The sequence below is a fragment of the Stegostoma tigrinum genome, chromosome 17 (genome assembly GCF_030684315.1).
Source record: "Stegostoma tigrinum isolate sSteTig4 chromosome 17, sSteTig4.hap1, whole genome shotgun sequence".
In the NCBI taxonomy this organism is placed as follows: Eukaryota; Metazoa; Chordata; class Chondrichthyes; order Orectolobiformes; family Stegostomatidae; genus Stegostoma; species Stegostoma tigrinum.
This window is the reverse complement of record NC_081370.1, coordinates 13627367-13915724: the sequence shown is the minus strand read 5'-3', so window position 1 is coordinate 13915724 and position 288358 is coordinate 13627367. Positions and strand designations below refer to the sequence as shown.

General features: G+C 44.7%; 2 protein-coding genes across 7 annotated transcripts; one reads left to right on the top strand and one right to left on the bottom strand.

Annotated features, from left to right (window-relative positions):
• Positions 1-26017: 26017 nt before the first annotated feature.
• Positions 26018-99727, top strand: LOC125459569 (tetraspanin-18-like). The gene is made up of 8 exons (XM_048546169.2): positions 26018-26057; positions 62200-62309; positions 66940-67134; positions 68961-69035; positions 77120-77218; positions 90360-90539; positions 96151-96234; positions 98418-99727. The coding sequence occupies exons 2-8, from the start codon at positions 62253-62255 to the stop codon at positions 98460-98462; spliced, it is 735 nt and encodes a 244-aa protein (XP_048402126.1). The 5' UTR covers positions 26018-26057; positions 62200-62252; the 3' UTR covers positions 98463-99727.
• An 11201-nt stretch (positions 99728-110928) lies between these two features.
• On the bottom strand, positions 110929-258114 carry LOC125459570 (tumor protein p53-inducible protein 11-like). Of its 6 annotated transcripts, none has more exons than XM_059651986.1 (7): positions 258017-258114; positions 146858-147006; positions 125310-125368; positions 124708-124756; positions 121311-121407; positions 116906-117007; positions 110929-111331 (listed from the first exon to the last, which is right to left on the bottom strand). In XM_059651986.1, exons 2-7 carry the CDS (start codon positions 146984-146986, stop codon positions 111198-111200), a joined length of 570 nt encoding a protein of 189 aa, XP_059507969.1. In that variant the 5' UTR covers positions 146987-147006; positions 258017-258114; the 3' UTR covers positions 110929-111197. The 6 variants fall into 6 exon arrangements, with proteins under 6 accessions (XP_059507969.1, XP_048402129.1, XP_048402131.1 ...); XM_048546172.2 differs by lacking the exon at positions 258017-258114 and adding an exon at positions 199157-199425; XM_048546174.2 differs by lacking the exon at positions 258017-258114 and adding an exon at positions 199171-199425.
• Positions 258115-288358: the final 30244 nt, after the last annotated feature.

The window sequence follows — 288358 nt, the reverse complement described above, 5'->3', positions numbered from 1 at the left end:
GACAGGGAAGACCAATAATGAGCACTTAGACAACTTGGGACATAGTCCTTACAGGTTTCTCCCAGGCAAGCGTACACCTTAGCAGGGACAAATGTGTGTTTGAGGCACCCTAAATTACCTACTTGAGCTGCAGAGTTGACAAAACTAGGTTACACGTGTTGGAAGATAAAGTGAGAGTGATCAAAGGTGTTCCAGCTCCCACATCCGTACTGGAGCTTAGGTCTTTCCTTGAGCTGGTGAATTATTACAGAAAGTTCTTGCATAACCTGACCTCTGCCCTGGCACCTTTGCATCAACTCTTGAAAAACAGTCAGCCTTGGCAATGGTCACATAGACAAGCCATAGCTTTGAGGGAGGTGAGGCAACAGTTATCATTCTCTAAGGTGTTGGCCAACAATAATTCCAAGCAATATCTGGTATTGACATGTGATGCTTCTCCGTACACTGTTGGGTAGTATTAGCTCATAGTTGGCCCAATGGAGAAGAATGCCCAATAGCGTATTCATCCAGGACTTTGGCGAATGTAGAGTGTAAATACTTCCATGTAGAGAAGGAAGGTCCTGGCGGTTATAATTGGAGTCAAGACATTCCAACAAGACCTTTATGGACATATAATTGCAGTAATATTAGACCACAAACCCCTGCTCAGTCTACTTAAAAAGGAAAAGGCAGTGCTGCATGTAGCTTCAGGCCAAATTTAGCGATGGGATCTAATAATAAGTGCGTGTAGTTACAAGTTGCATCAGCATCCAGGAAGCCAAGTAGCAAATGCAGATGCATTGAGCCACTTCCCACTGGTATTTACACCGCCGGTGGTACTGCCACTGGAAGAGTTCATAATGGTTTTACATTTCCTGTACACGCTTCCAGTCACAGCTGACAATTTCAGACTTTGGTTGCAGAAAGGTCCAGTCCTGACAAAACTGAAGTAGCCGGTAGTGGTGGGGGAAGCCAAAGGGCTGTCACAACCAGAATTGAAACCTTTTTGGACCTGAGAGATGAGATCACAGTAGAGAAAGGCATATTATTATAGGAAGCAAGGGTGATTGTCCTAGACACTGGCAGAACTCTACCAGGATCATCCAGGTATTTCCAAGAGGATGATGTTGGCAAGATTCTTGTGATTATCGGCACCCACTCAAAGTGGCTTGATGTGTGTGGAGCTCATTTGACAAGCATGGGGACAACTGTGTGTATCTGTTGCAATATACTCGCAGAAGTTTTGATCACAGATAACAGGCCATTGTTTACCAGCAGGGAGTTTGAGTATTTCCTGAAGTTGAATGGTATACGTCATATAAAGGCAGCTCTATGTCATCCATCATCCATCATCCAGGGCAGTCCAAACTTTGAAGGCAGGCTAGAGAAACAAGATTAGATTAGATTCCCTACAGTGTGGAAACAGACCCTTCAGCCCAACAAGTCCACACCGCTCCTTGAAGCATCCCACCCAGACCCATCCCTGTATAACCTGTACACCCCTGAACACTACGGGCAATTTAGCATGGCCAATCCACCTAGCCTGCACATCTTTGGACAGTGGGAGGAAACCGGAGCACCCGAAGGAAACCCATGCAGACACGGGGAGGATGTGCAAACCCCACACAGACAGTCACCCGAGGCTGGAATCGAACCTGGGTCCCTGGCGCTGTGAGGCTGCAGTGCTAACCACTGAACCACTGTGCCACCCCAACACCCTACAACGTCACTTGATACCAAACTGTCTTGGTTCCTATTTGACTATTGGACCACCCCTCATACAACTACAGGGACAGCTGCAGCAGAGTTGTTAATTAGGAGAAGACTCTGCGCCAGGTTAAATTTGATCTTCTCCGATCTGGCAGGGAGGGACAGAAGGCATCAGGTGTGCCAATGCTGGACACGAGACTCTGCTAAGTGAGAGAGACAGTTTACTTCAGGGGATGAAGTTTGGCATAGGAACAACGGGAATGGCTTAGCTTGGGTAAGAGGCATTGTTGACATGAGGCCAGGTCTAATGATGTATAAAGTTCGGGCAGGTGCAATGGTCCTGATCAAACACTTAGACCTTGTCAAAACTGCAAACTCACAAATGGTGCAAGAGCTAAAGTGCCCGGCTCCTCAACTTGCTTCCTGTTCCAGAACCCATGGGTTCTCCCTTTCCATCAAGTGTTGAAGGAACCTTGGAATCTGAGACAGACATGGCAGAAGTTGTCGTCTCGACATATTTGCTGCTTGAAGAAGAGAATGAATTTCTTCTAAGATGCTCTAGGTGCAGGAGGCATGCTATTGTGAGCTACACACTTCCTGTATCGGAGGCAGAGGAGGAGGAACCTGACCCAGTGCTAAATTGCCCCAGGAGAAGCTACAAGAAAAGAAACAACAGGCCTATGTCCTTAGACTCAGAGGGGGAGGAGTGCAGTGACAGTAACAATGTCAACCATTTGGACCTCGTAGAATATGAGTTCCTTGATTGGGGCTGTTAATTGGAGCTGATACCTCTATTCATCTTCGATCCTCCTCCCCCTCTGTCCCTATTTATTTCAGAACCCCCTTCCACTACCCCATTTCTGATGGAGGGTCTAGGCCCAAAACATCAGCCTTCCTGCTCCTATCGTGCTGCTTGGCCTGCTGTGTTCATCCAGCTATACACCTTGTTCTCTTGGATTCTCCAGCATCTACAGTTCCTATTATCTCTTGTCAGACATCCTGTTCACTCTGAGAGCTGGCTCTAAGGGAGCCGGAGCTGTGTCAAGGATTCCCCAGGTGTAAATAAAGGGTGCCTTCGTGATGGGATACTGGCATCTGTGTCATAATTTCACAATGTACCCACTGAATTGAAGTCCTTCATTCCTGGGACAATTCTCAGGAATTTAATCTATGTCTTCTCCAAAACCCTCACATCCTTCATAAATTGTCGTGCCCGGTCGAGTTACAGTTCTCCAGTAAAATTCTAAACGGTTGTTTTAAAAAGCTTTAATTACTTCCTGGTTTTTGCAGTCCACATTTCTCTTTCTAAAGCCCAGGAGCCCATTTCTCTTTTTAATTACTTCCTCAACCTGCCCTGTGATCTTTCCTGATTTGTGTGTAGATTACCCCAGTTTCCCTTTCAGACTGGTACATTTTAGTACTGTATCCTCTGTATGGTGCCTTCTTGTTCTTCCTCCCACAATGTACCACTTCATACTTCCCTGCATTAAGTTTCATCCATTGCACCATCACAGAATTGGTCCAGGACAGAAGGAGGCCATTTGGCCAATCATGCTTACACTAGTTCTATTACCTAGAGGCATTCTCCTCCCTTTTCTCCAAACACCTGCACAATATTTTCATCCAAATAATCATTAAATGCCCTTTTTGACTGTACCTGCCTCCACCACATTTCCAAGGCAGTGTCTTCCAACTCACTGTGTGAATAAGGTGTTTTTCTTAACATCACCCTTGTTTCATTTACACATCACTTGAAATCTTTGCCCCTCTCATTCTTGTTTATTTGACAAGCAGGAACCGCTTCGCCCTAATTACGCTGTCCAGACCACTCACAATTTTGAAAACCTCTATCTAATCTTCCATTGGCCTCCTTCTCTCCATTCCTGAAACCAGACTTGTAAATTGCTTCTGCACTCTGTCAAATGCATTTGGATCTTCCTTAAAACCTGGCACACTCAGCAGTACACCACAACATCTCTGTACCCTCTTAAGGCCTTTCACTGTCCTCCTCACCATTCACAACCTTTCCACATTTTGTGATATCTGCAGACACAGGGAACAACATATCCTGCCTGCTCCACAACCAGTTCCCTCTTTGTGCAGAGTTAATTGATAAAGGAGCTGATCAGGTTCAGTCGGTGTGGGACAGGAGTCAAAATTGGGAAAGGCTTTGGAAATCTGAAGCACAAAGAGACTTAGGAGTCCTCATTCAGAATTCTCTTAAGATTAATATGCAGGGTGAGTTGGCAGTTAAGAAGATAAATGCAATGGTAGCGTTCTTTTCAAAAGGGCGAGGATACAAGAGTAGAAATCTACTGCTGAGGTTGTATAATCTCTGGTCAGACTACATTTGGAATATTGTGAGTAGTTTTGGGCCCTGTATCTCAGGAAGGATGCACTGGCCTCGGATGGTTACGCAAGAGGTTTACAAGATTGATCCTGGGGATGAAGGGCTTGTCAAATGAGGAATAGGTGACGACTCTGAGCCTGTACATGATGGAGTTTAGAAGGTTGCAGGGTTGGGTGGGGGGAGGGGTAATCTCATTGAATATTGAGAGGCTTGGATAGAGTGGATGTGGAGATGTTACCACTAGTAGGATTAGGACCTGAGGATATAACCTGAGAGTGAAAGGACATCCCTTTAGAACTGAGGTGAGGAGGAATTTCTTTAGCCAGAGGGTGGTGAATCTATGGAATTCATTGCTGCAGAGGGCTGTGGAGGCCAAGTCATTGAGTGTATTTAAAATAGAGATAGATAGGTTTTTGATTAGTAGGGGGACAGGGTTCACAGGAGAGGCAAAAGAATTGGGTTGAGAAACATATCACCATGATGAAATGGCAGAGGGGACTTAATGGGATGAATGGCATAATTCTGCTCCTGTATCTTACGATCTTATGGTCCAACTAGAGATGGCCCAAAGCTTGGCCAAGTCCTGAGGAATGAAGCTGGTGAAGTGGTTGAAGTGTAAATAGAGGAGCATTTCAGGGATAATGACCGTAACTGTTAAGGTTCAAAGTCAACATGGAAAGGGATAAGGATAGTGCAGAAGTTGTGCCTAAACTGAGGAAAGACTGACTTCAATATCATTAGTCAGCAGTTCTGAGGAAAGGTCACTCGACCTGAAACTTTAACTCTGATTTATCTCCACAGATGCTGCCAGGCCTGCTGAGCTTTTCAGCAATTTCTGTTTTTGTTTATCATTCACCAGGATTTTGCAAACATAAACTTGGAGCAGTAAGTCTATATTCAGAAAGCAGGAATCTCTTAAAAGTAATATCACAAGAATTCAGAGCTAGCTGTCCCTGTAAGAGTAAAGAGTAAGGACAGCAAGCCCAGGGAACTCCTGTTGTCAAAGGTTGTTGAGAGTTTGACAAAGAAAAAGAAGGAATCATATATCAGGCACAGTTTATTAAAAACAGGGGAAGCTCTTCAAAAGTTAGGATTATTCCATGGCACAACATCATGGGCCGAAGGGCCTGAACTGTGCTGTACTTTTCTATGTTCTAAGTACAGTATAGGCGGGTAGGAGGGCAAAGAGGAACTACAAATTACCTTTGGCAGTTGGGATCAAGGAAAACAACAAGGCATTTTATAAGCACATCACGAATAAGAGTATTACCAGGGTTTAGTGCGGGACCTATTTGAGTCAAGCACACCCTGTGCTTGGAACCATTAGACATGAGTGAGTTCTTGAATGAATACTTCTCACAGAGGTTTAAGACATTGTAGCTGGGGAATTCAGTTGGGCTGGTGAGGCTGTAGGTACCAGTTGTGATGACAACCTGGATAGGCTGAGGTTTATATTTCCTGGAGCAGAGGAGGCCTATAGTGAGGGGTGGGGGAAATCTGATTTACAAAATGAGAGGTCTCGAAAGAGTAAATCGTGGGATTCTCTTGGCCAAGGTTAATGTGTCTAACCAGAGAGCATTTGTTTAAGGTGAGGAGCAAGTGGTTTAGAGGAAATATAAAAAGGATTTTTTCACCCAGAAGGTAGTCAAAGTATGGAATGCGCCACCTGAGAGGGTGGTGGAGGCAGGTACTCTTGCAACATTTGAGAAGCTTCTGGATGAGCACTTAAAATGCTCGGGTATATTATAGTCTGTGGACCAAATACAAACACTTGGAATTAGTGTAGTTAGTATTTGCTGGCATAGGCATGCAGGGCTGACAGCATGCTATGTTGTATGACTCAATGACTTCTATTAAGGGATAAAATTCTAAGCAAGGTAGCTGCAGCCAATCTATCTGGCTACTAGCTCTGAATCCCAGTAACACCAGGGTCTGAGTAATGGCAACTGCTGGGACTGTAACTAATGCCTGAAGAAGAAGTATTTACTCATGAGGGACTTCAAGCATGGCTGGGCTTATGGCAAGACCTGGATGGAGGAGATTTAAGGAAGGGTCTGAAAGGCTGAGGATAAAACCATGTTGGAGGTTTATGTTTCTAATGGACCACCAAAGGAGGAATTATATCCTCGCCCTACCATTCCCCTGCACACCTAGTAAAAGTTCCTGCTTGGGCCTCGCACTTTAGTGCGCAAAATGCAATCGAGGTGGTTTGAGAAACTTATGTGGCCATGAATTGGTCACTGAACAGTTTCAATAGGCCCAAAGAATGAGCAGGCTGCCCAACAGCTCGACCACAGCCGAGCTCAGAGCAGGTGGGTAGGCACGGGGTCAGCTACATGCTGTGTTTACAACACCATGCCTTCAAAGCCATGAGTCAGAGAGCATAAAATTTAATGACTATGTGGAGAAAAACCACAATCTCAGCAGTGACCCTAAGAAGCACCACTCCATATCTTCCTCCAATCAGAGAAATAATAATTCATCATCATTTTCTGTGTCCAATATTCACAACACTATAGTGGCCATTTTACCCTTTCTTCCCATGAGCTGCTTTATGAGAGCCTTGAGCCTCGGTTTTGAGGAATCGTCAATTATAGAGTCATAAAATCATACAGCATGGAAACAGACCCTTCAATCCAACCAGCCCATGCCGACCATAACACCAAACTAAACGAGTCCCACCAGCCTCCATTTGGCCCATATCCCTCCAAACATTCCAAATGTCTTATCCAAATGTCTTTTAAATATTGTAACTGTACCTGCACCTGTCACTTCCTCTGGAAGTTCATTACACACATGAACCACTCTTAAAAAGCACTCATAATATCAAAAAATTGCCCCTCATATACTTGTTAAATTTTTCTCCTCTCACCTTAAAAATAAGACCCTTAATTTTGAATTCTCACTCCTTAGGGAAAACACTCTTGCTATCCATCTTATTCATGCCCCACATGATTTTATAAACCTCTGAAATTCATTCATTCTTAATGCATTTATCTGCCATTAAATAAAGAAACATCATTTATTCACACCTGACATGTGAAAGATCCCCAGTTCGAAACCAGGTGGAAATAGTGATGATCCATAATATGGGATGGCGTGGTGGCTCAGTGGTTATCACCGCTGCCTCACAGCTCCAGGGACCTGGCTTTAATTCCACCCTTGGGTGACTGCCTGTGTGGAGTTTGCAAATTCTCCCCATGTCTGCTTGGGTTTCCTCTAGTTGCTCCAGTTTCCTCCCACAGTCCAAAGATGTGCAGGTTAGGTGGATTGGTCATGCTAAATTGCCTGTAATGTTCAGGGATGTGTAGCATAAGTGGGTTATAAGGGGCTAGGCCTGGGTGGGATGCTCCAAAGGTCAGCGTGGACTTGTTGGGCCAAGTGTCCACATTGTAGAGATTCTGTGTTCTTAATACGTCACATTTTCTTGCTTCATGTTTGGGTTGCGGCTGTTGTTGGGCAAATCATCCTTGGAAAAGGTAGTGGTGAACTGCGTTAATAAACCTTTGCATTCATTAGGGTGTAGAGACCTCGCAGTGCTATTAGGGAGGGAGTTCCAGCATTTTGACTGAGTGACACTGAAGGAACAGTGACATAATTCCTGATGCCACAGAACACAAGGAGTTTGTTTAGTTAAAAATGATAGATACACTGTAGAACTGAGCATCTGTCACTATAAATGTTGGAGTGTTCTGATTTGTCCAAGTTGCTCAACGTTAATGGCTTGCGAATTATGGGTTGGAAATGTTCAATTTCCACTTAAGCACCCAACATTGTCTGGATGGTCATGGTGGAATCTTTTACCATCATCAATTTACTTGTCTAGGATACTGTTCTGAAAAGATAATACATCACTTCAGGCTATTCTCGTGTAGTAGCATATACTTAGGTGAAGATAAATGAAACTTTCATTTTGTCCCTGCTTGTCATCTACTGAATCTTTTCACTTTGTATTGAAATCTGAAATGAATTACTCTGTTTGCTGATGTTTGAAGAATGGTTAGCCCCATTTGTAACTTCTGAGGGACTGAAGCAGTCCATTGTTCAAATGCTGCAAGATCTGGACAATACTCAGGCTTAGGGTGATAAGTGGCAAGTAATATTCACACCAGGCAAGGGCCAGACAATGACTATTTCCAATAAGACAGAATCTCACCATTGCCCCTTGACATTTGATTGATTTATCATCACTGAATCCTCTACAATCAACATCCTGGAGGTGACTATTGAACAGAAACGGAGCAGGTCAGAGGTTTAGAATCCTGCAGCCTCACCTCCTGTCTCCCCCAAAGCCTGTTCACCATCTACAAGTCTGTGGCATGTGATGGAGAAATCCCCATTTCCCTGAATGAGTGCAGCTCCGACAATACTCAAGAAGCTCAGCGCAGTTCAAGAAAAGTAGCAGCAGATACACAGGAACATCACTGCTTGAAAGTTCCCCACGAATCCCTGCAGTCTCCCTGCATCAAAGTCCTGGAATTGAATTGAAAGATTTATTGTCACAAGTATACACTGTAAAAATACAGTGAAAGGTGTGTACCTTCACCATACATATATGGCACCATTCACATTAGCATAGAAAAAGACAAGAAAAAAAGATAACTTAAGAACAGAGAACAAAGAGCAAAGAAAAGGAACAGGCCCTTCGCCCCTCCAAGCCTGCGCTGATCGAGATCCTCTGTCTCAGCCTATCATCTATTTTCTAAGGGTCTGTATCCCTTTGCTCCCTGCCCATCCATGTACCAGCCCAGATACATCTTCAAAGACACTAACATGTCTGCGTCTACCACCTCCGCTGGCAACGCGTTCCAGGCACCCACCAACCCTCCGCGTAAAGAACTTTCCATGAATATCTCCCTTAAACTTTCCTACTCTCACTTTGAACTCATGACCCCTAGTAACTGAGACCCCACTCTGGGGAAAAGCTTATTGCTATCCACCTTGTCTATATCCCTCATGATTTTGTAGACCTCAATTAGGTCCCCCCTCAATCTCCGTCTTTCTAATGACAATAATCCTAATCTACTCAACCTTTCCTCATATTTAGCACCCTCCAGACAAAGCAACATCATGGTGAACCTCCTCTGCATCCTCTCCAAAGCATCCACATCCTCTTGGTAATGTGGTGACCAGAATGTGGCCAAACCAAAGCCTTATACAACTGCAACATGACCTACCAACTCTTGTACTCAATACCCCGTCCAATGAAGGAAAGCATGCCATATGCCTTCTTGGCCACCATATTGACCTGCGTTGCCACCTTCAGGGAACAATGGACCTGAACACCCAGATCCTTCTGTACGTCAATTTTCCCCAGGACTTTTCCATTTACTGTGTAGTTCGCTCTCGAATTAGTTCTTCCAAAGTGCATCACCTCGCATTTGCCCGGATTGAACTCCATCTGCCATTTATCTGCCCAACTCTCCAGTCTATCTATATTCTGCTGTAATCTCTAACAGTCCCCTTCACTATCTGCTACTCCATCAATCTTGGTGTCATCTGCAAACTTGCTAATCAGACCATCTGCACCTTCCTCCAAATCATTTACGTATATCACAAATAACAGTGGTCCCAGCACAGATCCCTGTGGAACACCACTGGTCACAGGTCTCCAATTTGCGAAACCCCCTTCCACCACTACTGTCTGTCTCCTGTTGCTTAGCCAGTTTTTTATCCATCTAGCTAGCACCCCCTGGACCCCATGTGACTTCACTGCCTTAAGAGATCAGAGATAGTAGGAACTGCCAATGCTGGAGTCTGAAATAACAAGACCTAGAGCTGGATGAACACAGCAGGCCAAGCAGCATCAGAGGACCGGGAAAGCTGATGTTTTGGGCCTGGACCCTTCTTCAGAAAAAATAACTTAAGAGATTCCAACTTCCCTTTTGCCCTCATCGTGCCCCTTGCAGAGTCCCACTGTGGGCCACTCTCACCGTCACTGCCTCACCGGCCCCACCCTCACAGTTGCTGCCTCACCTGCCCCACTCTCACTGCTGCTGCCTCACCAGCCCACTCTCACCTCTGCTGCCACACTGTCCCCACTCTCACAGCCACTGCCTCACTGGCCTCACTCTCACAGTCACGGCCTTACCGGCCCCACTCTCACCGTCGTTGCCTCAATGGTCCCAGTCTCACCATCACTGCCTCAGAGGCCCCAGTCTCACTGCCACTGCCTCACTGGCTCCACTCTCACTGTCACTGCCTCACAGACTCCATTCTCACCAAAGTCACTGCCTCACTGGCCCCACTCTTACTGCTGCTGCCTCACTGGCCCCACTCACACCAACAGTGCCTCACTGACCCAACTCTCACTGCCGTCACTGCCTCACCGGCCACACTCTCACTGTCACTGCCTCACCGACTCCACTTTCACCGCCGGTGCCTCACTGGCCCCACTCTCATTGTTACTGCCTCACCAGCCCCACTCTCATCGTCACTGCCTCGTCATCTTTGCTCTCACTGCTGCTGCCTCACTGTCTCGATCTCGCTGCTGATGCCTCACTGGCCCCACTCTCACTGCCACTGCCTCACCGGCCCAATCACATTGGTCCATTTTTGATCCGCCGCCGTGGCTCTGGCCCATGCTCGATCCGTTGTCACTGCACAACAAACCTCAAGTGTTCAGCTCCTGCCACGTGGTTCTCATTTCCCTCCTGAACAGTATTGTGGATCTACCTACAGCCGAATGCACCTCACCACAACCCTGTCAAGGGCAACTAGGGACAGGCTTTAAATGTTAGTCCAGCCATAAGTGCTCACTCCTGGACAAAAATGGAATGAAGATCTTCAAACCTGCCAAAGGCTTCACTCCATTATATCTTTCCTTCAGACTTTTATTTCCTTACATGTTCTTTTCATCGTTTCTGTGTCGCACCTTCTATTTTCAGATCCACCTCAGCCCTGCAAATGTTTCTAATTTCCTCTTCCACACCAGACTACAATCCAGGCGTAAAGGCCATCTTTTCAACAAAGCTTTCACTGACCAATGTTTCTCTAATTTGATTTTATGTAGAACCTAGAAACAGACCATGTGGTCCAGTTGGCTGGTGCCAAAACCCCAGGGGAACCACTTTGAAACTAACTTTATCTATAGATTCTTCACTACCTTTCTCCTTCACATACTCATCCGACTTCTTCTGAAAGACGTCTCTTCTATTTACTGGTATCGTCTGCCTTCGTAGAATCTTTTCTATATTTAAAACCAAAGATTTAGGGTTAGGAGACAAGGTGAGATACACTATGCAATGTTTAAGTGAAAACAATGTCTGGCTTGAAAACCAGAAATCTTTTGTGAGGCATCCAAATTATTTGCTTTTGTATCTGTAAAAGTGATAGTCAGAACTGAGCAATTGGGAGCATCAAAAATCAATAAGCTTTCTGATATTCTGATTTGATCTGTACCAAGTATCAATCTCATCTGGGGACGATCCTGAATTTCAGCTGGGGGTTGGCTCAATCTCCTACATTAGTGCAGCAGGAGATTGGGGGCACTAGAAAGAATGGCAATGATGGTCACTTCCTATTGTTTATGATGTTGTCCTGGTGTGATAGAGCTGGGGGGTAGGGGGCTGGTGTGATCGCATTCCCACTGTTTTCCATTTCAAGTTATGAAAGGTCATCACCAGAAACTAAGGGTCTGTGCAATTCTAGATTACGAGTTTGAAAAATTGTTTGTATAAGTATCCTTTTGTCAGTCACACGTGCAAGTCATCGCTCTCTATGTCTGGACATTCCAGTAGCGTGCTTAGTCACGATGCTCGTCCTCATTGCCATTTATTGAAGGGGAGCTCAGTTCAACAGAAGCTGAGGGGAATCCTTGACATTCCCCAATCCTTTAAATTTTGTAATACCCACGACACTCCCCTTTGGAAGTTGCACACAAGAAATAATGGGAGATGAGGAGAAGAAAAAGAAATAAGTAGGACAGGAGAGGAATGGAAAATATTTGAAGGATGGAAAATGGACATGAATGCGACTACTTATGGTTGAGCAGAGTGAAAAAGATGAAATATAGCAATCAGAAGAACTGTGCTAATTTAGTTCTCTGCGGAGTAATTATAGCTTCGTAAATCCAAAAAGTAAGGCATCCTGAATATTTATGCCATTATGAAGGCAATGTAAATAATTGCAAGTAGCTGATTACAAATTCATCTCTTGGGAAGAATTGATATGTTATTCCATGTTATATATAGTTGTACTCATTCTGGAGAACTTTTTTAGAATACCTGGGGGAGACACTGCTGGAGCATGGAGCTCACTAATGTAAAAAACAGCAGATGTTCACTGAATTAATAACTTTAATTTTAAGATGAAGAGTTTTGCTCAGAAAGAATTATTCAAGGAATATGGAGCCAAGGCAAAGGGAAATTTTCGTTGCTCACTATCCTGTTGCCTTTCAGATGCTTTTTATATTTTAAGGAGGAGCTTGGTCATATGGCCATCAGAGTCTGAGGTGAGAATTTGGAATCATTTTCCAGGATGCTACCAATGGGAATACCAACATTGTCTTGCTTTAGCTCCTGAACTAACCATCTCTAGTTGTAATTCTTTCACATGCTATATAACAGAATAGCTAGTCTGTCTCTCCAAACGTATGCCTATGATCTCCCTCACTGAGCAAATGTTGAACTTTGGATGAATTTGGATTGACTGCTGAAAAAACACTTACATGAATAATGATCCATTCAGCCAATTTGTCATCCTGTCCCCTGTAATGCACAAATTAAATCCTTGTGCATTTCATTCCAGTATTTTCAGCTGATTTTTATTTTCAGGTAGATTCAGAGCATTAACAATAAATTGAGCTGATTCATCTGAAATCCTGGAGCACTCTCTTTGAAAGGAATTAGCACACTGCTGCAATTAACTCTCTCTTAGTCAGTACAGAAACATGAATTATTGCAATTTTTGAAGGAGTTAATGGATTTACCTTCCTTCTGTCTGAGCTGTAGTCACAGTTTTGCGCGGTTTTCTGTGGACAAGTTTGTTTTGGACGTCAAAACTAATTGTCACATATAGTCACTTGATAATCTATTCTTGTCAAATTCCCTTTCACTTAAGTAATATCTTTTGAAATCCTGCCTAAACCTACCTCTACTTACTTTAATGATAATGGGAACTGCAGATGCTGGAGAATCTAAGATAACAAAGTGTGGAGCTGGAGCGATACAGCAGGCCAAGCAGCATCTCAGGAGCACAAAAGCTGACGTTTCGAACCTAGACCCTTCATCAGAGAGGGGGATGGGGAGAATAAATATAGAATAAACAACTGCACCTCCCAGTTGCGAACCATTTCAACTCCCCCTCCCATTCCTCAGACGACATGTCCATCATGGGCCTCCTGCAATGCCACAATGATGCCACTCGAAGGTTGCAGGACCAGCAACTCATATTCCGCTTGGGAACCCTGCAGCCCAATGGTATCAATGTGGACTTCACTGGAATAAATAGGGAGAGAGGGGGAGGCGGACCGAAGATGGAGAAAAAACAAGATAGGTAGAGAGGAGAGTATAGGTGAGGAGGTAGGGAGGGGATAGGTCAGTTCAGGGAAGATGGACAGGTCAAGGAGGCGGGATGAGGTGGTAGGTAGGAAATGAAGGTGCGGCTTGAGGTGGGAGGAAGGGATGGGTGAGAGGAAGAACAAATTAGGGAAGCAGAGACAGGCTGGGCTGGTGTTGGGATGCAGTGGGGGAGGGGACAAGCTGAGCTGGTTTTGTGATGCAGTGGGGGGAGGGGAAGAACTGGGCTGGTTTTGGGATGCAGTGGGGGAAGGGGAGATTTTGAAGCTTGTGAAGTCCACATTGATACCATTGGGCTGCAGGGTTCCCAAGCGGAATATGAGTTGCTGCTCCTGCAACCTTCGAGTGGCATCATTGTGGCACTGCAGGAGGCCCATGATGGACATGTCGTCTGAGGAATGGGAGGGGGAGTTGAAATGGTTCGCAACTGGGAGGTGCAGTTGTTTGTTGCGAACCGAGCGGAGGTGTTCTGCAAAGCGTTCCCCAAGGCTTCGCTTGGTTTCCCCAATGTAGAGGAAGCCACACCGGGTGCAATAGATACACTATACCACATTGGCAGATGTGCAGGTGACATTTGTTTGATATGGAAGGTCATCTTGTGGCCTGGGATGGGGTTGAGGGAGGAGGTGTGGGGGAAAGTGTAGCACTTCCTGCGGTTGCAGGGGAAGGTGCCGGGTGTGGTTGGGTTGGAGGGGAGTGTGGAGCGAACAAGGGAATCGCAGAGAGAGTGGTCTCTCCGGAAGGCAGACAAGGGTTGGGCTGGAAAAATAGCTTGGGTGATGGTGTCGGATTGTAGATGGCGGAAGTGTCGGGGGATGATACGTTGTATCCGGAGGTTGGTGGGGTGGTATGTGAGAACGAGGGGGATCCTCTGGGGGCGGTTGTGGCGAGGGCAGGGTGTGAGGGATGTGTTGCGGGAAATGCGGGAGACGCAGTCAAGGACGTTCTCGACCACTGCAAGGGGAAAGTTGTGGTCCTTGAAGAACTTGGACATCTGGGATGTGCGGGAGTGGAATGCCTCATCCTGGGAGCAGATGCGGCGGAGGCGGAGGAATTGGGAATAAGGGATGGAATTTTTGCAGGAGCTAGAAACTGATGTCCATTTCAAGCCCACTGACTCCCACAGCTACCTAGAATACACCTCCTCCCACCCACCCTCCTGCAAAAATTGTTATCTACTTACTTTAAATTCACTTCCTCATGCCTCTGTCTAATGTTGATACAAGTGGCTGAACCCGCATCAGGTCAATTTGAAAATCACAATAATTTTCTGTCAATTTTTTCCTGCCTATTGAAGAAAATCCTCAGTCTGTGCTCAAGAGGTTAATTTGCTGCCTTGTCTCATCTATCCAACAGTGCAGAATGGGTTTAAGAACAAAAGTAATATTCCACATTAGGAATAATTATTATGGTACTTAAAGGCAGAATTACTTCTTTTTGATCTTTTCTACATCTTTTGGTCCACCTTAAATTCCGTTAACCTTTTTAGCAGTATTCAAGGAGCTCTTCACCACAACTTCCAAATCCACTTCCCGCACCACCTTTGTCAGTCGTTCATTATTAATCATCTACTCCCTTTACTTGTACCTGATCACCAGCTGTGAAAATTTACAGAAAGGAAGTAGATGCTGGAGGATTTAAAAACATTTTGGATAAGGTATTAGTCTTGGTCTAGAGATGTCACTCCCACCGTTGCATCAATCGTGGAGCCACAGAATTGTAGAGCACAGAAATAGACCCTTTGGCCCAACTTGTCCATGCTGCCCAGCTATCCTGAATTAATTTAGTCCCATTTGCCAGCATTTAACCCATATCCCTTTAAAACCTTCCAATTCATGTACCCACCCAGATACCTTTTATGTATTGCAATTGTACCAGCCTCCACCACTTCCTCTGGAAGCTCATTCCAAATTTGCACTACCCTCTGTGGGAAAAATTTGCCCATTTGGCCCCCTTCATATCGCAGAAAGACCAGAATTGAGCACAGTAGTCCATAAGTGGCCTAACCAATGTCTTGTACAGTTGTGACATGATATCCCAACTCGTATACTCAATGCACTGACCAATAAAGGAAAGCATTTCAAATGCCTTCTTCGCCACCCTGTGACTCCAATTACAAGGACCTAGGAATTAGCACACTGCTGCAAATTAACTCTTTCTTAGTCAGTACTGAAACATGATTTGTTACTTTTGTTGAAGGAGGTAATAGTTTCACCCTCCTGCCGTCTACCTGTGACTCCACTTTCAAGGTACCTGCACCCCAAGGTCCCTCTACTTGGCAACATTCCACAAGTAGTTGTAGATTCAATTCCCCTCCAGTGATACGAGCACTGATGCTAATTATGTATCATTTGTATTTAATTGTATATGGGTGGTAAATATCTGCTGAAAATTTATTTCAGCTTGAAAATGAGACTAAAACTGTGGTGGTAGGGTTGAGGAGGTAATGTGTAAAAATTTCTACGAGTGAATATAGAAGTGGATAAAGAGTGGCCCAGTTCTATCTTTCCTCATCAGACTGTAATGGAACAATCTCAGCTGATACTTTACTGCAAGTCCAAGAGAGTGGTACATGATCAGAGCGTCAGCTTTTGGATGTGATGTTTAAATCAAGTTATTAGCTACATGCAATTTACTTGTCTTCCAGGGTGAATGTAAAAGATTCCCTTTAGAGATAAAAACCATTCAATACATTGTTATCCCTCAAGGACTTGATTATTGCAGGGATTGAAGAGCAATGCATTTGAACCAAAATGGTGCCTGGGCCCTAACATTCTATGCTGAGACCTGGCATGTAGCATTTCCTTTGGGATGGAGTAATGTAACATGGCGACAGATTGCATTTTCGTGCTTCAGGATGACAGCAGATGTAAAAATACAGCTGCCTTCAAACAGATGTTATTTTTCATTAGTGGGCTATTTAAAACATGACTCATGGGCCTTAAACGTTGCATCAAAATGACTGTAGCTGCAGGTTATGAGGGAGCTTCAGAGGGTGGGGAAAGCATATGAGATGCCATCAGTTGTCAGGGTTAAGGAGAGTGTGTGAGGGGTATTGACGGTGAGGGCCAAAGGGTAGTTTTCTGGTTTTGTTTGCTTTTCTAATCCTCATCTAAAACCTCAATCAAGTTAGTGAATTACAATTTGCCTTTGACCAATCCATGCCTTTCCTTTGTAAATCCATTGGAATCCAAATGACAATTCCATTTTTTTCTGGATCTACAGAGCTGTCTTTGGTTCTACCCTTGTCCAGGGAGTTAGAAAGAGCCTAAAGACCAAACCAGGCCACTGACCCCGAGCAAGCCTCTGCTTGCCTGTGTCCAAGCATAAACTGCCCTCCAGTGAAATGTAATACCCAGGGTATAGTCAGTTGTGACCAATGCAATACCCTGTCTTTGTTCCATTTTTCCATCTTCTTCCTCCAAACTTTCTGCTGCATGTTTAGTTTTAAATACTTTTTTAAAACCTTTGGACAAATTCACGGTGCTACAATACTTTGAATCACTCCTGACCAATAGGTTGCTTGTATCATAATAATAAAATGTGAGGCTGGATGAACACAGCAGGCCAAGCAGCATCTCAGGAGCACAAAAGCTGACGTTTCGGGCCCAGACCCTTCATCAGAGAGGGGGATGGGGGGAGGGAACTGGAATAAATAGGGAGAGAGGAGGAGGCGGACCGAAGATGGAGAGTAAAGAAGATAGGTGGAGAGAGTGTAGGTGGGGAGGTAGGGAGGGGATAGGTCAGTCCAGGGAAGACGGACAGGTCAAGGAGGTGGGGTGAGGTTAGTAGGTAGCTGGGGGTGCGGCTTGGGGTGGGAGGAAGGGATGGGTGAGAGGAAGAACCGGTTAGGGAGGCAGAGACAGGTTGGACTGGTTTTGGGATGCAGTGGGTGGGGGGGAAGAGCTGGGCTGGTTGTGTGGTGCAGTGGGGGGAGGGGACGAACTGGGCTGGTTTAGGGATGCAGTAGGAGAAGGGGAGATTTTGAAACTGGTGAAGTCCACATTGATACCATATGGCTGCAGGGTTTCCAGGCGGAATATGAGTTGCTGTTCCTGCAACCTTCGGGTGGCATCATTGTGGCAGTGCAGGAGGCCCATGATGGACATGTCATCTAGAGAATGGGAGGGGGAGTGGAAATGGTTTGCGACTGGGAGGTGCAGTTGTTTGTTGCGGACTGAGCGGAGGTGTTCTGCAAAGCGGTCCCCAAGCCTCCACTTGGTTTCCCCAATGTAGAGGAAGCCGCACCGGGTACAGTGGATGCAGTATACCACATTGGCAGATGTGCAGGTGAACCTCTGCTTAATGTGGAATGTCATCTTGGGGCCTGGGATGGGGGTGAGGGAGGAGGTGTGGGGACAAGTGTAGCATTTCCTGCGGTTGCAGGGGAAGGTGCCGGGTGTGGTGGGGTTGGAGGGCAATGTGGAGCGAACAAGGGAGTCACGGAGAGAGTGGTCTCTCCGGAAAGCTGACAGGGGAGGGGATGGAAAAATGTCTTGGGTGGTGGGGTCGGATTGTAAATGGCGGAAGTGTCGGAGGATGATGCGTTGTATCCAGAGGTTGGTAGGGTGGTGTGTGAGAACGAGGGGGATCCTCTTGGGGCGGTTGTGGCGGGGGCGGGGTGTGAGGGATGTGTTGCGGGAAATGCGGGAGACGCGATCAAGGGCGTGACATGACATGTCCATCATGGGCCTCCTGCAGTGCCACAATGATGCCACCCGAAGGTTGCAGGAACAGCAACTCATATTCCGCCTGGGAACCCTGCAGCCATATGGTATCAATGTGGACTTCACCAGTTTCAAAATCTCCCCTTCTCCTACTGCATCCCTAAACCAGCCCAGTTCGTCCCCTCCCCCCACTGCACCACACAACCAGCCCAGCTCTTCCCCCCCACCCACTGCATCCCAAAACCAGTCCAACCTGTCTCTGCCTCCCTAACCGGTTCTTCCTCTCACCCATCCCTTCCTCCCACCCCAAGCCGCACCCCCAGCTACCTACTAACCTCATCCCACCTCCTTGACCTGTCCGTCTTCCCTGGACTGACCTATCCCCTCCCTACCTCCCCACCTACACTCTCTCCACCTATCTTCTTTACTCTCCATCTTCGGTCCGCCTCCTCCTCTCTCCCTATTTATTCCAGTTCCCTCCCCCCATCCCCCTCTCTGATGAAGGGTCTGGGCCCGAAACGTCAGCTTTTGTGCTCCTGAGATGCTGCTTGGCCTGCTGTGTTCATCCAGCCTCACATTTTATTATCTTGGAATTCTCCAGCATCTGCAGTTCCCATTATCTCAGGTTGCTTGCATCATGTGCTTTTCTGTGCTTCATCCCCTTGTGGTAAACATAAATTCTCTTCACTTCACAAAATAATCAATCACATTTCTGTTTTCATTTCCTTTGAGGTACTTTTCCTTTAATATTGTCACCTACAAATTGCATCTAGTCAGTCTCACCAAATTGCTAACATCATGCCCTCTATTTTCTGCAGTGGCATTATTGCCCACTTAGTGCTGTTAGGGACAAATACTTTCTGACGAATTTTTGTTCAGTGCTCCTGACATTTGTTGGAATTGTGCATGTTTATCCACAAATTTAACTCCAGTCAAGTTTACAAATCTGCCCGTACGTTGGCATAGCACAATCATTTAAATGCAAGCACAGACTGGGGATCTTCCAAATGGAATTTCTGCAGTCTTGAATCTAAAGTGCTGAATGTCTTTCTGCAATTTTTCATAGCACAATTCTCAGCCTTGTCAAGTTTGTGAAAATCTGACCACACGTCATAAGCCGTCTTTTTCATAAATTTTCTTCATGGAAGTTAACCATCAGTCAAAACCTTCATCCGTGTTCAAACTACAAAGCTTTAATTTTTAAAGGAAGTCTTTGCTTCTGTTATGCCTCTGTATTATAACATGTTAAGAACATACCTTGCTTTCTCTTTGTTAAACTAGTAACCCAGGTCCATATTGTAACTTCATTCTTCCACTGGTCACAGGACACACACACATTCTGTCTCTTGTGTGATTTCAATTGAACCTTGTTGGGCTGTAATCTGGTGTCATCTGATTTCTGACCTCGTCCACCCCAGTTCAACACCAGCACTTCCACATCATCGGATCATTGTCAGACTTCCAGGGGCATGCACTGGGGTGCAGGTCTCTGGCACAGCGTCTGTCCCTCTTGCACAGAAGGGAAGGGGGGATAGGAAGAGAGTGTTAGTCAATGGGGACTCAATAGTTAGAGGACTGACAGAAGGCTTGTTGGGAACAAAAGAGATTCATGGTTGGTGTGTTGCCTCCCAGGTGCCCGGGTCCGTGATGTCTCGGATCATGCCATTGGGGTCATGAAGGGAGAGGGTGACCTGCCCCAAGTCGTGGTCCACATAGGCACCAATGACAGAGGTAGAAAGAGGGATAGGGATGTCAGGCAGAAATTCAGGAAGCTAGGGTGTAAGCTGAGAGCCAGAACAAACAGAGTGGTTATCTCTAGTTTGTCACCCGTGCCACATGATAGTGAGGCAAAGAATTAGGAGAGATTTCAGCTGAACACATGGCTGCAAGGATGGTGCAGGAGGGAGGGCTTCAGGTACATGGACAATTGGGGCTCATTCTGGGGGAGGTGGGACCTTTACAAGCAGGACGGTCTCCACTTGAACCAGAGGGGCACTAATATTCTGGGTGGGAAATTTGCTAGTACTATTCAGGTGGATTTAAACTAGCTCAGAAGGCGGATGGGAAACTGAGGTATAGTTCTAGTATACAGGAGGATGAGAGTAGGGAGGACATGGACAGGATGTCACTGTGACAGGAGTGTGCTAGCAGACAGCAAGCTGGATTGAAGTGTGTCTACTTCAATGCCAGGAGTATCCGGAATAAGATAGGTGAGCTTGCAGCAAGGATAGGTACCTGGGACTTCGATGTTGTGGCCATTTCGGAGACATGGATTGAGCAGGTTCAGGAATGGATGTTGCAGGTTCCAGGGTTGAGATCTGTCATTAAGATCGGGGGAGGTGTGGCTTTGTTAGTCAAGGACAGTATAACGGTGGCTGAAAGAACTTTTGATGAGGACTCATCTACTGAGATTGTATGGACTGAGGTCAGAAACAGGAGAGGAGGGGTAACACTGCTGGGAGTTTTTTTATAGGCCGCCAGAAAGCTCCAGGGATGTGGAGGAGAGGATTGGCAAAACTATTCTGGTATTCTGGGCATGAGTGAAATGAACACGTAGTCATTATGGGAGACTTTAACTTCTCAAACATTGATTGGAAATGCTATAACTCTAGCACGTTGGATGGATCAGTTTTTGCCCAATGTGTGCAGGAAGGTTACCTGACACAGTGTGTTGAAGGGCCGACAAGAGGGGAGGCCACACTGGATCTGGTACTTGGTAATGAACCAGGCCAGGTGTTTGATTTAGTTGTAGGTGAGCACTTTGGAGAGGGTGACCATAATTCGGTTATGTTTAGTTTAGCGATGGAAAGGGATAGGAACATGCCACAGGGCAAGAGTTATAGATGGGGAAGGGCAATTATAATGCAACTAGGCAAGACTTAGGAGGCATAAAATGGGTTAGCAAAATGCAGGAGATGGAGACAATCGAAATGTGGAGCTGGCTTAAGGAACAGATATTGCGTGTCCTTGACAGTTATGTCCCTGTCTGGCAGGGAGGAAGCGATAAGGTAAGGGAACCGTGGTTTACTAAAGAGATTGTATCTCTTGTTAAGCAGAAGAGGGAGGCTTATGTGACAATGAGGCGATGGCGAGTTACAGATGAGCTAGGAAGGATTTAAAGAGAGAGTTAAGAAGAACAAGAAGGGGATATGAGCAGACATTAGCAGGTAGAATAAAGGAGAACCCTAAAGCTTTCTATCAGTATATGAGAAATAAGAGGATGACTAGGGTAGGAATAGGCCCAGTCAAAGACAGAAGTGGGAAGTTGTGTGTGGACCCTGTGGAGATCGGAGAGGTGCTAAATGATTATTTCTCATCTGTTTTCACTGAGGAACCGGAGAATATTGTAGAGGAGACGACTGAGTTATGGGCTACAAGAATTGGAAGGATAAAGGTGAGTAAAGAGGAGGTGTTATCAATTTTAGAAGAATCCCCGGGCCAGATGGGATTTTTCCAAGGATTGTCTGGGAAGCTAGGGAAGAGATGGCAGAGCCTTTGGCCTTGATCTTTGAGTCGTCATTGTCTACAGGTTTAGTACAAGAGGACTGGAGGATTGCAAATTGACCTGGTGTACATGGACTTCCGTAAAGCCTTTGATAAGGTTCCACATGGTAGGCTATTGGAGAAAATACAGAGGCATGGGATTGAGGGAGATTTAGCAGTTTGGATTAGAAACTGGCTTTCTGTAAGAAGGCAATGTGTGGTGGTTGATGGAAAATATTCAGCCTGGAGTCAGGTCACTAGTGGTGTGCCTCAAGGATCTGTTTTGGGCCCTGTTTGTCATTTTTATAAATGACTTGGATGCAGGCATAGGTGGATGGGTTAGTAAGACCATAAGACCATAAGACATAGGAGTGGAAGTAAGGCCATTCAGCCCATCAAGTTCACTCTGCCATTTAAATCATGGCTGATGGGCATTTCAACTCCACTTCCCTGCACTCTCCCCGTAGCCCTTGATTCCTTGTGAGATCAAGAGTTTATCGATCTCTGCCTTGAAGGCATCTAACGTCCCAGCCTCCACTGCACTCCGTGGCAATGAATTCCACAAGCCCACCACTCTCTGGCTCAAGATGTGTCTATATGAATGGGTGCTGAGGCTTATTGAGCTCCTAATGTTTGATACTAGAGAAATGTTTGCACTTGTGCAAGTGGCACAACTGGGCGGCACGGTGGCTCAGTGGTTAGCACTGCAGTCTCACAGCACCGGGGACCCAGGTTCGATTCCAGCCTCAGGCGACTGTCTGTGAGGAGTTTGCACATTCTCCCCGTGTCTGCGTGGGTTTCCTCTGGGTGCTCCGTTTTCCTCCCACAGTCCAAAGATGCTCAGGCTACGTGGATTGGCCATGCTAAATTGCCCATAGTGTTCAGGGATGTGTGGGTTATAAGGGGATGGGTCTGGGTTGGATTCTCCAAGGGGCAGTGTGGACTTGTTGGGCTGGAGGGCCTGTTTCCACACTGTAGGGAATCTAATCTAATCTAATCTAATCCTCATTTCCGTTTTAAATTTACCCCCTGTAATTCTAAGGCTGTGCCCACGGGTCCAAGTCTCCCCACCTAACGGAAACAACTTCCCAGCGTCCACCCTTTCTAAGCCATACATTATCTTGTAAGTTTCTATTAGATCTCCCCTCAACCTTCTAAACTCTAATGAATACAATCCCAGGATCCTTAGCCATTCATCGTACGTTAAACCTACCATTCCAGGGATCATCCATGTGAATCTCCGCTGGACACGCTCCAGGGCCAGTATGTCCTTCCTGAGGTTTGGGGCCCAAAATTGGACACTGCATTCCAAATGGGGCCTAACTAGAGCTTTATAAAGTCTCAGAAGCACATCACTGCTTTTATATTCCAACTCTCTTGAGACAAACGACAGCATTACATTCGCTTTCTTAATCACGGACTCTACCAACAAGTTAACTTTCAGAGAGTCCTGGACCAACACTCCCAGATCCCTTTGTACTTCTGCTTTACAAATTTTCTCACCATTTAGAAAATAGTCCATGCCTGTATTCTTTTTTTCCAAAGTGCAAAACCCACATTTGCTCACGTTGAATTTCATCAGCCATTTCCTAGACCACTCTTCTAAACTGTCTATATCTTCCTGCAGCCTCCCCACCTCCTCAGTACTACCTGCCTGTCCACCTATCTTCGTATCATTGGCAAACTTCGCCAGAATGCCCCCAGTCCCTTCATCCAGATCATTAATATATATAGTGAACGGCTGCAGCCCCAACACTGAATCCTGCAGGACACCACTCGTCACCGGTTGCCATTCCAAAAAAGAGCCTTTTATCCCAACTCTCTGCCTTCTGCCAGACAGCCAATCCTCAATCCAAGCAAGTAGCTCACCTCGAACACCATGGGCCCTCACCTTGCTCAGCAGCCTCCCGTGAGGCACCTTATCAAACGCCTTTTGGAAATCTGGATAGATAACATCCACTGGGTTTCCCTGGTCTAACATACTTGTTATCTCGTCAAAGAATTCTAACAGGTTTGTCAGGCATGACCTCCCCTTACTAAATCCATGCTGACTTGTTCTAATCTGACCCTGTACTTCCAGGAATTTAGAAATCTCATCCTTAACCATGGATTCTAGAATTTTACCAACAACCGAGTTTCGGCTTAATTGAAAAAGACCGTAGCAGAGAAGTACTAGAAATTATTTAATACATAAATTGTAAAAGTTAACTAAATAAATAGTAATGGCTGGACAGGTGATGTGCTGTAGCTGTATGATGTGGGAGCTGGCTGATCTCATTGTGAACGGCAGCGACCACATCTGCAGCAAGTGTTGGTTGCTGGAAGAACTCCGGGTCAGAATAAACGATCTGGAATCTGAGCTTCAAACTCTGCGGCACATCCAGGAGGGGGAGAGTTACCTGGACACTTTGTTTCAGGAGGCGGCCACACCTGGTAGATTAAGTAATTCAAATTCAAAAAGTGTTCAGGGACAACAGGGTATGACTGTAAGTGAGGCAGGTAGGGGGATTCTGAGTTCAGGAGTGCAGGAGCCTCAGCCCTTGACCTTGACCAACAGGTATGAGATTCTTGCTCCCCGTACGGATGAGGGAAAGGACCGTGGACAGGATGAGCCAGCTGACCATGGCACCGTGGTGCAGAAGGCCATTCAAGAGGGGGGAGCAAAAAGACAGGTAGTTGTTCTAGGGGATTCTATAATTTGGGGGACAGATAGTATCCGATGCAAGCCGGATCGGGAGACCCGCATGGCGTGTTGCCTGCCCGGTGCCAGGGTGCAGGACATCTCTGACCGGCTTAAAAGGATATTGGAGCAATATGTGATACAATATTGGACCGAATCCCAAACCCACTCCTGTAGTCAGAGATAATGGGAACTGCAGATGCTGGAGAATTCCAAGATAATAAAATGTGAGGCTGGATGAACACAGCAGGCCAAGCAGCATCTCAGGAGCACAAAAGCTGATGTTTCGGGCCTAGACCCTTCATCAGAGAGGGGGATGGGGAGAGGGAACTGGAATAAATAGGGAGAGAGGGGGAGGCGGACCGAAGATGGAGGGTTAAGAAGATAGGTGGAGAGAGTGTAGGTGGGGAGGTAGGGAGGGGATAGGTCAGTCCAGGGAAGACGGACAGGTCAAGGAGGTGGGATGAGGTTAGTAGGTAGATGGGGGTGCGGCTTGGGGTGGGAGGAAGGGATGGGTGAGAGGAAGAACCGGTTAGGGAGGCAGAGACAGGTTGGACTGGTTTTGGGATGCAGTGGGTGGGGGGGAAGAGCTGGGCTGGTTGTGTGGTGCAGTGGAGGGAGGGGACGAACTGGGCTGGTTTAGGGATGCAGTAGGGGAAGGGGAGATTTTGAAGCTGGTGAAGTCCAACATTGATACCATTAGGCTGCAGGGTTCCCAGACGGAATATGAGTTGCTGTTCCTGCAACCTTCGGGTGGCATCATTGTGGCAGTGCAGGAGGCCCATGATGGACATGTCATCTGCCTAGATACCTTTTTACTTAAGATAGTGCTGTAAGCGGTGATTTATAAACTTTTCACTGTAATCATCTGAGTACGTAAGACAATAGAGCTAATTCAATTCGATTCAGTTCACCTTCTCATTTAGCTTTCTGCCCTCTTACTGGCCTGAACTGTACTCAGACAGAAATGCACCAGCTGAGTTATGGGCAGTTGATAAATTGTGCATTTTTTGACCTTGAAGAAAGTTCGTAAATCTGACAGTGAAAATCCCAAAAACCTCTCGCAACCCCAAAGGATCCACTTTATTGTCTGACAGCAGTTTAACCTGTGAACCCTTGGTTTGGCAGTGAAAACTCTAAGGAGTGAATGGAATTTAACAGAGCCCGCTTTGCCTGAAATGTTGGAGAGCCCCAGTGCTGTGCTAAGGGATCCGGTGTAATGTGATTTGTCAGAGCCAGATGGCTGACACATGGGTCTCCCTCAGGGGTTGTCAGGAAGAAACAAACCTCAGTATTGACAGCACCAGCTGCTTTAACACTTCTATTGGACCCAGAGGTTGGCTGTCGTGGCTTATCCTGAATGGCATTCGGCAACATTTTGTCGCCTTGTTCAAGTTAAAGGGACAGTTATATACTGGGAGCAGCTATTTCTCAATTTAACATGCTCCTCACTCCCTTTGAGTTAATCCATCAATTGAAACAGAATTCTAATCACTGGGAGAAGTCTGCACATGATTGTCCACTGCCTTCAGTAAATCTGACACTTTGTCCGTCTGTGAGCTTACTGTCGATGAGAGTGGTTGGAGCAGAGAGAATACTCAAAAATGAGCATCTTTTACAGTCCTGGATAATGACCTCAAGGCTTCAGTGGTTTTAGAATCCAGTGTAGGGTAGGTGATTTAGTGTCTGTTTTTAATTAATGAATAATATTGAAAAGACTGTTTAAATGTTTATAATGAAGTTTTTTTAAAGTAGCGAATGTTCCATTGTATGTATTGATTACAAATAGCACCCAGGATTAATTGAATACTCTTGCACTTACTGCTGGCTTTGTTCTGCTTCTCTTTCTGAATGCACAGTTGAAGCTTGACTCTGATGTCATTGACCAGAAAGCCCAGTTTACCCATTAGCTGTGTAGCAAAATGGGACCTCCTTCCTGAGCCTTCTATAGTGCGTTTTATGTTCAAACATTAAAAAGGCAACTGAAAATGCAATTAATGCGCATTTATGTTCCACCAAACAGCAAGTCTGCTGCATTCTAAGACACTTTGTGAGAGCATTATAAAATAATGACAGTGAGTACAAGAGTCAGGATTTCATTTTTAAGCTTTATATGACTTTGTTTAGGTCACAGTTAGAATATTGTGTTCAATTCTGGTCACCTCATTACTGGAAGGATGTGGAGGCTTTGGAGAGGGTGCAGAAGATGTTTACCAGGATGCTGCCTGGTTAGGAGGTATGAGCTATATGGAGAGGTTAGAAAAATAATTGGATTGTCTTCTCTGGAGCAGCAGAGGCCAAGGAGAAACTTGATAGAAGTCTTTAAAATTATGAGAGGCATAGCTACAGTTGACGGTCAGAATTGTTTTCCCAGAGTTGAACTGTGTAATAAATTTAAGTTGAGAGGAGGAAAGTTCAAAGGATATGTAAGGGACAAGTTTTTTTATACAGGGAGCGGTAAGAGTGTGGAATGTACTGCCAGGGGTAATGATGGAGGCAGATATGATAGGGGTGTTTAGGGGACTTTTAGATAAGCACATGAATACGCAAAGAATGGAAGGGTATGGGCCAAGGGCAGGCAGAAGAGATTAGTTTCATTTGGCATCATGTTCGAACACGACATCCAGTAGTATATGAGCAGATTCAAGGGACAAATCACATAATATACAGAGATGGACATAGCCATCATTATTTGAGTAAAACTGTTCGCAAAGACTTTCTGTGGATGAATCACAATGATTTCTCCACAGCAACTTTTGTTTTCTTGCTGTGGCCTTGTGTGTGGTCACATTATGTGTCATGATAAATGAGAAAAGCTGTACTAGAATTGACTGATAACTGTTCCTTCCTCAAAGTAGCCACATACTCTTCAGCCTTAAGAGAAAGGCAGTATGGGACTTCCAACAACTGAATTTCAGTATCAATGGCTGGGCAGCAAAAGGGAGTCACTGAGTAGCTAACATTTCTATTCTTAACTTAAACAGTAAGATGTTAATGAACAATTGTAAACATTGAACCAGTGGAATAAACTGGACTAGTCAGTAATAAGTGACAACAATTTGACAATTAAATCTGGTAAATAAATTAGCTAACATACACAAAACGTTAGCTCTTCTTTCTGTTCACAGTTGCTGTCAGACCTGATGTGCTTCTCTGTTTTGGTTTCAGATTTTGGTTTCAGATTTCCAGCATCCACAGTTCTTTGTTAGGATCACCTCTACGACATTCATCTGGCTAACAAAGTGGCCAAATGTTGAGTTGGTCCTACACTTTTAGCTTGACATTAGTACTATTTTTAAATGATACTTCATGCCCATGTAATTCTTCCCTCAGTCCCCTCCTTTACAAACTGTTACCTCTGAGCAACATGTTCCTGAGCACCCATGTGCACACAACTTTAACTGTCAGAATTTGAATTGACTCACTTTTGTTTTTACCCTTTCTTCTGATATGCCTCTGAAAGTCTCATAAAATAAGGAATGTAATTGCATGACATTTCTCCACACACGCTTTCTGAATACACTGTTGGGAGTGGGCACACTCCCTGTGGGGATGTTTTGATGATGACTTTTACTGGTGTGCAATCTGCTGTGCAACCATTTATTATTCTCTATGAAATTCTTTCAGACAGATGAGACCTCATTAACCTCCTACGCAGTGAGATGACAAGGTTCATTTACAGAGAACATTCTACTTTGCAGTTATGAGAGGAAATGAATGGATCCAATATTCAGGGCTAGGGAGACTCAGCTTATGGAGTGATAATTCAAGATTTATTAACAAAAAGATTCTTAAAGATTATCGGCAGTGCAATAATCTGTGAAATGGGGGTTTTAGATTGACTGGAATAGTGCTCCTTCTGTATTCAGTCACAAGTCTCCTCCTCGATCATTCTCACATGTGATATGAAAAGTAAGCATCGCCAGACTGTTTGATCATAGAAGCAGCTATGTTAAATTCAATCATATCCTCATGATGCCCACATTCATTTTAGAGCAGAGGCTATTAGATTCAGAGCTTGTTGACTGTTATTTTTTAAGATTCATAACTCAAAAATAGCTATATATGTATCATGTACCTATTTAGGCATTAAGGTCAATTGTAGATATCAGAACCAATATAGGAATTTGTATCATTCTGGTGTTCACCTATCTGTAGACTCAGTATGTTAGATAGAGCAGAAGCTTTATTGATAATGTAGGAACACCCTCTTGTGCAAAGCTGGACACAGATGTGTGGAGAACATACATCCCAATTTTGGAGAGCATGACTGATGTCTGTCAGGGAGGTAGAAAGTAATCATTTGGGGTCATCATTGGGGCCATTTTCCCTGGAGCACTGGAGGCTGAGGGGTGACTTACAGAAATTTGTAGAAAAATGAGGAGCATGGATGGGGTGAATAGCCAGGGTCAATTTCCCAGGGTAGGGAAATCCAAAACTAAAGGGCATAGGTTTAAGGTGGGAGGGGAAAGATATGAAAGGGACCTGAGAAGAAACATTTTTCATGGTGAATGTATGGAATGAGCTGCCAGAGGAAGTTGTGGAGGTTGGTACAATTAGAACATAGAACATAGAACATAGAACAGTACAGTGCAGAACAGGTCCTTCAGCCCACAATGTTGTGCCGACCATTGATCCTCATGTATGCACCCTCAAATTTCAGTGACCATATGCATGTCCAGCAGTCTCTTAAATACCTCACATTTGCCCAGATTGAACTCCATCTGCCATTTATCTGCCCCACTCTCCAGTCTATGTATATTCTGCTGTAATCTCTGACAGTCCCCTTCACTATATGCTACTCCACCAGTCTTAATATCATCTGCAAACTTGCCGATCAGACCACCTACACCTTCCTCCAAATCATTTAAATGTTTCACAAACAACAGTGGTTCCAGCACAGATCCCTGTGGAACACCACTGGTCACAGGTCTCCAATTTGAGAAACTCCCTTCTACTACTACCCTCTGTCTCCTGTTGCCTAGCCAGTTTTTTATCCATCTAGCTAGCACACCCTGGACCCCATGTGACTTCACTTTCTCCATCAGCCTGCCATGGAGAACCTTATCAAACGCCTTACAGAAGTCAATGTATATGACATCTACAGCCTTTCCCTCATCAATCAACTTTGTCACGTCCTCTAAGAATTCTATTAAGTTGGTAAGACATGACCTTCCCTGCACAAAACCATGTTGCCTATCACTGATAAGCCCATTTTCTTCCAAATGGGAATAGATCCTATCCCTCAGTATATTCTCCAGTAGCTTCCCTACCACTGACATCAGGCTCACCGGTCGATAATTACCTGGATTATCCTTGCTGCCCTTCTTAAACAAGGGGACAACATTAGCAAGTCTCCAGTCCTCCGGGACCTCAGCCATGTCTACGGATGCTGCAAAGATATCTGTTAAGGTCCCGGCTATTTCCTGCCTCGCTTCCCTCAGTAACTTGGGATAGATCCCATCTGGATCTGGGGACTTGTCCACCTTCATGTCTTTTAGGATACCCAACACTTCCTCCTTCCTTATGTCAACTTGACCTAGAGTAAGCAAACATCTATCCTTAGCCTCAACATCTGTCATGTCCCTCTCCTTGGTGAATACCGATGCAAAGTACTCGTTGAGAATGTCACCCATTTTTTCTGACTCAGCGCATAACTTTCCTTTTTTGTCCTTAAGTGGGCCAATCCTTTCTCTAGTTACCCTCTTGCTCTTTATATATGAATAAAAGGCTTTTGGATTTTCCTTAACCATGTTTGCCAGCAATATCTCATGTCCTCTCTTAGCTCTCTTCATGCCTCGTTTCAGATTCGCTGTACATTCCCGATATTCTTGCAAAGCTTCGTCTATCTTCAGTCACCTAGACCTCATGTATGCTTCCTTTTTCCTCTTGGCTAGTCTCACAATTTCACCTGTCATCCATGGTTCCTTAATCTTGCCATTTCTATTCCTCATTTTCACAGGAACATGTCTCTCCTGCACGCTTATCAACGTCTCCTTAAAAGCTCCCACATATCAAATGTGGATTTACCCTCAAATAGTTTCTCCCAATCTACATTCCTCAGATCCTGCCGAATCTTGGTGTAGTTGGTCTTCCCCCAGTTTAGAACTCTTCCTTTGGGACCACTCCCATCCTTGTCCATGAGTATTGAAAACTTACGGAATCGTGGTCGCTATTTCCAAAGTGGTCCCCTACTGTAATTTCAACCACCTGGCCAGGTTCATTCCCCAACACCAGGTCCAGTATGGCCCCTTCCCGAGTTGGACTACATACATACTGCTCTAGAAAACCCTCCTGGACACATCTTACAAATTCTGCTCCATCTTGACCCCTAATACTGAGTGAATTCCAGTCAATGTTGGGAAAATTTATATCTCCCATCACCACCACCCTGTTTCTCCTATACCTTTCCACTACCTGTTTACATATTTGTACCTCTACCTCACGCTCGCTGTTGGGAGGCCTACAGTACAGCCCCAACATTGTTACTGCATTCTTCCTATTTCTGAGTTCTACCCATATTGCCTCACTGCTTGAGTCCTCCATGGGACCCTCCTTCAGTACGGCTGTGATATCGTCTTTGACAAGTATTTCAACTCCTCCACTCCTTTTACCTCCCTCTCTATCCCGCCTGAAGCATCAATATCCTGGGACAACTAGTTGCCAATCATGCCCTTCCCTCAACCAAGTCTCAGTAATAGCAATAACATCATACTTCCAGGTACCGATCCAAGTCCTAAGCTCATCTGCCTTATCTACTACACTCTCGCATTAAAACAAATGCACCTCAGACCACCTGTCCCTTTGTGTTCATCATCTGCTCCCCGACTACAATTCCCTTTAGTCACACTGACTCCACTATCTAGTTCCCTACAGGCTTTCGTTACTACCTCTTTTCTGTCCAATATTTGGTTCCCATCCCCCTGCCACATTAGTTTAAACGCTCCCCCACTGCATTAGCAAAAGCACTCCCAAGGACATTGGTTCCAGTCCGGCTCAGGTGTAGACCGTCCAATTTGTAATAGTCCCACCTTTCCCAGAACCGGTTCCAATGTCCCAAAAATCTGAACCCCTCCCTCCTGCACCATCTCTCAAGCCACGCATTCATCCTGGCTATTCTTTCATTTCTGCACTGACTAGCATGTGGCACTGGTAGCAATTCTGAGATTACTAACGTGGAAGCATCACGGGTAGATGTGACAAATTATAAGACCGGGAAGAAATCACTTGTAGGGAGTGCCCACCTGCAACCATATAATAGGATAGCTTATAAAGGAAGAAATAGTGGGTGAATATCAGAAAGAAACAGTGATAAAAATGTTTTTTTTTGCTATGTATATAGACTGGAAAAAAATCAGATCGGCAAGATTAGCCTAGAACAGTTTACAGAATGCTTTCAGAATAGTTTCTTAGGACAGTATACTTTAGAGTTGACAAGAGAGCAGACTACGCTAGAGTTGGTGTTGGCAATGGGATAGGATTAGTGAATGATTTTCCAGTGGAGGTGCTACATTGTAGCAACAACCAAATTATGATTGAATTTCACATTCAGTTTGAGTAAGAGAAGATGGACCAGGACTAATAGTTTAAACTTAAATCAGGGCAATTATGAGGGCATGAGCGCAGAGAGAGTGGCAAATTAGGATAAGGGTTAGGTCAATAGGGATACTGGCATTCTTTAATGATCTATTTCAGAATATGTACATTCTAATGAGAATGTATTTTTCCCAGTGGAGGACCACTGTTCATGATTAACTGAAGCATTAATATAGAATCAAAATTATAGAAACACAGAAAATTGTGCAAAGATGTGCACCAGGTCATAAGATTGGATAAACATTTAATAACAGCTATGAATGACAAAGATTATGACGGAGGTAAAATATAGTACAGAGAAAGCTAGCTAGAAACATAGAAGTACATTGTAAGATTTTTGTTTGGAGGTTGAAGGACAAAAAAAAATGTTAACAAGGTGAGTATCAGTCCGACAGAAGGTAAATCTTAAGAATTAATAATGGAAAATATAGAGTTGGCAGATGCGTTGACTGAGTATTTTGAGTTGGTCTTTGTCATTGAGAATAGAGAAATGACATTCCAGAAATAGATGTAAATCAGGAAAAAGCATGGTGGGAGAAATTTATAATCGCCAGAGAAGTGGTGCATTGGAAGTCTGGGCTGACAAGTCCTGGGGCCTTTATGAATGTCATCCAAAAGGTCTTTGGAGAATTGACTAGTGAGGTTGTTGGCAGGTTAATTTTAAGTTTCAGCTTCAAAATTAGCTCCATTTCCCTCGATTCAGGGGAGGTTCCATTCAGTTGAAAAATACCTAACTTTACTCCTTGATTTGAAAAGGGAGAGAGACAAAAACTACATGCCAGCTGGTTTAACAAGTATCATAGAGGACAGGTTAGCAGCTATTAAAAATACTATTGTGGGGGATTTCAGTAAATTCAAGGTAACCATGTGGAGTCAACATGTGAAAGGGAAATCATGATTAACCAATCTGTTGGAGTTTTTTGGGGAAATAATGTTCTGTGGATAAAGTGGAAACAATGGATGTACTGCACTTAACCATGTAGAAGACGTTTAATAAAGGTGCTATATAACTGATTACTGTGGGAAAAATAAAACTCATATTGTTTGGTGGAGGGACGACAGAAGACTGGCTAGTCATAAAGAAACTTATATTCATCCTTGTTTTCAAATTTCATCATACACTGCAATCTCTCTAATCTGTTTCAGTGCTGCAGCCTTTCAAAAATATCTGCACACCTCTACTTCAGTTATATGCAATCCCAGTCATATTTAAACAACCATTGGTACTGTGCCTTCTGTTGCTTAGGTGGCAAACTCTGGAATATCCTCCCCTGATCCTCTTTTTCTTACTTTCCTCCTTTTAAAACATACGTACATAATGTGTTTTGTCACCATTCTTGTGATTTGGCAGCAGAATTTGTATTGTAACAGTCCTATGAAGTGCCTTGAGAAGTCTAATTAGGTTAAAGGCATTATGGAAATATAATGAAAGCAACTTTCCTCAATGACCTGTTCCCTCCAGGTCAGACATTTTCAGTTTGGAACATATTCAACCCGCATCTTTAAACTTAACTTCTCAAAGCTTCCATTATACAACCTGCACAAAAATACAAGTATCCTCAAGATGTTATATATTATACAAGAAAATACTTGTTTTATACTTGCATACATGTTAAATATATTTCAAACATTGAAACAATCCTCTCCCTGTGTATTTTTAATATCCGATATACAATCTTATCCCATTTACCATGAGATTAACATTATAACACTTTCTATTTTGAGGTAACATGGTAAAAGATTATATTTTCTTTCAGAATGATGGCATACAATTTTCTCCTTATCAACCAAGGGTTGACACTACAGGAGGTTGCGTAGAGTTGTACAGTTCATAAACAAGAAACAAAGGAATGCTGACATAGATAATCTAAAGTGTAAACAGTAGGAGGTGAGGTGTGCGAGCATACCGAAGGGTACAGATTTATTGTAGTAATAATGGCAGAAAAGCAGAAGGGTTTTGAGGGGCCAATGAAGAAGATAGTAGCAGGAGTATGTGGATTTACTCATTTTGGGTTTTGCTTTAAGTTCTGCGAGTTAGTGATGAGGATTGAAGAGGAGAACTGGAAAGATTTCATATTTTTCACAAATCAGGTTTCTACAGTGACTAGCAAACAAGGAGAAAACTTTTGATATCAACTTACAGACGACAGTCAGAACACTAGACTGATGGGTGGATGGAATTAAATGTAATGTACAATGGTAGCTTGTATGGTACAACATTGAAGAAATTTTAGGAGCAACATTTTATGATCAAAGAGTGTGACAGTTACTGCAGATCAACTATCACTATGTTGTTTTTCAAGCAAGGTTTATCAATGGATGTTGGTTTTGAGTATAACTAAAAAGCTTGAGAGAGACAACAGGTATCTGGGTCTGCAAATATCACGTAGCTGTGTTTGAAAATGTGTGGGGTTTTAGCAAAAGTGAATACTTGAAATAGAACAATTTAAAGAGCATAGGGAAAGAACAAGAAAATAGAACGTCGGAAAACAGCTGTGTAATGGAGGCTGGTGTAGCTATGATGGGCTGAATGGCTTCATTGGTTGAAATTACTATACTTAGTTAATCTCAAATGGATTTGATTCCGTAAAGAATTTTCCTGCCCTCTGAATGAATGCATTGGTGAATCTAAACTGAGTTCCAATAGAATTAGATTTCAGGACATTAATTGCACTGACCTCAAACATTTTCTGCCTAATCTGACAGCTGCTATAAAATGCTGATGCGAATTCTCTTTTTAATCTCAATCTTCTCAATTTACTTCTCCTTCAATTATTACCTCCTACAAGGAATAGATTTGCACTCATCATCATCACCCTTGTTAAGAGTCTGTTGCCAGGTTATGGATGATCAGAAGTGTGACAGCAATTGTGCTGTCCCCTTGTCATCGAGCCTGGTGATGTCACATTGCCTTGTTTTAAACTGACTAGCAAAAAAATTACAAATACAAAAAGCAACTAGTCACTTCTGCTTCTGTCTTCCTTTTCCCGTGTGTCCTGGCAAAAGAAAAGTCCTTAAAAGGAAAGCTCACCAGTTCCCATCCTCTGTCAGCCACATAGTCAGTTTCCATGAGGAATGGCAACTCTACACTCACCCTGTGATAGCCACATGTTACCCAGGGTGCATTGCATGTTGATGACGTCATTGTTGTATATGGGTCAGCAAGATTTCATACTCGACTGAATGCAGTAAGCACCACCCAATGTGATGAGGTCCCAGAGACATGGGGCAGAGTAAAGAAAGAGTTAGTAGGAGACAGACTCAAGGCTAAAATGTGGCTTACAGTTCCAGTCATAACGTAAAATCTGTCATATTCCTGTAATCCATCAATAATTGCAGAGATTAAACAAAGTCCCCACATTTACTCAACAGGATTTTTATAGTTAGACCAGAAAGATGGCTATCCTTATCCATGCTATACTAATTTGAGTTTGAAGGAATCCATATAGATAATGTGGTGGGCCCTGCCTCATCTTAACTCATAGCACTCTCTAATTCAAGGCTTCAAAAATAAAAGCCATGAAAACATGCTGAGAACCCAGAAGACCTTTCAAAATGAACAGATACTGCCGATTGCTGGTGATAACAAGCTTTGTGACAACTCTCACATTTATACTTCGGAGAACGACATAAAAAGCATGATGGGAAGATTCTCAGAAATGGAAGAACTCTCCAGGTCCAAGGCAGAGGTACATCATGATGCAGTGGCCTGTGGGAGCAGAGTTAAGTCAGCAACCACACAGATGTCGAGGATTGCATGAGATAAAACAAAAGGGGAAACCTTAAATGCCACAGTAATTCTGACTGAAAGTTTGTAGCCCTGATTAGACATCAATGCCACAGTATTTGGCTACAAGGAAAATCAAATAAACAAAATGGAAATAGTGAGAGAGACCTCACGATGGGGACAGACCACTGTGGAATTTGCTAACCTAGTCACTTGAAGCAGATAAAAGTTTAAGATATATGCAAATCTAGTCTAATGAAATATGTTAGAGAGACGGTAGAAAACAGCAAGCGTTTGACAGAGTTTCTGAAGCATGGGAAAAGCTCCACTACAGCCACAAAAGTTTAAGAACATCTGGAGAGAGAGAGAAAACCTATTCAGAACTGCAGTAAAGTTCAGAAAAACTGCCATTAACACTGAATATAAATATTTAAAGATAATAAAATATCTAATAAAATGCCATTTGTGGCATCAGAAGTAGTTGCAAGGAAAATAAATGTCAAAATGGATCAAAGAGAAGACAAAATTGGAAATCCTGGAAAAGAGGATTCCTGAAGTATAGACTGGTATCCAAACTAAATCAGATGCTGAACAAGTAAGTTCACTCTGTACACATGTGGAAGTATAGCAGATGATGTTTTTTATTTAATAAACACAAATATTGAAAACCTTTGTCAATTATTTCAACCTTTAGAATCAATAAAGTCTCAAAAGGGCACAATATGATATATTGTATGATATAATTATATACATTACTGATGAACTCTTGGTTTGATTTCTGCAAGGAAAATGTGATTCTAGAGAAAGCCATTCTGAGGTGCGTGATTCAGAGATCTGAAAACAAAACAGACCAGTCTTAGGAGGATAAAAATAAAATTGGCACCGGAGATCTACAGAATCTATTCATTTCCTAAGGTTAAAAAAATACACCAGCTAGTTGAATAAGATTGGCAGGGCAGACACCAGACATTACTCCAGCTTTAGGCTTAGGACCACTACTCTTTGAGGAGCAAATAGATCTATAATGTATCAAGTCTATTATGTTACAATACATAGAAACTCAAAATGTAGTATAAAATAGAAAGCTCTCTCCCTCACATGGGCTTGTAAGAGATTTTCTGATTATGCTCTTGCTCTGAAAGTCATCAAAATGGATCACATACCTTTAGTTTCTCCACTGAATGAGAAGGAACTAACAAGATTTCAACTTCACCTCATGAGATTCCCTTGCAAACTAACCCATGTTTAGTGAAAAATGCAAAGTGATGGTTGACAGCCTCAACAGTTGTGATATAGACTTCATTCACGAAAGTGAGTCATGTTAGCCAGCAGGTCATGAGCAGCCTAGCCAGATTCACAAGAACAAATGAAAGATCTGGAAAGTTTCACCATCTACCAATATTTCACTGAAGATTGTCCGTGGCAACAGCTCTGTGGGGTGGCCATAAAAATATGCCACAAATACAGGATTCATTTTCCTATTGTTGACTAGCAGTGTGTAATGAATGATAGGCCATCCTGGCCTCACTTCCAGAGGATATCTTGGGAAAGCTGCACCAAGAACATTTAGGAATCACCAAGTGCCTGGCTGAAGCTTGGTTGGCAGGGAGATGGCTTGGGATTCTCCAAGTACATGGAGAAATTCATTGGAAATTGTTAAACACATTCCTCCCAGAGGCCTGAACAAAGAAATGTCAATATCCACCAACTTTCCCATCAGACTGCAAGAATGTATGGGAGATGGATTTGTTTGTTCAGTGGGAAGTCGTATCTCAATATCACTGATTATTTCCCGACAGATTGAAGTTAAGAAATTATATACAATGTCCAGGGAGGCAGAAAACCAAATCTTTCATGATATTTCTGGAATGCATAAAATTGTCTGGTTATTTTGGACAATGGTTTACAATTTGTGAATGAGTGCTTCAGCGACTTCACTGTCAGCTCTAGATTTGAGCATGTTACAAGCTTTACAATGGGACACAATCTATCGAGAAAGCTGGGTGTGGGCTCAGAGACATTCAGTCACTATTGAACAAGGATCTGTCAAAGACACGACACTATTGTTGAATTGTAGGCCCAACATTCCAAAGTGGACTAGCACCATCGGAGGTACCAAGCTTGTACATGAAGAGGAATCCTATTAAACACACTGGGTTACACTACACACCCTCATGTGGGAAAGCTGCCTGATTGGGCTAATAGATGTGGATTAAAAATTTCAAAAGAAAAGTTATGATTGTCCTCAGAAACATGGACCAATGAAGGTCGTAAATTGCCCACACTGCTAATGTGGTTGTATGAAGGAACCTTGTCCCATTATGGTTGGGTCATCCAAATGTAAAACAGAAAACAGGAGGGACTATGGATCTTCAGGAAGACAACGATCTGTCTAACAATCTACCATTCTTCCAAGTCTGAAGAGAACACATTTCCAATCATCTAAATTTATTAATTCAAAGGCTTCGTGATATGGAATAGTGCTAAATGTAAACCATGTAAATTCATCAAGTTAAAGTTAAAAAGAACAAAGAACAAATTGGAAAGATTGAGATGGAAAGAAGTTGACATCATTAGACTAGTGCTGTATCTCAGCAGAACATGCATCAAAAAAGATTCTGGCTGTGCAGTTAACTCACAAATACTCATGTCTGAGTGAGATCCTTTCAAAATTGCTCTATGACCCATAAATCTTTTATATAATAGTTCGGGAATTAAAATTAATATTTGCGCTGATGTAATTTAAAGTTGACTACATCCAACATTAGGATTTAGATCATACATTACTTCTCCCGATTATGTACAGACACAGACCTGGCAGACACTGGCCTGACTTATGACCGGCATGTGGTTGATCATTTAGAATCAGTTGGGTCAGTGTGCTCAGAGTATGTAATGCTGACGTCCTCTGGCAATCACACTTGCAACTAAAGTTTGAGTACCAAGGCAGATAGTTCAATTGTGGACATTTTCCAATTCTGCAGACCCTCTTTGACCTAAATCATAGAATCCCTACAATGTGGAAACAGGCCCTTCGGCCAATCAAGTCCATACCATTCAGAGCACCCCACCCAGACCTATTCCCCCAATCTACACATCCCTGAAGACTACAGGCAATTTAGAATGGCCAATCCACCTAGCCTGCACATCTTTGGACCATGGGAGGAAACTGAAACACCCAGAGGAAACCCACATTGACATGGGGAGAACGTGCAAACTCCACACAGACAGGTGGAGGGTGGAATCAAACCTGGGTTCCTGGTGCTGTGAGGCAGCAGTGTTAACCACTGACACTGTGCTGCCTGGCTCATGAGCTTTATCCATGGATGGCAGGAACAGGCTAGCATTGATTCAATGATCCCCAGAAGACCAGGGGGAGAGTCAAGTGCTGAAGCTGCCTGGGTAGAAGGACTGCCTCAGTTCTTTGGGGCTATGGTCCTAGTTGCTTTAGAAGCTGTTAGACATGCTAGCTCTCTTCATATCCCCTCAGCGCTCACCCAATTCCCATTGCCTCTTATATCCCACATAACCTCGCTAAGCCAACTCATGCCACTTCCAGAGATAGTAGGAACTTCAGATGCTGGAGAATCTGAGAAAACAAGGTATAGAGCTGGATGAACACAGCAGGCCAAGCAGCATCTGGGGAGCAGGAAGGCTGATGTTTCGGGCCTAGACCATTCTTCAGAAACCCTTCTTCTGAAGAAGGGTCTAGGCCTGAAACGTCAGCCTTCCTGCTCCTCTGATGCTGCTTGGCCTGCTGTGTTCATCCAGCTCTACACCTTGTTATTTCATGCCACTTCCATGTTACCCTTTGCCCTCATTACCACCTTCATCACCATTAGCCCTAGAACATAGAACATAGAACATAGAACAGTACAGCACAGAACAGGCCCTTCAGCCCACAATGTTGTGCCGACCATTGATCCTCATGGATGCACCCTCAAATTTCTGTGACCATATGCATGTCCAGCAGTCTCTTAAATGATCCCAATGACCTTGCTTCCACAACTGCTGCTGGCAACGCATTCCATGCTCTCACAACTCTCTGTGTATAGAACCTGCCTCTGACATCCCCTCTATACTTTCCACCAACCAGCTTAAAACTATGACCCCTCGTGCTAGCCATTTCTGCCCTGGGAAATAGTCTCTGGCTATCGACTCTATCTATGCCTCTCATTATCTTGTATACCTCAATTAGGTCCCCTCTCCTCCTCCTTTTCTCCAATGAAAAGAGACCGAGCTCAGTCAACCTCTCTTCATAAGATAAGCCCTCCAGTCCAGGCAGCATCCTGGTAAACCTCCTCTGAACCCTCTCCAAAGCATCCACATCTTTCCTATAATAGGGCGCCCAGAACTGGACGCAGTATTCCAAGTGCGGTCTAACCAAAGTTTTATAGAGCTGCAACAAGATCTCACGACTCTTAAACTCAATCCCCCTGTTAATGAAAGCCAAAACACCATATGCTTTCTTAACAACCCTGTCCACTTGGGTGGCCATTTTAAGGGATCTATGTATCTGCACACCAAGATCCCTCTGTTCCTCCACGCTGCCAAGAATCCTATCCTTAATCCTGTACTCAGCTTTCAAATTCGACCTTCCAAAATGCATCACCTCGCATTTATCCAGGTTGAACTCCATCTGCCACCTCTCAGCCCATCTCTGCATCCTGTCAATGTCCCGCTGCAGCCTACAACAGCCCTCTACACTGTCAACGACACCTCCGACCTTTGTGTCGTCTGCAAACTTGCTGACCCATCCTTCAATTCCCTCGTCCAAGTCATTAATAAAAATTACAAACAGTAGAGGCCCAAGGACAGAGCCCTGTGGAACCCCACTCACCACTGACTTCCAGGCAGAATATTTTCCTTCTACTACCACTCGCTGTCTTCTGTTGGCCAGCCAATTCTGTATCCAAGCAGCTAAGTTCCCCTGTATCCCATTCCTCCTGACCTTCTGAATGAGCCTTCCATGGGGAACCTTATCAAATGCCTTACTGAAGCCCTGTAACCATGATTGGCAGATGTCAAGAGCCATGCAGAGATGGAAAAACAGCCTCAAACAGTTTGCTGCAGCACTGACTCACAAATACCTAGCACTAAATAAAAGCTCTTATTCATGAAACCCTTTCTAAGACTTTAAATTTTCTCATTAAATATGTTTTTTAAATCCTTTACTCAGTGATTACCTCACAGACTGCCTCTATATACTCAAAGTCAAAATGTAGTCTCAATTCTCCAACCAACTGAGATAAGGGCTCTTATTGTTTTGAAACTCAGCTGCGCATCCAGCCATAATAACAGCAATTGGAAAAAGCAACAAAGAGTACTATTGAATCCGTGGGCACAGATGGCCATAGTCTTTTCTGATCTACACCACATGGGCCATCAATCAAAGCTGTCCAGGTTTTATTTTACTTTGATCTGATGGCTTCGGCCTCTGTTTTCATGTGGAAAGGGCTGAGACCCAGGTGAGCACTGTCAGTCCAGAGCTGGCCTGCACAGTTCCTGACATTTTCCTGGACGTGGCAGATAAGGGAACACTTGCATCTCCCCGACTTCCTTTTGTGTGCAGGTATCTGGAGAACCTGGAGGATGGGGTGCTGCTCAGTCTTTATCAGCACCCTGACTCAGCCTCCCAAATGGCTGACTGACAATTTCTAAGCCCCTGCACTGATATTAGAAGATGCCATTGACTCACTGTTCTGGGACCCCCACCACCCTCTGAATGAAGGCCATCTCCCTTCACTTCACTGAACACTGCTGACACTCATGACAAGCTTCCTCTGTACGCAAAGGCAAGCAAACCAGAAATAATATGAGTCTCTGGCTGAGAGGCAAGGTGCAAAAAAAGGCAAGGCATGAGTATGCAAGGCAGGCATGGTGTGCTGTGCATATCCAGATAGCCTCAGAGTGATCGAGAACTCAGAGACCAAGTGAACAGGCCAGAAACGCGACCTGGTCCAAACTGGTCTCTCCCATTGGAATCTTCTGGCTAACATTGCATTAGCTCCAAGTCTTACCCAGCCACAATGCCCTAGCTAATTGGATTGGCGTGTGAAATATGGATATGTGAAATGGGCCGGATTGATACGTGAAATGGGCTGGATTGATATGTGAAATGACCAGGTTTTCTTACAAGGATAGTTTGGACCGGCTGGGCTGGTTTCACTGGAGTTCAGAGGAGATAGGGATAACTTGACTAAAGTCTATGAGATTGTGGAAGGTCTTGAGAAAGTGGATTTGGAAAAGATATTTCCTCATGGGGGTGTCTGCAGAGATAAGGGAACAGTTTTGCAATTAGGGGGTCATTCTTTTTGGACAGAGTGGAGTTGAATTTCTGTTTCTCTGAGAGAGCTGCAACTTTAGTAGCCTAGTTTAGAAGGTAGGGAGTTGGAGGGTCATTGAATATTTTTAAGACGGAGGGAGATAGATTCTTGTTAGGCTGTGGAATCAAAGGTGGCCAGGGTGAATGGGAATGTGGAACTCGATAACATCTAATCAACCATGCTCTAATTGAATGACGCTGTAGGCCTGAGGAGTCAAATGGTCTAATTCTGCTCCTGTTCTGTATGTTTGTTAGTGTTCTTCAACAAAACAGCACCAGCATCACGATTCAGAACAAGCTGCATGTATTTTACAATTACCTAACATTTGCCGAGTTGATAGCTGCTCTGGGTTGTTGGATGTTTTCTAGGAAATTGAGTAACATGTGGCAGGAATCATCTCCTGGGAAAGTGGGCCCAGAGTGGAGGAGAATGAGCCCTCAGAGAGACAGCAATGTGTATGGGTCCAGTGGTGAGAGATGACCCTGGAAACATGGCGTCTACACTGTTGGTAGGTCCAGCACAGGAGTTGAGCTGGTGACATCAGCATTGGCTTTCAAGATGGCAGTGGCGGTAGGGCGGCCCCTGCAGTTGGCGTCAGTTGCAGCAATGCAGTTGATCCGAATTGGTACTCCTAGTGGATTGACGGGAGAGGCAGTTGCATTAGCAGCGGTGTAGCAGGCCTGGTGTGGTGCTCCTGGTGGCACAGTGTGGTGGCCCTAAAGCAGGACTCCTGGAATGGACCTTGTGGGGAAACCGTGCCAAAGTGGAGGACATCGCTCCCATGTAGGAAGTGCAGTCCCAGCTCGGCTAAATACTTTAGAAAGACTGCAATATTTGATCATTTAGCTTTCTTTCTCTGTTTTTCTACTTAATACAAAGAAGGTCTGTAATGTACACTCAGTGTGTGTAAAGTTGTCACTGTACTCCTAGATTTTTGTACTTAAGTCCACATGACAATAAAGTCTAAATCTAATCTAAATCGATGTCTGAAGGGGTGGTACTGGATGTTGGGATGATCCAATGTCATTCTGAAAGCCCTTTTGGGTATTTCAGATCACCCAGTCATAGCAAGAATAATTCCATGTCCCAATGGGCTACAGCAAGAGGTAGCAAGAGCAGAGGAGGTCATCAGGAAAGTGCCAGCGTCTATTATGGAGGAGATGCTCCAAACATTTTGAAAACCATTAGGCAGAGCCAACTTGACAAAATGGAAGTGATTTCTGAAGAAGGGCCCTGACTTGAAACGTCAACTTTCCTGCTCCTCTGATGCTGCCTGGCCTGCTGTGTTCTTCCAGCTCCACACCTTGTTATCTCTTAAACTGAAAGTGAAATTGCATTTGGAATTTAACAGATTTATAGCAGGTTAGATCAGGGAAAATCATTGGAAGGCATTCAAGCAAATTTTCAAAGTCAAGATGTCATGTTGCACAAGAGAAGGGCTCAATGACTATGCATAAGATATTCCTGTAGTTAGAGACTTGACTTGAAGGAACAAACCCTATGAATACACAAGGCATTTTGACATCACTAACCTGTAGCTCATTGGTTGCTGCTGGGATTAGTGCTGGACCCTCAGCCAGTCACAATCTATAACATCTCATCCTCTGTAACATTCAGCCTATCCATCACAGACTACAGGTGAAATCAATGCAGAAAAACAGAAAAGTGACTGATGGAATACAATGTATGGAAATGTGACATTATTTACTTTGTTAGGAAAAATGGAAAAACAGAATATTTTCACAATGGCAAAATAGAACAATAAAAGGGCTAATGTTTCTGAATGTAAGAACACAGAAAGTTACCTTGCAGATGCAGCAAGCGATTGGGGAAATGTTAAAGCAGTATGCATTGAATGGATATTGCAATGTTTAAGGAAGGATCTGTCTCATTGCAGTTGTACAGGGTGTTTGTAAGACCACACCAGGACTACAGTGCAGTCTGGCTGTCTGCATTGAAGGAAGGATTAAATTTGACTTGCAAACGGCGAAGTGAGGGATAACTAAGTTGAATCCTTGGATGTTCGGGTACCCTGAGGTGAGAGATTGAGTAAATTGATTATATACCCTCTTGACTTTAGAAAAATGAGAGGTGATCTCATTGAAACAGTGAAGGTTAAATTCTGAAAGATCACTTCTCTGTCTAGGAAATCTGGAGTTGTATTTTCAGGATGAACTGTCCTTAGAATTCAACATCTCAAAAGACTGTGGCTCCTTAGTCGTTGAACATATTTGATGTTGAGATTGCCGGTTTGACTTCTCAGCGCATCAGTAGGTATGGATATTGGGAAGTAAAGTGAAGATGAAATGGTGTTTCTTCCACGATTGAACTGTTTGGCAGAGCAAGTTTGAATGGCTGAGTAGTCACTTTCTGCTCTAGTTTCTCATGCCCGAATGGATAGATTCCCAAACAGCAGTGATATCGCTACTGCCATGGGGGAAGCACATGTGCTTCCTTCAGGATTACTATTTTGAAACCCAGTGATGTATTAGAGTGAGTAAAGATGGCACCACAAGGTCAGAGTACAGTCCACGTTCATCTGCAGACTTTCTGCACATTTTCAAGCATTTGCATCTCAATAATTATGATGGCGTGCCCTATGTAGTTCAATTCTCATCACCCATCAGCCCTGGAGAATGAAGACCCCACAGCTGGATGGCATGGCTATCAACAAAAGAAACAACCTTGCAACAGCCTGAAGAACTGGTGCTGGTGGCTGCATAACCCTTCTGTATCACCATCATTTTCTTAATCACAGTATCACATGACATACAGAAATTGTTGGAGGCACTGGATAATGCAAAGGCTACAGGCCTGACAACATTCCAGAAATAGTACTGAGCTCCAGAACTTGCCACTCCTCTAGCCATGCTGTTCCAGAACAGTTACAACACTGGCATCTACCTGACAATGTGAAAAATTGCCCAGGTAAAAGACAGGACAAATCCAACCCGACCAATTATGCTCCATCAGCCTACTCTCAATCACCAGTAAAGTGATGGAAGGTGTCATCAACAGTGCTATCAAGCAGCACCTGTCCAACAATAACCTGCTCAGACACCCAGTTTGGGTTCTACCAGGGACCTCAGCTCCTGACCTCATTACAGCTTTGATCCAAACATGGACAAAAGACATGAATTCCAGAGGTGAGTGCGAGTGACAGCCCCTAATATCAAGGCTGCATTCGACTAAGCATGGCATCAAGAAGCCCTAGCAGAACTAGAATCAATGGGTATCAGAGGGCAAACTCTTTGGTGGTTGGAGTCATACCTGGCACTTAGGAAGATGGTTGTTGGAGGTCAGCCATTTCAGCTCTAGGATGTCTATGCAGAAGTTTATTAGGGTGCTGTCCTAGGGCCAACCATCTACAGCTGCTTCATCAATAACCTTCCCTCCATCATAAGGTCAGAAGTGGGGATGTCCGCCAATGATTACACAATGTTCAGCAACATTCGCGACTCCTCAGATACTGAAGCAGTCCATGTTCACATGCAACAAGTTCTGGACAATACTCAAGCTTGGGCTGACAAGTGCAAGTAACATTCGTACCTCACAAATGCCAGGCTAAGATGATCTCCAGCAAGAGTGAATCAAACCATTACCCTTTGATGTTCAATGGTATTACATAAACACATAAACACAGTGGCTAAGGCTTGGAATACTGAAGTAAGTAACTCATCTCCTGACTCCCCAAAGCCTGTCCACCTTCTACAAGGCACAAGTCAGGAGTGTAATGGAATACTCCCCACTTGCCCTGGATGAATGTAGCCCCAACAACACTCAAGAAGTTTGACACCATCCAAGACAAAGTAGCGTGCTTGATTGGCACCACATCTACAAGCATCCACTCCCTCAACCACTGATGCTGGGTAGCAGCAGAATGTATTATCTACAAGATGCACTGGAGGAATTCACCAAAGATCCTCAGTCAAGGGCAGCAGATATATGGGAACACCACCACCTTCAAATTCCCCTCCACCCACTCACCATCCTGACTTGGAAATATATTGTCATTCCTTTAGTGTCACTGGGTCAAAATCCTGGAATTCATTCCTTAATGGCAAATAGGGCTACTTGCAGCACATGGACTGCAGTGGTTCAAGAAGGCAGCTCACCCCCACCTTCTCACAGGAAACTAGGGAATGGCAAGGAATGCTGGCCAGCCAGCTATGCCCATCTCCCACGAGTGAATCAAGGAAATTTACATTGACCACTCTTATTGAAGAGTGGTGTCCCTAGGTTCAAATATTCACTTAAAGTTCACCAATTCAGATACAGTGAGACTGTGAGAATTGGAGCATTTTACCCTCCAATATCCAGCTCCTGTTGAAGGCTCAAAATAAGCCCAATTTAAATGCATTATGGAGTTCCGAATGATGCTTGTGTTTTTTGAGGTCTTTGGTTTACATGTCAAACTTCAGTATTTTAATCTGCCAATCTGGGCTTCAAGCTATGAGTCAGTATGCTAAAATTTCACAGAGAAGTTCGGGCATTTATTTGCTTGTTGTAAGTCATGAATACCAACCAATGGTTACAAGGAGAGATTTAGAATCTGTAATATGATGCATCTTCATCTCACTGTTGACCAGATACAGATGCAACACATTGCAATTATAGAACATGCCTAACATAAGCTACCATCCCAAGGCACCTAATAGTTTTCAGATGATGTGATAGTATTTTGATACCTAATTGCAGGTATCCTTCTTCAGTGTTTGCCTGCAAAGATGCAACGTATAGCAATCTAGTGAAAAATAGACTGTTTAATTCTGTTCTTTTTAAAATCAAGTTCAGAGGACTTCCAGGGGTGTTGACTGGGCTGTAATCTTATTTGAAGATTTATTTTCCACATAACTGGCTCTGACTATTTCTTTGAGATAACAGGGGCATTCCCTGTTGTGAATGCATTCACTGGCATTTTATCTGAGTTTTCCTGTCCTGACTTGACAGAATTGCTGAGGCCTGGAAATGAAGTATCCAGGGAGAAATCCTACAAGTGTCCATTAAATGTCAATAACCACCAGGAAGTTGGATGAGTGACATTAAGAGTGTATGTTCATTGATAAATACCAGATGAGAGGCCGTCGGTTGCACCTATTTGCTCAAAATACAACCTGTTTTTGCACACCATATTTTTCTACACTGAATTTAGGAGCTGGATTTTATGTTATTTATCAAATTAGCAGACATGCAGTTAAAACACAAGCCTGCAAAATGTTTCTGAGGTGAAAGTCCATCAAAATATAAAAAAAGCAAGTTAGCTATGGCAGGCATCACAAAGTGTAAAATATGTCAAAGCAGAGGTCCAATATGGTAATTGAACTACATTATTACAGTCTACGAATGACAAAATAACTATTCAATTCTTTTGTCAGATATTTATTATTGATAAGAGCAATGCAACATTTTGTTTCCTTCTAAAATCAAAAAAAGTAGGGTCGTCCTCAGTGTCTGCTCATATTCAATGTGCCTCACTTTCGTTTTCTGAGATTACACTCTCCTGGATTCTACCAACTGCTTTCGGATACTAACTCACTGTACTTCTCCAGTTATTCATCATTGATCTTCATTAATCTGCCCATGGCTTTGCTCCCTGAGCTGTAATCTGACTCATTTGCTTCAAGTGAATACGCTGTTTGGGTTTCCTTCATCAGCAATCACAAACTATATTGAATTATCAGTGACACAAGCCTTCTTATGTGCTCTCATAGCTCCTAGGAATTTGCAAAAGTTCTGACTCCAATACTCATTCAGACCTTCTTCCTGAGTTCTAACTGTACCTTCACTGAGCCTTCAACTATACCAACTTAGCATAGTTCAATTGTATTTTCAGCGGTACAGCTTAACTGTTATTTTCTGAATAGAGCTTCCTTCTCTCTTTCTCAGTCTCCTTTTCCACCTAACTGTGACTTCAGAAGAACCCTTCAGTGACACTTAGAACTGTTTGAATGATCTATGGAAAACTTTGCCTTTTACTCTAAGCAATTTTGAGTGTAACCATTATTTTGGAACAGTCACAAGCAATAATCAACAATAGAGTACAAATGTAATGACTGGAAGTATCTGTCCTGTCAATGTTACAATGGTCACCACGTGCTGCCTTCAATAGCACACAAGAGAAAGTATTAATCTCATATTAAAGTCACATGAAATTCCTATGGAAGAAATTAGTTTGGGCTTCAAAAGACAAAACTCTGGAAAACGCAACCACTTATCACAAAGCCAAGTTTTAAGGGGGAATATTCTTCAGGTTCTTTAACATATCTGGAAATTTGCACGAATGTACAGACTAGCAAAAAGAAATGAGAAATGTTATTAAGTACACCTGAATAATTAAAGAATCCAGAGCCACCTACCCTCTTTAAACCATTTACTGCTGCTGCAAATCCACAATAGGCATCCTTAATGGCTTACAATGTGAGGGAATGCATTTTAGATAGAAGAAGCATGGAGAGAAAATACAAGCTCAATGATACAACTTTGAGGGCAGTACAGGAGCAGAGGGCCCTTAGGGTTCAAGTACATAAATGCCAGAAGGTGCACAGGCAAGTTGTGAAATTAATAAGAAGGCTTATGGGATCCTTGGCTTTATGAATACAGGCAAAGTGAATAACAGCAAGGAAATGATGTGACCCCCTACAAATCATTGGTCAGACTACATTTGGAGTGTTTTAGGAACCAGGATAGACATGATGTGTCAAATGGCCTCATTCTGCACTGTAAAATTCTATAATTCTATACTGCCAGATGCCTGAGCTATTGTTTCTAAATGGGCCTCTTCCTTTGAGATAAACACTCTCCTTTGAGATAAACACTCACATATCTCTGTTCTCTGTTTGTCAATGTCATATGGTTTGTCATGTGAGGAGCAGTTGAGGACTCTGGGTCAGTATTGGATGGAATTTAGAAGGAGAGGGGGTATCTGATTGAAATTTACAGACTACTGACAGTCCTGAATGGAGTGGATGTGGAGAAGATGTTTCCAATAGTAAGAGAGAGTAGGAACTGAGGGCACTGCCTCCGAGAGAAGGGATGGCTCATTAGAACTGAGATGAGGAGGAATTTCTTCAGCCAGAGGGTGGTGAGTCTATGTAATTCATCGCCACAAAAAGCTGTGGAGGCCAAGTCATTGAGTGTATTTAAGACAGAGATAGATAGGTTTTTGAATAGTAAGGGGATCAAGGGAGAAGGGAGGAGAATGGGGTTGAGAAACATATCAGCCATTATCGAATGTTGGAGAAGACTCGATGGGCTGAATGGGCTAATTTACTCCTATGTCTTGTGGCCTTACAGTGTGATGTAAAGTGGAGACTATTCTGGAAGGTTAAAGAAAGAAAATCTTTTATTGAACACACACATAATCTAATGCATCCCAATGTGTTTGACAGTCAAGCATTTGAATAAATGCATTCACTCTTGTAGGAAACGTGGCTACCAAATTGCATTTGGCAGTATCTCTTAAATAGCAATGTGACCATGATCAGATATGTTTCAGTGATAATGGTTGAGGGATAAATATTATCCAGAAAAACATAGGGGAGAACACCATTGTTCTTTTACAAATACAGCCATGCAACCTTCACACCCATCCATGGATGAACCAGTAGATGGACTCTCCACTAATGTCCACGTCTGAGGCAATCACTTTGAGCCACCCTGATCTATACAGGAAATCCAAGTTTGACCATAGTAAGGCCATTAGACATGCCAAGAGACAATACCAAGCTAAGCTTGAGACCCAGACCAACCACTTGGATACCTGTTTGTTGCAAGGCTTACACAACATAATGGTCTACAAAGCAAAGTTGAACAGAACAGTAGCTCAGTGGTTAGCACTGCTGCCTCACAGCACTAGGGACCCAGGTTTGATTCCACTCTTGGGCAACTGTCTGTATGGACATTCTCCTCATGTCTGCGTGGGTTTCCTCCAGGTGCTCCAGTTTCCTCCCACAGTCCAAAAATGTGCAGGTTAGGTAGATTGACCATGCTAAGTTTCCCACAGTATCCAGGGATATGCAGATTAGATGGGTTATAGGGGGATGGATCTGGATGGGATGCTTTGAGAGTTGGTGTGGACTTGTTGGGCCAAAGGGCCTGATTCCACACTCTACGGATTCTAATGGATTCTAAGAATCATGGGTAGTACTTCCCTACAGGATGAGCTCAATGCATTCTACACTCAGTATGAACAGATGGTCAATGAAGCAATGTCACCTATACTAGCAGCCTCAGAAGCATCTGTACCCATGGTCACCACTGCAGGTATTATATGTTCTTGAGAATAAACCCATGGAAAGTGACCGGCCCAGTGGGGTCCTGGCTGTGCGCTCAGATCCTGTGTGAACCAGCTGGCAGGCATTTTCTCTGACATCTTTAACCATTTCTTACTATGATCTGAAGTCTCCAACTGCTTCAAGAAGACTACATTAGCTGTCCAGTAGAAGACAGAGGGTGGTAGTAGATGGAAAGTGTTCAGCCTGGAGTTCAGTGACCGAAGGTGTTCCTCAAGGATCTATTCTGGGACCTCTGCTCTTTGTGATCTTTATAAATGACTTGGATAAGGATTTGGAAGGGTTGGTTAGTAAGTTTACTGATAGCACGAAGATTGGTGAAGTTGTGGATAGTGTGGAGAGCTGTTGTAGCTTGCAATGGGACATTGACAGGATGCAGAGGTGGGCAAAGAAGTGGCAGATGGAATTCAACTCAGAAAGGTGTTATGTGATTCATTTTGGAAGGTTGAATTTGAATGTAGAATACAGGACTAGTGATAGGATTCTTGGCAGTGTGGAGGAACAGAGGGATCTTGGGACCCACATCCATAGATCCCTCAAAGTTGCTACCTAAGTTGATAGGGTTGTTAAGAAGGCATATGGTGTGTTGGCTTTCATTGGCAGACCAATTGAGTTTAAGAGCTGTGAGGTTATGTTGCAACTCTATAAAACCCTGGTTATATCACATTCAGAATGTTGTGTTCAGTTCTGGTTGCCTCATGAAAGAAAGGATGTGGGAAGCATTAGAGAGAGTTTGGAGGAGAATTACCAGGATGCTGCCTGGACTGGAGGACAGGTCTTATGAGGAAAGATTGAGGGAGCTAGGGCTTTTTTCATTGGAGTGAAGAAGAATGAGAGGTGACTTGACAGAGGTGTATAAGATGATGAGAGGCATAGGTAAGGTGGATAGCCAGAGACTTTTTCTCAGGGCAGAAATGACTGTTACGAGGGGTCGTAATTTTAAGGTGATTGGAGGAAGGTATAGGGTAGATATCAGAGGTAGGCCCTTCACTCAGAGAGTGGTGGGCATGTGGAATACGCTGCCAGCAGTAGTAGTGGAGTCAGATCCTTTAGAGACTTTTAAGTAACTCTTGGATAGGCACATGGACGATAGTATAATGTAGGGTATACAGAGTAGTTTGGTCATAGTAGGATAATAGGTCAGCACAACATCATGGACTGAAGGAGCTGCACTGTGCTGTACTGTTCTATGTTCTATGTACTGTCATGTCAGTATCAAAGAAATGTCGTGAGGCATTCCTCAAAGACCGCTATTCGGTGGCTCTGATCTCCATTGTTATGAAGTCCTTTGAGAGGTTAGTCATGGCTCATGACAGCTCCAGCGTACCAAATGACTTACTCTTCTTCAATTCATGTACCGTTGCAGCAGGTCACTAGCAGACGCCATCTCCCTGGCCCTACACTCATCCTTGGAACTTCTGAATATTAAGAGCACGTACATCAGACTCCTACTTATTGATTACAGTTCTGCCTTCAACACCTTAGTTTCAAACAAACTCATTGCTAAACTTTGAGACCTAGGTCTTGGCTCTCCCCTCTGTATCTGGATCCTCAACATCCTGATCCATAGATAACAATCAGTAAGAATAGGTGAGAACACCCCCTCCACTATAATCTGCAACACTGGTGTCCCGTAAGACTGCATACTCAGCCCCCAATATACTCCTTATACACTCATGACTGTGTGACCAAAGACCACCCCAACTCCATTTACAAGTTTGCTGTTGACACGTCCACTGTAGGTCAGATCTCAAACAATGATGAGGTAGAGTACAGGAAAGAGATTGAGTGCTTAGTGGCATGGTGTGAAGACAGCAAACTCTCCATCGATGTCAGCAAAATGAAGGAGCTGGTCATTGATTTCAGGGAGCAGATTGGAGGACATGCCCCTGACTGCATCAGTGGTGCTGAGGTGGAGATTAGATTAGATTACCTACGGTGTGGAAACAGGCCCTTCGGCACAACAAGTCCACACCGCCCCTTGAAGCATCCCACCTAGACCCATGCCCCTATAACCCACACACCCCTGAACCCTATGGGCAATTTAGCATGGCCGATCCACCTAGCCTGCACATCTTTGGACTGTGGAAGGAAAGCAGAGCACCTAGAGGAGAGCCACGCAGACATGGAGAGAATGTGCAAACTTTGGGACGGTACGGTGGCTCAGTGCTTAGCACTGCAGCCTCACAGCACCAGGCACCTGGGTTCGATTCCAGCCTCAGGCAACTGTCTGTGCGGAGTTTGCACATTCTCACCATGTACGCGTGGGTTTCTTCTGGGTGCTCCAGTTTCCTCCTACAGTCCAAAGATGTGCAGGCTAGGTGGATTGGCTATGCTAAATTGCCCGTAGTGTCCAGGGATGTGTGGGTTAAAGGGGCATGGGTCTGGGTGGGATGCTTCAAGGGAGGTGTGGACTTGTTAGGTCGAAGGGCCTGTTTCCTCACTGTAGGGAATCTAATCTAATCCACACAGACAGTCACCCGAGGCTGGAATCAAACCCAGGTCCCTGATGCTGTGAGGCTGCAGTGCTAAGGATTGAGTCACCGTTAACAGCGTCAAGTTCCTGGGAGTGATGATCACCAACAATCTGCCCTCGTCCACCCACATCAACACAATGGTCAAGGAATCACAGCAATGCCTGCACTTCCTCAGGAGGCTAAGGAAATTTGGCATGTCTGCAAAGGCTGTTACCAATTTTTATAGACATACCATAGAAAGCATTCTGTCTGGATGTGTCACAGCATTGCATGGGAACCGCTCTTCCCAAGACCGCAAGAAACTACAGAGAGGTATGAACACAGGCCAGTCCATTACACAAACCAGCCTTCCATCTACTGACTCCATCTACACATCTCGCTGCCTCAGGAAAGCAACTAACTTTATCAAAGACCCCTTCTAACCCAGTTATACTGTCTTCCAACCTCTTCCGTCAAGCAGAAGATATAAAAGTTTGATTGCATTTTAAGATTTAAGAACACCTTCTTCCCTGCTGCTATCAAACATTTGAATGGACCTCTCGAATGTTAATTCTGATCTCACTATCTGTACTTTCTAGCTGTAACAGCATATTCGGCACTCTGTTCAGTTACCCTGATGCAATTTTATGTGGAACGATCTGCCTGTACAGCATGCAAAACTACACTTTTCACTCTATCTCAGTACCTGTGACAACAATAAACCAAACTCAGGCACCTGAAAGACTGTCAGTGAACATCTCATTAGTAAGGCAGCTTTTCTATCAGTGCCTGACGACTACAGTGAACTGTCGGTGTGATTTTGCTGCTCATGTCTACAGAGTGTGTAGTTTTCCATCATACATTTCCTCATCGCTGCTGCAGTGAAGTACATCAGTGAGTGCAATAATGGTAGAATATCGAACACTGTCAAAGCTTAACTTCAGATTGCCTAATTTCTTGCTTTCTTGTTACCTAAAGCTGGATGATATTCCGGTCTCTTTTTAAACTGTTAGCACTTTTATTTATATCATCTTTGCCTTGTTTGCTAAGATGCCGTGTACAATTCTATTAACTAGCCTGCCACTAATAGAAAATTGGTTTAACCCCATAGGGAAGAAGACTTGAGAAGATTTGATATGATTGCTGCTTTGAAATCTCTTGACCCTCAGATTGTTACCTGCTGTTATACACATGTAGGACTGTATGGTATTTGGAGATGCAGAACTAATTGGTTTTGCTCTACTCTTTCAGTTGTGGTGCTCTACTCTTTCAGTTGTGGCCTCTGTAGCTCAGCTCTGGGGGCTCTGATTGAGTCATAACTCTGAACCAATCTGAAAACAATCTAAGTTCCAAGAGATTTGGTGTAAGTACAAATGATAACTCGAAATGTAATGGCATGGAGCAACCAATGTTAGTGCTATTTACAGTTCATTACCAAAACTGTGAATGTGGAAAATGGGACTGGCTTATAGTCCGATGAGGGCAAGTAAGTTGGATTCCCCACTAAAAGCTGGTTGTGAGCATTTGTTGTGAGAACGTACACTGGGTGTATACTGGTTCTACAACTCCTTAGACAGCACCTTCCAAATCTGTAAGTCAGTTATCTGGAAGGAAAAGGTCAACAGATACTTGGGAACTCCATCATTTGCAAGTTTCCATACATGACACTCACCATCCTGCCTTGGAAATATTTTGCCATTCCTTTAGTGTTGCTAGATCAAAATCCTCCTGAATTTCCTTTCCTAAAGACATTGTCTACTTACAGCAAGTGGGCTGTAGCGGTTCAAGAAGGCAGCTCACCAACAACTTCTCAAGGGGCAACTAGGGATGAGCGAAACTGCTGGCCCAGCCATGTCTCAGAAATAAATTAAAAATAGTGCTCCTAGTTGAGCCAGGAAATATTAACAACCACCTGAACCAGATGGGTGCATTCAGATGCCTTGGAGCATGGGCAAAGCAAACAGATTTGTTGTATATTTCGTGGGCAGCTTATGTGAAGCCACTTGGGGCAGATTAGACAGTCTAGGATTGTTCTCCATTGAACTGAGGTATTTCAAGGAAGATTTAAGAGATGAAAAATTCAATAGATTTTGCTGGCATAAATACAGGGAAACTGTTTCCAACGGCAGCAGGATTGGGAACTCTAAGAGATAATGGGAACTGCTGATGCTGGAGAATCTAAGATAATAAAATGTGAGGCTGGATGAACACAGCAGGCCAAGCAGCATCTCAGGAGCACAAAAGCTGACGTTTTGGGCCTAGACCCTTCATCAGAGAGGGGGATGGGGTGAGGGTTCTGGAATAAATAGGGAGAGAGGGGGAGGCGGACCAAACATGGAGAGAAAAGAAGATAGGTGGAGAGAGTATAGGTGGGGAGGTAGGGAGGAGATAGGTCAGTCCAGGGAAGACGGACAGGTCAAGGAGGTGGGATGAGGTTAGTAGGTAGGAGATGGGGGTGCGACTTGGGGTGGGAGGAAGGGATGGGTGAGAGGAAGAACAGGTTAGGGAGGTAGAGACAGGTTGGACTGGTTTTGGGATGCAGTGGGTGGAGGGGAAGAGCTGGGCTGGTTGTGTGGTGCAGTGGGGGGAGGGGACGAACTGGGCTGGTTTAGGGATGCGGTGGGGGAAGGGGAGATTTTGAAGCTGGTGAAGTCCACATTGATGCCATTAGGCTGCAGGGTTCCCAAGCGGAATATGAGTTGCTGTTCCTGCAACCTTCGGGTGGCAGCATTGTGGCACTGCAGGAGGCCCGTGATGGACATGTCATCTAAAGAACAGGAGGGGGAGTGGAAATGGTTTGTGACTGGGAGGTGTAGTTGTTTGTTGTGAACCGAGGGGAGGTGTTCTGCAAAGCGGTCCCCAAGCCTCCGCTTGGTTTCCCCAATGTAGAGGAAGCCACAACATGTACAGTGGATGCAGTATACCGCATTGGCAGATATGCAGGTGAACCTTTGCTTAATATGGAATGCCATCTTAGGGGCCTGGGATAGGGGTGAGGGAGGAGGTGTGGGGGCAAGTGTAGCACTTCCTGCGGTTGCAGCGGAAGGTGCCGGGTGTGGTGGGGTTGGAGGGCAGTGTGGAGCGAACAAGGGAGTCACGGAGAGAGTGGTCTCTCCGGAAAGCAGACAGGGGTGGGGATGGAAAAATGTCTTTGGTGGTGGGTTCGGATTGTAGATGGCGGAAGTGTCGGAGGATGATGCGTTGTATCCGGAGCTTGGTGGGGTGGTGTGTGAGAACGAGGGGGATCCTCTTTGGGAGGTTGTGGCGGGGGCGGGGTGTGAGGGATGTGTTGCGGGAAATGCAGGAGACACGGTCAAGGGCATCTTTGATCACTGTGGGGGGAAGGTTGCGATCCTTGAAGAACTTGGACATCTGGGATGTGCGGGAGTGGAATGTCTTATCGTGGGAGCAGATGCGGCGGAGGCGGAGGAATTGGGAATATGGGATGGAATTTTTGCAGGAGGGTGGATGGGAGGAGGTGTATTCTAGCCAGCTGTGGGAGTCGGTGGGCTTGAAATGGACATCAGTTACAAGCTGATGCGGCGCTGATACAGTCATCAATGTACCGGAGGAAGAGGTGGGGTTTGGGGCCTGTGTAGGTGCGGAAGAGGGACTGTTCCACGTAACCTACAAAGAGGCAGGCATAGCTGGGGCCCATGCGGGTGCCCATGGCCACCCCCTTAGTCTGTAGGAGGGTGGGAGGAGTCGAAAGAGGAGTTGTTGAGGGTGAGGACGAGTTCGGCTAGGCGGATGAGGGTGTCGGTGGAGGGGGACTGGTCGGGCCTGCGGGACAGGAAGAAGCGGAGGGCCTTGAGGCCATCTGCATGCGGAATGCAGGTGTATAGGGACTGGACGTCCATGGTGCAAATGAGGTGTTGGGGGCCAGGGAATTGGAAGTCCTAGAGGAGGTGGAGGGCTTGGGTGGTGTCACGGACGTAGGTAGGGAGTTCCTGGACCAAAGGGGAGAAAATGGAGTCCAGATAGGTAGAGACGAGTTTGGTGGGGCAGGAGCAGGCTGAGACGATGGGTCGACCAGGGCAGGCAGCTTTGTGGATTTTGGGAAGGAGATAGAAACGGGCCGTGAGGGGTTGGGGAACAATGAGGTTGGAGGCTGTGGGTGGGAGGTCCCCTGAGGTGATGAGGTCATGAATGGTGTTGGAGATGATGGTTTGGTGCTCGGGTGTGGGGTCATGATCGAGGGGGCGGTAGGAGGTGGTGTCGGAGAGTTGGCGTCTGGCCTCGGCGATGTAGAGGTCAGTGCGCCATACTACCACTGCGCCACCCTTGTCTGCGGGTTTGATGGTGAGGTTGGTGTTGGAGCGGAGGGAGCGGAGGGCTGCCCGGTCTGCAGGGGAGACTACCCACGCCCTCCACCTCCTCCAGGACTTCCAATTCTCTGGCCCCCAACACCTCATTTTCACCATGAACGTCCAGTCCCTATACACCTGCATTCCGCATGCAGATGGCCTCAAGACCCTCCGCTTCTTCCTGTCCCGCAGGCCCGACCAGTCCACTTCCACCGACACCCTCATCCGCCTAGCCGAACTCGTCCTCACCCTCTACAACTTCTCTTTCGACTCCTCCCACTTCCTACAGACTAAGGGGGTGGCCATGGGCACCCGCATGGGACCCAGCTATGCCTGCCCCTTTGTAGGTTACGTGGAACAGTCCCTCTTCCGCACCTACACAGGCCCCAAACCCCACCTCTTCCTCCGGTACATTGATGACTGTATCGGCGCCACCTCTTGCTCCCCAGAGGAGCTCGAACAGTTCATCCACTTCACCAACACCTTCCACCCCAACCTTCAGTTCACCTGGACCATCTCCAGCACATCCCTCACCTTCCTGGATCTCTCAGTCTCCATCTCAGGCAACCAGCTTGTAACTGATGTCCATTTCAAGCCCACCAACTCCCATAGCTGGCTAGAATACACCTCCTCCCACCCAACCTCCTGCAAAAATTCCATCCCCTATTCCCAATTCCTCCTCCTCCTCCGCATCTGCTCCCACGATAAGACATTCCACTCCCGCACATCCCAGATGTCCAAGTTCTTCAAGGACCGCAACTTTCCGCCCACAGTGATCGAGACCGCCCTTGACCGCGTCTCCCGCATTTCCCGCAACACATCCCTCACACCCCGCCCCCGCCACAGCCGCCCAAAGAGGATCCCCCTCGTTCTCACACACCACCCCACCAAGCTCCGGATACAACGCATCATCCTCCGACACTTCCACCATCTACAATCCTACCTCACCACCTAAGACATTTTTCCATCCCCACCCCTGTCTGCTTTCCGGAGAGACCACTCTCTCCGTGACTCCCTTGTTCGCTCCACACTGCCCTCCAACCCCACCACACCCGGCACCTTCCCCTGCAACCGCAGGAAATGCTACACTTGCCCCCACACCTCCTCCCTCACCCCTATCCCAGGCCACAAGATGACTTTCCACATTAAGCAGAGGTTCACCTGCATATCTGCCAATGTGGTATACTGCATCCACTGTACATGTTGTGGCTTCCTCTACATTGGGGAAACCAAGCGGAGGCTTGGGGACCGCTTTACAAAACACCTCCTCTCGGTTCGCAACAAACAACTACACCTCCCAGTCGCAAACCATTTCCACTCCCCCTCCCATTCTTTAGATGACATGTCCATCATGGGCCTCCTGCAGTGCCACAATAATGCCACCCGAAGGTTGCAGGAACAGTAACTCATATTCCGCTTGGGAACCCTGCAGCCTAATGGCATCAATGTGGACTTCACCAGCTTCAAAATCTCCCCTTCCCCCACCGCATCCCTAAACCAGCCCAGTTCGTCCCCTCCCCCCACTGCACCACACAACCAGCCCAGCTCTTCCCCTCCACCCACTGCATCCCAAAACCAGTCCAACCTGTCTCTACCTCCCTAACCTGTTCTTCCTCTCACCCATCCCTTCCTCCCACCCCAAGCTGCACCCCCATCTCCTACCTACTAACCTCATCCCACCTCCATGACCTGTCCGTCTTCCCTGGACTGACCTATCCCCTCCCTACCTCCCCACCTATACTCTCCTCTCCACCTATCTTCTTTTCTCTCCATGTTTGATCCGCCTCCCCCTCTCTCCCTATTTATTCCAGAACCCTCACCCCATCCCCCTCTCTGATGAAGGGTCTGGGCCCGAAACGTCAGCTTTTGTGCTCCTGAGATGCTGCTTGGCCTGCTGTGTTCATCCAGCCTCACATTTTATTATCTTCGGAACTCTAAGACACAGGTTTGACGGAGTTGGGAATAGAACCTGGGTTGACATGAAGAAACTCTACCAACGCACACAAAAGTTGGTCGTGGGCTCTTCTGCAATCTCTGACCAGCTGCAGCAGCTCCCTCACAAAAGTTTAAGTGACTGATGCTACGCAGAGGAATGCTACTCTTTAAAGATGAGCTGTCTAACGGGTATAGCTATGTCCGACACACAAGCTAGCCTTTCCTTCAGAGAGCTGTCCTCTCACCCCTGCACACTTTGATTTGATTTATTGTTGTCACGTGTACCAGGATACTGAGTGAAAAGTGTTGCTTTGTGTGCTCTACAGGCAAATCATACTTTACGTTAGTACATCAGAGCAAAAGAACAGAATGCAGAATATAGTGTTATAGCTACAGAGAAAGTGCAGATAAAGATCAATTGTAATATATGAGAGGTCAGTCCATAAAATCTTAAGAAGCAATCTTTGAATCTGTTTGTATGTGTTTTCAAACTTTTGTATCTTCTGCCTGATGGAAAAAGGTGGAAGAGAGTATAACTGGGGTGGGAGGGATTTTGTTTTTGATTATGTTGGCTGCTTTCCTGAGGCAGTGGAAACAGTAGAAGGAGCCAATAGTTGGAAGGCTGGTTTGCATGATGGACTGGGCTGCATTTACAACACTGTGTAGTTTCTTGTGTCTTGGGAAGAGCAGCTGCCAAACCACGCTGTGATGCATCCAGACAGGATGCTTTCTTTGGTATGTCTAAAAAAACTATTAAAAGTCACTGTGGAGATGCTGAATTTCCTTAGCCTCCTGAGGAACTTGCTCCTACTCACGTGTGCAGATCTCTCTAACTCACTGTGAATGCATTGCAGGCTGATGATTTGTGTGCTGCCACTCAGATGAATGAGAATTGGTGACAGAACGTGTTCTGTAGGGTTGTTCAGCTCAATGTGAGGGTCCCAGTGCATTGAGGTACCTGGTAAAAGGACAGAGTCAAGGAGGAAGTGCATGGACAAGCACTGTCAGCTGACTAGGCCGTGCATCTTGCTGTGTGATTGCAGCATGAAATGTGAAAAAGAATGAATAAAGAAGGGAAAATGCACAACATCCTGCTGTTCCTTGCCTGTAGCTCAACTATGTTTAATGTTGCATGCCATTTTTCTCGATGTTCTTCTTCACTACTGTCAGCTTGCAGAGCAATAGGAACTCCCTGTGTTAGAATACCTCGCTCCTGTTATGTTTCTGACCCCCTGTGAGGAAAGCAATTATTTACAGTTCATAGGCAGAAAGAAGCCATTCAGCCCATCCAGATGATACCAGATTTTATGCTCCACTCGAACCGCCCTGACCCCTCTTTGTCAACTCTCTCATATTCAGATATTTTCTTCTCCCTCTTGTGTTTATCCAATTTTCCCTTGGATATACCCCAATCTCAGTTGCTACTCTTTGTGGTATTGAGTTCCCTGTTAGTGGGGTGAACTGATGCTCTGAGAACAGCACCTGAAGACACCAAATGGATTAGTGTCTCATGCTCTGTGATGGGTCTGAGCTGCAAGCTGGGGAATACAATGTTGTGAAGTTTAGCAGCAGGTGCAGACAGAATGGAGCTGCAGGAAAATGAATTCTCCTGACTTGAGAGGCAGACAGAGCCAGGTTGATTCAGTGGTACTCTGGATAGTGTGAAATCTTGCGGGGTTGTGTGGTCAAACAGAGGGAGATGGGCAGACTTGGTTAGTCCCAGATAGTGCTTGAGGGACTGTATAGTCAATCAGAGAGATTGGCAGCTGGCTACCCACTGAAAGACATAAGTACCACATTTCTGCCGCTTCACCCAACCTGTGGGATCCCCCTGTACTTCATTTGTGAGTAAAGAATTCTAATCTGTTGTTCCACAGTGTTTCCACACACCCACCCCAATCCCCCTTCAAATTGAGATAAAAGCTCTAAGGTCTTACAGTGTGCCTTTAAGTAGCAGCTATCTCTCCAGACTTGCTACCCTCCCAGTGAACTCCCAGTATGTTTTATAGCAATTAGATCTGGTTACAAAGATGGTACTTGTTACATGTGAGCATCTTTTTTTCATTCACTGGTAGCACATGGGTGTCACTGGCTGGGCCAGCATTTATTGACTGTCCCTAGCTCCCCTTGAGGAGGTGGTGGTGAGCTGCATCCTTGAACTGCTGCAGTCCATGTCAGTATAAGTAGACCCAGAATGCTGTTTGGGATGGAATTCCAGGATTTTAACCCAGGGACATTGAAGAAATGGTGATATATTTCCAAGTCAGGATGGTGAGTGGTTTGGAGGGGAACTTTGCAGGGGGGTGCTGTTCCTGTGTATCTGCTGCCCTTGTCCTTCCAGATGGAAGTGGTCATGTGTTTGGAAGTTGCTGTCTGAGGATCTTTGGTGAATTTCTGCAGTGCATCTTGTAGATAGTACTCACTGCTGCTACTAAGTGTCGACAGTGGAGGGAGTAGATACTTGTGGATGTGATGTGAATCAAATGGGCTGCCTTGTCCTGGATGGTGTCAAGCTTCTTGGGTGTAGGAGCTGCAGCTATCCAGGGAAATGAGGAGTATTCTGTTACATTTCTGACTTGTCCCTTGTGGTTGGTGGACAGGTTTTGGAGGGTGAGGTGGTGAGTTACTGCTACAGTATTCCTAGCCTTTGACCTGCTCCTGCTTATATGGTGAGAACAATTGAGTTTCTGATCAATGGTAACCTCAGAATGTTGATAGCGGAGCATTTAGTGATGTTAGCACTGTTGAATGCCAAGGGGTAATGATTAGATTGTCTTTTATTAGTGATCATCATAGCCCTGGCATTTGTGTCGTGTGAATCTGACTTGCCACTTATCAGCTGGAACCTGGATATTGTCCAGATCTTGTTGCATTTGAACATGGGCTGCTTCAGTATCTGAGGAGTCATAAATAGTGCCGAACATTTTGCAATCATAAGCAAACATCCCCATTTCTGACCTTATGATGGAGAGAAAGTTATTGATGAATGCAATGCAGACATTGCCAACTGCTGTCTAATCTATGCCACGGTTGAGAGCCACGTTTGGTGTTATCTTTGAATTAAGAGGTGACTTGTTAAGTGAGCATAAAATAAAGACCATGGATCACATCAATAGTTGATCTCTGAATCTGAAGAGGTTATTTTATAAATCATTTCTTTGCTTTCTTTCCCAGCAGATTTCAGAAGCTCATTCACAGGAAGGAATCACAGTTGCCAATGAGTTAAGATGGGCCGCTTTGAATGTGTCAAGCACTTGATGGTTGCCTTTAATATTCTGATCTGTGTAAGTGAGTTTGAGAGATTATGAGCAGCTTGTCATGCCTCCGAGAGGTGCTGTGATGGGAGCTGTGGAAGAGAGGTGCCAGCCTTGCCTGTGCTAGCTGTCCAGTTCTTCAAGTGTGGCTTTGAACTTTGTTGAAGAGATAGTTTCGTTGAAATTAAAGTGATCATGTTTGAGGTGACCCTGAAGCAGAAAACAACTTCCTGCTCCACTTGAGAACATGTTGGAGCTATCGGTGCATTGTGCATAGTTAGACTGCCCAGAAACTTGGAGTGGAGACATCCTGCAAGATGGGATGTAATGTAGGAGATTCCCCTCACATTATTCAATGTAATTCACACCATCACAGAATTGGCAGGTGACAGCCATTTGCCCTGTCATGCCTGCACTAGTTCTATTATTTAGTGCCAATCTCTTCCCTTTTCCCTGTATCCCTGTGCACCATTTCTATCCAAATAATTATTCAATGCCCCTCTTGAATACCTCCATTGCGCCTGCCTCCACCACATTTCCAGGCAGTGTATTCCATACCCTCACTACTGGCATGGTGAGTCAGATTATTTTTCTCACATCATCTTTGTTGCATTTGCACATCGCTTTAATTTATGCACCTCTCGTTCTTTTTTTTCCACTTTTACAAGCAGGAACAGTTTCTCCTTATCTCCTCTGTCCAGTCCACTCATGATTTTGCATGTCTTTACCTAATCCCTTGCCTTTATTCTCTCCAAGAACAACAGTCCCAACGTCTTCAATCCATCCTCATACTGAAGTTTCTCATATTTGGAACTATTCTTGTAATCCAGCTGAGAATCTAACAAGTGCTTTATGCCCCTATTAATAAAACCATGAACAGTGTATGCTTTATTAACTACTCTCTCCACTTTCAACAATCTGTGCCCATAAGGATCCAGGTCCCTCTGCCCATGAGCCCCAATTGAGTTGTCTTATTCAGCTTCATTCTACTTCTGACTCTTATTCCGATTGCTGTTTCCCTTGCCTTTAAACTAGCAATTTGACTTCTTTGCTCAGCCTACAAAGTACTCATCTCTAGCGCATAAGGGTTTGGGGGCCTACTGGTATCAACGTAGGGAGACATGTCTCATAAACTAGTCAAATCATTCCCTGCCAGTCATATTTGTTCAACTGTAACTTTCTGCCAAAGCTTCAACTCCCTTCATCAATCTTGTGGAATACCTCAGGGCCTGGTAACCTACCTGATCATCACACAAAGCCAGGAGATGCCCCTAGTTCCTGTCAGGAGCAGAGGATGGGCAGGCAGAGGAATCACCTAGGCATGCTGTAAACTAAGTACATGGCTGGTAAGGTCGAGACACAGGACTAGATGCATGTTAAACAGTGTAAGCAACATGTGATTAAACAGAGCAAAATGATCCCACGCTCAATGAATCAGATCAAATCTCTGCAATGCTGCCGAAACAATATCCAGGCAGTCCATAATGATGAACATTTGCCATATATTTTAACTACCCAAAAGTAAGGCTCCTCTCACACTTGCTCAGGCAAAGAAATCCATCAATATCTATCCAACCTTCCCACCAAACCTCCATTTCTCCAGTCCAGGCGACATCTTCTCACACTCTCCAATCTGACCATGCCCCATCCATGTTAACTCATGGCATCTCCAAGCTATCGTTGCATAGTGCTTTATGACCCCTTTACCAATTCTTGGCCCTCTCCAAAAGGATAATCTATCCCTTCTAAAAATGCCGGCAAGTTAAAATCTTCTCATCAGTGCAAAGTGCTTAAGCTATGTTTTGAACAAACCCCTGATGAAAGTTAGACGGGTATCAAGGCAACTGCACTCCTTAGTTCGCACCACACTCCCCACCAACCACTCCAACCTGCTTGGTACCTTCCCTTGTAATCGTAAAAGATGCATCACCTGCCCATGCACCACCTCCTTCGAGGGCCTCAAATAGTCCTTCCAGGTGAATCAGAACTTCACCTGCATCTCCTCCAATCTAGCCTATTGCATCAGGGGCTCCCAATGTGGTCTTATCTATGTCGGTGAGACCAAATGTAGACTGGGTGGCTGTTTGGCCAGCCTAACCTACTGGTTGCTGCCCATTTCAACTCCCCACCCCACTCCCCCTCCAACATGTCCATCCTCAGCCTCCTCCAGTGTCGCAGTGACACACAACGTAAATTTGAAGAGTTGGTCCCACCTGTCTACACTTGGACCATATCCCTCCAAACATTTCTTATTAGATTAGATTCAATTTCCTACAGTATGGAAACAGGTCCTTTGGCCCAACAAGTCCACACTGCCCCTTGAAGCATCCCACCCAGACCCATCTCTCTATAACCCACATCACCCCCCACCCCCCCGAACACTACAGGCAACTTAACATGGCCGATCCACCTAGCCTGCACATCTTTGGATTGTGGGAGGAAACTGGAGCACCTGGGGGAACCCACGCAGGCAGGGGTAGAATGTGCAAACTCCACACAGGCAGTTACCTGAGGCTGGAATTGAACCTGGGCTCCTGGCGCTGTGAAGTTGCAGTGCTCACCACTGAGCCACCTTGCCACCCCTATTCATGTACTTATCCAAATATCTTTTAAATACGGTAACTGTATCCACATCCACCATTTTGTCTGGAAATTCATTTCACACATGAAACACTGTGAAAAAAATTGCCCCTCATGTTTTTTTTTCAATTTTTCTCCTCTCACATAAAAATATGCCCCCTAGTCTTGAAACCCTGCATGGTAGGGAATAGACACCTGCCATTCACCTTATCTGTACTCCATATGATTTTATAAACCTCTGTAATGTCTCACCTCAACGTCCTATGCTCCAGTGAAAAAAGGTCCCAACCTATCCAGCCTCTCCTTTTAACTCAAATCCTCCATTCCTAGCAACATTCTTGTAAATATTTTCTGAACCCTCATCTAGCTTAATAGTATCCTTCCTATAACAGGGTGACCAGAACTGGACACAGCACTCTGAGGAGGCCCCATCAATTTCTGTACAACCTCAACATGATGTCCCAACTCCTAGACCCAAAGGTCTGAGCAATGAAGGCAAGTGTGCTAAATGCCTTCTTAACCACCCTATCTACCTGTGATGCAAACTTCATAGAATTATGTACCTGAACCCCTAGATCTACCAGTTCCACAGCACTCCCAAGGCTTTACTTTTAATTATATAAGCGCTGACCTTGTTTGTTTTAGAAAAATGCAATTCCTTACATTTATCCAAATTAAACTCTTTCTGGCACTCCTCAGCCCACTGACCTAATTAATATCTTTTTGCAGTCTGTCGCTTACTTCTTCACTACCAAGTGCACTGTCATCTACAACTTCTGAATCATGCTTTTTGCATTCATTTATTGACCTGTATCACAAACGGCAATGGACCTAATACTGAGCCTGTAGAACACTACTGGAAACAGTCTTCCAGTCACACAAATACCCATTGACCATTACCCTGTGCTTCTGAGCCAAACTTGAATTCAGTTTGCAACTTTTCCTTGGATCCCATTGTCTTTTACTTTCGCGGCCCATCTGCCCCAAAGGTCCTTGTCAAAAGCCTTGCAAAAATCCACACAAACATTTCAAATATGCTATGTTAATTGACCCACCTTGTTACTGCCTCAGTATATTCAATTATATTGTGCACATAACAAGCTGCTAAACTGTGTCTTTCTAAATGAAGATTTATTCCTGTTGAATATGTTTCAACAATTTTCCCATCCCTGAGTTAGGCTATAAAGATTTTGGTCTATCAATTTCTCCCTTTTTAAATAATGGCATGATGTTAATTATCCTACAGTCCCTTTGCACTATGCATGCACCTGGAGGGTATTAGAAAGTGCATCTGTTATTTGCATCCTTAACAGCCTAGGATTCATTTCATCTGTGCTTGGGAACCTTTCTACTTTCAGAGGTGTTAAACTCCTTGATATTTCCCTTCATGATGTTAATTTCAGCCAATATTTTGCACTACTCCTTGTTGATTGTAATCTTTGTACTCTCCTTCTTTTCTGGGAAGACAGATGTAAAGTGTTCTCACATAGTATCAGAGATAATGGGATGTTCTCACATAGGTTAGCTTTAAATTTTAATTGCTGATGTATTTTTGTGCCTTCTCTTTAGTAGCCTATTTTGCTTTTCCATTTCAGCACAATTACAGCTTTAGGTTTTTAGCAGCGCTTTGGGCCCTTAGTATTTGTCAGAATTTTTCTCTATCTTCTCCTTAGATTTCCTTGTGATCCAGGATCTCTGGATTTGTTAGTTCTACCCTTTATCATTAAGGAAACACACATGCTCTGACCCCTCAAGATAGCCTTCTTGAATGTTTCCCTGTAAGTTGATAATGATTTACCTTTGAGTATCTGTTTTCAGTTAATTTTAGCTCAATCAAATCTCAGTTCAGTATAAATAACTTCTTACAACTTGAAAACTTTTATCCCTGGTCTATCTTTGCTTTTTTTTCAATATAACCACCATAATCCAACTGAATCAAGATCGCTTTTGGCAAAGTGTTCCCCAACTGATAGTCCTTCCATCTGACCAACTCTATTCTCAAAACCTATGCTCTGCTTGTGTTGGATTTTTTTTTACAGCATAATGGGATCGGCCTGATGCTTGTGTCATTGTGTTACAGTTAAGTGGACTTCTCCTCCTGGCAGTTGCACTACTGCTGTTACTCCACCCCTCTGAACTTAGACACATTGTGTCAATCAATACGGTGATCTTCGCTGGAACAGTTTACGTTATTATTTTATCTATTGTGCTCCTCATTCTTGGAATACTGGGAAGCGTTGCAGCCTACCGGGAAAGCAGGGGTCTGTTGATGCTTGTAAGTCTGCCTTGTTTTCTTCAGTTCATGCTTTCTTGCAATTTATAAAGTTAATAACGTTATAGGTTAAGCATGATGTTGGTGTGTCAATGTGTCAGAATGTGCAGTGATGAACACTCTTTCCATGAATCACAGATCCCACAGTCTCAGTGGGATCACCAGGCACTTGGGGTTTGCTGATGTCTTGCCGCTAGGGATCAGGTGGATTTATAAAGCCCCACTGAGCGAAGAAGAGGCACAGCTAAAACTCAAGTTGGTACTTCCACAACCAACCCACCCTGTCCTCCAGAACAATTATTCTCAAGGGTGGATATTGTCATGTAAGGGTGTTGAGAGGCAGGAATTATAGGGAAAGTAGCTTTAGCTGTTATCAATGCCAGAGAAGAGCTCATTTACCTGCTCTATTTGGGTCAGTTCCCTGTTCACCATGTCACTGTTCAATGCTGATGATTTAAATGCTTTCAAAACCAACTAATGGACAGTAAGCTGCCCCCAGGGAAATGATGCCACCCTTTACAGCAGAATATGGATAGACTGGAGAGTTGAGCAGATAAATGGCAGATGGAGTTCAATCTGGGCAAATGCAAGGTGATGCATTTTGGAAGATCAAATTCAAGGGCAAACTATACAGTAAATGGAAAAGTCTGAGGGAAAATTGATGAACAGAAAGATCTGGGTGTTCAGGTCCATTGTTCCCTGAAGGTGACAACACAAGTCAATAGGGTGGTCAAGAAGGCATATGGCATGCTTTCCTTCATTGGGCGGGGTATTGAGTACAAGAGTTGGCAGGTCATGTTGCAGTTGTATAGGACTTTGGTTAGGCCACATTTGGAGTACTGTGTACAGTTCTGGTCGCCACATTACCAAAACGATGTGGATGCTTTGGAGAGGGTGCAGAGGAGGTTCACCAGGATGTTGCCTGGTATGGAGGGCGCTAGCTATGAAGAGAGGTTGAGTAGATTAGGATTATTTTCATTAGAAAGACGGAGATTGAGAGGGGACCTGATTGAGGTCTACAAAATCATGAGGGGTATAGACAGGGTGGATAGCAAGAAGCTTTTTCCCAGAGTGGGGTACTCAATTACTAGGGGCCATGAGATCAAAGTGAGAGGAGGAAAGTTTCAGGGAGATATGCGTGGAAAGTTCTTTACACAGAGGGTGGTGGGTGCCTGGAATGTGTTGCCAGTGGAGGTGGTGGACACAGACATGTTAGCATCTTTTAAGATATATTTGGACAGGTACATGGATGGGCAGGGAGCAAATGGACACAGACCCTTAGAAAATAGATGACAGGTTAGACAGAGGATCTTGATCGGCGCTGGCTTGGAGGGCCGAAGGGCCTGTTCCTGTGCTGTAATTTTCTTTGTCCCTCTTTTCTTTGTTCTTTCTCCCCCACCCCCTCACACACACTGCCAGAGATCCGATCAATGGTCAGCCAGACTAAGAGAGCATTCAGTCCAGAGTGTAACTTCAAAACCATCTGACAAGTGGCAAAACCGAATTAACCCATTCAACTAACTCTTTACAAGAACTGCCCAGTGCTCCAATCCTTGGGATTTCTGGTATCCTCTTTAAGGGAGATCTGTTAATGAGTCTGATTTCAGTCTGCTCTGGTGGGCATCTCGGTGTCCATTTTAGGTGAACATTCACTTACAGCCATATCACCTGCTCTGTGCAACTTAGAAACCACTGAGTATTCTGTGGATCATTGCCATAACAATGAAAGAGGTGAGGTGAGAAACCTGAAATGGAGATGTGGCTATAGAATGTATTTCTAGTGTTTGCCATCTTTGCAGTACCTGAAATGAGAGTGGTCTGTCTTTCAGTTCTTCATGCTAATTCTGGTGGTCTTCATGGTCGAGCTGGGTGCTGCCATTAGTGCTTTACTCTTCAAGTATCAAGTAAGTGCTCATCAGAACAAACATGAGGACCTCATACAAACCACAAATCTGAGCAAGCAGAGACTTTCGAGCCTGCTCACCATTATAGACATAGACAATAGACAATAGGTGCTGGAGTAGGCCATTCGGCCCTTCGATCCAGCACCACCATTCATTATGATCATGGCAGATCATCCACAATTAGTAACCTCTTCCTGCCTTCTCCCCATAACGCTTGATTCCACTATCTTTAAGAGCTCTATCCATCTCTTTTTCTTGAAAGTATCCAGACAGTTGGCCTCCACTGCCTTCTGGGGCAGAGCATTCCATATATCCACCACTCTCTGGGTGAAGAGGTTTTTCCTCAACTCTGTTCTAAATGGCCTACCCCTTACTTTTAAACTGTGTCCTCTGGTTCTGCACTCACCCATCAGCAGAAACGTGCTTCCTGCCTCCACAGTGTCCAATCGCTTAATAATCTTATATGTCTCAATCAAATCCCCTCTCATCCTTCTAAACTCAAGGGTATACAAGACCAGTCGCTCCAATCTTTTGACATATGATAATCCCGCCATTCCAGGAATTGACCTCGTGAACCTATGCTGCACTCCCTCAAAAGCAAGAATGTCCTTCCTCAAATTTGGAGACCAGAACTGCACACAACATTCCAGATGCGGTCTCACCAAGGCCCTGTACAGCTGCAGAAGGACCTCTTTGCTCCTATACTCAATTCCTCTTGTCATGAAGGCCAGCATGCTATTAGTTTTTTTCACTGCCCGCTGTACCTGCATGCTTGCTTTCATTGACTGATGTACAAGAACACCTAGATCTCATTGTACTTCCCCTTTACCTAACTTGACTCCATTGAGATAGTAATCTGCCTTCCTGTTCTTGCCACCAAAGTGGATAACCACACATTTATCCACATTAAACTGCATCTGCCATGCATCCGCCCACTCACCTAGCCTGTCCAAGTCACCCTGTATTCTCATAACATCCTCCTCACATTTCACACTGCCACCCAGCTTTGTGTCATCAGCAAATTTGCTAATATTACTTTTAATGCCTTCGTCTATATCATTAATGTATATTGTAAACAGCTGCCGTCCCAGCACTAAACCTTGTGGTACCCCACTGGTCACCGCCTGCATTCTGAAACGGACCCGTTTGTCACTGCTCTTTGCTTCCTGTCAGCCAGCCAATTTCCAATCCAAGTCAGTATTTTGCCCCCAATACCATGTGCCCTAATTTTGTTCACCAATTTCCTATGCGGGACTTTATCAAAGGCTTTCTGAAAGTCCAGGTACACTACATCCACTGGTTCTCCCTTGTCCATCTTCATAGATACATCCTCAAAAAATTGAGGAATTATCATTAAATATCACCATGACTGACTCCTGACCTAGAATCCACTTTTCCCCACCTTGCCTTGTTATTACAATGTCAAAAGATCTACTGATGTCAGCCTTGAACATAATCTACATTCTGGACTAAAGAATTCCAAAGATATACCTTAGTGCTAAATATCCCCTTATCCTGAGTCTATTCCCCCCTTGACCCGTAGAATCCCTACAGTGTCGGAGCAGGACATTTGGCTCATCAAGTCCACACTGAATCTCTAAAGACCATCCCACCCAGACCCAAACCCCCACCCTAACTCTGTAACCCTGCATTTCCCATTGACTGGCCTATATATCCCTGGGCACTATGGGCAACGTAGCATGGCCAATCCACCTAATCAGCACATACTTGGACTGTGGGAGGAAACTGGAGCACCCGGACAAAACCCTCAAAGGCATGGGGAGAGTATGAAAACTCCGCATAGACAACTACCCAATGCTGGAACCAAAGCTGGGTCCTTGGCATTGTGAAGCAGCAGTGCTAACTACTGAGCCACAGTGCTGCCCCTAGTTCAAGACTTTCTACCCAGCACTGGTGATTGGACCTATAGCTGTCTGGACCCTAATTCCACTCCAAAGCATCTTCACCTCTCTGCTTTTCCTTCTAAAGTCACACACCTTAAAACGTACGCTCATCAGCTTGTCTAATATCTCTTAATATGGGGACGTGTCAAATTTTATTTCGTAACATTGCCACTGGGACTGGGTATCTCACTTGGCTGCATGGCTTGTAGATGGTTCTCACTAAAGTCATCAAAGCCAGTTTATTTCTTGTTCCAGCTGAGATAGACTTGGAACCTGCTTTCCCTGCTCCCCTCGAATATTGATGGCGTGGGTTTATTTCCAGCAGGGCTATTTATCTGATATGACAATACTAAGTATTATCCCTCATAACATAAGGAGCTGACTGTACATATTGTGCTATTGAAGAATCCAATGGGCATTTATTATAGCTCAATATTATGTGCAGAAATTACATTCATAGCTACAATATTGCCTTGTCTAGCAATATGCGATAGACTACACAGGGCAGCGTGTTTCCATTAACTGGTCACGCTTCAGATGATCTCCAAAAAGGTGGAATATGGGACCTTTATGTCCTAATAAGATCACATGCAATGATCCAGTGACAATATCATGAGTATGTCTTTTAATGGTACACTGACATACTTACTGTGAGATATAGAATCATAGAGTCATATAGCACGGAAACAGACCCTTCTGTCCAATCAGTCCATGCTGAACACAAAGCAAACTAGTCCCACCTGCTTGTTCCTGGCCCATATCCCTCCAAACATTTCCTATTCACGTACTTATCTAAATGTCTTTTAAACATTGTAATTGATCATGTGAAATCCTTTGTCCAAAAATGAAAAAAGTCCAGATTTACATGGTTATGCAAAAGGGTGTGTTGTTAATGCAATAATTTTACAAACAGGTAAAACAACATTTACAAAACTAACATTTCAAACTTCAAAGCAATTTTTTCGAGGTTAACAACTCCCCTGATTTGTTGACTGTATATGTGTCTGGACGGGTGTACATTGTATTCAGTTGCTCTTCATTGACTATAGGTTGTCTTGTTGTTAGTTGCTGTCACTCAGCATCACCGCACAGTCATCATTGTTCTTTCTCGCTGTTTTAGAGGACAATTGTTGTATTGGACATTACTCTGAGCTGACGTCTGGTCCTGTGCAATGTAGCTTCATGATCATGATGGTTTTGCATGATCTGAACTGGCTGCATATTCCAGAACTCTTTACTGCTGTCCAAGTTTTAGTATTTGTTTTTCTAAATTCCACTATGTCCAGTGCATAGTTTCAATAGTTTTTCATCTGCTCAGTCATCATTATTCCTCTGTCTTTAAAAAAGAATGTCTTGTCCCTTGGAATGTTTTGCTAATTGGTTGTTGGGTCAATCTGCTTTCTTAGCATTGCTTATGCTGGGGATGATATCCATTCACTCCCTGCTGGCATTGCAGCAAGTTAGTTCAAAAATGTCGCTTTGTTGCTTAGCTCTTGGTGAGCACTGATGTGATAGTACATACCAGGTATACTTGTCATTCGGTATGAGGATTGTGAGGTGAAAAGTGATGTAGTCCCCACTTACCGCATGGGTCTTGAAACAGTTTGCCAGCAGTGCATTGTCAAACATTATCCATTCTGGGATGCTGAATAAACTGAAAACAGCATTCCTACGAAGGCAGCAGTTTCAATGGTCGTGTTACTAAGTTGTTGAGCAATGGGAGATTTAGAGTAAGCAGTTACAAGGATGTAATCTGCCCCATGCACTATGAATAGGTCTATTGTCACTTCAGTCGAAGGACATTAAGTGGATGTAGAAGTTCTCTCTATTGTTGGGATTAATATGCTGCACTGCATTCATGACTCATTGAATATCTCAAACCATCCTTGGCCAGCTCATACAGGCGGGTTTTATGAGTTCAGTGCCCATGAGTCCCTGGAGTATCATGGACATGATAAGTTGAGTTTGCTCTAATTGCTCATTCAGGGAATGAGGTCTTCATTAATATGTATTTGGCTTTGGGGATTATCTGCTTTTGAAAATAACGTGTCATGATGCACCGAGTTCATCTCTGTGTGGCCACAATGGACGAATCCTCTTAAAAACCTCTTCAATACTGTCAGGCCTTCTGTGTTTTGGGCACTTTGACCAGTTTCCACTTAAACTTGTTTGACTTGGGTATTATACTTGTGAAATGAACAAAAGGAGTGAAGGTCTTACGTGGAAAGGCTGAGGGACTTGAGGCTGTTTTCATTAGAGAGAAGAAGGTTGAGAAGTGACTTAATTGAAACATATAAAATAATCAGAGGGTTAGATAGGGTGGATAGGGAGAGCCTTTTTCCTAGGATGGTGACAGCGAGCACGAGGGGGCTTAGCTTTAAATTGAGGGGTGAAAGATATAGGAGAGATGTCAGAGGTTGTTTCTTTACTCAGAGTAGTAAGGGAATGGAACTCTTTGCCTGCAACGGTAGTAGATTCACCAACTTTAGGTACATTTAAGGTGTCATTGGATAAGCATATGGACGTACGTGGAATAGTGTAAGTTAGATGGGCTTGTAATCGGTATGACAGGTCGGCACAACATCGAAGGCCGAAGGGCCTGTACTGTGCTGTTATGTTCTATGTTCTAAAAGGGTCAGAGTCAACTAGCTGTTCATTACATTGCATTCACAAAATGTATTAAAGTCATAAAGGTGCCATATGGCCAAATATTATCTAAAACCCTGTTCTTTCCCAATAAAATTCCTGATTCTTTCTTTAATAGTTCTACCAATTGCAAAGTTAAGTCTTGGGTGCAATCCTTGTCTAAATTACTGCTGGCTACCAGACTAGGACCAGGTACAACCCAGGCAATTAAACTTGGGCAGGCTGTGGAGTCAGCTCTGATAAACTTGGCGAAGGTTGGTTTTGCACAAGCTCGTTTTCTCTCCCTCTCTCTCCAAGTGGTTGGAATTCTGCTGCTGGGCCAGGTCAAGTCTTCACTGAGGTAATAGTCCTCAGCCAATCATTCTTGCAGGTCAAGGTTATGGCAGCCAATGGAATTCCCAATGTCATATACGAAAGACTCTGAGGCTACCCTGGTTTTCCAGCCTCAGATATTTCAAGGACATGCACCCCTCTCCAGATATGGTCATGGTGGGAATTCAGGGCATCAGTGAGTTTGCCCACCATGCTCCAATGCATGGCCTCATTCCTTAGTGCAAGTCTGGGCTTGTCCTTCCCTCCCTTTGTCCTGTGTGTGTGCTTTATGCTTGAGCTGTTCTGAAAGTTCCATCAGGCCTAACTACTGAAAGGTTGCCCATTCTGGATGTGGGCCTATCCATTTAGGATCTAGGCTAACTGATCATAATACCGGATAATAATCTTCAACAAATCTATTGGTGGCTCATCTTCAGCAGTTGCTGGTTACAATGGACCTTGGCCTTAGTATACAGATCAACCTTGAGAATGTCTTCAATTTTATTGTCTGGAGCTTCCAGAGATTTTTCTGTGGGCTGAATAATCTGCCCAGTATGTCAGACATAAGCATTCTTGCACCTGGCTTACATCTCACATCAAAGTCGTATCTTTCCAGATCATTAACTGTTGGCTCATATATTGTGATTTAACTCTCATGATTTGTGGCTATACTGAGATCTGTACAATACTGGCAGTACCGCCACTGCTGGGTGATTCATTGCTGCCAGTTAAAAGACTTCAAGAAATAAAGCCATGTTTATTTATTGGCATTGCTGTGTGACTCTGCCAGTGCATGGAATTGGTTATTCATTACATACTGTGAAACAGTTTCTCATAGGCTGGACCATGGAGCAGCAATTGCTGTGTTTCAGTTTGAGTTCTGTTACTATGTTGGCTCTAGCTCCCATGTTGATTTTAGCTTTTCATGCTTATTCTTCTGCCTTTCCATGACTTATGGTTGCCAAAGTTTCTGATCATCTTGTTCCACTGACATAGTTATCAATGTGGAAATCTTCACCACCTTCTGAAATGTGCCTTTTACTTGGTTCAGTCTGAATTTCATGGGTATGTTTCTGTTAGTGCACATTTTCCAGAAACATGCTGACAATGCTTTTTTTCTTCTTTATTCTTTCATGGATGTGGGTGTGACTTGCAAGGCCATTGTATGTTGCTTATCCCTAATTGCCCCATACCTAATTGGCTTGTCAGGCCATTTCGGAGGGCAGTTGAGAGTAAACCACATTACTCATGAAAAAGAGAAAGAACTTATGTTCTGACTTGTCCATGCTGATCAAGTTTCCTGAACTAAACTAATCCCACTTGCCTGCATTTGGCCCATATCCTTCAAAATCTTTGCTATCGATGCGCCTATCCAAATGCATTTTAAATATTGTAACTGTACCTGATTCTACCACTTCCTCTGGCAGTTCATTCCATATGTGCACTATCGTCTGTGTGAAAAGTTTGCCCCTCAAGTCCCTTTTAAATCTTTCCCCTCCTACCTTAAAAACATGCCCCCCCAGTTTTGAACTCCTCCACTATAGGTAAAAGTCCTTTGCTGTTCACCTTATCCATGCCCCTCATGATTTTATAAACCTCTATAAGGTCACCCCTCCTATGCTCCAGTGAAAGGAGTCCTAACCTATTCAGCATTTCCTTATAACTGAAACCCTCCAGTTGGGCCATGCAAAATTGCCCCATAATGAACACACTGATCCTCTGAAATGGGGAATGATATGCAGGATAGGTGCATTAGCAGGATTACAGGGATAGGCTAGGGGGATAGATCAGGGTGGAATTCTCATCAGAGGATCGGTGTGGATTTGTTGGACTGAATGGCCTGTTTCCACACACTGGGGATTCTATTTAAAAACAAAACCTCACCAGCAATAGTAGAGTTGTAATAGCCAGAAATGGTAAATCCTATGGCTTTGATGGTCTTCTAGCTGAATTCTTCAAAGCTGGTGGGCATGTGCTCACATCAGGAATCTAGGAGGAAAAGGAACTCCCCAATATAATTATGTCTCTATTGTAACCATCTTCAAAAAGGGCCATAAACCATACTGTGGAAACTGTATTATGGTCTTGTTCGCAGCAGGGTCAATGCTGATCCTCCTTCCTTTGGCAGAGGAAGGCTTCTGGTCTTCCAGAAGAATGCCTGACTGGGTTCATGACATAATTCCCAAGCTGCATCTTTGTGACAATGCCTGTGATAACAAGGGCCATGTCATGCAGCATACACTGCATAATAAATAAGTCATTGGTGCTCATTTTCCAACCTCTGCTTACCTCTGACAATGACTGCTTTTGCTCCTGCAAGCCTGCCCCACACGCAGTGTCCAAATCATTGTTGCCAGCACCTTGTTCATCCCTCCGGCCCCAACTTCTCTTCAGCATATCCCTTTTCCTTCCTCCTGCAGTTGGGCAGTCTCTGCAGAGATATGCATATAAATCTACAGCCAATAGGGAAATGAAAAAATACTGGAAAATTTCCTGCCTTAGTTGAATGAAACCTAAGCAGGAGATCACATTTGCCCAGGTTTATCAAAAGCTAGTCCCGCTCCCTCTTGAAAATATACAGAGGATTGACCTTACCAGGGGCAACACAACTGTCTAACAAATGACTCATCTCCCAATGATAAGATAATTCCCACTGCTGGCTGATTTTAATGTGTATGTCTTCCTCAACATGATATATCAATAAGGAGGCTGTCCTTCGCTAACGAAATCAACTCTATGTCTCTGCTGCTAAGAAAGCAATAGGCTGAGGTCTTTGAGCCTTGCTGACTAGATAGCTTTCTTTAAGCTGGAAGATTTGCTCTCCTAGACCTTTTCAAGAACAATATATCACCCAGGGTGTAGGGATCTAATACTGGGCAGATGTGACCTGACCCAGTGATCTCTTCAGTTTCCAGATGTGGTCTATTAAATTATCCTGAAGATTCTATTCAGACCAGCCAGGTCCCTGTTAGCTTCAGCATCCTCCACATTAGTCATGAACTTTCAGTTATCTGAGCACACAGAAATGTGAATCATTTGTTTTTTTCTCCCCCAATCCTTTTACAGTTATTCCCTGTTAGAATCTATCAACATGCCTTGCATTTATCAGGATTAAACCCTTTGTGCTGCACTGTCCTGGCACTGCTGTTGATTTGTTTGCATTGTTAAAAAAGTGAATTTGCTGCTATCACTTCTATTCCTGCAATCTATTTTGTTTTCCAGTTGACAAAGGACTATTTTGAAGATGATCTGGTAAATTACTATACTGGAGACAATCAGACCAATAGTTACACAGCCATTTCCAATTCCATCATGATCTCAGTAAGTTCATCTCATTGAATCTCTCCTCACCAATGCAGTGGGTATGTCTCTTTTTGAACTTAAATATTGTCTACCTACAAGAGGGAATTGAATGCCAGATTAAAGATATTTCCAAAAAGGTTCAATTCATTATCTGTTTTGCATTCTTTCCCCAAGTCCTAGCTCCACAAGTTGGCCAAATGTTTCTTTCTCAGCTCTTCCCCAAGCCTGTTTTCATAATTTTGTTTATCCCAGTAAAGGATGTGCCCTAATATAAATGAAAAATGCTGCCCTTACAGTGAATTTGAGCCTTGGTCCAAGCTTGATGTCCAAACTCAAATGGTAGAGCTTCAGGTCTTGCGTATATAGGGCATTGTATTTGTTCGAACATATGGAATAGGAGCAGATGTAGAGCCCCATGTCTACTCCATCTCTCAATAAGATTAAGGCTGATGTGTTTGTGCTTTGAATTCCACATTCCAATCCTGATTGTCCTTGATTCCCTGCCTAACAAGAACCAATCCATATCTGTCTTGCAAACAATCAATGATCCCACCTCTAACAATCCTCTCCAGAAGAGAGCTCCAAACCCTCTGACAGGAAAAGAAATTCTCCATATCTCTGTATTAAATGGGCGGCTCCATGATTTTAAGACAATGCCCGATAATTCTGGACTGACACAGAAGGGGAAGCCTCCTTTTTCTCATTCACTTTGTCACGACCATTTTACACACTTCAATCAAATCAGCCCTCACTTTTCTAAACAGCAGCAGAAAGGATTCTAATCTGTCCAACCCATCTTCATGAAATATTCTGCTCATTCATATATTCCACCTTTGAAATTACAATCTATTTAATCAAAAGTCTGCTTTTTCACCCAACCCCCAAACATGAACAACTCCACATTTCTCACTTTATCTTCCAGGTTTTTGCCCCCCTCGCAACCTATCTATATATATTTATCTATTTGAAAATTCCTTATGTCTTGTTCACAACATATGTTCCTATGTATCTTTGTGTCACCTGCAAATTTAGCTATCTTACCTTCACTCCCCTCATCTAAGTCATTGACGTGAATTTTAAGTATTTGAGTCTAAGCATAGATCTACATAGGACTCTACTTGTTTAATCCTGCCAATCAAAGACATATTTCTGCATACGTTCTGTTTTCTACTGGCCAGCCAAACTCCTTTCTGTGCCAATATGTTACAATGAGCAATCTTTCATATGGCATCTTATTAAATGCTTTCTGAAAGCCCAAGTACAATATGACTACAGGTTCTCCGTTATCCACAACCCATGTAACATCATCAAATAATTCCAATAAATTGGTTAGACTTGATATTCCTTCCTTGAAAACATGTTGACCTTTCCTGGTTACCTTGAATTTTTCTAACTGACCAGCTATTAACTCTTTGATGACATTACTGCAGCCCACAAGATGTATCTAAAACTAACCCTTGATGGATGTGAGTTTGCTCGCTGAGCTGGAAGGTTACTTTTCAGACGTTTTGTCACTTTTTTTTAAATTTGAAAAAATATACTTTATTCATAAGATGAACAAAAAATAAAACATTTATACACCTACCCAGTCATGCAAGCCGCTCCGGGTTACCCAGGGGGTACGTACACCAACTAAAGGAAAAAAACAAACAAAGAAGCAACAAAACAAAGCAAAGAAAATACCCCGGCAGTCGTCACCCCGCACAGTCCCAGTCGGCCCCCTGACCAGTTGGGGAAGGCGCCAGCTGAGCCCAGTTACCAGATAGGGCCCTTTTTTCTATTCTGGATGAGGTGTTTCATACCGTGGTCTTTCCCTACCGTGCCTTGGCGGCGGCCACCCCAAGCTTTAGCGCATCCCTCAGCATGTAGTCCTGGACCTTGGAGTGCGCCAGTGGTGTTTGCGTACTGAGGATCTACGCACAGCTTGATGCAGCCGCACACAAAGGTAGCCGTCAGGGAGAGGGTGGCGTTCGGTATGCCCTTTCCCACATTTTCCAGGTCTTTGTACGTGGTGTCCCTGCGGACCCGGTCCATTCTTGACCCTCAAATGAAGTGGAAGATGGCCTGGGTGACCGCAGCGGCACAGGTCCAGGGAATAGGCCAGGCCTGCGCCACATACAACAGTACCAAAAGCCCCTCGCACCTGACAACCAGATTCTTACACGCGATGGAGAGGGAACGGAGCGTCCACCTGCCCAGCTTCTGCTTCAGCTTGGTGATACGTTCCTCCCAAGTCTTAGTGCACGCCCCAGCTCCACCGAACCAAACACCCAGCATCTTCAGGCAGTCTGTCCTGATGGTGAAGGGGATGAAGGAGCGGTCGTCCCAGTTCCCGAAGAACATGACCTTGCTCTTACCCCTATTGACTTTGGCACCCGAGGCCAGTTCAAACTGGCTGCAGATGTCCAACAGCCTACTCACCGACCGACAATCGGTGCAGAAGATGGCGACGTCGTCCATATACAGGGAGGTCTTGACCTGAAGGCCTCCCCTGCCTGGGATAGTCACGCCCTTCAGGCTCACGTCCTTCCTGATGGATGCGGCAAAGGGGTCCACACAGCACACGAACAAGGCAGGAGAGAGCAGGCAGCCCTGCCTGACTCCAGATCTGACGGGAAAACTGCCCGATTCCCACCCGTTGATCGAGACTACGCTAACGATGTTGGTGTAGAGCAGCCGGATCCAATTGTGGATGCCCTCCCCGAACCCTAATTTGGAGAGGACGTCCCTCATGTAAGCATGAGCGACCCTGTCGAAGGCCTTCTCCTGGTCCAGGCTGACGAGGCAGGTGTCCACCCGTCTGTCCTGCACGTAGGCGATCGTATCCCTGACGAGTGCGAGGCTCTCAGCGATCTTCCTGCCTGGCACAGCACAGGTTTGGTCAGGGTGAATCACCGACTCCAGGACAGACCTGACCCGTTTGGCTATGACCTTGGCCAGGATTTTGTAGTCCACATTCAATAGTGAAATGGGACGCCAATTCTTAATTTCTTCCCTCTCCCCCTTCCTCTCGTAAATGAGGGTGATGATGCCCTTCCTCATGGACTTGCGCATTTCCCCTGCCCGAAGCGCACTATCGTACACCTCCAGCAGGTCCTGGCCGACCAGGTCCCACAGAGCGGAATACAGCTCGACCGGTAAGCCGTCGCTCCCGGGAGTCTTATTCCTCTCCAAGGGCTTGAGGGCTGTGGTCAGCTCGTCCAGGGATATCGGCCGGTCCAGCCACTCCCTCGTGCCGACATCTAAGACCTCCGTGATAGACGACAGGAACGACTCCGAGGCCGTGCTGTCCGTGGGCTTCGTGTCGTACAGTCCGGCATAGAATGATCTGCTGATCCTCAAAATGTCGGGCCGAGACAACGTCACCGAGCCGTCGTCCTCCTTCAGCCGTCTAAGCACAGACCTCTCTTTGTGCACCTTCTGAAAGAAGAAACGCGAGCATGTCTCCTCCTGCTCCACGGAGCGGACCCTGGACCGGAAGATTATCCTGGAGGTCTCCGCGGCGAAGAGCGAGGCTTGCTGGCCCCTTACCTCGTGGAGGTCCTCCGTGACATCGATGCACATCAACTGCAGAAGGAGCAGGTTCTGTACTCTTTTCTGGAGTCGCGACAGCTTTCCCAGCCTCTCTCTCGCCCTCCGAACACCCTTGAGGACAAAGAACCTCTTGATGTTCTCCTTCACCGTCTCCCACCAGTCGCCCGGAGACTCAAAGAGGAGTTTCATGGTTCTCCAACCGGCGTAAGCCCTCTTAAGCTCCTTGATGTTCTCTGGGGTCAACAGAGTCGTGTTGAGCTTCCACGTCCCCTTGCCGGCTGGCTGGTCGTCCTGTAAGTGACAGTCAGCCAGCAGGAGGCAGTGGTCAGAGAAGAACACCGGCTCGACGCCAGTGGACCTGACCGAGAAAGCCCATGACACAAACCGGAAGTCTATCCTTGAGCGAATAGACCTTGTCTGGCCACGACCAGGTGTACCTCCGCTGCGCTCCGTCTGCAGGGGTGCTGAAGACGTTGAGCAGCTTGGCGTCCCTAACCGTGCCCATCAGGAATCTGGACGTGATGTCCAGTTGACTCCCCCCACCCGCTGTCCCCACGCCGGATCTTCCATCTGCATCAATGATGCAGTTGAAGTCTCCGCCTACGGTGACCGGCCTGGACGTAGCCAGCAGGGGTGGAAGCCACTGCAGGACGGCCAACCGCTCACTCCGTACCGCTGGGGCGTACACCTTGATCAGCCTCAGGGGACCATTCCTGTAGGTGCATTCAGCTACTAGGAGGCGCCCCCCCCCACCACCTCCTGAACTTGAGAGATGGTGAAGTTGCGCCCCCGCAGCAGAATAGCCAGGCACGAGGAGCGACAGTCGTTACCCCCCGACCAGATCGAAGGCCCACAGGTCCACGCACCGGACCATTTCCCACACCTGCTGAGGTGCGGTATCCCGCACTCCTGCAGAAACAGGAGGTCCGCCTTGACGGTGGTCAGGTAGGCCAACGTGGACACACATCTTGCGGTGGACTTGACACTGCGCACATTAATGCTCGCAACTCGTACCCCCATTTTGGGCAGTGACCGCAGTACCCTCCCCAAGTCCAAGGCCCAGCCCCTCCATCTGTTTCTTCATGCCCATTGCCCGGGCTAACTGCTGGACGCTCTCCGGGCTCAGGAAACCGTCCGCACTGCCTTCCGGGTGGCATCCCCCCGTCGGGGGTATGGAGGCAGGAGAGTCCGGCTCTGGGTCAGGCTGGGGACGCGCTGTTTCCTCCTTCCCACCTGGAAGTTTTGGGGGGGCCCTCCAGGGCCCCAGCGGCACGTGACTGGGTGTCAGAGGGAGCCTCAGGACGCCTCCCATCACCTGGAAGCGGGGTGCTGCTTTCCTTCCCCCTTGAGATCTTTAGCTTCTGCTTTGGGCGGGCCCTCTCTGAATCCTCCTCGTCAGAGGAGCTCTTATAGCCCCCCTGTAGCTGCCTCTTCCCGCCTGATGGTTGTGGTTCCTGGGCCTGCCGACATGCCTTCCTCCTTGCTTTCCGGACCGTCGTCCACTCCCCTGGGTCGCCTGTCGCCGCCTCTATCGACTCCAGGTTGTCGGAGGTGTGGGGGGGGGGGGGTAGTGGAGCCTGGAGGGGTGCTTTGCTGGCCTCGGGCCCATCCTGCGGGGCTGGGCCCTCCTGCACGACTTGGCCCTCCTGCACATTAGTGGAGTCCTTGCAGGGCCCTGGTGCCTTCCTCTCCTCCGGGGGGACTGGCCCCACATTGCCCCTGCCGGCGACCTGGGCATATGTGGTTCCTCGCCGCGGGCATGCCCTATAGAGGTGGCCCGCTTCCCCGCAAAGGTTGCAGCTTTTGTCTTGTGGGCAATCCTTTGTAAGGTGTCCCTCCTCCCTGCAGTTCCTGCAGATGGTGGCTTTGCAGTCGGCTGCCACGGGCATGGCAGACTTTAGGTTGCCCTGCGTAGGTCAGGTAGCCATTGCTCCCGCCGATCGCGAAGCTGGACACCAACACCGGAAATTACATCACCAACCCAAGGAAACCGAACCAGATAAATAGAAAGCGGGACATAACACCAGTGCTTTCTCGGAGGCTCACTGATGATGTTACCTAGAATGGTGATGAAACCTCTGGGAACAAACCTTCCAGCGCAGTGAACCAGCTTACATCTGGAACAAAATAAAGACCCACTCATCTGCGGACCGAGAGGAGGAGAGCGCTGTGTTGGAGGTGGAAGGAAGACGTCGGGTTGGCTGTGCACTCCTGCAACTGGTGGATCTTAATGCTGGCTTCGGCCTAATGCTGGTTCAGGGGAGCAGCCAACCTGCAACGATGGCTGCGGCAAGTGCTTGTGCCCCAGGTCAGGGGGTCCGGAACACCGTCCGTGTTCCCGTGAAGAAGGTGGATGAAGGTGCATCTGTGGACCGCACCTTCTTCGTGAAGAGGGTCCTGTTGGACTGTTGTGGGTTCGCTGCTGCGGACATTTACTACCTGCAGGATTTCCCCGGAGGAGGTTTTCACGATGTAACCATCAGGAGTGCCAAGCTTTGCAAGCGCTTCCTGGAGGTTTTCAAGGAGAAAGGAGGTGAAGGCCCCCTCTCTGTATTGACCGCTGTCTCGCTGTTCATGATGCCAGCGCAGAGGAGCCGTATGGTGACTGTACACATGTACAACCCGCATGTGCCAGCAGTTGATGTCCTGACCTTCTTTGGAAGGTACGTGAAGGTGGAAGGGGACCTAAGCGACATCATGGACCCCTTTGGCATCTGGACCAGTAAGAGGCAGGTCAAGGTGACGCTGAGGATGGGCGCGGACGGGAACATTGTACACCCACGGTCCAGCTTCGTGATCGGCGGGAGCAATGGCTACCTGACCTACGCAGGGCAACCTAAAGTCTGCCATGCCTGTGGTAGGTCAGATCACATGGCGGCCGACTGTAAAGCCACCATCTGCAGGAACTGCAGGGAGGAGGGACACCTTGCAAGGGATTGCCCACAAGAAAAAAGCTGCAACCTTTGCTGGGAAGCGTGCCACCTCAATAGGGCATGCCCGCGGCGGGGAACCAACTACGCCCAGGTCGCTGGCAGGGGCAATGTGGGGCCAGTCCCCCTGGAGGAGAGGAAGGCACAAGGGCCCTGCAAGGACCCCACTAATGTGCAGGAGGTCCAGGTCATGCAGGAGGGCACAGCCCCGCAGGATTGGCCCGAGGCCAGCAAAGCGCCCCTCCAGGCTCCGCTACCCCAACCCACCCACACCCGCACCCACCCCCCCCCCCACCCCCCCCCACCCCCGACAACCCGGAGTCGATGGAGGCGGCGACAGGCGACCCAGGGGAGTGGATGACGGTCCGGAAAGCAAGGAGGAAAGCGCGTCGGCGGGCCCAGGAACCACAACCATCAGGCGGGAAGAGGCAGCTACAGGGGAGCTATAAGAGCTCCTCTGACGAGGGAGATTCAGAGAGGGCCCACCCAAAGCAGAAGCTAAAGATCACAAGGGAGAAGGAAAGCAGCACTCCGCTTCCAGGTGACAGGAGGCGTCCTGAGGCTCCCTCTGACGCCCAGTCACGTGCCGCTGAGGCCGTGGAGGGCCCCCCGGTACTTCCAGGCGGGAAGGAGGAAACAGCGCGTCCCCAGCCTGACCCAGAGCCGGACTCTCCTGCCTCCGTACCCCCGACGGGGGAATGCCACCCGGAAGGCAGCACGGACGGTTTCCTGAGCCCGGAGAGCATCCAGCAGTTAGCCCGGACAATGGACATGAAGGAACAGATGGAGGGGCTGGACCTTGGACTTGGGGAGGGTGCTGCGGTCACTGCCCAAAATGGGGGTATGAGTTGCGAGCATTAATGTGTGCAGCATCAAGTCCACCGCAAGATGTTGGCCTACCTGACCACCGTCAAGGCGGACCTCCTGTTTCTGCAGGAGTGCGGGATACCGCACCTCGGCAGGTACGGGAAATGGTCCGGCGCCTGGACCTGTGGGCCTTCGATCTGGTCAGGGGGTAATGACTGTCGCTCCTCGGGCCTGGCTATTCTGCTGCGGGGGCGCAACTTCACCATCTCTCAAGTTCAGGAGGTGGTGGGGGGGGCGCCTCCTAGTGGCTGACGTCACCTACAGGAACGGTCCCCTGAGGCTGATCAAGGTGTACGCCCCAGCGGTACGGAGTGAGCGGTTGGCCGTCCTGCAGTGGCTTCCACCCCTGCTGGTTACGTCCAGGCTGGTCACCCTAGACGGAGACTTCAACTGCATCATCGATGCAAATGGAAGACCCGGCGTGGGGACAGCGGGTGGGGGGAGTCAACTGGACGTCACGTCCAGATTCCTGATGGGCACGGTGAGGGACGCCAAGCTGCTCGACGTCTTCAGCACTCCTGCAGACGGAGCGCAGCAGAGGTACACCTGGTCGCGGCCAGACGGGGTCTATTCGCTCAAGGATAGACTTCCTGTTTGTGTCATGGGCGTTCTCGGTCAGGTCCACCGGAGTCGAGCCGGTGTTCTTCTCTGACCACTGCCTCCTGCTGGCTGACTGTCACTTACAGGACGACCAGCCAGCCGGCAAGGGGACGTGGAAGCTCAACATGACTCTGTTGACCCCAGAGAACGTCGAGGAGCTTAAGAGGGATTACGCCGGTTGGAGAACCGTGAAACCCCTCTTTGAGTCTCCGGGCGACTGGTGGGAGACGGTGAAGGAGAACATCAAGAGGTTCCTTGTCCTCAAGGGTGTTCGGAAGGCGAGAGAGAGGCTGGGAAAGCTGTCGCAACTCCAGAAAAGGGTGCAGAACCTGCTCCTTCTGCAGTTGATGGGAGTCGATGTCATGGAGGACCTCCGCAAGGTGAGGGGCCAGCAAGCCTTGCTCTTCGCCGCAGAGGCCTCCAGGATAATCTTCCGGTCCAGGGTCCGCTCCGTGGAGCAGGACGAGATGTGCTCGCGTTGCTAATTCTGTGCTTAGCCGGCTGAAGGAGGACGACGGCTCGGTGACGTCGTCTCGGCCCGACATTTTGAGGATCAGCAGATCCTTCTATGCCGGGCTGTACGACACGAAGCCCACGGACAGCACGGCCTCGGAGTCATTCCTGTCGTCTATCACGGAGGTCTTAGATGACGGCACGAGGGAGTGGCTACACTGGCCGATATCCCTGGACGAGCTGACCACAGCCCTCAAGCCCTTGGAGAGGAATAAGACTCCTGGGAGCGACGGCTTACCGGTCGAGCTGTATTCCGCTCTGTGGGACCTGGTCGGCCAGGACCTGCTGGAGGTGTACGATAGTGCGCTTCGGGCAGGGGAAATGCGCAAGTCCATGAGGAAGGGCATCATCACCCTCATTTACAAGAGGAATGGGGAGAGGGAAGAAATTAAGAATTGGCGTCCCATTTCACTATTGAACGTGGACTACAAAATCCTGGCCAAGGTCATAGCCAACCGGGTCAGGTCTGTCCTGGAGTCAGTGATTCACCCTGACCAAACTTGTGCTGTGCCGGGCAGGAAGATCGCTGAGAGCCTTGTACTCATCAGGGGTACGATCGCCTACATGCAGGACAGGCGGGTGGACACTTGCCTCGTCAGCCTGGACCAGGAGAAGGCCTTCGACAGGGTCGCTCATGCTTACATGAGGGACGTCCTCTCCAAATTAGGGTTCGGGGAGGGCATCCGCAATTGGATCCGGCTGCTCTACACCAACATCATTAGCGCAGTCTCAATCAACGGGTGGGAATTGGACAGTTTTCCTGTCAGATCTGGAGTCAGGCAGGGCTGCCCGCTCTCTCCTGCCTTGTTCGTGTGCTGTGTGGACCCCTTTGCCGCATCCATCAGGAAGGACGTGAGCCTGAAGGGCGTGACTATCCCAGGCAGCAGAGGCCTTCAGGTCAAGACCTCCCTGTATATGGACGACGTCGCCATCTTCTGCACCGATTGTCGGTCGGTGAGTAGGCTGTTGGGCATCTGCGGCCAGTTTGAACTGGCCTCGGGTGCCAAAGTCAATAGGGGTAAGAGCGAGGTCATGTTCTTCGGGAACTGGGACGACCGCTCCTTCATCCCCTTCAACGTCAGGACAGACTACCTGAAGGTGCTGGGTGTTTGGTTCGGTGGAGCTGGGGCGTGCACTAAGACTTGGGAGGAGCGTATCACCAAACTGAAACAGAAGCTGGGCAGGTGGACGCTCCGGTCCCTCTCCATCGTGGGTAAGAACCTGGTTGTCAGGTGCGAGGGGCCTTTGGTATTGTTGTATGTGATGCAGGCCTGGCCTATTCCCTGGACCTGTGCCGCTGCGGTCACCCGGGCCATCTTCCACTTCATTTGGGGGTTGAGGATGGACCGGGTCCGCAGGGACACCACGTACAAAGACCTGGAAAATGGGGGAACGGGCGTACCGAACGCCACCCTCTCCCTGACGGCAACCTTTGTGTGCGGCTTCATCCAGCTGTGCGTAGATCCTCAGTACGCAAACGCCAAGTGTCACTACTTACTGAGGTTCTAACTGTCCCCGGTGTTGCGAAGGATGGGCCTGGCCTTGTTGCTGCGGAACGCTCCAAGTAGTTGGGCCGTCCCGCACCACCTGTCCTTCGTGGAGAAATTTTTGAAGGGAAACACCTTTGACCACAAGGCCGTCAGGCAGTGGTCAGCACGTAGTATCCTTGAGACCCTTCGGGAAAAGGAGAGGGTGTATCCCGTCGTGTGGTTCCCCACGCAGACTGCCAAAGTCGTTTGGCAGAATGTCTCATCGCCAGAACTTTCAAACAAGCACAAGGACATTGCTTGGCTGATGGTGAGAGGGGCTCTGCCAGTGAGATCGTTTATGCATGCCCGGAATCTCTGCGCCACCGGACGCTGCCCTCGAGGCAGCTGCTGGGGGGACAAGACTGTTGATCACCTCCTTCTGGAGTGTGCCTGTGCGCAGGAGGTCTGGAGGAGGATGCAGTGGTATTTGTCGAGGTTCGTCCCGAGCAGCACCGTGACGTGGGGCTCCGTGCTCTACGGGCTGTTTCCCGGGACGCACACCGAGACCAACATCAACTGCGCCTGGAGGACCATCAATGCAGTGAAAGACGCTCTTTGGTCTGCCCGCAACTTGCTGGTCTGCCAGCTGAAAGAACTGACCCCGACCAAATGTTGCAGACTGGCGCACTCCAAGGTCCAGGACTACGTGCTGAGGGACGCGCTAAAGGTTGGGGTAGCCGCCGCCAAGGCGCAGTGGGGAAAGACCCTGGTATGAAACCCCTCATCCAGAATAGAAGAAAGGCCCTATCTGGTAACTGGGCCCAGCTGGCGCCTTCCCCAACTGGTCAGGGGGCCAACTGGGACTGTGAGGGGTGACGACTGCTGGGGTATTTGCTTTGTTTCTTTTTTCTTCTTTCGTTGGAGTACGTACCCCCTGGGTAGCCCGGACCGGCTTGCATGACTGGGTAAGTGTATAAATATGTTTTATTTTTTGTACATCTTATGACTAAAGTATATTTTTTCAAATAAAAAAAAGTGACGAAATGTCTGAAAACTAACCTTCCAGCTCAGCGAGCAAACTCACATCCAGAATCTCAACCTGAGCTACAAATCTTCTCAAAACTCACTAACCCTTTAGATATTTCCTAATCGACTCGTTCAGACTTGTTACGACACATCTCTGGAGCAGGTGAGACTTGAACCTCGGACTCTTGTTCCAGAAGTAGGGACGTTACCACTGTCAAAGCCCTTCAGCCTTGTCCCTCTTGGCTAATGCGGGATATGGAATACATGTGAGAATTAGTACTGTAGGCTAGGTCCATATATTAGGGGCGGCACGGTGGCACAGTGGTTAGCACTGCTGTCTTGCAGCACCAGGGACCCAGGTTCAATTCTGGCCTTGGGTGTCTGTCTGTGTGGAGTTTGCACATTCTCCCCATATCTGCACGGGTTTCCTCCAGGTGCTCCAGTTTCCTCCCACAGTCCAAAGACATGCGGGTTAGGTGGACTGGTCATGCTAAATTGCCCATAGTGTTCAGGATGTGTAGCTTAGGTGGGTTATAGGGAGAATGAGTCAGTGTGGGATGCACTGAGGTTCAGTGTGGCCTTGTTGGGCCAAAGGGCCTGTTTCCACACTGCAGGGATTCTAATTCAAATATAATAATTTCTAAAGAGGTAACAGGTTAATATTTAACATGCAAACATTCACTGGCCCACAAGGAAAGCACAGTTAAATGACATTTAGTGAATAGTTTTTTTCACAGAATTTGCTTTGACACAATTGACCAAATCCCTTTTTTCAATGCAACGACACTGTCCAAGCTGAAGCAAATTGTGTGGAAATACTTGCAGTTAGAACATAGGACAGTACAGCACAAGAACAGGTCCTTCTGCCCACAGTGTTGTGCTAAACATGACGTCAAATTAAACTTAAACCCTTCTGCCTGCCCCAGGTCCTCATTCCTCCATATTCATGTGCTTATTTAAAAGTCCCTTAAATGTCCTTATCATTTCTGCCTCCACCACCACCACTGTCAGCGCATACCAGGGACCTACTACTGTCTGCGTAAAGAACTTAACCCTCACATTTCCTTTGAACTTACCCCACTCACCTTAAATGCAAACCCTCTAGTATTAGACATTTCAACTCTGGGAAAAGGATTCTGACCATCAACTTTATCTATGCATCTCATAATTTTAGAGGCCTCTATCAAGTCTCCCCTCAGTCTGCACTGCTCCAGAAAAAGCACCTCTAGCTTCTCCAAATTCTCTCTCTAGTTCATACCCTCTAATCCAGTCCAGGCAGCACCCTGGTAAACCTCTCCTGCATGCTCTTCAAAGCCTCCACACCCTTTTTGTAATACGGCAACCAGAATTGAATGCGATACTGTAAGTGTGGCCTTACTAAAAAGTTTTATGAAAGTGCAACATGACGTCCTGACTCTTGTACTTAATTCTCCAATCAATAAAGACAAGCATGCCATATGTCTTCTTTACCACCCTATCTCTTGTGTGGCCACTTTCAGGGATTTATGGACTTGAACCTGAAATCCCTCAGTAGTGTTCAGTGTCCTGCGTAAACTGTATACTTTTCTTTAACATTTGCTTGTTCTAAGAAATGGTGGGTGGCTTCTGTTTAAACAGCAGGAATGATTTTTACCCATTCATGGAATAAGCAGACTGGGCCTTGTTATAATCTGTGACAGTATAGTTTTTCTGTAATCCTATGTTGAAATACAAGCCCACCTTACACAAGGCTTGAAGCATCTACCTCAGACATGAGAGTGATACTGAGTCAAGCTGTCACATAGCAAACAGGCTAAGGGATAAATCAAATTAACTTATTTCAATATCATTTTATGTGAGACACTTGCTAATTTGCATTTCCTGGGCCCTAAAGTCGATATATTCAGGTAAGAGAAACATATCTAACCCTAATCCTGAAAGGAAGCTGTGAATGATCTTATAATTGAAATGTTATCTCCTGGACGCTACTGTTAGCAATTAGGAAAGAATAATCAGGACAATTTAACAGACGTTTGGGTTTTTGATGCATTTAAGTTTACATACTGGAAATGGGGGAGAAAATTCTCTGAGCAACCATCAGTTGGACGTGGAAGCTGAGTCAATAAAAACTTCAGTGAAACATTCGAGCTGAGGTGACAATGTCTCATCGTTACCAAACCTTCAGCAGATGGTGTACATTGAAAAATAACCACTGCTTCAACTTGTTCCTTCGTCACTTAGTTTGAATGCTGTGGCGTGAATGGTCCGAAGGATTTCTTATACACCATAGAGTTTGTCATTCTGAACCCTTTCCGTGAGGTGCCAGAGGCTTGTTGCAAGAGGAACAAATTTACAGCCGACAGAGCAATCATCAATGCAGAAGAATGCTTCTCTGGAACCGTTGACTTCATCAACAATAAGGTACTGAAAAGCAGCTTCAGGTCCAGACCAGTTCAGATGAGGACATGATAGAGATTTCAGGATATTCTCTCAGTAATATCCAGAAAACATGCCAAAATGCAAACATCAAATGAAATGGAGGCAGCACAACAGTTAAACCCACTTGTGATCCATGTATTTCACACATCTATCCCTGACATTTCCAAAGGTGGATTGAAATATTCGGTAAAACAAAATCAGATACATGTGGGTCAGCTGCTTTATTTCATACACAGCAAATGTACGTATAAAGAAACAACCAATTCTTACCATCATTCAACTAACTATGGGACAAGCCTCAAGGGCAAGACAATAATAAATAATAGCACTATTTGTTGTCCAGTTCACTTAGTATTTGCTGGGCAGCTGTCTGTTTCTGAGCAGTGAGTGGGTTTGGTCTCTCTGAGTCAGGTTAGCAATGCGGCCGCACAGAATTCCCTTCACTGTTTTCTCTCTGTCTTCCCAGAAATTGGATGGTCAGCTTTCTAACTTCCTCCTCCTTCAGTGATTCTCCAGTTGGTCCAATCAATAATATCAGATACCTTTCCTTCTCTCTTAGGATGCGGTTTGAAGAAACTGCCTTCTGCTCAGAAATGTTCAGCAGACACTTTTTGTTAATGGGTCTGGAATGAGTTGATTGATTCACATTGTCTCGGAAATAGACAATGATATTATTCAGGCTGGTTTGTCTGCCTCTAATGCACATCTGTCTCATTAACAAAGAAAACTTCTGTATCAATAACTCCACCCTGTGGCATTTTCTTAAAGTTGTATGAAGTCTCTGTTTTAAAACCACAATTTAAATATCCCTAAATCATTTCATTGAAGAAGGGTAAAAAAGCAAGATCACCTGTATGCTGGTGCGTAGCAGGTTTGGAGTGACTGAGGAAGTGAGGTAAGTGTTGACACTGGGCTCTTAATTGATAGCTCATGTGGTAGAATGGGAGCTCAATGCTGGGGGCTCCAGGGAAGAAAGTGAAAAGAGCTTTTTTTATTTATTCACAGGATGAGGGTTCCACTGGCTATGGCAACATTGATTGCCCATCCCAAGGGTAATCAAGGGTGACATGTGGGTCTGGTGTCCATGTCGGTTCGACCAGTTAACAATAGCAGTTTACTTCTCTAATGGACATTAATGAACAAGATGTCTTTTTCTGTCAATCAACAATGGCTTCATGGTCATCTTCAGACTCTTAATTCCAGATTTCTTTAAAAATGAATTCGAATAACAGCATGGTAGGATTCAAACCCAGGCCTCCAGAACTTTACCTGGGTCATTGGGTTGATAGCCCAGCAATAATACCCTGAGGCCAACATCTCCTTTAGGGTGGGGCCTCACAGCCAAATCAGGAACCTGGGGTGACACTGGGGAAATGTCTGGGCTACAACGGTTTCTTGACTGCAATGACAATCTGGTTTGACACCACAAATACTGTGGCTTAGAGATCTCCTCTGTCTGATGGGTCTGTGGTGGTTGAGGGGTATGTGCAGGAAGCTTCAGAACATGGCTGGCCCTGGTGGAAGAGCTGTACAAACTTCGCACAAAGAAGCAATTAGTAAGGTCTCATGGATTGAATGACATTCCCTTGACTCATTGTAGATGCTCCTTGGTGGATTTGTGATTACACGCTCCATCTCACTGGGAACGTAGGTGACAATGTCTGTTGCCTCAGTTTCTGTTACTCTGGGTATTTTCAGTCAGCCACTCTGTGCCATCATGCCTGAGTGCTAAAGTTAGCAGGTGACGGAGATCTTTTACTACAAAGCATCAAACCTCATCAAATTCCCTTGCACAGCCAAAAGACAAACCCATGTATTATTTTTTTCCACAGAATTGCTGTCTTCCCCAATAGAAGGTGTCTGTCTATGGACTGTGTGTTTCAGGAAGCTCAGCTTCGGTATCCTGTCACCCAATCCAGTGTTAAGAATGACCCAGTCTCCTCTGCTGTCTGGGGAAGAGAATTCTAAATAATAGTGGCAGCAACTGGACAGTTAACCAGTGATAATGGGAACTGCAGATGCTGGAGATTCCAAGATAATAAAATGTGAGGCTGGATGAACACAGCAGGCCAAGCAGCATCTCAGGAGCACAAAAGCTGACGTTTCGGGCCTAGACCCTTCATCAGAGAGGGGGATGGGGGGAGGGAACTGGAATAAATAGGGAGAGAGGGGGAGGCGGACCGAAGATGGAGAGTAAAGAAGATAGGTGGAGAAGGTGTGGGTGGGGAGGTAGGGAGGGGATAGGTCAGTCCAGGGAAGACGGACAGGTCAAGGAGGTGGGATGAGGTTAGTAGGTAGCTGGGGGTGCGGCTTGGGGTGGGAGGAAGGGATGGGTGAGAGGAAGAACCGGTTAGGGAGGCAGAGACAGGTTGGACTGGTTTTGGGATGCAGTGGGTGGGGGGGAAGAGCTGGGCTGGTTGTGTGGTGCAGTGGGGGGAGGGGATGAACTGGGCTGGTTTAGGGATGCAGTGGGGGAAGGGGAGATTTTGAAACTGGTGAAGTCCACATTGATACCATATGGCTGCAGGGTTCCCAGGCGGAATATGAGTTGCTGTTCCTGCAACCTTCGGGTGGCATCATTGTGGCAGTGCAGGAGGCCCATGATGGACATGTCATCAAGAGAATGGGAGGGGGAGTGGAAATGGTTTGCGACTGGGAGGTGCAGTTGTTTGTTGCGAACTGAGCGGAGGTGTTCTGCAAAGCGGTCCCCAAGCCTCCGCTTGGTTTCCCCAATGTAGAGAAAGCCACACCGGGTACAGTGGATGCAGTATACCACATTGGCAGATGTGCAGGTGAACCTCTGCTTAATGTGGAATGTCATCTTGGGGCCTGGGATGGGGTGAGGGAGGAGGTGTGGGGACAAGTGTAGCATTTCCTGCGGTTGCAGGGGAAGGTGCCGGGTGTGGTGGGGTTGGAGGGCAGTGTGGAGCGAACAAGGGAGTCATGGAGAGAGTGGTCTCTCCGGAAAGCAGACAGGGGTGGGGATGGAAAAATGTCTTGGGTGGTGGGGTCGGATTGTAAATGGCGGAAGTGTCGGAGGATAATGAGTTGTATCCGGAGGTTGGTAGGGTGGTGTGTGAGAACGAGGGGGATCCTCTTGGGGCGGTTGTGGCGGGGGCGGGGTGTGAGGGATGTGTCGCGGGAAATGCGGGAGACGCGGTCAAGGGCGTTCAGCTATGCCTGCCTCTTTGTAGGTTACGTGGAACAGTCCATCTTCCGCACCTACACAGGCCCCAAACCCCACCTCTTCCTCCGGTACATTGATGACTGTATCGGCGCCGCCTCTTGCTCCCCAGAGGAGCTCGAACAGTTCATCCACTTCACCAACACCTTCCACCCCAACCTTCAGTTCACCTGGGCCATCTCCAGCACATCCCTCACCTTCCTGGACCTCTCAGTCTCCATCTCAGGCAACCAGCTTGTAACTGATGTCCATTTCAAGCCCACCGACTCCCACAGCTACCTAGAATACACCTCCTCCCACCCACCCTCCTGCAAAAATTCCATCCCCTATTCCCAATTCCTCCGCCTCCGCCGCATCTGCTCCCACGATAAGACATTCCACTCCCGCACATCCCAGATGTCCAAGTTCTTTAAGGACCGCAACTTCCCCCCCACGGTGATTGAGAAAGCCCTTGACCGCGTCTCCCGCATTTCCCGCGACACATCCCTCACACCCCGCCCCCGCCACAACCGCCCCAAGAGGATCCCCCTCGTTCTCACACACCACCCTACCAACCTCCGGATACAACGCATTATCCTCCGACACTTCCGCCATTTACAATCCGACCCCACCACCCAAGACATTTTTCCATCCCCACCCCTGTCTGCTTTCCGGAGAGACCACTCTCTCCGTGACTCCCTTGTTCGCTCCACACTGCCCTCCAACCCCACCACACCCGGCACCTTCCCCTGCAACCGCAGGAAATGCTACACTTGTCCCCACACCTCCTCCCTCACCCCCATCCCAGGCCCCAAGATGACATTCCACATTAAGCAGAGGTTCACCTGCACATCTGCCAATGTGGTATACTGCATCCACTGTACCCGGTGCGGCTTTCTCTACATTGGGGAAACCAAGCGGAGGCTTGGGGACCGCTTTGCAGAACACCTCCGCTCAGTTCGCAACAAACAACTGCACCTCCCAGTCGCAAACCATTTCCACTCCCCCTCCCATTCTCTTGATGACATGTCCATCATGGGCCTCCTGCACTGCCACAATGATGCCACCCGAAGGTTGCAGGAACAGCAACTCATATTCCGCCTGGGAACCCTGCAGCCATATGGTATCAATGTGGACTTCACCAGTTTCAAAATCTCCCCTTCCCCCACTGCATCCCTAAACCAGCCCAGTTCATCCCCTCCCCCCACTGCACCACACAACCAGCCCAGCTCTTCCCCCCCACCCACTGCATCCCAAAACCAGTCCAACCTGTCTCTGCCTCCCTAACCGGTTCTTCCTCTCACCCATCCCTTCCTCCCACCCCAAGCCGCACCCCCAGCTACCTACTAACCTCATCCCACCTCCTTGACCTGTCCGTCTTCCCTGGACTGACCTATCCCCTCCCTACCTCCCCACCCACACCTTCTCCACCTATCTTCTTTACTCTCCATCTTCGGTCCGCCTCCCCCTCTCTCCCTATTTATTCCAGTTCCCTCCCCCCATCCCCCTCTCTGATGAAGGGTCTAGGCCCGAAACGTCAGCTTTTGTGCTCCTGAGATGCTGCTTGGCCTGCTGTGTTCATCCAGCCTCACATTTTATTATCAGTTAACCAGTGCCCTGGTTTGTGAATAGCAGTAGGTCTTTCAAGCCCACTAATGTGATCCTAGAACCTAGATATTTTCAAAATGTCTGGGGCCCGAACGCAATTTGGTTCAAGATAACAAAGTGTGGGGCTGGATGAACACAGCAGGCCAAGCAGCATCTTAGGAGCACAAAAGTTGACATTTCAGGCCTAGACCCTTCATCAGATCTGCAGATCCCATTATCTCTGATCGCAATTTGGTTCAAGTTTTTCTAGATCCTTTTGACTCTCCCACCATTCTCTTCTAAACCCCCTCACTCGCATTCAATGTCCGCTGAAATAACTTGATTGAGAACAGTGTCCTGTTACCAAGTCACCCTTTATTTACACATGAACAGTCCTTGACTTTAGTACTGCATCATTCAGAGTCAGTTACAGCAGTGGCAGTATCTCTGACACTTCTGTTAATACCTGTTAGCCAGGGCTCCCTGATTGAACTGGATTCGCAGGCATAATCAGTGAACTTGTATTCTGTGGATTCACTTGGCTGACCTCGTTACAGTCATTACTTCCACTCCTGATCCTTCACACTGTAAGCTGCCCTGAGACGTCCCTCTGTAACAATTATTATAAAAATCTAAGCAGTTCCTCAGCAGTGTCTTTATTTATGGAAGCGTTTATTCATTCAGCCTTTGACAAACATTCATTGTCATTACTTTTCTAGTTTTTATCTACCTTTAGAAGCCTTTAGTTTCTAGAATTTAGGTGGAATGAGTAATCATTTGAAACAGATACACATAAACACACTAAGAAAAACCACATTTTCTGTCTGTTTCTATCTCACACAGGGCTGCTTCGATCATATTTCAGAGCAGGTGGAATATTATCTTTATGGGATTGGAGCGGTGAATGTTTGGATCATAATAATTGAGGTAATCCTTTAATTGACTTATTCACAACAATACTCTGTGAAACACATGGAGACTGAAGATGCGTAAATGCATCAAAAATGACTGCCCATCTCAATATTTTCTCTTCTCCTTGCTGCCTGTAAACAGCATACAAACAATTTATATTCAAGCCCAGTCTGATTTCCTTAGCTTTGTTATGGTCTGAGGTTTCCCTTGTTCTGAGATTTTTTGCCAAGTCCGACATTACATAACATTCTCCTGTAACTTCCTAAGTTCTGTCATAAGTGTGATTCCCCTCATCATGTGATTAACTTGTTCTTATGGTTGTACAGTATCCACTGCCATTCACAACCCCTCAGATACTGAAACAATACAGGCTCTCGATCAACATGATCGATAATTCAGTTCCTGCAATATATCTTGTAAATAGTATACACTGCTGTCACTGTGTTGGCTGTGAAGGGTGTGAACATTGAAGGTGGTGGATGGTTGAAACCATCCAAGGTGAATCCATCCAGACTGAATGGCAACCTGATACCGTCCCTATTGGGTATGACCTGTTTTGATGCCAGGGAGTGGAGATGGTGATCCAAGAGTATGGTTTGTAAGGTATGTTTGTGTAATGATGTCAGACTGTTTCTTGACAAGACTGTGGGACAGCTCGCTCAATTTTGACACAAACTGTGTCAAATTAAGTCAAAATGTTATTAAAGAGCACATTATAAGGATAACAGAGCCGGGATAATCATTGTCCTTCCTGGTGGCAGGTTTGATGCCAGTCAGTCTGAGGTTTCATTGACTTCTCTGTAGTAGCTTGGTGCAATTGAGTGCCTTGCTAAGTCATTTCAGAGGGCAGTTAAGAGTTAACTAGATTAGTGTGGGTCTGGAGGTATGTGCTGTTGCAAAGTTGGGTCGAATACTTGTGGATTGGAAGGCAGGACATTAGAATTTGGTGTCTGTAAAATGTTGATGATTGTAAAATGCTATGGGAAAAGCAGTGCATGGCCCTTTTAAAAGAAGGTGTGCATTTTCTATGCTTAGAGATTCAAAAAGGATGTCTGTGGGTTTACAGGTACACAGAGCACCCAAATTGAAACATTTGTATCAAAAGGCTCTACTGTTAGTGGACAAAGCAGCATTTTTACCAAAACAGTGGGTTTTCAAATTTAGCCAATTAATTTAAACCAGGCCCTTAGGTAAAAAAATAAATTTGCCTCTGATGGTTTTGACAAGATAGGACCAACCCTATTGTAAGAAATTGATGTGTCATCAAGGGTATAAAACATGAGGGCATTTGGAAAATTGAGAGAGAGCCAATTGGCATTTGCCAAGAAAACAGCTTTCAGCTGTAAAAGAATGACTTGGTGGGTCTCACAGCATTCTCTAAGCCTTAGAGTAAGCTACATCTACATTACAGCACAAATAGTTAATGTTCCTGACAAATGAATTCAGCAGACAAGGCATTACTCACAGACAAATTTGTTAGAAAAGACAGAGAACATTCCAGAAGACGTAACCTGGCTGTAATTTTGACAGACTTAATTCTAATTTTCAAAAAAAAATTCTTTTGTATAAATGGGATTGATATTTATTAGAACAGCCTACCATTATAACCTTGCTTTATTTGAGACAAGTTAGTAGTTGGAAAGGGTTTATTCTTTTTAATAATTATTTTGTTGACTGTTAGAGTTAGATAAATAAATTGTTACTTGTTAATAATAAAGAGAGTATCAGGGGTTTATTTTTTATTTAATCACTCCTTTATAACAGATTGGAGACTCTTTTGACAGATTACAGGGTGAGGTGCTTCTCTCTGTGTGTTTTGGTTTTACTTATTGGAGGGGTTGACATCTGCTTTATGACATGTGTAGATCAGATTAAGTCAGGATGGCAAATGTCCTTCTCTTAAGGAGAAAGAAGATAAACTTTTCACATTAACCATTACTGATGATTTCTAAATTTTATTAATTAATTGAATCTAAATTCCACCAGCTATTGTCATAGGAACTGAACCTGTGTCCCCAGTGCATTGGATTATCAATTGACACTACCAGTGCCTGCCCTAACACAAAAAAAGATTAATTTTGCAGCTCCTTTAATGATCATGTGGCATCCAAAACACTTCACAGTGGTGTTTCACAAACAGATATGTGACAGTGACCAGCTCATCTGTTTTCAGTGATGTTGATCTTTCTCTCTTCCAGATATTTGTGATGATCTTTGCAATGTGGCTATACCAACGAGCTTAGGAGAGCTCTCCCTGGCCCAGTCTGACCAAGGCTGTGTTAATGTTTAATATTGACAGAGGCAGACAGGCACCTAGTGCCAACAATAGGAACTGCATCACTTTGTGGAGCACTTCAATGTAATAGACACTTCAAACATTTTAATCATCAGAGTATGAGCTGAAAGTATGACCTGTGACAGAAGACTGGACAGAGAATTTGACTGGAGGTTGTGAACGCAGGTGGAACCAATACAGTGGGGAAGAGGGGGAAGATCAGTTTGAATTCGTAAATGAATGAATGTACATACAATAGGCTATACAAATGTACAAGAGATAAACAATAGATCTTACCTCCTGAATCAATTTCTGATATTGTTGACTTTCTTTAACTGATACAGCAAGTTTTTTGCTGTGTGGGGCAATATAAATAATTTATAATTTGAGCCATTTATATCAAATAATATTCTGGCTGATGGTTGCTGATGTTAGGGACCACGGCACAAGGTTTAGGAGTTTGCTGAGGTAAGGGCTGGTACTGTTGGATATGGGTGAGAATGTGTGCTGTAGCTGGGTAATGTAGGATGCGTGTTGTAGGCTGGGCAATATAGGGTGGGTGTTGTAGGCTGGGTGATATAGGGTGAGTGATACAGGATGGGTGCCGTAGGGTGGGTGCTGGTGGGTGATACAGGGTAGGTGCCGTGGGGTGGACGCTGTAGGGTGGTTGATATAGAGTTGGTGTCTTAATGTGGGCATTGTGGAGAGGTTGATATAGGGTAGGTGATATAGGATGCATAATATAGGGAGCATGATTTAGGGTGGACAATGTAGGGTGAGCAATATAGAGTGGGTGATATAGGCTGGCTGCTATAGGGTGGGCTATATAGGGCAGGTGATATAGGGTGGGCACTTTAGGGTTGGTGATATAGGATGGGTAATATAGGGTGGCTGATGTAGTTAGTGATGTGGGTGCTGATGTAGGGTAGATGCTGTAGGTGGATGTTGTAGGGTGGATGATGCGGGGTACTGCTGTAGGGTGAGTGATATAAAGTGAGTGATATAGGGTGGGTGTTGTCAGGTGGGTGCTGTAGGCTGGGTGATATAGGGTGGGTGTTGTAGGGTCAGTGCTATAGGTTGGGTAATGTGGGGAAGTGCTGTAGGTTAGGTGATTATAGCGTGGGTGATATAGGGTGTGCGCTGTTTGTTGACTGAGTAAGGCATTACCATCAGCTCAGTCACTAGAGGCTGAATCAACCAATCAGTTTCCAGTTCTGACACCTCTTGTCTTGTGTTGAGTGGGAGACAGGAGAGGTAGGGGAGGGAGGATTTTGGGGGGGGGGGGGGAGGGGATGGATAGGGATGAAAGGAGGTGGGATGCTATCTGACATGTAGATATAATCCCAATAAGTCCTGACCCAAAGAGTTTAATTGTGGAAAGTGTATCTCCTGGCTGGGGCTGTGGTTCTAGGTAAAGTACAGTCTCATCTGCCAAAAATTGAGAGTTGTCTTCTTGATTACTATCCATCCCAAATGTTCTCCTATCCTCAAGCTGTTCTTTTCTAAAAGTCATGTGTGCATCTCAGTCTGTAAACACAGTGTTTCACAGTTATAGGAATGTGGAGGTCAAACTTCCTGGACCCACTCTTTGTATTGAAAAGTGAAACAGTGGAGTTAATTCTAATATTCATGTTGTTTGATTGCCTTGTGAAATGTTTACAATAAAATAACGTACAGAAGTATAGTGTGTTCTGTTCACTGGAGGCAGTCAGATTAGCTCCTACCTCAGGAAGGAAGGGGAAGCTAGCTATCCACCTCTGGACCACCACATGCCTGTTAATGCCCCACTGCCTGGCCCTTACCTGGCGTTTGAACCACTGTCAAACACCAGGACCCTTCTTTCCTATGTAACTCAGTTTGTGCAATCACCTGATCTGGAATTATTGTTTCAAAAAGTTGGACTCTGTGTTTCCACAGCTCAACAATGATGTTTAAAACATTTAGCAAAGACATGCTGAACCATTCTACCCTCAATATAACTGTACCACCGGACAACTCCATCAGTGAACGCTGCAGTATCAAACACCTCCCATTAACCCCACACTTCTTCAGCTACTTCATCACTATCTTCCCTGTATCCTAACAATTCTGTCTATGTCACTTCATAAATTAACGTTGTACAAGGGAATAGGTTCATAATTCCTAGCATGCTACCTTATTAATAATTTCTCTTTCATTAAACACTTTGGAACACAAAACAGTTGCCATCAATAACTGATCTGCTGTTTAAATGTTAATTTGTTTACTTGTGTTGATGTAGGAGCGAGGAACACTTCTCCTTTAGAGGCAGAACCTCAATAACCCTTTGTAGCCTGACTCTCAGTGACAGTATTGAAGAAAGAATTCTCTTCAGTATTTTAACCCACAGGCCCCATTTTGGTATGTCCCAAGGGAACACAGTTCACTCCACCATTCTTACTCTTTTACAACCCATTTCCTGTACTAATACAGTCTTTCTGAAGTCTGCAGAGGTAACCTAAAATTAAATGATGTTCAAGGTGAGGGTGACAATGATAGAACTTCACATGAGGTTTGAAGGTGAGAAATGTGAAACTCCGGTCTCAAACAAAACAAAAACAATTGGAAAAGTATGAAGGCATAGTGGCTGAAATATCCAAAGAAAAGATGCGCTTTGCTTTAAAGATTAACGGTAGACCGGAAGATTGGGAAAATGTTAGAAACCAGCAAAAAAAAGGCTTAAGAAAATGATAAACAGGACAATGACAGAAAACTAATAGAAATATAAAAAGATAGTCAAAATTTTTTACAAGTATACAACAAAGAAGAATGGCTAAATTACTGCCTTAGAGATGAGTACAGGGAAAAATAATGGGTGCTGTGAAGATACTATGGCTTTAAGAGTTGTATTTGGTCCTTTGTTTTGTGAAGTCATATTGCGACAACGGTGATGAGCAGTCAGCTTCAAAGCCTATACGGAAAGAGCTAGAGAGGCATTGTTTATTTTTTTAAAGATGGAACAATAGAAGCAGCATGAATGGGTGGCATTGAGTTCCAACAGAAACAGGACTTTTTACTTTAGTTTTTCAGTAGCAGTTGCTGGGGTCTTGAAGCTGGGTTTGGAAGCTACAGTACATCTCTTCCCGCTACTCTGTCTCAGAGTTTTCGCTTGATGTTTTTCCTCCTGGACTAGAGAAATGCATGTGAGACAATCTAGTATACTGAATTTGCTTTTGCCCAGTATATAGGAAGGGCTGAAGGGCTAAAATTGTTGATGATATTTGACAGTTGCATAACCTTGAATGAACCCTGTGAAATTTCTATATGTGCCAAACCTGGCACAGACAATGTGTTTTTCTGTAGTTTTTTTTCTGTGCCTGGCTGTTTGTTACACCATATAAGAAAGAGAGTTTTTTTCTGGGAATTGGACATCACCTCGGACCAGGATTGTGAACAATGCCAGGAACAATCTCAGCCTCCAGATCAACCATTGATCAAGAGGACCCCGATGGGCAGAAGGGGGGTGAGGCTTATTGATTTTTTTCATCTCTGTTGCATTCTTTTTATTTACTTAATAAATGTTCTTTTTCATCTTTTATTATTATTCAATAAAAGTTAATATTTAAGAAAATTGCTACTGTTGAGTCTTCTCTTAACTACATTTAACTGCATCTGAAGAGAACCACTTAGATACACTCTGTGATCCAAAACATTAAGGGTGTGTTTATGGGATGTTACTGTATTGAAACAGTCTCTGTTTAAGAGTGAAATAATTTATTATTCTGTTTTCCAATGGAGTTAAATTATCCCAATCTTTCATACTGTATGAATACAGTGTGTTTTGCTTTGAGCCTGACAGTTTGACCAAACAAATTTCATCCAACATGCAATGCCTGGCACTGGCCTTTAAAATAAGAAAGAAATAAGGTCTAGGCTATCCTCTTAATATATTTCGAGAGGTTTGGTCCGGTCAGTAATGGTGCAAAATAAGTGGCAGAGGCTTTGCACAAGTATTTTTTTTAATCTGTTGTCACAATAGAAGGATCAGAATTAATTCTGAGATTAATAAAAAATCCAGAGGCTAAGGGAAAACAAATGATCCTAAAGTCTGAGAGATCTCCTGGAGGAAGTGACAAACATCCTACAAACAGAAAGGAAGTGATGCGAAATTTGGTCAATCCTTTATTGCAATCTTTCAAAATTCCCTAGGTTCTGGTAATGCCCAATTGGATTGCAAAATTCAGAAAGGCTTGGGAGCACTTAACTTGCAGACAGAAGAGAGAGAGGAGTCTAACAGCTGCAGTTTTGGAAGAAAAAATGCAGTGATGTCGTGGGAAGGTGTCGATTGGTTGGACAGTAACTTTTTTGGGAATTTATGAAACAAGTTCATCCATGTGGTGTGAGTACCACTGGCTAGACCTGCACTTTTTACCTGTTCCTAGTTGCCCTTGAGAAGGCTGTCGTGAGCTGCCTTCTTGAATTGCTTGCAGTCCAAGTCAGTGTGGATTGACCCACAATGCCATTCAGGAGGGATTTCCAGGATTTTGACCCAGCGACAGTGAAGGTACAGCAACGTATTTGCAAGTCAGGATGGTGAGTGGCTTGGAGCATAACTTGCTAATGGTGGTGTTCCCATGTATCCGCTGCCCTTATTCTTCTAGATGGACGTGTCTTGGGTTTGGAAGGTGCTGTGGAAGGAGTCTAGGTGAAATACGGCAGTGAAGCTTGTGGATATTTGAATCTTGTTGCTATTGAACATTGGTGGTGGATATTTGTGGATTTACTGCCAAACAAGCAGGCTCCTTTGTCTTAGATGGTGTCAAGCTTCTTGACCATTGCTAGAGCTGCACTCGTCCAGGCAAATGGGGAGTATTCCATTATACTCCTGACTTGTGCCTTGTAGATGATGTGCAGACTTTGGGGATTCAGGAGGTGAGTTACTCTCCACAGTATTCCAATCCTCTGACCTGCTCTTGTAGCCGCTATGTTTATGTGGCAAGTACAATTGAGTTTCTGGTCAATGGTAATCCCAGGATGTCGATAGAAAGGTATTCTAGGAATGATATTGCCATTGGTTTCAAGAGACAATGATTAAATTCTGTCCTGTTGGAGTTGGTCTTTGCCTGGCTTTTGTGTCGTGTGAACATTGCTTGCCACTTATCAGCCCAAGCCTGGATATTGTTCAGAACTTATTGTTTTTGAACTTGGACAGCTTCAGTACCTGAGAAGTCACAAATAGTGCTGAACATTGTGTAATCATCAGTGAACATCCTGCTTTTTGACCCGATTATGGGTCATTGGTGAAGCGGCTGAGGATGGTTGGGCTTAGGACACTACCCTGAGGAACTCCTGCAGAGATGTCCTGGAACTGAGATGACTGATCTCGAACAACCATGATGTTGTTCCAATGTGTCAGGTATGACTCCAACCATCGGAGAGTTTTCCCCCCGATACCCATCGCTTCCAGTTTTGTTAGGACTCCTCGATGCCACGTGTGAATGTGGTCTTGATGTCAAGGGATGTCACTCTCACTCTCACCTCTGGAATTCAGCTCTTTTGTCCATGTTTGAATCAAGGCTGTAATGAGGGTTGCATGTATAATTTTTGATGTTTGAAAGTAATTTTTTTTAAGCTTCTAGGTTCCTGTAATTGCTGGTACTTGCAAGCTTTTAATTGTATTGGCAAACAAATTGTATTTGCAGTATTAAATATTTTGGGTGGTGCAGGGTTTAGTACATAAAAAATGAATTCATACTTAATAAAGATGGCAGGGTGGGTGATTTGCTGCAACTGCAGTAAGTGGCATCTTTTGGACTCTGGCACATTGATCTGCGGTGAATGTTTATGAGTGCAGGAACTTTGGTTCAGGGTCAGTGGCCTGGAGGTTAAGGTGCAGCCATTGTGACATATTAGGGAGGAGGAAAGTTTCCCCGGACAATTTATTTGAGGAGGCAACCATACTCCTTAGCACAGGATTATCTGATTTGACCACTGCTCAATGACAGGAGGCTAGTACAGTGACATAGTGGGCAGAAATCTCAGACTTTGTAATTATCAAACAGCTTTGAGGTACTTATGATTTTCTTTTGGATAGGAATGTAGACTACAGGGTGGATGATCTTGTTGATCATTGCACAATAGTACAGGACACCATTCAACTCACAGGCATAAAGTAGTGACATTAGAGGACAGCATAGCGAGCAGGATTGATGCTGTCTTCTGTAGCAAGCAGCAAGTGTCCAGAAAGACATGTTACCCAAACAGTGGCAAAGTCTGGGACACCTGCTCAGGGGCTGGAGATGAACAGATGAATTTATAGTGGGACAAGGGAATCCAGTTGCTGTGATCAATATTGGTAGAATCATAGAATCACTACAGTGCAGAAAGAGGCCATTCAGCCCATCAAGTCTACACCAACCATCCAAAGAGCATCTCACTGCATAGACCCAGCCTCTACCCATCCCCTTAATCCTGCATGGACTTTTTTTTAACCATGTCTAACCCACCTAACCTGCCTGTCTTTGGACTATGGGAGGAAACTGGAGCACCCGGAGGAAACCAGCACAGACACGGGGAGAAAGTACAATTTCCACGCAGATAGTTTGCTGAGGGTGGAATCGAACCTAGGTCCCTGACACTGTGAAGCAGCAGTGCTAACCACGGACCAATCATGCCACCCTAATGTACCGGTGATAGAGGTAGGACAAGGATCTTTCAGGGCAGTCAATACGAAGGGACAAGCACCACGCTGAGCAGCAGAACTCAAAAGTAATAATCTCTGGGTTATTAGCTGAATCACATGCAAATTGACGCACATGATTAACATGCAAGAAATGAAAGCATTGCTCAAAGGTTGGTGTGGTAGAAGTAGATTCTAGCTGCAGGGACATTAGTACCAATGCTGGGGAAAGCGATGCCCGACTGTTGGAACAGGCTACACCTCAATCATGCTGGTATCAGGTGAATCTCATAACCAGGCAGTTAGAGAGTGTATTAAGATAAATTGTAGAAGCAAAGGGTCAAATTTGGGAAGATGTGATAAATTAAAGAGTGGATGCAAGACAAAGTGAGTTATTATTATGGTAAATGATATACAGACCATGATGAAAGGGATAAAGTGGACAAATCAAAGAGTAAATTAGTAGATAAAGTACAAGTTTACAAAAGCAATAAAAGGACAAAACTAAAGGCTCTGTATTTGAATCCATAAAGGATTTAAAACAAAATGGCTGAACTGAAAACACAAATAAAAATAATTTTAATGAAATATTGTCTAGTAACCATGACAAAGACTGGGTGATACATTGGGGCCTGAATATTGAAGGATGCTTGACATTTTAGGAATGACAGGAATTTTAGAAAGAGGCGGAGGAGTGGCTTTGTTAATTAAAGATGGTGATAGAAAGGGATGATCTAAGTTCAGGACTCCAGGATGTAGAAACTGCTTGGGCAGCGATGAGAAATGATAAAAACAAGAAGTCACCTACGTGAGTAGTGTACAGGTCCACTAGAAGTACCCACGTGGTCGGGAAGAATAACGCAAGAGGTCGAGGCAGCTTGTCAGAAAAACATAGTTAGGATCATGAGAGATTTTAAGAAAACATATAGACTGGAAAAATCAGAGGGCCAAGCGAGCCTGAATGAAATGTTTGAGATTCTCTTGCTAACGGTGATATCTTCCCAACAGTCATTCTGTCAAGTTCACTCAGAATCTTGCATTGCGTTTGTAAGTTCAAAAAGGGAGAAAAAAACCAGGAAATGTAGCATCATGCCTGTCCATTAGCTTAACATCTGTCTGTTAGCTTAACACCTGCCCATTACCTCAATGCCTGTCCATTAGCCCAACATTCGTCCATTAGCTTAATGCCTGTCCATTAGCTCAACGCCTCTCAGTAACATTAACATCTGCCAGTCAGCTCAACATCTATTAACATCTGTCTAGGGAGATGTTTATTATTAAAGATTTCATGGCAGAGTACTTAAAAGAATGACGATAATCAGAGACACCATTGTTTTATGAAAGGGAAATCAAGCAGAGGATGTACAGTATTTATACTTTCGGAAACCATTTGAGAAGTTGCCACATCAATTTTATTTTATGGGAAAAAAGAAGCTTGCAGGTAACTATTCGGCATGGACAGAAAGTTAGGTCAGTGGAGAAGGTTATCTCAGAGTACAATGGGACCTTGATCAGATGGGCTGAGAAGTGGCAGATGAAGTTTGAATTAGATAAATGTGAGGTGTTACATTTTGGTAAAGCAAATCAGGGCAGGACTTATACACAGTAGAGTCCTGGGGAGTGTTGCCAAACAAAGAGACCTTGGAGTGCAGGTTCATTGTTCTTCGATGGCGGAGTCACAGATAGACAAGATAGTGAAGAAGGCATTTGGTATGCTTGTCATTACTGGTCAATGCTTTGAGTATAGGAGGTGGGATGTTATGTTGTGGCTGTACAGAATACTGGGTGGCCACTTTTGGGATACTGCATGCAATTCTGGTCTCCTTGCTAAAAGAAAGACGCTGTTAAAAATTGAAAGGACACAGAAAAGATTTACAAGGATGTTGCCAAGGTTGGAGCATTTGAACTATAGACAGATGCTGAATAGAGTGGAGCTACTTTTCCTGAAGCGTCAGACGCTGAGGGTCACCTTATGGAGATTGATAAGATCGAGAGGGACATGGGTAGGGTGAATAGCTGAGGCATTTTCCCCGGGGTGGGGTGTCTAAAACCAGAGGGCACCGATTTAAGGAGAGAGGGGACAATAGACAATAGACAATAGACAATAGATGTTGCAGTAGGCCATTCGGCCCTTCGAGCCAGCACCGCCATTCATTATGATCATGGCTGATCACCCACAATCAGTATCCTGTTCCTGCCTTATCCCCATAACCCTTGATTCCACTATCTTTAAGAGCTCTATCCATCTCTTTCTTGAAAGTATCCGGACAGTTGGCCTCCACTGCCTTCTGGGGCAGAGCATTCCATATACCCACCACTCTCTAGGTGAAGAAGTTTTTCCTCAACTCTGTTCTAAATGGCTTACACCTTATTTTTAAACTGTGTCCTCTGGTTCTGGACTCACCCATCAGCGGAAACATGCTTCCTGCCTCCACAGTGTCCAATCCCTTAATAATCTTATATGCCTCAATCAGATCCCCTTTCATCCTTCTAAACTCAAGTGTATACAAGCCCCGTCGCTCCAATCTTTCAACATATGATAGTCCCGCCATTTCGGGAATTGACCTCGTGAACCTACGCTGCACTCCCTTAATAGCAACAATGTCCTTCCTCAAATTTGGAGACCAAAACTGCATACAATACTCCAGGTACAGTCTCACCAGGGCCCTGTACAGCTGCAGAAGGACCTCTTTGCTCCTATACTCAATTCCTCTTGTCATGAAGGCCAGCATGCTATTAGTTTTCTTCACTGCCTGCTGTACCTGCATGCTTGCTTTCATTGACTGATGTACAAGAACACCTAGATCTCGTTGTACTTCCCCTTTACCTAACTTGACTCCATTGAGATAGTAATCTGCCTTCCTGTTCTTGCCATCAAAGTGTATAACCACACATTTATCCACATTAAACTGCATCGGCCATGCATCCGCCCACTCACCTAGCCTGTCCAAGTCACCCTGTATTCTCATAACATCCTCCTCACATTTCACACTGCCACCCAACTTTGTGTCATCAGCAAATTTGCTAATATTACTTCTAATGCCTTCGTCTATATCATTAATATATATCATAAACAGCTGCGTCCCAGCACTGAACCTTGTGGTACCCCACTGGTCACTGCCTGCCATTCTGAAAGGGACCTGTTTGGGTCTCTTTGCTTCCGGTCATCCAAGTCAGTATTTTTCCCCCAATACCATGTGCCCTAATTTTAGTCACCAGCTCCTATGCGGGACTTTATCAAAGGCTTTCTGAAAGTCCAGGTACACTACATCCACTGGTTCTCCCCTATCCATCTTCATAGATACATCCTCAAAAAATTCCAGAAGTTTAGTCAAGCGCGATTTCCTCTTCGTAAATCCATGCTGACTCTGACCTATCCTGTTACTGCTATCCAAATGAGTCGTAATTTCATCTTTTATAACTGACTCCAGCATCTTTCCCACCATTGACGTCAGGCTAACCGGTCTATAGTTTCCTGTTTTCTCTCTCCCTCCTTTCTTGAAAAGTGGGACAACATTTGCCACTCTCCAATCCACAGGAACTGATCCTGAATCTATAGAACGTTGGAAAATAATTACCAATGCGTCCACAATTTCTTGAGCCACCTCCTTAAGTACCCTGGGATGCAGACCATCAGGTCCCAGGGATTTACTGGCCTTCAGACCAAACAGTCTATCCAACACCATTTCCTGCCGAATATAAATTCCCTTCAGTTAATCCATTACCCTCGGTCCTTCAGCCACTATTGTATCGGGTAGATTGCTTGAGTCTTCCCTAGTGAAGACAGGTCCAAAGTACCTATTCAATTCTTCTGCTATTTCCTTGTTCCCCGTAATAAATTCACCCGTTTCTGACTTCAAGGGCCCAATTTTAGTCTTAACCTTTTTTTTTCTTTTCACATACCTAAAAAAGCTTTTTTACTATCCTCCTTTATATTTTTGGCCAGTTTTCCTTCATAGCTCATTTTTTCTCTGTGTATTGCCTTTTTAGTTATCCGCTGTTGCTCTTTCAAAGCTTCCCAGTCCTCTGGCTTCCCACTCATCTTTGCTACGTTATACTTCTCTTTTATCTTTATATAGTCCTTAACTTCCCTCATCAGCCACGGCCGCCCCTGCCTCCCCTTAGGATCTTTCTTCCACTTTGGAATGAACTGATCCTGCACCTTCTGCATTATATCCGGAAATACCTGCCATTGTTGTTCCACTGCCATCCCTGCTAGGGTATTCTACCATTGAACTTTGGCCAGCTCCTCCCTCATAGCTCCATAGTTCCCTTTATTTAACTGCAATACCGACACTTCTGATGCTCCCTTCTCTCTCTCAAACTGCAGATTAAAACTTATCACATTTTGGTCACTACCTCCTAATGGCTCCTTTACTTTGAGGTCCCTGATCAAATTCGGCTCATTGCACAACACCAGATCCAGAATTGCCTCCTCCCTGGTAGGCTCCAATCCAAGCTGTTCTCAGAATCCATCTCGGAGGCACTCCACAAACTCCCTTTCTTGGGGTCCAGTACCATTCTGATTCTCCCAGTCTACCCGCATGTTGAAATCCCCCATTACAACTGTAGTAATACCTTTGCGACAGGCCAATTTCAACTCTTGATTCGACTTGCACCCTACATCCTGAATACTGTTTGGGGGCCTGTAGATAACTCCCATTAGGGTCCTTCTACCCTTAGAATTCCTCAGCTCTATCCATACTGACTCTACACCTCCTGATTCTATGTCCCCCCTCTCAAGGGACTGAATATCATTCCTCACCAACAGGGCCACTCCACCCCCTCTGCCCACCAGCCTGTCCTTTTAATAACACGTATAGCCTTGAATATTCACTTCCTAGGCCCTGGCCACTTGAAGCCACGTCAGGATGGGGGCGTCACTGGCAAGGCAGCATTTATTGCCCGTCCCTAATTGCCCAGAGTGCAGTTAAAAGTCAACCACATTTCTGTAGTTCTGGAGTCACATGCAGGCCTGACCTGGTAGGGATGGCAGTTTCTTTTCCTTAAGCTCTTTCGTGAACCAGATGGGTTTTTCCAACAATTGACAATGGATTCATGGTCATCATTAGATTCTCAATTCCAGCTATTTTTTAATTGAATTCAAATTCCACCATCTGCTGCAGTGGGATTCATACCCAAGTTCCCAGAACGTTATCTGGGTTTGTGGATTAAGAGCCAGCGATAATATCACTAGGCCAATTAAGACAGAAATGAGGTGGAATTTCCTCTTTCTGAGAATCATTAGTAGTTGGAACACTCCAGTGAAGGCTGGATCACTGCATATATTCAAGGTGGAATTAGATAGTTTTAAAGGGGGCAGAGAAGGGGTAAGGGAGGACATAGGACAGAAGAGTTGACACCACAATCAGATTAAGTCTCATCTGACAAAACAGGCTCAAGGGGCTGAATGGCCAGCTCCTATTATGTTCTGATCCTGTCAAAGGAGAGATTGAAATAATCAAAACTGTAATGAGGAAGACTGAGAGATTATACATGGCCCAATATCAGTGCAGATTGTGACAGGATTGCTGGAAATGAGGTGGGGTGGGAATATCTTTGCCCCATTGATTGTTTAAAATGGGATTTGCCTTTCTATTCATTTGCAGCTCATTAATATTTAAATAGTGTTGCTTTTAGTTGGTTTTATCATCATAAAAACATCAAAATGTCAGACTGTGTCGTCACCTTTCTTTTGGAGGGTGTTGTGGACAAGATTCTCTCTTTAAATCATTTCCACTTTCTACAGGGATGATAACTATATCGGCTTTAACCGGGGAACAGTTCACACCAGAGATTGCAAAACTCTTTTATTGGTTATTCTTGAGGTAATGAATCCAATATTGTCACACTGCTGCTGCACATGCACAGGGATAGTTTACAACAAAGTCTTCAGAATACAATAAATCTGGAAAGGCTAAAGTCCGACCGAGAAACAGGAAAAGGTAATGTGGAATACGAAATACATTTTGGGAGGTCAGTCAGTCATTTCTAGTCTCTTGCCTTGCAGCCATCCACCGAACAGCTCAATCCCATCGCATGGAATAGTCTTCTCCAGCAAACTCCTCACATCTTCCTGGGCTTTCGGCCGACTTGGTAATAGAAATAGACACTGATGAGGATGAAGAGACCTCGGCTCAATTGCAGTAGAGTCGCTCCCTGGGGTAGTGTTCCCTTTTCATACAGCGGGACAGTTGTAACTGGAAGAGGATGAAAGATTTCATTGTCAAGAAGAAAAATATACAAATTGCTGGGCTGGGAAATATAAGTACTAATCATTAATTTTCAAGATCAAGGGAGAGCCTAACAAATGCTTGGAGACCCAGTATTAAAAATGAGGGAATGTATACTAACAATGGTTCAGTGTCAAATGCACAGGGAGCGTATCACCGACAATGGTTCAGTATTAAACACAACCGGATATGTGATAGATTAGATTCCCTACAGTGTGGAAACAGGCTCTTTGGCCCAACAAGTCCACACCGCCCCTTGAAGCATCCCACCCAGACCCATCCTCCTATAACCCATACACCCCTGAACACTACAGGCAATTTAGCATGGCGATGGCCAATCCACCAAGCATGCACATCTTTGGACTATGGAAGGAAACCGGAGCATCCAGAGGAAACCCACACATACACGGGGAGAATGTGCAAACTCCACACAGACAGTTGCCTGAGAGTGGAATCGAACCCAGGTCCTTGGCGCTATGAGGCTGCAGTGCTAACCACTGAGCCAACGTCCCGCCCTAATGTGGTGTGTTAAAATGTGCCAGAAGTTATATCTAATAGTAGACAAAATAACAGGGCTTTCACCAACTTTGTGACGATGACTCCCTGAATATGATGAACACTGACTCCGACAGCAGTATGATTAGAAGGGTAAGACAGCGAGGGGACTCACCCTGTGCTAGATTTTCAAATGCTGCTGGGGCTGGAAACAGGTTTGGAACCAAGTTCCTATTAAGCGTCACCGGAATTTAGAATGGAATGTGATTTTCTAAGGGTGGCTGTGAAGTGGATTGAGAATGCTGCAGAACTCTTCAGTGCTGATCATGAAGGGTAATAATGGGCCAATACACATGGCTCAATGAGTCTGAAGTTAGTAGTGATCAGGGACAGAGATACTCCCAGTCTGAAACGCATCAGAGTATAGCTGGTGGACACAGGATTGGGGAAGCCATGACATGCTGGTCAGCTGATTAACAAGGGGCAACATTTTCACAAACAGTGGCTCAGAGTGGGCATCACTGGCACTAAGAGGTTGGTATTCCTCACCAGAGAGAGAGGTTTGAGCCAAGGGAAAGGCACCAGTCTTCGGGCATCACAGGAGCAGAAGAAATTGGCAGAGTAAGTTGCCAGTCAAAGGAATGCCAACTCAGAAATAAGAGGAAGTGATTCTGACATTGGACAGGTTATTGGGGCAGGACCCTGACCACGATGAGAATTGACAGCAGAGAGCGAGAAAGGCTGCCAGACCAGGAAGGCATTCCCATTACATTGCCTGCACCTCCCAGGAACTGGTTCCCATCAAATGAGAAAGTGTCCACGGTGTACGCTGTGTGGTTTTTCTGAGTTGACCTCAAACATTTCATGTCCTGGCTCCAAATGACCTTCGCCAATGCCTTAATGCAGGCAACTGAAAGCTGTGGCACTGCCTGTGACAGCCTCAGCTTGTGTGACACATCTTCCAGTGACAGTGGGCACAGAGACTAGTCACAGCTGCCATGCACCTTTACAAAAGGTTCTTCAGGTCAACATCCTGCACTCAGCTACCCTCCCTGCCTCCAAGACCATTGATCGTGCACCACACCTATTCCTGGGCCAAGTGTATTGAGAATAACATCAGAGACTTTTGCTGGCTGCCATTCCCAATCCATACGGAATGTCCAGCTCTGTGGGATGAGTGCTAGGTTGAGCTGGGGGGGTGATGGAGAGAGGTAATGGTGACAAAGGGTGCCATATGATCATGCAATGCCAATCTGTGCCAATGTGGAATTGGGTAAATTGTTGACACTATGTTGTTTCTCTGACTGGTCTACAGGGTGGGAAAGGAAAGCTGGCTCTGATGAAGAGATAATGGGAACTGCAGATGCTGGAGAATCCAAGATAACAAAGTGTGAAACTGGCTGAACACAGCAGGCCATGCAGCATCTCAGGAGCACAAAAGCTGACGTTTCGGGCCTAGACCCGTCATCAAATCCTCCTCATCCCATCCTAACTCTTCACAGCACCAGCAGGCTTGATGGAGCTCAACACAGGTTTCATCATTAATCCTTTCTGAACCATGATCTTATACAACAGAGGGAGATGCAAGGTACGAAGGGTGGGGGGTGGTCTGGGGACGAAGACAGTGGAGTTGTGGTCTGACAGGGCCAATGTATAAACAAAGAACAAGAGCAGGCCACTCGGCCCTACAAGCATGCTGTGCTATTCAATAAGATCAAGGTTGATCTGTTTTAACCTCAACCCTACATTCCTGCATATCCCCAATTATCTGTCATCCCATCAGTCATCCAGAATCTATCTATTTCTATTTTTAAAATGTTGAAGGATTCTGCATTCACTATCTTTTGAGAAAGTCTCAGAGAGATGAAAATTTTCTCTTCTCTGTTTGAAATGGGCATCCCTTATTTGTAAACTAGGAGCCCAATGTTTGCTGTGCTAATCAATTGATATTGTACTTCATGTTGTTGAAGAAGTGTTGTATACAAGAAAGAGAGTTCAACAAATTTTATTTCCAAAGAAATGTCTGATCAAACTGAAAGAATGATGCTGTTCACACAATGAATTTGATTCGTAGTGTGGAGGCTGGTAATGTTAACACACGTCTGGTGCAAATCACTTTCTGATTCTCACCCAGCAGCTCACAGGCTGTCTGTCCACACTCCGTAGGATTTACTGCCATCTTGTGGCTACTCTTCAGCACTGCCCCAGCATTATATAGTAATAGAGTCATACAGCATGGAAACAGACACTTCGGTCCAACTTGTCCATGCTGACCAGATGTCCTAAATTAATCTAGTCCCATTTGCCAGCATTTGGCTCATATCCCTCTATACCCTTCCATTCATGTATCCATCCCAATGCCTCTTAAATGTAATTTATCAGCCTCCACCACTTCCTCTGGCAACTCATTCCATACATGCACGCCTGTGTTTGAACATGTTGTCCCTTAGGTCCCTTTTAAATCTTTCCCCAATCACCTTAAACCTATACCCTCTAGGTTTGCGCTCTCCCACCACGGGAGAACAGACCTTGTCTATTCATTTTTTCCACAGTGACGATTTTCCACCAGAGACCTCTATAAGGTCACCTTAACGTTCCAGGGAAAATAGACCCAGCCTAATCAGCCTCTCCCCACAGTTCAAACTCTCCAACCCTGGCAACATCCTTGTAAATTTTTTCTGAACTTCAAGTTTCACAACATCTTTCCTACAGCAGGGAGCCCAGAACTGCATGCAGTATTCCAATTGTGTTGGAGGCTACTAACTAGGTACCATCACCTTCTATCTTCTATCTTTGAGTCAGTTCAGTCTCCAAATAGCTAGTTGTCCCTGTACTCTATGTGATCTAACGTTGCTAACCAATCTAGCATGAGGATCCTTGTTGAATGCCTTACTGAAGACCATATAGATCACATCCACCACTCTGCCCTCATCAATCCTCTTTGCTGCTTGTTCAAAAAACTCAATCAAGATAGTGAGAAATGATTTCCCAAACACAAAGACATGTTTTAGATTAGATTAGATTCTCTACAGTGTGGAAACAGGCCCTTCAGCCCAACAAGTCTACACCGCCCCTTGAAGCATCCCACCCAGACTCATCTCCCAAATAACCCACTCACCCCTGAACACTACGGGCAATTTAGCATGGCCAATCCACCTAGCCTGTACATCTTTGGGCTGTGGGAGGAAACTGGAGTACCCGGAGGAAACCCACGCAGACACGGGGAGAATGTGCAAACTCCACACAGACAGTCACCCAAGGCTGGAATTGAACCTGGGTCCCTGGCGCTGTGAGGCTGCAGTGCTAACCACTGAGCCACCGTGCCACCCCGATGTTGACTATTCCTAAATCAGTCCCTGCGTTTCCAAATGCATATAGATCCTGCCCATCAGGATTTTCTCCAACAAATTGCCCACCACTGATGCCAGGCTCACTAGTCCACAGTTCCCTGGCTTTACTTTACCACCTTTCTTAAATAGTGGCACCACGTTATCCAACCTCCAGTCTTCTGGCACCTCACCTGTGGCTATTGATGATATATCTCAGCAAGGAGCCCAGCAATCACTTCCCACGGAGTTCTAGGGTACACCTCATCAGGTCTTGGGGATTTATCCACCTTTATGTGTTTTAAGACATTCAGCACCCCCTCCCCTGTAATATGGATACTTTTCAAGGTATAGCTATTTATTTCACCATGTTCTCTATCTTCCATATCCTTCTCCACAGTGAGCACTGAGGCAAAATACTTGTTCAGTTTGTCTCCCATTTCCTCAGTTCACACATAGGCAGCCTTGCTGATCTTTAAGGGGTCCTATTCACTCCCTTGATACACTTTTGTGCTTAATGTATTTGTAGGATCCTTAACTTTGTTTTCCAAAGTTATTCCATATCCCATTTTTGCCCGCACGATTCCCCTCTTAAGTATAATTCTGCTGCCTTTATACTCTTCTGGGGAATCACTCGATCTCTGCTATCTATACCTGACATATGCATCCTTCTGAGATAATGGGAACTGCAGATGCTGGAGAATCCAAGATAATACAGTGTGACGCTGGATGAACACAGCAGGCCAAGCAGCATCTCAGGAGCACAAAAGCTGACGTTCCAGGCCTAGACCCTTCATCAGAGAGGATAAGCATCCTTCTTATTCTTGACCAACTTCTCTAGTCATCCAGCATTCCCTATAACTACCAGCCTAGCCTTTCACCCTAACAGGAACATACCGTCTCTGAACTCTCATTATCTCATTTTTAAAGGCCTCCCATTTTCTAGTCATCCCATTACCTGCGAACACCCACCTCCAATCGACTTTTGAAAGTTCTTGCCTAATACCATTAAAATTGGCAAGCCTACTTCTGCTCTTATATCGTATGGTCTAACGTCACTTGCCTGGATGGATACAACCCCAACAACACTCAAGAAGTTTGACACCATCTAGGACAAAGCAGGCCGCTTGATTGGCACTACATCCACAAGCATCCATTCCCACAATCAGACACTCAGTAGCAGCTGTGTGTACTGCCTACTCGATGCACTGCAGAAATTCACCAAAGATCCTCAGACAGCCCCTTCCAAACCCATGACCACTTCCATCGAGAAGGACAAGGGCAGCAGACACATGGGACAACCACCATCTGCAAGACTCCCCCCCACCCAAGCCACTCACCATCCTGACTTGGAAATACATCACTGTTCCTTCAGAGTCCCTGGGTTAAAATCCTGGAATTCTCTCCCTTATGACATTCTGGGTCTACCTACATTGACACGGACTGCAGTGGTGCAAGAAGACAGCTCAGCATCACCTTGTCAAGGACAGCTGGGGATAGGCAATAAATGCTGGTTCAGCTAGTGATGCCGACATCCAAGGAAGATGGAGGAGAGGATCGGGGTCAGTAGGACCATGAAGGGACAAAGAGATGGACAGGAGAAAAAGGAGCATGGGGATGGGGAAGCTGAAACTTGAATGGGGGTGGGGGCAACAAAAGGCCAGAGTATTCTGCGGCGCATGTCACTCCTTGCAGAGAAGCACTTTCATTGAGAACCCACCTATAAACTGCACTGTGAAATAACAGGCCTCTGTGAGGAGCGTCCACCGAATGATCAGCTTCTCGGCTGTGTATAAAGCATGCCACATGATCAGGGAAATACCTGCAGTAGAATGGAGAAGAACAGAGTCAAACTACTGGGCAGAGACAGCGCCAGCCTCACATGGGAGCTGTGGGAGCTCCTACCACACTATGTCCGTGACAGGGTGATAACATGCCCACCTCCCTCACCCACCACCTCCTCTGTCCTGCACACCTGCCCACCAGAAGCGCCGCAGGGGTGAAGCTCTCTTCTCTGGAGTTACAATGATATATTTCACACAGGGAACAACATAAGGAAAACAGGTGAGAGCGTGGGAGAGGGCCGGAAAATGAATGGATGGGGGAAGGAGATGAGAGAAGGAGAGGCTGGGAAAAGGAAAGACTGGGAGAAGGAGACACTGGGAGAAGGACAGGACAGGAAAGGCTTAAAGAGGAGAGGGATATGTAACGACAGAAAGGCTTATGGAAGGAACTCCGGGGGGCAAGTGAAGGAACAGTCACTGGGAATGAGCTGAAGGGAATGCAGATACCAGCTGGGCATAGTTCCCATGACTGGAATTGAAGGCCTGCTGAGAGGACAGGCCTAATATCCAGCTTTCAATCCTCTTACTCAAATAATCAATAAGTTGTGAAATTGTAGGCCACAGGCAGGTGAGAAACTGGTCGCGAGAGACAGAACCGTAACATTACACCTGTACTGCAGCAGGACCGAGTCCACACTGGGACCGGGACCCAGAACCACTGTTCAGGTAAGTTTCTGTGTGCTCTACAACTGACCTGATTTCAATCTGAGCTGTGAGAGACTCTCTGAAATGGCACTGACCGATGGGACAAAGGAGAGGAGTGGAACTAGTGTTTCAGAGTGTGGTTAAGAGACAGAAGCCAACAGATTTCATAAACACTTTGTCTAGGCTTTAAAACCTGAGAAAGACCCTCCAGGCCGGGTGTTAGGAGATCTGGTATTTATCCGGGGAGGAGAGTTTACAATTTCTGGGAATCGTGCTAAATGTGGGAGTTTAGGCAAATGTAGGAGACAGGCATTACTTTGTCCTGTTGTAGTCATTTTTGCAAGGGGCCTCTGTGATCCACGTATCGCTGTTAGATCTAACAGCGGGCCTCAGTGCACATCAGGCTTTGTTGAGAAGGCCAAGCAACAACAAGGTAAAAGCCTTTGCTCCCCCTGAGTCCATTAGCTGTTAATGAAACAGAGATGGCAGTCAGTGGAATGGCATGTTCCTCCTGTCAGATGTGGGAGATCAGTTGACTGTCCCTGGTGACTATGTCTGCAGGAAGTGTGTCCGACAACAGCTCCTCTCAAGCTGCATGGATCGGTTGGAGCAGCATTTGGGCGCTCTGAGGAGCATACAGGAGGCAGAGAGTGTGATAAATAGTAGCTACAGGGAAGTGGTCACACCACAGATACAGTCAGGTAGATGGGTAACCTCTAGCAGAGGTAGGCAGGGAGTGCAGGAGTCTCCTTTGGCTATCCCCTTCTCAAACAAGCATACTGTTTTGGCCTCTCAGGGGAAAAATAGCAGCTGCAGTCAGGTCTTTAGCATCACGCCTAGCTCTGCTGTAGAGTATGGCAAAGTCCAAGCGAGAAATTGTGATGGTGACTCCGTAGTCAGGGGGCCAGATAGGCGTTTCTGCAGTTGCGAGTGAGACTTCAAGACAGTGTGTTGTCTCCCTGATGCTAGTGTCAAAGAAATCTCAGAACGGTTACAGCAAATTCTTAAAAGGGGAACATGAGCAGCTGGAGGTCGTTCTATGCCTTCATACCAATGACATAGATAAACAAAAGGATGAGGTCCTGCAGAGTAGGGTAGGCTGGAGATTAAAAAGTAAGACCCCAAGGATTATTCCTGGTGCCACGTGCTCGTGACAGTAGGAATAGGAGGATAGGGCAGATGAATGCGTGGCTGAGGAACTGGTGCAGGGGACAGGGATTCAGATGTTTGGAACCTTGGGATCTCTTCTGGGGCAAAAGTGACCTGTACGAGAAGAACAGATTGCACCTGAACTGGAGGTAGACCAATATCCTGATGGGGAGATTTGTTAGAGCTACTCGGATGGGTTCAAACTAGTATGGCAGGGGTTTGGGACACAAAGCAGTATTGAGACAATAGAAAAGGTTGAGGCTGCTACAGAAGTTAAAGGGAGCAAGTTAAATAGACAGGGCAGGCAAGAGCACTGCAGAGAACAAGGGAAGACTGATGAATTAAAATGCATTTATTTCAATACAAGAGACCTGACAGGTAAGGCATGTGAACTCTGGGGTCCGTTGGGAACATGGGACTAGAATATTATAGCTTTACAGAAACATGGCTCAGGGAGGGGCAGGACTGGAAAATCAACGTTCTGGGGTGCAGATGCAATCCGAAGGATAGAAGAGGGGAAAGAGAGGAGGGTGAGTTGCATTATGATTAGAGATAACATTATTCATGTACTGAGGGAGGATGTTCCTGGGGATTGTCCAATGAAGTTATATGGGTGGAAGTGAGAAATAAAAGGGGCTGATTACTTTGATGAGATTGTACTATATGCTGCCCAACAGTGAGTAGGAAATCGAGGTGCAAATACGTAGGGAAACTGCAGATAGCTGTAAGAGTAACTGGGTTGTAATTGTAACTAACATAGACTGGGACTGCCATAGTGTTAAGTGTGTTCAAGAAAATTTTCTTAATCAATATGTAGATGCACTGACTCAAGAAAGGGCAAAACCCAACCTCCTTGGGAAATAAGGTGGGGCAAGTGATTGAGGTGTCAGTGAGGAAGCACTTTGGGACCAGTGACCACAATTCTATTAGTTTCAAAATAGTTAGGGGAAAGGATAGGCCTGGTCAACAAGTTAAAGTTCTAAATTAGGGCAAGGACAATTTTGACGGTATTAGATAGGAACTTTCAAAAGTTGTCTGGGGGAGACAATTCACAGGTGAAGGGATGTCTGGCAAGTGGGAGACTTTCAAAGGTGAGATATTGAGAGTTCAGGGACAGCATATTCCTGCTTGTGTGAAGGGTAATGCTGGCAGAGGTGGGGAATGCTAGATGACTAGAAAAAAAGCAGAATGCGTATGTCAGATATAGACATACTGGCTGGGATCGAATGACTCCGTTGAGGAATATCGGGGGTGTGGGAGTACATTTACGAGGGAAATCAGGAGGACAAAAAGGGGACACGAGATTGCTTTGTCATATAAGGTTAAGAATAATGCAAAGAGATTCTGCAAAGATTTAAATGGCAAAACAATAATTAGAGAGAGAATGGGACCCCTTAAAGATTAGCAACACCATCTACGTGTTGAGCTGCAGGAGATGGGTGAGCCCCTACAGGTCATGTTGCCCTGCTATAGGAAGGATGTTATTAAATTGAAAAGTGTTTACAATGATGCTACAAGGGTTTGAGTTATTACGAGAGGTTAGATAGGCTGGGACGTTTTTTTTTCCTGGTGTGTTGGAGGCTGAGGGATGACCTTACAGAGCTTTATAAAATCATCAGGGGCATAGCCAGGGTCTTTTCTCCAGGGTAGGGGAATCCAAAGCTAGACAGCATAGGTTTAACATGAGGGGTAAGGATTGAAAAGGGACTTAAGGATCAACTTTTTCACACAGAGGGTGGTGCGTATGTGGAATGAGCTGCCAGTGGAAGTGGTGAAGGTAAGTATAATTACAATATTTAAAAGACACTTGCTCAGGTACATGAATAAGAAAGGTTTGGTGGGATATGGGCCAAATGTAGACAAATGGGAGTACTTTAGTTTGGGAAACCTGGTCAGCATGGATGAGCTGGACCAAAGAGTCTGCTTCTGTGCCATTTGACTCTATGATTTTAAGTCTGCTGGGTGTCAACTTGGTGCCAACAATGCCCTGAAGGGCTCACATCAATAACTTGGGTCATTGACTACCCAAGTGTAACTAAAGGACAGTGTTCCTCAACCAGAACCAGATGTCAGCGAACCAGCTGGGAGCAGCTTGGAGAGGAGTTGGTGGAACTGAGCTGGGTGTTGTACATGTTTAATCTGCTTACGGTGGAATCATCTCACAACGTAGATGGTCTATGTGTGCAAGGCCTTTAAGGTGGGCAGCTCACTATGCTATTATTAATAATAAAATTAAGGTAGACTGCAGTTTGGACAGAGTTTAAAGGTGGATTACTCCCTACCAGACATTTGCAATGGGTTTAAGGTGAAATTCTCTTGGCACTATGATATATAATGGCTTTAAAGGCAGAGTGCTGTCTGCACAGTGTGTACAAGGGGTTTAAGGTGGACTACATCTGTAAAGTGCATGCAATAGGTTTAAGGTGGACTGCTGCCAGTACAGTGCATGAAATGAGCTTCAGGGGCACTGTTGCCAACAATACTTACTGAGAAGGGCCCCGCCATACAGTCTCACTGATATTTTAGTGCTTGTCCCGTCTTCATCGAAGACAACTTCATAGAGACGATCAGGAAAGATGAGAGCCTGAAACAGAGACACAGGCACAGTCACTGCTCACAGTTAGCGCAATATACCCAGCCCGAGCCTGTGCAAGACAGGCAGCAAAAGGGACAGGTCACAGCCATGGAGCAGGTATCCTTCCAGGAAATGGTAGCCACCAGGTACAAAGACAATCCCATTGAAAATGTGGAATTTCTGCTCACAGACTGTTAACAAACAACAGCGAGATTCCCAGGTTGTCAGTGTCTAGACAAACCTCAATGTTCATGGAAAACTACAAATGGAGAGACAGCAGCTGAGGAAAGGAGTTAGCAAGGGAGGGTGGAAACTCAAGAGAAGGGGAGGGAATCCAGGTTTGACAGGGTTTGAAGTAATACATAGCGCAAGTGAGGGAGAAGGTAGTGAGAAAGGGGAGATAGTGAGGGAGGTGGTAGAAAGGAAAGGCAGAGGTAGAGAGGGAGGGCGGAGGTTAGAGAGAGGGATAGAGGAAGTAGCAAGACAAATGGAAGGAGTAGGAGAGGGGGTGAGAGGAGGTAGAGGGGGAGGAAGGAGGTAGTGAGAGGGAAGGAGGAGGTAGTATGAGGCAAGAAGGAGCTAGTGAGAGGGTGGGAGGAGGGAAGGAGAAGGTAGTGAGAGGGAGGGAGGAGGTAAAGAGAGAGAGGGAGGAAGTAGGAAAGCAGGGAAGAGGAATGGAGTGGGAGGGAGGAGGTAGGAAGTGGGAGGGAGGAGGTAGGGAGGGTGGAGGTGGAGAAAGGCAGGGAAGAGATACAGAGAAGGAGGGAAGAGATGGAGAGAGGGACAGAGGAGGTAGGGAGTGAGACTGAGGATGTAGGAAGTGGAAGGAAGGAGGTAGAGATATAGAGGGAGAAAGTGGAGAGAGGGAGCAAAGACATGGGAAGTGAGAGTGAGGGCATAGGGATTGGGACAAAGGAGGTAGAGATAGGGAGAGAGGAGGTGGAGAGAGTGAGGGAAGTGGTAGGAAGTGACAGACAAGAGGTAGGGAGCGGGAGGGAGGAAATAGACATAGGGAAGGAGAGTGAGTTGATGAGCAAAACAACAGAGAATTGATTTGAATGCGGGTTGCTGGCTGTTTATGTGAAAATCAGGAACCCCAGGAATAGTGTCGGAAACTCTGGAATCAGGACCTACTTTAAAGGGCTCCTGAATCATCCCAGCATGGAGGAGATCCAGGCCATCAGGACAGATGTTAGCACAGCTTTTGGGAATCCTGGGTTTTATAAATAGAGGCACTGAGTACAATAGTAGGGAACCTTTGGTGGATCTTGGTAAAACTGGGATCACCCTACAAGTGGATTAGTGGATAATAGTTTGAGAAGTATGGCTGGGTCCTCAGGAAGGTGCAAAGGGTATTTACAAAAGGATCCAGGGATAAGGGGCTTAGCTCCACAATTAGATTTGGGAAGCGGTGGTTGTTCTTTCACAAAAGGAGTTTGAGGCTCGTTCAAGTAAGATTATGCGACGTCTACTTAAGGTAGACAAAGACAGGTTGTTCCAATTAGCTGTTTGCAGAGGGATTGAGGGTCACGGGTGAACAGTTTTGGGAAAAGCATGGAGCAAATTGAGGAAGGATATTTTTATGTAATGTGTGGAAAAGACCTGGAACACAGTAATCACCCGATGAAACAGGAACAGTCAGAATATTCAGCCAAATATGATCATGGCTGGTCAGTCTACATTTCAAATTCCACATTCCCATCAACACCCCAACAACCTTTGACGCATCTCACTAACAAAAATCTATCCATCTCTGACTTAAAATCATTCAACAGTTCCAATACCATACCTTCTAAGATACAAAGTCACACAAACCTCTAATAAAAAATGTTTGACTTCATCTTGTCCTCAAAGGGTAGCTCCTAATTTTGAAGCTAGTTCAAAATTAGGACTCAGCCACAATTTCCACTTTGTCAAGAACATTCAGGATCTTACAAACATTCATCAAATCACCCCTAACTCTTCTAAATTCCTGTGGAAACAATCTGAGCCTGTCCAACCAATGCTCAGAGGACAACCTATTCATTCCAGGGATTGAAATAAGAAACCTCCTCTGAACCACCACCTCCTCAAATAAGGAGAATAAGAACTGCACACAGTATTCAAGGATGAGCTCTCACTAATGCTCTGTATAAACAAAGGGTAGCACTGTATGAGCCCTCTTCGAATGGACCCGCAAACTGATTTTTCCGTAACTCCGGCTCTAAATCCCTCGGCACCTTAGAATTCCACAGTCATTCTTCAAGTAAATCATATTCAGCTTTTATATTCATTCTGTGAAAGTGCACAGCTTTACATTTTTCCACATTGTAACCCACTTGCCTGATTTTTGTTCATTTACTTAACCTGACTATTTGTCTGCAACTCCTTTTATGTTTTCTTCACACCACATGTTCCTCCCTATCTTGGTGTCATCTACAATGCCTTCACTTCCCTCAACTGAAAGGCATTGATGTCAATTGTTTTATTCTTGTTAATACCCTTCTCCTATACCAGGGCCTTCCATTTTCCATAACAACCTTTGATATGGCATCAAATGCCTTCTAAAAATCTAAGTATAGTCCATTTACTGGCTCCCCTTTATGTCTTTCTCATTCAAGGATCTCAAATAAAGTATTTAAATATGACTTCTCTTTGATGAAACAGTGCTGACTCATCTGATTATCACACATTTCTCAAAGTGCATGACAATAATCTCTTTAAAATATTCGATTCTAATAACTTTCCCAAGACAGACATCAAGCTAACATTTACTCCCAACTCTCATCCCACATCAATCAGCTGGATGTGCAAATTGACACACTTCAATGTTCTCTCCCTCATTTTTCTCCTGTATCCTGGCAGAGTCTGTATTCAAATTCTCAGATATTTTGGTGTTTCTGAGTGAGAAATGTAACATCTGAGCTTTCTGATCCAAGGCAAACAACTCAAACTGACTCACTCACTGATATTGCCTGTGCTCTCAAATCTAATCAAAATTTCTTCTGCAACATTTGGTATTCCTTATTAGTATTCCCTACTCTGCTGGATGTACCTATCTTGTAAATTATTAGCTGGTGATTTATTAAGTAATTAATGTACTGAGTTAAGTCAAGTAGCAGCCATGCTCCCCTCCCATCTAACAACAATCCCGATAGAGACAATGGGGTCTCCGCCACAGTTTTTTCCACCATGGCCGTGTCAGTGTGAATGAAGACTGAGTGTGGGTTCCTCCAACAAACCACAGGTTCCAAACTGATCATCCCTTCACCCACTCATACTGTATCATTGCTTCCTGCAGTGAGTAATTCTAAACAAGTGTAAACTCACCATTATGGCAACAACACTGAACATGACAGCTGACACCACTTGCCATATCCTATAGAGAATCAAACAGAGTGATTAATGCATTCAGAGTGACATGTTCAAAGGCAGTCTCACAAACTGTGAAAAACACGTAGGGACATATGTACCAGAATGATGTAAGCAGTGACAGCATAAACATATTGCAGTGAAATACAGTCACACACAGTCAGGTATGAGCCGTAACATGGAATCATATACATTCCTCACACACCCCTTGCCTGCTTCTTTCCCCTTTCCATGTCCTATTTCCTTCTGTTTCTCTTCCCCTTCACCTTCTCTCCATTCCCCTTCCTTTGCTTCCTCCCCTCCTCATCTTCCTTACTCCCATCCCTCTCCCCTCTCCCTCCTCCTTCCCCTCCCTTCCTGGCCAGGATAACTGATGATACTGGATAAATTTGATGAGTAATTAACCCAGGTCCAGTAGAGTCCAGAGATCGATAGTACTTGTAAGATCAGTGACCAATCCAGTCCATCGTCCCAGAGACTGGGACCACTGGTCTATAGCATTATCACTGTGGCAACACTTATTAACTGATCACATATTATTTTAATGCTAGACATTGTACCTGAGACCCAAAGGCTCTCGCATGGTGAATTTCATTTCATTTCCCAGCACTTGGCTAATCTGAAATAAAAAAGAGAATGAAGCAATGCAGGAGCATCCAAAGGATGAAAGTTAAATATGTACAACTCCATTAGTCATCTTACTTTCTTTGTGAATTTCTTTTGCCAGCCAAAAGGATAGCTTCTTGTTTGTGCCAGACACGATCTTTTAAACATATTACTTGTATTTGTGTGCACGTGCTTGATATCCAATTTTCATTATGTTTTTCTCAGGTTAGTTAGCAATAAAATTCTCTTCTTCTCACTCAAAATTGGATCTTTCATTTTCTAATGATCTACAAGTATGATAGCTCTCAAGCCTTCATTGGCACTGGGCTTGTCCTGAATAGGTACTGTTGTAGGAGTTGAGAGGTCCGAAGGGGTTAATGATCATGTCCCATTGTTGTATCCATCTATTATTTACTGGCGTCTCACACAGCCTGTGGGCGGAGACTAGGAGTTCTACTCATAGAGTCATTGAATCAAGAGATATACAGCACAAAAACAGACCCTTCAGTCCAACTCGTCCATGCCGACCAGAAATTCTAAATTAATCTAGTCCCATTTTCCATCTCTAGGAGGATCAAATGGACTGATACCAGCTCCCTAAGGTCCTGGTAAATACTGTCACGACCAGGTGGGAAGACAGAATCAACTCACCTCCTTTAAACCCTCCTCATTTAGTTACAAAATTTTTTTTCCCATTTCTTTTAGACACGTAGTTCACTAGAAAATGAAGGATCCAATTACGAAACTTTCCTTGGGTGAAAGTAGGAGGAATTTTATTACCAACTAATCTGTGGAATAAAATAATGAAAATCCAGCATCAAGCACACACACAAACATAGGTAATAAGTTTAAAAGAGAAAGTGTCTGGTACAGACAGAGAGAATAAACATCAAGCAGTTAAAGAGTCCTTGGAGATCTTGAGGTAACAGATTCTAAACCCGTGGTTATAGTTAAATGATTGGCTCATATCTTCAGCTGTAGCCAAATCTGTCAACATCTTTAGGTTCTTAGTGAATGTTGTTCCAGCAATTTACTTTTATGCCAGGCAATGCATTCTGTCATGATGAAAGAAACAGGCAGAGAGGGAGAGAGTTACATCTCTTATTGTCACAGGCTTTTTGTTTCTCCTCCTTCTTTCTGCTCTGCTGCTTCAAAACAATTATTGAAACATGGTTCAACGTTTATTCCTGAGTCTCGCTCTATTGCCTTCCCAAGGTGGCTAATTAGGAGGTGAGACCTCTCTTACCCAATATGTGAAATCATAATTCGAGTGTAAATTAAAAAGAAGGACATTTATTTTAATAACTAAAAAGGGAAGAAATGACAGTTAATGTTTCATGTTCAATGACCCTTCTTCAGAATCCTCAAACAACCCTCACCCAGTCCCACTCAGAGGGAGAGGAAGTACATATTACAAGGTGCCATCAATAGTCAATTTGGAAAATACCACAGATACCAAGTCTCTGTGGGCACTGGGTTGGTTCTTATTGAGTATTGGAACGTTGTGGGCATTGTCTGAAGGCGATTTCTGCATTCATCCCCTGTCAAACTGTGTGCGCGTGCGTGCACGCATGTGTGTGTGAGAGAGAGACGCCACCAATGTTTCCTGCATGTGTATTTGCGAGATGCAATTAATATTTACCTGGTTTTGACAGGTCATTGATTTTTTTGAGTGTTAATGATAGTGTAGCTGACTGTTTATTTTGATTTACTAATCTCTGGTGTGTTTTGTTTTTTTTTGCTCCAGCCAGCTCTCTTTTGTTTCCCTTGCCAGCAGAAGGCAACATGCTCTTGATTGTGCCAGTTTAGTGCTCCTGCTGTGCCAGCCGGTGCATCTGTTCAACTTCCCTCTGTCAGCAAGCAGTATGACAGATGGTCTGGCAGATGGAATACAATGTAAATAAATGTGAAGTCATACATTTTGGTAGGAGTAATAGTAATAAGGATTCTCACTTGAATGATAAAAAGTTGCAGCATGCTACTATGCAGAGAGACCTGGGTGTCCTTGTGCAGGAATCACAGAAGATTGGTCTGCAGGTACAACAAGTAATTAGGAAGGCAGATGGAATTTTGTACTTTACTGCTAAAGGGATTGAGTTTAAAAGCAGAGTGGTTATGTTGGAGCTGTACAAGGTGCTGGTGAGGCCACACCTGGAGTTGTGTGTGCAGTTTAGGTCTCCTTACTTGAGAAAGAGGTACGGCACTGGAGGGGCTGCAAAGGAGGTTCATTAGGTTGATTCCTGAGTTGAGGGGGTTGGCTTATGAGGACAGACTAAGTAGATTGGGATTATATTCATTGGAATTCAGAAGATTGAGGGGGGATCTTATAGAAACATATAACATTATGAAGGGAATAGATAAGATAGAAGTAGAGACGATGTTCCCATTGGCAGGTGAAGCTAGGACAAGACGGCATTGCCTCAAGATTAGAGGGAGCAAATTTAGGACTGAATTGAGAAGGAACTTCTTCACTCAGAGGGTTGTTAATCTATGAATTCCTTGCCCAGTGAAGTTGTTGACACTGCTTCAGTAAACATTTTTAAAGCTAAGATAGATTTTTTTGGAACAATAAAGGAATTAACGGATACGGTGGGAACACGGGTAAGTGGATCTGAGTCCACAAAAAGATCAGCCATGATCTTATCGAATGACGGAGCAGGCTCGACGGGCCGAATGGCCTACTCCTGCTCTTAGTTCTTATGTTCTTATGACTCACCAGTCAATAAGCAGAGGCCAGGCTATCTGTCACTCACACACACCAAATCTTGTGGGACATGAAGCCCTGAGGACTCAGGCTTCAATTAAATAATCAAAGGTGCTGTTTCATTCACTGCAATCAAAAAACAGAAAGCAATGTGCTAAAATCCTAATTATTCCAAAACATGTGCAACAAACGCTGCAGGAGAATGGGATCAATATGTGAACAGACTCAATCCACTCATTTATTCCCTATTTTCTCTCTCTCCACAAAGCAGATTTTGAGAGGCTGAATTCTCAATGTTTCTGAAAGCTGCTTTCCCTTTGCCTTGTATAAATGGAGAGGATTGGCGAGGCTGCCTGTAGAACAGAGTGGAACAGCATCAAGCTTTGTCCTGACTCACATCGGCGCTATTTCTGGTCAGCCTCTCCTCCATGTAGGAATGTAGACAGGGAGAGACATAACTGCAATTCAACAGAAGTGGCTGTCCTAACTTTGTAACAGGATAAAGCTTTGGAGTCTCTCAATAACTGGGGGCCAATCCTTCTCATCCAAAAGTTAACTGGAGTAGAACATCTGTGTTTAGGCAAATTAAGAATGCCCCAGTGATTACGAGGGGGATATTAAACAAACTGGTGACATCACTGTCAATGTAGTCAATATAACTTTCCAAATGTTTGTACAACAGCAATTCACCCTTGTTATTTAAGCAGAGTAACACTGTAGAGCTATCAGTTGTAAGGACTGTGTGTTATTGAGTGACACCAAGTTGAGACTTGGGGAGCTCATTAGCCACAGGAAATACGGACCTAAGCCAGTGGCTTGTGTTACAATCCTAGACAGATCCTGATATGTTCAGGAGTCTGGCTTGAAAGATCACAGTTTGATTTGTTTTGGTTTGTTCTGTTGCTGGAACATAAACACACAATGCTGCACATTTTGCTTTAACAGTGTAATAAATAATTAAGGAAAGAAAATAAAAGACCAAGCCACCTACTTATGACACAAAAATTTTTAAACACACAGTAAAAGTATAATCCCATTCGTCCTTCATAAACTGTAAAGAAAAATAAAGCTTTTTTTATAGTACCCCATACACACCCATGGTACATACCCAGAACACCATTCATACAATACTCTCACAAGAGACCCAGTGTCTAATGTTTTGATAGGTTTAAGTCACTTGTAGGCATAAAACCATCGGATATAGGAACAGAATTAGCCATTTAGCACATTGAGTCTGCTCCACTATTTGATAATCGCTGATATGTTTCTCAAACCCATTCTCCTGCCTTCTACCTGTAACCCTTGATCCCCTTACTAATCCAGAACCTATCTATCTCTGCCTTAAATACACTCAATGACTTGGCCTCCACAGTCCTCTGCAGCAATGAGTTCCATAGGTTCACCACACTCTGGCTGAAGAAATTCCTCCTCATCTCAGTTCTAAAGGGTCATCCCTTTTCTCAGGTCCTAGTCTCTCCGATTATTAGAAGCATCTTCTCCACATCTACTCCATCCAGACCCCTCGGTATTTTGTCAGTTTCAATCAGATTCCTCCTCATTCTTCTAACCTCCATCGAGTACAGGCCCAGAGTCCTCATATACTCCTCATACAACAAGAGAGGAGGCTCATTCATAAAGTCAGGAGGTATGGGATACAGGGCGATTTGGCTATCTGGATTCAGAATTGGTTGGCTGACAGGAGGCAGAGAGTGGTTGCATATGGTAAGTATTCTGCCTGGAGGTCAGTGCTGAGTGGTGTCCCGCAGGTCTCTGTTCTTGGGCCTCTGCTCTTTGTAGTTTTTATAAATGACTTGGATGAGGAGGTTGAGGGGTGGGTTAGTATGTTTGCTGATGACACAAAGGTTGGAGGTGCCATTGATTGTATCAAGGGCTACTGCAGGCTTCAGCAAGATATTGACAGAATGCAGAGCTGGGCTGAGAAATGGCAGATGGAGTTCAACCTGGATAAATGTGAAGTGATGCATTTTGGAAGGTCGAACTTAAATGCTGAATATAGGATTAAAGTCAGGATTCTTGGCAGTGTGGAGGAACAGCGGGATCTTGGTGTTCAAGTGCATAGCTCCCTCAAAGTTGCCACCCAAGTGGATAAGGTTGTTGAGAAAGCATATGGTGTTTTGGCTTTCATTAACAGGGGGATCGAGTTTAAGAGCCGCGAGGTTATGCTGCAGCTCTACAAAACCCTGGTGAGACCACACTTGGAATATTGTGTCCAGTTCTGGTTGCCCTATTACAGGAAAGATGTGGAGGCTTTGAAGAGGGTGCAAAGGAGGTTTATCAGGATGCTGCCTGGACTGGAGGGCTTGTCTTACGAGGAGAGGTTGACTGAGCTCGGACTTTTCTCTCTGGAAAGAAGGAGGAAGAGAGGTGACCTGTTCGAGGTGTACAAGGTAATGAGAGGCATGGATAGAGTCGATAGCCGGAGACTTTTCCCCAGGGCAGGATTGACTGCCACGATGGGTCACAGTTTTAAGGTGTTAGGAGGAAGGAATAGAGGAGACATCAGAGGGAGGTTCTTCAACCAGAGAGTTGTGAGCGCATGGAATAGTTTGCCAGTGGTGGTCATGGAAGCGGAGTCATTAGTGACATTTAAGCGACTGCTGGACGTGCACATGGACAGCAGTGAATTGAGGGGAATGTAGGTTAGGTTATTTTATTTTTGGATTAGGATTATTCCACGGCACAACATCGTGGGCTGAAGGGCCTGTACTGTGCTGCACTTTTCTATGTTCTAAGACTTTCATCCTCGGGATCATTCTTGTAAACTTCCTCTGGACTCCCTTCAACGCCAGCACATCTTTCCGTAGATATGGGGCCCAAAACTGCTCACAATATTCTAAATATGGTCTGACTAGAACGTTGTACAGCCTCAGCAGTCACATCCCTCTCTGCTTTCTGCCAGTCAGCCAATCTTCTATCCCTGCCAGTACATTGCCCTAAACACCATGGGCTCTTTTTTTTAAGATTTGCTTCCCTACAGTGTGGAAACAGGCCCTTCGGCCTAACAAGTCCACACTGCCCCTTGAAGAATCCCACCCAGACCCATCTCCCTATAACCCACTCACCCCTGAACACTATGGGTAATTTAGCATGGCCAATCCACCTAGCCTGCACATCTTTGGACTGTGGGAGGAAACCGGAGCACCCGGAGGATACCCTTATTCCCTTATTTAGCAGCGTACTATGTGTCACTTTGTCAAAGGCCTTTTCAGAATCCACATACATGATGTTGACTGCTCTCCTTTGACTAACTTGCTTGTTACCTACTCAAAGAATTCTAACATCCAAGGCACTCAAGCAACTACAATTTTTTTTTACTCAAACTGCAGATAGCTCCTTCCTGAGCTATTATACACCTTCAAAGTATTGATCTTTCAGTAATCTCTTCAGAGTTTTACCCAACACTTTTGGTCCAGGATTAATGCTACCTCTTTACTCTAAAATAACCTAGTTCACTGTGTCCTTCCCTTCTCAAGAGTGTTGATCCACTTTAACCAGAGCCCTATTGGCCTGGGGCATCTCGGCAATTACAGCAGGAATCTGAACAACTAGATTTTCTGAGGCCATAAGGATTAAAGCATGTAAGAAGTGATGGCAATGATGTCAGATCGATCAGTCACTGTTTTATTTTTGAGCCAAATCACCACCTACTTAGCCATCTCTGGATGCAGCCCCACATCACTCATGATGAATGGTAAGGCAAGGTTTAATACTGAGCTGTGGCAGGGCTGTGAAAGTCAGCTGTAATGGCTGCTCTGATTGTGCTATGTGGTTTCTGGCTATCAGGTAGGTTAAGGGATAGAACCTGCACCTTCACAATAGCATCTCAGGAGCAATGTGCCATGCTGTTGATGTACTGGCCAATTGATGGCACAGCTTGGTGGCTCACAGTGCCAGGGACCCGGGTTTGATTCCACCCTTGGGTGACTGTCTGTGTGGAGTTTGCACGTTCTCCCCATGTCTGCGTGGGTTTCCTCTGGGTGCCCTGGTTTTTCCAGAGATGCCCAGGTTAGGTGGACTGGCCACAGGAAATGCAGGATTACAGGAAAAGGCTAGAAGGCTGGGTCTGGGTAGGATGCTCTTCGGAAGGTCAGTGTTGACTCAATGGGCCAAATGGCTTGCTTCTACACTGTAGGGATTCCACGATTCTCTGATTCTACATTGTGCCCACTTCTCTGAAGGTGCTCTGCAATCCATGTCTTGGTTGTTCTCTTTGGTTTAGACTGTCCTGTTGTGCAGGAAGCAGCATGCTGCCACACTCTCAACAGCATAGACTGAAAGGTATCTCCTGATTAATTCCAACAACTGATACACATATTTCATGTGGTAATTGATAGATCCTTTGGGTTTAGCTGTCACAAGGAGACGGATGGGGATACCTTGGAAGTGGGAAGGCTGTAGTTTAGGGGATGTTGATAGAAGTGGGAGAAGAGGATGAACAGTCAGTCAAGGTGAGCAATTATGGGCTTAAAGTATACTCTCCACAGATGGGTCCTTTTCAGAGTGCGGGCTGGCACAATCCATATGGAGGTCACTACAATACTTCAATTAGTCCTGGGGAAGGGATATCGGACAGTCTTTTTGACAATGTATACAAGGGAGAGCTAGCCAAACTGCCAAGATGAGTCATGCCCTAACATCGGGCACTAACATGAACATTGAATAAAAAGTGAACACAAAATCACAACATTGTTTCTCCCACCGGAAATGTTTCAAATTCCTTGCAATGCTCACCAGTACATTTAGAAATGACATTCTCAAAAAATAACAATGTGTGCATTTGCGGACGAAGTGAAACCAACGTACAGTGACATACTTACGACAAAAATACGTATCTGAAAAATAAATACCGATGCCACAAATGTGCATTCATGAAGTCTTATGCTAGGGTGGTGCAGTTGGGCAGGAACATTTTATCTGTGATATTGATGTTCTCTCCCCGAATAACCAGGAAACTCCTCTACAGCCAACTTGGAGCTGCTGATGTCAGAGCCAGATGATGATCAGAAAAGCCTGCCCCATCACAGAATTTGTCATAGGAATGCCACCAGCATCCTATTGTTTCATTGTAACCATGTAAATATTATAACCTTGGGCGTCCAATCATGTGCATGCATAACGATACCAGTTTCATTTCATGATGTGGAGGTGCCGGTGTTGGACAGGGGTGGATAAAGTCAGAAGTCACACGACACCAGGTTATCTTATTTTATTTGAAAACAAAAGCTTTCAGTGAACTGCTACTAAAACTTCACCTGACAAGGAAAGCGCACTGAAAGCTTGTGATTTCAGAACCTGATTCATGGAGCTGCCCCTTCTTGTGAACACTGCTGTTTGGCTAGGCCCAGCTGGATTCTGTTGTGATAAAATCCCAGTTATAAGAGTGGCATTCTGTCTACCTCAGTGTGCGTTATCTTTAGATTACCATTAGCACGTTGCTATTTGTAAGATCTTGTTGTGCACCAATTATCTGCTCTCCTTTGATAAATTACAGCAACAAAAATGTTTCACAAGTGCTTCAGACTGTGAAAGGAGCTACAAGAACAAAGCAAGAGGTATTAGAAATCCTTCAGAGGGTGAAGATAGATAAGTCCCCTGGGCCGGATGGGATTTATCCTCGGATCCTCTGGGAAGCCAGGGAGGAGATTGCCGAGCCTTAGGCATTGATCTTTAACTCATCATTGTCTACAGGAATAGTGCCAGATGACTGGAGGATAGCAAATGTGGTTCCCCTGTTCAAGAAGGGGAGTAGAGACAACCCTGGTAATTATAGACCAGTGAGTCTTACCTCAGTTGTTGGTAAAGTGTTGGAAAAGGTTATAAGGGATAGGATTTATAATCATCTAGAAAAGAATAAATTGATCAGGGATAGTCAGCACAGTTTTGTGAAGGGAAGGTCTTGCCTCACAAACCTTATTGAGTTCTTTGAGAAGGTGACCAAACAGGTAGATGAGAGTAAACCGGTTGATGTGGTGTATATGGATTTCAGCAAGGCGTTCGATAAGGTTCCCCACAATAGGCTATTGTACAAAATGCGGAGGAATGGAATTGTGGGAGACATTGCAGTTTGGATCGGAAATTGGCTTGCTGAACAGGGTGGTAGTTGATGGGAAATGTTCATCCTGGAGACCAGTTACTAGTGGTGTACCGCAAGGGTCGGTGTTGGGTCCACTGCTGTTTGTCATTTTTATAAATGACCTGGATGACGGCTTAGAAAGATGGGTTAGTAAATTTGCAGATGACACTAAGGTCGGTGGAGTTGTGGATAGTGACGAAAGATGCTGTAGGTTGGAGAGAGACATAGATAAGCTGCAGAGCTGGGCTGAGAGGTGGCAAATGGCGTTTAATTCAGACAAGTGTGAGGTGATGCACTTTGGTAAGAGTAACCAGAAGGCAAAGTACAGGCCTAATGGTAAGATTCTTAGTAGTGTAGATGAGCAGACAGATATCGGTGTCCATGTACACTGATCCTTGAAAGTTGCCACCCAGGTTGACAGGGCTGTTAAGAAGGCATACAGTGTTTTAGCTTTCATTAATAGAGGGATCGAGTTCCAGAACCAAGAGGTTATGGTGAAGCTGTACAAAACTCTGGTGCGGCCGCACTTGGGGAGTATTGTGTACAGTTCTGGTCACCGCATTATAAGAAGGATGTGGAAGCTTTGGAAAGGGTGCAGAGGAGATTTACTAGGATGTTGCCTGGTATGGAGGGAAGGTCTTACGAGGAAAGGCTGAGGGACTTGAGGCTGTTTTCATTAGCGAGAAGAAGGTTGAGGGGTGACTTAATTGAAACATATAAAATAATCAGAGGGTTAGATAGGGTGGATAGGGAGAGCCTTTTTCCTACGATGGTGACGGTGAGCACGAGGGGGCACAGCTTTAAATTGAGGGGTGAAAGATATAGGACAGATGTCAGAGGTAGTTTCTTTACTCAGAGAGTAGTAAGGGAATGGAATGCTTTGCCTGCAACGGTGGCAGATTCGCCAACTTTAGGTACATTTAAGTCGTCATTGGATAAGCATATGGACGTACATGGAATAGTGTAGGTTAGATGGGCTTGAGATCGGTATGACAGGTCGGCACAACATCGAGGACCGAAGGGCCTGTACTGTGCTGTAATGTTCTATGTTCTTGCTTCCCCTCCCTGAGACTTTGAGATCTCTGTTTGAATGGACACCCATACACTGCGTGTAAGCTGCTCTGTATTAAAGAAACACTGAATCTTTCTATGTCGTGGTGTTGATCTCTGCTTGTCTTAAAGACGGCTGAACTCCATTGGTTCAAACAACATTCTGAATTGCAGTATGTGACAAAGATGCATTGTATAATCATGTGCACTTGGGATGTACAAAATAGTCATTGTACAGAGCCAGGGCTGTATAAAAAGGACTTTGTGTGGATTGTGCTGTTGTTTAACATGGGCATTGAATGTACTCCTATGTGCATTAAGAGTTGTGTGACAGCCTGGCCTCAAAGTGAAGGGACGTGTTACAGACCCGTGTCTGTGCTCAAGATACGTTGTATGACATGGATCATTATCAAAGGACACTGTAGTACTATGCTCTCAGATCCAGAAAAGGCTTGCTGCCAAAACTGTGCCAGCACTGTTTGACACCAGCTTAGAAAGGACATACTTTGTTTTTACTTATTCATGGAATGTGGGTGTCACTGGCTGAGCAGCATTTATTGCCCATTACTATTAGCCCTTGAAAAGGCGGTGGTGAGCTGCCTTCTTGAACCGCTGCAGTGCATGTCAGTGTAGGAGACCCACAATGTTGTCAGGGAGGGAATTCCAGGAATTTCATCCAGCTACAGTGAAGGAATGGTGATATATTTCCAAATCAGGAATGTGTGGTGAGTGGCTTGGAGGGGAACTTGAAAGTGCTGGTGTTCCCATGTATCTGCTGTCCTTGTCCTTCTAGATGGAAGTGGTTACGGGTTTGGAAAGTCCTGTCTGAGGATCTCTGCTGTCTGAATCCATTCTGCTTTCAAAACTAGTGCAAATAGTGATTTGGTCACTGACTCAAGTTAAGTCAGAAACATTCTACCACCAGCCCAATACAGGACCTGATGGTATTAGTTGGCAGGTTTTAAGCCCGTATTTTTAGGTTTTATTTTGGGCAAATCTAAAAAACTCAAAGGCCAGCGATTTTTTTTTACATAAACATGACACACTAAATAAACTCAGCAGGACCAGCAGCACCTAAGGAAGGAGAAACAGAGTTCATGTCTCAGGTCTGCTAAGGCTCTTCTATTTTTCTAATGTGTACGTTTGCTGTAATGTGTTTAATGGCTGCCACAAATAAAAGGGATAACTGTTAGTCTTTGGCTTCTGATTACACACGCATGGAAAAAGTGCCAGTTTCATTTCTTATGCAGAAATGGCAGATGGTGGAATTTGAATTTAATAAAAATCTGGAATTAAGAGTCTAATGGTGAATCCATTGTCGATTGTCAGAAAATCCCATCTGGTTCACTAATGCTTTTCAAGGAATGAAGCTGCCATCTTTACCTGGTCTGGCCCATATGTGACTCCAGACCCACAGCAATGTGGCTCACTCCTGACTGCTCTCTAGGCAATTAAGAATGGGCAATAAATACTGGCCTATCCCACATCCTGTGAATAAAGTTTAGGAAATGGGAACCAGCTTATGCACTATATGCAGATAAATTTCTCCGAACACTCATCCTTTCATAAAAAAAAGACAAAACAAAATGCACACAATATCATTTCCAGTGACATGTTACCAACAAACAAGGTCAAAAAGTAAACCATTATTCATGAACAAAACTGTGATGTAGTCTGTCGCACTTTCATCAGTCTCTGAACATAATCATCAATTATTTCTAAAGTGCTCAGTTTTTTTTTAAACATGTGCATGCCAGTTGTCAATTTGCTCTGGGGTGATGTTCCTTCCCATGGAGTACTGTTTCTGTGGTGATTGCTTGATTACAACAAGACACTTGTCTTCCAGATTCAATGTTTCTGCAAGACCAATGCCACCCATAACAGATGGAGCTGTTTAGATTTGATTCCCTACAGTGTGGAAACAGACCCTTCGCCCTAACAAGTCCACACCACCCCTTGCAGCATCCCACCCAGACTCATCCCCCTGTAACCCATACACCCCTGAACATTACGGGCGATTTAGCATGGCTGATCCACCTAGCCTGTACATCTTTGGCCTGTTGTCGCTAGTTGAGAGAAAGCTGCTTCTTATTCGTCTCCCCAGTACTGTTTCACACCTTTAGCAGTCTGCATGAGTAGATGCTCACAGTCTGATGATAAACTAGTCAAGAACTTTCCCACACAGTCATAAATCTAACAATCCATATCACTACCTTCACATCTGTTGGTGACTGCCTCTCTGTTATAGCTCTCAGCTGGTCAGGATTCAGGTAAATCCTTTTAATGTTGGTCCATGACCTTTATGTTTGAATCTCAGGCATTATTAATTACATCTCTTTCCTGTTGTTCCATTCTTTTGCTTGGCACAACTTTTTTTCTGCTGTTATGTAATAACTCCCTCTTCTACTTTTATTTAGTTATCTCCTCAGAACTGATTTATTGAAGTGTTCTTGTCCTTCTCTCCAGCAGTTTGGATCTCAGGGGAGTTAGTAAGACCCTGGGTTCCCCTGTTATACAGTCATAGCAATGGAATCAGAGAGTCAGACAGCATGGAAGCAGACCCTTTGGTCCACCTAAGCCTTGCTAACCATTTTCCCAATGCAAACTAGTCCCACTTGCCTGTGTGTGACCGATATCCCTCCAAACCTTGAACTTATTGAAATTATTGAAACTATTCTTGAACTTATCCAAGCGCCTTTTAAATGTGTAACTGTACCTGCATCCATCATTTCCTCTGGATGTTCACTCCTCACATAAACCACTCTGTGTAAAAATGTTGCCTCGTGTCCTTTTGAAATCCTCCTCTCATCTTATAAATACTCCCCCTAGTTTTGAACTCCTCCACCCTAGGTAGAAAACCTTTGTTATTCACCTTATATATGCCCCTCATGATGTTATGAACTGCTTTAAGATCACCCCACAATCTCCTATGGTCCAGTGAGAAAAGTCCCAGCCTATCCAGTCTACTTTTATAACTCAAACCTCCCATTCCTGGCCACTTCCTGGTAAATCTTTTCTGAACCATCTCCAGATTAACAATATCCTCACTTTGGAATGGCAACTAGAACTGCACACAGTACTTCAGTTTTTTTTCTTTCAGGTTAGATTTGAGGGCAGCTGGAACTCTCCCTCAGCGGTTACTGAGATGGTCTCACGCTCTCAGGCAATCTGAGATGATGTTCACGAGGACAACCTTCGAGACCTGGAAGTACTTGTAATCCATGTAATCTTCCAGGATCTATTCAAACACCAACAGTTTATTGCCTTGTGAAATGCTGAAAATCTCTTCTGGTACATGTGGGATCACCAGTCCAAGATTCAGACTCAGCTCAGATGAGTGGGTTTTGTTTAATGTTTACTACCTGGAACTGCAGCTCATCATTCTTCCCATTGTTCTGGGTTCTCAGACTAATTTGCTCTCTTGAGATGAGCATTATTCACTGTATAGTCTCAAACTTGCCTTCAAGAGTTTCATTTGTTGGCCACTGTATTAAGTCAATTTGCACAGACCTGCAAAATTCATGATGCCGCATGAAATCCAGTATCTGTCGGTCACAGTTGCTTAAAGCCATCCTTCTGTAGTCATAATTCTAATAGTTACAATGCAACTAACACCTTTAGACCCAATGAGGCCAATCTGCACACTGATTCATTAGAATCATCGGCTGCCATCTCTCCAGAAGCTATCATTATCAGCTTGCTTTGCTTCCATCTAGCTAAACACATATGTGAAAGGTGATTGAACCTTTTGCACCTGTAGAGTACTGATTTCCCTATGCTGAGTTTGCTTCCTTATTGTTTTACGTGGAATCATCTGCAACATTTATATCCTGCCCTCTGGACTTGATCTTTCTGCTGCCTCTTCCAATAAATACTTTTTTCTTTTATTCCAACATATTGTTCTTGTTTAGCCTAGACTGTGTCAACATAATTGAAAAGCCTCACCTGTTAATTAAGATGCTGTAGCTGATAATTAACAGCCTCAGACCTTCCACATTTGTCAATAGCTTTCCTGAAAGTAAGTAAGTTTCTCCTCTCTCAACACTTACACACAAAGTAAGATCATCTTTGAGTTGTCCAGACTCTCAGGATTCAGTTACATATGTCAGTGCCATCACAAACTATTAAAGTTTCCCTCTCCTCCTGAGTTCTAAAGTTGAACCATTCACAATTCATTTCATTCACAAATAACATGAATAGGTGATTTAAAGTACATTCTCAATATCTCCACAGTCTTCAAGATCTTTCCAATTAGTGTTTTCTGCTCATCAAAGAGGTTTAAGGTACAATACAGGCTGAAACACTCTTTTCAGTAACTGCTAGCAATGTTAATACTCTTACCTGGTCAGACTTTTTATTTAATAACATGGCTAGGTCACAGTTATCTACTGAGACAGGAACTAATTCTAATTCTGTCTCACACATCCTTTCAGCCCCAGAGCAACAGGGAGTGGAAAATTTACAGCCAAACTGATTGTTCTTCAAAATTGAAGAATGTGCTTTTAATTTCTTTTCTTTTCAAACAATGGCTGGTTCTCCTGCAGTTCTGAAAATTCATAAAACTTCAGCTGGACTGCTGAAAGTTTCAAGTGACGTGGTCCATAACTACACAAAACTACAGTGGGGCACTTATGGAGATGTAAAGCTCACATGACTTTGGCAAGGAAGCCTGTATTTTACTTTGAAAATGAACTTCTCCAACCAACATCAAGGAAAAAGTATCACCCCTGCATATCCGTCTTTGAAGCTAACTAATGGCACATTCAAGTTAATGATGCCTAGCATTAATTGTATGTTAAGTTAAATCATGTGATGTGAAAGAACATGGAGTTAATGGTACAAAAACAAATTCTATTTGCATCACACATTTATACGTTTATATTTGTTGTATAACACAACAAAATAAACCAAAGCACTTCACAGAACTGGCAGTGATCCCAGTTTATCCAACTCTTAAAGTTGAACCCACCTTTATTTCTCATGGCAACAAACGCAGAAATTACTGGAAAAGCTCAGCAGGTCTGGCAGCATCTGTGAAGAGAAATCAGAGTTGACATTTCAGATCCAGTCACCTTTCCTCGACCTTTATGTTTCTCGTGCCTTGCTAAATGTAACCCAAATGTCAATATGGCTGACTGAAAGGATTGGTACACTCTAGAGTTCCACATTCCCTGGCTGAGCTGGCCCTGATGAAATGATAATACTTCTTTACAATCTGTATATGACAGAGACGGACATCATTTGCCAACTACCCAAAGGTTCGTGATAAATACAGACAGATTAACCTAGGAGAAGTTGATGCTCAAGTTGTTAAAATAAAGCTCTGCTTGCATTAAAACAATAATACTAAATGAACTAATCTGAACTGAATACCAACCAAGTAGCAGCTGTACTTCCTGGCAGAGCATTTAAATGAAAACTGCTCCAATAAATCAGCAATTCAATCTGATTTGAGATTACTCAATGCACATGACAAGATCTTTATATGATCAATCCAGCAGTGAAACCAGCAGGAAGGATTTCAAGCAAGTATTTATAACCACACTTAAAATCAACTCAGCTCAAGAAATCTATTGGATTTCAGATTAAATGAAACCTCTTCAGACAAGAATGACATTCGGCTTCCACCTGGGTCTGTTACCTCATAACTACAAGCTGCCTAAGACATGCACTACGAGAGTTCGAGTGAGAACATGGTTAGATTTCCTTCAGACTTCTGGGTGCTCCCAATCACACATGTCACAATGTACTTGGTAAACTGTGCAACAAGTGCTCAACAGATACATCCTCTCTGTGGAGGGAGAGGACTATGGAAATGCAAGTCTCTCTTTGCTTTTGTTGTGGATTGGGCAGAGGTAGCAGTAGGAATGGCTGCTCATACTGTGAGTCTAGTTGGACTGGCCTTCCGCTCACAAACACTTCTCAAAGTTACCCTGCAGGAAGCCTTGCAGCTGATTCCTTTCACAGGAAGTCAGCTGTCAATTGGAGGAAATTGCATCATCGGCACCACTAACTTGACAAAAAAACAGCAGCTGGGCGAGCTTCATCAAATTAAAAAGAATTCAAGGTCCTGGACAAAAGCTGAACTTCTAGCTTGACAGCTCTCAGCCAATTTATTGTCTCCCCTTTATACAGCAAAGCATTTAGGTCGTGGAGACAAGTAACTATGTTAAGGCAAACAGTAGCAAGTGACAGAAGAGGGGAGGCAATGGCCTAATGCTATTATTGCTGGACTATTAATCCAGAGATCCGGGTAATGTTGTGAGGACCTGGGTTCAAATCCTGCCATGGCAGATTAATTCAATAAAAATCCAGAATTAATAGTCTAAAGATGAGTATGAATCTATTGCTGGTTGTCAGAAAAACCCATCTAATTCACTAACATCCTTTAGGCAAGGAAGCTGCCATCCTTATCTGGTATAGTCTACATGTGACTCCAGACCCACAGTGAAATAATTGCCTCTTAACTGCCATCTGGGAAATTGGGGATGGGCAATAAATGCTGACCTAGCAAGTGATGGTCTCATTCCATGAATGAATTGAAAGCAAACTGGAAGAAACTGGATCCAGTCACTAGTTGATTCCAATGTGTAGGGTTTTACAGTGGCTCAGTGGTTAGCACTGCTGCCTCACTGTTCCAGGAACGTGGGTTCAATTTCATCCTTGAGTGATTGTCTGCATGGACTTTACACATTCTCTGATTTCCTCCTACAGTCCAAAGATGTGCAGAATAGATTGGCTATGCTAAAAGTGTTCGGGGATGTGTAGGCTAGGCAGATTGTCCATGGGAAATGTGGGATCGCAGGGATCGGGTTGGGGTGGGTGGGATGCTCGATGGGGGACCAGCATGGACTTGATGGGCCAAATGGTCTGCTTCCACACTGTAGTGAGTTTATGATTCTATTTCTCATTCAGCCCCATGTGTATGAACAGCAGGGCGCAGGACCATAAGGCAATAAAGGGAAGGTCAGTGGGATATTCTGTCGAGAGTGTTGGAATACAAAGGGAAGAAGGCTGGTTTAGTTACAGTCTCAGTGTGGGCACCTGCCACACTTCAGTAAGCATGTAGAACCTGTGAAGGTTATACTGACACTGAAATAGTCTCGATAGGTTTATGAACATGGTCATTATTCCCCCGAAGTTGAGGAATGAGATCACAATGGTACTTGAGTAGAGAAAAATTCCCCCTTGGTGTGAGAATGGAGAAATGAGGGACACAATCACAAAAACTTTTATCACCCCTTTAACATAATGCAATGTCTTGACGCACTTCAGAGCAGCATTATAAAACCAAATTAAATAATTCTACTGAGGCCACATGAACTGTCCTTCACTATTGTACTGCCTCACTCGGAGTCAGGTACCAGAGTGTCAGTATCCCTTACTCGCAGCCTTTTCTGTCAACCAGGGCTCCCCGATTGGACCAGATTAACAGCCCCAGTCAGGGAGCTCATATTCTCTATGGAACCTGGCTGACCTTGTTACAGTCACTACAAGGGAAAACACAAAATGTCAGAACTGATATCTTCAGGACTGTACGGCTGGAGGAAATGAGAGAGATAGGAAGGGGGGAGTTGAACTGAAGGAAGAATTAGCATACAAGGACGAGGCGTTCAAAATCATGTCATTGCTTAAGCAGGGGTCAATCTGTGCCAATCACCAAACATTCAGCTATTCTAAACCCTGTTCCCAGCACTTGGTCCATAGTCTTTTATACTGTAGTGTTTCAAGTTTTCATCTAAATAATTCTTAAAACAAGCTTTTCTGCCTCTACTGCCCTTTTAGGTAGTGACTTCTCATATGTCTGCAACTCTCGGGTACAAAACCTTTTTCCTCAAATCCATTGAAACCTGCTGCTCCTCACCTTAAAACCTGAGCTCCTTGACTGAAGGGGAAGTGTGAATCGATAAGAACAGGAAGATCGGACCTGGTGGCAATTAATTCATTGTGAGTGATTCTCTGGCTGTGTATTAATGATGAAGGAAGGCCATACAGAACAGTTTCATCCACCTGCATGGAAGCTGAGTGGCACTGGAACACAAATGTGTGATTAAATGTTTCAAACAACAGAGATGGGCCCAGATGGAATAGAACAAAGAGGGAAAGTTTACTTTTGTCACAGTCAGAGTGGAAAATGACAGACTAATATCTGAGAACAATTGCATGCAGAGACAATAAGAGTTACCGAGAAGGAGATTGGTAAATTATTGTACGAAGAAAATTGTTGCTGAAGTCAGCAAATGGTGATGGGGTATCTTTTAGCCAATATCGAGCTGAATCTGATTAGATCCCATTGGACTAGATGTACTTACTGTCTGAAATGTAAAATACATTAATAATAGGCGCCCTATTATAGGAAAGATGTGGATGCTTTGGAGAGGGTTCAGAGGAGGTTTACCAGGATGCTGCCTGGACTGGAGGGCTTATCTTATGAAGAGAGGTTGACTGAGCTCGGTCTCTTTTCATTGGAGAAAAGGAGGAGGAGAGGGGACCTAATTGAGGTATACAAGATAATGAGAGGCATAGATAGAGTCGATAGCCAGAGACTATTTCCCAGGGCAGAAATGGCTAGCACGAGGGGTCATAGTTTTAAGCTGGTTGGTGGAAAGTATAGAGGGGATGTCAGAGGCAGGTTCTTTACGCAGAGAGTTGTGAGAGCATGGAATGCGTTGCCAGCAGCAGTTGTGGAAGCAAGGTCATTGGGGTCATTTAAGAGACTGCTGGACATGCATATGGTCACAGAAATTTGAGGGTGCATCCATGAGGATCAATGGTCGGCACAACATTGTGGGCTGAAGGGCCTGTTCTGTGCTGTACTGTTCTATGTTCTATGTTCTATGTTCTAATTCAGAAGCTCATCTCAATGAGTGTTCTAGGGAGTCTTTCGAGTTAAAGTTCACTCATAAACCAAAACACTGCAGGTGCTGGAAAGCTGCAAATAAAACCAAAAACTGCTGGAGAAACTCAGCAAGTCTGGCAGCATCTCCGGAGAGAGAAAGAGAGTTAACATGTCAAGTCTGATTTGTACCCCCGAAACCTCATGGATGCTTGACCATTTCCCAGAAAGTGCGAACTTAACTCTGCTACGATACTCGCTATCGCCGTGGCTGTCTTTAAATTGTAAGCCCTTCCTTGCAATCAATAATACATCTCAAGAAAATGCACAACTTAGTCAGAAAATCAAGTTTGCAGCAGAAAATAAGAAGTTTGAGTCAACATTTTGGATTGTCAGTTGAAATGGTAGTGTGACACAGTCACACTCTTCCGAGGCAGAAAGACAATGTACACAGTCTGCGCTTGTTTCAACTCAACAAAGTAAGAAAATAAGAAGTTTGAGTCAACATTTCAGTAAAGTCTTCCATTTTTTTTGTCCACAGACCAAAACAAATCAAAAGATGCATCTCCAACTACATGAGAGTGCTGATTGGTTGGCAGTGGAATCTGATTGGTCAGGATGTGCCACACATTATTGCTGTTTAAACTAGATAGGTTCAGCGATTGGTCAGCATGTTGCCATGAAAGATGAGCCAACAAATGGCTGTCACCTACTTTGTTGAGTTGAAACAAGCGCAGACTGTGTACATGGTCTTTCTGCCTCTGAAGAACGTGACTGTGTCACACTACCATTTCAACTGACAATCCAAAACAATTGTGTTCCTTGGCCCAACCATCTTCAGCTGCTTCATCAATGGCATTCCGTCCATCATAAGGTCAGAAGTGGGGATGTTCACTGATGATTGCACAATGTTCAGCACCATTCGTAACTCCTCAGAGGTGAGACAGTCCATGTTTAGAGACAGCAAGATCTGGCAATATCCAGGCTTAGTGGCAAGTAACATTTGTGTCACACAATTGTTAAGCTAGGACTATCTCAATGGGAGAATCTAACCACAAGCTCTTGATTTTAAGAGTTGCATTTATATTCCACAAATAAAAAAGCATGTGTAATAAGTGTGATAACACCTTCCTAAATAAAATTCCGACATCCTGAATAAAAACTATTGTCACACGGTCCAGAAACATCATGTTTTCAGGAACACCGGGTTTTCGCACTCTCATCTTTGTGTTAAAAAAGTCACGAGAAGAGAGGCGTACAGGCTCTGTTGAAGCTGCTTTCTGTTTAGCAGTACTTGAACCTTCTTTTATAGAGGTCTTACTTCCACTCTAAATATTGACTTCCATTTCTAACTTTGCACGGTGTTCTTTTTTTATTTCTGCTTGGTCATAAATATGAAAAAATCCGATTGCAGCCAGTTGTTAAAGCAGCAAATTTTACTTTTAGAACAACAGCATTTTCACTTTATCATGAATTGTCAACCTTCTGTGCATTCTGCATCATACACCATTGAGTTCATATCACAGTTATTATGATATACAGCCCATTAGTGGCAATACTAAACTTCAATGTTATTATTGTTCTGAACACAGTTAGCGCTCAATTCTACTGACTGTGATATATCTTGTTGACTGCATGTTGACGAATGTGTTAAAATTATCCAACCTATCAAAAATTAAGGTATTGGTGGATGAGATTTATGAACTGCATAAAAGTCTGGTGATATTGTTTGCCGGGGTGATGGAACCAGATTAAGCAACTCCCTGCAGAAAGCAGGGCTATGCTGTCACCCTGCTCTAAACCCATTTTTGGATCTCCTTATATTTAAAAAACAACCAGTTTCCATTCTACTCTTAAAGTTTCTCCCAGTCTTCTCTGCAACTTAACTTCTCTTCTTTAAAGCTTCATCCCACCTCCTGCCAATTAAGTTTAATCCTTCTTCCTTTTAGATTTGGCCAATCACTGTGCCCCTTGCCAATCTGCTCCTCTGCTCTCTCTTTCATTCATCAAAGTTGAGGGGAATGTGCTGCCTCGGGGAGTGGAGCAGCTGGATTCAGTACGAGGTTTCAAAAGGGAGCTAAATATATATTTGAAAGTGATGAATTTAGAGGGCTGCAGAGATACAGCTGGACAGTGGGGCAAGCTGGGTAGCTCTTTTGGGAGCCAGTACAGATACAATGGATCAAATAGCTTCCTTCTGTACTGCAAATTTCTATGGTTCTATGACTCCTTGTGAAAGTACACTTCTGGTACTGCTGATCCATGCTAAATGCTAACATCCATCACTAAACTGCCCAATGTTACAACAAAGCTGTGGTAGGCTATTCAACTGCAGAGACATCACGGTGGAGACTAATCTCAGGTTCACCCATCATATGCCATCTGATAGATATCTGACATGGGAGTTTGCAACATCCCATTGCATTATTGAGGAATTAGCACACATGAAACTAAAAAAATGTCATTAAATAACAGAAAAACTGAGAAATAGAGTGAGGCTTCTGCCAAAGGAGCAACCATACGGCTGTGTACTTCAGAAAATGACTAAGAGGAGTCCTGTTACCTAACCAGCTAAGACCAAGAGGAATTAGTTTACCTTTGTAGCCACCAGGGAAAAGCAAAGGAATAGACCATGGACACACCTTTGCAACATTGAGGCATCAGGAATGTGAGGAAATTAGGTCCTTTTAAACAAAACTATCTTAACTGGCCTAATTCTGATGAGTGTATTCCTAACTAGTTTCAAAAGTAAGATTAGATTAACCCATCAATCGGAGAGGTTCCAGTCTCATAAGCCAATCAAAGAAGTCACTGTTACCTTTGACCGATGAACCTCTCCATCATCGTCCTTTCCACCGACACCAAGGATCTTCCTGGTCTTTAGCCGGCTCACCAGGTCAGTTTGGCTGTGCTTCTTCACCAGCGGGGGTTGTGGTTTGGCAGTCATGTTTCCCAACTGGTCAGATACTGAAATGGAAAACAGGAAAACGTTATGTGTGTGCGTGTGTGAGAGAGAGAGAGAGAGAGAGAGAGAGAGAGAGAGGGAGAGGGAGAGGGAGCTGCACACACATACTGCCAAGTCACGGCTTCGATATTGACCATAGCTCAGCTGATAATACACTCTCCTCCTGTGCTACAAGGCCTCAGTTCCAGTCTCATTCCAAGGCTTGAGTATCAAAGTGAGCTTTCCAGTGCAATACTGACGGAGCACTGCCCTGGCTTTCAGATGAAATGTTAAATGGAGGCCCCTAATGCTTGCTCAGATAAAGGGGACAGATCCCACACCATTGTTTTAAGGAACAACAAGGATATTATCCCTATCAGCCTGGTCAAAATTATCCTGTCAACCAACATCATGGAAAGAAGTTGATTATTATCTCTTGCTGTTTGTGGGCATTTGCTGAGCTCCTGCTGATGCCACATTTCCTGCAAGGGCTAGATTTCAAAATAGGTACTTTCAGATATCTGGTGATCATGACATGCACTTTTTTTTAAAACGGATGTCTTGCTTTCCCCTCATTTTAGGGAACCCATTTTTAGTCACATTACTGATTGCACAAATCTATGGAGACAACTGACTGAGGCATATCCCTCATTGCAACAATGACTGTACTTCAGTGGTTGTAATATGCCTTCTCTCGTTAATACATTAACGACAAGCAAGAGTGCTCCAATCAGCACCACTTTATGTTAGTGGTAATCTATTGAATTATCTGCATTTTGAGGAACCAGGCAATAACTATCTTGTGATTACAACTCTGATGAGGAAATTCCCATTTAATATTGCATCACATTTTCGGATATCTTGTCATTTTTTTCCTTAAAAACCCCCTATTTTCTCAAAGAACTTCAAGAGGTTATTAGTAATATAATTCAAAGATGTTCTCATACACAATGTTGGAAAGTCTGATGATTAGTATCCAACCCTGAATGCTCTTGCACTTTGTTGCTTGATATGCCATTTCAGGGGGCTTTTAAGAGTCACCTTGCCATGGGTTTGGAGTTACATTTAGGTCAGACCAGGTAAGAATGTCAGATTTCCTTCCTCAAAAGGACAGCAGTGAACCAAATTGGATAGTTTCATAGTCACCTTTAGACTATTTTTATATTCCAGAAGAGTGCATTGAATTTAAGGATTTCAACTTGTGTGACCTTAGTGCATTAGCCTGCATTGTGTATTATTCATCCAGTTAACACAATTTCACTACTTTTCCCCATAGATATAGAATTATTCAAAGGAGCAACTTATATGCCTATTGAGCAAGTTATGGAGTCTTAGCAAGAAGCTTGCAACTAGTAAATGCTTCTCCAAAACAAAGAATCAGAAATATATGATAAGATACCAGGACACAAGAGTAAATAAGGATCCTGGGATGAAGGAGTATCCAAGGTGAATAGTTGAAAATGGGCTGATTGGCTTCCCTAATTATCTTGCTGTTTACGACATGACAGCAGTGCAAGCAGCAGGACATTCGCATATTTAGACAGCACTTAGAAATTGAACACTTTACTCAATCTACTAGAATTTGATCAGATTTCAAACGGGCGTTGTGGTGGGGTCTTGGGATTTGTCAATGCCTTCAAGTTTGCCATAGTCAGTTTCAGACTCAAGGCAGTGCAAGGGACCCCACCCTCTTCTCACAGAAAATAAGAAGCTACGAAAATCCACCTTTGGTGACCCTTCCAATATTTCTGTGTTTTTGTTTGCCATTTTCTCTCCCGATGGCAAGGAGCACATTGGACATAGGTCCACAGACAGCAGGAGTCTAAATCCAAGTGTTCCAAGTGTTCATGAGATTCAGGGAGACATATATAGAGGAACAAAATCTGCTGGCTATAAAATTCAGAACTTTAACATCACATTGAGCCGGAAAGTGGGAATCTGAAACTCCTTCTCTCAAAGAATTTTGGTTACTGGGACACTTGGAGATTTTAGGACTGTGATCAACGTATAGTTATTGGGAAAGGGCCATAGACAAGGAGTAAAGGTGAGAAAAATCAGCAAGAAATGTAGCTTAGTCATGATCTAACTGAATGATAGTGAATAAATCTGAATCGATATTGTCATTTGTACTGAAGTGGATAATATTGCCACATTTTTGGATTACAGAACAAATTACTGAATAAATTGAAGAAATGGTAAAATACTGAATAAATTAATATTAAATGGATGTTACTAAAAGTTAAGCAGTTTCAAAAGTTCATCAATCCCTCGCCATAGACTTCATCCTGTCTGCTCCTCCAGTTGCTGCTTTCTGACATCATCCACGGGCTCATGGTAATGTGTTCCTTTCCTGCCACTACGGGAACCATGGCTTCCACCGAGCTGGACAAGGTCACGCTGCACAGCTCCTGCACCTCTTCAGATGCTGGACATCGACTGATGGCTCCTGGCTCCAAGTCGACCGTTAGGCTCCTGGCTCATCTTCCAGTGATGCCACCCATTGAGCAGCCTGGAGATGCTGAATGGTTTATTCTTGTTCTTACATTATCCCTTGAAACTTAAAAGACACTATTCTTCACACTATGGTTATGACCAGCGTGTCAGTAGCCTGCAAGACTATTCACAACACAGCCTTGTGGCCTTGCATCCAGTCTCATAAAAGACCTCCATACAGAGGCTGCTGGGTAAAAATCCAAAACAAGGAGGCAAATTGAATATATTTGCTTTCTGTAGGCCATAGTCATTACACGATGCATTGGTTCAGGTAGCTAATATAACATAGAGCAGGATCAAACCAGGAATCTGCTAATCTGCATGACTTTTGATATTAAAGATAGGTCTTTAACTCATTCAACCTCCAAAGGATTCTACAACTGGTGCATGAAGTCATTCAAATGCTGTTTGAAAAAACATAGAATACAGAAGGCATGTCACTGTGAAATGTGGTCATCATTCAGCTCCTAACACACTTGATCCAATACCAACACTGCAATCTTACATCTGCCTGTATGATAAAGAGAGTTAAAAATGATGGCCTCATATTCAAAACCACAGGCCTAACAAAGGAATAGCTCCTTGTTAAGTATTTATGTGACCAGAACTAATCCTGTGCAATTTCCACAAGGCATTTCTTACTGACCACTGTATTTTCAAAGGTCAAATATTCAGGATTCTGGACATATTCCCGGACATAGTCGCCTACCGACTCTTATCTCCAGAAGTCAGACAACATCAGCTTGAGGTCCAACACGTTTATGTGAAATCACAAGCTTTCAAAGCATTGCCCCTTTCTCAGGTAAAGTGTCCCTTCACCTGACAAAGGAGCAGCACTTTTTCTGAAGAAGGGTCAGGCCCAAAACGTCAGCCTTCCTGCTCTTCTGATGCTGCTGGGCCTGCTGTGTTCATCCAGCTCTACACCTTGTTATCTCAGATTCTCCTACTATCTAGTTCCTACTATCTCTGAGTTCAAATAAACCTGTTTGACTATAACCTGGTGTTGAGTGACTTCTGACCTTGTCCACCTCAGTCCAACTCCGGCATCTCCACGTCATCACATTCATCTCAATCTTGATTGTTAACATCCTGTTTTTCAGAGTCCAGCCCAGAGTGAGGGAACTGAATCAAAAACAGTCATTCACTTCCATGTTGTGGGGGCAGATTATCCTGTTGTTTTTTAAGTTACAACAGTAAGTACACTTCATAGAATGTTATTAAGTTTGAAGTGCATTAATATATCCCTGTGGATATGAAAGAGGTTGTGTAAATGCAAGTTTGTGCTTTCTTTCACATGATCTAATTTTCCAGCAAAATAATTTTCTTTGTGTTGTTTAGATTTCAGTAAAGATTTTACTTGAAAACTTAGACATCGAAAATTCTGGACATTTGCTTGATACTTTTATCCAGAAACTTGATTGTCGGCAGGAAATCAAAAGCTGCAGTCTAGCCCCAGATAATCTGATTCATTTTCCAGTCTACATCAGCAACGTTTCAACCCAGCTAAGTATTCCTTCTATAATAATAAAATGTGAGGCTGGATGAACACAGCAGGCCAAGCAGCATCTCAGGAGCACAAAAGCTGATGTTTCGGGCCTAGACCCTTCATCAGAGAGGGGCATGGGGAGAGGGAACTGGAATAAATAGGGAGAGAGGGGGAGGCGGACCGAAGATGGAGAGTAAAGAAGATAGGTGGAGAGAGTGTAGGTGGGGAGGTAGGGAGGGGATAGGTCAGTCCAGGGAAGACGGACAGGTCAAGGAGGTGGGATGAGGTTAGTAGGTAGATGGGGGTGCGGCTTGGGGTGGGAGGAAGGGATGGGTGAGAGGAAGAACCGGTTAGGGAGGCAGAGACAGGTTGGACTGGTTTTGGGATGCAGTGGGTGGGGGGGGGAAGAGCTGGGCTGGTTGTGTGGTGCCGTGGGGGGAGGGGACGAACTGGGCTGGTTTAGGGATGCAGTAGGGGAAGGGGAGATTTTGAAACTGGTGAAGTCCACATTGATACCATATGGCTGCAGGGTTCCCAGGCGGAATATGAGTTGCTGTTCCTGCAACCTTCGAGTGGCATCATTGTGGCACTGCAGGAGGCCCATGATGGACATGTCATCTAGAGAATGGGAGGGGGAGTGGAAATGGTTTGCGACTGGGAGGTGCAGTTGTTTGTTGCGAACTGAGCGGAGGTGTTCTGCAAAGCGGTCCCCAAGCCTCCGCTTGGTTTCCCCAATGTAGAGGAAGCCGCACCGGGTACAGTGGATGCAGTATACCACATTGGCAGATGTGCAGGTAAACCTCTGCTTAATGTGGAATGTCATCTTGGGGCCTGGGATGGGGAACCTTAACCGGTTCTTCCTCTCACCCATCCCTTCCTCCCACCCCAAGCTCCCTAACCGGTTCTTCCTCTCACCCATCCCTTCCTCCCACCCCAAGCCGCACCCCCAGCTACCTACTAACCTCATCCCACCTCCTTGACCTGTCCGTCTTCCCTGGACTGACCTATCCCCTCCCTACCTCCCCACCTACACTCTCTCCACCTATCTTCTTTACTCTCCATCTTCGGTCCGCCTCCCCCTCTCTCCCTATTTATTCCAGTTCCCTCTCCCCATCCCCCTCTCTGATGAAGGGTCTAGGCCCGAAACGTCAGCTTTTGTGCTCCTGAGATGCTGCTTGGCCTGCTGTGTTCATCCAGCCTCACATTTTATTATCTTGGAATTCTCCAGCATCTGCAATTCCCATTATCTCTAAGTATTCCTTCTACTAGTTCAGAGTTACTGAAAACAATAACAAAGACCTGCACACTTTATCTGCAAACAAAAACAAAATGAGCTGGAGTTTTATTTTGGAAATAGTAAACAAAAATTGGTAACTGATTAAGAATTGCTTTAGTTTGTTGGCAGTTTATAAACCACAGAAAGCTGAGAGATTAAGACAAACAGTGTTCACGTTTGAATAAACAAAAGAAATTAGGTGCAAAAGCTTTATTGAATTATTACTCATATTTTGCTATAGTTATTGAATGTTCATTGTAATTACTAACAATGAGAAGGAAATCGATTTGTATGCACTTCTAACAATCAACATAATTGTACTTACTAAATGTATACTTGCAAATATCCCTTAGGTAAAAAGCCACACTGTTAGATCTGGTAGCACCCCCTACTGTGCTGTTAGCCTCCAGGTACATTACCTCTCTGTTCTCTTCATTTTGAATTGATTTTGGGGCTAGACTTACATGTCAGAGGTAGGAATCATGCCATCTCAAGACTAACATACAGCAGGATGTCCAAGAGGTCTGGGGTCTAACCAGTAATGAAGCCAGGCTGTGGGATATGAAACATTAACTTCGACTTCCAAAAAGCCTCAGCTCAAAGCCTACCTTACAATTACACTTGTAAAATGATTAGGTAGTTGGATTATAGTCAAGAGCCCATAAAACACCCCAAACAAATAAACAGACTTTAGAACTGTTTTTTTCAACAATGAATAAATATTAGACATTGCTATAAAAGTAGGCCAACTTTTTAATAGTGTGAAACACACTCTAATTCTTTATCCATTATGAAAACTTCTGTTAACCTCTTCTGAAGATGTGCCTATGTTTATAATGTTGAATTTTGCCAGGAGGAAGAAATTAGAATCAGACAAACAGGTTGTTTCCTGGGTAGTTAGCTACATTCTCCAAACATAACACTGTCATGACTCACAGATACAGCTCACATCACAGCACTTAATGATGAACTGTAAAGGAGGAAAAAACATTTTATTTACTTTGAAACTCTTCCTGCCTCCGTTCCAGTCATGCAACCATGCAGCTAGTATAAAAGAGAGCTGCTAAGGTACAGGCGCCCCCAAGAAACTGAAACATTTACTGAAGATGAGCTCTCAACAAGTCCACGACTCACTTGCCTCTTTAACAGGGAGAGGACATGTCTAGTGTTGACTCTGTCACGGGCCATAGAGGCAAACAGTCATAGAGCACTAAAACAGGCCCTTTGCCCCAACTTGTCCATGCTGACCAGGATTCTCAAACTAAACAGTGCCTATTTGCCTGTGTTTGGTCAATACTCCCTTAAAAGTTTCCTGTCCATGTGCCTGTCCAAATCTCTTTTAAATGTTGTAATTATACTTACCTCTACCACTTCCTCTGGCAGCTAGCTCCATATATGCATCACCCTCTGTGTAAAAACATCACCCCTCTCACCTTAAACCTATGTCCTCTATTTTTGAACTCGCCTACCTCAGGGAAAAGAGATTGCTTGTCACTTTATGCATGCCCTCATAATTTTATAGACCTCTATAAGGTTACCCAACAGCCTCCCACACTCCAGGGAAAAAATGTCCCAGTTTATCTAGCCTCTCCTTTTAAATCAAACCTTCCAGTCTCAGTAACATCCTTGATAAACTTCTTTTTATACCCTTTCTAGATTAACAGCATCCTTCCTACAGCAGGGCCACCAGAATTGTATGCAGTGCTCCAAAAGTGGCCTCACCAATGTCTTGTACAGCTGTAACATGACGTCCTAAATCTTGTACTCAATATTCTGGTCAATAAAGGTTAGCATGCAAAATGTCTTCTTTACCACCTTGTCTACCTGTGATGCCAATTTTAAGGAACTATCTACTTGCATCCGTAGGTGTTTCTATTTGACAACACTCCCCAGGGCCCCACCATGAACTGTGTAAGTCATAGAACATAGAAACGTACAGCACAGTACCGGCCCTTTGGCCCACGATGTTGTGCCGTGGAATAATCCTAATCCAAAAATAAAATAACCTAACCTACATTCCCCTCAATTCACTGCTGTCCATGTGCATGTCCAGCAGTCGCTTAAATGTCACAAATGATTCCGCTTCCACAACTACCACTGGTAAACTATTCCATGCGCTCACAACTCTCTGGGTGGAGAACCTCCCTCTGACGTCTCCTCTATACCTTCCTCTAACACCTTAAAACTATGACCCCTCATGGCAGTCAATCCTGCCCTGGGGGAAAGTCTCCGGCTATCGACTCTATCCATGCCGCTCATTACCTTGTACACCTCGATCAGGTCACTCTCTTCCTCCTTCCCTCCAGAGAGAAAAGTCCGAGCTCAGTCAACCTCTCCTCGTAAGACAAGCCCTCCAGTCCAGGCAGCATCCTGGTACACCTCCTTTGCACCCTCTTCAAAGCCTCCACATCTTTCCTATAATAGGGCAACCAGAACTGGACACAATATTCCAAGTGTGGTCTCACCAGGGTTTTGTAGAGCTGCACCAAAACCTCGCGGCTCTTAAACTCGATCCCCCTGTTAATGAAAGCCAAAACACCATATGCTTTCTTAACAACCTTATCCACCTGGGTGGCAACTTTGAGGGGGCTATGCACTTGAACACCAAGATCCCGCTGTTCCTCCACACTGCCGAGAATCCTGACTTTAATCCTATATTCGGCATTTAAGTTCGACCTTCCAAAATGCATCACTTCACATTTATCCAGGTTAAACTCCATCTGCCATTTCTCAGCCCTGCTCTGCATTCTGTCAACGTCTCGCTGAAGCCTGCAGCAGCCCTCGATACTATCAACGGTACCTCCAACCTTTGTGTCATCAGCAAACATACTAACCCACCCCTCAACCTCCTCATCCAGGTCATTTATAAAAACTACAAACAGCAGAGGCCCAAGAACAGAGCCCTGCGGGACACCACTCAGCACTGACCTCCAGGCAGAATACTTACCATATGCAACCACTCTCTGCCTCCTGTCAGCCAACCAATTCTGAATCCTGGTTTTTCTTAACAAAATGCAACACCTCACATTTATCTGAATTAAACTGCACCTGCCACACCTCGCGAACCTGCCTTTGTTAAAATGGTCAAGGGCCAAAGTTCTGTTTCCCCTACACAGTGGCCATTTTCATTCTCATCCCAGCTCCTCAAGGTTTCTATTTGGGACCATGATAATCAAGGTCAGAGTGTGGACCAGCCAGGGATATCATACATTCCACTGAACCCATTTTGTTCCAACGGTGCCTCACTATTGTGCTGCCACACCTAAGGACTGTCAAATTAGAATGGAATTACTATCCTGACTGCCCAAAGTTCTGGGACCAAGGACAATCACAATCTGCCGAGTGTGGAAAAGGAAGTACCGTTGCTTGAAATTTCGCAAAGCACAGCCAGGGGTGATGTTAATAGCTCTACGAAATATTGTTCAGCGGTTTGGAATTGGCACGCAGCAGTTAGGAGGCCAAATACACAGGGGAAATCCTTGCGAATACAGCTGCAGCATTTAAAGCTGAGCAGTTCTGAAAATATAATCAGAACACAAATTAGGAAGTAGTCGTACAAACTGTAATGTCATAAATATCCTTTGTGCTGGACAGAGAAAAGGACCCACTAATGCTGCAGCTCATGCCAAATGCCAGGGAGTACTGATCCCAAACTCCAGCACCTGAAAAGATAGAGAGTTTCTCTACCACTGTGAAAATGTCAGAGAATTTGAAAAATCAGTTCTCTTGCCCCTAAAAAGGGCAATTACAGTTTTTATAGGAGCAGAAACATGGATAGGCCATGTTTCATACATTTCACAGAGGCAACTGCCCATAAAAGTCAGTAGCTCCCTCCACTTCATAGAAACCCTACAATGTGGAAGCAGGCCATTCAGCCCATCGAGTCCGCATAAATCCTCAAAGGGCATCCCACGCAGACCCATGCTATCCCTGGAACTCTGTATTTCCCATGGCTAATCCACCTAACCTGCACATCCCTGTATCCTACAGGAAATTTAGCATGGCCAATCCACTTAACTTGCATACCTTTGGACTGTGGGAGGAAACCAGGGCACCTGGAGGAAACCCATGCAGTCATGGGGAGAATGTGCAAACTCTGCACAGTCACCCAAGGCTGGAATCGAACCCAGGTTGCTGACATTGTGAGATAGCAGTGTTCACCACTGAGACTCCATGCCAGTTGAGTGTGCTTTTGGGGACAGAGTTGTGAGAGACAAATCAACCCTACTCTGAATGGGGTATGTTGGTTTGGATAGATAGGACACTGAAGTGGTAAGCTATCCAGGTCTGACTGTGGGAGAGTTCACATCCCCTTTGGTACTGTTAAAGATGGGCATTAACAATCATCAATATTGCATTAACTCATTAGAACTGTGAAAAGCACTGGAGTGTCAATGGATCTGTCAAGTTAATTGGTGCATTCCTTGAAGTGGGGCCTTGAATCCCAATGCTAATTCATAGAAAAGTAAAGACACCATAATCTTACCAGACCATAGGGCTACTCTCTCATTAGACGGAGACTTGTGGCGGTTTAACCTGAGGGTCACATCTTACCTCAGGCAGAGAGAGAGGTTAAGAAGGACAGTGCTTTACTGCAATCTCAGCTGGTGTGGGAACTGAACCATTGCCATCACTGTTCATTGCAAACCAGCTCTCCAACCAACTGAGCTAACTGACACAAAGGATTCTGCACCAGAATGAATGTTTGTTTTTGTAAGGTATTATGGATTTAAAGGGATGTAAATGTAATTAATGGGTTATTTCAATAATTTATTTTATTTTAAGAAAAGTCTGCAATAGACACTTAGGCATTTATTTTAACCTTAGCATGGATCTGGATGTCTGCCAATCATGGCTACTGAGTGAGCTGGCATGATAAGTGTAAAGTCAAAGGGTGGTGAGGGGCATGGGATGTGAAGAGTGGACATGAAGTTGGCATGGGGCTATGAAAGGGGTGGACATAGGCTAACATCGAGGGTATGTAGGATCATGGGTAATAATTGGAGTATGGGGACAGTGTGAGGTTGGAGGGCTAGAGACCCCTTTTGTGTTTCATTGTTTCCTGATACCGAGCGCGAGGAAAGAAAATTCCCAATTTCTGGGAACTTACTTCCAGTTTGTGGAACTGGAAAGTCTCCTGACTTTGTGTTCTTGATCTGGGAGCAAAGGTCTAAGCCCTGGGCTTGTGGGCCACCATGATTCTCAGTGTTCTTACGATTTTTGACATGTTTCTGATGCACGGCAGCCCTCAAATGGAGAAGGGAAGCTTAACAATCTCACACATTCAGCAAATGTATGCTATAGCTCCAAGCCAATACAATACAGTTTTAATTATCCAATATATTGGCCAATCTGGGACAGTGTCCCTGTGAGCTGCAAATAAATTGCTGTGTTTGCAACATATAGGAAGGCTTCAACTGAATCAGTGCTGACTCCAGGAAATCGCACATAGCTCATGAAACCCTGTCATGTCAGGCACACTGATGCACAAAGTGGTGAAAAGCATCAAACCGTTGTTAAACTATACAGCTCAGATTGGCATTAACAGGCATTCTTTTGTCCTGAGGGGCAAGTTGCTCCAAAATTCCAAGGACAGACCTCACAATGGTGAGCCGCAGGGGAAGGGAGATGTGGCATTCCTTACACTGATAGGTGGATCATAATGATCCGCAGCCACAAACTATAAATAATTTCTGTCTTTGGTTTATTTTGGTGGCCCAATCCCCCAATAGATTGTCGACATGTATCAATCAGAAATAAAATATCAGGCACCAGAAATGCAACACAGTCTAAAGGTTACAGTCTGGTACAGCAGAAGTGGTATCTCCCTGGGATAATGTAAGAAATTGCAAGACAGGCAAAGACTGAATTGAAAGAGAAGTATTATGGTTCCATTAGAATTTCATTGAACTGTATACAGTTGCTGTATCTGGTTTCCTCCTAACAATAAGCTGGTTACTGTTCAAACTTACCGAAGGGCAGTTGTTTCAGCCTTTCTTTATTACTCTACAAAACATGTCATTGACTTGAAAGTCTTTTCGTCCAGCTCTACATCCTCTCTGTTCCGAGAAGATCAATCTGAACTTTTTCAGAACCTTCTCAGAATTGTTGTCCCTCCTCTGGGCCCTAAAACTCCCAATAAGATTGAATCACTAAGTTCTCAGCATCATGCACAATTTGTTTGCTATGCTTTTCTTTATAAATCCAGAAATACATATGTCTTTATTATTTTGTATAGTTAAGGATTTGGCCTTATGGATGATAAACTGCGCACCTGCACTTGCAAGATCTTACACTTTTATATGTAATGGGCTTCAAAGTGGCCACTGGAAAATATGGTGTCAAATTTTTCCAGTCTGTAGATATCCATTCACTACTACCCTTAGCTTTGTGGTCGAGCTGATCTTGTGTCTGTGCCACCATTGTTCCTCTCAACTCTATTGGAATCCATTAACAAAGTCTCCTGTGTTGCAGTCAGTTGAATGCCTTCCTAAACATCCAAATACACACCATCCATTGCATTACGTTCAATAGTCTACTCTATCACCTGACCAGAAACTCAATCAAATTAATCCAACGGGTTTCGGCTTTGACTAATCTTCAGTGGCTTTCCCTGGATAGCCTATTCCTTTCTAAATAATAGTCTGTCTTGACATTGGTAACGATCTCTAATAACATCCCCACCACAGATGTTAGGCTAAATATCCACAAGCTGGTAGCTGTGCAGTAAACTGGAAAAGTTTTGGCCAAGATCTGTAACTTGGATTGTGGGTGAGGTTGTTGACTTGCTCACCGAGCTGGGTTGTTCTCATTCATTCATTTTGTCACCATGCTAGGTAACATTATCAGTGAGGCCTCCGATGAAGCAATGTTCTTCTATTCTGCTTGGAATTTATCCTGCTTGGTCCATTATGGTGAGTTATGTCATTTTCCGGTTTTGATCTATATGGGTTTGTATATATCCAATTCTATATGTTTGTTGATTGCATTACAGGTGGAGAACCACGCCTCTAGGAATTCCTGTGCGTGTCTATATTTGGCTTGGGCTACTATGGTTACCTTGTCCCAGTTAAACTGATGGCCTCATTGTCTGAGTATACGGATATTATGGAGACTTCACTGTGCTGTTTGGCTGCTAGCTGATGTTTGTGTATTCTGATGGCTAGTTTCCCTCCCATCCGATGTAATGTTTGTAGCAGTCGTTGCATGGTATTTTGTAAACCATGTTGGTTCTACATGTGGTGGGAATGGGGTCTTTAATCTTTGTAAGCATTTGTCATAGAGTGGTTGTGGGCTTATGGGCCACCATGATTCTCAGTGGTCTTAGGATTTCCAACATGTTTCTGATGCATGGCAGTGTGGCCAGAGTGTTAGGGTATACTGTGTTCTCCTGTCATCGTTTAGTAGGCATCTGCGGATGAAGTTGCGAGGATATCCAGAGAAGTGGGAAAGCTGAAGGCTAATGAAAAGAAGACTAGTGGATAGGAGCGTCTGAGTAGTGGGGCAGTAAGTGGGGGACAGGCAGCTAACAGCATATTGCTAAGTGTGAGAGGCATGGTGGAAGCAGTGAGGTTGGTGAGGAGGAACAGCAAGTTGGAAAGTCATGAAGGAAAGGCAATGACAGGGACGGAGGCAGTCAGTGGCAAATGGGAGGGAGGCAGCGAGCAGGGGTTTGGCAGAGAGGAATGAGAAGAAAATAGACCAGGAACATCTTTGTGAGCATCACTGAGTGAAAGGAGGTGAGTGAGAGGGTCACTGAGGAGGAGGAGCTGAGCAGGAGAGTGAGGGGCTTAGAGGGATGGGGATGAATTACGTGGGATGGGGGAGAGCTGAAGCAGAGGGCCAAGATCTGAACAGGATGGGGAAGAGCTGAGAGGGAGGGGGAAGAGCTGAGTGCAACTATAATATTTAAAAGACATTTGGACAGGTACATGAACAGGAAAGGTTTAGAGGGATACAGGCCAAACACTGGCAAATAGGACTAGTTTAGTTTAGAAAACCTGGTCAACATGGACGAGTTGAGCCAAAGGGTCAGTTTCTGTCTGACTCCATTTTAAAACGTACACGATCCGAAGGGACTTGATAAGGTGTGTCACAAAAGGCTATTTCCTCTGGTGGAGGAAGACTAGATAAATAAGACAAAAAATATTCCTCTCTCAGAAGTCTGTGGAATTCTCTACTAAAAGCAGTGGAGGATGCACTACTAAATTTATTCAAGTCTGAGTTAGATAACTTTTTGATAGACAGGGGAATCAAAGATTTTCAGAGAATAGACAGAAGGGAAGTGGAGTTGATAACCACAACAAGATTAGCCATGGTCTTGTTGAATGATTTAGCAGACTCACAGTATCTACACCTGTTCTGAGGTCTTCTGTTTCTGTATTCCTCTGTTTAGTACTTTTATATTTAGAACGCTGCTTTTACTTAGGACCACATTGATTCATTTTTTTTTTGTTATGTGTATCTTTTTACAAAGTACAGTGAAGTGTTGTATTGTGGTGTTGCCACTCTCCGGCACCATTTAAAACACAGAAAAATAATCTAAAACATATAAAGGCAGAAAATTGAACAAATAAAGGAAGTGTTCAAGGAGATCTAAATGGGGAATAGCTGTCAAATGACCAATTAAACAAAAGCGTGAGACTGTTAAGGGATAAATATTTTAAACTTTATCATACTAATGTTTTAATTTTCAGCACAGAAAAGAAGGAAATAGTATATGAAGAAAAGTAGAGGCATCCACTCAATGCTTATTGAACCTCAGTTAAATCACATTTGGTGTTCTGTCAACAATTATTAATGTGGTTATATTTTCTCGTCAATCATTCTTGGTTTTTGATGTGTCAAGATTGTTTTTGAAGAAACAAATCTAAGAAGTATTTCGAAATTTAGAATTTTTGATATTACTTATGGGCTGATAAGATTTGATAGCCCAAATAGGCACTCTCAATTTTCAAGATAACAAAGTGTGGAGCTGGATAAACACAGCAGGCCAAGCAGCATCTCAGGAGCACAAAAGCTGACATTTTGGGCCTCGACCCTTCATCAGAGAGGGGAATGGGGAGAGGGAACTGGAATAAATAGGGAGAGAGGGGGAGGCGGACCAAAGATGGAAAGAAAAGAAGATAGGTAGAGAGGAGTGTATAGGTGAGGAGGTAAGGAGGGGGTAGGTCATTCCAGGGAAGAGGGACAGGTCAATGTCAGCTTTTGTGCTCCTGAGATGCTGCTTGGCCTGCTGTGTTTATCCAGCTCCACACTTTGTTATCTTGGATTCTCCAGCATCTGCAGTTCCCATTATCACTCTCAATTTTCAAATGCTTTCCACTTTCAGATTGTGATTGATGACAGATAGTAGGAATTGGGTCTGAAATGCATAATTCTGCCTGCCTTAGCCAGTGCCAAAACAGCAAATCTGTTCAACCGTCATCTTAATAGATCTGTTGAAATGAGCAAATATAAGCAACAGGGCATTGTTGGCATCAAAAAGACCGCAGGAGTTTTGTGCTGAGCCAGAAATCTATTTTATGTTTGGAAACTATGTTCTGAAATGACAGACAATGCAGCATAAGCAAAGTGAGAGGCTGAGCACAGAAACCAAAACATGGAGATTTGTTCATTTTGTTTTTCTTGTGATAATACTGTTGACCTGAAATTGTTTAGGCTGGAAGAAATTTGTTGGTTTGCAATAAACTGGAGTATTCTTTCAGAAACTGAACATCTTAGTTAACAGATTGTCCAGCCTTTTGACAGCATATACAACAGGATTCTTCAGAACAATTGAAATGCAAAACTGCCTTTGGAACTGAGCAGACTGGTTTGATTACTGATGGTTTAAAACCGATTACAGAGCATTACACGTTCATTTTATTTATGTTGCAAATATTCTACATTGAAAACATAGAAAATAAAAGAAGTAGGCCATTCGTCACTTTGAGCCTGCATTCAATGTGATTGTGGTTGATCATGCTATTTTAGTATCCAATTCCCACTTACTCCCGTTACTCCTTTACTTATAAAGGGTCATGTCCAGCTCCTTCTTGGATTATATCCAATGAACTAGCCCCAACAGCTTCCTGTGGGAGAGAATGCCACAGGTTCACAACTCTGAGTGAAGAAATGCTTCCTCATCACAGTGTTGAATGTCTTGCCCCTTATTCTTAGGCTGTGACTCCTAATTCTGGACTTAGCCAACATCAGGAACACTCTTCCTGCATCTAGCGTGTTCAGTCCCATCAGGATTTTAAACATTTCTATGAGAACCCCACCACTTCCATTCATCTAAATTCCACCAAGTACAAGCCCAAACAATCCAGTTTTTCCTCATACGTTAGTCCTGCCATCCCAGGAATCAGTCTGGTGAACATTTGTTGGACTTCCTCAATAGAAAGAATGTCCCTCCTCAAACTAAGGGACCAAAACTGCACACAATATTCAAGGTGTGGCCTCACCAAGGCTCTGTTTAAATGCAGCAACTTACTCCACTATGCAAATCCTCTCGCTATGAAGTGGGGCATGCCATTAGCTTCCCTTACTGCCTGCTGCACCTGCATGACAACCTTCAGCAGCTGTTCTGCCATGGCACTCAGGTCTTGTTACATCTCACCTTTTCCTAAACTTCCACCATTCACATAATAATCTGCCTTCCTGTTTTTGTGCCCAAAATGGGTAACCGCATATTTGTCCACATTATACTGTATTTGCCAAGCATTTACCCACTCGAGCCAGCCTATCCAAGTCATCCCCAAGCCTCTTAGCATTTTCCTCGCAGCACACACTACCATCTAGCTCAGTGTAGTGGGGAGGGTCGGTTAGCTGGATGGCTGGTTTGTAATGCAGAGCAATGCCAAAGGCTCCATACTCTGTTACCAGAGTGATTTCCTGGTGTTTGTTAGACAATGAATAGAAACTGGATCAGCTCAATAATCAGCCGAGAAAGAATGAGTGAACTGTAACCATGTGAGTTGTCAGACAAGTTCTGTACATCAGCCTGTTGTTGAAAACAATGCATTTTCACCAGTGTACAAAGCAGTGGGAATGGTTCAGACAACACACCATGCGGGACTCTCAATCCTTCTTACAAAGGATGCTGTTAGTCCCCCTCATCATACAGTCCCATACAACTACCAATTGTCTTTTTGCTGCACCCTCTTGAATGGCCTCCTGTACCACAGAGTCGTGGGCAGCTGGATCATCCTCCCTGCAGCCCTTTTCCTCATCCTCACAGGGAGTAAATACCTCATACCTGTCGGACAAGAGCTGAGGGTCCTCCATTCCTGATTGCAGGATCCCTCTACCTGCCTCATTTACTGTCACACCCTGCTGTCCCTGATCACCAACTGAATTTGAAGTACTTAATCTACCAGGTGTGACTGCCTTCTGAAACAGGGCGCCCAGGTACTTCTCCCCCTCCCAGATGTGCTGCAGTATTTGAAGCTCCGATACCAGCCCATCAACTCTGAGCAGAAGTTCTTTCAGCAACTAACACTTGCTGCAAATGTGGTCACTGCAGTTTGCAATGGGATCAGCCAGCTCCCACATCATACAGCTGCAGTACATCACCTGCCCAGACATCTTAACTTATTTAAATTATATTATTAATTTATATAAACTTATTAATGAGTTAACTAATTAATACTTCTTTGCTATGTTCTTTTTCAAATTTATTGCAGATTTCCTACCAGCCAATCAGGTCACAGCTTCCCTGTGATGGCACTCCGGTCTTTTTCGCAGCTACAATGTTGCCGGAGATCAGTTAGTTTTACACTAACCCTGTACTTCTGCTCCACCCTCCAACCGCTCCCTGCAGACTAGGCAATAATCCCCAAGCTCAGTTAATTTTACACTCACTCTGTGCTGCTGCTCCACCCTCCAACTGCTCCCTGCTGATTAGGCCACGATCCCCAAGCTCAGTTAGTTTTACACACACCCTGTGCTGCTGCTCCACCAGCCGATTGCTCCCTGCAGACTAGGCCGCAATCCCCAAGCTCAGTTAGATTTACACTCACTGTGTGCTGCTGCTCCACCCACCGAGGTCCATCTCGACATCAAAGGCCTCTCACTCCATTTTTTAGGCTTTACAGAAGCGAGGTATTGGGAATCTCACTAAAGAGCAGTGAGCTGCCAGGTAAGGGGGAATTGTCCACTTGTTATCTGCCGAGAGAACACCACAACTCACCCCATTAATATTCTGCTCCCTCTCTTACCAACTAAGCAAGACATCTGAATTCTTGCCATGGCAACCAGAATGGGTGACTTCAGCTTGCTGCTTGCTCCAGATGATCTCCATGATGGACACCAGGCATCAACAACATGGGTACACTCCATAGGCACCAGCCACACGCATCCCACATCGAGGTACATTGGCACTTGGCATGTACCAGCCTCATGGCCCATCTCCAAGCTACACTCTCAGGCAGAGATATGAAGCTCACAGTGCTGCTCTCTTGCTGTGCTGTTTAGCACAGACACAAAGTCAGGAAGCACATCATGGTTGTCATCAATTCTTAATCAGGTCAAAGGGTCCCCCTTTGCTCAGGGGGTCAAAGCACAGTAAGTCAAGGACAACCTCTGATACCAATCCAGGGGCTTTGAAACAGTTAGTCAGCTGCTTGGGGTGGTCAGAGTCAGGGTGTTCTCCCCATTGGGGGTGACAGTTAAAAGGAAGCTTGAAGTGAAGACTTAAAGGTCACTGAATGTTAAAATTTGACTGCAGTCCAATGGATGGCATGAGAAGCAGTAGGATCCCCTGTGTAACAGGCTCTGGCTTTGCTAGAACTCTGTGGGTAGGGTGGAGAAGCTGGGCCTCAATGGAATCCAGTACTGGTACCAAGAGGCTCAGTTGGGAAAGACCTCAAATCCCCTCTCCAACCCAGCAGAATGCTCGCCAATAGCAGCCAGTGAGTTAGAGAGAGCCCTCTATTATGTGTGTCTGACCCTTTAAGAACATCCAGAGGCCTCTATGTCTCAAAGAGTGCTCTCTTCACAAACAGGGAAAACAATTAACCTATTTCCATCTCGGAATTAGATTTCACAATGAATATTTCATTCCAAAAAGTGCTGCACCATTAAGGTGTCACTAATTCAAGACAATCTCACCTTGCTTCCTTCCGCATTCAGGGGGTTTATTTTACAATTCAGTGAGTCACCGAAGCTGATTTGTTACATACTCGGTCTCGGCACTTCTGCCACTGCACAATCCTCTTAATAGTTCAGGGGCTGCAGGGAACTCACCTCCTGCTATAATGTACCCCATTATAGCAAGAGGTGAGTTCCCTGCAGCCCCCTGAACTACCGCCAGAAATTGGGCACCACCATAATATACTGTCACCAGAGGTCAGGTGTGATGAGATGCCCAATAAAAACCAAAAGAACTGCAGATGCTATAAATCAGGAACAAACACAAAGTTGCTGGAAAAGCTCAGTAGGTCTGGCAGCATCTGTGAAGATAAAACAGAGTTAACATTCGGGTCTGGTGACCCTTCCTCAGAAGGGTGGATGCATCTTGCTGAACAGTAAACGGTTGGCACTTCTATAAAATCAGACCTAGAGCTGTGTATGAAGCAGCTGTGAAGGCCAATCTATTATCTATTCCACCTCCCCCTCTCACTCCAACCAGCAGCAGAAAGTCCCCATTGTCCTGAAACTCAGACACCCTTACTGAAAGTCAGACCAGATCCTCCACAGCCTCCTGCTACAGAATGGAGCAGACCTGCCCAGCTTTTTCAAAAGAAACATTCATGGGACGTGGAAGTGTCGCTGGATGGGCCAGCATTTATCACATGTCTCAAATTGTCCTGGAGGAGGCGGTGGTGAGGTGCCTTTTTGAATCAGTGTAGTTCTTGGAATGTAGAGCACCTGCTCTATACCTGCTGCCCTTGTTATTCTAAATCAAAGTGGTCATGGTTTGGAAGGTTCTGTCTGAGGATCTTCGGTGAATTTCTGCAGGGCATCTTGTGGACAGTACACACTGCTGCAACTGAGTGTCAGTGGTGGAGGGAATGGATGCTTTTTTTTTAAGATTACAAAAAGTGTGAAACCAGTCCTTTGGACCAGCAAGGCCACACCACCCCTTGAAGCATCCCACCCAGACCCATCCCCCCACAACCCACACACCCCTGAACACAACTGGCAATTTAGCATGGCCAATCCACTTAGCCTGCATATCTTTGGACTGTGGGAGGAAACCGGAGCACCCAGAGAAAACCCACCCAGACACTCTGAGAATGTACAAGCACCACACAGACAGTCACCCGAGGCTGGAATCGAACCAGGGTCCCTGGCGCTGTGAGGCTGCAGTGCTAACCACTGAGCCACCGTGCCGCTTGTGGATGCAGTACCAATCAAGCACACTGTTTTGTCCTGAATGGTGCCAAACTGCTTCAGTGTCATTGGGGCTGCACTCATCCAGGCAAATGGGATATTCCAGCACACTCCTGACTTGTGCCTTGTAGTTGGCGGTCAGGTGTTGGGGAGTCAGGAGCTGAGACCCCGACCCAGCTCAGTGCAGTTCATAATTCCAGGTTTTTATTCTGTAAAATGTTATGCTTTATATAGCATGACCATCCAAACAGTACAGGTGACAGTCTAAACTATCATTCAAAAAAAACCTCTGCAAAGTCAACACTAGATGTAAATATGTCCAGAAAATGTCATTAAGATGTACTGATTCTCCATTTGATATTAATCATGGTTAATTTTGAACTCTGCAGCCCACATATCACCTTTGCCCTCACCAAGTTTCTCTATTTCCTGATGTGCCCACAAGCTCAAAGGTTGAAAATCCTACTTCACCTGACCTTGAGTGATTTTCTCCTGTTCTATCTCCTGAGCTGGTCGCTGCCTTTGCGATCGCTGCCTGCTCTCCCAATAGCAACATCCCTTATGGACCCCAGAACCCATCTGCCAGGGAGCTCACTTTGAACACACTTAGAATCCACTGCCCTCTCTTGGCCAAACTTTCCTGATTCTTTGGAAGAAGGCGTTCCATGTCATGGCAGGGAGGGATTTGGATATGATCTTTCTGCCCTAGGGGTTCCACATAATTTAAAATTCTTCTGCTATCCACAGCCACAGCGTCATTAGCAAGCAACATCGGGTGTGACTGGGCACTGCACTGTAGTGAGGTGGTATGCACAGCATCCATTCTCCCTCCCAACACTGCACAGTCTCCCAGTGGGGATGGGCACCTCCCTGAGGACAGGAGTGAACAATGTCATTGAGACAAAGTACAGCTGAATCAAATCTCAGGCTCATAGCGCTCTCCCTCAACTCAGGACAGGCCACACTGAAGTTTGTGCCTGTTACCATGCCAACAAGCTGGTCAGGTCCATTTGGCAGTGTGAGAACAAAATCCGAGCTGCCAATTTGAGAGCAGTTCCACGCTGCAGATGTTTATTCAAGCCCCTAGTACTTCACGCATTCAAGACAGCATCTCATCTAATGTTAATGGCTCAAGAGGGGAATAACAGAGAGCGTATACTGTAGGCCTTTCCCATGCCCCCACACACACGCACAGACGCACACACGCATAGACACAGACAAGCATACAGATCTACACACACTCACACAGGCACTAACACACACGTGCACAAACACACATACAGATCTACACACTGACACACACACAGACCTACACACTGACACACACACAGACATATACAGCGTCACACACACACGCACACTCACCCACACATATTCATATACAGACACACACACACACGCACACACACACAGTGAACAATACAGGTCACAGAGGCACAAAGCTACACAGCATGGAAACGAACTCTTTGGTCCAACTTGTCCAGGCTGAACGATGTCCCAATCTGACCTGGTCCCATTTACCAGCATTTGGCCCATATCCCTCTAATCTCTTCCTATTTACGTATCCATCCAGATGCCTTTTAAATGTTGTATACACCTACGTCCCTTCCTCTGGCAACTCATTCCATACCCGCACTGCCCTCTACATGAAAAGTTTGCCCCTCAGATACCTTTTAAATATTTCCCCAACCTGCCTTGATCCCTTGCAATTTGCTAACTGGCTCAACAGGTCCACAGCAGATGCCACATTCCAGGCACTGCACTCACCCCTGGAACATCTGGATAACATGGATATAAGTCAGGCTTCTATTTATTGACCTCGTCTCTGCCTTCAACACAAAAAGCCCATCAATCTAATCTCCAAACTCTGAGACCTAGGTCTCAGCTCTGCCCTCTACAACTGTATTCTCAGCTTGCTGACTGCAATCTGTGAAGATAAACAACAGCACCTCCTCCATGATAACTTTCAACGCTGGCACCCTGCAAGGATGTGTTCTCAGCCTCCTACTGTACTCACGACTGTGCAGCTGGATTCCAAACAAACACCATCTACAGTTTTGCTGATGGTAGCACTGCGGTAGCTCGAATATCAAACAACGGTGAGTCAGAATACAGGAAGGAGATAGAGGGCTTGATGTCGTGGTGCAGTGAAGACAACCTCTCCCTCAACGTCTGCAAAACGAAAGAACTGATCATTGACTTCAGGAAGGAAGGTGGAGGACACCTTATCTACATCAAAGGAGCTGGGGTAGAAAGGGTCGAGAGCATTAAGTTCCTACGAGTAATGGTAACTAACGATCTGTCCTGGACCACCCAGGTATTTGCGACGGTCAAGATGACACAGCAATTCCTCTTCTTCCTCAGGCAGCTTAGGAAATTCACCATGTTCATAAGGACCCTGCCCCTACAACAGAAGCCCATGTTGGAGAAATGCAGTTAGCTCAAGCCAGGGAGCTGGGGAGACAGGAAGCTAATGTCTGCTCAATCCCAAATGGCCATAGCTTGATGCCTGGGAGCAGAAACCTCCTGTTTAACCTACTGCCCAAAAGACTCACTCTCACTCTCTGCACTGACTCTGTTTTTGGCAGTGATGGGTGACCCTGTGCTGGAACTTGTTTCCCTTTCACCTCAAGCATCTGTCCAACCGAGCTCCTTTAGAAAAAAAAAGTGTGACTTGGAATTGTTGCTCAGGTGCTGACTAATATCTGAGGTATCTAGGAAACAGCCCCAGCAAGCACGCAGCAACTCGATAATAAGCCAAAATGCCCACTAGCCAAGAGGCCAACTGACTATCAGATACCAGCCACACTCCTCACATGACAGAAGGCTAAAGAAATCTTCCATGTCCATAAAGACTCTCATCAATTTTTGTAGATGCACCATAGAAATCATTCTATCCGTCTGCATCATTGCTTGGTACAGCAACTGCTCTGCCGAGGACTGGAAGGAACTACAGAGAGTTGTGAACACAGCCCACTCCACCATGGAAGCCAACCTTTCAAACATTGACGCCATCTATACTTCTCACTGCCTCAGGAAGTCAGCCAACATCAAATACCCTTCCCAACCTCAATGCTCTCTTCCAACCTCTTCCATCAGGCAGAAGTTACAAAAGCTTAAAACATATGTACCAACAGATTCAAGAATTGCATATTATTAGACTTCACTTAGAACTTAATTTAATAATGCTCTCGCTCTTTCAACACCTTCTCTGCAGCTGTAACATTGTATTCTTCACTCTGTTCTATTACCTTAATGCACTTTGTATGGTATGATCTGCCTGGATTGCACGCAAAACAAAACTTTTCACTGTCTCTATGTAGATGTGACAATAATAAATCAAATCACGAGTAAGATTCCGGGATCCCTGATCCCAAAATCACATCGGCCCCATTCCATCTGAACATCCAGGAAGATCACACATACATTCCAGGTCAATTAAATATAAAAGCTTCGAGCCCCAGATTCAGACTCCCACTGACAGGAATACTCAGCCACAGCCACCATTCCAAACTCCAAACAATGCTGGTGAGAGTTACTTATCACTAATATCAGAGACTGCTCACTAACAACTTCATATTCACTCAGGCAGAAGATTCTCCTGCAGTTTGAGAAGTTGTAAGGTGTACTGCAGCATGAGTGCCATTCTGAAGAAGACATCACACAATCTAAAATGTCTGGAAAAATACTCTATTAAGCTCATTGGATAACGTCAGGCAGAGAATTGAGACAATCAACTGGGAGCGAGGGAGTGAGTGCTAGACCATGTACAAAGCGTCCATTACTGAGTGTGGGAACAAACAGACCCATGTGAACACGAAGTGGCACAAGAAAAAGTAGGATGAGAGTTGGTGCTCATGCGCAGAAAGTATCAGCACAAAGGAAGAATCAGAGAACATTGGCAGGCCAGGCATGAACCCCAAACAAATCCAGGTAATGACAGACATTGACATATTGGTAAACAGGCAACTGAAGGTGGTCAGGGACGGGAATGGGAACAGGAAATCAGAAAAGCGAATTGCTGTAGGTGGCTCCTTAGCTAGGAACATAAAAACAAGAAAAAAATCATTCAGTCCTTTGAGACTGCACCAGCATTAGAGTCATAGAGATCCACAGCACAGGAAACAGCCCTTTGGCCCATTAAGTCTGGTCAGAAACAATGACCTAACAATTCTAATCCCATTTTCCAGCAATAGGCTAATAGCCTTGGCATCGTAAGTGCACAATTAAATACTCACTAAATGTTATGAGAGCTTCAACCTATACCATCCTTATGGCAGTGAGTTCCAGATTCCCACCACCCTCTGGTAAAAATATTTTTCCTCTCATCTTCTTCTGCCCATTACCTTAAATCTATGTCCCATGGCCATTGATTCCTCCATCAAAGGGAAAGGTTTTTTTTCCTGTCTACCCTATCTAATTTTATACATCTCCACTGTGCCCAATCTACTGTGGAGAAAGCAACCCTGGTCTGTCCAATCTCTAACAACTAAAACTCTCCAGCCCAGTTAACATCCTGGTAAATCTCCTCTGCACCCTCTCCAACGCTATCACATTCCTCCAGAACTGCGTTTAATACTCTAGCTGTGGCCAACCAACATTTTATGCAGTTGCAGCATCACCTCTCTGCTTTTAAACTCTGTCTTGGCTTATAAAAGCAAGAATGTAAAATGCTTTCTGAACCACTTTATCCACGTTCCCTGCTATCTTAAAGGACCAGTGGACGTGCACATCTTGGTCCCTCTGATCCTTGGTGCTTCTCAGGATCCTATCATTCATCATGTATCTATTTTTATTTGTCTCATTTCATCTGTAACTGGGAGAACATGTCTAATCTTTATGTTTGCAGCCACTTTTCTTATAATCTTTTCCAATGAAATATCACAGTTCAGCTTTGGCCTACAATGACATTAGCGGTGAGGTTAGTCTTGGGAGGAGTAGTTCAACCCAGATCCATTATTGGATGGATTAGGTGCATTTTAATACATCCAAATTGAATCACAGATCATCGTGAGTATTCGTGTTATTATTTATTAGAAAGAATCTAATTAAAGTACAACTGCACTTCCAAAAGCAGATCCCACTTAATAGGGTGCATTTGTAACAAATTTAGGCCACCTTCTTTCTTCTAATTCCGTCGCCAAACAAAGATAGCATCTTGGAAGCATTACACCACTCTACATAATCAAATCAAGATTCTAATCGTTTCATTTGACCCTTATACTAAGAATTTTTTTCACTCTAAATGAGATATTGACAGAGTTATTCCTCCTCTTGGTTGCACCTCGGTTTCATTTCCTGTGTGACTCTAAAATAGATCAATCTCCAAATTAAGGCATCAAGCTTTTGTAAGAGTTCCAGTTTTCCATAATATTTGTGTGAAAAAGTACTTTCAGATTTGTTTCTTAATATAGGAGTGAGGCATTTTAGCTGATGTCTCCTTGTTATTAATTCCTTGCCCAGATAAAATAATTGTTCTGCACATACTGGATCAAATCTATTTTAACATCTCTTTAATTTCTATATAAGCCAACATGCTGTAGCCTGTCCTTTAACCCCTTATTCATTGATATCGTTCTAATGAATCTGTGCTACACCCCTTCCCAAGGCCAGTACATCCTTCCGAAGGTGTGGCCAGAGCCAAACACAATACTCCAGATGTGGCCTGAATAAATGAAGCTCTAATCTCTTTCCTTTTTGAGATCAATTTTTCCTTTCAGAAATTTTTTTTTAAATTAAGAGCTTATTTTAGATGCTACGTCTGGATTCTGTGTAAAGCCTTCTATGTAAAACTGTGTCCACTTTAGGATCCTGGACATCCAGAAGAAATGGGGAAAGATATAGAATCCCCTGAGATCAAAAATGACAAATGGTCAAAATGCCTGCACTTGATTCTTGAAATTGGAACTTTTAAGAGCAGCAACTGTATTCACTCAGTTGCAGAGACAGAAAGAGATGTCATTCCAAACTAAGGAATAATTTCGGAACCAGGGGTTCAGGATTGGAGAACTTGAATGGAATTTCCCTTAATATGTTTAATCTATTTCTCCATTTTAAAAGTTTGAAATTCAGAAATCTAGTGTAAAGCTTACTGAGGTAGCTGATTCATCCGACTGAAGGCCAGTTTATCAGCCAATCCCCTGAAGTCTGAATAGGGCCTCAGTAAGTGTTAATAACTATTGAAATAACAAGCGTGAGGAATCTCAGTTTGATTTAAGAGAGGGCCTGTGGAAAGTGCATGGTCAGTCAATTTCGCATGGTCAGGAATGAGAGATCTCACAGGGAGTGAAACACAGCCAGAGTGAGTATAACAGGAACAAAATCAAAGTTGCTGGAAAACTCAGCAGGTCTGGCAGTATCTGTGAGGGGAAAAAAAGTTAACATTCCTCTGAGAAAGGGTCACTGGGCCTGAAATGTTAACTCAGTTTATTTCCTTCATAGATGCTGCCAGAACTGCTGAGCTTTTGCAGCAACTTTGTTTTTGTTCCTGATTTACAACATCCACAGTTCTTTCATTTTTTTTATTTACTGGGTGAGTATAGTGAATGAAACCTTTGAAGAGCAGGTGTGCATGCTGGAATGGATAGAGATAGACGAAGCTGATGTGCTGAAAATTTTGTCAAACATTAAGATTGACAAGTCGCCAGGCCCGGATCAGATTTGTCCTCGGCTGCTTTGGGAAGCGAGAAATGCAATTGCTTCGCCACTTGCGAAGATCTTTGCATCCTCGCTCTCCACTGGGAGTCGTACCTGAGGACTGGAGAGAGGCAAATGTAATTCCTCTCTTCAAGAAAGGAAATAGGGAAATCCCCGGCAATTATAGACCGGTAAGTCTCACGTCTGTCGTCTGCAAGGTGTTAGAAAGGATTCTGAGGGATAAGATTTATGACCATCTGGAAGAGCATGGCTTGATCAAATACAGTAAACACGGCTTTGTGAGGGGTAGGTCATGCCTTACAAACCTTATCGAGTTTTTTGAGGATGTGACTAGAAAGGTTGATGAGGGTCGAGCTGTGGATGTGGTGTATATGGACTTCAGTAAGGCATTTGATAAGGTTCCCCATGGTAGGCTCATTCAGAAGGTCAGGAGGAATGGGATACAGGGGAACTTAGCTGCTTGGATACAGAATTGGCTGGCCAACAGAAGACAGCGAGTGGTAGTAGAAGGAAAATATTCTGCCTGGAAGTCAGTGGTGAGTGGAGTTCCACAGGGCTCTGTCCTTGGGCCTCTACTGTTTGTAATTTTTATTAATGACTTGGACGAGGGAATTGAAGGATGGGTCAGCAAGTTTGCAGACGACACAAAGGTCGGAGGTGTCGTTGACAGTGTAGAGGGCTGTTGTAGGCTGCAGCGGGACATTGACAGGATGCAGAGATGGGCTGAGAGGTGGCAAATGGAGTTCAACCTGGATAAATGCGAGGTGATGCATTTTGGAAGGTCGAATTTGAAAGCTGAGTACAGGATTAAGGATAGGATTCTTGGCAGCGTGGAGGAACAGAGGGATCTTGGTGTGCAGATACATAGATCCCTTAAAATGGCCACCCAAGTGGACAGGGTTGTTAAGAAAGCATATGGTGTTTTGGCTTTCATTAACAGGGGGATTGACTTTAAGAGTCGTGAGATCTTGTTGCAGCTCTATAAAACTTTGGTTAGACCGCACTTGGAATACTGCGTCCAGTTCTGGGCGCCCTATTATAGGAAAGATGTAGATGCTTTGGAGAGGGTTCAGAGGAGGTTTACCAGGATGCTGCCTGGACTGGAGGGCTTATCTTATGAAGAGAGGTTGACTGAGCTCGGTCTCTTTTCATTGGAGAAAAGGAGGAGGAGAGGGGACCTAATTGAGGTATACAAGATAATGAGAGGCATAGATAGAGTTGATAGCCAGAGACTATTTCCCAGGGCAGAAATGGCTAGCACGAGGGGTCATAGTTTTAAGCTGGTTGGTGGAAAGTATCGAGGGGATGTCAGAGGCAGGTTCTTTACGCAGAGAGTTGTGAGAGCATGGAATGCGTTGCCAGCAGCAGTTGTGGAAGCAAGGTCATTGGGGTCATTTAAGAGACTGCTGGACATGTATATGGTCACAGAAATTTGAGGGTGCATACGTGAGGATCAATGGTCGGCACAACATTGTGGGCTGAAGGGCCTGTTCTGTGCTGTACTGTTCTATGTTCTATGTTCTATATCCTTTGATGAATTTGGAGACAATGTAGGAATTTGCTGCAGAGGGGAACAGCTGCTTTTTGCTTGCTCTCTTTTCTCTCATAGTTTGCAAAGTTTTTTTTTAAAACAGGATAAATTGAAGCCCACAATTAGGGACCCAATTCAAAAGGTTGACATCACAGGTAAATCTATCAGTTCATTGGTTGGTAATAGCTACTAAATGGACTATATTATTGCTTCCTTTCAGATTAATGATAACGAGAGGAAATATTTACAGGCTACAAATTAAAAGACCAATCAAAGTTATTTATTTGATTTTTAAAAATTAAGTAATTAAAATAGACAAGGAGGGCCAGATGATGTGTTGTAACTGCATGATGTGGCAGTTGATGGAGCCCATTGTGGTTCATTGTCATCATGTCTGCAGAAGCGTTGGTTGCTTGAGACACTGCAGCTCAGAATGGATGAGCTGGAGTCTTACCTACGAACACTGCAACAGGGAGGGAGAGAGTTACCAGGACTCTGTGTACCAGAAAGCAGTCACATCCCTTAGATGAACTACCTCACATTCAGCCAGTGATCAGGTCTGATTACCAGTGAGACAGGTAGAGGGATGCGGGAGGCAGTGCTAAAGGAGATTCAGCCCTTGAACTTGTCTAACAGGTTTGAGATTCTTGCTCTCTGTGTGGATTAGAGTGAGGGCTGTAGGGAGGATGAGCAAACTGGCCATTGCACTGTGGTAAAGGGAACCATTCAAGAAGGTGAAAAAAGAGAAATGTAATTGGGGATAATATAGTCAGGGGAATAGACTCTGTTCTCTGTGGCCAGGATCGAAAGTTCTGAAGGCTGTGTTCAGAATATCTCAATGGGGCAACAGAGAAACCTGGAGTCGGAGGGAAATGTAGTGGGTGCCTTTGATATGGGTATAAGAGGAAAGAGATTTTGTGAGGGAATATGAGCAGCTAGGTGCTAAATTACAAAACATGACAAAAAAAGGTAATAAACTCTGGATTACTACCCGAGCCAGAAATAGGATAAAAGAGGACGGAAGGAGGAAAGGTTTGAATTCATAGGATATTGGCACCAGTACAGGGGAAGGAGGGAGCTGTTCTGATGGGAAAGGTTCCACCTAAATCATCCTATGACCAGAGTCCTGACAAATTACAACCAGGGCCATAGATAGGACTTTTAAACTAAATTGTGCGCGCGCGCGTGGCGGGGGGTAGTTCAGTTCCAAGGAACGTTACAGAAATAGTTGTTGGAAGGCTCATTGAGGTTTACTGAAGGACAAGTGATACAACAAAGCATATAGAAAGGATCAGGAATCTAACTTCGGATAAGGGGACTACTATGAGAACTGGGGGTGCAGTCAAGGCAGGACTGAGGGTGTTGTACTGAACTGTATGCAGCGTACAAAACAAGGGAAATGAGCAGGTATGATGTTGTGGCAATTATAGAGATATGGCTGCAATGGGGACCAGGGCTTGGAACTAAATATCCAAGGATACACGTCCTATTAAAAAGGACAGGCAGAGGGACGGGGTTGCCTTCTTCGTAAGCAATGAAGTTAAATTGACAATAAGAAATGATATATAGAGTCGGAAGGTGTAAAAACTGTGTGGGTAGTGTTGAGGCACCATAAAAAGGCTAAAAGACTTTGATGGAAACAGTGTACAGGCCTCCTGGCAGTAGTCAGGATGTGGGGAAGTAAATAAATCAAGAGATAGAAAAGGCACGGAAGAAAAGCACTATTACAATAATAAGATCAAAAAGTGCTCAAAAACTCAGCACATCTGGCAGCATTTGTGGACAGAAAACAGATTTAACATTTCAGGTGCAGTGACCCTTCCTCAGAACTAGTTCTACTAATACATGAGAATAGGACCCACGGGCAAAGCCTCAGGGTGAAGGGACAATCATTTGGAAATGGAGTGAGGAGGAATTTCTTTGGCTAGAGGGTGGTGAGTCTGGGGAACTCATTGCTGCAGACAGCTGTGGAGGCCAAGTCATTGAGAGTATTTAAAGGCAGAGACAGATAGGTTTTCAATTAGTAATGAGATCAAGAGTTATGGGGAGAAGGCAGGCAATTAGGGTTGACAAATACATCAGCCATGATTGAATGGCTGAGCAGACCTGATGGGAAAATTACCCAATTCTGTTCCTATATCTTGTGGTCTGAATTGAAGGGTAACTGTTAGAAATAATTACTGACGTTCACCTACATAAAGTTTGAACTCTTTCCCAGTTTAACATGCTTTCCTTCACAGAGAAGGGACTTAATGTTCAGCTGTATAAGGTATATGCAGATTCATTTTGGGTTCTCATCTGGGACATCACTGAGCACCAGCTGGTTGGGTTTGTCACAAGAGGACTAACTCCCTGTTTTTGCCCTTACTTTTGACAAGCATGGAGGAGAAACTTGTTTTATTTATTATGGTTCCAATCAACAGTGAATTTATGATCATTAAATTCTTAATTCCAGATTTTTATGGAATTCAAATTCCATCACCCACCACGGTGGGGTTTGAACCCAGGTCCTCAGAACATTCTCAATCAACAGTCCAGCAATAATACCACTAGGCTATCACCTCCTCTTGAAGGATGTAAATGGGTTACTGAACATGGTCATAACCAAGTGAGGAGGGGGTGAATCAACTCCCCTCTTTGCAATATTTCTGTACCACAACAAAGATTTGTGTTCATTTTGGCATGCAGCCGTATCTCTCTGTAATAACAGTGCATGTCCTCATTAAGGCCTTCAAGGGGGCAGTCGTTGTCTACCGAGGAAACCCACGCAGACACGGAGAGAATGTGCAAACTCCACACAGACAGTCGACCGAGGCTGGAAGCGAACCCAGGTCCCTGGCACTGTGAGGCTGCAGTGCTAACCACTGAGCCACCGTGCCGCCATAGTACTGCCGTTCTCCTAGCTGAGGCAGAGAATCCATCTCAAATGGTGTTTATGCTACATCTCAAGAGCCTTGAGGTGGTGTCTATACATTGTTCACGGTTCAGAGTTGTATAGAAGAGTTGGAAGGATGCCTACATTGTACAGAAGGATATTGGTATCAGTACAGATATTATGGTCATTGAAGACTCTCATCCTTAGGCATCTGAAGGCAGTGCTCACTGATTGAATATGATGTCAAAACTCTGCATCGACATCAGCCTTAGATTAGAGGCAGCTTCCCAGGTCAGGGAAATGTTCCATGTTTAGAAGGATTTCCCATTATGGATGGATGTACTGGAACATGACCTGGAAAAGATTCCTAGAAGATTTCAGTCTTCTTGAGGGTGAGGTTGAGATCCATTCTTCACCATGTTTCTGCAAAGCTAAGTCAGGCTTGCAAATTCTCTTCCATGAGAGCAGAGATGACATTATTATCCATACACTGGAATTCCACAAGCAAGGTCCGTGTTGCTTTTGTCTTTGGATTTCAACCAGTCGATGAATTTCTCAAGGCAGCTGGCCTTTTACAGGATCTTCCACAGCACTTCTGATTATGTGTCTATTGAAACAATCAGTAGGGATACAGTAAAAAGGCAGGAGATTTGCACTTAGTTAAAATGTTCCAAGAACCAGTATAGGCATGATGACCAAAATGGGTCCTCCTGCACTGTTACCATTCTGCGAAACAGAGCAAGGGTACACCTATCAGATGTTTCAGTCTGAAATGAATGAGATGCATAAATATTCATGGTTGTGGTCTAAATCTCGCATTATCAGTAGCTGGTTCTTGTCCCCCTCAGGTTGCAGTTGTTCCTGTAGGATGGAGAGATGTCCTTCCTGAAGTGGAGATGCCTCATACATAATGGTTGCTGACCTTCAACAGGAGCATAGGGGCCTGAACACTGCTAGAATCGTGCAAGTGGAGAGGTTGATTCATTTGAGTTCTTCCTTAAATTATTATTTTGTCTTTATGTGTTTTTTACTCAATATCCATACATTTTGAGACAAGATTAAGAGATGAGAAGTAAACTCTCTGTTGTTGGTACTATAATGGCTCAATGATTAACAGTTTTTTTTAAATTGGGTGTAAGCACAGCAGATTTTTCAAAGCAGATTTCTGTATAGAACATAGAACTTAGAACATAGAACAACACAGCGCAGAACAGGCCCTTTGGCCCTCGATGTTGCGTCGACCTGTGAACTAATCTAAGCCCCTCCCCCTACACTATCCCATCTAGATTCTAGATTCTGTTTAAATCAGCTTTATACAACTTACCAGTGCTCTTGTACAGCTTGTGGGTTTTGTATATTGAGTGAGCGGGCATGGAGGAGGATCAGGAGTATGGAAGGGACGTGGAAGGTGAGGGGCTAGTAGGGGTGAGGGCTAAAGGGTGATCAGCAATTAAAACAAATAAGGCAGTCTCAGAAGTAAGGCAGCCCTTCTAACTTGGCACTCGTAATCTCCGTGACAAAATTCAATCAGGTTCATTGGCCGTGGCCAACTGGATCCTGAAGCCACCTTTTCCACTGGGAAAAATCATGGGCTTGTCTGGGAGTTGAGTCGGGAAATTTCCCGACTTGAGCTTCTCGCGCCATAAATATACAAACACACATCAAACACACAACCACAAACATACATCTGTTCCCTCCTCGAACTGACTTTTCATAAATTATCTACCAGTAACAGCTCAGGTTGGATATTATGGAAAATACACAAAGCTCAGTTGAGAAATGTAGTATCTGAAATGCCTCCATCCTAATGTAAAATTGGCACATTTACCAAATATGACAACATTTAAATATTTCCATTCCAATGCAAGCTATGAGGGACTCTCTAAAGTTAACAAGCCATGAGGATAACACAGCAGAAAGGTCTTAGACAATTTCATTTCTCCACATCCAGCAAATACTAAGACATCACTTCACCAAGAACATAACCACATTAACTGCCTTCACATGCACACACATTATAATGGATTTGTCTTTATCAACAGGAAGTGATGCTCTAACCCTGGTACACAGTCCTTGGCTTTTTCTCTCAGTATGCTTTACCACATTCACACCCGTCTTCTTTCTGCTTCCCAGTCAGTACCACTTATAATGCAGTGTCCTCCACTCCTCCCACCTCATTAACCTTGGTTCTCACGAGTCGGTAGATACAGGGCCACCTCCCTCTATTTGCCTATAGCATTGTATTTGATTCTGAAATAGTCATTTTTTAAACAGCCTTTTAAAACCAATGAATACCTCAATCAGCAGGCCAAACTAACATGGAAACAGGAGGCCAGGATTTCTATCCCACACTGAATAATGGCACACACCCTGTCATTTGAGAGAGAAAACAGTCATTAAATGCCAGGCTATTCAGCATTAAGTGGCATGCTCACTCTGAACACATAGACAGACTCATCCCTTTCAATGTGACCTGTAAAACAGAATACTTCTAAGAATTTCGGATGTGTCTGGGAGGTTTCTATCCCCTTCTACTCACCATCAACCTGGGGCTGTCTAGCCTATTCTGCTCTGTGCTCCTGATAGGTCGAGACTGCCAGCTTCAGAGCTGTGATGATCCTTCCACAGACCACTTCTTCCAAAGGAATGTGACAGGCCTGGCCCCCACTCTCTGGGTAACAATCCACACTGACAGGCTCGATTTACAGTGAATTTACATTTGGGAAGTGGTGGAAGATGCAAACGACAGAGCTGAGTGCAGTAGACCATCACTCAGCTCCCAGACAAATCCAACAATAAGGTAAGATTGGCGTAGCTGGGCTAGGAACCCAAGAGACAGGAGATTAAATCCACTGGGGAATTCAACCTGCACAAAATGAACCGATCTATTTAATCAAGATCATGCAAGGATTGTTATCAAATTTAACAGCTTCACTCTAATCCTTCAGGTTCAAGTTCTTCAAGCCAAACACGTTCTGACCTACATGTGACTCCAGACCCTCGGCAATGTGGTTAACTCTTGAAATGAACCTAACAAGTCCCTCTTTTCAAGAAGGTAGATTATCATTACCTTCTCAAGAGGAAACAGATAATAAATGCTAACTCAGCCAGCAACGCCCTTACCCCATGAATAAATTAGAAATGAAGAATCTGGTAACTGGAATCTGTTTCCATGCTGTATGACTGTATGGCTCCATTGGCTATAAAGGTACTGGCTGAGCCCTCCCCTTCCGCAGCCCTTTCATTTCCTCATGCTAGATGGGGGGAGTATGCTGTCTCACCACCTGGGTGCACGGTCACCTTCTGTACTCTTTCCAGACCCTGAGATATTGAGTTGCTTTATGGATGTAAATGCAGAAGTCATGGGAATGCTGATAGGTGTCAGTGAGGTTGATGGAGCTGAGCTCCCATCGGTGTCACCGGAACAGCAATGATTAGTTGGAGTTCATAGGGAGAATGAGGGGAGGTCAGGTTCCTGCTGCTCCTGTAGATCGCAAGTCAACCCCAGTCCCAACCACAGCCATGGACAAGGGCAAGGAGTGAGAAACAGCAGCAGTATCTCCAAATCAGGAAGGACTCGCAAAGCACAGCAATACTCCTCAAAACCGACTGATACCCCGCAACTCCCAACACCCCATACCCCAACTCTGACACTGTCACTTGTGCATTGTTGCATCAAAGTAAAAGCTCCACCAAAGACCAAACCACACTGTGATTGGGATGAAAGTAGCTGATTTAATTTTGGCGCATTCAACATGACCTCAAGACATTCTGGCTGCTATTTATGAAATATGACCAGTCATGTTGCAGTGTAACAGCCAATTTTCACACAGCAGACAGGGCGTGGATGGAGACTCAAATCTTTGGGAGAATATTCTAACTGCCTAATACAGCAGGGTTTTAAAATATTCTAGCCTAAAGTCATGTGCAAATCGATTATCATGTTGCTGCGTGTTCCATAAAAATTCCTCTGTTTATGCAGCCTTTGCAAAGATTACTCCAGAAACATCCAGCAACTCTTCTTCCTGTCAAATTGCAGAGCCTCCAAGCCATCACCTCAGACTGATTACAGGCAATTGGATTTCCCTGAGCCATCTGTCCATTTGACATTGTCGTGTGGCTGAGAAAAAGCATGAGGACACATTCTGACAGAGAGAATGAAGGAGGAGATGGTGCAGAGAGAGAAAAAAAGAGAGAGAGAGAGGAGGGAGGGTGTAGCCTTGTAACAGGAAAAGACAGGCAAAAAGAGGGACAAACCAAAAGAATGTAATTCTCGGCAGGAAACAGAAAAATCATGAAAATGGAATCAACAAGGAAATATTTCAGAGTTTTTGTCTGACACCACATAATCGTCCATATGGAGCCAACCTCATCAACTTCAGCCAGACTGTCTGACACTTTAACTTTACCCCCAACTCTTTCACAGACTGTCTGCCAGACTCTCCCCCAGTCCTTTGTCAGTCTGTCTGCCTGACTGACTGACTTCCCCTGAATGCAGAAACTTACTGCAGATTGTGTATTGAGAAGTTGAAAGCTGGACTGTGTACAGTTGGCAGTCAGTCTGATACATCTCCTAAGATGTACTTTGTCCTGAAGAAAAATTTCGCAGAGACAGAAAATCTGAAATCAAAGCAGAACGTACAGCTAATATTGAGCAGGTCAGGCAGGATCTGTGGAGGGTTAAAGTTTCATGTCAATGACCTTCCATCTCTGCTCCCTAACCTGAGAGTTTCCAGCATGTTCTGCTTCCTCAAAACGTACACTCCCTATCGGTTCACAAAACCTGCACAGCTCGCTGCCATGGAAAGGCTGTCAATACCCATCATACCTCAGTAATAATCTCCTACAACATTTTCCATCAGGCAGAAGATACAGAATCCTGAACACACACACCAGCAGGTTCAGGAACAGCTTCTTCCTAGCCAACATTATACTGGTGAATGGACTCTCTAGCCCCAAATAATGCTGCTCTTATTAACATCATTCTCACCTAGCGCACGCTCTGTGCAATGAAACCTGTATGCCTCTGTCTTAGAGTTTTTGATCTGTACACCCTTGTTTCCAATTATCTGTCTGTACTGCTCATAAACAAAGCTTTTCACTGTACTTTGGTACATGTGACAATCAATCAAGAGATGTGAACCAAGTTTGGCTCAGCTTCTGAAAACCCACAGCTAAAAGCTAGGAAGGAATTGGCACGAAATTCTCCATCTCCCTCAAACCACAAGGCTGACAATCAAAGGAAATGCAGATCCTGCATTGCTATAGCACTGCTGATGATATCAGGATGCCCGAACTGGGGTACACTAGAAATGCAGTTACGGACAGAGGAATTGGAAACAGCAAGCTGTGATGATAAGGGCATGGTATGTTTTAGTAAGGGGCAAATATTGCCCTGAAGCCTGGGCCGAACATTGTGCTTTCCTTCAAAACAGTGCCAACCATGGGATCTTAAATATTCTGAGGGGGGTGCAGTGTGGGGCTTCAACTTCATGCTGCATGCTGCATGTGGACAACCCTGGCCTCTGGCAGTGTAGCACACCATCAGTGCGACACATCCCCAGTGCTGACCTGGTGTACCAGCCAGAGGTGCTCAGGTCAGTGCAGTTGGCAGCTAATCCCATGAGGCTGTGCCTCCGAGTTGAGAGTGGACAACAGGAACACGTGTATTATAGCCATAAAGATGATGGGTTCTGCCGAGTGTAAATGGAAATTTGCTGGATAAATGCAGGGAAATGGATAGAGCTTCATTCTTTAGGGAAGAGGCAATGGTGCAAACCAAGGTTATACTGTAAAGGAAAACCAAACGGTATTTGGCTTTGTCTACAGAATGAGACCATTTCAAATCTCCTAATACTGCAACACAATCTTCCAAACAACCCCCTTCCAATGTTGAGGTAAAGCTTGTTGGGTACATTCTATATACATGGAACTGTGTCTATAATCTATTTTGTACAATAGAACAATATAGCAAAGGATGCCATTCAGCCCATCATGCCTATCCCAGCACTTTAGTACAGCTATCCAATTAGCCCCAGCCCTGTTTTTGCTCACAGCCCAGTTATTTTTGTCTTCTTTAAGTCTTTTTCCAGTTACTGTCTGAATGTTTTTATTGAATCCTCTCGCCCTGAGCTTGAGGCAGGACATGCTCAGTCAAAACAGCCTGTTCTGCGCTGTATTGTTCTATATGTTCTATGTTCTAAAACAACTCTCCCCACAAAACTGACTGATGGTGGCAATGCTTAGTGTTATCCCTTGCAATTTGAGAAACAAGGTAATGATGAATGGAAGAGACATTTATTACAGTCACTGTTACAATGCTCACTGCACCTCTCAGGCACATTGGGGTCTGGGCTCAGTTAGCCAGCCAGCTACAAAGAGCACTATGCTTTCAGCAGTGTGTCATTCCTTGTGTAAAATCAAGTAAGATGGAATCGAAGGCCATTTTAACATTAGGTCATATGTGTTGATACTGATGACACCATGAGCATGTCTCTTTAAGATATACTGGCCATACATGGCCCAGGTGCCAGGGTGCATGATGTCTCTGATTGTGTTTTTAGGATCCTTAAGGGGGAGGGGGAGCAGCCCAAAGTCGTGGTCCATATTGGCACCAACGACATAGGTAGGAAGTGAGATGGGGATTTAAGGCAGATATTCAGGGAGCTAGGATGGAAGCTTAGAGCTAGGACGAACAGAGTTGTTGTCTCTCGTTTGTTGCCTGTGCCACGTGCTAGTGAGTGAGGAATAGGGAGAGAGAGGAGTTGAACACGTGGCTACAGGGATGGTGCAGGAGGGAGGGTTTTGGATTCCTGGATAATTGGGGCTCTTTCTGGGGTAGGTAGGACCTCAACAAGCAGGATGGTCTTCACCTGAACCAGAGGAGTACCGATATCCTGGGGGGGAAATTTGCAAAGGCTATTTGGGTGGGTTTAAACTAATTCAGCAGGGGGATGGGAACCAAAATTGTAGTTCGAGTATAGAAAAGGTTGAGAGTAGGGAGGTCCGAAATCAAGTTTCAGGGACGCAAGATGGCACCAGCAAGCAAGATGTTGGTTTGAAATGTGTCTACTTCAACACCAAGAGCGTCCAGAATAAGGTGGGTGAACTTGCGGCATGGGTTAGTACCTGGGACTTCGATGTTGTGGCCATTTCGGAGACATGGATAGAGCAGGGACAGGAATGGTTGCTGCAGGTTCCGGGATTTAGATGTTTCAGTAAGAACAGTCAACACGGCTTTGTGAGGGGTAGGTCATGCCTTACAAACCTTATCGAGTTTTTTGAGGATGTGACTAGTAAGGTTGATGAGGGTCGAGCTGTGGATGTGGTGTATATGGACTTCAGTAAGGCATTTGATAAGGTTCCCCATGGAAGGCTCATTCAGAAGGTCAGGAGGAATGGGATACAGGGGTACTTAGCTGCTTGGATACAGAATTGGCTGGCCAACAGAAGACAGCGAGTGGTAGTAGAAGGAAAATATTCTGCCTGGAAGTCAGTGGTGAGTGGGGTTCCACAGGGCTCTGTCCTTGGGCCTCTACTGTTTGTAATTTTTATTAATGACTTGGACGAGGGAATTGAAGGATGGGTCAGCAAGTTTGCAGACGACACAAAGGTCGGAGGTGTCGTTGACAGTGTAGAGGGCTGTTGTAGGCTGCAGCGGGACATTGACAGGATGCAGAGATGGGCTGAGAGGTGGCAGATGGAGTTCAACCTGGATAAATGCGAGGTGATGCATTTTGGAAGGTCGAATTTGAAAGCTGAGTACAGGATTAAGGATAGGATTCTTGGCAGCGTGGAGGAACAGAGGGATCTTGGTGTGCAGATACATAGATCCCTTAAAATGGCCACCCAAGTGGACAGGGTTGTTAAGAAAGCATATGGTGTTTTGGCTTTCATTAACAGGGGGATTGAGTTTAAGAGTCGTGAGATCTTGTTGCAGCTCTATAAAACTTTGGTTAGACCGCACTTGGAATACTGCGTCCAGTTCTGGGCGCCCTATTATAGGAAAGATGTGGATGCTTTGGAGAGGGTTCAGAGGAGGTTTACCAGGATGCTGCCTGGACTGGAGGGCTTATCTTATGAAGAGAGGTTGACTGAGCTCGGTCTCTTTTCACTGGAGAAAAGGAGGAGGAGAGGGGACCTAATTGAGGTATACAAGATAATGAGAGGCATAGATAGAGTCGATAGCCAGAGACTATTTCCCAGGGCAGAAATGGCTAGCACGAGGGGTCATAGTTTTAAGCTGGTTGGTGGAAAGTATAGAGGGGATGTCAGAGGCAGGTTCTTTACGCAGAGAGTTGTGAGAGCATGGAATGCGTTGCCAGCAGCAGTTGTGGAAGCAAGGTCATTGGGGTCATTTAAGAGACTGCTGGACATGCATATGGTCACAGAAATTTGAGGGTGCATCCATGAGGATCAATGGTCGGCACAACATTGTGGGCTGAAGGGCCTGTTCTGTGCTGTACTGTTCTATGTTCTATGTTCTATGTTCTAACAGAGAAGATGGTAAAAGAGGGGGAGGTGTGGCATTGTGGGTCAAGGACAGTATTACAGTTGGAGAAAGGATGTTTGGGGACTTGTCAACTGAGGCAGTATGGGCTGAGGTTGGGAACAGGAAAGGAGAGGTCACCCTGTTGGGAGCTTTCAATAGGCCTCCGAATAGTTCCAGAGATGTAGAGGAAAGGATAGCAAAGATGATTCTCGATAGGAGTGAGAGAGACAGGGTAGTTGTCATGGGGGACTTCAACTTTCCAAATATTGACTGAGAGCACTATAGTTCGAGTGCTATAGATGGGTCAGTTTTTGTCCAGTGTGTGCAGGAGGGCTTCCTGACACAGTATGTAGATAGGCCAACAAGGGGTGAAGCCACATTAGAGTTGGTACTGGGTAATGAGCCCGGCCAGGTGTTAGATTTGGAAGTAGGTGAGCACTTTGGTGATAGCGATCACAATTCTGTTATGTTTACTTCAGTGATGGAAAGGGATAGGTGTATACCACTGGGCAAGAGTTATAACTGGGGGAAAGGCAATTACGATGAGATTAGGCAAGATTTAGGGAGCATAGGATGGGTAAGGAAAGTGCAGGGGATGGGCACATTAGAAATGTGGAGCCTATTCGAGGAAAAGGTCCTGTGTGCCCTAGATAAGTATGTACCTGTCAGGCAGGGAGGAAGTGGTAGAGTGCGGGAGCCATGGTTTACGAAGGAAGTGGAATCTCTGGTCAAGAGGAAGAAGGCGGCTTATGTTAGGATGAGATGTGAAGGCTACGAGGTAGCCAGGAAAGACCTAAAGAGAGAGCTCAGAAGAGCCTGGAAGACACATGAGAAGTTGTTGGCAGATAGAATCAGGGTAAACCCTAAGGCTTTCTATAGGTATTTAAGGAAAAAAAGAATGACAACAGTAAGATTAGGGCCAATCAAGGATAGTAGTGGGAAGTCGTGTGTCGAGTCAGAGGAGATAGGGGAAGCACTAAATGAATATTTTTTGACAGTATTCACTCTAGAAAACGACAATGTTGTCGAGGAGAATACTGAGATACAGGCTACTAGACTAGGTGGGATTGAGGTTCACAAGGAAGAGGTATTAGAAATCCTTCAGAGGGTGAAGATAGATAAGTCCCCTGGGCCGGATGGGATTTATCCTCAGATCCTCTGGGAAGCAGGGAGGAGATTGCCGAGCCTTTGGCATTGATATTTAACTCGTCATTGTCTACAGGAATAGTGCCAAACGACTGGACGATAGCAAATGTGGTTCCCCTGTTCAAGAAGGGGAGTAGAGACAACCCTGGTAATTATAGACCAGTGAGCTTACCTCAGTTGTTGATAAAGTATTGGAAAAGGTTATAAGGGATAGGATTTATAAACATCTAGAAAAGAATAAATTGATTGGGGATAGTCAGCACGGTTTTGTGAAGGGTAGGTCATGCCTCACAAACATTGAGCTCTTTGAGAAGGTGACCAAACAGGTAGGTGAGAGTAAACTGGTTGATGCGGTGTATACGCAAGGCGTTCGATAAGGTTCCCCACAGGAAAATTAACCCAGTCTCTCCAGGTTCTCCACATATTAGAAATGCACAACCCCAGTACCGTTTGAGTAAATCCCTCGTATACCTTCTCTAAAGGCTTTGTCCTCTTCTGAAAAAATGGTGCCCAGATTTTGATCATAATCCATTTGAAATGCAATCACCATTTTGTAAAGAATTAGCATTCCTTCCTTTCGGACTCAAAGTTCGTTTATGAGGCCAAAAACCTTGTTTTTAATCACAATTTTAACCTCTCCTCCTATCTTCAAAGGTGTACAACTCCAGTCATTCCTATATTCCCTTTAAAATTCAATTTTGCTTCTCCTTTTTCCTGCCAAGATCCATCCATTCAAACTAAATGTTCCACACATCTGGCCAGGATTGGTCTTTGAATCTGCCTGGCCTTTTACTATTCTCATTTTTTTCGATATTCTTGTAAGCCTCTGAGATTATGCTCTGCATACACAACTCCAGGTCCTTAACACGTATCAAAGAGAATATTAATGTTGGTTCTGAGGGAATATCACTGTATAACTTCTTTCAGTCTAAAATGCAATGTTTACCACTGCTTTCTGCCATTTATGCTTTGGACAGTCTAGTCTCCATACTGCCAATTTCCCTTTCATCTTGTGGGCTTTTATTTTACAAAGTTAGTACATTACATTATGTTTTGTCAAACATCCTTTGGAAGACCAGAACAATCAGAGTGTCCTCATCACCCATCAATGTTAGATTAAAGGTCTCAATCAATTCAGTCGAATATGATTTACCTTTCCATTTTAATGGCCCAACGAAAGGATTGAGTGGAATGGTTCCAGTATTACTGATGACATGAAGCTAAATGGGAAACTGACATGTAAGAAAGGACACAGTGACATTGCATAGGGACCTAGGTGTGTTGCATAGGAGTGTATCACCTAGAACATTGCTTGTGGGAACCAAATCAGATTATCCACTTTAGAACAAATCTGTTTAAAATGATCAAATATCTCTGACCACCAACATTTAATATCCTTGTGCACAAAGCGCAGAGGATTTACAGACAGATATAGGCAGAAATTGTGAAGGCAATTGCTGCAATAAAATAAACTGTGGGTGCTGAATACCTGAAACAAGGAGAAGAACTGATCGGGGATACAGAATAGGTGAAAAAGGGGTGGCTGTGCGCAGCCTGTGTCTTGTGTGGTGGAAGGAGCAGGGTGCAGCGTGGGTAAAGTAGGCAGAAGGTGGTTCAGGTTCTACAGTTATTAAACTCAATATTGACTCCTGAAGGCTGCAGGGTCCCCAAAAGGAAAAGAAGGTGTTGTTCTTCCAGCTTGTACTGAGCTTCACTGGAGCACTGCAGCAGGCTCAAAACAGAGATGTTGCTGGAGAACAGGGTGGTGTGTTGAAGTGACAGGCAACTGGAAGCTCAGGGTCTTTCTTGTGGACAGAACATATGCATTCTGGCAAATTGTTTCATTGTCTTTATTGCCAAGTATTAACAACTCGAAGCTTCCCAGGGCAAAAGGAAAATGCTTCCTGTTTTCACACAATGATGAAAGCAGCTGCATTCGAATAGCTGTCTGGCAAGTTAGCATCAGAAAGAACAATTCTTCATGGAAGGCAGAGGCCAAACAGAGATGGAAGCTGGAGAATGCATTTGCCCTCAAGGCATGTGCAACATTGCACAGTTTCACTACAGCCCTTAGTTCGAATATATCAAAATGAGCATCTGGTCTTGTCTGACTCGGTAACTAATTCAAGTCACCAACCAAGCCTCAACAGCACTGTGCTGTCTTGAGATGTAATATTATCCTTCAATGGTGACTTAGTATAATTACCCTGGACTGGAGTAACACAGTGAACAGGGCTGATAATTTAAAGTCACTCCAGATTCCCTCCAGTCCATAAACCAATATATTTCAAAGTCCCTGAAGCTAGACTTCCAATCTGATTAATATTCTTAGCAAGTAATTTCACTTCAATCTTATTCACATCAAATTTTGACTAATCATGAGGATTGAGCATTAAAAGCTTGAAGTTCAAGTCATGTAACCACTATCTTTCTGTATGCATTACCAAAATCTTTCCCCTTTCTACGCTAATAACCCAACAATTCCCCACAATTAAAGTCTATCTCAGATACTCTCAAATGATGGCTTAGAGCTCACAAAAAAAATGTCTGCAGGATTTCAGCTTTGATCAAAGCCCTTTTCCCTGCAAGTTAAAAAAGAATCAAACTGTGCATGAAACCTACAACTAATCCCTTTCTCCATAGTATGAGGGGAACTATTAACCATCATGGAAGGTAGATTGCATTTCCATCCATTGGCCATTTGATAGGGGGTACATCCAAAAAGCCATCTGATTATTTGCATGAACTGTTCATGTTAGTACAGTAAGCAATTTACAGACAGGAGTTTCCAGAGGATTTCATTGACAGTGATTCTTTTCATACACTGCATTACTGTAGGGCCTTTCTGCTGTGGTATTCTTGACCACTTTAGCAGACATGTCTCCGAACGTGGCATCAGCAAATTTTCCTCCATTATCAATCAGAAACTCAGCTGATGCTCCTAGTTCAGTACCTATTCATTGCTCCATCCCTTTATCTGGAATCTTCCCTTTGTCTGTTTCACAGTTAATATAGAAAGTTTTAATCTAGTTGTCGTGTCTACAAAAGGGTTAACAAACCTAGACCGTAAATATTTCTGTTTTGGTCCCATTTCTTAAGATCCATGGTATTAAAGTCAGATAGCAATGAAAGGCTTACAATAGAAACTGCGGTGTCCCCGATCCTTGTTACATCTTTGACATTTTGCACTAGCCTCTTCAATGAGCGTCATATGCTCCTCATCAATCTTCCTGTACCCTTCAACAGGCCCTGAGGAAGGGTGAGCAAGTTATCTCTGTGGCTTCAAGATAATTGTATTTTCTCTATGATTCTTATCACTTGATGCCGTTCTCTCCAATGTTCTGATCTGAATCATTAGGTTTTGTTAAGGAGATACAATAATATCCTAATTAGGAAACCGAAGACCCACTGAGGTTCCAAATACAATTGCTTTATCATGCTCTCCATCCAGTTTTATATGTGTTCTTTTCATGGAAAGCTTACTTTCAGCAGAGATCTCTTAGTGGAGAGGATATCAATACTGATAATATAGCTCACTCCAGCTATTTTGCACAGAATCACCACTCTCTTCAGTGACCTCAATCTGCTGTTACCCCCAATTTAAAGCAAATAGATCTTCCAAACTCCATGAGTTACTGCTGACCCTCACCACTGAGTGAATCTAGACAACATTTTAGACAAAGACTATCACACGCTGTTGAGAGGCAGCTCCTAATTAACAGGTGGGAAGGATTTGAATAGTTAACATGCAAACATTGTTGCTAGGGTTTGAGGGTTGAACTATCAGGAGAGGATGAACAGGCTGCAGGGAATATAGCAGCAGCCTATGTAGAGACTAAGGGGTGACCTTATTGAGGTTTATATCATCATGACGGACACAGATAGGGTGAATGACCAAGGTCTTTTACCTGGGGTAGGGGAGTCCAAAACTAGAGGGCATAGGTTTAAGGTGGGAGGGGAAAGATATAAAAGTGACCTAAGGGGCAGCTTTTTCCACATAGAGGGTGGCGTGTGTATGGAACAAGTGCCAGTGGAAGTGACAGAGGCTCATACAATTACAACATTTAAAAGACGTCTGGATGGGTAAGTGAATAGGAAGGGCATAGAATGATATGGGCCAAATGCTGGCAATTGGGACTAGGTTAATTTAGGGTATCTGGTTGGTATGGACAAGTTGGACCAAAGGGTCTGTTTCCATGCTTTATAACTACCTCGATAAAAATAGGAAACTGACTCTCTAGAGCCTGCTCTACTATTTAAAAGATCCCAGTTGATCAAATTATTCCACATACCTGGCTACCTACCCCTAATAACCATCTCCACCTCGTTTAGCAAGTATCTACCTGTGTCCACCAATGATAACGATCGGTAATCCTGGTGTGGGGTTTAATAGCTGGAGAATTGCAGCCTGCTATTTGAATTGAGCAGTTTCCAGGAGCGGGAAGGGACTATTGCTAATGCTGTAAGCCTAGTGTAGTGCACAATAAGGCCCAGTTATAACTCACCGATTACTCCATTCACTGAAACACCTCTGACAAAGCACAGCTACGGCTGCCTCCCCATCTAAAACTAGAAACTCTCCTGCAGGGAGCACACTGACTGGGCATCAACATTTCACTGCTACTTCTGATAAACCACTCACAGCACTGTGCCACAACAGGTTCAGTGTATGTGTACAGACTGAGAGGGGAGGAGGGACAGCAGGAGGGCAGGACACAAGCCTAAACCTGTCAACAAACAGCCCGGGAGCTGCACTCTTGCCCCCTCTTTTACTGCCTCGCTCATACCCTCTCATTCATTCACTTTCTGGCCCCCTTGCACTCTCACGCTTCTTCATTCACTCCCTCACTCACTTGCTTTCTCATTCCTTCATACTCACTATCACACTCACTCCTCCTCTCCTCCCTTCACTCTTAGTAGCTCCCTCTCTTTCACTTGCTTTCTTTCTTTCTCATGCTTTCTCCTGCACTCAGTCTCTCTCACAGATAGAACGTAGAACATAGAACATTACATTACAGTAACAGGTCCTTTAGCCCTCCAAGCCTGCACCGACGTGCTGCCTGTCACAACTAAAACCCCGTGCCTTTCTGGGGACCATATGTAAGATACTGTCACTCAGTCTCAAACACACACATACTGTCTCGCTTTCTCTTCCTCACACTCTGTCCCCTTATTCTTTCTCTCCCTCTCTCTCCCACACTCTCTCTCTCTCCCCCTCACTCTCTTTCTCTCTCCAGCCTCACTCTCTCTCTAACCCTCGCTCTCTGTCTCTTTCCCCTCCCCACAATTCTCTCTCTCCCCCTCTCTCTGGTGGTTATACGTTGCTGTCAGTATTGATCCCACACCACCACGTAGCCTCCCCCGGATTATTCTGAGTACCCCATCCTTCCCACCTGAAACACTCAGATATTGGCTCTCCTTTTCAAACCAGCCCCCAGCACTGAATAATGGAAAGTCAGTAACTGCCCTGTCCACTTAGACATTGTCATCAAAACACGGTTTGATGGCCCGCAGCAAGTCTCTGATGATGGATCTAACAGGAACATAGGTCTATGTGAGGTTCCACAGAGACACAACCTCCAATCACAGGGATAGTAGGAACTGCCGACGCTGAAGGATCTGAGATAACAAGGTGCAGAGCTGGATGAACACAGCAGGCCTAGCAGCATCAGAGGAGCAGGAAAGCTGATGTTTCAGGCCTAGTCCCTTCTTCATCTTCTGAAGAACAGTCTAGGCCCGAAACGTCGGCTTTCCTGCTCGGCCTGCTGTGTTCTTCTACTCTACACCTTGTTAACTACAATCACAGGAACTGCCATAACAGATTCCTACCACCAGGAGGCACTGATGTCTTTAGACTGTCACAGACAGTGAAATGAGTAAGAACTGAAAGACAATTTTAACACCTCACATCAGAAATCAAATCAAATCAACAGTGATCTGAATTTAATCAAAATATTTCCATTTCACTTTTCCAGTCATTCAGTCATAGAATCATTCAGCACAGAAACAGACTCTTCGATCCAACCAGTCTATACCAACCATAATCCCAAACTAAACTAGTCTCACCTGCCTGCACTTGGCCCATACCCCTCCAAACCTTTGATAACAAAGTGTGAAGCTGGATGAACACAGCAGGCCAAGCAGCATGTCAGGAGCACAAAAGCTGACGTTTCGGGCCTAGACCCTTCATCAGAGGCTGCTTGTGTTGTGGCCTGCTGTGTTCATCCAGCTTCACACTTTGTTATCTTGGATTCTCCAGCATCTGCAGTTCCCATTATCACTGATACAATTTCCCACCAAACTTTTCCTATTCATGTACTTATTCAAGTGTCTTTTCTATGTTGTAACTGTACCCACATCCCCCATTTACTCTTGGCATCCATTCCAACACTAATCACTTTCTGTGATAGTAAAAATTGCCCCCATGTCTTTTTTTACATCTTTCTCCTCTCACCTTAAAAATATGCCCTCTAGTCTTAAAATCCCCCACCTAAAGGAAAATACATGCTCCATTCATCTCATCTATGCCCCTCATGATTTTATAAACCTTTATAATGTCACCTCTCAACCTTCCAGCCTCTCCTTTTAACTCAAACCCTCCATTCCTGGCAATATCCTGGTCAATCTCTTCTGAACCCTCTCCAGTTTAATAATATCTTTCCTAAAACTGGGCAACCTGAACTGGAACAGTCCTCTAGAAGAGGCCTCACCAATGTCTTTCCGACCTCAAAATGACCTCCCAAATCCTATACTCGTATGTCCAAACAATGAAGACAAGCATGCTAAACACCTTCTTAACCACCCTGTCTACCTGTAACACAAATTTCAAAGAATTATGTATCTGAACCCCTAGCTTTCTCTGTTCTACAACAAAACCCAAAGCCCTACTTTTAATTGTATAAGTCCTGTCCTTGTTTGTTTTCCCAAATGCGATACCTCACATGTATTCAAATTAAACTCCATCTGCCATTCTTCAGCCTATTGACTTCTTGATTAATAATGTCAACCTATTCATATTACTTGCTGATTTTCAGGACCAGACCAGACCCTGCAAAATATATTATGAAGTAGCCTAGGCCCTGATGTTGTCTTATTTTAAAAGGTAAATTCAAGGTATTGTATTCCAGATGCAATTCGATTCGTCAGAAACCCGACGTGAGGCAAAACACAATTTATTCATACTGCTATGGTTAAAACACAAGGACTAGAAAAATGAAAGAACTGGCTTAGCTATAACTCTATTGGAAATGCTTAACAGAATAATAAAAACAGTAACTATTACTAATTAACTGTTCCAATATAGTAACATCCCTTACATAGGCAAATTCAGAAACAGGCTGTTTCACATGCAACTCCAGCAACAGGAAGAGAAGTCAGAGTGTAACAGGGAGAGATACACTGCAGCAACAGACCAAACAACAGACAGCAGGAACTGCCGATGCTGGAGAATCTGAGATAACAAGGCGTGGAGTTGGATAAACACAGCAGCCTAAGCAGCATCAGAGGAGGAGGAAAGCTATCGTTTCGGGCATAGACCCTTCTTCAGAAATGGGTCTGAAGAAGGGTCTAGACCCAAAACATCAGCTTTCCTGCTTCCCATGCTGCTGCTTGGCCTGCTGTGCTCATCCAGCTCTACACCTTGTTATCTCAGGCCAAGCAACAACTGTAATTGAGAAACTAAGAAATCAAAAATCCTGGCTCTGTGGGAGCTTGTCCCCACCCATTCAGGCTGCTCCTATTGTTCAAACTTTAAAAAAAACCAAGGCCTCATAAGCTGTTTACTTCAAGAGTTTTCAGCAGACATCTCAGAACCTCTGCCTTAAAATGTCTCCTTAAAAAAAGGACAAAATGGACCTCTTAAAGCCACAGTATCATCACACTGATCCTGCATATCTGAAGTGTTTGATCAGGCAATCGAGATCAAATCCTGGGAGTACAACAAGAAAGACTTTGCATTCGTATAGCAATTTCCACAATATTCGGAAGATGCAATTTCTAGTCTGCAATACACTTGGAGTGCAGTCATTGTCAGAGATAGGAATCACTGCAACCAATTTGTTCTCAGAGAGGTAATTGAAGGAGCTCAGTGAATATTACAGAACAATCTGTTTAAATGTAATGCTCCTCAATGTAACACTGACGTGTCAATTCAGAAGCTGTGCTCAAGTCTCTAGAGTGGAACTTAAAGCCATAAACTGCCTCAGTGGAAATCTCGCTCACAATGCACCATTCAATAAAAAAAAGTACGGCAGCTGTCGGAAATATGCAATAAAAAGACAAATTGTTGGAGGAATTCAGCCAGTCTGGTAGTATCTGTGGAGAGAAAAAAATACAACTAATGTTTTGAGTCTGGTGTGATTACTTCAGAAAAGACATGGCAATGTTAACTCTGTCTCTCTCTGTGATGATGCTGCCAGACTTGATGAGTTTCTCTCTCGCTGTACTGACCACATGGTTCTTGCTAGTCAGGAAACCCTCACTGTTCTTACTAATTGTAAGGAGGCGTTACAAACTGATCATTTGATCCCTTTGGCCTCTCTTATGGCATCCCGTCCATGGTCCTGGTAAACTGAAAGCCTGTTCAAGAGAAGTCCACTGTACTCACTGTCAGACAGACTGGAGATCCTTAAACAGCAGGGCACCCAGAAATATGGACATAACATTAGCTTGGTATTGAATATCGAGCTTTAACTTCTACACTGTTAGCATAGTCCCACAAAATTAATAGACTTACCTAATTCCATCATCTTACCTGCCCCTTCCACCCTAAACCATCCCCATCCAATGGTATTCTGTCCTTCCCAACTCTGGAATCTTTCAGTCCTGTACAACACTTATGATATTCAGTGTCTCAGAAATTTTTAAACTGATCATCTGGCGGAAAACTAAATATTATGACATTGCCCACTACAGCTGTAAGAAGCAGCTTTAAAGTGTTTTTTCCTGAATCGGTTTGTCCTAGAGACTGGGCATTGTGCAGAAGGCACTGAGCTTGCTCCCTTCAATGGGCAGAAACCAGGCTGTTGCTTTAACATGGCCAGTGTGTTCCTATAAGACAATCCTCAGGACAGGACATGGGAATCCAAAGACTGGCAAATGGCCTTTTTAATTCCTCATTCATCCCTAAAAAGAAGTGAAGATTTGAATGTATGCACTAAAGATTCTGCATTGCTGACGAGCTGAGGAATCCGGTAGGGCTCTGTCCTTGGGCATCCGCTCTTTGTAGTTTTTATAAATGACCTGGATGAGGAGGTTGAGGGGTGGGTTAGTATGTTTGCTGATGACATAAAGGTTGGAAGTGCCGTTGATAGTATCGAGGGCTATTGCAGGCTTCAGCGAGACATTGACAGAATGCAGAGCTGGGCTGAGAAACGGCAGATGGAGTTCAACCTGGATAAATGCAAAGTGATGCATTTTGGAAGGTCAAAATTAAATGCTGAATATAGGATTAAAGGCAGGATTCTCGGCAGCGTGGAGGAACAGCAGGATCTTGGTGTTCAAGTGCATAGCTCCCTCAAAGTTGCCACCCAGGTGGATAAGGTTGTTAAGAAAGCATATGGTGTTTTGGCTTTCATTAACGGGGGGGAGATCGAGTTTAACAGCTGCGAGGTTTTGGTGCAGCTTTACAAAACCCTGGTGAGACCACACTTGGAATATTGTGTCTAGTTCTGGTTGCCCTATTATAGGAAAGATGTGGAGGCTTTGGAGAGGGTGTAAAGGAGGTTTACCAGGATGCTGCCTGGACTGGAGGGCTTGTCTTACGAGGAGAGGTTGACTGAGCTCGGACTTTTCTCTCTGGAGAGAAGGAGGAAGAGAGGTGACCTGAATGAGGTGTACAAGGTAATGAGAGGCGTGGATAGAGTCGATAGCCAGAGACTTTTCCCCAGGGCAAGATTGACTGCCACGAGGGGTCATAGTTTTAAGGTGTTAGGAGGAAGGTATTGAGGAGATGTCAGAAGGAGGTTCTTCACTCAGAGTTGAGAGTTCATGGAATAGTTTGCCAGTGGTAGTCGTGGAAGTGGAGTCATTAGTGACATTTAAGCAACTGCTGGACATGCACATGGACAGCAGTGAATTGAGGGGAATGTAGATTAGGTTATTTTATTTTTGGATTAGGATTATTTCACAGCACAACATTGTGGACCAAAGGGCCTGTACTGTGCTGTACTTTTCTGTGTTCTATGTTCTATAAAGTTAAATTAATTAACCTCCTTAGGAATAACTCTCCTTTGCACCTGGTCACATAGCTTTTACATGTTAACTCCCGGTTAGTACTGCTTCCAGGTTAAGGGCCATCAGGCCATGTAGTCCAATATTCCTTCTATTTAGTGAAAACTTCAATTGATCCCTTCACACAAATCCTTAAACGTCATTTTCTAAAATGAAACACAGAGTCCGCAAATCTTTTAAAGATATCACCAAATTTTCATACATACTAATTTTGTGTCAAAGTTCACTGCAGAGGGTATGACTTGGGAAATATGGAATAACATTAGTTAAATACCATTACTCAAAGCTGAGTAAATGTCTGGCATCGATTGGATAGGTTAATAAGCAAAAGCAAGATAAGCAAGGCAGGGTTTCATCTATTGGGAAGTCAGGCTTGGTGACAGAGCCTAACCTAAAAAGCTGAATTGCTCTTTTACTTTCTCCAGACATAAGTGAACCTGCTGAATATCTGCAGTGTTTTTCATGCAGATTCCCAGAACCTGTACTTGTATCTTTGAAGCTGTTACTGATAGGAACAGAAAGAGGCTAAGACCTGAAAATTCAACACATCACCGAGAGATAGCTGACCCAGCAACAAAGTGTCCCATACCAGCTGGGAACTTGGACAAGACAGAAAGCCCTGACTAGACTCACCCCAACATTTACACTCTCCCAACTGCACTCAGATACAAGCCTGCATTCCTTACACTGTGGGACTCACTATAAGGCAGCCTGATGTTTCCTAAACTCAGGCAGCAAATAACTCAAATTCCAGGGCTCAACTCACAGTTTGCCAGTAAAACAATTTAGATTTCTTCAGTGATAATGGGAATTGCAGATGCTGGAGAATCCGAGTGTTCATCCAGCTCCACACTTTGTTGTCTCAGATTTCTTCAGCATTGGGGCAAATCGTTTCACACTTATAATTCAACAATCCAACTCAACAGCACAAATGTATAAATATACTTACCACACTGCGTCACCCTTTGTCTAGGAGACAATAGCTTCAAGTTTTGTCCAATATCCAAGTCTCACAGCTTCTTCATCTCACACAGTATCCCAATCTCATGGTGTCACACTCATGGTCACACACAGTTTCTCAGCCTGACACAATATCCGTCTCTCACTGTACTCCAGTCTCAGTGTCACACTCTCAGTAACCCTGTCTCTCAGTTTCTCACCCTGACACAATATCCCAGTCTCTCACAGCACCCCAGTGTCTCTCAGTGTCACACTCTCACACAATATTCCTGTCTCAGTGTCACACTCTGACAGTGTCACACTCTCACTGTACCCCAGTCTCAGTGTCACACTCACAATTTCCTAGTCTCACACAGTATCCCAGTTTCTTGAAGCGTCCAGCATCCAGTCCAACATGATTTAACGGTATCCAATGTACAGTCTTATGCCCACTGTCCATATTCATACTGCGTCAAGGATTGTGATCGAATCTCGATGTCAGTCAGACTGCCCAGTGTCAGCAGTATCAGGGTCATAGAATTGCTGTGATGAAGCCGAAGATCCATTGTCTGTGCAGTATAACTGAACATTTTAACGTCCCCATTTCCCGACCTTCCCCCAAACCCTGCACACTGTCTTCTGGATCCTGGAGCCAGACAGTATCCAACATAAGGCACACGGAATCCTGGATCGATCACATGCAATTTATACTGGCGATAGCTGTACGTACAGGAGAAAAGTTACCAGCAGTTTGCTTGAGTTGCGTTCAGCGGCGACTCCACGATTGTCGCAATTCTCGGAGTTTGGAGTTTCCTCGCGTCGGAGAGCCTCAGCACGGACATGCACTAGGGCAGTTCCCAGTTTTGTGACACCCCGCTAGCTGGCTATTTAATCGTGGTCCCAAAACAAGAACACATCACAGTGCGAAACACAGGCAAGGAGCTGCAGCTGGGGAAACTCTCATCTACACAAGGCAACACTGTCAATACCGTAATACACCCAGAAGCACGGCTTGGGGAGTGTGTAATACATATAAAGGAAGGGGCACACTAATACCGTAAAACACCTAGAAGCAGGGCTTGGGGGCGTGTGTAATACATGTAATCGAGGGGCACACTGCAATACCATAATACACACCGGAGCAGGGAATTAGGGAGAGTGTAACACATATAATAGAGGAGCATACTAATTCCATAATACACCCAGAAGCAGGGCTGGTGAGAGTGTAATACATGTAGTGGAGTGGCACACTGTAATACCATATTACACCCAGAAACAGGGCTGGAGGAAGAGTGTAATACATTTAATAGAGGGGGACACTGTAATGTTGTAATACACACAGGAGCAGGTCTTGGAAGAGAGTGTTATATATGTAATAGAGGGGCACTCTAATACCATATTACACCCAGGAGCAGAGCTGGGGCAAAATGCAATACAATTAATACAGCGGGTCACCGTAATACCCTAACACACTCAGGATGAGGGCTTGGGCAGAGTGTAATACAATTAATAGAGATGCACACTGTAATACCATAATGCACCCAGGATCAGGGCTGTGAGAAAAGGGTAATGCATTTAATAGAGGGCCACGCTGTAATATCATAATACACCGAGGATGATAGCTGGGGAGAGTGTAGTCCGCCCCTGACTGTAATTCCGTAATACACCTAGGATCAGGGATCGACTGAGTGCAGCATCCCTAATATATGTGGAATTCAATGTTACATCCAAGTACAGAGATAAGACAGGGTGTTACATATCTAAATGAAATGCATTGAAGAGCTGCATGGTGCAGTGTCTTTTTGATCTGTACATCCTTTACTTGCTGTGATCTGCCTGTACGGCTTATAAACAAAGCTTTTCACTGTATTTTGGTACACATGACAATACAATGAAATGGAAGTGAGTATCTAAAAAGTGTGTGGTGTTAATAGTGAATAATATTGCTTCAGTTTTCACTGTCAATGACATCTTAATTGGGATGGGTAATGCAGTGTTTGCAGAACGGGAGAAACCTAGAATCCTCATTATCACTAGGGAAAAAGTCCTGAGCAAACAATTGCTATTAAAGACAGACAGGTTTCAGAGCCTGAAGGCTGACACCCTGGAATCTCAAAGGAAGTGACAGCAGAGAGAGTAGACCCCTGAGTTATAATATTCCAAAGTTATCTAGTTACAGGGAAGCTTCTAGTGGGGTGGGAAAATTTTAAACTAACACCTTTACTCAAAAAGGTAGGCAGGCAGAAAAAGAAACTAAACCCTGGTTAGTTTAACATTTGTCATTGGGAAATTGTTAGAATCCATGAGTGAGGAAGTAATAACAGGACATTTGGAAAATCAAATGCAATCGAACATAGTCAGTGTGGTTTTATGAAGGAGAGTTGTGGTTTCATAGAACATAGAACATTACAGCACAGTACAGGCCCTTCGGCCCTCGATGTTGTGGCGACCTGTCATACCGATCTCAAGCCCATCTAACCTACACTATTCCATGTACGTCCATATGCTTATCCAATGACAACTTAAATGTACCCAAAGTTGGCGAATCTAGTACTGTTGCAGGCAAAGCGTTCCATTCCCTTACTACTCTCTGAGTAAAGAAACTACCTCTGACATCTGTCCTATATCTTTCACACCTCAATTTAAAGCTATGCCCCCTTGTGCTCGCCGTCACCATCCTAGGAAAAAGGCTCTCCCTATCCAACCCACTGATTATTTTATATGTCTCAATTAAGTCACCTCTTAACCTTCTTCTCTCTAATGAAAACAGCCTCAAGTCCCTCAGCCTTTCCTCGTAAGACTTTCCCTCCATACCAGGCAACATCCTAGTAAATCTCCTCTGTGCCCTTTCCAAAGCTTCCACATCGTTCTTATAATGCAGTGACCAGAACTGTACGCAATACTCCAAGTGCAGCCGCACCAGAGTTTTGTACAGCTGCAGCATAAGCGTGTTTGATTAATTTGTTAGAGTTCTTCAAAGGTGTAACAAGCAAAGTAGATAATAGAGATCATTTAGATGTAGTATATCTGGACCTCCAGAAGGCATTGGATAAGGTAAAAGCCTTTCAGCTCAGTAAGCCTCCTGCTGCAGAAGCTCCCCTGTTATTTCAGGTATCCAGCATACACACTGGTTCTCTTAAATTTGTTTTTGCTTGATGAAACCAATTTCAATCTGATTGTATGGCACCTGATAACATCATAACTAAGTGACATTGGCACCTGTCAAGAAGATAAAAAAAAACCCAGGCTCAGTAGCCGGTTCATAGCTGCCAAGTTTGAAAAATAACCTCTTCATGACTAAAACAAACCAGAACAATTGATTTGAAAATAATACATTGTATATTCCATTGTGAAAATAGGAACCTCTTCACGTGTTTAGGGTTTTACAAATAAATCCGAGTGAATAGTTATATCTCTAAGGCCAAGAAATGTCCCTGATATGGTCTCAATCAGATTCAGGTTGCCAAACGGTCATAGAAAGCATTTCTGATCCTATTCAACAGTTGATGATCCCACTAAATGTTTACACATTGCTTGATGACACTCTTCCAGAGATTAATTAGCCTTTTCATACTCACTGAGAAACCTCAGATGAAGGAAACTATTTAGTAGGACCTTGGGAGTTGACTGTGGTCAGTGGAGGCCAATCCAACATCAAGGAGTTAACATGCTCAGGAAGAAAGAAAGAAGGGATATATCGGCTGGGTACAAACCTTGCTATATTGGCAAAAGCACTAAAAATAATGATCTCCCCAAAACTAATGAGTGATCATTTTTAACAGTGTAACTTATTGTGCACTAGAATGCACTGCTTAAATGAGTGGTTGCAATATGTCAATGTTGACTTTTACAAGGTAACTTACTGTCCGCTTGAAAAGGAAATAATTCCAACCATCACCAGCTGCTGAAGCAATTCTTCCCTATGTGTTGTAAGACCTGAGCAATATCCAAATTCAGGCTGGCACGTTACAAGCAACATTTGTGCTACACAGGTGCTAGGCAATGGCTATCTCTAACAAGGGAGAATCTAACTGTCACCCCCTTGATATTCAATGGCATTACCATCACTGAATCCCCCACTATCAACATCCTGGCAATTACCATTGACCAGAAACTGAACTGAACTAGCCATAAACATATTGTGGCTACAAGGCTAGGAATTCTGAGGTGACAAACCCATCCCACCTTTCACCCTCACTCCTGCCTCCCCAAATCCTGTTCACCACCTGCAAAGTGCATGTCAGGAACACAATGGAATACTCTCCACTTGCCTGGATGGGTGCAGTTCTGAAAACACTTAAGAGGCTCAACAGCATCCAGATCAAAGCAGCCCACTTAATTGGCAACACATCTACAAACATCTACTCCCTCCACCATGGACATTTAGTCACAGCAGTGTGTACAATCTATTAGACACACTGAATAATTTGCCAAGGCTCCTTAGACGGCACCTTCTAAACCTGTGGCCTCTACCTTCCAGAAGTTACAACAAAATACCACAACCCACAGTTCTGCACCAAGCCTCCTGCTGCAGAAGGAGTTCTGCACCAAGCCTCCTGCTGCAGAAGCTCCCCTGTTATTTCACCCTATCTTAAAACTATGTTTCTGTATCTTAACTATTGCTAGTTAAAATCCTCGACCTCCCTCTAACAGACTGTGGGTACATATGCACCGGAGACTGTAGTGGTTTAAGAAAGCAGTTCACCTGGACCTTTTCAAAGGCAACTTGGAATTGTCAATAAATGTTGGCCCAGCAAGCCATTCTCACATTCCATGAAAATAGTTTCACTTAAATATTCAGAGATATTGGCAAACTGCAATAGAAAAGGATCGCCTTTTCAAGTAGGATTGGAAGGGGGAGAGAGTGATTTTCTTTGTGCTCTAAGGTTTGATAACTCTAATCATCAGCTATTCAGGAGTTCGTACTTAAATGCTTGAAGAGATGGGAGAAGAATTTTGTTTGTATAGTTCCAGTACTAACCAGGTCTAGGCAGTATAACAAGCCACTACACTAGAGACCTGTATTTGGTAGGCCACAGCATACTGATAGAAATAGGGGAGTGTTCATAATAAGGAGCCGCAGCTTCAGAGATGTGGATGCAGAGACACCACAGCCTGGCTTGTTACAGACTGACATCTCAATGTGGATTATTGGCAGATTGCACCTTAGATCATACACAATGACAACAATGGATGCAAAGGCAGGATCTGAACTTCGAGCAGAATTCAAAAGTTAGAGCTGAAAAAGGAAGTCTCCAATATTAGGCCATGATATCAGTGGACTTCAGGGAAAAGAAAATTTCAGAAGTGAGAGTTCTGACAGTCCCTAGGGGATGGCAGTTCCTCCAGACACTATACCATGACCATTTGTTAATGCAATAGACCCAGAACAAGAATAAAGTTTGGAGCTGTTGTGATTGCAGAGGGTGATATTACTGGGTAAGACAGATCCCAGAGTGAATTCAAGCTTAATAGTCCATAACTTTTAAAATGCAATAAAGATCCAATCCTTTTACCCCAAACAACAACCTGAGTGATTGCCAACCCTCTGTGAAGGGCCTCACTTTTACAGTTTATTTGTCACTGCATGGCTACAATTGGCTTGTTTTCATTTCTACATTTGGTCAATACAATTTCTTCAATTATCTGTTCCTGAGGCTCTTAAACAAATTGTTAACACAGTTCCCTTCTTCCTTAACTTCCTTTTCCACTGCCTCTGTACCTGGTGATTCTCTCTAATTGATCTTAAGCTATTCAGGAACTTCTTTTGTTCTTCTGTCATAACTGTTTGAGGACTGCTAAACACACTTGCCTTTAAGACTTTTTCCCTTCTGACTAAATTGCTTTACTCAAAGAAATTTGTCCGTTCCAGACTTGTTGGACAGTTCTGTCTTTCTAAGACAACTTGTTTTTGTTCATGTCTAACCATTAAACACGCTGTTGCTAGATCCAACCCTAACTTCTCCATTCAAATCTTGTTTTAAGACATTTAATTATCCACTTCAAGAGTTTTTAAAGACTTATTTATGTGCATGCAAGCAAATTTCCAGACAACAGAACCCCATTCACAGAATTTAAAAATGAAACTAATACAATGAGCAAAGTCTTCCCAAAGCCTCTTAATGTGGTGGTCCATATTGAGAAAGTTAAGGAAAATTGCATGTCATGACTAGCAAGGAGCTTTTTGACATTGAGAGCAAACAGCTCTATCTTCCAACCAAGTATTGAACAATGTTTGAGATTCTGTCATTTGTGAACAGTGAGAGGCATGTTTATGTACAGTAGCATGCATTCATGTCTCATTATTGCCTCATCAAATTCCCATTTTCCCACCCACTGGAGAAACGAAGATTCCCTACATGAGAGTCAGAATGTCAGCACCCCACTGTTTACTCCTATTAACCTGACTCTTGGGCATCAGGCACCAACACCTCAAAGGCACATTTCATGGGCAGCACCTAGAAAGTCACCTCCACCACAGGACCTGGGCTTTGGACACATACCAGCCTGACCACATCATCCTGGCGCATCTCTGTCTACTTCCATTACAACACTCAACTTTGATGCTGTACTTAGAAGTACACTATCACTTCACATTGGAAAGCTGCTGGTGGATCATGGATGTAACCAAGCTACACCTATTTTTGTCTGCTTTGATGTTCACAGCACCTCCACGCTGCCTTTTCGTGGTTTGCGTCTGTAACAGCATCAGAAATGCCAACAACGGCCTCATACCTCTGTTAAGTGAGAGAGAGAGGGTTTATTTCAGGGGTCAAAGTCTGGAGCTGGAACCATAGAAATGCCCTGTATGGGTTTGAAGCAAGGTCAACATGAGGTCAGGTCCTGTGACATACAATGTTCCAGTAGGTGAGGCTGTCTTGAATAACCACATAAATCACCTGAAAGCTACTATCTCACAGATGAGGCAGGATTAAATTATACCTGGTTCCTCAGAACAGCCTGAAAGGATGTCAGAAACAATAGGCTTTCCCCCTGCATCTAGCATTGGAGGAACTTCAGAGATGAGATGAATGCAGCCTCAATACTGTTAACCTCCTGAAGCAGAGGAGGACACTCTCCTGAGATGCTACAGTGTAAGAGTTGGGTGACAGACTGGTACCCCCTCACCTGTCCAACTGAAAGAAGTGTACAAGGGCCAGTATTCCATCACCAAGTCACCCTGTGCTTCCATGTTCACAGTATACTGGCTGTAGCCAGCCACATCAGAGTCACACCCTATAGTGTGGCAACTCTCTCGATCTCCTGTTTATATCTGTCAGCCAGGGCTTCCTGATTGGCCCAGGTTAATAACTCCAATCAAGGATCTCATAGTCAATAAGACCCATCTGGTCCTCGTTCCAATTACAACAACCTCCGTTGTCAGAGATTAAAGTGCTTTCCATCTTGCCTTGCTATTTCAGTGCAGATACAAAGCCAAGCAGCTTGGTCATAATTGTCACTGATTATCAGTCAAGGGGGCAGACATATTACTGTGTGACAGTGTGCCACCTCAATCTCATGCCAATCTAGAGCACGTGCCAGACCTGTACATGGAAACTCTCACTTTATATGTGCTTCAACCAAATAGCTGTGAACGGTCGTTAATCAAATCAAGGGAGGCATCCATCAGTAGGCCTCCCAGCAAGGAAATGTCTACATTCTGGATGTTGTCCAAGTTTTAAGAGTGAGGCTCACAGCATGAGGAGTGACTATTATTTCCTTCCTTTGTGCTGTCAATAACAAGTGTCCAATGGAGCCGAAAATAGCTGCCCCCAGCTCCCCAGTCCGGGCGGGGTACCTGTTTCATTCTGTGAGGGAAGGTGCTTCACCTTGGAGTGATGTGAGGCTCTTCTCTGCATTGCACAGGCTACCAAACAATATAGGCGAAAGAAAGCAGTGAGCACTGCCTGCTAGATGGGAACCTTAGACATTAACCTTTTGTGGGGATTACACATCATCACCTTACGTCCTTGGGACTCTGTCCTGCAGTATTCAGAATCAATGCCAGTTGTGCGTGTGTTGTATATTCACCCTGAAGAGATTCATCCCAGTTGCTAAAAAGAATAGGCAGCTTCAAAATTCCAAAGTGCAGGGGGTGCTGATTCATATGGGCATGTCTGCCAAAATCCTTCTCCACACCGTCTCCCCTTTCTCTACAACAGAAAACCAATCACTTTAGATTCCTTTAGACCTGTGGAACAGTCATACTGGATTTGAAATAGGAGCAAATTACTGAGGATGCTGGAATCTGAACTGAAAACAAAGAATGCTGGAGATCACAGCGGGTCAGGCAGCATCCATGGGGAGAGAGAGCAAGCTAATGTTTTGAGTACACATCACTCTTGATCAGAGGCGCAGTGAATTGTGGAGGGGGCAGCAGTTATGCAATGGTGGAATCACAGCACAAATTTGAGGAGTGACATCTCATCTTGAAACTAAGCAGTTTATAACCTTATGGGCTCAATATTGTGTTCATCATCTTCAAATTGTGAACCCATCCCTTCCCTCTCTTTGCGCTTTGCTTGTTACATTCTGTTATTGTCTCTGCCTTCCCCCCATCCCAGGGGGAAGGTCAGTTCTTTCCAGCATGGCAGTTAGACACACTGTTGTTTTACCTTTCTCATGTTCAAATCACTTAATCAGAACCATCAACATCCTTTCTCCACTAACATTCCTACCACCCCTCCCCCCAACCCACTACTGCATAAATACTAAAGTGTGAAGCTGGATGAACACAGCAGGCTAAGCAGCATCTCAGGAGCACAAAAGCTGACGTTTCGGGCCTAGACCCTTCATCAGAGAGGGGGATGGGGTGAGGGTTCTGGAATAAAATAGGGAGAGAGGGGGAGGCGGACTGGAAATGGAGAGAAAAGAAGATAGGTGGAGAGTAGAGTATAGGTGGGGAGGTAGGGAGGGGTAGGTCAGTCCAGGGAAGACGGACAGGTCAAGGAGGTGGGATGAGGTTAGTAGGTAGGAATTGGAGGTGCAGCTTTGGGTGGGAGGAAGGGATAGGTGAGAGGAAGAACAGGCTAGGGAGGCAGAGACAGGCTGGGTGAGTTTTGGGATGCAGTGGGGGGAAGGGAAGAGGTGGGCTGGTTGTGTGATGCAGTGGGGGGAGGGGACGAACTGGCCTGGTTTTGGGATGCGGTGGGGGAAGGGGAGATTTTGAAGCTGGTGAAGTTCACATTGATACCATTGGGCTGCAGGGTTCCCAAGCGGAATATGAGATGCTGTTCCTGCAACCTTCGGGTGGCATCATTGTGGCACTGCAGGAGGCCCATGATGGACATGTCATCTAAAGAATGGGAGGGGGAGTTGAAATGGTTTGCAACTGGGAGGTGCAGTTGTTTATTGCGAACCGAGCGGAGGTGTTCTGCAAAGCGGTCCCCAAGCCTCTGCTTGGTTTCCCCAATGTAGAGGAAGCCACACTGGGTACAATGGATACAGTATACCCCATTGGCAGATGTGCAGGTGAACCTCTGTTTAATATGGAAAGTCATCTTGGGGCCTGGGATAGGGGTGAGGAAGGAGGTGTGGGGGCAAGTGTAGCACTTCCTGAGGTTGCAGGGGAAGGTGCCGGAGTGTGGTAGGGTTGGAGGGCAGTGTGGAGTGAACAAGGGAGTCACAGAGAGAGTGGTCTCTCCGGAAAGCAGACAAGGGTGAGGATGGAAAAATGTCTTGGGTGGTGGGGTCGGATTGTAGATGGCGGAAGTGTCGGAAGAGGATGATGCGTTGTATCCGAAGGTTGGTGGGGTGGTGTGTGAGAACGAGGGGGATCCTCTTTGGGGGGTTGTGGCGCAGGCGGGGTGTCAGGGATGTGTTGCGGGAAATGCGGGAGACGTGGTCAAGGGCGTTCTCGACCACTGCGGGGGGAATGTTGCGGTCCTTGAAGAACTTGGACATTTGGGATGTGCGAGAGTGGAATGCTTCATCCTGGGAGCAGATGCGGCGGAGGTGGAGGAATTGGGAATAGGGGATGGAATTTTTGCAGGAGGGTGGGTGGGAGGAGGTGTATTCTAGGTAGCTGTGGGAGTCGGTGGGCTTGAAATGGACATCAGTTGCAAGCTGGTTGCCTGAGATGGAGACTGAGAGGTCCAGGAAGGTGAGGGATGTGTTGGAGATGGCCCAGGTGAACTTGAGGTTGGGGTGGAAGGTGTTGGTGAAGTGGATGAACTGTTTGAGCTCCTCTGGGGAGCAAGAGGCAGTGTTGATACAGTCATCAATGTAGCAGAGGAAGAGGTGGGGTTTGGGGCCTGTGTAGTTGCGGAAGAGGGACTGTTCCACGTAACCTACAAAGAGGCAGGCATAGCTGGGGCCCATGCGGGTGCCCATGGCCACCCCCTTAGTCTGTAGGAAGTTGGAGGAATCAAAAGAGGAGTTGTTGAGGGTGAGGACGAGTTCGGCTAGGCGGATAAGGGTGTCGGTGGAAGGGTACTGGTCGGGCCTGCGGAACAGGAAGAAGCTATTTTCCCCAGCATGTCAAAGGCTGAGGGGTGATCTTTCCCCTGAAATGCAAAACTAAAGGCCATACGTTTAAAGCGAGAGGGGAAAGATTTAAAAGAGATCCAAGGGGCAACTCTTTTCATGCAGAGGGTGGTGCCTGTATGGAATGAGCTGTCAGAGGAGATAGAACAAAGAACAAAGAAAATTACAGCACAGGAACAGGCCCTTCGGCCCTCCAAGCCTGTGCTGATCAAGATCCTCTGTCTAACCTGTCATCTATTTTCTAAAGGTCTGTGTCCATTTGCTCCCTCCCCTCCATGTACCTGTCCAGATATATCTTAAAAGACGTTAACGTGTCTGCGTCTACCACCTCTGCTGGCGACGCGTTCCAGGCACCCACCATCCTCTGCATAAAGAACTTTCCACGCATATCTCCCTTAAACTTTCCTCCTCTCACTTTGAACTCATGACCCCTAGTAATCGAGTACCCCACTCTGGGAAAAAGCTTTTTGCTATCCACCCTGTCTCTACCCCTCATGATTTTGTACACCTCAAACATCCCCCCTCAATCTCCATCTTTCTAATGAAAATAACCCTAATCTACTCAACCTTTCTTCATAGCTAGCACCCTCCATACAAGGCAACATCCTGGTGAACCTCCTCTGCACCCTCTCCAAAGCATCCACATCCTTTTGGTAATGTGGCAACCAGAACTGTACACAGTGCTCCAAATGTGGCCGAACCAAAGTCCTATACAACTGCAACATTACCTGCCAACTCTTGTACTCAATACCCCATCCGATGAGGGAAAGCATGCCTAATGCCTTCTTGACCACCCTATTGACCTGCGTTGTCACCTTCAGGGAACAATGGACCTGAGTACCCAGATGTCTCTGTTCATCAATTTTCCCTAGGACTTTTCCATTTACTGTATAGTTCGCCCTTGAATTTGATCTTCCAAAATGTATCACCTCGCATTTGCCCAGATTGAACTCCATCTTCAACTTATCTGCCCAACTCTCCAGTCTATCTATATTCTGCTGTAATCTCTGACAGTCCCCTTCACTATATGCTACTCCACCAATCTTAGTGTCATCTGCAAACTTGCTGATCAGACCACCTACACCTTCCTCCAAATCATTTACATATATCACAAACAGTGGTCCCAGCACAGATCCCTGTGGAACACCACTGGTCATAGGTCTCCAATTTGAGAAGCTCCCTTCTATTACTTCTGTGTCCTGTTGCCTAGCCAGTTTCTTACCTATCTAACTAGCACACCCTGGGCCCCATGTGACTTCACTTTCTCCATCAGCCTGCCATGGGGAACCTTATCAAACGCCTTACTGAAGTCCATGTATATGACATCTACAGCCTTTCCCTCATCAATCAACTTTGTCATGTCCTCAAAGAATCCTATTAAGTTGGTAAGACATGACCTTCCCTGCACAAAACCATGTTGCTTATCACTCCCAAGTGGGAATAGATCCTATCCCTCAGTATCTTCTCCAGTAGCTTCCCTACCACTGACGTCACGCTCACCAGTCGATAATTACCTGGATTATCCTTACTGCCCTTCTTAAACAAGGGGACAACGTTAGCAAGTCTCCAGTCCTTTGGGACCTCACTCGTGTCTAAGGATGCTGCAAAGATATCTGTTAAGGCCCCGGCTATTTCCTCTCTTACTTCCCTCAGTAATCTGGAATAGATCTCATCCGGACCTGAGGACTTGTTCACCTTAATGTCTTTTAGGATACCCAACACTTCCTCCTTCCTTCTGTCAATTTGACCTCGAGTAAGCAAACATCTATCCCTAGCCTCAACATCTGTCATGTCCCTCTCTTTGGTGAATACCGATGCAAAGTACTCGTTAAGAATGTCACCCATTTTCTGAATCAGCGCATAACTTTCCTTCTTTGTCCTTAAGTGGGCCAATCCTTTCTCTAGGTACCCTCTTGCTCTTTATATATGAATAAAAGGCTTTTGGATTTTCCTTAACCATGTTTGCCAACAATATCTCATGTCCTCTCTTGGCCCTCTTAATGCCTCGTTTCAGATTCGGTCTACATTCGATATTCTTGCAAAGCTTTGTCTGTCTTCAGTCGCCTGGACCTCATGTGTGCTTCCTTTTTCCTCTTGGCTAGTCTCACAATGTTGGAGGCTGATACGATTACAACGTGTAAACGGCACCTGGATGGATTTATGAATTGGAAGAGTTTAGAGGGATATGAGTCAAACGCTGGCAAAAGGTACTAGATTTAAGATTTCTGATGGGCATGGACAAGCTGGACTGAAGGGTTCATTTCCATCTGTACATCTCTATGGCTCTGTGATGATAGGTCATCTAGACTCAAAACATGAACTTGCTTTCTCACCTGGGTGCTGCCTGATCCATTGTGAGCTCCACATTTTTCCTTTTCAGCTGGATTTGAAATACTCCATCTGTCTTGCCACAGATACTGCCAGAGACTCTGCAGCACTTTCTGTTTTTATTTCAGATCTCCAGCATCCACAGTGCTTCGTTTGTACTGTATCACATTTGATGATCTACTCCACCCTGGTATAAATAAATGAGAGTTACAAGCCCTTCAGGAGTTGAAGTGCCTTACTTAGTGATAAAGGGCACACAGCCTCAGGGACAGTGGATATCCAGACACACACATCTTCAAGTATTCTGGCCTAGTATCCCACTGTGCAGGGTGCAATATTAGCCTGGAGCCAATGTAAAGCAAACAAGTCTTTGCCACCACCAAGAAAAAGTAAGACACTGTGGGGCACATTAAAAAGTGGAGATCAAATCATTGATTGCCACATTTTTAGTTCATTCAGTTTTAAATCCTTAGTTGAATGTTCTTGCATAGTATAAGTGTATCATCCATTGGAGAGAGAGATAATGTGAACTGCAGGTGAACAAGCTGACTCACCAATGGATCTTGGTAACAAAGTGTGAAACTGGATGAACACAGCAGGCCAAGCAGCATCTCAGGAGCACAAAAGCTGATGTTTCGGGCCTAGGCACTTCAGAGGGGCCTAGGCCCAAAACGTCAGCTTTTGTGCTCCTGAGATGCTGCTTGGCCTGCTGTGTTCATCCAGCTTCACACTTTGTTACCATCATCCATTAGTGAGTCAGCTTGTTATCAGCCTCTGATGAAGAGTTCAATGTTTCTCTCGGATCTAGGCTCACTTGACCCTGAATCCAATCCCTGAGTGTGGTATAATTTTAATAGCATCTTTTACTCAACCCCACACAGTGCAATTTTACTGCTAAAAAAGGGGCCTCCAGAGAAGCATTGTTTCATGAAGAGTTCAGTTGCTATGCAGATCTTGATGAAACATTGGGGAGGGAGGGGTTGCTATGGTTACCTGACTCTGGGCTTTGTAATTTGCATCAATCCACATTCGTCTATGACTTCTTCTGTGCAGTCACATCTGACCCCCACCCCGCCCCCTTTTAGCAAACCACAAGAGATTGGAGTCTCTGTCATTGGTGACAAAGTAATCCCACAGCGCAGCAGCTTCCTTTGCCTTCTTCACTCTATATATTGTGTGTGTTGAATAGGCTGTGCCTCAACCTGTCCAATCCATCTTCCTCTGCTGTTACTCCGTATTGTTGTTGGGACATAAGCTGTTGCTCTGAAGACTAGGACATCATTGGTGAATGTTCAGTCATTATGTTGGCGAGATTCCTGGTGATGCTTTGATATGCATAGAGACAGAGTCATACAGCACAGTCCAACAGTCTATGCTAACCATAATCCCAAACTAAACTAGTCCCAATTGTCTGCTTCTGGTCCATATCCCTCCAAACATTTCCTATTCATGAAATTACTTAAATGTCTTTTAAACATTGTAACTCTACCCGCATCCACCATTCCCTCAGGAAGTTCACTCCACATAGAACCACCCTCTGTGTAAAAAAAAAGTTCCTCGTGTCTTTTTTAAAATCTTTCGCACCTCATCTTAAAAACATACCACAATCTTGAAGTCTCCCTCCCTATGGAAAGAAACACCTGTCATTCACTTTATCTACACTCCTTATTAGTTTATAAACATCAATAAGGTCAGCTCTGAACTTCCTACAGTCCAGTGAAAAAAGTCCCAGCCTAACCAGCCTGTTCTTATAACTCAAACCCTCTATTCCCAGCAACATCCTGGTAAATCTCTTCTCTGCCTCTCCAGCTTAATAATATCCTTCCTATAACAAAGGTCAGAACTGGACACAGTACTCCAGAAGAGTCCTCACCAATGTCCTGTACAACCTCAGCATAACAGTTGTACAAAGTGTTAGTGATTCGCTATCCAAAGTACCATCTGAACTCTTCTTACTTCGAAAAAACTGCATTAGACTCAATTAACAGAGCTTCATTTGACTGATTCCTAGGATAAAAGGCTGAATGGCGTCTTTGCTTCTAGCTGCAGCAGTGGTTTGCAGGAAAATTGCAATGTTTCCATCCAGTAGGAGCCAACCCTGGCTTGCTGGTATGTGCCTGAGCACCGCAATGTGGATTATCACTGGAATCCTTTGGGCAATACCCCAAGATTCTTGGAAGCTGTGCTCTCATACACCTATCTTTTCTTACCTGAGGAGTGAGGGGAAGGTGTGTCTCCCTGTGCACGAGGACTGCACCTGAAGTCATGTTTTGATCCATACTTTACATCTTCAACAATAATTTGATCCTGATAAGGGAGATCCAAAGAAATGACAAACTAATGGCTCGTGAAACATGAAAACAATCCTTCCCTTCAATCTGTCATCAATTTCATGACCAACCCTAAACAGCATGTACGCAAACTTTTTGACAAAAGCAGGCACTTAAATACACAAATGGGAGAGAAAGGTTCTGCAGCAATTTCTGTTTTTATTTCAGAGCTCCAACATCCACAGTACCTCTTTTGTATTGTATTGCATGTAATAATTTACTCTGCCCGGATGTAAATAATGGAGAGTTACAAGTCCTTAAGGAGTTGAAGTGCCTTACTTATTGCTAAAGGGCGCACAGCCTCAGGGATAGTGGATATGCAGACACTTACAGCTTGGGGTAGTTTGGCCAAATCTCCCACTGTGCAGGGAGCAATATCAATTTACTGCCAATATAAAGCAAATAAGTTTGTTTACCATCACCAAAACTGTGACTGTGACCATCACAGCAGATTATGGAAGATGTAATGACACAGTACTAACTCACAAATATGAAGGAAAGGTCACGGCTGTGTGCACTTCCACTCCTGAGAGATAGCCATCTGAATGTAAAATTACTATTGTTGCCTGACATCAATGACACTAACCAGCATCAGAGGCAGAGTATGATTGTGGCTGCCGGTCTGTATCAGTGACCTGTTAACTGTATTCTCTCTTTACTAGGCTGATTTCAGAATTCCCTTCTTTACAAATCTTTCTTGGAATGATAGTCTTGTAATCACCACCTCCGTGTTTCGAAACGCTGTCAGTCAGAAGTTTACATGGGAGTTTAATGCCAAGTTTGAAAAGCGAAGTGTATTTAATTTTTATGAAGAAATATTTTGATCCTGTCAATGTTTTGCCTGCATGAAAACCTTATTAAAGAATACATTTCAGCCTCACACAAGTTAACAGCTCGCTGTGGTTTGCTGTCACTTGAACAGCTCAGGTCACAGCAATGAGGTCTTAGTACCCACCATCTGGAGTTTGGAATAAAAAATAGATGTCAATGTTTGCTACCGCAGGAGGAGTGACAAACTGCCAGATGGCTAAAGGGAGATATCAGTAAGCTAAGAGAATGAATAGACAAAAGCTTTACAATGCAGTAAGATGGGGAGAAGGGAAGGATACTTTCAGTGTTAAACATTGCCAACTACAGTCAGTTGGTTACTTCAGTACTTCTGAGTTAGATCTTTTTGGGTTAAGCTCAATAGAGCTTCAATACATAATGCAAAGGCTATGAGCTTTGACAACTTTTCAGCATTAGGACTGAAGACCCATTCTTCACTGAACGTTGCTCCACTTGCCAAGCCCTTCCAGTACATTACAACACTGCCATATGCCTGACAAGGGTGGCACAAGTTAGCACTGCTGCCTCACAATGGCAGGGACCTGGGTTCAATTCTAGCCTTGCATGACTGCCTGTGTGGAGTTTGCATGTTCTCCAGGTGTCTGCATGGGTTTCCTCCAGGTGCTCCGGTTTCCTCCCACAGTCCAAAGTTGTGCAGCCTAGACGGATTGGCCATGCTAAATTGCCCATAGTGTCCAGAGATGTGCAGGCTTAGTACATTGGCAATGGGAAATGCAAGATTATAGGTTGGGGGGGGGGGGGGGGGGGGGTGGGTGAGGAGGAGGTCTGGGTGGGAAACTCTTCAGAGGGCCTCTGTGGTCTCAATGGGCTAAATGGCTTACTTCCACATTATAATGATTCTGTGATAATGTGGAAAGCTGCCAAGGTATAACCTGCACATAAAAAGCAGGACAAAGGCAACTAGCCAATTACTGCCTCATTCGTCTCCTCTCAATCATCAGTAAAGTGATGGAAAGTGTCATCAACAGCGCTATCAAGCATGGCCTATTCAGCAATAACCTGCTCAGTGACGCCCAGTTTGGGTTCTGCCAGGGCCACGCAGCTCCTGGCCTCATTACAGCCTTGGTTCAAACATCGATAATAGTGCTCCAGAAGTGAGGTGAGTGTGACAGCCCTTGACATCGAGACTTTGTTTGACCAAAGTGTAGTTTCAAGGAATCCTAGCCAAAAGAGAATCAGGGGAAAGCTGTCCACTGTTTAAAGTTATACCTGACACATAGAAAGATGGTTGTAGTTTTTGAAGGCCAGTCATTTCAGTTCCAGGCCATCTCTGCAGGAGTTCCTCAGGGCAGTGTTCAAAGCACAGGTTGGGGGTAGTGCCATTATTTTAACTGTATCTGGATAAGTAAACTAGAGACCCTCATGTTCTGAGGACAGCTGATGGAATTTAAATCCAATTCCTATGTCTGGAATTAAAAGCTAAGCTCAGTATTGGTGGTCATAACCCAACTGTCACAAAAAAAAACCAAGTTCACTAATGTCCTTTAAGGAAGTAAATCTGCTGTCCTTACTTGGCCTGGCCTACATGTGACTTCAGAGCTACAGCACTGTGGTTAACTGTTAAATGCCCATTGAATGGCCCTGAAAGTCACTCAGTTGTATCAGGAATTTATGAAATCCAGAGAAAGGAATGAAACTAGACAGACCATCTGATATTGACCTAGGCACCAAAACAACAACAGCAAATCAGCCCTGTTGCTCAAAAATGCTCCTCACTATCAGCTGGAGATTAGTCCCAAATTTGGGGGAGCTGTCTCACAGACGAGTCAAACATCTGCCTGACATACTCACAGAATCATACCTCACTGGCAATGTCCCAGGCACCACCATCACCATTACTGGATGTCCCCACAGACCTAACAGAGGTGGCAATGCAGTGGTATGTAGTCAAGAAGAAGTTGCCCTGGAAGTCCTCAACATTGACTCCAGACTCTGAATTCCGATGGTATCAATTTAAACATGGGGGCAAAAAGCTTCCTACTCGTTAATATACTGCCCACCCATCTTATGATGCTGCATCATAAGGTCAGAAGTGGGGATGTTCACCGATGATTACACAATGTTCTGCACCATTTGTGACTCCTCAGATACTGAAACAGTCCATGTTCAAATGCAATAAGATTTGGACAATATCCAGATTTGGACTGACAACTGGTGAATGACATTCACATCACATGAGTTCCAGGCAACAATCATTTATAACAAGAGCCAATCTAACCAGCATCCCTTGACCTTCAATGGCTTTGCCTACACTGAATCCTCCACTTTCAACATCCTCAGGGTTACCATTGCCCAGAAACTGAACTAGACTAGCCTTATAAACACTGTAGCTACAAGTGGCACCAGAGGCTAAGAAATCTGCAGTGAGTAACTCACCTCCTGACTGCCCAAAGCCTGTCCACCATCAACAAGGTACAAGTCAGTAGTATGATGGAATACTCCCCACTTGCCTCACCGAAGGACAAAGCAGCTCATGTGATTGGTACTCCCATCCTTTCCACTGACACAATGGCAAAAGTGTGCACTGCCTACAAGAAAAATTGCAGCAATTTATTAAGTCTCTTTCAAAACTACCAATCAAACCTATGACCACTTCTATCAAGAAGGGCAAGGGCAGCAGATACATACAAGTCTAATTCAAGACACTTACCAACCTGATTTGGAAATATATCACCATTCCTTCATTGTCGCTGGGTCAAAATCCTGAAACTCCCTCCCTAATAGCACCATGTGCATATATAGACCACAGCAGTTCAAGAGGGCAGCTCATCACCACCTTCTAATTACTAATTAGGGATGAGTAATCAATGCTGGCCCAACCAGTGAGGCCTACATTCTATGAACAACAAATACAGCATTTGCCAACACTTCAGAACAGAGCTGAAAGACAACACATTTCATTTCAATAATGCTGGCTTTTGTCTGGGCCGTGTAGTCTCGACTGATTGCAGTGAAGAGTCTGGGATTTTTTTGCCTGCTTTCCTGGACAATTTTATCCTTCAAGGAGCTTTGGTCAGTCAATTAACCCATTGCAATATCTGATAGCTCATTGTGGATAAATTACCTGCTCTTTTCTTACATTACCACAGGAGTGATGATATTGCAACAGACTTTAACTGTAAAGTACTTTGGGATGTCACAAGGACATGAAAGGAGTAATATTACTGCAAATTCATTTACTTACAATCTGAGCGCAGTCAACATATGAAGGGACCCATGAAGCCTTGTAAGTGTGTGACATTTTTTTCAAAATTCATAGTAAAAGCGATTTGCATGTTACAGGAAGACTGTTTGAATGCAGACATGGTCCTGATAAGTGCAGGAAATAATTGTTAGTCACCATTAGGAATATGATTTCAGACTTTGGTTTTCTTATGATAAGGATAGGTATCATAACCTTAGAGAAAATTCCTAAGGATAGTGACTCTGAAAAAAAGGCTGAAGCAACAGCAGTCTTAAAGCAGGAGGGATTGGTGAAAATTTTGTTTTTAGCAATAAGCAAGTCGAGACACACAAGATAAATATTATTGCTGCTGATTTCAAATTCTCTGATTTACGATAAGTCCCAGCTTACTTGCAAAACTATAGAACATCAGAATTAGCAAAGCAGCCCCACAGTCAACAGGACAGAGTAAATGTCTACCACTTAAGGCCAGAGTGCCGATAAATAATCAGATCATTAGAAAGGGGTGAGGGCGATGATGAATCAATGTGGAGCACAGCAGGTGAGTGGCAGCTATGTTTCCAAGCAACCTGCACCTGAATTTCTAAATTAATTTGTGTAAATAGACCAGGAAACCAACTTTGGCTGTACATGATTTTAGTGCAAAGGAATATGTCACTCACCAAGCACCATTCTTACGGAGATAATGGGAACTGCAGATGCTGGAGAAGCCAAGATAACAAAGTGTGTAGCTAGATGAACACAGCAGGCCAAGTAGCATCTCGGGAAAACAAAAGCTGAAGTTTTGGGCCTAGATCCTTCATCAGAGAGGGGGATGGGGAGAGGGTTCTGAAATAAATAGGGAGATAGGAGGAGGCGGGCCGAAGATGGATAGAGGAGAAGATAGGTACAGAGGAGAGTATAGATGGGGAGGTGGGGAGGGGATAAGTCAGTCCGGGGAGGATGGACAAGTCAAGGAGGCCAATCCAGCAACTCATATTCCGCTTGGGAACCCTGCAGCCCAATGGTATCAATGTGGACTTCACAAGCTTCAAAATCTCCCTCTACCCCACTGCATCCCAAAACCAGCCCAGCTCATCCCCTCCCCCCACTGCATCACAAAACCAGCCCAGCTTGTCCCTGCCTCCCTAACCTGTTCTTCCTCTCACCTATCCCCTCCTCCCACCTCAAGCTGCACCTCCATTTCCCACCTACCAACCTCATACCGCCTCCTTGACCTGCCCGTCCTCCCTGGACTGACCTATCCCCTCCCCACCTCCCCACCTATACTCTCCTCTCCACCTATCTTCTCCTCTATCTATCTTCGGTCCGCCTCCCCCTCTCTCCCTATTTATTTCAGAACCCTCTCCCCATCCCCCTCTCTGATGAAGAGTCTAGGCCCGAAACGTCAGCTTTTGTGCTCCCGAGATGCTGCTTGGCCTGCTGTGTTCATCCAGCTACACACTTTGTTATCTACCATTCTTACAGACTTTTCCCAAGGACAATAGTCCAAGTGAGGGAAGAAATCAATTTCAGAATGAAAAATGACATTACTGTACTGAATCACAGTAGCTGGTGCTCACTTCTTGCAGTGCTACCAATTCCAACTGAGTCAGAATGTCTCTATATAGATTATCAAAACATTAACATGATAACAAAGAAGGATTCATATCAATTCCATGATTGGAAGACTACATTGAGAGGATTGGACTAGCATGGTTCATGACAAATATTACTTTATTATAGGAATATTGATATGTTTCAGGCAGATAAAACCAAAGATATATCAGCTTTTTTAGCCCCCAACTGACTTTATTGACATAAAGGTATGCTGTTTGGATTGTAAAATGTAACAACTTTTCAAAGATTATTCAACAAGGTATTTGAACGACTATGTGAATGTATTGTATTCTAGTGATCTTCATTGGTCAGTGCATTGAATTTAGAACTTGGTTTGTTACGTTATGGCTTAACAGGACATCGGTGAAGCCATTTTTAGAATACTTTTTTCAATTTTGCTGTCCCTGCTACGGGAAAGATGTTGTTAAATGTGGAAAGGTTTAGAAAAGATTTACAAGGATGTTGTCGGGTTTGGAAGGTTTGAACTTACAGAGGTTTATAAAATCATGAGGGACATGGGTAGTGCGAATACCCAAGGTCTTTTTCCTAGGTTAGGAGAATCAAAACATAGGTTTAAGGTGAGAGGGGCAAGATTTAAAAAGTGACCTGAAGGGCAACTTTTCACACAGAAGATGTGTTCATGTATGGAACTCGTTTCCAGAGGAAGTGGTGGAGGCTGGTATAATTACAACATTTAAACAGTATTTGCGTGGGTACATGAACAGGAAGAGTTTAGAGGGATATGCGCCAAATGCTGGGAAATGGGACTAGATCAGTTTAGAATATTTGGTCAGCATGGGTGAGTTGGATTGAAGGGTCTGTTTCCATGCTGTACAACCCTATGACTCTACGTGGTTGTGTTCAGCCAAGTCTGGAGGTCACATTTGAATGACCTCCTTCATTGGTTACATTACAGTACGTTGGTTACAAAAAGTAAATTTTCTTGAACACACAGAACACAAAACACAGATTAAGCATGAAGTAATACCTTGACCTTAACAACTAAACGCTGAGATTCCTCCCAATGTTGTGCTAATGGAAATGTTCTATGTCTGTAGGTAGCAGTAACATATCAAGAATGTAAATTCTTCCCTCTAACTGAACCATTAACAAGAAAAATAAACTTGCAGTGCCATACCGAAACAGTATGTACGTAGAACCAACCATAAACATGGCAAAAAATAAATTTGCCAAAGTGTACTAAGGGGCAAAGCTAAATAACAGATGGAAAAGAAAAAATAAGGGCAATCTTGGGTTTTTCAGGGACTAAGTCAAAACAAGACTCTCTGATTGAAAGGCGTCAGTGGATTATATCAGGAGCTTGTTCCAAATTTCAGAAATGTAGAGACGTCTTTGACCAGTTTGTCAAAAAAAAGAACAAACACCTGAATGGACAGAGGAGTGTCAAAATGGCATTGACAATTTGAAAAGATTACTGACTCCTGCATTGTTTTTATCAGCACTAAGTGAGACTAAGCCATTTAAGCCGGCTGTTGATACCAATATCTGTTATCTTGGAGCAATTTTATTGCAGAGGGATGTGATGGGGACTGAATGGCCAATCGATTAGTTTCCAAGAAAGCTAATTTCTTGTCAGCAGAAGTTCCCAACCCTGGAGAAAGAGCTTGGTGTCAGTTCTACAACACTTTGAAGTCTATATGCATAATAACTGTATAGAAACAGCTATTTGTATGCACCATAATCCATTACTCTCCCTTAGAAAGTTTCGTTGAGTTAACTTCGAAGCTGTTTCATTGAATATTAATGCTACAATCAAACAGTTTGAAAATCATTCATCTAACAGAAAGGACAATGTCAAAGAAGATGCATTATTAAGAGCAGATATGGAACAAAGCAAATATTGTGATCAACTGGGACTCGTTGACTTTTGTTTGGGAAAATCTTTGTGTGTTTGATTTTAATCCGTCATTGTTTTGAGAGTAAAATCTATACAGGCAAAATAGAAATACCGATAATGAAACATTTTAATGGAAAAATTGTGAGGGAGGGGGCATTCAGAACAATTTTCTGACTTTATGTTTACGTTATACTTTGTATTGTGTGTATGAAGAGGGGAAAGACATTTATAGAGTTTCATTTGTGAACTTTGTTGTGTTGTCGGGAAGTTTGCTTTGTTTACAAGCATTTTAATAAGGTTTTACAAATTTGACCAGTAGAAATGGAGAGTTAACAGCTCAGTACTTTTACATGTAAAATAAAACTGAGCCATTGCCTTCTGACAGGAGTCAATTAACATTCAGAGAAAATCAAATAATCCAGAAAAACCAGGCAGTGTATTGTATACCAAGAAGTCAATGACCAATGCATATTATGTTCAGGGAACTCATGTAGCTACTCTGAAATTAAAATAAAATGTGTTGAGTTTGAAGTTTGCTTTGAGGTGTCTCAGGGGCCCACAGTAGATGTAGGAAAAAAATTCTAAGAAATATATAGAAATTCACCAAAAGGAAGCTGGTTGCAGCCGTACCAGCCTTGGACTGAGACAGAAAGCTTAGCATTGAGATATTGAGGCAATTTTGCTGAAGTCTACATGGATAATAACTGTGTAGAGATGGCTATTTATGTACATCATAAACCACCACCTTTCTTTGCAAAGTTTCATTGCTTAACTTTGAGAGTGTTTCGTTGGAGTTTAATACTGCAATCAAATAGTTTAAAAATTGCTCCTGTAGCAGAAAACAAAATTGACTCTTCTCTAAGGTTTGGGTATTAGTAAGGATCTTGCCGTGATAAAAAGACTAGTGCGACCTTGAATCCTTTTCTGATTTCTGTAATGAAATCCTTCCAACCTTTCTTTATGTCTGGTGTACTGTAGTTTAATCTTTTTTCCCTCCTTGTTTAATAAATACTTTCAGAGTGCATTACTAGCCTCTTGTGAACACTTTCACTTAGTGACCTGCACAGTTTAAAAAACAGACAAAATTAGGGTGCAGCAACTCAGTTATAACTCTTGCAATCTGACTCGTCTGGTATTAAAACACACCTGGGATAACTGATGCTGGGAAAACAAAAACAGACAAGTCTCCTGCATCTGCTGATAAAACCAACCTGAAGGCTCTACATGAGGGTTTATGATCAAAGTACGGCCCCAAAACTCATGGGGTGACACCCAACCTCTCAACAGATGGCCCCTTAAAAATAGCTATGAGATATTTTACTTGGTGGCGGAACATTGCAGCAATCTCTGAAGCTTACAATTCATGATATACAATGACACCATCAAGACGCTTTCTCGTGCACACGATTCTTCTCAATCAAATCACAAAGCCATTCAGCAGCTTTCTCTGCATTAGTATCATTCCATCTGAAGTATTCAAGACCAGAGGGCATCAGCAATGAGGAAGCTCACTTGGCTCTTCTGCTGTGCTCCAGGAGAATGAGAGCATCTTCTTAACTCTGTTGTACAAATGGAAAGGAAGCATTTCCATCTTTAGAAATTGCCCAACGCTAGGGAAATAAAAATTATTAAGCAGATTGACACTGAGTTCATTGACTCCATGTGCTCAGTGTGACATTCTTGCAGATCTTAGAACAGCAGGCATGATCAATGAACACATTAAACTGAACAAAATTGCAACAAACTGAATATAGGTGTTCTCTATGGTGTTCGTTGAACTGACCGTGACTTTTGACCCAGTAAAGCTAAAGCTTGTGCAAGGGTACTGTACAAATATGGCTGGCTTGAAAAGATAATCATTTCATTCCTTTGTTTTACAATGGGATAATGCTAGTGGGAGGGTAATCAATGCATTTTCTGCTCCCAATCCTGGTCACTTTTCCCTGGCCTCGAGATATCTTGGCCTGACAATAAATCTAAAGAAGACTGCAATATCATATCAACCTTCCCTCATCCCCCATCTCGGCCATGTATTCTGAAACCCCAGTCACAATCAATGACATACGCTCCCCTTCAGCATTGAAATTTTACTATTTTAGGAGTAGCTCCAATAATACTTCTCTTGACCACAAAGTCAACCATTGGCTTTCAAAAGGCAGATCAGCTTCACTCAGAAAGCTTGGTGTTTGTCTCAGAACAAAGGTCTACCAGGCTGTGGTTCTTATTATCACTCAGGTGTCAGAATTGTACAAAACTATTGGCATTACATAAAGTGAAAGAAAAATTCTATATTCACTGTCTGAAATCTGCTTGCACCATCAGATGGCACAGCGAAATACCCGGGAGCATAACCTTCAACACTTAGGTTCTTGCCACTAGTTGATTTATCTATTTATTTATTTGTGTTTTTTTTCATTGTCGCATGTACCTAAGTACAGTGGAAGGTTCTGTTTTGTGTGCAGTACAGGCAGATCATACAATGAAAAGTGCACTAGGGTAATAGAACCGAGCGAGAAATATAAAGTTACAGCTGCAGAGAAGGTGCATGAAGAGTATAGGACTGAGTAAAAATCCACATCATCTAAAATACTGGACCAAAACAGTAGATTTTTCAAAACTTTTATAGTATAAGAAAGGGTTGAGCACTGGGAAATACGAAACAATGGTGGCTGCTTGGAACCATTGTTCAGCCTGAAAGCCCTCGATTCAAAGAGAACAATCAACCAGACTGAAAACTAACTCTTACACTCCTTGGGCTACAAAACCCAGACATCTTGGAATCTACGCAGATGCCAGACATTCAATATACATCAATATTCATTCACACATATTCTTAACTATCAGAAGGCCAATTGACCTCGAAGGAAACACCAGTAACACAATGGCAAGCACAGATTTGTTGTGAAGATATGAGGCCTGCAATTAGTATAAACGCAGGCCCCGATCTCACCAGAGAGAAAGCTATGGCCCAGACAGCTATCCCCCCAGCAATCTCCAGAAAAGAGATACCAAACAGCAATCTCGCCGAGTACAATCCTCTCCTATTGCCCAGGAGGTAGTCCAAACAGTGATCACCAGAAGAAGAATTCCAACAACTAATCCCAGCGCTAATTCCAAGAGCTACCTCTGGAAGGGAGATCCGGGTAGTAATTCTGAAATTTACTGACACAGGCCTGTTCCATACAAGGGGAAACACCAGCAACCAACAACCACCAGCAGATTTAAAGACCACCAACCTCCAAAAACCACCGACCCTACCGACACCTCATGACCTCAGACACATACTGAGGTGACCACTAGGCCCACGAAAACCACCACAAGTAAGGAAACCCAAGTACTGACACGATAAAACACATCCCACTACATCAGTGTGCTCAACCCAGACTGAAGGCCTACGCCGTCCGCAGTCTTCATTGAAGCATCGGCTATGGCAAACAGGAACAGACAAACTGTACTTCAAATTCCCCCCAATGGTGAACTTAAACTCCTGAAACCCCAAAGTATTCAAAACAGCTAGCAGGGAAGGGAAGGTGGATGATAACAGTACAGGGAACCCCAAGGATAGGAAGACTGATTAAAGTGTCTGTGATTAAAATTGTTGTTTAGTTTCTCATCGTGTTTGACCTGTGTTTAATCTGAGTGTAGTTAATTACTGTCCGCTGTACAATTGTGTTAATTTCATTGCGTATTACATTTGCCTTTATTTCTTGTATTATACTTATTGTTCTATATTTAAATAAATACAGAGATTATTTTGCCCCGAAGCACCTGTCTACTGTCTTCTTCATTTCACATTCCCTAAATAAGTCCAGTGTCAAGAACCAGGGATCCAGGGGTGATTTGAATCACCTAAAAATCAGCAAATTACTGATTGTAAACCAGAAACCCTACAACAGTGAGATCAACATTAGATTTAAAATTTGACAGGTCCATTCAGCAGTCTAATAACAGGGGGAAGAAGCTCTTCTTGAACCTGTTGGCACGTGTGTTTAAGTTTTTGTATCTCCTGCCTGATGGAAACGGTTGGAAGAGATTGTAATTGGGGTGTGAGGGGTCTTTGGTGATGCTGGCTGCCTTTCCGCCAAGGCATTGTGAGGTGTAGATGGTGTCAATGGATGGAAGTTTGGGCTATGTGATGGTCTGGGCTATGTTTGCAACTTTCTGTAGTTTCTTACAGACCTGGGAAGAACAGTTGCTGTACCAAGCTGTAGTGCATCCAGATAAAATACTTTCAATGGTGCATCTGTAAATGTTGGTGAGAGGCCTTATGGACATGCCAAATTTCCTCAGCCTGCGGCGGAAGCATCTTCTTGAACATTGCATCAACATAGCTGGACCAGGTCAGATTGTTGGTGATCGTCAATCCCGGGAACTTGACGCTCTTGTCTATTTCTACCTCAGCACCATTGAAGTAGATCAGGGTGCACACTGCTCCTTGCTTCCTGAAGAAGATCAGCTGCTTAGTTTTGCTGATGTTGAGGGAGAGAATGTTATCTTTACGCCACATCACCAAGCACTTTCTGTCTTTCCCATATTCTGTCTCATCATTGTTTGATATCTGGTCTACAACGATGGTGTTGTCAGTGAACTTGTGGATGCAGTTCGGATGAAGTTTGGCCACACAGTCTTGAATGTACAGGGTTTACACTAGGTGGTTGAGTACGCAGCCTTGCGGGGTGCCAATGTTGTGGATTATCATGTTGGTAACAAGGGCACACTCGTCAGAGCTCTGATAGGCTGGCTTGGTCATGTGCTTTGTACAGAGGGCACCCTTGTATCAAAGGCATTAATTTATGAGCAGTTGAGCAAAGAAACCCACATCACAGAACACTCCAAGCCTGGATAACCAGACTGTCTGGAAGGCAACATTACAGCTTGCAAGCTGGATCCCAACCCATAGGAGCAAACAAACTGGGACAGACGTAAACGGACAAGCCTCTGTCATCCAACAATTTCAACATTTGAGGGGAACAGAGTTGAGTGTTTTCAAGAGAAACAAACACAGCACAATAGCTGTGTCCACTTCCATCTCACCAACATTGACTTCTTGTGCTTTATTTACAATTGACTATGCAAATAGAATTGGCCTGACATGACACATGAGCCTGCATCAAACATAAGCAGTAAGCAGGGTGAGGTTTGCTTTTCCTGAACAGTCTCATCCAAAGCAACACCGAAAATTTACTTCTTAAATGTTCTTGAAGGAGCTTGTTGACCTTATCTTTAAATTGCTGGATTCCCAGTTCTCCCATTTTAAATTCAGACTATTCTGCTTTATTTCTTTTTCCAGTAATTCATTCATGGAACGTTTCATTCTGTGGATCAGGGTTTTGGTTATAAAGTATATGACAGGAGCCTCAGTCCTATCTTCTGGGAAAATTCTTTCAGTTCTTTTCCCATTTGCGCCTGCTCTTTAAAATCTATTGTTGAGCATCTTAATTCAAGAAATCTTGTAGAAGTTTGATCTCACTCACAGGATCTTAAATTGTTAAAGGGTAGCCTTGCTGAACTAAACCTTATGAGAATCCAGGATATATGCTTTTCATTTGCAAATTCTTCAAATACTAGAGATGAGCAAGTTTACTGTCTCCACTGTCATTTGAGACATTCAAACTTCCAAATTTAAAACTGTTAAATTATCAAAGAAACTGTTATTTTACACATTACAGACTCAGTGACTGATAAAAAAATCAACAAAGTTTCAATTTTTTTTGCAAAATGCTGAGAGTTTCAAGTAGTTCATCAACAAATTGTGATGGTAATGCACTCAACCATTGTAAAAACATTTTTCCCCTTATATTGGTTGCCATACACCTACCATATAAAAGTCATACTTTGAAGACCAAAGTTTTCAGCAAATATTTAAGGGTCAACTTTTACACGAATAATGTTTTCAAGAGGTTGACATGCAAACTTGATGAGGGCCTAATACTTTTAAAAAAGACTAAAATGACATGCTATCTCTCCTTTGTTGGATTTTCTATCATTTCTGCGCTGTTAAAGTGATTATAAGGAGAACCCTGTCAAAATCAAATGGACTGTCATCTCTCTGGCTCAGAAAGTCCAGATCATTCTAACGCTGAGTGATGTCTTTTTAAAAGAAAGAAGGAGGTTGCCTGAAAGGACATCACCATCATCTCCAATGTCGTCAAGAGGGAGGAGGTTTTGGAGGAATGGCTGTGTGCAGAGAAGCTGACCATCCTGTTCAGCAGGTCCTAGACATTCAGCAAGGAGAAAGGCACCATTCTGGGGCCAGATCAAGTGACCAACATCAAGACCTGCATTGAGGAAATGGTGATTGAGTTGAAGTCCAGCAGTGGGTGAAGGAACTGATTTGTGAGCGAGTGTTGTGGGATAAGACCAGTCAACTTTTTCTTCACATTTAATTGCTCATAGTAAGTGGAGACCAGCAGAGGAACCTGGATGTGAAGACATAAGTTCACAAATTTCAAAAACAGACTGTATTAAATTTGAAAAAGTAATTGAAATTGGAAAAGCAGGAGGAAATCTATAATAGTGATATCCAGAAAAGACAAGGTCAATATTTCAGTCATTTGAAAATTTCTAGAGATCTTTCCTTGTGATAAGAAGAGAGCACCAGAAAGAGGGGTTGATTTAAGAAGAGTTGGATGGTAAAGGTCAGTGAGTGGTTACAGACAAATGCAGTGGGAATGTGTGTATGGCACAAGACAGATACGTGACGTCTCATGAGAGCAGCTCTGGGGCAGGAGAACTAGAAGCAGTGGCCAAAGCAGCATTAGTCCTTCACTATTAAAACTAAACACTAATTCATACGAAACGCTCTCATTTAGTTCAAACCTGTTGGCCAGCCTTTCATAAAGCCTCATTGAAAAACTAAGGTAGACTTTAAAATGAGGTACATGAAGAATCATGAAGTTTTAAGCCAAAAAACATGCATCTATTACTGCATGCGATGAGATAGTGCCTGTGTTTATCCAGGGATATGTTTCTATAGTGAAGGTGTTTCAACAAATCATCTCAGCTGTATATTGCTGAGCCAATGTCAGATCCATGCTGCATTTTAAATCACATAATCTTTAATAGTATTGTTACAAGTTTATTAAAGTCCATTTATACATACTAATTATATTTAAATCAGCCCTTTCCGTGGACAAACTCAACCATGTCAAATAAAATTTGCCTTTTTCAAATTCATACTGGCAGTTTTTGATTAAACCAGGTTTTTTTTAACCATGTGGCAGGGCATTCTATTGCTGATCATTATCTCTAGCACCAGCATTAGGCTGACTGCCCTGTAGCTGCCTGCTTCCGTTTGCCCTTCTTTGAACAAGAATATTTTCATTTCCAATCCTCCAGGCCCAGCACAACTGCATATCTAACCATGATTGAAAGACTCTGGCTGGAGTCTCTGCAGACTCCACATTGATAGCATACTCAACGCTAATGAAGACAAAAGAAAAATACGAATGTAAGATATCAGCCACACCCTAACCTTCTGCTAGATGATCTTCATTATTGGTATCGAATTGATACCCTCCTTTCTTTAACTACCTCTATAATCCACACATGTTATTTTACATTCCCTTTTGTTGTTCGTTAATATATACACATAACTTTGATTGTCACTCTTATCTCCTTTCTAAATTGGATTCTACTATTTCTGACTCCTACTGGTTTACCCACTAAATTAAGAACCTACCAACATGCCCCTGGTTGTTTACACATGCTTACTTGTTACAGGTAAAAGGCTCCAGCTCTTTGTGTTCAACATACCTGCCTGGTAAGAAGATTATCTCAAACTAGTGTTTTAAGAGTCTCATATGACCCTGTTGTGCCTCCTGGAACATTTATACATAACAGCTGGTTGTTGGTTAATTAGTTCCTAGCTCCTTTCAGACAATAGAAAAATATCTACCTTTTCACAGTAGCTACCTTTCTCTGTTTGTTTCAATCATTGGATCATATTTTATCCAGGCTTTGGACATCCTTCCTTTCTCTGGTGTGACAGTTATTCCTGTTTGTAACCAAACCATCTCCCCTTGAAAGAACATCCATTGGACACTGATAATGGGAACTGCAGATGCTGGAGAATCCAAGATAACAAAGTATGGGGCTGGGTGAACACAGCAGGCCAAGCAGCACCTTAGGAGCACAAAAGCTGATGTTTCGGGCCGAGACCCTTCATCAGAAAAGGGGGATGGGGAGAGGATTCTGAAATAAATAAGGAGAGAGGGAGAGTCGGACTGAAGATAGACAGAGGTGCAGAGGCGAGTATGGGTGGGGAGGTAGGGAGGGGATAGGTCAGTCCAGGGAGGATGGACAGGTCAAGGGGCGGTAGTAGATTCACCAACTTTAGGTACGTTTAAGTCGTCATTGGATAAGCATATGGACGTACGTGGAATAGTGTAGGTTAGATGGGCTTCAGATTGGTATTACAGGTCGGCACATCATCAAGGGCCAAAGGGCCTGTACTGTGCTGTAATGTTCTATGTTCTATGAGGTTAGTAGGTAGGAAATGGAGGTTCGGCTTGAGGTGGGAGGAGGGGATAGGTGAGAGGAAGAGCAGGTTAGGCAGACGGGATGAGCTGGGCTGGTTTTGGGATGCAGTGGGGGAAGGGGAGATTTTGAAGCTGGTGAAATCCACATTGATACCATTGGGCTGCAGGGTTCCCAAGCAGAATATGAGTTGCTGTTCCTGCAACCTATGGGTGGCATCATTATGGCACGGCAGGAGGCCCAGGATGGACATGTCATCTAAGGAATGGGAGGGGTAGTTGAAATGGTTCACGACTGGGAGGTGCAGTTGTTTACTGCAAACCGAGCGTAGGTGTTCTGCGTAGAGGAAGCCACACCGTGTACAGCGGATGCAGTATACCACATTGGCGGATGTGCAGGTGAACATCTGCTTGATGTGGAAAGTCATCTTGTGGCCTGGGATGGGAGTGAGGGAGGTGGTGTGGGGGCAGGTGTAGCACTTCCTGCGATTGCAGGGAAAAGTGCCGGGTGTGGTGGAGTTGGAGGGGAGTGTGGGGCAGACAAGGGAGTCACGGAGAGAGTGGTCTCTCCAGAAGGCCGACAAGGGTGGGGTCGGATTGTAGATGGTGGAAGTGTCGAAGGATGATGCGTTGTCTCTGGAGGTTGGTGGGGTGGTATGTGAGGACTAGGGGGATTCTCTTCGCCGACGCAACTCCACCCACCACTGATGCCAGCGATACTCCGCCCACTGTCGACACAACCCCGTCCACAGCCGACAACCACATCGCTCCGCCCACAGCCTCCACAGCCAGCTACCCAGCTACCCCAGAGAAGGCAGCCACAATGAGCCCTGCCGAATCTTCACCATCCCCCCAGACCTCCCACTGACAGACGACGAATGGTCAGTCCTCAGCAAGGGGCTCACCTTTGTCCCCCTCCACCTACACATCAATGAATACCAGTCATGTCTGGACATCGAGCAGTTTTTCAGCCGCCTCCGCCTCCACATTCATTTCTTTAACCAGGATCTTAACCCTCCTTCCACTGACCCCTTCGCCTAGACACCACCCCAGGCCCCCTTCCCTCCCTCGACTTCTTCATCGCCAACTGCCATCGAGACATTAACCGCTGCAACCTCTCCACCCCCTCTCACCCACTCCAACCTCTCCCCTGCAGAATGGGCAGCCTTCTGCTCCCTCCACTCCAATCCCAACCTCACCATCAAACCCGCAGACAAGGGAGGTGCAGTTGTAGAATGGCACACTGAGCCTTACATTGCGGAGGCCAGATGCCAACTGTCCGACACCTCCTCCTACCGCCCCCTTGATCATGACCCCACCCCCAAGCACCAAACCATCATCTCCCAAACCTTCCATGATCTCATCAACTCAGGTGACCTCTGACCCACAGCCTCCAACCTCATTGTTCCCCAACCCTGCACGGCCCGTTTCTATCTCCTTCCCAAAATCCACAAACCCACCTGACCTAGTCGACCCATTGTCTCCGCCTGTTCATAGCCCGCTGAACTCATCTCCACCTATCTGGACTCCATTTTTTCCCACTTGGTCCAAGAACTCCCTACCTACGTCCGTGACACCACCCACACACTCTCCCTCCTCCAGAACTTCCAATTCCCTGGTCCCCAACACCTCATTTTCACCATGGACATCCAGTCCCTATACACCTGCATTCCCCATGCAGATGGCCTAAAGGCTCTCCGCTTCTTCCTGTCCCGCAGACCCGACCAGTCCCCCTCCACCGACACCCTCACCCGCCTAGCTGAACTCGTCCTCACCCTCAACAACTTCTCTTTCGATTACCCCCACTTCCAACAGACTAAAGGGATGGCCATGGGTACCTGCATTGGCCCAAGCTATGCCTGCCTCTTTGTAGGTTATGTTGAACAGCCCCTCTTTTGCACATACTCTGGCCCAAAACCCCACCTCTTCCCCCGTTACATTGATGACTGTATCGGCGCCACCTCATGCTCCCAAGAGGAGCTCGAATTCCAACCCCATTCCTTCGCCTCCGCCGCATCTGCTCCCAGGATGAGGCATTTCACTCCCACACATCCCAGATGTCCTCTTTCATCAAGGGCCTCAACTTCCCCCGCCTCCCCCGCAGTGATCAAGAAGGCCCTCGACCATGTTTCCTGCATTTCCCACACCTCACCCCTCACACCCTGCCCTCACAATAACCGCCCAAAGAGAATCCCTAGTCCTCACATACCACCCCACCAACCTCCGGATACAACGCATCATCCTCCGACACTTCCACCATCAACAATCTGACCCCAACACCGCAGACATTTTTCCCACCCCACCCTTGTCGGCCTTCCGGAGAGACCATGCTCTCCGTGACTCCCTTGTCCGCTCCACACTCCCCTCCAACTCCACCACACCCGGCACTTTCCCCTGCAACCACAGGAAGTGCTACACCTGCCCCCACACCACCTCCTTCACCCCCACCCCAGGTCACAAGATGACTTTCCACATCAAGCAGATGTTCACCTGCACATCCGCCAACGTGGCATATTGCATCCACTGTACACGGTGTGGCTTCCTCTACATTGGGGAAACCAAGCGGAGGCTTGGGGGCCGCTTTGCAGAACACCTACACTCGGTTCACAGTAAACAACTGCACCTCTCAGTCGCGAACCATTTCAACTCCCCCTCCCATTCCTTAAATGACATGTCCATCCTGGGCCTCCTGCAGTGCATAATGATGCCACCTGTAGGTTGCAGGAACAGCAACTCATATTCTGCTTGGGAACCCTGCAGCCCAATGGTATCAATGTGGATTTCACCAGCATCAAAATCTCCCCTTCCCCCTACTTCATCCCAAAACCAACCCAGCTCATCCCCGCCTGCTTAACGTGTTCTTCCTCTCACCTATCCCCTCCTCCCACCTCAAGCTGCACCTCCATTTCCTACCTACTGACCTCATCCCGCCCCCTTGACCTGTCCATCCTCCCCGGACTGACCTATCCCCTCCCTACCTCCCCGCCCATATCTGCACCTATCTTCTCCTCTATCTATCTTCAGTTCGCCTCCCCCTCTCTCCCTATTTATTTCAGAATCCTCTCCCCATCCCCCTTTTCTGATGAAGGGTCTCGGCCCGAAACATCAGCTTTTGTGCTCCTAAGATGCAGCTTTGCCTGCTGTGTTCATCCAGCCCCACACTTTGTTATCCATTGGCACTGATTACTCTCCACTACTTCATCTAATGAATTTCTATAGGCCAGAGGACTGCATTGTAGCTGAGCCTGATCCTGTCCTGACCCTTTGTTTACAGTACAAAGGTCAAAGCACCTACTGATTCCCAAACCTGAGGCATTGAGGCAAATTTTTCTTCTCCCTGCTGACTAAGTTCATAAATCAGGCAGCTAATCTGAACTGGCAATTGCATTGTATTGAGCCACTGTGTATACTCCAACTACTCAGTGGGTGAAATAACTCCACAGAGGGTGATATCCTGTCACCAAGTCACATGAACAGTCCTTGACTATAGTACTGTCTCATTCAGAGTCAGGTCCATGAGTTTCAGTATTCCTGACACTCATCCCTTTATGTTAACCTGGGCTCCCTGACGGGACCAAATTAACATTCTCAATCGGGTAACTCATATTCTACCTGACCTCATTACAGTTGGGATGTTCACAAGTTTTGAACCAGCATTGACATGGCGATAATATAATATACTGTAGGTTTAGTGATTATGAATTGCTAGCTATGGAGTCTGATAGCAGTAAGCTGAACTGCCTGCTTATTTTTTTATTACAGCCTATGACATTGCAGCTGCTGCCTGGCCACAGGACATGTCATGTTGATTTGGAATGTTCTTTTGTTGGCTTGCAATGAGAACAGGGGAAATAATATCAAACAGTCAGTACACTGACTAGGCATGAGAAATATGTCAGTAGAACTAAAAATCCAGAATGCTCTTCTAACTATCAACCTAGAACAGACATAACAGCATCAGTAACATACAACCGAAATCAAAACTTCATTAAACCAGCCTCTGCCTTATGTATATTTAAAGGAATGGCTTAAAAAGGAGCATCTGTTGAATCACCCATGTTGGTAATAAATGACTCCTATGCGTCTCACTTTTCTTGCAATGTGTAATTGCTTTAATTATAAGATATATTTACACTTACCCTCATCTGTGAGGGAGTGACAGAAAGCCTAGCTTGATGCATGCTCCCCTGAGTTTAAATAGGAGCCTATTGAGGAAACTGACTCCATAGAAACTTGTAAACATATTTCAAAAGGAAAATCTGCTGTACTCTGGGGAAAGAGCAGGAAACTGAGAGTACTCAACTGCTCATTCAAAAAAAACCAGAAAAGGTCTGATTGAGGTAAAAGGCCTTCCCATGAAGCCTTCAGGTTCGGTGATAATTTCCACGTAAATGAAGGATAATGCTTCAGTCATTTAGGACTGTGATGTAGAGAGATTTCCTCACTTAGTGTGTTCTGGAACTGCCAATCATTGCTCATTAGTGGATGTTCCATCGCTGAGTACATTTAAGGTTGTGTTGATAGGGATAGAGGGATTGGGATTCGGAGAAATGAAATCGGGGAGATAATTAGCCAGGATTATATTGAATAGGGGAGCATATTTGAAAACCAAATTAAATAGTAATCCTCCTGTTACTTATGTTATCTAAACCTCTCTCTCTTTTTGTGAAATTTTCCTTCTTTATTAAAACTCATCCTTCCATTAGAAATGAAAGCACTGTCTTCTATTAATATTCACCATCAATCATTCCTGTTCGCTCCGATTTTGTATCTTTTCCAGATTCTGGTGTTGACAGTTAACAACACCTTAGATGTAATCTTTTTCTCGTTAGCTATGAATGTTGTGTTTGTGGGAGCATGCCATTTGTGGAGCATCTCAACAGGCACTTCTGGATGGCAAATGAAGAAAAATTGTATTCCTTTTATTTGTCTTTAAGTATTGTACAGAATAGAGTTTTTAATCAAAAAAAGGCATTTGATAAGGTTCCCCATGGTAGGTTCATTCAGAAGGTCAGGAGGAATGGGATACAGGGGAACTTAGCTGCTTGGATACAGAATTGGCTGGCCAACAGAAGACAGCAAGTGGTAGTAGAAGGAAAATATTCTGCCTGGAAGTCAGTGGTGAGTGGGGTTCCACAGGGCTCTGTCCTTGGGCCTCTACTGTTTGTAATTTTTATTAATGACTTGGATGAGGGGATTGAAGGATGGGTCAGCAAGTTTGCAGACGACACAAAGGTCGGAGGTGTCGTTGACAGTATAGAGGGCTGTTGTAGGCTGCAGCGGGACATTGACAGGATGCAGAGATGGGCTGAGAGGTGGCAGATGGAGTTCAACCTGGATAAATGCGAGGTGATGCATTTTGGAAGGTTGAATTTGAAAGCTGAGTACAGGATTAAGGATAGGATTCTTGGCAGCGTGGAGGAACAGAGGGATCTTGGTGTGCAGATACATAGATCCCTTAAAATGGCCACCCAAGTGGACAGGGTTGTTAAGAAAGCATATGGTGTTTTGGCTTTCATTAACAGGGGGATTGAGTTTAAGAGTCGTGAGATCTTGTTGCAGCTCTATAAAGCTTTGGTTAGACCGCACTTGGAATACTGCGTCCAGTTCTGGTCGCCGTATTATAGGAAAGATGTGGATGCTTTGGAGAGGGTTCAGAGGAGGTTTACCAGGATGCTGCTTGGATTGGAGGGCTTATCTTATGAAGAGAGGTTGACTGAGCTCGGTCTCTTTTCATTGGAGAAAAGGAGGAGGAGAGGCGACCTAATTGAGGTATACAAGGTAATGAGAGGCATAGATAGAGTTGATAGCCAGAGACTATTTCCCAGGGCAGAAATGGCTAGCACGAGGTGTCATAGTTTTAAGCTGGTTGGAGGAAAGTATAGAAGGGATGTCAGAGGCGGGTTCTTTACACAGAGAGTTGTGAGAGCATGGAATGCGTTGCCAGCAGCAGTTGTGGAAGCAAGGTCATTGGGGTCATTTAAGAGACTGCTGGACATGCATATGGTCACAGAAATTTGAGGGTGCATACATGAGGATCAATGGTCGGCACAACATTGTGGGCTGAAGGGTCTGTTCTGTGCTGTACTGTTCTATGTTCTATGTTCTAAAACAAAACCTGGAAATGATTGTCAAAGTTGATACTGAATTTCCCATTGTCTGATTTCTCTTTTTCACAGAAATATCTTTCAGAAAGAGAAAAGGAATAACTAGCAGATAATAAAATGTGAGGCTGGATGAACACAGCAGTCCAAGCAGCATCTCAGGAGCACAAAAGCTGACGTTTCGGGCCTAGACCCTTCATCAGAGAGGGGGATGGGGTGAGGGTTCTGGAATAAATAGGGAGAGAGGGGGAGGTGGACTACTGCACCTCCCAGTCGCAAACCATTTCCACTCCCCCTCCCATTCTTTAGATGTCATGTCCATCATGGAATCCTGCAATGCCACAATGATGCCACCCGAAGGTTGCAGGAACAGCAAATCAGATTCCGCTTGGGAACCCTGCAGCCTAATGGTATCAATGTGGACTTCACCAGCTTCAAAATCTCCCCTTCCCCCACCGCATCCCTAAACCAGCCCAGTTCATCCCCTCCCCCCACTGCACCACACAACCAGCCCAGCTCTTCCCCTCCACCCACTGCATCCCAAAACCAGTCCAACCTGTCTCTGCCTCCCTAACCTGTTCTTTCTCTCACCCATCCCTTCCTCCCACCCCAAGCCGCACCCCCATCTCCTACCTACTAACCTCATCCCACCTCCTTGACCTGTCCGTCTTCCCTGGACTGACCTATCCCCTCCCTACCTCCCCACATATACTCTCTCCACCTATCTTCTTTTCTCTCCATCTTCGGTCCGCCTCCCCCTCTCTCCCTATTTATTCCAGAACCCTCACCCCATCCCCCTCTCTGATGAAGGGTCTAGGCCCAAAACGTCAGCTTTTGTGCTACTGAGATGCTGCTTGGCCTGCTGTGTTCATCCAGCCTCACATTTTATTATCTTGGATTCTCCAGCATCTGCAGTTCCCATTATCTCGGAATAACTAGCAGTATGTTTCTTCTGCCATGAAATGTACGTTCAGTGAGAATGGCTGGACTGAAATGGCATAGAAATGACATACGATCAAAAATGTGTAACAGAAAATGTATTAAATTAGTGAGACCTTTTTAAATGATTTGTCAAGGTAAGGTTTGGCGAATCTGGAATCAGTGTTGTTTAAATCCATCTTCGCTTCGACTAGAGATTCATTGTGTCGTGTGTGTGTGTATATGCCTATTTACGTGTATGTATGTCTGCGTGTGTGCCTGTATATGTGTGTGTGTACATGTGTGTGTATGTCTGTGTGTGTGCCTACACATGTGCATGTTTCTCAGTCAGTGTCTGTATCTGCCTGTATATGTGTATGTGTGTGCATATGTGTGTGCGCCTGTTAATGTGCATGCACATGCACACTCGTCCACACACCCTCATGCATACACAGACACACACAATAACACACACACATATATACACACACACACACACACACACACACACACACACACACACACACACACACACACACACACACACACTGTCAGTTGCATGACAATGAATCTCTGGTCGAAGTGGAGATGGATTTAAACAACACTGATTCCACATTCACCACAGTTACCTTGAAAAATCATTTGAAAAGGTCTCACTAATTTAATACATTTTCTGTTGCACATTGCTGGGCAGCATGGTGGCTCAGTGGTTGTAGATAGTAGGAATTGCAGATGCTGGAGAATCTGAGATAACAAGGTGGTTGTTGATGTTTTGGGCTGAAGGGCCTTTTCCCACTTTGCAGGAATTCTATGGTGTGTGTATATACATATTGTTTATACCTGTGTACAACACAGTCATCTGCTTGCATAACTGTTGATGTGTGCATGCCTGCACACGTATCTAAGTATATGTGTGCGTTTACATAACTTTATTCCATTTGTCCTAAATTCTGTCCATTCTTTATGTTCCTTCCCTGTTTAAATTATTTAAATGTGGGGGCTGTGCCTGTGTGGGATTGTTGTTGGAGGGTTGTTGAAGACCTGATAGTCCAAATGGCCTCTTTTATACATTAGAGATTCCATGGTTCTGTGTTTTTTATTGCTAGCTTTGCATTTGTCACAAGTAAACCCGTCATCCATTGGAGGTCTTTTGACAGGTCTAAAGTGATCTGTTAAGACCACAGCTGGAGATGTAAATGCAGAGACTGAAAAATGTTCTATTCAGTGTCAACATTGAACACTCCCACCTCCAGAACTGAACAGAGAAAAGTGAAGTTTGAAGCTTGTTTCACACTGGTCTGAGTGAAGTCACTGAGCATCATCTGAAACTCTTTACCACAGCACAGGAAGTTTTATGTTTTCTTAAACCCTCTCCCCTGGTATTCAGCTAATTGGTGTCAGCACGGCTTGTGTGCTGCTAAGGGGATTGTGTCAACTTGTTTGGGCTTATTTACTGTTTCGCCTGGTTGCTTTGTATAAAGTGTTGGCTGCAGGCATGCCTGATAGAATTTCCTTCTGGAAAATTCCCAATGTTCACTGCTGACATTGAAAGTAGGGAGCTAATCTGCATCCTACTATTTAAGGCTCTCCTTTAATACAACGCCTCATCAGATTTTCAGCCTCCTGTAGGGTTCAGGTCAGCAGAATTCAGTCCATAGTGCCCCCTACTCCTGGCGATGTTGAAGCTCTATCATGGCACACTGACAGGGCAGTGATACGTGATCTCATACATGGAGAGGAAGTGGGGCAACTATTTTGGATCCCATAGATCTGGACAGACGTTCATCTGCCCAAGGTCATTGCAAGGCCTAAATTTCCAGGGTTCAGGTCAGGCCCTCTTGACAGATTCATTCTTGAGAGTTCTGAAATGGTTGTTGTTGAAGGAGGTTTGCAACCTTGGCTTTTCACATAGGTGGAAGTATCGCTCAGGCTGTCTATAGAGACTCTGTTCCAGGTGTAGGACCTATCATCATTGTTCACCTTGGGTAGTGATTTGGAAATGGAGCATAGTCAACAGAGATGTGGAAATACTGAGCAGTTGGAATAAAAAGAGTGTGGTACAAGAGTGCAGAAGGATGCTGTCCTCATCCCTCCTCCTTCGACTGGGACCTGGGGCTTATTTGGTTTAAAGAGATGAAGAAATAACCAGTAATGAGTCTTAACAGGAAGAGGATTTTGCCTTAACAGGGTATGGTTTATTCATGAAAGGAAGAGGTCCAGTCACATTAGATTGTCAGATGTTGTTGCTAAGACTATGAGGAACCCCATGGATATATAATTACATTGCACAAAATGCGCTGCCTCATTTCCACCCAAGCCTGTGTAATATCACCACTCTGAGTGAGGCTTATTGCAGCCAACAATATCATATAAGCTTCCATGGAAAGGTGGAGGAGGAGGACGTTTCTCTCCCGTTGAGCAGTATCTGAGTGTAATCTTAGTTCAGAATCCCAAATGATTGCAGTCAACCCCATCGTGCCCACACTGGCTGGTTAAATAAGCATCATTACCCAGTGCCAATCTCCTGCTTTGCCCCATACACTTGCACACTACCTTTATCCAAATAATCATCCAATGCCCTCGATTGCCTCAATTGAACCTACCTCCGCCTCACTACTTGCTATGTAAAAATGTAATTCCTCAATTCACTCTTGCTTCTTTTACACATCATTTTAAATCTGTGTCTTTTTGTTCTTGTTGCTTTTCCAAGCAGAAACAGTCTGTTCTACCTAGAACGCTAATGGCTTAGAGAATGTTTATCTAATCTCCTGTCAGCTTCCTCCCCTCCAAGGATATCAGTCCCCAAACTTCTTCAATCTGCCTTCAGTGCTGAAGTTTCTCATTCCTGGAATCATTCTCATAAATGGGTGAGTCTGGATATCTGCCCAACTGCTCTGAAAGGATTAACTGACTCCAGACCAGTTTGGTAAACTGCAAACAGTGGGTAGTAGCACTCAGTGAGATCACCTCTGCAACAGTGTGAATGGAAATGTGATTTGTTCCCCAAATACTTACTGGATGTCAATCTTAAGATATCTGCTCACCTTCACCTCTTTTGCGGTTTCCAGATTTCTCAAAACAAGTCCTTCTGACAATGCTGGGACACCTCCCATCATAACTGAGCTGCAATGCTATGGATATTTACATACATTTGTATATAAAAATGCAATGCTTATCCCCCTGAGATAAATACTAATTTCACTTCTGCTCTAAGTATCTCAACTACAAGGTCCTTTGTAAACGATGGGCTCTTGCCTGAGTCAATTGACATTGGAAATAATTTGCAGTTACACAGCGCAACTTAACAATATGTGTATCAAGGCATAAATACCACACAGACGGACATTGGAACAAAAAAACATGAAAACAGTAACAGGGGTAGGCCATTCAGCCTCTCGAACTGAATAAGATCACAGAACTCAATGGCCTGTACCCTCTTTCTCCCCATACTTTTTGATCCCTTTAGCCCTAAGAGAGTGTGTAGACTTTCAGAAGACCCTATGGAATAGGCCAGCACACAAAGAAGGTCTGGGTGGTGCTGTAACAACAGGTACTGTGATTACAACACCATACCCCAGAACCTACAGCCACTTCTGCTGACATTTATCCAGTTGTGGGAGTTGTCCATGCCACTTGGCAAGGGCAGCAAGTGAAACCTGGCAGCATTTTTGGTGGTTGGGTCACTATGTTTGGTTCGCAAGAGAGCATTCCTGGTATTCACCCCCAGTTCCTCTCTTTAGAGGTTGGCCTTGAAATGCCTCAGGGTGGCTTGGCTCCAGTGGAACCTAGAATCACCGCCCATCCTGGTATTCAGCTCCATCCATGGCTTCCTGATCTTGCCAGTGGTCCCAGAAGTGGCCACCACTCTTGGTGGCAGTGCTGCCCCTATCAGACGTGAACTGAATGACCAGTAACTTGTGGAGGTGGCATTTCCTTCTCAATGGGGCAGAAATCATGTCCTGACTGAGTTGTTGGTGCAATATCTGTAAATTCCTGATAAGGGTCTCCCTCGAACGTTCAGCCAGGATAAGACCATTGCAAGTGCAGAAAATGCCAGCTCACAGGGCTGAAGGCTTACAAATCAAATTGATTGAGGACTAACATCAACAGAAGTCAAAGCCAAAGATTTAATCAGACTACCAAGCCTGCTTTTGTTTTTAATCTATTCCAGTGATTGTTCACATATGAATTACAAGTAGGCTATTCAGCCCTTCGGTAAGATCATGACTTGTCTATTTGAGTTGCAATCTATCTCCCACTAGCCTGTGATTTTTTCACCTCGCCACAAACTATCCACATCAACATTAAAAGAATTTAACGACCCTGTTTCCATTTCTTTCTGTGCTAAAGAGCTCCAAAGTCACACAAACTTCTCAGATAGATTTAAAAACATAACTCTGATCTCTCTCCTGAAGGGAGTACCCCTCATTTTCAGACAGTGATCCCTATATCTGGACTGACCCACAATAGGAAGCATCTTTTCCACAATTGGGTGGCCAAGACCTTGCTGAATGTTTTACAATGTTATCCAATCACCCCTCAATCTTCCAAACTCTAGCAGAAACAAGCCCATCCTACACTTCTAAATGCCCCCTTGTTCCAGGTATCCACCAAATAATGCTCCTCTGAACGACCTCCAATGCACCTACATCCTTCCTTACGTGAGGTGACTACAACGACACATAGTATTGGAGATGTCGTCACACCAATGCCCAGTATAATTGAAACACAACAATTCCTCTCGTGATAAAAGATAACATTCCACTGGCCTGCTTAAACACTTGCGGTATCAGTATTCTAACCCATCATGACTGATCCACCTGCATCTAAGGATTCTGCACATGCTCCCCACTCAAATAATACCCTGCTTTTTAAATTTTTCTTTCAAAGCAAACAACTTCACATTCTACCAAAGATAATGGGAACTGCAGATGCTGGAGAATCCGAGATAACAAAGTGTGGAGCTGAATGAACCCAGCAGGCCAAGCAGTATCATAGGAGCACAAAAGCTGACGTTTCGGGCCTAGACCCTTCATCAGAGAGGGGGATGGGGAGAGGGTTCTGAAATAAATAGGGAGAGAGGGGGAGGCGGACAGAAGATGGATAGAAGAGAAGATAGGTGGAGAGGAGAAAGACAAGTCAAAGGAGTGGGGATGGAGCCATTAGAGGTGAATGCAGGTCGGGAGGTAGGGAAGGGATGCATCAGTCTGGGGAGGACGGACAGGTCAAGGGGGCGAGATGAGGTTAGTAGGTATGAAACGGAGGTGCGGCTTGAGGTGGGTATAGGTGACAAGAAGAACTGGTTAGGGAGGCGGACACGAGCTGGGATGGTTTTGGGTTACAGTGGGGGGAGGGGAGATTTTGAAGCTTGTGAAATCCACACTGATACAATTGGGCTGCAGGGTTTCCTGCAACCTGCTGTTGGGGGAAGGTTGATGTTCCTGCAACTTTCCGGTGGCATCGTTGTGGCACTGCACGAGGCTCAGGATGGACATGCCGTATAAGGAATGGGAGGGGGAGTTAAAATGGCTCGCGGCTAGGAGGTGCAGTTGTTTATTGCAACCCGAGCAGAGGTGTTCTGCAAAGTGGTCCCCAAGACTCCGCTTGGATTCCCGAATGTAGAGGAAGCCACACCGGGTACAGTGGATACAGTATACCACATTGGCAGATGTGCAGGTGAACATCTACTTGATGTGGAAAGTCTTCTTGGGACCTGGGATGGGGGTGAGGGAGGAGGTACGGGGGCAAGTGTAACACTTCCTGCGGTTGCAGGGGAAAGTGCAGGTGTGGTGGGCTTGGAGGGGAGATTGGAGCGGACAAGGGAGTTGCGGAGAGAATGGTCCCTCTGGAAAGCCAACAAGGTCAGATTGCAGATGGCGGAAGTGTCGGAGGACGATATGTTGGATCCGGAGGTTGGTGGGGTGCTATGTGAGGACGAGGGGGATGCTCTTTTGGCAGTTATTGTGGTGATGGTGTGTGAGGGATGAGTTGCGGGAAATGCGCGAGACACTGTCGAGGTTGTTCTCGACCACTGCGGGGTGGGAGGTTGTGGTCCTTGAAGAACGATGACATTCGAGATGTATGGGAGTGGAATGCCTCATCTTGGGAGCAGATGCAGCGGAGGCGAAGGAATTGGGAATAGGGGATGGAATTTTTGCAGGAAGGTGGGTGGGAGGAGGTATTCTAGGTAGCTGTGGGAGTCAGTGGGCTTGAAATGGATATCGGTTTCTAGGCCACTCCCTCCATGACTCCCTTGTCCGCTCCACACTCCCCTCGAACCCCACCACACCTGGCACTTTTCCCTGCAACCGCAGGAAATAGAACATAGAACAGTACAGCACAGAACAGGCCCTTCAGCCCACAATGTTGTGCCAACCATTGATCCTTATGTATGCACCCTCAAATTTCTGTGACCATATGCATGTCCAGCAGTCTCTTAAATGACCCCAATGACCTTGCTTCCACAACTGCTGCTGGCAACGCATTCCATGCTCTCACAACTCTCTGCGTAAAGAACCCGCCTCTGACATCCCCTCTATACTTTCCTCCAACCAGCTTAAAACTATGACCCCTCGTGCTAGCCATTTCTGCCCTGGGAAATAGTCTCTGGCTATCAACTCTATCTATGCCTCTCATTATCTTGTATACCTCAATTAGGTCCCCTCTCCTCCTCCTTTTCTCCAATGAAAAGAAACCGAGCTCAGTCAACCTCTCTTCATAAGATAAGCCCTCCAATCCAAGCAGCATCCTGGTAAACCTCCTCTGAACCCTCTCCAAAGCATCCACATCTTTCCTATAATACGGCGACCAGAACTGGACGCAGTATTCCAAGTGTGGTCCAACCAAAGTTTTATAGAGCTGCAACAAGATCTCACGACTCTTAAACTCAATCCCCCTGTTAATGAAAGCCAAAACACCATATGCTTTCTTAACAACCCTGTCCACTTGGGTGGCCATTTTAAGGGATCTATGTATCTGCACACCAAGATCCCTCTGTTCCTCCACACTGCCAAGAATCCTATCCTTAATCCTGTACTCAGCTTTCAAATTCAACCTTCCAAAATGCATCACCTCGCATTTATCCAGGTTGAACTCCATCTGCCACCTCTCAGCCCATCTCTGCATCCTGTCAATGTCCCGCTGCAGCCTACAACAGCCCTCTATACTGTCAACGACACCTCCGACCTTTGTGTCGTCTGCAAACTTGCTGACCCATCCTTCAATCCCCTCATCCAAGTCATTAATAAAAATTACAAACAGTAGAGGCCCAAGGACAGAGCCCTGTGGAACCCCACTCACCACTGACTTCCAGGCAGAATATTTTCCTTCTACTACCACTTGCTGTCTTCTGTTGGCCAGCCAATTCTGTATCCAAGCAGCTAAGTTCCCCTGTATCCCATTCCTCCTGACCTTCTGAATGAGCCTACCATGGGGAACCTTATCAAATGCCTTACTAAAGTCCATATACACCACATCCACAGCTCGACCCTCATCAACTTTTCTAGTCACATCCTCAAAGAACTCGATAAGGTTTGTGAGGCATGACCTGCCCCTCACAAAGCCGTGTTGACTGCACTTGATCAAGCCATGCTCTTCCAGATGGTCATAAATCCTATCCCTCAGAATCCTCTCTAACACCTTGCAGACGACAGACGTGAGACTTACTGGTCTAATTGCCGGGGATTTCTCTATTTCCTTTCTTGAAGAGAGGAGTTACATTTGCCTCTCTCCAGTCCTCAGGTACGACTCCAGTGGAGAGCGAAGATGCAAAGATCTTCGCAAGTGGAGAAGCAAATGTTACACTTGCCCCCATACCTCCTCCCTCACCCCCATCCCAGGCACCAAGAAGACTTTCCACATCAGGCAGATGTTCACCTGCACATCTGCCAATGTGGTATACTGCATCAGCTATGCCCGTTGTGGCCTCTGTTACATCGGGGAAACCAAGCGGAGGCTTGGGGTCCACTTTGCAGAACACCTACGCTTGGTTCACAATAAACAACTGCACGTCTCAGTCGTGAACCATTTCAACTCCCCCTCCCATTCCTTATATATCATGTCCAACCTGGTCCTCCTGCAGTGCCACAACGATGCCACCTGAAGGTTGCAGGAACAGCAACCTTCCCTGCAACAGCAGGTTGCAGGAAAACCCTGCAACCCAATGGTATCAATGTGGATTTCACAAGCTTCAAACTCTCTCCTCCCCCCACTGCATCCCAAAACCAACACAGCTCGTCCCTGCCTCCCCAACCTATTCTTCTTCGCATCTATCCCCTCCTCTTACCTCAAGCCGCACCTCCATTTCCTACCTACTAACCTCATCCCGCCCCCTTGACCTGTCCATCCTCCTCGGACTGACCTCCCCATCTACACTCACCTCTACTGGCTCCATCCCTGCCCCTTTAACTTGTCTGTCTCCTCTCCACCTATCTTCTCTTCTATCCATCTTCAATCCACCTCCCCCTCTCTCCCTATTTATTTCAGAACTCTCTCACCCTCCCCCTTTTCTGATGAAGGGTCTTGGCCCGAAACATCAGCTTTTGTGATCCTCAGATGCTGCTTGGCCTGCTGTGCTCATCCAGCTCCAACTTTGTTAACTTCACATTCTACTCAATCCGCCAGATGTTGTGTACTCACTTGGCCAATCTATTGATTTGCATCCACAATATGTCATCTTCATAACATATGTTCTGATCTATTCTTGTCTCATCTGCAAATTTCATCACAATACCTTCAATCCCCATGAAGTTGATGAGGGGATTGATAGATAGTTTAAAGGTTGAAAGCTCATTACAGAACTCTGTAAAACCCCACTTGTTACATCCTGCCAATCTGTGAAAGATCCATTCACACATACTTTCTGCTTTCTTCCAGCTAACCAGTCAATTCTAGCTTGAGGTATCCCCTCCAACAAGAGCTCTTAACCTGTTCAATAAACCTTTATGTGAACTTTCACAAATGCCTTTTGAAAATCTCAGAACACTCTATCAACAAGTTCCCCTTCATTTCAGTTTTACCAAGAACACTGGTTATGATCGATTCTAATAGTTTCCACCAAGTAGACGTTATGCTCACAGGCCTGTAGACTCCTGTTTTTGTTCTCACTTCCTTCTTGAATAGAAGGGTTATTTTTGTTACTTTCTGGTCTCATGGAACCTTTCCACAATCTAGTACACTTTGGAAATCTATACCAACATATCCATTACCTCACTAGCCAACTCTTTAAGACTTGAGGATGAAATCCACCAGGACATCCAAACATTAGAAAACAACAACCCTTTAAACCTAGAAATTAACCCCAGTTTCCTGCTTTCACTGCCATGATTCTAATTTAAAATCTCCAAGTGAATGAGCACAGAATGGTGGGACTTGCGAAAGGGGTTTTACAGTGTGACCATTTAGTTTTGTTGTAAGTGTGGGTGTTTCCAACCATTGTCCCACTGTGACCCTGTTTTGATGGTTGATTAAAGCTGTGAGCCGAGCCTTGTGAGAAGGGGGCGGGGCTGCTGAATTGGTCAGAATGGCAGAAGGATTCGCTGGGCCTCAGATTAGGCTCGCATTATTTTAGTGAAAGGCACCCACTATTTCATAGGTTTATGTTACGACAGGATTCAGGCCTCGGGATCAGCCAGTTAGGCCACACCAATGTACAGAAAAACCTATTCAAGGCACCAAGTTGTCAGCCATTGCTGCCTTAAGCTCACAGCCCTTAACTTTGTGTATGTGTATTTGTGGGTGCGCGCGTGTGTGTGTATGCATCTGTGCATGTGCGTATTTGTATACATAGTGTGTGCGTGTTAATGTGTATGTGTTTGTGTGCGCACGAATAACTCTGTGTGTGTGTGTGTGTGTATGACTGTGTGTTGTGGATGTGTGTGTGTATGTGTGGGTGGGGGCGATAGCATGTAAGTATATGTGTGTGTGCATGTGCGTGTGTGTGTATGACTATGTGTGTATAAGTGCATGTGTGTGGGTGTGTATGTGTAGGTGTGTGTGTGTTTTTGGGTGTGTGTGTGGGTGTGCGTGTATGTATGTGTGGGGTTGTGTGTGTTTGTCGTGTGTGTGTGAGTCTGTATGTGTTTGTGTGTGAGTCTGTGTGTGCGTATGTGTGCATGTGTGTGCGTGTGTGGTGGTGGCATGTAAGTGTATGTGTGTGTGTGCATGTGCGTGTGGGTGTAGTGGGGTTGGACCCAGCCCACAATTCGGACAGCCATAGTTTATAGTAAAACTATGAAGTGAGGTTACATCAGAGGTTACATTTACTTGATTTATATCTGATCTGTTACCTTGCTATGGGCTTTTGTCTCCCACAGGGTATTTATATCTGGCAAGATAATATTTATGTTAATCCACATAACATAAAAACTAGATGAGGTAACATAATGCTGAAGCTTAGAACATCCAGCTCCTGACAGATTCATGTCCTACAAGCACTTCAATGTCTGGGCTGATGTTTAATTCCAAAGAGTAGCATTTCATTATCAGCATGTCATGCTTCAAGTGGCCGCGATTCGAATGGAGACTGAGACGTCTATATGTCCAGCTCACATGTAATGATACAGAGATGATATCACAAGCATACAAAGTACACTGCACAATAACTGCGAGACATAACACAAAAGTGGTCCGTTCATTTCAGAAGGTTAAAGATCAATCTACTCAAAATGTTAAAGTCATAAAAGAATAATCTGAATATGCAGAAAATATTTCAGTTAAACTAGAACAAAGAGCCATGCTTTTTAGGTTTGAAATCAGAGCGCACTCTTCACACAGAGCCCACAGAAATTTGGGCCTATCTTCTCAGCACACAGTCGTTGCTGGTTGGTTCAGGAGATATGGATACTGGTTTGAGGCACAGATTGGTCATGCTTTAATAGACCAGCAGAACAGGGTCAAGAAGCTGAATGGCCTGCCTGTTTCTCTGATAGCCAATCCCAGCTGGTATTTGCTTTCACTGGAAGGGACACAGCCTACAGCCTTTTATGGCCATCCCTCATTCTGAATGTGCAGCCACTGGGAAACACAATTGTGTCTCCCTCATCAAGCAGGCTTAGTTGAAGAAATTCAGGCCACTCTAATAGTAAGCAGATAAACAAAAAGTTAATGAACTGGAAAGTCGCCAAGCAGATGTTGATGCAGCATACAATTAATAAAACACACTAACACACACACTCACTTACACATACACAGACGCTGACATACAGATACATGCAGCACACACAGACTGACACGGACACACGCACACAGACATGCAGACATTGTGCACACAATCTCATACTAACACATACACACACACACAAACACACACCCCTCATCCTCACTGACAGGGAAAACAAGACCGAAGAAAACTTTGGTAAAAATATTTGTCCCAATAAACTTCCGTTAAAGTTATCACATTTAAAAGTCCATTCCTCCGGCTTTAAAAGCAACAGGAAATAAAGTGAAGAAATAGAGAAGATACAGGAACATCATAATGACTTTCAATAAAGTGACAATGTTGGCAATCTCACGGTGTCCTGGGAGGTTTATCACCAATGCAGTATTTTTGGACTGCAATCTCACTGTTGTAGTATCAGTAACAAAGCGGTCAATTTTCTCACCCATCCCTTCCTCCCACCTCAAGCCGCACCTCCACTTCCTACCTACTAACCTCATCCCACCTCCTTGACCTGTCCGTCTTCCCTGGACTGACCTATCCCCTCCCTACCTCCCCACCTATGCTCGCCCCTCCACCTATCTTCTTTTCTCTCCATCCTCGGTCCGCCTCCCCCTCTCTCCCTATTTATTCCAGAACCCTCACCCCATCCCCCTCTCTGATGAAGGGTCTAGGCCCAAAACGTCAGCTTTTGTGCTACTGAGATGCTGCTGGGCCTGCTGTGTTCATCCAGCTTCACACTTTATTATCTTGGATTCTCCAGCATCTGCAGTTCCCATTATCTCTGAGTCAATTTAAGCACAGCAGGTTCCCACAAACAGCATCTCAGTAATGGCCAAACAGCTTGTTCTTTTCGTGATGTTGGTTGAGAGATTAACATCGGTCAGGGCACAGAGGAGAATTTGCCTGTTCCTCTTTGAAATAGCACCATGCAATCATCCACATTGTGATGAAATCCATTTCCTGTGGATCTAATTGTACTTGGGAAGGCCACACTCCCTGAGAATGTTACGTTCACAGCACACTCAGTTCGAAGGATTGTTGGAGGTGGCAACATGCAATTTTGTGCAGCAATTAGAGACAGCTTATTGCAAGGCTTTCAATAGGGCACCCAGAACAGTTCAGGAGCCACTGATGAACATTTGAAAATATTATAGACAGGGACTGAAAGTCAGTGATTTGTGAAGGAGATAAAAGTGCAGACTTCACATTAGAATGCTGATTTTTAGCAGGGCAAGCACCTGAAATACACAGGTTCTGAGGAGGTGTTGCTGAAATCCCAGGAACAGTTGGGTAGCTATGTGCTGTTAGAATGCGGGCCAACATGCAAACTAACCTTCCATTCATTGACTCCATCTACATTTCTCCCTTAAGCAGAATGATAACCAACATCATCAAAGATCCCTCCGACCCCAGTTATAATCTCTTCCAACCTCTTCCGTCCAGCAGAAGATTAAAAGAAAATTAAACAGATTCAAGAACAGCTTGTTTCCACTGTTACTGGACTTCTGAGTTGACTTGTGAAATTTCAAATCTAACGTTGATCTTGTTCTTTATGCCCCTACCCTGCACCAGTAACATTGTACTCCTCCGTTTGTTTACCCTAATGCACTTTCTATGAGATGATCTGTCTGTACTGCATGCAAAATAAAACTTTTCACTGTACCTAGGCACATATGACAATAAATCAAATCAAATCAAAACAAATCAAAATTCCAATTGTTATTAAGTAGCAGAATTAGGAGATGTACTGGAAACCAGGTGCCACTAATAGATCAGTTTTTCGGATGAAGGGTCTAGGCTCGAAATGTCAGCTTTTGTGCTCCTAAGATGCTGCTTAGTCTGCCGTGTTCATCCAGCTCCACACTTTGTTATCTGGATCCTGGTTGGAGAGAAATGTGGATTTACATTGTAGGGCTGGTCCTATAGAATACTGTAAGATTTTTAAGGCCTTTAAAGTGTCACTTCAAATGGAGAAGGTCTCCCAAAATCAGTGGAGGGAAATTGAGTTACTATTAATTCTGTTTCAGAGTTTTGCTGCTGAGTTTTGAAAATTATTTTTGATCTGATTATGGCCTTCCAGCATCAGTAAGACTTCACTTTTGTGAATTCAACGTTTGGGGAATAAGGGGCACAGGTTGAACCCAACGAAAATGGTTTTTAAAACAGGTCAGCTACATTCCTTGAATGATTGGTCAATAATATGGAGCTAAAATCCCTGGAACTTTTTTTAAAAATGCATAAAGAAAGTAGGATTCTGCAATGGGGAAGATAAGGATTGCTTGGAATAATGAATTAAGATGGGCTGTCCAACTTTTTACACTCATAATTATCTTGTGATCTTGAAAAAGGAAAAGCAGATTGAAGTTAATAATAACAAGGAAAACTTGGTGAAGAGGTAATGAGCTTTCGGCATGGGGCCTTGGGTCAAGAAGAGGGCACCAGGATGTAGCATTGACAAGGAGGAAGGGGATCTATGTAGGATTAGAGATGGCTGAAACGAGGCTAAGGAATTAATGAAATTATATAGGACATCGTTATACTGCCTAACTTTTGCATGCTCAGTCTGCCTACACCACTGCCCTTGAAGCAGCTGCAGGGGATGATAAGACTGTCACACACCTCCTGCTGGAAGGTGCCTTTTCAAAGGAAGTCTGGTGGGAGTTGCTGTGGTTGGTGTCCAAGTTTATCCCAAGCAGCTCCATGATGCAGGACTCCATGCTGTGCGGTCTGTTCCCCAGGACGGACACCGATAAAAACATCAATGCACCTCGAGGACCATCAACTCAGTGGAAGATGCTCTTTGGTTGGCCTGAAGCTTGTTGGCCTTCGAGAACAAGGCGTTGACCCCAATTGAGTGTTGCAGTTGGCACATTCCAAGGTCCAGGATTACATGCTGAAGGATGCACTAAAGCTTGGGGCAACTACCTCCAAGGTGCAATGGGGAAAGTCTGAGACTTCCTGCTGAAAGAAAATGGGGATCTGTTCAGTTATTGGACCTCCTGTTGCATCAAATTTATGCAAATATATGCTTGCAAAAGTAAGAGACATCCTTGGTTTGTTTGTTGGATGGAGACAAACTCCAATGTTTTCTTCATATGCTTCATTGGAACGGCTATAGAGGATATAGACGTGGACTTGAAAGTGAGAGCAAACTAAGAAGGTTTGAGGGACATGGGCTGAGACAAAACCCAATGGAGAAAGGGATCGGTGCCAATAGACTCAGAATTCCACGTTGAGGTCTGAACCTGCCCATCCAGTGTGGATGTGGTGAGGGCCTCCATAGCAACTCTGGTGGAGCCAGCAATACTGCTGTTTCAACAGCCAATCGGGAGCTGACACTGCAGCAAGTTCAGAAAGTGCTCAAAGTCTGAGCACTGCAGATTTAAAGGCAGCAATTCCAGCTAGTTGTTATGGAGGCATCTCACAAGCAGACACTCATCATCCTGAGCAAAGGGGCCACGCTAATTCCCACATTTATGGGCATTATGGTGTCAAATCATTGATTGTATCTTTGGAAAGATCATACAGTTTTCTTTTGGCACTTTTGAAAATTGAACAAAGAAACTAGAAAGAACCATTTTCAAGCAGTATTTTAAAGGATTGCTACATGCAAGTAACCTGACACTTGTGCAAAACACTGTATAAACAACCGTTTGGCCAAGTAGGGATTGAAATGGTTGTAGATGAATTTGAGGGTTCTGTGTACAGTTTATTTTGTAGAATGTTAATTGGTTTATGGACTAGTGATCAGTTATTGATATCAAAAGCCCTCTGCCTGTCAACAACCATGTGATTGGTCCTTATGTAACTGAACAACTTTGTGACTGGGAGCAAGACAGAGAGAGAAAGTGTTTTGCTCTCCAGCTGCACAAGAGCTGTCTCTTTCTGTTGTCTGCAATCAAAGCGAATTTTAAACCTGAAGAAAACTGTTTCTTCTTTCCTTCAGCAGTTGTTGGAAGCTATGACTTTTAATGAATATGTCAGAGAACTTTTATAAGTCAATCAAACACCTTGTGTCTCTTGCAAACCAGTGGAAGCATCTGGAGAAAGACAATTAGAAGTAATGTTCTGGTCAGCATAAGATTCATATGGAGCGATTCTTTTTAAATGCAGAAACTTGTCTATGATTTCTTTTAGTCTGGGTCTGAAGACCAGGTAAACTGGAGGATTTAAACACTTGTTTTAATATTGACAATTTCTGTGATGACTCCAGTAGTATATTGTCTGATCTTAGAACATAGAACATAGAACAGTACAGCACAGAACAGGCCCTTCAGCCCACAATGTTGTGCCGACCATTGATCCTCATGGATGCACCCTCAAATTTCTGTGACCATATGCATGTCCAGCAGTCTCTTAAATGACCCCAATGACCTTGCTTCCACAACTGCTGCTGGCAACGCATTCCATGCTCTCACAACTTAAAAATGTTCTTTGCAGCATGTCCAATTATCCGTCCTTCAGATGGATTTTATGCATGAAGTGCATTCTATTTATGTTTTTCTTACAGAAAGGAACAATTAAAGGAGGGAGAGGGAAGAGAAGAGAGAAAACTACTCATAATAATTTTGGAAAGCATTAAGTGAGGCATAATGTCCTAAATGTCCGAGGCAAATTAGTCATTTTATGTACAGTGTTTTCATTTTAATTTAAATTCCATTAGATCCTTTCAGCAGAAATTCTGCCACAAATCATGCAAATTGACAATGACAGCTGGTGAACTATGACTGAAGCAATCAGAAAGTAGTTTGTTTGAGTGAGATTCAGTGAGTCGTTTTGAACCAACATTTGGAAAATTAAATTGTGTGCCTTCATCAGTTTTGCATGGGAAATGTTCATCAGCAGATTTTCAGATTGCATATTTCTTGCAATTAGAAGAGTTACATCTCTTTTTAAACTAAAACAAAAGCTAGTAGAAAGGCCTAAATATAAAACAAACAGGAAGAATGAATATGGCACTGTACATAATTAGAAAGGGGTTAGGTGGATGGTAGTATTGAGTGAATAGGCTTGAATTGTTTCTGTGAAAGGAGGTTCGGGCCAATACTGGGGAATACACACACACTGCAAAAAAAAATTTAAGATGAAATTAAAGGTAGAGTTTAGAATTAGAATTAGCTTTATTGTCACACGTACTCACATGAGTACAATGAAAAGTTTACAAGTCACAACTTATGACTCCATATTAGGTAAAAAGATACCAAGGCACAGATTCTTAGACAAGTTAAGAAATAAAAGGTCCAGCAGAGGAATGAAATAGAAGAATTAAAAAATAACAAGTATACCATCTACGATCCTTTCAACAAAATCCATGCAACATGAATCCACGCAGTACTTCATCTCAAGATAACGTGTGCGTCACGCCTCTAGTAAGTCTGCTTCACAGTGATACAGACTCACTGTACCCTCCTCCCAGTCTGTTTCACTGTAATACTAACTCACTGCACATTCCCTCTGGTCTGTTTTGCAGCGATACATACTCACTGCACAGTCCTCCCAATCTCTTTCACAGCGATTCTGACTCACTGCACACTCCTCCCAGTCTGTTTCACAGTGACACTGACTCACTGTGCACTCCTCTCTGTCTGTTTCACAGCGGTGGAAGAATACCATGAAAGACAGAAAATTGGGCAAAAAAGGAAATTATTTGGAACCAACAGAGACAGAGTGATGTAGGCGGGAGCATGAGGACTGAAAGCTGTCTGATAACACTGCATGATAGTTTGACAGCTGGGTATTTTAACTCTCGGTCAGGCCCTGACTGTGAATCAGCCAGGCTTCGGTCGGACCCCTTCTGCCTTAGCCTCCAGCAGTGAAGCTGAATGAGTGGATTAGTCTCCTTTTTCTGTTAAACTGCTTAATTCCCTGTTTCGACTCCTCAGCTGGGGTGTGGGGGCACGGGAATATGTTCCTTCCAGCTGTATTTATTGGAGGGACACCCCAGGACCTGGTAACAGCTTTGAACAGATCTTCAATTTGTATCATTTCAGGCTTTTTAAACTGCCATTACCATTTCACTGAGACCACAGTTAAAAGTGACAGATTGACAATAATTGTCAGATTGACAATTCAACCATCAAATGACCAGCAGGTTTTCGACTGAATTTACATGTTTTTTTTTGCTTCCTGGTGATCCTATCTGCAGAAATTGTGCAGTCATTATAACGTGGCTCTGGGCAGGACTGCTCTCTGCCAAGCAGTAACACACCCTGTCAGCAGACGAGAGAGGAGACTGAGAGAAGAGGTGGAGTGGTGGGACGGGGTTGGAATGGGTAGGAGAGAACATAGAACATAGAACAGTACAGCACAGAACAGGCCCTTCAGCCCACAATGTTGTGCTGACCATTGATCCTCATGTATGCACCCTCAAATTTCTGTGACCATATACATGTCCAGCAGTCTCTTAAATGACCCCAATGACCTTGCTTCCACAACTGCTGCTGGCAACGCATTCCATGCTCTCACAACTCTCTGCGTAAAGAACCTGCCTCTGACATCCCCTCGATACTTTCCACCAACCAGCTTAAAACTATGACCCCTCGTGCTAGCCATTTCTGCCCTGGGAAATAGTCTCTGGCTATCAACTCTATCTATGCCTCTCATTATCTTGTATGCCTCAATAAGGTCCCCTCTCCTCCTCCTTTTCTCCAATGAAGAGAGACCGAGCTCAGTCAACCTCGCTTCATAAGATAAGCCCTCCAGTCCAGGCAGCATCCTGGTAAACCTCCTCTGAACCCTCTCCAAAGCATCCACATCTTTCCTATAATAGGGCGCCCAGAACTGGACGCAGTATTCCAAGTGCGGTCTAACCAAAGTTTTATAGAGCTGCAACAAGATCTCACGACTCTTAAACTCAATCCCCCTGTTAATGAAAGCCAAAACACCATATGCTTTCTTAACAACCCTGTCCACTTGGGTGGCCATTTTAAGGGATCTATGTATCTGCACACCAAGATCCCTCTGTTCCTCCACGCTGCCAAGAATCCTATCCTTAATCCTGTACTCAGCTTTCAAATTCGACCTTCCAAAATGCATCACCTCGCATTTATCCAGGTTGAACTCCATCTGCCACCTCTCAGCCCATCTCTGCATCCTGTCAATGTCCCGCTGCAGCCTACAACAGCCCTCTACACTGTCAACGACACCTCCGACCTTTGTGTCGTCTGCAAACTTGCTGACCCATCCTTCAATTCCCTCGTCCAAGTCATTAATAAAAATTACAAACAGTAGAGGCCCAAGGACAGAGCCCTGTGGAACTCCACTCACCACTGACTTCCAGGCAGAATATTTTCCTTCTACTACCACTCGCTGTCTTCTGTTGGCCAGCCAATTCTGTATCCAAGCAGCTAAGTTCCCCTGTATCCCATTCCTCCTGACCTTCTGAATGAGCCTACCATGGGGAACCTTATCAAATGCCTTACTGAAGTCCATATACACCACATCCACAGCTCGACCCTCATCAACCTTTCTAGTCACATCCTCAAAAAACTCAATAAGGTTTGTAAGGCATGACCTACCCCTCACAAAGCCGTGTTTACTGTATTTGATCAAGCCATGCTCTTCCAGATGGTCATAAATCTTATCCCTCAGAATCCTTTCTAACACCTTGCAGACGACAGACGTGAGACTTACCGGTCGATAATTGCCGGGGATTTCCCTATTTCCTTTCTTAGAGAGGAATTACATTTGCCTCTCTCCAGTCCTCAGGTACGACTCCAGTGGAGAGCGAGGATGCAAAGATCTTCGCAAGTGGCGAAGCAATTGCATTTCTCGCTTCCCAAAGCAGCCGAGGACAAATCTGATCCGGGCCTGGCGACTTGTCAATCTTAATGTTTGACAAAATTTTCAGCACATCAGCTTCGTCTATCTCTATCCATTCCAGCATGCACACCTGCTCTTCAAAGGTTTCATTCACTACAAAGTTGGTTTCTTTCGTAAAGACAGAAGCAAAAAACTCATTTTGGGCTTCCCCTACCTCCTCAGGCTCCACACACAAGTTCCCTATGCTATCCCTGATCGGCCCTACTCTTTCTTTGACCATTCTCTTATTCCTCACGTAAGTGTAAAATGCCTTTGTGTTTTCCCGGATTCCTTCTGCCAAGCCTTTCTCGTGCCCCGTCCTGGCTCTCCTCAGACCATTTTTGAGCTCCTTCCTTGCCTGCATGTAATCCTCTCTAGCTGAACTTGACCCTAGCTTCCTCCACCTTATGTAAGCTACCTTCTTCCTTTTCACTAGAAGCTCCACCGCTCTCGTCATCCAAGGTTCCTTAATCTTACCCCTTCTTGCCTGTCTCAGAGGGACATATTTACTCATCACTCCCAACAACTGTTCCTTAAACCGTCTCCACATGTCTATAGTTCCCTTACCATGGAACAACTGCTCCCAGTCCATGCTTCCTAACTCATGTCTAATCGCATCATAGTTTCCTCTTCCCCAATTAAATATCCTCCCATTCTGCCTAATCCTCTCCTTCTCCATAGCTATGTAGAATGTGAGGCAGTTATGGTCACTATCACCAAAATGCTCTCCCACCACAAGATCTGATACCTGCCCCGGCTCATTTCCGAGCACCAAGTCTAGAATGGCCTCTCCCCTCGTCGGCCTGTCAACGTACTGCGTTAGGAAACCCTCCTGAACACACCTTACAAAAACAGCTCCATTCAAATCTTCTGCTCGAAGGAGGTTCCAATCAATATTAGGAAAGTTAAAGTCACCCATTACAACAACCCTACTGCGTGCACACTTTTCCAAAATCTGTCGACCTATGCTTTCTTCAATCTCCCTGCTGCTATTGGGGGGCCTGTAGTAAACCCCTAACGAGGTGACTACTCCTTTGCTGTTCCTAATTTCCACCCATATGACTCAGTAGGCAGATCTTCCTCGACAAAGGAAGCTTCTGTAGCTGTGATACCCCCTCTGATTAGTAGTGCTACACCCCCTCCTCTTTTTCCCCCCTCCCTATTCTTTTTAAATGTTCTAAACCCTGGAACATCCAGCAACCATTCCTGCCCATGAGAAACCCATGTCTCTGTTATGGCCACAACATCATAGCACCAGGTACTGATCCATGCTCTAAGTTCATCACTTTTATTCCTGATACTCCTTGCATTAAAGCAAACACACTTTAACCGATCCCTTGGTTCCTTCCCAGGAAAATCCTTCCCACTAGCTGGTCTACGTCTTGCTACTGCCTCACCTGCATCAACGCTCACCTCTGGTATACAGCTCAGGTTCCCACCCCCCTGCCATACTAGTTTAAACCCTCTCGAACTACTCGAGCAAACCTTCCACCCAGGACATTGGTCCCCTTCCAGTTCAGATGCAACCCGTCCTTCTTGTACAGGTCCGACCTTCCCCAGAAGGCATCCCAATTATCAACATATCTGAAGCCCTCCCTCCCACACCAGCTGCGTAGCCACGTGTTCAGCTGCGCCCGCTTCCTGTTCCTCACCTCGCTATCTCGTGGCACCGGTAGTAAACCAGAGAACACTACTCTGCTCGTCCTGCTCTGCAGCTTCCATCCTAACTCCCTGAAATCACTTTTTATATCCTCAAACCTATTTCTGGCTATATCATTTGTGCCAATATGCAACACGCTTTCTGGCTGTTCGCCCTCCCCTTTTAGAACTTTATACACCCGATCGGAGACGTCCCGGACCCTGGCACCAGGGAGGCAACATACCTTCCGGGAATCCCGATCTTGCCCACAAAATCTCCTGTCGATTCCCCTAACTATCGAGTCCCCTACCACGAGTACTTTTCTATTCTGCCCCCTTCCCTTCTTCGCCACAGTGTCAGGCACAGTGCAAGAGAACTGACTACTATGGCTTCCTCTGGTAGGTCATCCCCCCCAGCAGTATCCAAAACGGTATACTTATTGCTGAGGGGAATGCCCACAGGGGATCTCTGCACTGTCTGTCTGTCTCCTTTCCTCCCCCTAACTGTAACCCATCTCTCCTCGTCCTGAGCCTTAGGAGTGACCAACTCCCGATAACTCCTCTCAATTACCCCCTCTGCCTCCCGAATGATCCGTAGTTCATCCAGCTCCAGCTCCATTTCCCTAACACGGTTTTCAAGGAGCTGTAGCTGGGTGCACTTCCCGCAGATGTAGCCAGCGGAGACGTGTGCCACATCTCCCAACTGCCACATTCTGCAGGAGGAGCAAGCAACTGCCCTAGCATCCATACCCCACTTATCTGAACACCCACTCAAAACTAAAGTAGAAAGCTTACGTCAAATAATAATAACAAATTAATAACAAACTTATATTTAATAGAGAAAGTTTAGAATGAACCTTACCTTATTAACTCGGTTAGAGGAGGAGGGCGGGTGGGAGACACTACAGTTGTAGAGTCTCGGGTTTAGCCGCATTGCTGATATATATGGTCACCTGCTTTCCTTCCCGGCTGCCCCTCTGGTCCTCGTCACTTCCTCCGGTGCTCCCGCTCCTTCTCTGAAAGAGGAAAAAAAACACCGCTGCCCGCTACCGGTAAGTAATTTTAAAAATAAACTGCTTTACCTTAGCTGCAGTCTTCCGGGTCCGTCTTGCCTCCGCTGCTGCTCGCACTCAAAATGGCCGTTGGCGTCGAAGGGGGAGTATTTATACTCACTGCTTTCCTTCCCGGCTGCCCCTCTGGTCCTCGTCACTTCCTCCGGTGCTCCCGCTCCTTCTCTGAAAGAGGAAAAAAAACACCGCTGCCCGCTACCGGTAAGTAATTTTAAAAATAAACTGCTTTACCTTAGCTGCAGTCTTCCGGGTCCGTCTTGCCTCCGCTGCTGCTCGCACTCAAAATGGCCGTTGGCGTCGAAGGGGGAGTATTTATACTCACTGCTTTCCTTCCCGGCTGCCCCTCTGGTCCTCGTCACTTCCTCCGGTGCTCCCGCTCCTTCTCTGAAAGAGGAAAAAAAACACCGCTGCCCGCTACCGGTAAGTAATTTTAAAAATAAACTGCTTTACCTTAGCTGCAGTCTTCCGGGTCCGTCTTGCCTCCGCTGCTGCTCGCACTCAAACACGAGGACGTCAGTAAAGATTGAATTCCTTGTTGTGATGCATAACAAAAGAGCTGTGAGCTGGCCCTAACCCTCCCTGGAACCAGATGTATGGACATACGCTGTGAGTACTTCACTTGGCTGCATTACATGATTAAATCGCCTTCTGAACTGAACACAGTGTCTCACCAGGGAATGGGTGAGGGATATTGTTCACTAGATACATTATTGTAGAGACATCCCCTCCTTACTGTATGCAGGAGTTAGGGTCTTGAGATGTTTGAAAGGAAATTAAAGATATCCCAGTTGGAGATATTTTCAAATAGGAAGTGTGACATAGGAGTGATTGATTGGCATTGAATGGAACTGCTTGCTATGGGTGTGATTTATTGTCCCACGTGGTGAAATCAGTATTGAATTGAATGAGACACATTTTGTTTTTTCACATATTTCCTCCATATGCCTGAGGCAGGACTTTCTCACAGATAATCCTCCTGCCCCATCACCAATTGAGGGCCTTACATGGGGACACTCAGCACGCATAAACATCAAAACAAAAACAAACACTGTTAGGGTCAAAAACATCCTTTCTGACTGAAGAGCCTTGGTACTAGGGGGAGAGATGGATGGGACTACCAAACAAACCCATTCCCCTTGCTGCTGACCCCCTTAACCAGTTCCCCACGAGATGCCACCTTGTCAGCACTCATTGGGCCCGGCTTCCTCCCCAGTCTTAGGCCTGGCTCTCTCAGTAATACCGGGCCTTCGCTGATCCTGGGCCTGGCTGCCTTCCCAATACTGGATCTGTTTCCCTCTCTGATCTTGGATCTGTACCTCTCCCGATCTTCAGCCTGACTCCCTCCCTAATCCTGGGTCTGACTCCCTCTCCGATCCTGGGCCTGTCTCCCTCCCCGATCCTGGGCCTGTCTCCCTCCCCGATCCTGGGCCTGTCTCCCTCCCCGATCCTGGGCCTGTCTCCCGTCTCCCTCCCCCTCCCCGATCCTGGGCCTGTCTCCCTCCCCGATCCTGGGCCTGTCTCCCTCCCCGATCCTGGGCCTGTCTCCCTCCCCGATCCTGGGCCTGTCTCCCGTCTCCCTCCCCCTCCCCGATCCTGGGCCTGTCTCCCTCCCCGATCCTGGGCCTGTCTCCCTCCGCGATCCTGGGCCTGTCTCCCTCCCCGATCCTGGGCCTGTCTCCCTCCCCGATCCTGGGCCTGTCTCCCTCCCCGATCCTGGGCCTGTCTCCCGTCTCCCTCCCCCTCCCCGATCCTGGGCCTGTCTCCCTCCCCGATCCTGGGCCTGTCTCCCTCCCCGATCCTGGGCCTGTCTCCCTCCCCGTTCCCGGGCCTGTCTCCCGTCTCCCTCCCCCTCCCCGATCCCGGGCCTGTCTCCCGTCTCCCTCCCCCTCCCCGATCCCGGGCCTGTCTCCCGTCTCCCTCCCCCTCCCCGATCCCGGGCCTGTCTCCCGTCTCCCTCCCCCTCCCCGATCCCGGGCCTGTCTCCCGTCTCCCTCCCCCTCCCCGATCCCGGGCCTGTCTCCCGTCTCCCTCCCCCTCCCCGATCCCGGGCCTGTCTCCCGTCTCCCTCCCCCTCCCCGATCCCGGGCCTGTCTCCCGTCTCCCTCCCCCTCCCCGATCCCGGGCCTGTCTCCCGTCTCCCTCCCCCTCCCCGATCCCGGGCCTGTCTCCCGTCTCCCTCCCCCTCCCCGATCCCGGGCCTGTCTCCCGTCTCCCTCCCCCTCCCCGATCCCGGGCCTGTCTCCCGTCTCCCTCCCCCTCCCCGATCCCGGGCCTGTCTCCCGTCTCCCTCCCCCTCCCCGATCCCGGGCCTGTCTCCCGTCTCCCTCCCCCTCCCCGATCCCGGGCCTGTCTCCCGTCTCCCTCCCCCTCCCCGATCCCGGGCCTGTCTCCCGTCTCCCTCCCCCTCCCCGATCCCGGGCCTGTCTCCCGTCTCCCTCCCCCTCCCCGATCCCGGGCCTGTCTCCCGTCTCCCTCCCCCTCCCCGATCCCGGGCCTGTCTCCCGTCTCCCTCCCCCTCCCCGATCCCGGGCCTGTCTCCCGTCTCCCTCCCCCTCCCCGATCCCGGGCCTGGGCCCGTCTCCCTCCCCCTCCCCGATCCCGGGCCTGGGCCCGTCTCCCTCCCCCTCCCCGATCCCGGGCCTGGGCCCGTCTCCCTCCCCCTCCCCGATCCCGGGCCTGGGCCTGTGTCCCTCCCCCTCCCCGATCCCGGGCCTGGGCCTGTCTCCCTCCCCCTCCCCGATCCCGGGCCTGGGCCTGTCTCCCTCCCCAGTCCTGAGCCTTGGGTTTGTGCACTACCTTGCAGGTGGCACAACCATCACAGTAACACAATCAAACAATGAAGAATTTTGTCAGTCTCTGATTGACATTGAACTGGGACCTATCCTGATAGAGATGGCGCAGTGGGCAAAAACCTTCATTGTCAACAATACAATTCTACCCTATGTGCCTGATAAAGACTGTGAATCTTTTAATGGGCTATTGACGTGTGTGGCTGGGCCAACATTTATTGCCTGTGCCTAGTTGCCTTTGAGAAGGTGGTGGTGAGCTGCCTTCTTGAACTGGTGCAGTCCTTAGGTTGGAAGGACACCTGTGGCACTGTTAGAAAGAGAGTTAAACAAGTTTGACTCAATGACACTGAACAGACCATGATATATTTCCAAGTCGGTGTTTGATAAACTTGCAGGTGATTGTACTATCAACTACCTGCTGTGCTTCTCTTTTAGAGGGTAAAGGTCATGGTTTGGAAAGAGCAGTCAAAGAAAGTTTGGTGAATTGCTGAAGTGAATCTTGTAGATGGCACACACTGCTGCTACAGTGTGTCAGCAATGAAGGGCAAATATTGAAGGTGATGGATGTAATGTCAATCAAGCCCGCTGCTTTTTCCTGGATGGTGTCAAGTTTCTTGAGTGTTGTTGGAGCTGCACCCATCCAGGCAAGGGGGGAGTATTCCGTCATAGTCCTGACTTGTGCCTTGTAGACGGTAAATAGGCATTGAGGAGTCTGGAGGTGAATTATTTGCTGCAGGATTCCTAGCCTCTGGCCTGTTCTTGTAGCCACTGTGTGTATGTGGTGAATCCAGTTGAGTTTCTGGTCAATGGTAACCCCCAAGATGTCGATTGTGGGGGCTTCAGTGATGGTAATGGTTGATTTGTACAGCATTTGAAAATGGATAAGACTTGCATCATAACTGAGTATGGTTATCTGGTTATATGGTTATATGGTTACCTGGCAAGAATCAATGAGTTCAGAGACTTTATTTGAAAAATCATCTCTCCTTAGCAACTTCCTATCAAATAAACATGCTGGACTGCAATGGGAAATAGTCTAGCATTCAGTCAGGAAAGTTAATTGGAATCGCTGTTTGCGGAGTTTGAGCTGGATAAGTCCAGTACATTGAAACAGGAACAAATTGGATTCAGAGATTGGAGAGAATCTCTGAGAAAGATTGGGAATTCTGTGGGAAGAATAAATAGGAATGCTATTAGATTTTGGGGTGGACAGCAATTGATGATCACCTCATGTGGACAAACAATATGCATAATCAGAATGGGTTTAATGGGTTTAATGGTTATGTTTTTACGAATTTAGTTGCCTTTTTATGCCAAGAGCTAATTACAAAGTTTGATGGTCAATTGTAGTCTGGAAAAGCCCAAGATGTAATTGTTTAATAACATGGTTAGATTAGATTAGATTAGATTCCCTACAGTGTGGAAACAGGCCCTTCAGCCCAACAACTCCACACTGCCCCTTGATATATCCCACCCAGACCCATCCCCCTATAACCCACACACCCCTGAATACTACGGGCAATTTAGCACGGCCAATCCACCTAACCTGCACATCTTTGGACTGTGGGAGGAAACCGGAGCACCCGGAGGAAACCCATGCAGACACGGGGAGAATGTGCAAACTCCACACAGGCAGTCGCCCAAGGGTGGATTTGAACCCAGGTCCCTGGCGCTGTGAGGCAGCAGTGCGAACCACTGAGCCACCGTGCCGCCCCAAAATTGACAGTGATTATTAAAGATAACAAGGTGTAGAGCTAGATGAACGCAGCAGGCTAGGCAGCATCAGAGGAGCAGGAAAGCTGACGTTTCAGGCCTAGACTCTCCTTTTTTCTGAACAAGGGTCTAGGCCCGAAACATCAGCCTTTCTGCTCCTCTGATGCTGCTTGGCCTGCTGTGTTCATCCAGTTCTACACCTTGTTATCTCAGATTCTCCAGCACCTGCAGTTCCTGCTGTCTCTGAGTGATTATTAAATAATGTGTTCAGAAAGCTGTGATAAGAACAAAAGCAGTCAGCATTTAATAAATTTAAACATCATCTGTCAATGCCTTTAGGCTGAAATAGCACTGCACTTTATGACATATTAAGGCTTAGGGGCTAAGATATTATGTTGAGAAGTAAATTAATGGTCTAACTATATGTATCAATGCCTTGGAAAAGTAGAAATGGTTGGATATCTTGAAAATAAAGCTTAGAACTGTTTGAACTAGGAAATACTTTAAATGTTGGGCAGAATTGTGACTTTTGCAGTCTTTTGCAAGGATTGAATCGAGTCCCTGCTGACAATGGTTGAGTGACAGTCGTTCCCCTGCGCATGAGACTGGTATTGTCCCTGGTTTCTCCAGTGTAGAGTTGGGGATTAAAACAGAAGAGCCCTTTGCTTACATAGGTCATTTGAGCCAATGTAGAAATGGTTTCCACGAAACTCCAACCCTCCTGGTAGCAAGATATCAAACAGCTCAGCACCAGGAGTGGACTGCAACATCACATTGTGTAACTTTGGAGCCACTCTCTCAAAAACCTCACCAAGTTGTCTGTATTTGCAAATTAATCCACACTTCTAGCCTTTGCTACGATGTGGCTGCTTTTCACTGCCTGGACATAGCCCTTTGTACTGTGTCTCCAGACGGCTTATTCACTGGAAACTGATCAATGAAGACGGCTGCTTATGCTTTCACAGGAGTCACGGTAATTGACTCATGCTTTGTTAACTTGGTTTGGATAATCCTTATGGCCTCAGCGCCCAAATGTAACAAAAGGCGACATGTCAACACAATCTGTGCTTTTCAGTTTTATCTGAGAGTTTTACTTTCCATGGCTGCAAAATTCAACAGTGCATCTGATCTTCACTCCATCAAACACTCCATGTGCAGAAAAAGCGACTCACATGTGTGGCTGTATCCACTGTACCCATTGTGGCTTCCTCTACATTAGGGAAACCAAGCGGAGGCTTGGGGACCGCTTTGCAGAACACCTCTGCTCGGTTCGCAATAAACAACTGCACCTCCCAGTCGCGAACCATTTTAACTCCCCCTCCCATTCCTTAGATGACATGTCCATCCTGGGCCTCCTACAGTGCCACAATGATGCCACCCGAAGCTTACAGGAACAGCAACTCATATTCCGCTTGGGAACCCTGCAGCCCAATGGTATCAATGTGGACTTTACAAGCTTCAAAATCTCTCCTTCCCCCACTGCTTCCCAAAACCAGCTCAGCTCATCCCCGCCTTCCTAACCTGCTCTTCCTCTCACCTATCCCCTCCTCTCACCTCAAGTCACACCTCCATTTCCCATCTACTAACCTCATCCTGCCCTCTTGACCTGTCCGTTCTCCCTGGACTGACCTATCCCCTCTTCACCTCCCCACCTATATTCCCCTCTCCACCTATCTTCTCCTCTATCCATCTTCAGTCCACCTCCCCCTCTCTCCCTATTTATTTCAGAACCCTCTCCCCATCCCCCTCTCTGATGAAGGGTCTAGGCCCAAAACGTCAGCTTTTGTGCTCCTAAGATGTTGCTTGGCCTGCTGTATTCATCCAGTTTCACACTTTGTTATCCCTCTTATTTCATATATGTGGCTTCTACTTCACAAAGTAGTTTAGGAAAGGTTATAACATTTCTCCCTGCCTAATTGATGCCACACAGCCAAGTAGTTTTCTGCTCTCAGAATTTATTGTTAATTTTCTAACAGAGAGACTGAAGCCTTGTGGATTCTCTGACACATCTACTGTTCGTGGGAAAGTGGAGATCTTAATGAAACACAATAGAGGGTAAGTAGGCATCAATCAATATAAAATTGGAATCTTAGTCCTTAGTTAAAAAGTCATAGAGTCATATAGCACGGAAACAGACACTTTGGTCCAACCAGTCCATACTGACCAGAATCCCAAACTAAACTAGTCCTGCCTGCCTGTGCTTGGCCCATATCCCTCCAAACCTTTCTTACTCATATATTTATCCAAAAAGCTTTTAAACACTGTAACTGTGCTTGCATCCATTACTTCCTCAGGAGGTTTATTCCACACACGAACCATTCCTTGTGTAAATAAAACTGCCCCTCATGTCTTTTTTAAATTTTTCTCTTCTTAACTTAAAAATATGTACCCTAGTCTTGAAATTCCTCATCCTAGAGATAAGCCACCTGCTATTCACCTTTTCTATACCCCTGATGATGTTATAATCTGGAAGGTCACCCTTAATTTTCTACGCTCCAGTGAGAAAAGTCTTGGCCTATCCAGCCTCGCTCCATAACTCAAATCCTCCATTCCTAGTAGCATCCTGGTAAATTTTTTCAGAACTCTCTCCAGGTTAATAATATTCTTCATATTACAGGGTGACCGGACCTGCACCAAGAACTCCAGAAGAGGCCTCACCAATGTCCTGTACAACCTCAACATGATGTGCCAACTCCGATACACAGAAGTCTCAGCAATGAAGGCAGACATGCTAAACACCTTCTTTAACCAAGAATTATGTATGTGAACGCCCAGGTCTCTTGTTTCATCAGGCAGTTTACAATTCCATAAAAACTTGGGAACAAAAGTTGACCTCTGCAGCCTGTACAACCATTTTATTAAGTCTTGGCTAATCTATATTGTAACTCCATTGTTCCCTTACAGTCAATAAACTTACTTCACAAAAATGGATAGAACCCAGCCCCGAAATATTTCCAGCGTTTTGACAGAGACGGTTTCAGATTTCCACTATCCTATGGAGAAAGACATGTTTCTTCACGACACCCTTCTGGTCCAACGTGCTATAGTTCTGGATTTCCCCAGCAAATATTTCATTTTATATCCACCTGAGCAAATCTCTATAAGCTGAATGCTGTCATCACTGGCATCATTGGAAAGAACCTTTTCTCCCCGTCAGTCTCAATAAGGGAGAATCAACATGAAACATTTCCTCTGCTTCGATCCCCACCTTGTCAGATTATTCTGTTCATATTTCAGACTTCTAATAAGCTATCCCTGGCTTTTGTCATAAATTTAATGTTTTTAAGTTTCTGTCTGCATTCTATCCCCTATTGTTGATATATTTACATTTCTCACGCCCCTTTAGCCAGCCTGAGAGTGTCTGAAGGACAAACAATACAGTCTGCAATGATGTCCACTATCCATAAGACCATAAGATATAGGAGCAGGATTAGGCCATTCAGCCTATCGGGTCTGCTCCGCCATTTAATCACGGCAACTTTGTTTCTCAATCTCATTCTCCCACCTTCTCCCTGTAACCTTTGATCCCCTTATGAATCAAGAACCTATCTATCCCCATGTTAAATACTCCACAAACTTCTGTGGCAATGAGTTTTACAGAGTCACCATCCTTTGGCTGAAGAAGTTCCTCTTCATCTCAGTTCTAAAGGGCCATCCCTTCCCTCTGAGGCTGTGCCCTTCCGTCTTAGTCTCTCCTGTTTGTGAAAGCATCTTTTCTACATTCACTCTATCGGGTGTCTCAGTATTCTGTAAGTTTCAATGAGATCACCCCCTCACCCTTTTAAACTCTATCAAGTACAGACGCAGAGTTCTCAACCGCTTTTCCCATGACTAGTCCTTCATCCCTCGGATCATTCTTGTAAACCTCCTCTGGATCCCCTCCAATGCCAGCACTTCCTTCCTTAGAAATGGGGCCCAAAACTGCTCAAAGTAATCCAAATGCAGTCTGTCCAGAACGTTATACAGCCTCAGCAGTACAACTCTGCTCTCATATTCTAGCCCTCTTGAAACAAATGCTAGCAGTGCATTTGCCTTCCTAACTGCCAACTGAACCTTCATGTTAAACTGAAGAGAATCCTGAATTAGAACTCCCAAGTCCCTTTGTGCTTCAGATTTCTGAAGCCTTTCCCCATTTAGGGAATGGTCTACTTCCTACCAAAGTGCATAACCTCACTCTTTCCCACATTGTATTCCATGTGGCACTCCTTTGCCCACTGTCCGAGCCTGTCCTAGTCCTTCTGAAGTCTCTCTGCTTCTTCAGTAATGCCTGACCCTCCACCTATCTTTGTGTCATCTGCAAGCTTAGTAACAATTCCCTCATTTCCTGACATGACCCTGTACCATCTACTATCCATAGAGCTGTACAGCCTATGGGCATAGCACAGTACAGTCCATAGCACACAACACCATATAGATTACAGTGCACAGCTCTGAATGGACCACAATTCACAGCAATGAACAATGCACAGTACTCTCAAGGAAACTGCTTACGTAGAAAAGGCTGGAGAAATCCAGCAGACCTGACAGCATCGGTGGAGCGAGAAACAAGTGAATGCTTAGTCCTGCAACTGTTCTTCAATGTGGATCCACAGCATCCATATTCTTTTTTTTTATCATTTTACTTATGCACCTTTTACAAATGATCCCTTCAAGATTCAGAGGATGGAGGAGACAAATGGGAGATTTTCATAAAAGGGTTAGAAAGCCTCACAATTTAACTAGATTGAAATTCATAACTTCAGAGAAGAATTTTCACCAGAAAATGAATAAAGGAATAGGGTTAAATGACATTGCATCATGTAATATTAGGAGGAGATATAATATATAAATGTGGCCATTTCGGAGACATGGATAGAGCTGGGACAGGAATGGTTGTTGCAGGTTCCGGGATTTTGATGTTTCAGTAAGAACAGAGAAGATGGTAAAAGGGGCGGAGGTGTGACACTGTTAGTCAAGGACAGCATTACAGTTGCAGAAAGGATGTTTGTGGACTCGTCAACTGAGGTAATATGGGCTGAGGTTAGAAACAGGAAAGGAGAGGTCACCCTGTTGGGAGTTTTCTATAGGCCTCCGAATAGTTCCAGAGATGTAGAGGAAAGGATAGGAAAGATGATTCTCGATAGGAGTGAGAGAGACAGGGTGGTTGTCATGGGGGACTTCAACTTTCCAAATATTGACTGGGAACACTGTAGTTCGAGTAATATAGATGGGTCAGTTTTTGTCTGGTGTGTGCAGGAGGGCTTCCTGACACAGTATGTAGATAGGCCAACAAGGGGCGAAGCCACATTAGATTTGGTACTGGGTAATGAGCCTGGCCAGGTGTTAGATTTGAAAGTAGGTGAGCACTTTGGTGATAGCGATCACAACTCTGTTATGTTTACTTTAATGATGGAAAGGGATAGGTGTATACCACTCGGCAAGAGTTATAGCTGGGGCAAAGGCAATTACAATGAGAATAGGCAAGATTTAGGGAGCATAGGATGTGGAAGGAAACTGCAGGGGATGGGTACATTAGTAATGTGGAGCTTATTCAAGGAAAAGCTCCTGCGTGTCCTAGATAAGTATGTACCTGTCAGGCAGGGAGGAAGCTGTAGAGTGCAGGAGCCGTGGTTTAGGAAGGAGGTGGAATCTCTGGTTAAGAGGAAGAAGAAGGCTTATGTTTGGATGAGATGTGAAGGGTCAGTTAGGGCACTTGAGGGCTACAAGGTAGCCCAGAAAGACCTAAAGAGAGAGGTCAGAAGAGCCAGGAGGAGACATGAGAAGTTGTTGGTGGATAGGATCAGGGTAAACCCTAGGGCTTTCTATAGGTATTTAAGGAATAAAAGAATGACAAAAGTAAGATTAGGCCCAATCAAGGACAGTAGTGGTAAGTTGTGTGTGGAGTGAGATGAGATAGGGGAAGTGCAAAATGAATATTTTTCAACAGTATTCACTCTAGAAAACGACAAGGTTGTCGAGGAGAATACTGAGATACAGGCTGCTGGACTAGGTGGGCTTGAGGTTCAGAAGGAAGAGGTATTAGAAATCCTTCAGAGGGTGAAGATAGATAAGTCCCCTGGGCCAGATGGTATTTATCCTCGGTCCCTCTGGGAAGCCAGGGAGGAGATTGCCGAGCCTTTGGCATTGATCTTTAACTCGTCATTGTCTACAGGTATAGTGCCAGATGACTGGAGGATAGCAAATGTGGTTCCGCTGTTCAAGAAGGGGAGTAGAGACAACCCTGGTAATTATACACCAGTGAGCCTTACCTCAGTTGCTGGTTAACTGTTGGAAAAGGTTATAAGGGATAGGATTTATAATCACCTAGAAAAGAATAAATTGATTAGGGATAGTCAGCACGGTTTTGTGAAGGGAAGGTCATGCCTCACAAACCTTATTGAGTTCTTTGAGAAAGTGACCAAACAGGTAGATGAGAGTAAACCGGTTGATGTGGTGTATATGGATTTCAGCAAGGTGTTCGATAAGGTTTCCCACAATAGGCTATTGTACAAAATGCGGAGGAATGGAATTGTGGGAGATATAGCAGTTTGGATTGGAAATTGGCTTGCTGAAAGAAGACAGAGGGTGGTAGTTGATGGAAAATGTTCATCCTGGAGACCAGTTACTAGTGGTGTACCGCAAGGGTCGGTGTTGGGTCCACTGCTGTTTGTCATTTTTATAAATGACCTGGATGACGGCGTAGAAGGGTGGGTTATTAAATTTGCAGACGACACTAACGTCGGTGGAGTTGTGGATCGTGACGAAGGATGCTGTAGGTTGCAGAGAGACATAGATAGCTGCAGAGCTGGGCTGAGAGGTGGCAAATGGAGTTTAATGCAGACAAGTGTGAGGTGATGCACTTTGGTAGGAGTAACCAGAAGGCAAAGTACAGGGCTAATGGTAAGATTCTTCGCAGTGTAGATGAGCAGAGATCTCTTGGTATCCATGCACACAGATCCTTGAAAGTTGCCACCCAGGTTGACAGGGCTGTTAAGAAGGCAAACAGTGTTTTAGCTTTTATTAATAGAGGGATCCAGTTCCGGAACCAAGAGGTTATGGTGAAGCTGTACAAAACTCTGGTGCGGCCGCACTTGGAGTATTGTGTACAGTTCTGGTCATTGCATTATAAGAAGGATGTGGAAGCTTTGGAAAGGGTGCAGAGGAGATGTACTAGGATGTTGCCTGGTATGGAGGGAAGGTGTTATGAGGAAAGGCTGAGGGACTTGAGGCTGTTTTCATTCGAGAGAAAATGTTGAGAGGTGACTTAATTGAAACATATAAAATAATCAGAGGATTAGATAGGGTGGATAGGGAGAGCCTTTTTCCTACGATGGTGACGGCGAGCATGAGGGGGCATAGCTTTAAATGGAGGGGTGAAAGATATAGGACAGATGTCAGAGGTAGTTTCTTTACTCACAGAGTAGTAAGGGAATGGAACGCTTTGCCTGCAACGGTAGTAGATTCGACAACTTTAGGTACAGTTAAGTCGTCATTGGATAAGCATATGGACGTACATGGAATAGTGTAGGTTAGATGGGCTTGAGATCGGTATGACAGGTCGGCACAACATCGAGGGCCGAAGGGCCTGTACTGTGCTGTAATGTTCTATGTAGAGCGTTAACACCCACAAAGCACTAGAAATCTGAACAATAGAAAAATAAGGCCCTCTCACTGAAATTTCAGTAGTTACAGAAACCCACTGTAATATTTCTCAAAATATACTTTTCCCACTTGGAGAAGGTATCTTAATTACTTGGGACTAGAAGGTAAAACTTTACATAGAGTCAAAGAGTCATGGAGCTGTACAGCACAGAGACTGACCCATCAGTCCAACTCATCCATGCCAACCACATATCCTAAATAAATCTTGTCCCATTTGCCAGCTTTTGGCCCATATCCCTCTGAACCCTTCCTATTCATGTACCCATCCAGATGCCTTTTAAATGTTGTAACTGTGCTAGCCTCCACCACTTTCTGTGGCAGCTCATTCCATACGTGCACAACCTCTGCGTGAAAAAGAAGCGCCCCTCGGATTCCTTTTAAGTTTTTCCCTTCTCTCCTTAAACTATGGCTTCTAATTTTGGACTCCCCCACATTGGGGAACAGACATTGTCGATTTACCCTATTGACGCTCCCTCATTATTTTATAAACCTTTATAAGGTCATCCCTCAACTTCAGATGCTCCAGGGAAAATAGCCCCAGTCTATTCAGAGATTGTAGGAACTGCAGATGCTGGAGAATCTGAGATAACAAGGAGCAGAGCTGGATGAACACAGCAGGCCAAGCAGCATCTGAGGAGCAGGAAGGCTGATGTTTTGGGCCTGGACCCTTCTTCAGCTAAAGCGTCAGCTTTCCTGTTTCTCTGATGCTGTGTTCATCCAGCTCTATACCTTGTTATCTCAGTCTATTCAGTCTTTCCCTGCAGCTCAAATGCTCCAATCCTGGCAAGCTCCTAGTAATTTTTTTTCTGAACCCTTTCAAGTTCCCCAACCTCTTTCCTGTAACAGAGAGACTAGAGCTGCATGCAGTATTCCAATAATGGCCTAACCAATGTCCCATAGAGCCACAAGATGACCTCAATGCACTTACCGATAAAGACAAACATACCAAACTCCTTCTTCACTCTCCTGTATACTTGTGATTCCACTTTCGAGGAACTAAGAACCAGCTCTTGAAGGTCTCTTTGTTCAGCAACACTCCCCAGGACCTTACCGTTAAGTGTATATGTACTGCCCCTAATTTGCCTTTCCAAAATGCAGCACCTCACATTTATGTAAATTAAACTTCATCTACCACTCCGCAGCCCATTGACCTATCTGATCAAAGCCCCATTGTAATCTGAGGTAAACGTCTTCACTGTCCACTGCATCTCCAATTTTGGTGTCATCTGCAAACTTCCTAACCATTCAATAGACAATAAACAATAGACAATAGGTGCAGGAGTAGGCCATTCGGCCCTTCGAGCCAGCACCACCATTCATTATGATCATGCTGATCATCCACAATCAGCATCCTGTTCCTGCCTTATCCCCATAACCCTTGATTCCACTATCTTTAAGAGCTCTATCTATCTCTTTCTTGAAACTATCCAGAGAGTTGGCCTCCACTTACCTTCTGGGGCAGACCATTCCATATATCCACCACTGTCTGGGTGAAGAAGTTTCTCCTCAACTCTGTTCTAAATGGCCTACCTCTTATTCCTCCTATGTTCACATCCAAATCATTTATATAAATAATGAAAAGCAGTGGTCCCAGCACCGGTCCCTGTGGCACATGACTGATCTCAGGCCTAAGCCTGAAAATTAAGCTGCCACCACCAGCCTCTGTCTCCTACCTTCAAGCTAGTTCTATATCCAATTAGCCAGCTCTTCCTGTATTCTCTGTGATCTAACTTTGCTAACCAGTCTATCATGAGGAACCTTGTTGAACACCTTACTGAAGTCCATATAGATCACGTCCACTGCTCTGCCTTCATCAATCCTCTTTGTAACTTCCTCAAAACAGTCAATCAAGTCAGTGAGACATGATTTCCCAAACACAAAACCACATTGACCATCCCTAATCAGTCCGTGCCTTTCCAAATACTCATAAATCTTGTCCCTCAGGATTCCCTCCAACAACTCAGCCATCACTGATTTCAGGCTCACCGGTTTACAGTTCCCTGGCTTTTCCTTACCACTTTTCTTCAATAGCCGCAGCACATTAGTAAACCTCCAATTTTCTGGCACCACACCTGAGGATACAAATATCTCAACAAAGGGTCCAGCAATCTCTTCCCTAGCTTCCCATGGAGTTGGTCTAGTCTGGAGGGAGGAGGGTAACTTCTTCAAGGTGGGCATCCCTAGAAGAGGCTTTGCAGTGGGGTTATAACTCACTGAGCAATAGTAAGAGACCAAGCGAAGACTAGGAGACTGCTTTGTAGAGTACCTGCGCTCTATTTGTGACAAACGACAACATCTTCCAGTCACCAACTATTTAACTCTCCTTCCCACACAAATGGTCAACTTTCCTGCTCCTCTGATGCTGCCTGGCCTGCTGTGTTCCTCCAGCTCCACACTGTGTTATCACTGATGCAAAATACTTGTTTAGTTTCTGGCCCATCTATTGCGGATCTACACATAGGTGACCTTGTTGATCTTTAATAGGCTCTGTTCTCTCCCTCGTTACCTTTTGTTTTTAATGTATTTGTGGAATCCCTTTGGATTCTCCTTAACCCTGTTTGCCAAAGCTATCTCATGTCCCCTTTTTGTCTTCCTGATTTCCCTCTCAAGTATACACATGCTGCCTTTATACTCTTCTAGGGAATCACTCGATCTTTGCTGCCTATACCTAACATATGCTTTCTTCTTATTCTGAACCAAAACCTCAATTTCTCTAGTCATCCAGCATTCCCTACACCTACCAGCCTTACCCTTCATTTTAACAGGAACATACCATCTCTGAACTCTCATCTCATTGTTGAAGGCTTCCTATTTTTCAGCTGTCCCTTTATCTGCAAACATCTGCCTCCAATTAACTTTTGAAGATTCTTGCCTAATACCATCAGAATTGGCCTTCCTCCAATTTAGAACTTCAACTTTTAGATTTGATTTATCTTTTTGCATCACTAAAATCTATTAGAATTATATTTGTTGGCTCCAAACTGTCCCCTTCAGTCATCTGCCGTGCCTTATTTCCCAACAGTAGGCCACTTTTTGCATCTTCTCCTGTCAGTACATACACATACTAAACCAGAAAATTTTCTTTTGTACACTTAAAAATTCCTTTCCATCCAAGCCGTTAATACTATGACAGTCCCAGTCTGTTTGGCAAGTTAAAATCCCCTACCATAACCACCCTATTATTCTTACAGATAACTGAGATCCCCTGATATATTCTCGATTTCCTGCTGACTACTGGGGGGTTTATAGGACAATCCCAGCAGGGTGATCATCCCTCTCTTATTCCCCAGTTCCTCCTAAATAACTTTCCTGTCTGGATTCCCAGGAATATTGTCCCTAGATACAGCTGTAATGTTATCCCTAATCAAAAACACACTTACCCCACCCGGCTCCCCTTTCGATCCTTCCTACAGACAATAGACAATAGACAATAGGTGCTGGAGTAGGCCATTCAGCCCTTCGAGCCAGCACCACCATTCATTATGATCATGGCTGATCATCCACAATCAATAACCTGTTCCTGCCTTATCCCCATAACCCTTGATTCCACTATCTTTAAGAGCTCTATCTATCTCTTTCTTGAAAGCATCCAGAGAGTTGGCCTCCACTGCCTTCTGGGGCAGAGCATTCCGTATGTCCACCACTCTCTGGGTGAAGATGTTTTTCCTCAACTCTGTTCTAAATGGCCTACACCTTATTTTTAAACTGTGTCCTCTGGTCCTGGACTCACCCATCAGCGGAAACATGCTTCCTGCCTCCACAGTGTCCAATCCCTTAATAATCTTATACATCTCAATCAGATCCCCTCTCATCCTTCTAAACTCAAGAGTATACAAGCCAAGTCGCTCCAATCCTTCAACATATGATAGTCCCGCCATTCCGGGAATTGAACTTGTGAACCTACGCTGCACTCCCTTAATAGCAAGAATGTCCTTCCTCAAATTTGGAGACCAAAACTGCACACAATACTCCAGGTGCGGCCTCACCAGGGCCCTGTACAGCTGCAGAAGGACCTCTTTGCTCCTATACTCAATTCCTCTCGTGATGAAGGCCAGCATGCTATTAGCTTTCTTCACTACCTGCTGTACCTGCATGCTTGCTTTCATTGACTGATGTACAAGAACACCTAGATCTCGTTGTGCTTCCCCTTCACCTAACTTGACTCCATTGAGATAGTAATCTGCCTTCCTGTTCTTGCCACCAAAGTGTATAACCACACATTTATCCACATTAAACTGCATCTGCCATGCATCCGTCCACTCACCTAGCCTGTCCAAGTCATCCTGTATTCTAATAACATCCTACTCACATTTCACACTGCCACCCAACTTTGTGTCATCAGCAAATTTGCTAATATTACTTCTAATGCCTTCGTCTACATCATTAAAATATATCGTAAACAGCTGCGGTCCCAGCACCGAACCTTGTGGTACCCCACTGGTCACTGCCTGCCATTCCAAAAGGGATCCCTTTATTACTACTCTTTGCTTCCTGTCAGCCAGCCAATTTTCAATCCAACTCAGTATTTTTCCCCCAGTGCCATGTGCCCTAATTTTGTTCACCAATCTCTTATGCGGGACTTTATCAAAGGCTTTCTCAAAGTCCAGGTACACTATATCCACTGGCACTCCCTTATCCATCTTCATAGATACATCCTCAAAGAATTCCAGAAGTTTAGTCAAGCACGATTTCCCCTTCGTAAATCCATGCTGACTCTGACCTATTCTGTTACTGCTATCCAAATGAGTCATAATTTCATCTTTTAAAATTGACTCCAGCATCTTTCCCACCACTGACGTCAGGCTAACCGGTCTGTAATTTCCTGTTTACTCTCTCCCTCCTTTCTTGAAAAGTGGGACAACATTTGCCACACTCCAGTCCGCAGGAACTGATCCTGAATCTATAGAACCTTGGAAAATAATTACCAACGCATCCACAATTTCTACAGCCACCTCCTTAAGTACCCTGGGATGCAGACCATCAGGACCCGGGGACTTATCAGCCTTCAGACCTAACAGTTTATCCAACACCATTTCCTGCCTAATATAAATATCCTTCAGTTCGTCCATTACCCGAGGTCCTCCAGCCACTACTGCATCTGGGAGATTGCATGTGTCTTCCCTAGTGAAGACAGATCCAAAGTACCTATTCAACTCATCTGCCATTTCCTTGTTCCCCTCAATAAATTCACTCGTTTCTGACTTCAAGGGCCCAATTTTAGTCATAACCATTTTTTTTCTTTTCACATACCTAAAAAAGCTTTTACTATCCTCCTTTATATTTTTGGTCAGTTTTTCTTCATAGCTCATTTTTTCTCTGTGTATTGCCTTTTTAGTTATCCGCTGTTGCTCTTTCAAAGCTTCCCAGTCCTCCGGCTTCCTACTCACCTTTGCTATGTTATACTTCTCTTTTATCTTTATACAGCCCTTAACTTCCCTCGTCAGCCACGGCTGCCCCTGCCTCCCCTTAGGATCTTTCTTCGTCTTTGGAATGATCTGATCCTGCACCTTCTGCATTATATCCAGAAATACCTGCCATTGTTGTTCCACTGCCATTCCTGCTAGGGTATTGTACCACTGAACTTTGGCCAGCTCCTCCCTCATAGCTCCATAGTTCCCTTTATTCAACTGCAATACTGACACTTCTGATTCTCCCTTCTCCCTCTCAAACTGCAGATTAAAACTTATCATATTATGGTCACTACCTCCTAATGGCTCCTTTACTTTGAGGTCCCTGATCATTGCACAACACCAGATCCAGAATTGCCTCCTCCCTGGTAGGCTCCAGTACAAGCTGTACTAAGAATCCATCTCGGAGGCACTCTATAAACTCCCTTTCTTGGGGTCCAGTACCATCCTGATTCTCCCAGTCTACCCGCATGTTGAAATCTCCCATAACAACTATAGTGATACCTTTGTGACAGGCCAATTTCAACTCTTGATTCAACCTGCACCCTACCTCCTGACTACTGTTTGGGGGCCTGTAGATAACTCCCATTAGGGTCTTCCTACCCTTAGAATTCCTCAGCTCTATCCATACTGACTCTACATCTCCTGAGTCTATGTCCCCCCTTGCAAAGGACCGAATATCATTCCTCATCAACAGGGCTACCCCACCCCCTCTGCCCACCAGCCTGTCCTTTCGATAGCATGTATAACCTTGAATATTCATTTCCCAGGCCCTGTCCACTTGAAGCCACGTCTCAGTTATCCCCACAACATCATACTTGCCAACTTCCAACTGAGCCTCAAGCTCATCCACCTTATTTCTTATGCTTCGTGCATTCATATAAAATATTTTTAATTTGTGTCTCCCCTCACCCTTCCTATCAATCCTTATTTCACTTGGCCATACTGTACGATCCCTTCTTGAGTTTTCTGCTCTGTTGATTCTGTTGTCCTTCTTAACCTCTCTTATTCTCACTTTCCCTTTAACTTCATTCTTAAATTTCCAGTTTGGCCCCTCCCCCCCGTTACTTAGTTTAAACACACCTGTGTTGCAGTGGCAAACCTGCCTGCCAGAAGCTGGTCCCCCGATTATTAAGATGCAAACCGTCCCTCCTGTACAATTTATTCTTACCCCAAAACATACCCCAGAGATCCAAGAATTTAAATCCTTGCTTCCGACACCAGTCCCTCAGCCACACGTTCAGGTCCATTATCTCCCTGTTCCTGCCCTCTCCAGCCCGTGGAACTGGAAGCAAACCAGAGATAACCACCCTGGAAGTCCTGCTTTTCAGCCTTATTCCGAGTTCTCTGAAGTCCCGCTGTAGAATGCTCCTCCTTTTCTTCCCGACGTCATTAGTGCCGACATGCACCACCACCTCTGGGTCTTCACCTTCACCCTCGAGGATTCTCTGCACTCTATCAGTGACCTCCTGGATCCTGGCACCAGGATTGCAACACACCATCCTCAAATCTCGCCTGTTGCCGCAGAAACCCCTTTCAGTCCCTCTCACAATGGAGTCCCCTATTACCACAGCTCTCCGTGAGGTCTGACTTCTCGGCTCTGCCTCTACAGCAATTTTTGACTCGCAGACCTGTCCACCTCTCTCCACCTGTCTGTCTCGGCAGTTTCCAAGACAGTCAGCCTGTTTACAATAGGTGCTTGCCCTGGGGTCACTTGTACTTCATTCATGTCTTCCTTTGTCAGCAACATCCCCCTACTCTCTTCAGGTATCCTCGGTGTAGTGACCTTGCTGAAGGTCCTGTCCAGAAAATTCTCATTCTCTCGGATGAGCCTGAGGTCTTCTAGTTCTTCCTTCAGTGCTGCAACAACCTTCTTCAGAAGCTGAATGTGTACACACTTACCACAGTCATAGGAGCCAGAAACATCATCAGTGTCCCTGGCCTCCCACATCATGCATGCAGCACACTGAATCAGCTTGGCAGTCATGTCTTCACCCTCTTCAACAGTGGCGTAATCTCCTCACTAAGCCTCTTCACCGAAAACTCGCACTTTACCCACCAAGCACTTCCCTCAGCCCTTCTGTGTTTGCTGTGAGTCTGTGGACTCTTAATTATGTTAGAGGAGGAGGTTGGGAGGGAGGCCCTACTGTGTAGGACCTGGGGCTAAGAACACACCTACTTAAATCGCACTTCGCTGCAAAAAGGACCCGTTGGCTTCGAGGTAAGTACTTAAATAGCACTCACTTACCTTCCCAACTGCCTCTCTGCCCTGACCTCACGTCTGCCCGGCTCACGCCGCTCTCCGCTGCAAAAAGCATCTATTCCCTGGAGCATTAAGCTGTCAGTCTTGTCCATCCCTGAGCCACATCTCTGTAAATGTTATGATATCCAAGTCCCGTGTTCCTACCCATGACTCTAGTTCCTCTCCCTTACCTCCTGGGCTTCTTGCATTGAAATAAATGCAATTTAATTTACCAGTTCTATGTTGATCTCTACTTTGTTCTTGCTGGTCCCATCTGTTTGACTTACTCCTTTTCCCAACTGTCCCAGTCTCAGTCTGGTCTCTTTCCTCACTATCTCCCTGGGTCCCAAACCCCCGGCTGTCCCCACTCACCGATCCCTTACTAGTTTAAATCCTCCCAAACAGCTCTAGCATATCTCCCTGGCAATATATTATTTCCCTTTCAATTCAGGTGCAATCCATACTTCTTATACAGGTCACTTCTAGCCCAGAAAAGGTTCCAATGATTCAAAAAAATGAATTTCCTCCCCTGCACCAGCTCCTCAGCCTCACATTCATCTGCTCTATTCCTCCTATTTCTGCCTTCACTTGCTCATGAGGCTGGGAGTAATCAGAATTTTGTCCTTTTCCCTTCCTATGTCATGAGTTCCAATGTGTACAAATGACCTCCTGCTGGTCCCTCTCTCCTTTGAGAATATTCTGCACCATCTCCAAGATACCGAGGGAGGCAACACACCACTCTGACCTCTTGCTGTTAGTCACAGAAATGTCTCTCTGTGCCTCTGACTAGAGTCCCTTATCCAATCGATCTCGTGGAACCTGGCATACCCTTGCTACGTGAGAGCCAGTCTCAGTGCCAGAAACCTGGTTGTCAGTGCTAATATCCCCGACAGTCAAAAATCCCCATTCATCCTCCAAAACAGCACACTTGTTTGAGAGGGGGATAACCACAGAAGATTGCTGCACTACATGCCTCCCTCTCCTACCTTTCCTGGAGGTAACCTATCAACCTGACTGTCTCTTTGGTTTATCTTCCATGCTGCAACTGCCATCCTTCACAACCCGTAGGTCCTGTAAATTCCTCATTACCTCAAACTGCTGCTCCAACTGATCGAGTAGGATTCGTGATAAATGCACTTCCTGCAGACAATCATTAGTAACACAAAAGCTCTCCCTAATCTCCCACATCCAACAGGAAGAGCTCATCACTCTCATAAAGACCATCATTGCATCTTAATCTACAAACGCAGAAAATAGCACGGACTTACTGCTGTAAAAACACTGCTCCAGGCTAGCCTGGTAACTATGTTTTTAGTTTTTTCAAGATTAATCAAGAACACAGATCTCAATAAAAACATATAATAAAAGAAGAACCCATTCTACTCACTATTGTAAGGTTAACAAGTAAGGTTACATTTTAAAATGAGCCACATAAGTGCTTCTTTTGCTGTGAGATCCTCCACACAGGTTTCTCCAAGGTCAGCTGTGAATTTTGTTGTTTGTTCATTTTTCTTAGAACAAACTCTGATGTCCAGAGATACTTGAAAACAAACTGCAAAGGCAGTAGCTGTGCAGATTCAATGCTGGATCAGACAGCTGTGTAAGTTTATTTCTGCATTTGAATCGCTTCTCATGTTGTCATGCCTTCATCTCTCTTCCTCCTTTAAAAAGTGGCGTTGTTTTGATTTTTTTTCCCAAAGTTCCAAAGCAATGCAACAGCTTAGAAGGCAGTAATTTCTGCTCCTAGAATTCAAGGAAATCAGCTCCAACTCTGAAAATACCTCAAAAAGGAGCAGCTATTATAGCCACAGTCTTTTCCCATCCTCCATCTTGGATTACCCAATACTGATGGATATTCTGTCCTTAGATATTCTTGAGCTGTTATTTATAACACCAAACCAGGCTGCATCAGAGATGCAGGAGCGCTGACGTGTCGGGTCAGAACTTCTTTCATTTGAGTATGGACTGCTTCAGTATCTGAGGAGTCATGAATGGTGCTGAACATTGTGCAGCCCTTGGCGAATATCCCCACTTATAGCCTTATGGTGGGGTGAAGGTCATTCATGAAGCAGTGGAAGATGTTTGGGCCGACAATATTATTCTGAGATACTCCTGGAACTGAGATAACTGACATCCAACAATCACAACAAACCTGAAGAAGGGTCTAGGCCCGAAACATCAGCTTTCCTGCTCCTCTGATGCTGCTTAGACTGCTGTGTTCATCCAGTGCTACATCTTGTTATCTCAGCTCTCAAACATCTTTCAGTTTGAAGTATTTCAGAGTCAGAACATTAATTTTCCTGGCAGTTTGAAGGAGACAGGGTGTTTGGTTTATGGCATCCCCATAAGATATTCTTACCAATTCCTTATTCTTGATTCAGACAGGTAGAAATATGTCTTTTCTCGTTTTGCTTTGGGACAGCAAGGTGTCTCAGCCTGGTTACTCATTTGAGATTTGATGCATATACTTTGCAAAAGATCATAAAACATTCTGAAATTCGATCCTCAAAGGAAGATCCTGTGAGGGGATTATTTGACTAGCATGACTACAGTGATAGTGAGATCTGCCTGTTTGAAAGGATGGCTGTAGCCAATAGTTTAGGCTTCAACTGTTGAGGGCTAGAATTTCAATTTGACTGGAGGTGCTGAAACAGACATTTGGAAATATTGCATGAGTTTAGATGCAATTTGGGTGGAATTCAGTGCTTTCCCCGAACAGGGAGTGCTTCATCTGAATTTTACCACCTTCCTGTCTAAGGCCAAGGCCATTAAAGGGAGGATAATGATCTAGTGGTCATTGAACTGGAGAAGTATCACAGAAACTGTGAGCTGATACTGTGGGGCACAGGATCGACTCCCTATTGTGACAGCTGGTGAGATTTGGATTAATTTCAAATACATTAAATAAGTAACATAAATTCTGGCAGCAATCCACTTCATTTACATATGTCCTCTTGGAAATGAAGTTGGCCATTTTTTGCCCAGTTTGGTCTCAATGTGTCTCCAGACCCACAGTTATTGGCTGTCCTTACCTGCCCTTTGAAATGGTCTAACAAGTCATTCAGTTCAGGGGCAACTAGGCAATGAGTTAACGTAAACCACCCCTGAGCCACATCTCACAAAAATAATTTTTATGAAAAGTATGCAATGGGATGTCTCTCTTCCTCATCCTGCCACTACTGAGATTTACCCAGTAGAGCGCACAGCAGTTACAAAGTGGAAACTCCCCCACATTTGCCTGTGTGCTCCAAGGGGGTGTTCTGTATCCCATGGCAATTGGTACCTAAGCAAGACAGCCCTCCCCTCCAGAAGCTACCACCCCTTCCATTGTTCCTGCCGCTTGGACCCTGTTCCCCTGGTCAGCAAAACCCTCTCGCTATCCCTTTTGTCATCCTCACTCACCAGTGTATAGAAGGGAAGGGAGAAGTGTTGAAGAGCAGTAATAATGTGGAATTTGTTAGTTTGGAGAGCCAGTGGTATAATTGCAATGTTACTGGCCTGATAACCTAGAGCCAGGTTAATATTCTGGGAGCATGTCTTAAATTTTACCATGACCGATAACTAAATTTGAATTTGAGATTTTTAAATTCTGGAATTAAAAGCTAGCCCAATAGTGACTGTTGCTTGTCAGAAAAACCCATCTGGTTCACTAATTCCCTTTCCTGGAAGGAAATCTGCCATCCTTATCTGGTCTGGCCTGCATGTGACCCCAGAGCCACAGCAATGTGACTCCTCTTAACCTCTCTCGGCAATTAGGGATGGGCAATAAATGCTGGGCCAGTGACACCCATGTACCACAAAGAAAAAAATTGTAAAACATATTGGGGAGAAGCAGAGAGGTGTATCTACGGATGTAGATGTGGCTGTGTTGCTCCATTGGTGCCTGAACCAAAGGTGTCACAGAATGTGCTTCTGAGAGAGACTGAACATCCTGAGGTCATAACTCCTATAGATCCCAATGGCAGACCTTGGAAGGGGGAATAACATCCTGTACACCAAATTTAGGGAGCATGATAGAGAATTAGCAAGTAGCTCCTTGAAAGCAGTCATTTCCAGATTACTCCAAGCGCCATGGACAAATGAGCACAGAAATAGGAGAATAGACAGGTGAATGTTTAGCTGGAAGAGGAAGGGCTATAGATTCCCAGAACACTGAGACAAGTTGAATTGGTTGTGTGGAGGTTTGCTAAGACTGTTGGGGTTGGTTTAACCTAAATCAGCAGGGCAAGGGAACCGGGAGAGAAAGGAAGATACAATTAAGTGTATAGTATATATTATTTAGAAACTTAAAAGTAGAGGTAAATACGTTACTAGTTTACATGTGCTGTGAAGGTCTGATCTCATTATTTTAAAGGGTCAGAATGTCTTTTAGAACAGTGAGTTTAAGACAAGAAGCATTGTGATTTAAACTCAATGACTCAACAAGCTACACAGTTAGGTAATTGTTATTTGTCATTGACTTGAGTTTTAATGACCTATAGAAGGGAAGCCCAGGGGATCAGAAGTAAGGTATACTTGGTAGTAAAAGGCCCACAACCAGCCAATGTACAGTCTAAGAACTTGAAAGTAGTCGAATCCTTGAGCTTATTTTCTTCACTTCAGTGAGAAAAGTCAGTGAGTTAGCTTGGGTAAGTGCATGTCTTAGGAGAAATAGGAACAGAGAAACGTTGTAACTCTAATAGGGACCTGGCATAAGGAGGCGGTACATTCCAGGAGCTTAAGGAATGTTATAATGGAAATTGTGGAGGCGCTTCCTATCATTCTTTAGTGGACCTTAGGTTTTGGGGCCATACCAAAGGACTAGAGAATTACAGCTTTTACATCTTTGTTCAAAAAAGTCTGTAAAATAAGCCCAGCAATAACAAACCAATCAATCTACCTTTGGTCTTGGGGCAACTTCTAGAAACAGTAATTTGTGTAGAATTGATAGTAACAGATGATGTGGGCTAATTGAGGAGATCTAACATGGACTTCTAAAAGAAAAGTTATCTTTTAAGATGCTGGAATATTTCAAAGAAGGTTAACATGGGTAATAATGCTAATGTGGATAGAGTTTATTCAGGGCTGCACACTGGACTCGGAAGTAAAGTTAGAGCTCTTGGAATAATAGGGACAATGGCAACATGGATATGAAATTGGCTGAGGAATAGGAAAAAGAGGGTGATCATTAATTGATATATTTCAGATGGTTCCCCAAGGGTTTGTATTGGAACCCTAGCTTTTCTGCTGTATAAATGCTCTAGATCTTAATGTGGAGGGGACAGCATTAAGGTTTGCTGATGACATAACACTTGGGAGAATTATAAACAGAGAGGATAACAGTGTGGAAACCTTCAAAGAGACAGTGATACATTTGTGGAGTGGACAGATAGGTGGCAGATGAAGTTTAAGGCAGAGAGTTTGAGGTGATGCACTTTTGTAGAAATAACATGGAGAGCTAGTCTAAAATAAAATGGTCTACTCTAAAGAAAGTGCAGGAGGAGAGGTACTAGTTTGTGTACATGACATTAAAGAGGGCAATGTAACTAGAAACAGCAATAAATAAAGCATACAGTCCAAGACTTTATTGGTAAGGACATACAGTACAAGCACAGGGAAGTTATAGCGAATTTATGTAAGACTCTAGTTGCATCTGAGCTACAATTCTGATTCCACACTTCAGAAAGGATATGAGTGCATTGGATATACTGTAGAAGGGGTTTAGCAGAAATATCCCAGGGTTAAGAAACTTCAGGATAGATTGGAGAATTGTGACTGTCTCAGAAAGGAGGTGGCCAACAGGAGAAGTGATAGAAGTTCTCAAAATTATGAGGGGTCTGTACAGGGTAAATAGGGAAGCAATGTCCCCATCTGTAAAAAAAAAAGAACAAGACATTACAACCTTAAAGTAATTGGTAATAGAAGCAAATGTGATGTGAGGAAATATTTTCACACAGCGAATGTTTCAGGTCTGGAATATATTGTTGGAAGTGGATTCAATTGAGACATTCGAGAGTGCATTAAATGATGATTGGAATAGAAATAATGTGTGGCTTTAAGAAGAAAAGGCAGAGAATGACATTGAGCCATAATGTTGGGAGGCACAGTTGCTCAATGGTTAGGTCTGCCATCTCACAGCGCCAGGGCTTCAGATTTGATTCCATCCTTGGGCGACTGTGTGGAGATTGCACATTCTCCCTGTGCTCATGTTGGTTTCCTTTGGATGCTCCGGTTTCCTCATGCACTCCAAAGGTGTGCAGGATAGGTGGATTGGCCACATTAAATTACCCATAGTGTCCAGGGATGGGCAGGCTTGGGTGGGATACTCTTCAGAACGTCAGAGTGACTCGAGGTGTTGAATGTCCTGCTTCCACACTGTAGGGCTTCTCTGATTCAATAATAACACTTGTGTGAAGCACCTGAGATGTCAGTCCATGGGGAGGAACTATATAAAAGCAAGCTGTTGTTATTGTGTGCATTTGATGACCATCTCCAGACTTGGCTTCTGAGGAAGGGTCACCAGACCTGAAACATTAATTCTGTTTTTTTCTTCACAGATGCTGCCAGGCCTGCTGACCTGTTATAGCAACTTCTGTTTTTGATCCAGGCTTGGCTTGCTGAGTGTAAATGCAATTTAAGAAACAACTTGATTTTTTTAAAAATAAAATGTGAGGCTGGATGAACACAGCAGGCCCAGCAGCATCTCAGGAGCACAAAAGCTGACGTTCCGTCATCCCTTCATCAGAGGGGGGATGGGGTGAGGGCTCTGGAATAAATAGGGAGAGAGGGGGAAGTGGACGGAGGATGGAGAGAAAAGAAGATAGGTGGAGAGGAGAGTATAGGTGGGGAGGTGGGGAGGGGATAGGTCAGTCCAGGGAGGACGGACAGGTCAAGTAGGTGGGATGAGGTTAGTAGGTAGGAGATGGAGGTGCGGCTTGGGGTGGGAGGAAGGGATGGGTGAGAGGAAGAACAGGTGAGGGAGGCAGAGACAGGCTGGACTGGTTTTGGGATGCAGTGGATGGAGGGGAAGAACTGGGCTGGTTGTGCGGTGCAGTGGGGGGAGGGGACGAACTGGCCTGGTTTTGGGATGCGGTGGGGGAAGGGGAGATTTTGAAGCTGGTGAAGTCCACATTGATACCATTGGGCTAGAGGGTCCCCAAGCGGAATATGAGTTGCTGTTCCTGAAACCTTCGGGTAGCATCATTGTGGCACTGCAGGAGGCCCATGATGGGCATGTCATCTAAAGAATGGGAGGGGGAATTAAAATGGTTTGCGACTGGGAGGTGCAGTTGTTTGTTGTGAACCGAGTGGAGGTGTTCTGCAAAGCGGTCTCCAAGCCTCCGCTTGGTTTCCCCAATGTAGAGGAAGCCACACTGGGTACAATGGATACAGTATACCACATTGGCAGATGTGCAGGTGAACCTCTGCTTAATATGGAAAGTCATCTTGGGGCCTGGGATAGGGGTGAGGGAGTAGGTGTGGGGACAAGTGTAGCATTTCCTGCGGTTGCAGGGGTAGGTGCCGGGTGTGGTGGGGTTGGAGGGCAGTGTGGAGTGAACAAGGGAGTCACGGAGAGAGTGGTCTGTCCGGAAAGCAGACAAGGGTGAGGATGGAAAAATGTCGTGGGTGGTGGCGTCGGATTGTAGATGGCGGAAGAGTCGGAGGATGATGCATTGTATCCGGAGGTTGGCAGGGTGGTGTGTGAGAACGAGGGGTATCCTCTTTGGGCGGTTGTGGTGGGGGCGGGGTGTGAGGGATGTGTTGCGGGAAATGCGGGAGACGCGGTCAAGGGCATTCTCGACGACTGTGGGGGGAAAGTTATGGTCCTTGAAGAACTTGGACATCTGGGATGTGCGGGAGTGGAATGCCTCATCGGAGGAGCAGATACGGCGGAGGCGGAGGAATTGGGAATAGGAGACGGAATTTTTGCAGGATGGTGGGTGGGAGGAGGTGTATTCCAGGTAGCTGTGGGAGTCGGTGGGCTTGAAATGGACATCAGTTACAAGCTGGTTGCCTGAGATGGAGACTGAGAGGTCAAGGAAGGTGAGGGATGTGCTGGAGATGGCGCAGGTGAACTGAAGGTTGGGGTGGAAGGTGTTGGTGAAGTGGATGAACTGTTTGAGCTCCTCTGGGGAGCAAGAGGCGGCGCCGATACAGTCATCAATGTAATGGAGGAAGAGGTGGGGTTTGGGGCCTGTGTAGGTGCGGAAGAGGGACTGTTCCACGTAACCTACAAAGAAGCAGGCATAGCTGGGGCCCATGCGGGTGCCCATGGCCACCCCCTTTGTCTGTAGGAAGTGGGAGGAATCGAAAGAGGAGTTGTTGAGGGTGAGGACGAGTTTGGTTAGGCGGATGACGGTGTCGGTGGAGGGGGACTGGTCGGGCCTGCGGGACAGGAAGAAGCGGAGGGCCTTGAGGCCATCTGCATGTGGAATACAGGTGTATAGGGACTGGACATCCATGGTGAAAATGAGGTGTTGGGTGCCAGGGAATTGGAAGTCCTGGAGGAGGTGGAGGGCATGCGTGGTGTCACGGACATAGGTAGCGAGTTCCTGGACCAAAGGGGAGAGAATGGAGTCCAGATAGGTGGAGATGAGTTCAGTGGGGCAGGAACAGGCTGAGACAATGGGTCGACCAGGGCAGGCAGGTTTGTGGATTTTGGGAAGGAGATAGAAACGGGCCGTGCGGGGTTGGGGAACAATGAGGTTGGAGGCTGTGTGTGGGAGGTCCCCTGAGGTGATGAGGTCATGAATGGTGTTGGAGATGATGGTTTGGTGCTCGGGGATGGGGTCATGTCCATCATGGGCCTCTTGTAGTGCCACAATGATGCCACCCGAAGGTTGCAGAAACAGCAACTCATATTCCGCTTGGGAACCCTGCAGCCCAATGGTATCAATGTGGACTTCACCAGCTTCAAAATCTCCCCTTGCCCCATTGCATCCCAAAACCAGCCCAGTTCTTCCCCTCCATCCACTGCATCCCAAAACCAGTCCAACCTGTCTCTGCCTCCCTAACCTGTTCTTCCTCTCACCCATCCCTTCCTCCCACCCCAAGCCGCACCCCCATCTCCTACCTACTAACCTCATCCCACCTCCTTGACCTGCCCGTCTTCCCTGGACTGACCTATCCCCCCCCTACCTCCCCACCTATACTCTCTCCACCTATCTTCTTTTCTCTCCATCTTCGGTCTGCCTCCCCCTCTCTCCCTATTTATTCCAGAACCCTCACCCCATCCCCCTCTCTGATGAAGGGTCTAGGCCCGAAACGTCAGCTTTTGTGCTCCTGAGATGCTGCTGGGCCTGCTGTGTTCATCCAGCCTCACATTTTATTGTCTTGGATTCTCCAGCATCTGCAGTTCCCATTATCACTTGATAGTTTTGTGTAGTTTTCAGTGTAAAGGCCATTATCTAAAACACAAGTGCAGCCAAACAGGATGTGATAGTTCTGCTAATTTGTGATTTATTACACCTTCAGCAGTTTTGCTATTTACTGTTATTTCTAAGCTTGTCTCAATCATTATTGCCACTTCTCTAAGCTTTCTGTAAGATCTATGAGCCATCAAGTTTTACATTTTCATCTTAAGTTTATTTCATCTTGGCTTTGGTTCATTTTGTTTTATCTTATCCATTTTTGATGTTTCTCATTCTCGGCAATCTTTGCTGAGTAATTTATGTTAATAATATTAGCACTTGTATAATGCTGAACTATCCACTGTACTTCACACAATAAATTATGTTTGAAATGTAAAGTTTGTTCTTATGAAGGCAGATGGCATTATGAATTCATGTTTAAAGAGCTTTTTTTAGACTTGTACGATGCCAATGCTAATTAAAGTGCTGACATGTTTTTACTTCAGAATCCCCTCTCCACCAACAACCCACAACTCCTCTACAATCTTCATAATGATTCACAATGTAGTCATGGGGTAAACAAAGACAGGATGGCTGGAATACTTTTTCCAGGTTAAGTTTAGTAAACGAAGAGGAAAGGAGATTATTTTAACGAGTGAAGAAGAGTCAAGGAGAAAGGTAGACATTAGCAGTGTTAAGGAAATCGAGTGAGTAGCTGAACATCAGAAATGTAAACATCTTTTGCGTGGCCTCCAAATGATGACAACGTTATACTTCCCTCAACAAATTTCAAACATTCTTACGTGGTTAGAGACAGAAGAATTATACGGCAATTGAAATCAAATATCATTGAACTTAATGATTTGGGCGCGGTAGATTTATAATAAAACAAGCAGCAGAGTTATGGATGCATATAAATCCCACTGAAAAACATTTCTCAAACTAATAAGCAATATAGTTAAGAATGATACCATTCTCTTGGAAACTGTTGTGTTTCTACCTAGAATTAACA

Coding starts and splice junctions, on each gene's coding strand:
- LOC125459570 (XM_048546171.2), bottom strand. CDS start 198,892: ATGAATATGGACAGTGGGCATAAGACTGTACATTGGATACCGTTAAAT. Junction 121,408..124,707: donor TCAGTGTTGTTGCCATAATG/GTGAGTTTACAC, acceptor TCTCTGTTTCAG/GCTCTCATCTTTCCTGATCG. Junction 111,332..116,905: donor TTTCACAGTGCAGTTTATAG/GTGGGTTCTCAA, acceptor ATCCTCTTCCAG/TTACAACTGTCCCGCTGTAT.
- LOC125459569 (XM_048546169.2), top strand. CDS start 62,253: ATGGGCCGCTTTGAATGTGTCAAGCACTTGATGGTTGCCTTTAATATT. Junction 62,310..66,939: donor CCTTTAATATTCTGATCTGT/GTAAGTGAGTTT, acceptor ATTGTGTTACAG/TTAAGTGGACTTCTCCTCCT. Junction 77,219..90,359: donor CCAATTCCATCATGATCTCA/GTAAGTTCATCT, acceptor TTCGTCACTTAG/TTTGAATGCTGTGGCGTGAA.